The sequence below is a fragment of the Leopardus geoffroyi genome, chromosome C2 (assembly GCF_018350155.1).
Source record: "Leopardus geoffroyi isolate Oge1 chromosome C2, O.geoffroyi_Oge1_pat1.0, whole genome shotgun sequence".
In the NCBI taxonomy this organism is placed as follows: domain Eukaryota; kingdom Metazoa; phylum Chordata; class Mammalia; order Carnivora; family Felidae; genus Leopardus; species Leopardus geoffroyi.
Genome location: NC_059333.1, coordinates 158,218,923 through 158,475,793, shown reverse-complemented (window position 1 = coordinate 158,475,793; position 256,871 = coordinate 158,218,923). Strand labels below are relative to the sequence as shown.

The following is a 256,871-nucleotide window of genomic DNA, read 5'->3' as shown; positions in this document are numbered from 1 at the left end:
GGTGAATCTTGATTCTGGCATGTCGGATTAAGTCTTTTAATTTTCGGGCCCCCATGTGAGTAGACCGATGCATGTGCTCTAATATTGAGACTCCGAGCCGGTCTGGCAGCACGAGCTCCTTGTTAGGCGTATACCACCATCCCTTTATCTCCTGGGCCATGGGGAGTTTCTTGATCCGCTGTAACTCCTCCTGGGAGTACTTGGGCTGGTCTGGTAAAACTGGGTCTCCCGGGTCTGGTAGTTGTATGGTCATGGTGGGGACTGGAGTAAGGGCTACTGCCTTGGCTGCCTGGTCAGCCTTTCGATTACCTCTAGCTACTGGGTTATCAGCTTTTTGGTGCCCTTGGCAGTGGATAATGGCCAGCTTGGCAGGAAGCCATAAGGCTGTAAGCAGGTCAAGTATCTCCTGCTTATTTTTTATAGTCCGTCCTTCTGCCGTCAGTAACCCCCTCTCCTGATAAATTGCCCCATGAATATGAGCTGTGGCAAATGCATAACGGCTGTCTGTGTAGATGTTAAGCCGTTTTCCAGCTCCCAGCGTTAGTGCCTTGGTAAGGGCGACGAGCTCTGCTCGCTGGGCTAACGTTCTGGAGGGTAGAGCCTCTGCCCATACAGTGTCCGTTTTGGTGACCACCGCTGCACCCGCATACCTGTGTCCATCCTGCACAAAGCTGCTGCCATCAGTGAACCAAGTAGCCTCGGCATCGGGGAGGGGCCGGTCGGTCAGATCCGTCTGGAATCCATGTACTTGCTCCAGGATCCCCCCACAGTCATGTAGTGGAGCATCTAGTTTGGGGTCAGGCAGCAGGGTTGCAGGATTGAGGGCCGCAAAGGGGTGGAACCGCACCCGTGGAGGGTTGAGTAGGAGGCTCTGGTAATGAGTCATATGTGTGTTGCTCATCCATCTGTCAGGAGGCTGTTTCAGGACCCCTTCAATGGCATGTGGGGTCGTGATCCAGATCTCCTGTCCTAGGGTCAGTTTGTCTGCCTCCTTGACTAGGAGTGCTGTCGCCGCAATAATTCTTAGGCATCGCGGCCAGCCGGCAGCCACTGGGTCTAGCTTCTTGGACAGGTAAGCCACCAGGCGGTTCCAGGGGCCTAAGGCTCGAGTTAGAACCCCTTTTGCTATTCCCTTGTGTTCGTCTACAAAGAGGTGGAAGGGCCTCCTAATGTCTGGTAGGCCCAGGGCTGGGGCACTTAGGAGGGCCTTTTTTAACTGATTAAAGGCAGTTTCTTCTTTTTCAGTCCATTTAAATGTTTTTCCCTCGTTGGTAGCTTCATGTAGAGGCCTGGCGATCTCAGCAAAACCCGGAACCCAGAGGTGGCAGTAGCCGGCCCATCCTAGGAATTCCCTTACTTCCATTCAGGTAGTGGGAGTAGGGATCTTTAGGACAGTTTCTTTTCTGGCATCTGATAACCGCCGCTGTCTGCCCTCCAGGATGTATCCCAGGTAACTTACCCTCTCCCTGCCTATCTGAGCCTTCTTCGCGGATGCCCGGTACCCCAAGGCCCCCAAGGTAGCCAGCAGGTCCTGGGTCCCACGCTCGCAGTCCTTGGCCGTGTCGGCAGCAATCAGGATGTCATCTACATACTGTAGAAGGGTGAGGCCAGAGTGCTCCCTTCTGTACTCACCCAGGTCCTTGTGTAGTGCCTCATCGAAGATGGTGGGTGAATTTTTGAACCCCTGAGGCAGCCGTGTCCAGGTGAGTTGTCTGCTGTAGCCCTCTTCCGGATCATGCCACTCGAAGGTGAACAAGGGTTGGCTTTGGGGTGCCAGCGGCAGACTGAAGAAGGCGTCCTTTAAATCTAGTACAGTATACCAGACCCTGGAGGGCGCCAAGGAGCTCAAGAGAGTATATGGGTTGGGAACAGTTGGGTGTATGTCCGTGACCTCTTATTTACTTCCCAGAGGTCTTGTACCGGTCAATAGTCATTTATGTGAGGCTTTTTGACTAGCAGTAGGGGGGTGTTCCAGGCAGACTGGCAAGGAACGAGTACCCCTAGGCTTCGTAGTCTCCGGATGTGTGACTGGATCCCCTTCCAGGCCTCCTGAGACATGGGGTATTGTTTGATCCTTACCAGACCTTCTCCTGGCTTGAGCTCTACCAGGACCGGGGTCCTGTGAGTGGCTAGTCCTATCCCTCCCATCTCTGCCCAAACCGAGGGGAATTCTTGTAGCCATCTGTCTATATTATCTTCTCTCGGGAGCACCTCCTGGTGGAGGCGGTATTCATCCTCCAGTTTCATGGTCAGGACCTGGATGGGGTGGCCCTTGCCATCGGTGACCTGAGGCCCCCCTTGTCTGAAAGTTATCTGAGCTCCAATCTTGGTCAGTAAGTCCCGTCCTAACAGCGGGTAGGGGCATTCCGGTATTACCATAAAGGAGTGGGATACCCGGCCCGTCCCCAAATCTACCGTTCTTCGGGTAGTCCATGAATACTGGCTCATACCAGTTACCCCTTGTACCCAGGACTTCTTGTTGGCTAGCTTTTCTTGTGGGGTGCAGAGGACTGAATGTTGCACTCCAGTGTCGACGAGGAAGTCAACAGGGGTCCCCTCCACTTTAAGAGTTACCCTGGGCTCGGGGAGAGGGTCTGAACCCCGACTCCCCTAATCACTCAGTTCATCTAGCTCTAAGACTTTTACTCGATCAGTCTTGCTTCCCTTCCTGCTGGCCTTTTTCGGACAATCTCGGGCCCAATGCCCTATCTCCTTGCAGTATGCACACTGATCTTTCTGCAGCCTCTGCTTCCCCCCCTTGGTGGTTCCTTTACCTCCTCTTGAGTCGCCCACCAGCTGCCGGAGACGGCAGTCTCATTCCTCGGGGGAATCAGCAGTGGTAGCTAGTAGTATTCTGGCCAGGTCTCGAGTCTGCTTACTGCTGGCAGCCGCCATGGCGTGAGCCTGCTTGTCCTCAGGAGGCTCCCGGTTATTATATACCTTTTCGGCTACCACCAGTAAGTCCTGCAGACTTTTTTCTCCTAGCCTATCTATTTTCTGTAATTTTTTCCTAATGTCTATGGCTGATTGGTTTACAAAGGCCATGATAACAGCTGCCTTGCTTTCCGGAGCCTCTGGATCCATGGGGGTATAGGTACGGAATGCCTCCATGATCCGTTCTAAAAAGGCAGCTGGAGATTCATCTTTTCCCTGTTGTACATTTCCTACCTTGGCCAAATTGGTTGGCTTTCTAGCAGCCATTCGGAGACCCCCCATTAGAGTCTGGCGGTAGACCTGGAGCCTCTCCTTACCTTCTGCCGTGTTGAAATCCCACTGGGGCCGAGTTAAGGGGAAGGAGGCATCTATCTGAGCCTGGTTGGTGGTGGGATTCCCATCTGCGCCCGGAACTAGTTTTCGGGCCTCATTGAGGATTCTTTCTCTTTCTTCAGTCATGAACAGGACCTGCAAAAGCTGCTGGCAATTGTCCCACGTGGGCTGATGGGTAAAAAGAACAGAGTCTAATAAATCAATAAGCCCTGCCGGTTTCTCGGAAAACTTAGGATTCTGAGCTTTCCAATTGTAGAGGTCACTAGTGGCGAAAGGCCAATAGTGATGGGGCTGATTCCCCTCCGCGTCTGGGAGTCCGGTGGCTCGCAGGGGCAGAATAGTGGAGTCAGCGGCAGAGGCGGATTGCTCCCTCTGAGCCCTTTGTCTGGTAAAGGGCGGCCTTCCCACTGGAGTGTTTCCACCTCCCGCTCTCGGAACAGCATCTGCCTCCCCCAGAGGGGGAGGATGGTGTTTTTCTGGCACCCTAAGGGGGTTATACGGGGGAGGAAAAATTAATTCTTTTTCAGTTCCCCCTTGTAGGACAGGGTAGAGGGGTGCTGAAGGCTGGGTAAGACTTTTCTTGTTCTCCTTCTTCTCTGTCCCCTGTAAAGCAAGAATGGGTTTTGGTTCTGGAGGGTGTGGGGCTAGGAAGAGCTTAAGTCAAGAGGGTGGGCCTTCTACAAGGTCCTGCCAAGTGATAATGTAAGGGAGCCGATCAGGATGGCCCATCTTAGGCCGAGAGATGATACCCCTGACTCGGTGGATGCTGGGAGGTCGAAGGTTCCCTCTGGCGGCCATCCGACATTGAAAGCCGGCCACTCGCTAGAACAAAAAACCCGCCACTGACCCTTTTGGACTTCCACACTGAGGTTGTTAGCTCTTTGGCTGACATCCTTAAAGTGATCAATCATAATGGTTAGAGGGGTAGTCTGAGTCTGTCCCATAACGTCCGTCCAGTAAGTCCACAGAACAAACCAGAGAAACACAGAAACAGACAGAGGGCCCTTAGAAACAGTTTTCTAACTCCATGGAAGCAAAACTGAAAGCTAGATGACGGCCTCACGCCGACTGGCAGGAGTGACCCACATCGTCTCAGACCTTTGAGGGGATTCCACGTCCCTCAGAAGGGAGGATCGGAACATCTTCCAAAACCCCCAGCCCGTGGTCCTCCAGTGCGTGCACTTAGACTGTGCCAGGCACCACCAGAATTTCAGAAATGAGTTCACACAGAAGAGACAGGGAATGAACAGACGCTAACTGTGGCCAATCAGGCTCTCTGGGTCGGGGGTCCCTCTGGGGTCTAGGGGATCCGGGCGAGTCCCCAAATGTTATGCCCAGAATTCGTGATCCCCAAATACCACCAGGGAGCCGAGTCCGATGCAAAAGCAAAGAGATTTTATTCGAGCTAGCTCGAGCTCAATCCCCTACCTGCACCTATGCAGCAGTGAGATACCAGAGAGAGAGAGCGGGTTTCAAAAGCACAAAGGTTTTATAGGGATCTAGGGGCAGTTGGTGGGGAAATGGTCATGGCCTTAGCCGATTGGCTGGGGAAGGGTCGTGGCCTCAGCCGATTGGCTTGCTAGCTGATTGGCTGGGGAAAGGTCAGAGTCCCGTCACGCAGGTTGCCAGGCGTGGTTTGATTGGGAAGTTTGAACGGGGGAGCGGGAAGTTACTCAAGGGGAGGTGGCGTGGTCTGAGGTTTGAGTGGGAACTTCTTTCCGCGGCCATGACGGGGACATAGTCACTCAAGATGGAGGATACAGAACAAGATGGAGTCGGCCGGCCTAGGTCTGCTCCTTATCCTCTGAAACACATAGGCAAGCACTATTTCAGCTTATATTGTTCCATCTACCAGAAAATCTATACCATTCTGTCTTGCAAATGTGACCATGAATATCAAACTGCTTTTTAGAAATGAAATGTATATTTATCTGCTATTTCTGCAAAGCAAACTGTACCACTGGACTTCCTCCCAAACCATCCTTAATATTGTCTTTGTGTGCTGATCTCACATGGACTCCTAATAGCATCTGCTTTCAGACTCCCCATCTTCCAACCTGGTGTCTTTGTGTTGTCTCCTTGTAGTGGCTGAGTTGAATATCATCTTATAGTCACATGTTTTTTTCTCCTTGTCCCTAAAATCCACTCACGTTCCACTCCAGCCTTTCTAATGCACTCAATAATATGTCCTTATATATGTGTTATTCCTTCAATGTACAATGGGAAGTATTCCAATTTACATAAATAAGTGGTTCCACGTTATGGATCTCAGTCTTTCTGTCTACGCAATTCTTTCTTTCTTTCTTTCTTTCTTTCTTTCTTTCTTTCTTTCTTTCTTTCTTTCCTTCTTTCTGGTTCTAATTTTTCTTCTAGTTCTTTAAAAATCTTAATTCCAGTATAGTTAACACAAATGTTGTATTAGTTTCAGGTGTACAGTATAGTGATTCAACAATTCTGTACACCCCCCGCTGCTCATCATGACAAGTGCACTCCTTAATCCCCATCACCTATTTTACCAATCCCCTTACCCACCTCCTCCCTGGTAATCATCATTTTGTTCTCTATAATTATGTTTCTTGGTTTGTCTCTCTCTTTTCCTTTGCTTGTTTGTTTTGTTTCTTAAATTCCACATATGAGTGAAATCATATGGTATTTGTCTTTCTCTGACTATTTCACTTAGCATTATACTCCCTAGCTCCATCCGTATTGTTGCAAAAGGCAAGATTTCATTCTTTAGAATGGTTGGGGAATATCTATATCTATCTATATCTATATGTATATCTATATAATCACATCTTCTTTATCCATTCATCTATTAATGGACACTTGGGCTGCTTCCATATGTTGCCTATTGTAGATAATGCTGCTATAAACATCGTAGTGCGTGTATCCCTTTGAATTAGTATTTTTTTGGTAGTTTTTTTTTGGGGGGGGGGGTGGTAAATATCCAGTAGTGAAATTACTGGATCGTGGGGTAGTTCTATTTTTAATTTTTTGAGGAAACTCCATACTGTTTTCCACAAGGGCTGCACCAGTTTGCATCTCCATCAACAGTGCTTTTTCTCTGTATCCTTGCCAACACTTGCTATTTCTTGTGTTTCTTTACTTTTGCCACTCTGACAGGTGTGGGGTGATAGTACATTGTAGTATTGATTTGCATTTTTTACATTTCCCTGATGATTAGTGATGTTGAACATCTTTTCATGTGTCTGTTGGCCATCTGGATGTATGCACAACTATATATATCTTTTCATGGCATTTAACTGCAGCACGGTGTTCGAGAATATTCATCCACCATGCATTTCTTATCTGATCCCCTAGTGATGGTCACTATATCAGTTAAAGTAATATCAGAAAATGAATCAAACATAACAAATTTGTTATGAGACATATCAAAACACTTATTCCTGACAGCAGGCATCTCTCTTCTAAAGCAGGACTTCAGGGACCCAGACGCCTATCTTATAGCTCTGCCATCTTAAAACCAAGGTTTTCAAGCCTGTCACAGTTTCTGATAATGATAAGGAAGGGGAGAGAGGACTGAAGATTGCACGTGGGAGGATTTTTCTGGGCTGTGTCTATAGTGGTACAGAACACATCAAATCATGTTCCATCAACTGGAGTTTGGTGACAGGCCATACCCAATGCCAGGAAAGATGGAAAGCTATTGTAGAAGGAATTGCTTTTTAAATTGCAGGTTTTAAATTGGTATGTAGACATAAAACTAACTTTTTTCCAATGGTGACCTTGTATCTTGTGACCTTACACATTGACTTGTTAGTTCTAGTAATTGGTATATAGACTCTTTAAAACTTTCTATATAAACAATCATGTCATCTGGGACTAGAGAAAATTTTACTTCTTCCCTGATCTTTTTAAAAAGTTTATTTATTTATTTTTGAGAGTGAGAGAGAGAGAGAGAAAAAAAAAAAAAAAACACAAGCAGGGGAGGGGCAGAGAGAGGGGAAGACACAGAATCCAAAGCAGGCTCCAGGCTCTGAGCTGTCAGTACAGAGCCCAAATGTGGGACTCGAACCCATGAACCATGAGATCATGATCTGAGCTGAAGTTGGACACTTAACCAACTGAGTCACCCAGGCTTCTTCCTCTGATTTTTATGGCTTTCCTTTTTCTTACCTTGTTGCAGTGGCTACAATTTCTAGTACAATGTTGAATAGAAATGGTGAGCATAGATACCTTTGCTTTGTCACTGACTATAGGAGGAAAGCATTCAGCATTTCATCATTTGGTATGATGTTAGCTGTAGGTCTTTTGTTGATGACTTATATCAGATTGAGGAAATTTCCTTTTCTCCTAGTATTTTAAGTGGTTTTTATCCTGAATTGGTGTGGAATTTTGTTAAATGTTTTTCCTGCATGTCTTAAAATCATGTGATTTCCCCCCATTTATTGTGTTAGTATGGAGAAATTTACTGATTGTTTTTCAAACTTTAAACCAATTTTGCCTTCTGTGGATAAAACTCATTTGTCCACAATGTATTGATTTATTAATATTTTTGCTAAGTACTCTTACATGTATGTACATGAGAGGTATTGTTCTACAGTATTCTTGTATTACCTTGGACTGGTATTGGTATTAAGGAAATGCTGCTTTCATAAAATAAATTGGAAAGTGTCTCCTACTCCTTTTTCTGGAAGAGTTTGTATAAGACTGGTGTGTTCTTCTTAAATGATTGATAGAATGTGCTAATGAAACCATCTAGGCCTAGAGTTTTGTTTATGAGAAGGACTTTGATAATAGTCAATATCTTTAATAGGTATAGGTATTTAGATTACTTATTTCCTCTTGTTTCAGCTTTAATAAGTTTGTATTTTTCATGGAATTTGTTCATTTTGTCTAAATTATTTAATGTCATAAAATTGTTCATAATGTTTGCTTCCCTTTTTAATGTCTTTTCATTCCCAATAATGGTAATTTGTGTTCTTTTTATTTTCTTGATTAGTTTAGCTAGAGGCCTATCAATTTTATTAATCTTAGAACCAAGTTCTCATCTTCATAATGTGCTCTTTTTTTGTACTTTCTCTACTTGTCTGTTTCATTGTCTACTAATTTTCTCTATTTCATCAATTCTCTTATTTATATGGTGCTTGCTTTGGGTTTATTTTGCTCCTTTTTTATAGCTATTTAACATGAAACCTTAGATTATTGATTTAAAAACTTTCTTCTCTTCTAAAATAAAAATTTGTAGGTATAATTTTCCTCTGAGACTCTAAGCATGTTTTAGCTGCATCCCACACATTTTTAATATGCTTTATTTTAATTATTATTTTTTTAAAAATTATTTTTTAAGTTTACTTATTTTAAGAGAGAGGGCACGAGTTGGGGGTGGAGGTGGAGAGAGAGAGTATCCTAAGCAAGCTCTGCAGTGTCACTGCATGGAGACTGATGTGGGGTTCAAACTCACAAACCTGAGCCAAAATCAAAAGTCTGATGCTCAAGTGACTGAGTCACCCAGGTGCCCCTGCTTTATTTTAATTATTAATCAGTTCAAAATATTTTATAATTTGATTATATTTTATTTCTACTTTGACTTGTTAGAAGTATGTTTAATTTCCAAATATTTGTAGTTTATTTTTTTCTCGATAACTTTGCATTTTTGATCTCTATATCCATTTGTGTTCAGTACATGATCTAACTTGATCGTACCATATATATTCTGCAGTCATTGGTAAAGTGTTCTACAGCTGTCACTTAGGTCAAGGAGGTCAACAGTATTTTTCAAATCTCTGTCCTTGCTGATTTTTATTTTTTGTCTGTTTTTTTTTAAATCTATAACTGTGAGAGGAATGTTAAATCTACAACTATAATTATGGATTTGTTTTTTTCTTCTTTAGTTCTATCCATTTTTGCTTTATGTGCTTGCAAGTCTATTAGTTGACATATTTAAAATTTGATTGTTTTGTCTTCCTGAAGAATTTATCCTTCTATAATCTGAAATGTCTCTTTATTGATGGCAATTCTTTGTCTGAAAGAGTACCATACACAATCTCAATGTGGCCAATTTAAATTTCTTATGCTTCCTTTTTGCATGGTATATTCTTTTTTATAGGTTTACTTTAACTTGTCTATATCTTTGTATTTAAAATATCTCTTGTGGGGTGCCTGGGTGGCTCACTCGGTTGAGCGTCCAACTTTGGCCCAGGTCATGATCTTGCAGTTTGAGTTTGAGCCCTGCATCAGGCTCTGTGCTGACGGCTTGGAGCCTGGAGCCTGCTTCTGATTCTGTGTCTCCCTGTCTCTCTGCTCCTCCCCTGTTCATGCTCTGTCTCTCTCTCAAAAATAAACATTACAAAAATTTTTAAATATTTCTTGTACACAAAAACACTAATTCGAAGGGATACATGCACCCTGACGTTTCTAGCAGCACTCTCTATAATAGCCAATGTATGCAAAGAGCCCAAGTGTCCATTAATTGATGAATGGATAAAGAAGATGGATATAAATACAAAATGGAATATTGCTCAGCCATAAACAGGAATGAAATCTTGCCATTTGCAGCAACATAGATGGAGCTAGAGAGTATTATGCTAAGCAAAATAAGTCAGAGAACAACAAATACCATATGATTTTACTCATATCTGGAATTAAAGAAACAAAACAAATAAGCAAAGGGGAGACAGAGAGAGAGAACATGAGCGAGAGAGGCAAACCAAGAAATACATGTTAAATTATAGAGAATGAACTGATATTTACCAGAAGGGAGATTGGTGATGGGGATTAAGGAGTGCCCTTGTAATGAGCACTGGGCGACGTATGGAAGTGTTAAATCCATATATTGTACACCTGAAAATAATATTACACTGTACATTCACTAATTGGAATTTAAATAAAAACTTAAAAAAAAATCTCTTGTAGGTAGCATGTTAGGTATGTCTTTTTTTCCCCCTCAAACAGATTGGCAATCTCTGCCTTTTATTTGGACTGTTTAGTCCACTTACATTTAGTGTAATAATGGTTAGATTTAGGTTTGCCATTTTGCTATTTGTGTTCTGTTTGTCTTAATTGTGTTTTGTTCCTCTGTTCTTTCTTTCCTATCTTATTTTGTATTAATTTTTTTTAGAATTCGATTTTTATCTGCTAATATTTATTTTAGTGGTTGTTCTAGGAATTAGAATATATATCCTTAACTTTTCACAGTCTATTTTGAATTAATATCATAATATCTTACCTAAACAATACCTTACAGTCATTTAAGTCATATTATATATATATATATATATATATATATATATATATATATATATATATATATATTACATCCACATATATCATAAGCCCCCCAATTTAGTGTAATAGTTATTGTTTTATACATATTGCCATATACATATTTTTCAAAAATTAGGAAAAACATGCCATTTCATGTTTGCCTATATATTTTCTATTTCTGGTGTTCTTCAATCCTTATTGCAGATCCAAGTTTTCATTTGTTATATTCCTTTAGTGTATACAGCATCCTTTAACTTTTTTTTGTGGAGCAGGCATGCTGGTGATGAATTTTCTTAGGTACTATTTATCTGAAAAGGTCTTTATTTCATCTTTTATTCTTGAAGGATATTTTGGCTGGATGTAGAATTCTGAGTTGACAATTTTCTTTCAGCACTTTTATTTAATTTTAATTTTGAATCGAGGTATAATTGACATTATATAAGTTTTAAGAGCATAACGTGGTGATTTGACTTTTGTATATATTGCAAAATAATCACTACAGTAAGTCTAGTTAACTTAAACATTTTAATTTTTTTCTTGTGATGATAACTTTCGAGATTTACTCTCTTAACTTTCAGATATGTAATACAGTATTATTTTATTTTATTTTTAAATTTTTTTTAATTTTATTTTTTTAAATTTACATCCAAATTAGTTAGCCTATAGTGTAACAATGATTTCAGGAGTAGATTCCTTAATGCCTTTTACCCATTTAGCCCATCCCCCCTCCCACAACCCCTCCAGTAACCCTCTGTTTGTTCTCCATATTTAAGAGTCTCTTATGCTGTAATACAGTATTTTTTTTAATGTTTATTTATTTTGAGAGAGAGAGAGAGAGAGAGAGAGAGAGAGAGAGAGACAGCGCAAGTGGGGGAGGGACAGAAAGAGAGAAGGAGAGAGAATCACAGGCTCTGCTGCTGCAGCACAGGCTTAATCCCATGAACTGCGAGATCATGACCTGAGCCAAGATCAAGAGTCGGATGCTCAACTGACTGAGCCACCCAGGTGCCATTGTAATACAGTATTAACCAAAGTCACCATGCTGTTATTTCATAAGTGAAATAAGTGGAATTTTGTACCTTTTGACCTCCTTCATCCATTTCACCTTCTTCACCCCCAGGCTCTGGTAACCACCAGTCTGTTCTCTTTATCTGTAAGCTGGGTTTTTTTGTTTTTTGTTTTTTGTTTTGTTTTTAGATTCCACATATAAGTGAGATTATATGGTACTTGTCTTTCCCTGACTTATTACACTTAGCATAATGCCCTCAAGGTCACCCATGTTGCACAAACAGCAAGATTTCAGTTTTTCAAAAGCTGAATAATATTCTACAGTGTGGATGTGTATATATATATATATATATATATATATATATATATATACAGTTTCTTTATCATTCACAGTTTCTTTATCCATTCATTTATTGATGGACACTTAAGTTGTTTCCATATTGTGGTATTGTAAATAATGCTACAACAAACATTGACTACATGTATTTTGGGATTAGTGCTTTCATTTTCTTTGGATAAATACCTAAAAGTGTAATTGCTGGATCATATAGTAGTTTTATTTTTAATTTTTTGAGAAAACTCCATACTCTTTTCCATAATGGTTGCACCAATTTACATTCTCACTAACAGTGCACAAGGGTTCCCTTTCCTTCACATCCTCACCAACACTTGTGATTTCTTACATTGTTGATAATATCCATTCTAACAGGTATGAGGTTGAAGATGTCATTACACTGACTTTTTGCCTTCATTGATTTTGATGAAAAAACAACCACAGTTGTTAATTTTGCTCCCTTGTGTGTAAAGTATCCTTTTTGTCAGGCTTCTTTCAAGATTTCTTCTATCTTTAGTTTTCAACAATTAACTATAATGTGCCTACATGTGATTTATTTGTATGCAGTGAATCTGCTTAGACTCACTAAGATTCTTCATTTTCTAAATTCACGTTTCTCACCAAATTTGGAAATTTGGACTAATTCTTCAAATGTTTTTGCCCTTTCTCTGTCTTCTTTCGCTCTGGGACTCCAATTATACCTGTGTTAAAACTTTTGATATTTTACCACAGGTAATTTTATTTTTCTCTGTCAAATCACATATGCTATTAAGCCCACCTAGTGAAATTCAGAACTCTTTTGATAGCCGAATCCTCCTAAAACACTATTCTCTCTGTGTAGATCTTTTAAGAATCTACAGTATACATTTTATTAGTTATAAATTATACCTCAGGAAAGAAATACTACAGTGGCTCCCCACTGCCTACTAAATGCAGGCCAAGTGACTTATCTTTGCCCTCAAAGATTTCTAAAACAGTTATATACATTGTTTGTATATGCAAAAAACTGCTGCATGAATATAAAAGAAACTGCAAACATTCATTTTCTCTAGGGATATGAACTGAGTGGTAAACAAGCATGGGAGGGAAATATTTCAACATTTACCTTAGAAATTTGAACCAGTTTGGAAGTTACTTATTCCAACAATGACAGTATCCAAAAGTATACAATCCTGTTGTCATTTCTGATCTATTGTCTCTCCCATTCCTGGATGGCACATATGCTCCTTTGGTCCAATCATTGTACTGCCCCCTGCCTAGCCTGTGCTCCTTTTCCTTAACATTCACCCAAGGCCTTAACCTGCCTTCAAGACCCAACTGGCTCTGTGTTCATGAAGAATTCTGTACTAGAACTCTGGCAGTTACAGGTTCCAGGCTCTGTCTAAGAAGGGGTGCAGGTGGAGCTGATCTCAGGGATAACTAGACTGAGGGACTTGGATGTCATTGGTACTTCCCAGCATTTGTACCTACCTCTTTTTGCATGCTAATTTTGTTTTCCCAGGCTCCCTATGCAGAAGAAACAAAATCTTCAGGCCAATTTTATTTATAGCCGCATTATCAGAGAGAAAAAAGCATTCCCACGTCAAGTTCAGTAAGAAGAATTCCAAGGAGGATTCAGATCGGCCTGAATTTAGCTGGGGCAAGGACATGTAGCAAATCACCAATCAGCTCAGCCTGTGATTGGCAAACTGATCACACCTATATGCCTGGAAGGACAGTGGGGGTAAGGGTGGGGGTGGGGGGTGGAGAGCAATTCCCCAGAAGGAGAGGAGAGAGGTGCCTACCTTTGACAGAATATCAACATACATACACTGTTTCTTCCTTGGCAACTGCGATGACCACTGCCCTATCTGTGCTTCCCATAGTACTCTTTTACATCATATGTTGGGCTGTTATACAGAACATGCTTGTGTTTTTTAAAGTATGGTATGAGATCATCTTATTTTCTCTAAACTTTAATCTCTGAGAAAACAAGGTTATAAGTGTTAAACACCACAAATCCTGGCACAGATATGAATATGGAGGTTTGCTAGCACTTATATCAAAGCTAAAGTCAGATGCAAGATGCTTTAATGTGTTGTAGTCTGGCTGCCTGAAGAGCTCCCTCTGGGCAAAAGAGCAATCAGAAGGGAAGAGAGTGTTTGGACTAAAGGTCAGGGCAAGCATGATTGGCACTTTCTCACTCTAATACTGGATTAGGCAGCTTTTTCCTGGAGTTAACACCTTTTGTCAATGACAGTTCAGCCTATGTTGAGACCACCTTCTAGCTTTTGCATATATACTGGTATATGACACAGATGTTACACTTTGTTTAATGTTTTATTAATTTTTGAGAGAGAGACAGAGTGTGAGCAGGGGAGGGGCAGTGAGAGGGAGACACACACACACACACACACACACACACACACAGAGTCTGAAGCAGGTTCCAGGCTCTGAGCTTGAACTCATGAACTGTGACATCATGACCTCAGCTGAAGTCAGATGCCTAACCAACTGAGCCATGCAGGTGCCCCAGATGTTACAGTTTAATACTACCATCTTTAATGTCTTCACATCCGTTAATGCTGTTAAGATCACTATTCTTGTCCTTGTACATAAAAGTATTTGCAACAGCTCACTATCACTTAGTGGACTTGAAAAAAATTGTTTGAGAAAAGTTTGTTTTAGACTTACAGAGAAATTCTTTGCTGAAAAAGGCGTTTAGTGACTTCAAATGTCAGTGTTATAGTGTCACTAGGAATGAAGAATAAAATTAATATGAACTTAGGCTTAGAAGAAACTAATGAACTCTCAACTCCTTACTTGATTTATAACTTACTTTGATACTTTATCAATGATAATGTATTTAGAGATATTGTTACATAATCACAGCCAGAATTCCAACCCAACCTTCATTTGCTACTGTTTCACACACTGACGATTTTGATAAAGGGCATTCCCCAGAGGACAATGAGGAAATGTTTTCCAATCTATTTGGAAATAATAAGGTAAGCAGCTCTGGTAACTAAAACTGAAACCTATAAAGATGAGCTTTAGGTTATCAGTGGAATGCATCATTCACATCTTTGCCCAGGTAAATGTCACTGATAAACACAGGTGCTCTGTTCCCTTCAAAGTGGAGAGAGACCCTGTGTCATGTCTTAGTTCGGTAACACCTTTCCTCAAGGAAGTCCACACACAAGGAACAATAGGTCATGGGAGAGCAGTGGGCACCTTAGTGGAGTCTGTGACTTATCCTTCCCAGGCCTCCATACAGATTCTGAAAAAGCTGGGCTGGAGACTGAGGCTCGTACTTGAGGCCTAAATAGGATTTCTTATCCTAAGCCCAAAACCCAGATCTTGGGACCCTATTCCCTGTGCTCAGATGATGGTAACAAACCCAAAGCAACGATACATAGGCTAAAGAGTATATGTGAGGAAAAGTGGCCAAGCCCTGGCAGAATCTGTTTTGCTTCCATGAGTGATGCGGGGCTTGTTCCAGAAACAACATTGAAAATGACAGAACTTGGGCAACCATCTTTCTTAGCAGACATGCACCATGGTACTAACCGTCTGAAAAGCATGACAGGCCATGAGAGAGTACCACTGGAGGGGGATGGGATGCTTTGCACCTCCCATCCCTGTGGCCCAGCATTTGATTCCAGACACAGCTAGAATGCGCAGTTCCCAGGTGTCAGCACCTTCTCCTGGCAGGGCCACACTTGCCCTGGAGCTGCTCTCATATTCGGGAGTAGTGGGGGAGGTGGGAGTTGTAAGAGACTATCCCACACAGTTGCATGTGCAATCTGGATGTGTGGGGTTAGGGCCCTATGGGGCAACTCTTGCCCAGTGGACACTAGCCCATTGTTAATGCTTTTCCTTTTTGTCCCCAAGGTAGACAATTCTGGGGTATATTTTTCCTGGTCTCCTCAGAAGGCTAATCCCCATTGGTCTACAGCAGTGACTGACTGATGATGGCTTTCACTCCTCTTCGTCTCATGCTCCCTTTCTCCTCGCTGCTGATACCTGGGAGGCTTTGACAAACCAACCACCTGCAAGCAAGTTTTGTCTTGGCTCTGTTCCTCAAGGAGCAGCACTGAGGCAGGGGGCCATCTGAGTCACTTTATGCAAAAGTTTGTGTGGAGGGAAAATAGCGATTTTGTACCCTTCTCTAAGTTTCATTAACCAGCAGTAGAGGCTCACCTTTCAGCTAGTCCCTTAGAACCATGGCTCTTCTGTCTCTGCCAGAGCACCCGATTCAGGCCTGTGCTCTATCCTGGAGACAGTTTTCATGGCTGAGACTGAAAGAACAACACACTAAATGTGCACCCTAAGCCACCAGAAATGGAGTATATCCGACAGGGGGAAAGAGTGCATCAGACACGTGCATGGTTCTCTTTTGGGAGACATTTGAGTCTTTCTCTATAGAAGTAACTTTTCTTCCTTTGTCTACTTCTTGGAGGCTGTTGAAAGTCAGGATTTAGTTGCAACTTAGTCAGAAGAGAAAGCGATTTGCAGGAAAGATGAAAACCCAGATTTGGAGCCTCTATAACCACGAAGGACATACAAGTGATAAAGTTTACAGCCACTGCACCAGACCGTACATTTTGCAGCTACTTAAACTACTGCCATGCTGCCATCACCAGCTCCAGAATATTTCCTGCTGCATCCCGGCTGGCATTTCCCCATGGTGCTTTAGCTGGGCCCATAGGCACTGCTTGCCCTGGCAGAGCTATGGAGTCCCAGATAATTGGCTATTGTTTTACAAAAACAAAACAGACATCAGTGTGGGCAGCAAAATGAAAGGGATCCACGTGGCCACATCTAAACATGCTATTTAATGTTACCACATGGTTTCTAACTAGGTTTGGTGAGCCTGCAGATGCCATGTCCCCTCATTTAATCAAAAGTTCCATTTTAACCTCTACATTGGGGTTCTTGTCTTTAGAATAAGCCTACTGTCCTGTAGACATAAACACCTTTAAGTGGCAAGAGGCCTGGGATTAGGAGGCTAGACGAGGCTTCTGAAAACACATTCCAGATGTGTTTGTCTGGCCATGGAGCCACTTCTGGAAACCCCCTTTCGGTTATAACCGAAAGTAGGATGTGAGATGGCCCATGGTCTTTGTTGACAGTGTGGCTAAGCTGCCTACTAACCAAATTCCATCTTCCACCCTTTAAAGTGCCTGTGGCAACTTTAAAGAAACATGTGCAGACACCACACTGGAGGCTGAAGGAAATGTACTAGCTGTTTTAGAGAATCAAACTTCCAAAGCCTCAAGACCCTATGCTTACACTAGTGATATGAAAACTTTCTGTCGTTAAGCACAAGACCGACATTAATTTTTCTCAAATCTTTTACAATGATTCTAATTCTGGGTGGAACAAGGTTCTGACATGGCCAATGTGTACAAATCACAGTTTGGATTCCATGGGAAGCAGATGGAGTTAGGAATGCAAATGGTTTCGGGAATTCCCCTTCCTTGAGAGATCAGAGTCATGTTTAGCTCTGCTGGGATTGACCTTCTCCAAAAGCTGTGTCCAGCTCCATCCCTGGGCCCTGAAGCAGCTTTGCCTGTGCCCAGAGTGTCCTCAAGCTTCTCATGAGCTACTCTCATTGTTCCTTATGCCCCTACCTACAGGTGTTCAAATCCATCCAAGGGGCCAAGAGAAGAGCTGTCTTCATTCTACCCCTAGTTCCTGCCCTGCTCAGCTTTCTTTCCACTCCTCCTTTGCCTGTCCAAATCTCCCCCTTCCTACAGTTAGGAAGAAAGAGTCCTACATGCTAAGAGAGATTGAAGGTAACAGAGATGCTTAGCCTCTGGCCACCAGTCCAGCTCGGCCCACCCAAATACCCAGTGATAAAGACCACTGGTCATTCACTTCAACATTTTCTTAACATTTGACGGAGACTGCTTATCATGAGTTGACCTTCCCCTGATACTACAAGCTCACATTCAGTTCTTCTCTGCTTTCTAGATTCTAGATAAAAGAGTTTAAAATCAAACTCAGTCCTTTGTGAATGGATACCTTGTCACAGGTTAAAGGAAGAATCACAAGGGTGAGGGGATATGAATGACCCTTCTCGAGAAAGAGCCCTGTAATAATTTAGAGGATCTGAAGTGAGTTAATTTAGGATTGTAAATGTTTTGGTGGGAATAGTTAGCAGTGGAGCTTCCTATAACCAACTCTGTAGGGAAGTCACTGGCATCATTCTGAAAGCAACCTCCTGTGGGTGTCCATGGGCAAAGACTTGGTACTGGAAGAAAGACTTCGGGAACCTCCCTAGAGAGGGCTAGATTCCAGGCCTTTCCAGCCCAGGCTGTCTCCTGGGTTCTGGGGTATCCAGTTTACAACAATCAGCTTCATAGACCATGGAGAAAAAATGTCAGGCACATCAGAGATGAAGCACTGGGTTAACCCTTCCATGTTCCAGTTTATAACCACTTCTGGCTTGTCATGGGTGATTAATGGCTACTTTGAAAATCAGCAAGTGCTGAAATACTCAATTCCCAAATGACAAGGGGGCAGATGCTAAGGCTCTAGGCACTAAAAAAACAGCAAATGTTCCCCTTCTGTGTAAAAAAAAATGAGTGGGAGGAAAGAAGTGACTTGCAAAGATTTGCTGCTCTTGAAAATTAGTCTTTACCTTAAATCACCCAATGCAAGTGACTATACTGCCCAGCCTGTGGGGCTTTGGCTTGAAGCTTTCAGAACACGTAGCAACTAACTCTTTAGTTTCTCAACTGCTGTAAAAACATGATGGCAAACTTCCTTCTGCTGACATGTAACTTCTGTAAAAGATTTGTCCTGTAACATCCAGAAGTGCCTACTGCTTAGCATGGCTTAGCATCCATTCCTGACTGTCTACCTGAATCCTCTCTCTTGACTAAGCTCAAGGTCATGATCCATCCATGACTATCCAGCTCGTCCATTTCTTTCTCCTGGATCCATTCCTCGAGCAGAAGTTTGGTGGCACCATATTAGCAGAGAAAGGACAACACTTCTGCATTTTGCTGCTGGCTAATCATCTAATTCCCATTTCTTAGGTTCAACATCTAATATATCTTTTGAGGTGAGAATGTATTAGTTGGCTATTGCTGTGTAACAAATTACCCCCAAAATTAACAGGGAAAAACACCAAACATTTATTATCTCAGCGTTTTTAAGGGTCAGGAATTCGGGAGCAACTTAGCTAGGGGGTTCTGGTTCAGGGTCTCTCGTGGGGTTGCAGTCATCTCAAGGCTTGATTAAGGATGGAGATTCTGCTTCCAAGTTCACTCACATAAGTAGCGGTTGGTCTCAGCACCCCACTGGCTCTTCTCCAGAGGCTTCAGTTCTTTACCATGTGAGCTTCTCCTAAGCTGTTTACAATATGGAAACTTGCTTCTCCCAGAGAGTGATGTGAGAAAGAGAGAGAGAGAGAGAAAGAGAGAGAGAGAGAGAGAGAGAGAGAGAGAGATTATACAAGAGTGAACTAGAAGTTGCAGTCTTTTTATAACCTAGTCCTGGAAATGGCATGCCATCACTTCTACTGTCTGCTGTTGGCTAGATATAGACCAAACTTGGTACAATGTGGAAGGGGACTACACAAGAGTGTGAATACCAGGGTGTGGAGATCATTAGTGGCCATCTTGAAGATTGCCTCTGACCATTGGCAGAGGAGCTAAGACTCAAGTTCAGACCCTGCTCCTGACCTATCCACCTTCACCTCAACCCCTCTGTAAGGGAGCCAGTTTGAATCTCAGTCTACAAACTCAGATATATGAAAAATAAAGCAACTTTTATTTTGAGCTTCCATTTCACTGAATCCTCAGAAACTTTAACTTCACACTTTTTCAGGGGAGCCAATGTATGGGGAGGGACCTCCCTGGTTTTGAAGTGTTTGTAAACAGATGCTCATATGTGGTAAAGTGGGTACCCATTTTCCTGGGGACTCTCTACAACTTCCAGACTGTAGCTGGGAATTGATCTGGGCAGCCATGTATAAACTTATCTGCCTGGTTGTACCACATCCCTTATCTTTCTTCGGTCTGGCTGCTTCCCAGATGGTTCTTCTTCATAAATGGGGAGCAGGTTGCTTCTGCCATTTGGATTCCTCAGCCTCTCTGCTTGCTTTCACTTCCACAGCCAAGGGAACGCTCTTTCTAGGCTATTCACTTCCTTTCATGACTACCTTTCTTGAGAATTATACTGTAGACTCAGGGGGTTCTGGAAACAAGCTCTGCAGTACAGGCTACTTGTGACTTCTGCCCTGAGGCAGTGAGCCCAGGACTGCCTATGCTTTTGAAAGGTAAAAACATGGGAAGTAAAAGGAAAGGCTAAATATTCTGCTGCACTAGCATGTTCACTATACTTCAGTTCACTAGGCTCTGCATTGTCCGTCTCATCTCCATACTTTTGCTGGTTGCTGGTGGTCCTGAAGTTTTGTAGGCACACACACACCCCTGTCTGCAACTCCAAGTCAGTTCTTCAGGCACTGTCTTAAGACTTGTCTCCTGTCTGATACCTTTCCTGACCTCAAGTCCAGGGGTCACCACTCTTTATTCTGCATTTTATAGGGCTCTGTTGGTCTCATTCCTAATTCACTGCAACCTTCTCTGTGTCCATTCAGATCTCACAAATAGTCTGTTTGCTGCATCTGTCCAAAAGATGTGGTTTGACTCATGCCACTTTTTGTTTTCAATTTGAATTGGTTGTCAACATTTAAAAACAGGCATTTCTCATAAATTTGGGTTTCTGGCTTGCACTGAAAAATCCTATCTGGTAGCACCAAACTCACATTCCCATGGAATGATAATTGGCTGATGCTGAGCAGCAGCTGCCCCCTTTAGATGAGATCTGCTCTCTCCAGTCTACACTTGCCCCCTTTACCCCTTCTTATCACCTGCTAGGCCTGCGTCTGACTCATGCTCTGGTCTGTTGTGTAGTTACCTAACATCTCATATACGCTGATTATTTGAGATGTTTTTCTTTTCCATTTAATTGCCCAGCACATTGGGCTGAACTATGTACAAGTTAGAACCACGCTATCTACATATTAGAAGTTATGAAGGTCCTTAGTAAACAATAGGCCCTGGCAACTGATTTTGCCTAGAATCCAAGGCCCAAGTAAGCAAAGCTTTCTGTGTGGTAGACAGAAACTCCCAATTTATTATTAGTTTATAGCTAATAATTCCAAGCATCAATTTCCCTGGTTAGTCTGTCTTGATATATACATTTAGTAATTTATTTGCAGTAGGGGCTGAAGAAGAGTGTAATAATGGAAATGCTTGATCTTTCTAATAGAAGTTTAATTTACTCTCTGAGTCTGGCTTGGAGAATTGAGTGCTAAGACACTGAGGCAGGAGTATGTGTAAGGGGGAGTGGCTGGGGTAAAGTAAGTGAAGGGGAAAGTAGGAATCAATGAGGTCAGAGAGCATAGGAGGCTGAGTATGACCGCAGGTGATAGGAAGTGGTCAGATTCTGGGGTTGCCATGGGTTCTGGCATTTGCATTGGTTCAATCTAAATGAGGTCCCCAATCCATTCTGTACAATGGGGCTGAACAGGGCTCAAAGCCCACCTTTGAGAATACTCCCAGGAGCAGGTGTAAACACACCTTTCATTTTCTATACTTCCTGTCACCCTCTTGCAGGTTTAGTGACCTGAGGCCTCAAGAAGCTAGGCAACTAGCCCTAGGTCAGAGTCAGCAATGCCTTGGTCTGGGCCTTAGCATCCAAAATGCAGAACTTGAGGACTCTTCTGAGATGACCTTTGCCCCAGAGGCTGCGCAGCTTTGCCATAGAAGTGTGGGACCTCTGGGAGTCGGGGGGGCCTTTCCCTCTCTTGCTGGCTATTCATAGCAACCTGGCACTTCTATGACAACCCATTGTCTTGACTCAAGCCCTAAATTTCCTTCTGCCCAGTTCTTTCCATGCCTTCTGGCTTCTGCTTGTGACATTAACATATCTAGAAGGGCTCCAGTACAGAGCCAGTTTGACTTTGGAGGCTGTTTTGCAAAATTAAGAGCCTGCTTTGACATGGCTTCAAGGAGCACCCCAGGAGCTTCAGCAGCAGCAGTTGCTTCATTCAATCCTGGGAGACAACAAATGCTCCAAATAGGGCCACGCATGCCTAGCATTGCACAGCCACCCAGCAAGCAGCCATTTAATCTCAATTGCTCCCCACAGCGGAGCAATTAAAGAGGACGCCAGCAGGGCAGGGATCACTGGAGAATCTTTTGAGGGAAGGAGACCCCAGGGCTGCTTTGCCAAAGGCTCTCCCCCTCCATTCACACACTGTGCAAGAATGCAAACCATGGGGCTGCCAGTTGGATGGAGGGCTGCCCCAGAAACGGGAGCCGAGATTCAGTACAGATGGCAGAAAGAGTAGCAGCAACACAGAATAGTATCCCCAGGGCTCGAAACTTCCAAAATGAGATTTACAGTTCTGGCCCGCCCTCTTTCAGGAGGAAACACCTGCTCCAGCAGCTTTGGGAACGGCCTCTTATTATCAACTTCTGTGCAGGGATCAGATTTTTGCAACTAAATAGTTCCTGGTGTGAAATAAAAGCTATTTTGAGGTGGGAGGAGTTCTCAACCTTTTTGTCTTTGCATTTTGTGTCCTGATTAATTTCTCTTTATTGCTTCACTTCCAACCCTTTCACAATTCTTCCTTCTCTAGCTTCTTTTCTACCCTACTCTCCTCTCCCAGTTTTCACAGCCTGCGCTTTGGGGACCAAGCCAGGGCTTACTGGTGGTTCCCAGCCCTACCTGCCCATCAGAATCACCTGGGCTCCCAAGTAGTTATGGCTGGGCCACTGTCCAGAGCACTTAAGTCAGAATCTCTAGGGGGAGGGCCTTGGCATAGAAATGCAGGTTTCCTGGCTGATTCTAATGTGTGCCAAAGTTCAGAACCACTGGCTAGACCAATGATGCTAAGAAATAAGACAGATTTGACTGTTCTGATTTGCTGAGGTTAGCTTAATGCCTATACACAAGTTTCTAGAAAGGTGATCTGGGAGGAGTCAATTTATTTTTTCATAGTGCTTTTCCTATCATACAAATGATACATGTTCGTTGAGGAAGATGTAGAAAATTCAGAAATGAAAAAACAACTATAATCTAGCCACACAGACCACCATTGATATTTTTATGTATATTTTAGTGTACATTTATTTCTTTTACCCTTATTTTTATGCACGTATACAGAGAGTTCTTGAATAAAAATGGGATATGTGGCTGCATAGCTCTCTTAATATCACAAACCTCTCCCATGTGAGCAAATATATTATAGAAAACGATTTTAATTGAAGACATAGCATTGTTTCACTACTTTCCTGTTGATTTGGGGCTACTGTTTTTTCTGTTATGATGTACACCATGATTGTCCACTCTTATAGCTAAATCTTTGCCCAAGGCTGTAGTATTGGTCTGGACTTTTCTCTATACTCATTCACTGGGTCATATTGTCTAGTTACATGCCTTTACTTACACACAAAAGTACTAATGCTCCAAAGTTCATATGTATTTCAAGGCACTCTTGCTCAAAAAGAGCTCTTGTTATTTTTTTATTATTTTTTTAATGTGTATTTTTGAGAGAGAGAGAGACAGACAGAGCGTCAGTGGGGGTGGGGAGCAGAGAGAGAGGGAGACAGAATCTGAAGCAGACTCGAGGCTCCAAGCTGTCAGCACAGAGCCTGACACTGGGCTTGAACCCATGAACTGAGAGATTATGACCTGAGTCCAAGTTGGATGCTTAACCGACTGAGCCACCCAGGGGCCCCTCAAAAGGAGCTCTTACAATGCCCCTCTGATTGCCCAAATCTTGTTGCCTAGCTTCCTACTTCTTGTATGTTTAGTTTTTCTTCAAGCCAAAAAACCTAGACCTCAGCCTCAGTTCTTCCTTTCCTTCCACCACAGAACCTCTCCCCACCAATCTATTGGTAAGACATGTTGAACTCCATACGGTCTTCTTAAAAACTTTTTTAATGTTTATTTTTTGAAAGAGAGAGAGAGAGAGAGAGAGAGAGAGAGAGAGAGAGAGACAGAATCCAAAGCAGGCTCCAGGTTCTGAGCTGTCAGCACAGAGCCCAACATGTGGCCCAAACTCATGATCAGTGGGATCATGACCTGCGCCAAAGTTGGCTGCTTAACTGACTGAGCCACCCAGGTGCCCCTGAACTCCATATGGTATTAAATCTATCTATGTCTTTCCATATTCCTATCACCTTCTGATCAAGCCATCCTTACCTCTCACTTGGACTAAGGTTCCTGCTTACCTTGCTAATCTCTGCATTCTACTTCTCCCTTTGATGATAGGCTTCAGCCACACTGTACCTTTCCTATTATTAATCAGGTTGATGCTTTTTCCATCTTAGGACTTTGATACTTGAAGTGCAGTATCTACCTGGTGCCAGGGGAACCATGCACACATGCACTTTATGCTTCTTGTTTCATGAATAACAAAGCCTTTTGATCCAGGAATTTCATATCTCCTACCATAACAACACAGCAGGGTAAATTTTTCAGCTTGCAAGTAGGGCAAAATCTCAGATCCTTATAGTTATTGACACTATTCCAGTGTGCTTGAGAAGAAAACCCACCTCAGGGGAGAGCAAATGTGCTTGGCTGCTTAATGAATATACTGCTATTGGGTAGACATGGCAATTCAGTTCCCATATACATAGTCCACCCCTTTCCCCATCATACACACTTTTAACTGAATATTAAACAGTACTGCATCATGGGAAGGCTAAATGGAAGAAGCAGGGCTGATAATCTCTCCACTCTCATCTTAGTAGTCCTAGTTGGTCTACAAGTAAAGCAGGTGGTTCCTGAAGAGTACATGTTGGCTATCATGGCTTTTCAGCAAGCTAGAGACATAGTAAAAGGTGTTTAGGAAATCCAACACGTTAAGCATTTTACAGATTTAATTAATGTTTACCTTTCTATGTGAATTTTGGAAGGAGGCCAGGCAAAATTTGTTTTCTTACAGAAGGAATGCAATATGCATTCACTCTTTCTGCAAGAGTAACTGAAGACTCCAGTATATGCACACAACCATCAAAACTATGTTTTTTCACACTGATGATATTATGTGGTCTCCTTTTCAGAAGAAGCAACCAGGGAAAATTGGGGAACTCCAGCAGCACATACAGCATGGCTAAAGATGTATGGCCCATCTAATTCACTGGCTAAAATGCATGGTCCAATCAGTTCAATTCTTGTGAATAACTTGGGCCAAGATCATAGAGACAAAAGATCATGGAGACTTAGTTGCCCAGGATACTATTTCATTATCTTGGAACTTAACTGTGATTTTTCCAAAGGCAACGAGGCGAAGCTAATGGCTTCACCTCATGTCTAAACCAGGACTGCCTCTAAATGCTACCCAGCTGCCTGTTGGTATAGTTCCCTTATTCTTTGCTTTCCTAATTTGATTTCTTCTCCCTTCTAAAAATGGACAAAAGGGGAAATTATGGCAAGGCTAATCCTGCTATCTATGCTGTGGGTGAGCTATATGGCTGAATCCAGAGATTCAGGTTCATTATCTGGCTTGAGACAGATAATGAATGGACTAGGGGGAAATTGTGGTAGATGGAAATGGAGCACACAAATGGATAATGATGCTGTAAATGATAATGTCATATTTTCCCAAGACTGCATCTTGGAGCAAGAGAAAAATTCTCTTAAATGTTTGTTGTGCCAAACCATGGTAGATGTGGAACAAACTTCTGGATTTGCTTTCTCTTCAGAATGAGATTTGGACTGAAGCCAGAATATAAGCTTTAGGATTCTACTTGGTTTGTTTAGAAAAATGACATCACTCAGTACCCCCTAATGATCAACCTGAATAATAGCAGGCTTGATTTGGGTGATTTTTATTTAATTTTGTTTGTTTTGGTCATATTTATAATATTGGTTCTTTTTTAGCCTTGAGAGAAATCCTATCTTTGACTTTTTTTTAAGTTTATTTTTATTTTTATTTTTGAGAGAGATAGAGAGCAGGAGGGAGAGAGGCAGAGAGAAAGGGAGACAGAATCCCAAGCAGGCTCCACACTGTCAGTACAGAGCCCTAGATGGGGCTCAAACTCAAGAACTGTGAGATCATGACCTGAGCTGAAGTCAAGATTTGGACCACCCAAGTACTCCCAGAAATCCTATCTCTGAACTGAGGTGGACACATTATCGTATTTTGCCTGGAAGTTGGTAGTATTGTTGTGAGTCAGGATGGCATCTCTTTAAGGGCATAAAAAGAGCTGCATCTTGCTGCTTACACAGTATCTCAGAATATGCTTTGCCTTTTGACTATGCCAGATGTGAATGTGACTGAAAATTATACAAGCAAGCATTCATGGAATCAGAGTGGTGTTCAAGAGGGTGACTATCTGTGTGATGTGGTGGCTGTGTGCCATTGATTCCCTTGGAATTTGAAAAGGCAAAGGCTGGTGCTGCAGAGTGGAACCTAGATGCCTGGCTTAGTGAAAACTTGTTTTCTGGTAGCTAGAATATGGTCATGCCTCAGACAAGATGGAACCCAGAATTTACTGAACAATGGCCTATAGTGACCACCTTGGTTAAAGGAAATAAGTGGTCTCTGAGAAAAATGTGTTTTTGCTTGGAAAGTTGGAAAATTGACACCATAATATTAACTGATATATGATGTATTAAGCATTATTTTAATCTCTATTATAATTACAGAGTATAATCAAATATTTTTAGCTTCACATATAGAGCTAAATAAAAATCAAGGCAATGTAGAAGATGATATCTAGGATGAATAGATAGATGCTTTGGAGAGTTGACTTAACATCCCCAATTTATGTAATTTCCATGGAAACATGCCAGAGGACACAATGGAGTTGAATGCTTTTATCAACACCTATAGAAAAGGGGCAAACAATGCAGGGAAGGAAGGAAAATGGAAGAGGGAGGTAAAGGAATATATATCAGAAAACTTGTGAATGGAGCAGAGTCTTGTTAACTTGTTTTGCAAAGAGAATGCCAAAAATTGCAACTCCTCGTTGGAGGACAGGAGTCTTGGTGATTGCCTATATTGTCGTATATTTTTTTGTACAAACATTATAGAAGTCGCTGTACTAACAATAAGAAAATGCCTGAGGCGCCTGGGTGGCTCAGTCAGTTGGGTGTCCGACTTCAGCTCAGATCATGGTCTCGCCGTCCCTGGGTTTGAGCCCCATATCAGGCTCTGTGCTGATGGCTTGGAGCCTGGAGCCTGCTTTGGATTCTGTGTTTCCCTGTCTCTGCTCCTCCCCTGCTTGCACTCTGTCTCTTTCTCTCTCTCAAAAATAAATAAACATTAAAAAAATTAAAAAAAAGAAGATGCCTAAAATGTGTATCAAAGAAGTTTTAATGGGGATCAGGAGGTGAACTGAAGGAAAAGGTTAACAGCTGTTTCCGTAGTTTTTCCTCTAGGCTTAGGGATATCTGAGGATTTGAATCCTTGGTCTTTTCTCTTTGCAATATTAAACCCAAGGAATTTTTGGGATGATATGCTACTGATTAAATAGAATCTGGTTGGAGATTATGTCCAGGCGCTTAGTCTGTGCATAACACTGTCAAAATTCGTTCTTTAGCAAGGAGTAATTGACATTGATGAGACGAAGCTGCCCTGAAGAATGAAGGGGTAGTCATATGCCTAAGGGGCCCCATGACCAGCTGGCATAAAGCTGAGGAGGGCTCAGAGCTGATGGTTCCCTGAGCTGGGGTCATCTCCACTCAGTTTTGTCTCTTGTTAATACACATGGCTCACATTCAGAATGTTTGTGCCTAAGAGTGATGTATGCCAGGATATTATGTGTCCTCTATCCATTAGTAAAACTAAATAAATTTGGTGCTAAGAGGAGCCTATTGAGTTTCAAGAGTCTGATTGTCTAACTGAACTAAGTTTACTGTGAAAAGTAGAGCGGGGTGGACATTGCAATTACCTTAACCACTGTATATTTTAAATTGTTTTATTCTCTCAGTCATAGATTTAAATCACAGCTAGAACAGAGAGAAAGAGGGAGAGAGAGAGAATCCCAAGCAGGTTCTGTGCTGTTAGCACAGAGCCCAACCTGGGACTTCATCTCAAAAACTGTGAGATCATGACCTGAGCTGCAATTAAGAGTTGGACACTCGATGGAGCCACACAGGTGCCCCTACATGAACATTTGAGGGAAGGTAGGAAACATGAGGAACATTGATTTTGTAATATATGTTTCAGAAGATAAATGATAATTCTTCAAATTTGCCTCAAGATGTTCTTCTTAGATCTGTAAGTTGCATTTATCTGATCGAGATCTTTATACAGGAGATCAACATGTCTCTCTTCCTTAAGCAACCAGTGCTAAGAGAAAATGTAGTGAAAATTACCTCAATTTGGCTTTCTATTTATTGTGAATAAATACCATCCACATCTGTAATGTGTTATTTGTAGAGAAATGCTTACAAATAGCCTAAAAGTTTCTAAGTTTGTCATTTAACAGAAAATCATAAAGATTATAAAAAGAAGCCATTTGATTTTATCTCAAAATACAAGAATTTTAAACATCTTAATATATTAATATATAATATATCTATTTGTCACTAATCAAGACTATCCAAAAGCACTTAAAGCATTGAACATAATTTATGAAACATTTTGGTACAGTGAAAGTGATTTCAGTCAAGGACCAGCTCTGTTAGCTCAGTTGTCACCTGAACTACTCTATCTAATGTCTTCTCCTGGCTCTTCCCTTTGGGTACCTTACACCCTAAATCAGGGTTTTTCATTGTATTATCCTTTTTTTTTTAAATCCTGCCATGTTCCCTAGAATGTAAGCTCCACATGGGCAGTCTCTTTGCCGTCTTTTTTTAAACCAGTGTACCACACCCCACCCCACCCCCACCTCGGGACCTAAGAACATTGCTTGGGACGTGATAGCCATTCAATTTGAATACACCAAATATATGTTGATTTTACCTCAGGTATAAAAGGTAGTTATTTGGTGACAATTGATGAAAATGGAGTATTTTCTTCTAACATGGTATTTTGACAAAATGCACAAATGCCAAGTATTTAAATAGTCAGAGAGGATATAACTCTAACTTTGCAGTTATAGACCAGAGAGTATATAACTCTACCCTTGCAGTTAGAGACCACTGGTGGTTCTGTTTCAGTGATTCAAATATATACTGAATTTTAAAGCCAAAGGTGGTGACTGTTGAAATGCCCTGATCAGATCTCCAGCCAAGGGCAATGTAGGTGACTGACAGCTCTAGCTGCTGCTCTTCTGGATTCCCCACCATGTTTGCATTGAAATTACGGTTTACCTGGGCTATTACCAACCAATGACCATGTACGGTGGGCATCCAGTGAAATATTGAATCCCTATAACTAATAGCTTTTGCTTGAAGACTCCCCATTGGCTAGGTTAAAACTTTTTTGGAACTATACTGCAATCTTGGACTTTTCCCACCTTACTCTCCTCTCCGCCTTCTGTCTTTCTGGGAGGTTCGGCCAAAGTGAGACATTGGCCGAAGATTGGGAATGGAAGGAAGGAAGGGAAAAAACAGGGTCCTTTCCTCCTCTTTCTGCTTCCTATGGAGCATCCAGCAACACCTACCTGTGTTTCTTCCATGTCCACATCTCCCTCCATATAATATACCCCTTTCCTCTATGGTCCACTTCCCTCCAGGCTGCCCCCACTGAGCCTCTAGACTCATCCAGTGGCCTCTATAATACAATAATTTCTACTGGCTTAGGGATTGGTGAATACATAAGTTACATCTCTGTTCTAGGAGAGAATTTATAAAGAAATCCTGGTTTTTATAAAAATGTAATTTTAAGGAATTAAGAGATTTGTGATAGATTATATAATACATGATACTCATACCAGAAAAAGTATATGAACTTTTTTAATGCCACATAAAAATCAAATCTAATAGATTCAAGACCTAAAATATATATATTTTTAAAAGTTGAAATCTTGGGGTGCCTGGGTGGCTCAGTCAGTTAAGTGGCTAACTTTGGTTCAGGTCATGATCTCTCAGTTCATGGGTTTAAGCTCCACATCAGGCTCTGTGCTGACAGCTCAGAGCCTGGAGCCTGCTTCAGATTCTGTGTTTCCCCCTCTCCCTGCCCTTCCCCCATTTGCACTCTATCTCATTCTGTCATAAATAAATAAATAAATAAATAAATAAATAAATAAATAAGTTTTTAAAAAGTTAAAATATTGAGAGAAAATACAGGACAGATAGGTATAATCTGGGAAAATGGACATGGTTTGTAACTGAATTACTTATCTATTGCTGTGTCATAGATTACTCCAACACTCCACCAAATACTTATCATCTCACAGACTTTCTAAGGAGCAGAAATCTTGGAGTGACTTAGCTGGATGGTTCTGGTTTAGTATCATGAAATTGCAGGCAACCGGTTGGCCAGGACTGCAGTCATCAGAAAGCTCAAGTAGGGGTAGAGAATCTGCTTCTGAGCTCACTCACGTGGTCCTTGGCAGCTTTCAGTTCCTCACTGGATATTGGCGGAAGGCCTCCACTTCTCACCATTACTCCTCCATAGGGCTGCTCACATGATGGCAGTTTGCTTCCCCCAGAGTAAGAGATAGAGGGAGAGAGAGAGAGAGAGTGAGATAAAGAAAGAATATGCACCCAAGATAGAAGACCCAAAAGAAGTCTTTTTATAACCTAATCTTAGAAGTGACATCTCATCACGTCTGCCATATTCTTTTCATTAGAAACAAATGATTAAGTTAGCCCATACTCAAGGGGAGGGGCTTCACTCCATGTTGGGAGGTGTATCAAAGAATTTGTGGGTTCATCCTTAACGTTACCACAGTAACCAGGAGGAGAATCTCAGAAGTTAAAACAAACACATCCGTTTATATGAAAATATAAATCATTTGCATGGCAAAATACTGTAAAAGTCAATAGGCAAGTGACTGCTTGGAAAAAAGTTTGTAGTCCAGAAAAAGGTGAATCTTTATAACACATAAAGAGCTCGTAAAATTTGACAAGAGATAAAAAACCTGTTACATGAATATGCAAAGAATATTGAATCAGTAAGAAGTTATGTTTGCCTGCTAGTGACAGAGACCCACCTCTAATAGCTTAAAGACTTGAGGATTTGTTTGCTTTTGTAATATGTTCAGAGGGAGGACATTGCTGGCACTGGTTCAGGACTGAGATGTCTTCATTTGCTTGGCTTTTCTTTTATGGTTAAAAATGGCTGCTAGAATTTCAGACAAGATGTGCATATTCTTGACCTCAGGAAGGAGACAGCAGGAAGAGGACAAAAGGGGCTTTGCTATTTTTACATGATATCCCAAAAATGACTAGAAACAAACAAGATTACCTATTGCATCAGAAGGATGCTTTTCAATCCAAACAGCAGAAGACTCAAAAGAAGATTTAAAAAATGAAGAAAGAAAATTGTTTACACACAAATCTTTGGGTAGGAAGGTTCCAGTATTAATTCAGGGACTCAATGTCACCAGATATCCAAAGTATTTCCTTTTTTTTTTTTTTTTTTGGCTTTATTTTCCATAGAGTATTTGCTTTTTGTTCCTAGTCTGTTACTCCATGGTTACAAGACAGTACACCTGCACACATCTCTTATCTACCTAACAATGACCAAAGGCTGGAAAAGGCAACTCTGTCTTCCATAAAAAAAAGCATGGCCGGGAAGATCCGTATTATTATGACTGAATGATTGACTTGGATCAGAGTCTTGGCTGGCAGGCCAGAGCTGAAAGTGGGTAACAATTCTGAGACTTTGATTCCACTGGTGCTTAGGGCAGCCTCAGTGGGACCTGTGATGGCTAGAGCCTCCCAGGCTAGGCATCTTTCAGGATAAATGAAAACACTTAAAAGGTACCATATAGGAAACATATCCTATGTGGGTCTTTATATGAAAAAAGATGGGAGGCAATGGCTAAGAGTAATTCACCTTTGCCCCTGGGGCTAGATAGAAGACCAAGGAACACTCTGGTTCTATCAGCATGGAAAAGGAAAAGCAATTGAATGTTTGCCACAACTATAAAAGATTTAGATTCAGATAGAACTAAAATGCTAATCAGTATCTCTAGAGACAAGACAATGGAACTATGCTTAAAGTAGTGAAGGAAAATAACTTTACCTAGAGCTTTATAACCTACAAAACTGGTTCAGGTGGACTCACTAGGAAGCAGACACTGAGATGATTTGCATACAGTTTTATGAGGGATCAACACCTCTGGAGAAAGGGAAGCAAACAGGATTAAGCAAAGAGAAATGTTGGGTTGCAGAAAAGTCCTGGAAAAGGCTTCTGTTGATCCCAAGGGGAGCTCTGAGGTGGGATGGCCTTCAGAGTTGTCCCACATTATAGTGAGGGACTGAGTCTTGCTAATCTCATATGGGTCGGTTATTGGGTGCAAGATGCCCCCCAAGAAAGAGGCACAGCATTGGACGAAGCAGGGCTTTCTAAGCCAAGAGCCATTTCTGGAGGAGACTGAAAACTAAGATATGTCTGCCAGCAGGACTCCTAGCTGCTGGGAAGTAAGTTCTTCAGTCTTGACAGAGGGGATCTGGGAAGTCAAATCCCAGCATCCAGCACACAAATTAACATTTATTCAACAAATATTTATTTAGCACCTACTATGTGCCAGGCACAATTTTAGACATTTGTCACATACCAGTAAATAAAAATAACCCCCAATATCCCTGCCACTGTGGAGCTTATGGACAAACTGTAAGTATAATAAAAAAGTAAATTATATGTTTGGGTATTGATCAGTATCCAGCCAAGAAAATCAAAACCCTGTTACACCCAATAGTTTATTTTTGTTTTTGTTTTCCTTGCCTGAAGAGACATATCTAGAAAGATATTACTAAGGCTAATGCCCAACAGATTACCGCCTATGTTTTCTTTTAGGTGTTTTATGGTTTCAGGTCTTACATTTAGGTCTTTAGTCCATTTGGGGTTTATTTTTGTGTATAGTATAAGAAAGTGGTCCAATTTCATTCTTTTGCATGTAGCTGTCCAGTTTTCCTAGCACTGTTTATTGAAGACTGTCTTTTTCTCATTGTATATTCTTCCCTCCATTGTTGTACATTAATTGATCATATAAGCATGAATTTATTTCTGGACTCTCTAACTTGTTCTATTGATCTATGTGCCTATTTTTGTGTCAGTACCATACTGTTTTGATTGTTATAGCTTTGTAGTATATCTTGAAACCCAGGATTATGATAACTCCAGCTTCGTTCTTCCTTCTGAAGATTGCTTTGGCAATTTGGGGTCTTTTGTGGTTCTATTGGGACTACACCAAAATAAAAAGCTTTTGCATGGTGAAAGAAACCATCTACAAAATGAAAAGACAATTTACTGAATAAGAGAACATATTTTCAAACAATATATCCAATAAGGGGTAAACATCAAAAATATATAAAGAAGTTCTATAGCTCACTACCAAAAAACCCCAAATAATCAAATTTGAAATGAGCAGAGAATCTAAATAGGCATTTTTCCAAATAAGACTTACAGATGGCCAATAGATACATGATAAGATGCTCAACATCAGTAATCATCAGAAAAATGTAAATCAAAACTTAGACAGATATCACCTTATACCTGTCACAATGGTTAATGTCAAAACGATGAAAAATACAAGGTTTGGCAAGGATGTGGATAAAAGGGACCCTCTTGTGCTGCTGGTGGGAATGTAAATAGGTACAACCACTGTGAAAAACAGTATAGAATTTCTAAAAAAATTAAAAATAGAAATACCATACAATTTAATGTAATTTTACTTTTGAGTATTTACGCAAAGAAAATGAAAACACTAATTCAAAAAGATATATGCACTCTATATTTATTTCAGCATTAGTTATTATAGCTAAGATAGGGAAGCAACCTAAGTGTCCACTGACAGATGAATGGATAAAGAAGATGTTTTATATATATATATATATATATATATATATATATGTGTGTGTGTGTGTGTGTGTGTATACATACATATATATGTATGTATATATATGTATGTATATATACATGTATATATACATACATATATACATATATACATACATATATACATACATATATACATATATATACATACATATATACATATATATACATACATATATGTATGTATATATACATACATATATACATGTATATATACATACATATATACATACATATATACATGCATATATATACAATGGAATATTACTCAGTCATAACAAAGAATGAGATCTTGCCATTTGTGACACTGTGGATGGACCTAGAGGGTGTAATGCTAAGTGAATTAAGTCAAACAGAGAAAGACAAATACCATATGAGTTTATTTATATGTGGAACCTAAACAAAACAAAACAAATGAATAAAAAGGCAAACAAACAGACAGAAACAGACCCATAGACACATAGAACAAACTGGTGGTTGCCAGAGTGAAAGGGGTGGGAGAATGGGGAAAATGGGTAATGGGAAGTTGGAGGTATAGGTATTTAGTTGTTAAATGAATAAGTCAGTGGGTATGAAAGGTACAGCATAAGGAATGTATTCAATGGGATTGCAATAAATAGTGTTGTATGGTGACAGATGGTATCCATGCTTGTGGTGAGCAAAGCATAATGTATAAAGTTGTTGAATCACTATGCTGTATACTGAAACTAATGTAACACTGTGTGTCAACTTCAATAAAAAAATAAATCATCTTAGAATTTTAATCTGGAAGGGGTTTTGTACAGAAGATTAATTACTACAGGTGTTGAGAGAATAAGGAAGCCAAACATGATGTAAGGTACCCAGAGTTAGCAACAGCAGAAAACTATTGCCACTTCTAGGGCCAGAAAGACAAAAGAAAGAGGCAGTTTTGCCAGAACCTAGAAGTTGAGACTGTTGGTGGGGGCTCAGCTTGGAAGACACTGGACGATAGAGGAAGGGCACATATGGAGGTGTATGGAGCCATGGAGAGGACATAGCTACTGTTGGAGGTTCATAGGAAGCAGAGAGAGAGAAGTAACTGAGTCTCTCCCTTCTTTCCATTCTTCAGTCTTCTGCCAGAGCCTCCCATTGGCTGAACCTCCCAGAAGCCGGAGGGCAAGTGAGCCTGGGAAACCTAGTTCTCTGGGATATAGAAAGGGGAAAGGGAAGGGGAAGGGGAAGGGTGGGGACTGATCTAAAAGCAAACCACCACTGAACAATATAGTCTGATTGGAAGGTGATATATTTTTAAACTTTTTTTTTTAATATTTAGAAATGTGTACTTTCTAGGCATCTTGTTCATTTATTCATTTATTCAGTGAAAATATATTGAGCTCTTAATACAAATTAGACATCAGCCAGCACTGGACATGTAGTATTCCAAGAAAATATGTTATAAACATATATGTACTAAAAATCATTAAATTATTTAAAGCAAATGTATTAGATATAGATTTTATTAGACTTTAAAACACCTTTAAAAACCTGAAGTATAATTGACATACAGCATATTAGTTTTAGGTGTACAACATAATGATTGGATATTTGTATACATTGCAAAACTATCACTACAATAAAATCCAGTTAACATCCATCACCATACATAGTTATAAAATATTTTTTCCCTTGGGATGAGAACCTTTAAGATCTACTCTCTTAGCAACCTTCAAATATGCAACACAATATTATTAACTATAGTCACCATGCTGTGCATTACATCCCCAGGATTTATTTATTTTATAACTGGAAGTTTGTACCTTTTGACTGTCTTCACCCATTTTGTCCACCACTGATACCTCACCTCTGACAACCACCAATCTTCTCTGTATCCACAAACTTTTTTTTTTGTATGTTCTACAAACAAATGAGATCATACAATATTTGTCTTTTTCTATGTGACTTATTTAATCTAGCATAATGCCCATAAGTTCCATCCATATTGTTGCAATTGCCAAATAGTACTGCATTATGTATGTATGTATATACAGCATATTTTTTTTATCCATTCATCCATTGATGGATAGTTAGGTTGTTTCCATATCTTGCCTATTGTAATAATGCTGCAATGAACATGTGGGTGCATATCTCTTTTTGTGTTAGTGTTTTTGTTCAGGTAAATACTCAACAGTGGAATTATTGGATTGTATGGTAACTCTATTTTCAATTTTTTGAGGAACCAGGGCAAAAAAGTTCCCTTTTCCCTACATCCTCAACAACACTTGTTATTTATTGTCTTTTTGAAAATAACTACTCTAGGTACAAGCTGATACCTCACTGTAGTTTTATTTGCATTTCCCTGATGGCTAGTGATATTAAGCACCACCTCATGTGGCTCCTGGAATCTGTATGTCTTCTTTGGAAAAGATGTCTATTCAGATCCTTTTCCCATTGTTTAGTCTGATTGGGTGTTTTTGCTATTGAGTTTTATGAGTTCTTTATATATTGTGGATATTAACCCCTTATCAGATATATCAATTATTTCACCCCATTTGGTAGGTTACCTTTTCACTTTGTTGATGGTTTCCTTCACTGTGTAGAAGCGTTTTAGTTTGATGTAGTCCCATTTGTTAATTTTCGCTTTTGGTATCAAATCCAAAAAAATCAATGCCAGACCAGTATCAAGGAGCCTATGTTTTCTTCTAGAATATTTATGGTTTTAGGTCTAACATTCAAGTCTTTAATCTATTTTGAGTTAATTTTTGTGTATGGTGTGAAGTGGTGGTCCAATTTCCTTTTATTTTATTTTATTTTTTTGCATGTAGCTGTTCAGTTTATCAAACACTGTTTATTAAAGAGGCTGTAACTTCCCTGTCATATATTCTTGGCTTCTTTGTGGTAAATTAATTGTCCATATATGCATGGATTTATTTCTGGGCTATCTATTCTTTTCCATATTTATGTGTCTGTTTTTGTTGCCAGTACCATACTAAAGTTTTCTTTCCTATAGCTTTGTAATATAGTTTGAAATCATAGAGCATGATGCCTCTAGCTTTGTTCTTTCTCAAGATTGCTTTGGCCTTTCAGGGGTCTTTTGTGGTTCTATACTAATTTTAGGATAGTTGGTCTATTTCTGTAAAAAATTATATTGGAATTTTGATAGGGGTTGCATTGAAACTGTAGCTTGCTTTGGGTAGTATGGAAACTTTCAAAGCATTAATTCTTCCAATCCATGAGCACAGAATTATCTTTCCATTTATTTGCATCATCATCATCTTTCATCAACGTCTTCTAGTTTTCAGTGCACAGGTCTTTCACTTTCTTGGTCAAATTTACCCCTAGGTATTTTATTCTTTTTGATGCAATTGTAAGTGGGGTTATTTTTTTCATTTCTCTTTCTGATATTTTGTTATTAGTGTGTAGTAATGCAACATATTTTGTCAATTTATTCCTGTGGCATCCAGGTGACTCAGTCAATTAAATGGCTGACTCTTGATTTCAGCTCAGGTCATGATCTCATGGTTTGTGAAAGAGAGCCCTGCATCCGGCTCTGAGCTGACAGTGTGGAGCCTGCTTGAGATTCCCTCTCTTTTCCTCTCTTGCTTGTGCTCTCTCTCTCTCCCCTTCTCAAAATAAATAAGTAAAACTTAAGAATAATTGATTTTGTATCTTGCAACTTTAATGAATTTATTGATTAGTTCTAATAGTTTTTTGGTGGAGTCTTGAAGGTTTTCTATATACAATATCATGTCATCTGCAAATAGTGATGGCTTTACTTCTTCCTTTCCATTTGGATCCTTTATAATTTCTTTTTCTTGTTTGATTGCTGTGGCTAGGACTTCCAGTACTGTGTTGAATAAAAGTGGTAAAAGTGGGAATTCTTGTCCTATTTCTGATCTTAGAGGAAAAGTTTTCACTTTTTCATTATTGAGTATGATGTTAGTTGTGGGCTTGTTATGTATGGCCTTTATTATATTGAGGTATGTTTCCTCCATACCCAGTTTGTTGAGAGGTTTTATCACAAAAGGATGTTGAATTTGTCAAAAACTTTTTCTGCATCTGTTGAGATGATCATATGATTTTTATCCTTCATTTTGTTAATGTGGTGTATCAAGTTGATTGACTTGTGGATGTTGAATCACCTTGCATGCATGTAAGAAACCCACCAGATCATGATGTATTATCCCTTTAATATTTTGTTGAATTCATTTTGTTAATATATTTTGTTAAGGATTTTGGCGTCTATGTTCATCAGGGATTATCTTTTTTTTGTGGTGTCCTTGTCTGATTTTGCTTTAAGGGTAATGCTGGCCTTATGAAATACATTTGGAATGTTCCTTCTTCTATTTTCTATTTTTTTTTTGAAGGATTTGAGAATGATTAGTATTAATTCTTCTTGAATGTTTGGTAGAATTCAATAGTGAAGCCATCTGGTCCTAGACTTCTATTTGTTGGGAGTTTAAAGTGTTTTTTTTTTTTTTCTTATGAAAAAAGAGAAGGTATAGAGCAAAATAAAGGGAACTGGGTTTTCTAGGTTGGAAGGATGCAGCGAGTATAGAGGAGACCACACTGAGAAGGTGACATTTGAACAAAGAATTGTGGTGAGGGAGTTGACTAAGTAATTTTCTGGGGGAATAATATATTCCAAAGAGAAAAGAGCTAGAGAAAATGCACAAGGTGAGATGATACCTGCCTGCCTGCTCATATCAGAGGAACAGTGAGGAGGGTTGCTGGAGAAAAATGAATGCATGTGAGTGGCCAATGATATGGCCTGAGAGGAATGGGGACCAGGTCATTCTAGCATTTATGAAGCATGACTTTTGCTGTGAGTAAAATCAGGGGCCATTGCATAGTTTAATCAGAGAAGGGACATTTGAATATGCGACTTACAAAGGCTTTTTCAAAGGTGTGGATTTAAAGCATACCATTTATGAACTCTGAAAAAAAATACTAGAGGCTATAATTCAGCAAGAATAAAAATTAGTTCAGGAGGAAGGAGAGAGATGCAGTGGGGAGTAAATCTAGAGCTAAATTACTGCTAATTGAGGAAGTTTTTTAAGAGAATTACCTGGAATTAGAATTCCAGATGATTTCAACATGGAGGTGGGACAGCAGGTGGTGGGGGAAGTAGAGAGGTATAAAAGCACATTATGCTTCTTGCCCAGTCTCGATAGGGGGAAATACAGAGAAGGATCTTACTAGAAAAAAAAAATGTATGTGATTTAAGTCTTAAAATTAAAGGTTAAAACTTAAAAGGTAAATTATTAAAAGAATATGGAATATGTAATTTTCTAACTAGTAGAAGAAAAAACTGGAATTTAGGAGACTTAATTCAACAAAGGCAAAAAAAAGATTTTTGGGTGATAGTACTAGTGTATGTAACAGATAACTTGGAAAAGAAAAAGCAAAAGCAAAATTAGATAGCAGGAATATGTTCAACATAGTTACCATTTGACCCAGTAGGTATCTGAGAGAATTGAAAACACATATCTATACAAAACTGTACACAAATGTTTATGGCAGAATTATTCATAGTAGCCAAAAGGTGGAAATAATCCTAATGTCTTTTGACAGATGAATGGCTAAACAAAAATGGTATTTCTATTCACTGGAATATTACTCAGCCATAGCATGGAATAACATGCTTGTATGTGTTTTGTATGGATGAACCATAAAAATGTAAGGGAAAGAAGGCAGTCACAAAAGACCATACATTACATGATTCCATTTATGAAATGTTCAGAATAGCCAAATCTATAGACAACATAAAGCAGACTAGAGGTTGCTTGCATGAGAGAACATGGGAATGATATGAAAGTGATATCTGAAGGATAGAAATACAGAGAGAAACTAACAAATCCATAATAATGACAGAATGATTGATTTCTCTGTGACTTCTCTTATTGTTGGCTATGGTGAGTTCCTCTTCATCTTTCACAGAGCCTGGCACATTAGTGGGCAATTTGCTAATTCATTTGTCAAATGTTGGGCGTTGGGGACCCAATAGTGAATGTGATGAACCCAGGCCTGCCTTCACAGGGCACCAGATGGCTGCAGTCACTTGGGAAGTGTTCACTACTAGAACGTTGGGGAAACATGGTAAATCAGAATGGACCTTCAACGCACAGAGTGTGTGTTGGGCAGAAAGAAAACCAGGCTTCCATTTAAACTATGTATTTAGGGGCACCTGGGTGGCTCAGTCAGTTAAACGTCCAACTTCAGCTCAGGTCATGATCTCACAGTCTGTGGGTACGAGCCCCGCGTCAGGCTCTGTGCTGACAGCTCAGAGCCTGGAGCCTGCTTCAGATTCTGTGTCTCCCTCTCTCTCTGCCCCTCCCCTGGTCATGCTCTGTCTCTCTCTGTCTCAAAAATAAATAAAAACATTAAAAAAATTAAAAAAAAAACCTATGTATTTAATGTTGGTAAAATAAGATGAATTATCTTTATTATCTTTAGAAATGCTGCAGTATACTTCCTATCTTTCATTTCACATTATTTGAAATATAGACATCTTCACAATTACTTGCAAAATGTTTAAAACAAGAGCTGCAATGTAACCAGGGGAGGAACAAGGCCAACGAAGATTTTCCAAGTTTGATTAGAGCTGTAATTGGCCAAGATTTGTGTGTTTGTGTGTGTGTGTGCGTGTAGTATCTACGGTGTGTGTATGGTATACATGGTATATATACATTTTTTCGTTTTTTACTGCATTACTTTTTATTTGTTTTTCTAGCTTGACTGTGACATTATTGACATACAACATTTATAAGTTTAAAGTATACAATGTAAGTAGTACTTTTGGAGAGTCCTCAGCAAGCTGAGCTTTACACATGGGTTTTGTCACTGTTCCATGGACAGAGTTTTCACAGCTGATCGGTACTGTGCCACTTCCCAACTGTTTGATCTCAGGAGCTCACATTCAATAATTCTGGAGGTTCTACAAAATCCACCGGAGACCCCCTCACTGGCAATTTTAGATTCCCAACCAAGAAACAGTGTACTCTTATAAGGCCTCTGGAACCTTCTGCTCAGAGGTGTTTACCACATTGACAATTGAGACTTAAGATGTCTTCATCAGCCAGGCTTCGTAGAAGACAATGTGGAAAATCTTCAGTAGCTAAAAGGAAGAGAAGAATGATCATCAATGGCAAACGGCAGCTGCAGAAAGAAGCAACATCCAGAGCTGGCTTCACGCTCAGGAGAGAATGCTATGTCTTCTCCTCAGGGTTTCGGCAGTAGGGCATATAAGCCTTTTCTTCCAACTTCTTATTCTTCTAAAGAGAGCTAATTAAATGAGGGTGAACACATGCTAAGCATTAAAAAATTATGGCAGAGTGTGGTTGATTATTTAAAAAAGAATGAAGAGAACAAGGAGTGATACCAGTCCACTCAGTTAGGTGATGTCAGCAGCAGGGACATTTGGAAAGAAGGGCTTTTCCAGCACTCTTATCAAGTGGTTCAGAAAGAACGTGATTGAAAGAGGCCTTGAGATCGTGTTATTGTTTCTATCAACAAAGAACAGAGGGAATACACAACAGTCATGGGTCATCAATGATAGGATCATGGCCTTGTGGTGAAAATGATTCACCTTTCTGCTGAGGGGCGGTCTTACATGAGCACTCTAGGAAGTTAAAGATGATGGGTCCCTATTTTGCATTCTTGTTGAACAGTCTAATGTGAAACTTTCCTCTTGCACCATAATTATGCTTCATGAGTCTCTCAAAATACATCATCATATGCCACTGGAAGATGGCCTAGTGCTGGTGGCTAAAGAATACAGATTTTTCTCTAAAGGGGAACAGCAGGAACATGCTGGAATGGCTCTGTGGGCTGGAGATCTGGTGGATGAATTCTTGGCTCAGGAGTGACTTAGCAGCTATGCTGTGCCTTCAGGCATTCAGCATTTTCTCTTCCTGTTGACTGAGGGAAAGCATTTGTACAGGAATGAGTTGAACTTGCTCATCGACTACCTGAAGACCAGGAAAGGGCAAATGGAAGGCTTTGAGAGGCTGAGTCTTTGACTAGCAGTGGTCATTCCTCATTGCAAGGCAGAAATACCCCCATTGTGGGCAAGACACCCCACACTTATTCCAGCCCTTGGAAAGTGATTGTTCTCAGGCCCTCATTTCCCACTTCCTGCTAAGTCTCCATTGTTAGGGGACAGACCAGGAAAGCCTCTCCTTTCACCAACAGGATTGGTCAACCCCAAAGGTCTGTTTCCCCCTCCCTTGCTTCCAGTAACCCCCCCAAGAGACCTGTTCCTTTGGGATGCCCCCCTCCCAAGCATGCCAAGTGTCCATTACTTGGGGAGAAACCAAACCTTCTAGCATCACCACCTGTTCAGTGCTGCACAAGCAGTCAGCTCAACCCATTTCTTTGCTGAACTAAGGAAAGCTCCACTGAGCCAGGAGAACAAGGTGGCTGCTGCCCATTTGGTGGGTGGCTTCACCCTCCTTCAAGGATCAAGAATCCTATGTGACCTGCTTCATTGATGTCCAGGTAGTGGGTACCAACATGCTTCCCTTCTGTCTGATACATGGTCCCGTGGAAATGTTTTTCATGTTTGCAGTCTCTTGGTGCCAAACTAGAGATTTGTGGAAGGTTATTGTTGTAGATACTGGATCCTGAAGTTGTTAAATTATATACATATTAAAATATAATAAAAAAATTTTAGCTTTTACATTACTGGCTGCCACTTTTTAAGATGTTTTATTGTGAAATAATTATGTTTACAGAAAATTCCCAAATACAGTACAAGGAGTTCCCTTTATCCAGCTTCCTCTAAAGTTAACATCTTATCTAACCATGGTACATTTACTAGGAAATTAGTATTAGTACAATAATATTAACTATATTATAGACTTTATTTGCATTTTACCAGTTTTTCTGCTAGTATCATTTTTCTGTTTTGGGAACTATTCTGGGTACCACATTGCGTTTAGATTCCTTTTAATTTTGTCATATTATAGTTTTTTTTATTATGAAACATTTTAAATATATAGAAAATTTGAATGATGAGTACAGTGAACACCTATATATTCTGTATCAACAATTGTTAACATTCTGCCATTTCTTAAGTTGTACATATAATTGTGTAAATAAAAATTTTTTCTCAACCATGAAACTAAGTTGCAGAGTTCGTGACATCCCGCCTTTAAATACTTTAGCCTTTGGCATGCATCTCCTAAGAATGGAGCATTCTCGTATGTAATTATGATACTGTTACCATACCTCAAAAGTTAATAATAATTCTATAATATCTAATATCTGTTTCCCTGATGTGAATTTAGCCATTTGTCTCCCAAAAGCTTTTGTTGTCTTTTTAATTTTTAAATTTATTTTATTTTAGTTTTTTAAAGTTTATTTATTTATTTTAAGAGAGTGAGCAGGACAGAGGCAGACAGAGAGAGAGAGAGGATTCCAAGAAGGCTCTGCACTGTCAGTTACGGCCTTTTTTGAAAACCAGGATTTAATTAAAGTTTGTGCATTACATTAAAAAAAAAAACTACCCCCCCTTTTTATATTAAGTAGGCTCTACACCCAGCATGGGGCTTGAACTCATGACCCCAAGATCAAGAGTTGCACACTCTATCCACTAAGCCAGCTAGATACTCTCATTTGGTTTTTATGTGTGCTTAGTTTCTTCTAATCGAGAATAGTCTTCCTACCTCTGTTTTCTACCTTAGTGATACTGACTTTGAGCCCAAGCCACTTGTCTTATAGAATATCCTATATTCTGGATCTGTCTTCTTGTTTCTTCACAGTATCACTTAACTGTCCTACTCCTTGTATTTTCTGTATCCTAGAAGTTTGGTTTAGAGGTTTGATTAGATTCAAGTCCTACATTTTGGCAAGGGTATTTCATAGGTGGTGATAATTCCTAATGCATTGTATCAGAAAGTACACAACAGTTGTCCTGCTGGGAATTCTATGCCAGGTCCCTTGGGTGAGGTGGTGACTGCCATGGAGTAGGTAGGTTTTTCCCTTCAGGCATGATACTTTGCGATGAAGTAAATATCCTATTCCTCAACAACTTTTACCTAATTGTTTTAGTGTCCATTGATGATTCTTGCCTGATTCAATCATTATATTGGACCCTCCCTTCTTTTAATTAAAGTATAACATCTTAAGTATTCAGTTTACTGAGTTTTAAAAATTGTACACACCCAGGCAACCAGCACCCAAAATAAGGTATAGACATTTCCATCACTTCAGAACATTCCAGGCACTCCCCTATCTCTCCTCAGCCCTTTCTGACTTCTGTCACCTCAGTTTTGTCTGTTCTTATGGTTTATGTAAATGGAATCATGTAGACTTATTGTGGTGATCATTTTGCAATGTACACAAACACTGAATCATTGTGTTCTACACCTGAAACAAATATATTTGTTATACTTCAACAACAATTATGCCTTAACAACAAAAATATATTAAAAATAATTAAAGACATGCAAAAAATAAAGCGTACAATGTGATGATCTGATACACATATTTATTGTGAAATGACTATAAGTTTGGTATATTTTGATTTCTACTTTGCAATGTGAATTCAGATGTCTGTAGGCTTAGTCCTTACTCTGCCTCTGATTTAATTTCTGTGACTTTGCAAAGGTGATTTAATTACTCCTGGGTGCTAAAGTCTGTATCAGCTTCAAATACCTTTCATATCAAGTTAGAATCACTTCAAAAAGAGAAAATTCAAGAGAACATTTTAGATGAAAACAAGTTAATTATTTTTTTATTACTCCTAGCCCAGAATTTATAATATGACCATGAACATGAATCCTAGCCAATATCGTCTTTCTTTAGGGAGTCTGCCAAGTACTTATATAGTGATTTGTGTCCACATTAGGTTTGGGGTCTTTCTGTCCTCCTTCTATTGATGTGAAGGCTCTCAGCATAACCTATTGAGGGGCAATTAAGCACTTGCCATGTCTGTTCCATCTGACTCCACCTCTCTGGTGTTGGCTGTCTGGATATTGAGTAAAGTGTTGGATCCAAGGGAAGTCCAACTATACACTAGTCAATGATCCAAGTGGCCTGATTTGGATAGCATCAGTACAGCCAATCAGATTCCGTTTTGGGAAATGTGGAGTTAGCCAAAAGAGACTGAGGTGGACAGCATAAGGAGGAAAGAAGTGAGAAAATGCTGTCAAGCTGAAAAGGGACCATGACAAGTCCCTGGCAAGGCAGAGTTAGGAGTGGGGAGAAAAGGAGGAGTTAAAGGGGAATAAGCTAGTGTCATTCACCAACCAGAGCCAGTCTGTTTGATGAAAGTCATGTGTGTGTGTGTGTGTGTGTGTGTGTGTGTGTGTGTGTGAAAGAGAGAGAGAGAGAGAGAAGGAGGGAGGGAGGGAGGGAGAAAAAAATCACAATTGGTAGTCCCACCTCTCCCTTAGTGGCAGACCAAATCGACCAAGTATACTGACTATGCTGAGAGATGTCTTCCAGCCTCTCTGGAGTGGGAAGAAGTCACTCTCTCTTTTGCTCTCCTCTGGCAGGTCAACCAGCACTTTCATGAAAAGAACCCTCCCAAACATATTGGATATATTAAGTTTGGGCCATAGCAGTATTCTTAAAAGAGAGAAACCCCAGAGCAAAGGGTTCTATACAATGAAATAGTGCTGGTGGTACAGCCTATTGTGCTTTCTGATTTTTAATGCCATTTTCATGATTTCCCTTAGATTCTTCCTAATCCATCCCGTTGAAAAAATATTTTGTTTTATTCATTTTTCAGAAACAGAAAGAGACAAAGCATGAGTGGGGGAGGGGCGGAGAGCGGAGGACACACAGAATCCGATGCAGGCTCCAGGCTCTGAGCTGTCAGCACAGAGCCTGATGCAGGGCTTGAACTCACAGACCGTGAGATCGTGACCTGAGCTGAAGTCAGAAGCTTAACTGCCTGAACCACCCAGGTGCCCTTAATCCATCCTATTTTAAACATCATCGATGCCACAAATCAAAACCACATTAATGCTAATAAAGCAATCCTAAAATTTTGATACAAATAAGGATGAGTTTGGTTATGCACACATCATAATCATGGCACTGAACGTTGCAAAGGCAAACCCACAAAGCACAAAGCAGGGCAGCTACGTGCTGTATATGCATGTGGTTGGACAGAGCCTGAAATCTGTTTCTTGATTTTTGGATGTCTCTCCATATCTCTCTGAATTGGGTGTTAGGGAAATGGTATGTACATTTGCATAGGGATGAACAGCTCTTGGGAGCAAGGAGAGCAAGGCCCTTCTCTTCCCTCTTTGAGATTCTATTTTCCTATGTGTCCTTGCTCACTCTTTACCCATATGTAACAGTGTTGGAGCTCACTCAGATTGTGCAGTGTAACACAGATAAGTTCCATCTGTGTTCGATGACCATCTACTGTGCTGCCCAACCCATTTGGGACTAGACACTGTGTTATAGAGAGAATCTAAGGCATTCACAGGCTAGAGGAGAAGCAGTCAATTAATTGTTTTATTCCTGGTCGCATCCCTAAAACAAGAAGTACAAGAGTGCCTGCTTTTTCCCAATTAAAAATTTTTGTGTAAATAAATAATGTTTTGTCCAACATGACAAAATATCATCCAACATATTCCTTTTACTTTGTGCTGGGTTGGAAGTCTCCACAATGGAATTCACTGTTGCCAACACCTCTGTGAAAGAAGATATCTAACCATAGGACACTAGAGCCTGGCTTCGAGCTGCTGTGCCTCTCCACCTGGCCTCATCATTGCAGGGGACATGCAGAGTTTAGAGCACATGTTTAGTGAAGGGTAAAAGACACGTTCCTCCATGATACATGGACTGTCATCACAGAAGCCAGGTGTTACTTCTCTAGGGATTCAGAATTAATTTATTCATCAAATATGAGTGACTCGTGTCAGGTACAGTTCTAGGACTTGCTTTACAGCAGTGAACAAAATCGACAAGGTGTGCATCCTCATGGAGCTTTCCTGTGGGAAGATGGCAAACACTGAGTAGCTAAACACTGAGTGTGACATGGGGGCACAAAATATTCTTCATCTGCTGAGAACAAAGAGCATTGGTACCCTTAGCTCTTTGTTCTGAGCATTGGTATCCTTTGCTCTTTGCTCTCAGGGACTGACATCCACATTGGGGATGTATAGGAAGATAAGTCCAGTAGACTATGTCTCTAGCTAAAGGTGTCTTCTCAAAAAAGAGGGATGGTGAGACTCCCAGGCTTTGTCTGGGTTATTTCCAGGGGAGACAATCTCCCCACCCCACCCCCATCTGAACCTGGACCAAGACAGGTAGACCTGTAGCTCATCCCTCTCCAGGGAGCAGCTGGTTATATAAAGAGTGTGGTCTCTGTGAGTTAGGGGATCCTTCTCTCCCAGACTATGGAGCTCTCCAAAGGTGTCATGACTTCCCAGCATGAGTGTGAAGCATTGAAAAAAAACCCCCAAAAACAGCCAAATTTGTATTCAGGCCGAAGCTATGGGAATCATAGCTTAATCACTTCTCCACTGCAGACTTGTGAAGACTTGTGCCCTTTGTTTTTCCTATTCAGGTCAGGTCCTCATTCTTTCTCTCTAGAGTAGGCTAATAGCTTCCTAGATGGCTTTTCACCCCAAAACTTGTTCCCCTTCACATCATCCTCTGGAGAGCCAGGAGGGTTGCTTATGCTAAGTAGAGTTTCCAAAAAGCATCAAGTTCTTTCCTGTTTAGGAATGGGTCTCTGCAGAGGCTTTTCTTTGGTTGGATGCTTCCCCCATGTCCACTCCCCTCTTCCATCTGCCACGTTGGGGAATGCCTTTCATCCTTCAAAATGCACTTCCATCCCATCTCTTCTGTGAAACTTCTCTGACTCACCTGCAGCACTGTTCACAGTCTCATAGGGGTTGGTTCTTAATCATAGCACCTTGCCACCCACATTATGGTGGTTTGGTTACAACCATCTCCTTTATGGCACTGAGTTCCTTAGAGCAAGATTCACATCTGGCCCATCCTCATCTTTTAAGAGAAAAATGGGCCAAGCACAGAATATTGTTTCCATTTACATTCCCCCTGAAGTAGCTCCCTGTGACTTGGAATGGAGTTTAAGTATTTTATCTGGGAGGTGAGCCCAGGAGGCACTAGGTGGGGACCTGGAGAAGTGAGAGAGGAGAGGAGGGAGTCCGTGCAGTGTATCATCAAGCCAGCAATCACTGTGAGTACTGGGAGCTTAATTCTGCCAGGAAACTTGCAGCAGGTATAGAACATTGTGATGGCTGATTTTATGTGTTGATCTGTCTAGGCCACTACACCCAGATATTTGATCAAACATTATTCAGGATGTTTCTTTCAAGGTATTTTTTAGATGAGATTGACATTTAAATCAGCAGACTTTGAGTAAAGCAGATTTCTCCTCTAGAATGTTGAGGGTCTGAATAGGAAGAGACTGGCCTCCCTCAACCAAAAAGAAATTCTTCCAGCAGTCTGCCTTTGGACATGGGCCATAACATCAACTTTTCTCTGGGTCTCCACTCTGCCAGCCTACCCTATAGATTTTGGACTTACCAGTCTACACAATCATGTGACCCAATTCCTTAAAATCTCTTTCTCTATATATGTGTATACACATCTCTGTCTCTTTCTCTTTATATGTGTATACACATACATACACCTCATTAGTTCTGTTTCTTTGTAGATCCCATCACAAACACACACCTCAAAGTTGCCCTGCTGTCATTGGGCATTAATTTTCTAGTGTATACAGCCTGCTGCACACATGGACAGAGGGGCTCTGGTGGCCAAAGGATGATCTTAGGCAAAGGTTTTCAGGTTCTGGAAGAGAAGCCTGGCCCATGAACTTGGAAATCTGCCTACAGAGTGTTGGTGGGGCACTGATTAGGTGGAGATCTTCTAACAAGACACTCCTTCATTGCCTCATAGGAAGCCATGATACAATTCTATGGCATTACTCTTAAACATTGAGCAAGACACCCAAACTGTCTTCCTCACAGCTTTTCCATCCCATTTCTAAAGTAGAAAGAACAGCAGCTCACAGATAGGGCTGTTGGAGAAAGCAATGATATAATTCATGCAAAGTTGCTGTACAGTATTTAGTATATACAGCACACTCCATAAATGATAGCTGCTATTATCAGCTATTGGAGCTTCTGAACTCTTCTTTCAGAGTGTGGTCTCCGAAATCAGATGCTGGAACACTGAGTACTCATTGCTCTCCATTTTTCATCATTCCTACCAGGGACATGGAAACACAGACACAAGGCAAGATTGGACATAGCACAAACATGACCACTGAGGAGCCCTGTCCTTAAATTTGGGCAGCTCTTCTATCAGTTAAAGGGATTCCCATCAAATTCAGTCCTTTCCAACTGCCTTCAGGCTTGTTATTTCTATGACCAATAAATGTAAACGAAAGGTCATATACTCTTTGTTGAAAATAGATGACCATGTGACTAGTGAAAAGAAACAGACCCAAGAAGTGAAAATAAATTGGGAAGAGTGATGTGACCAGCATTTGCATCAGGGTTATATAAGCTGGAAGCCTGAAAGTTTCTATGGTTGCATCTGTGTGAGACTGCCAGGCAGGAGAACATTCGATTCCCTTCTGCAGGTTCCCTCCTAGAAAGTGTAAAAATCTCTGCACCCACAACATAGTACATGATCGGAGTATGGCATTAGCATTTCAAAAGGTGAATTGCTGGACCCTAAAGATGTTTTAAAGCTGCCTTTTGAAAAAGAGAAAACAGCATTTATTGTTCCAGAAAATTGGGAGCCATCACTTCATTTGCCCCCTCCCCACCAATTCTCAAGTATGGGTTATTTCATAGCTGTATTCTGTGTCTCTTCTTTTGGAATGGACCTGGTTTTTCCTCAGCTGTGAGTGTGACAAGATCCACAGGGTGAGGCTAACTGAGCAGTAATATGATTGGCTCTGGATGGATGTTTGCTGACAAGTGTAGTAAAGGAGGCTAATTTGAGGGAATTCCCTTCTTTCCTTGAGACAACTTAGGGTTTGTGCAAATGGAGGGCAGATAAAGCCTTTGGTAGTACTCACAACATAATTAGACCCCGTAGGCAAGTTGTCATAGCTGATATCAAATGAGAACTGTAAAAAAAAGTAAAACTCAAGTACACAAACCTATTTGGAAAACTAAACATAAAGTGTTTTTTTTTTTTTTAATTTTGAAGGAGAAATTAATTCGAAGATATTATGGACTTTTAGAAATTCCTATTTGGGACTTCAATACAGATAAAGACAATTTGGCTGAAAATTAATGCTCTTGATGGAAACATTTATTTTCATCCTACATATTTTAGATAATTTGGTTTATAGCACACTCTGTTTAGTATGCAATAATTTAAGTAGCAATAACATAAATTTTCCACCCCAGTGACAATGTTCAGTTTTGACAGTGCTCAGAGTTGCTGTTCACACCATTTTGAATTTCATAAATGCCTCCAAATATATTAAAAAAATCATGACTTTTCATCTATAGAAAAATCAAAATGCCAGGCAAGTACTTCATGGCTTCTCTGAATTACAGATTGCTTTCTGATTTCAGCCATGTGCGCAATGAAGCCCCACTCTCTACAGCATAATTACTAAAAGCCAGTCAACTAGTTTTGTGTTATTCAGGTTCAGTCCAAAGAGAATTTAAGCCAAATGTTGAAAATTACAAAGGGGAAGATTACCTGTGTATTGGTTGCCACTTATATGATCTGATTATTCCCTATGTAGACTTCTCTAGGAAAATGGAGAGAGGAAGGGTTGGTAGTCATTTAATCATACCAGCAGCCCTTTGGGTACATAGTAGCATTTCTGTTTTATGATGAGATATTTCACTGCCTTGGCTAGATTTATTCCAGGTCTCTTATAATTTTGGATGCAATTGCAGATGGGATTAATTCCTTAATTTCTCTTTCTGCTTGTTCATTATTTGTGTATAGAATGGAACAGATTTCCATACATTGATTTTGTCTCCTACAACTTTACTGAATTCATGTATTAGTTCTGGCAGTTTTTTGGTGGTCTTTAGGGTTTTCTATGTATAGTATCATGGCATCTACAAATAGTGAAAGTTTGACTTCTTCCTTACTGATTTGGATGCCTTTTATTTCTTTTTGTTGTCTGATTGCTGTGATTAGGGTTTCCAGTACTATGTTGAATAAAAGTGATGAGAGTGGACATCTTTATCTTGTTACTGACCTTAGGGGAAAAACAGAGTTTTCAGGAAAATGTTAGCTGTGGGTTTTTCATGGATGGCCTTCATTATGTCAAGTTATGTTCCCTCTATACCTATTTTGTTTAGGGTTTTTATCATAAATGGATGTTGTGCTTTGTGAAATGCTTTTTCTGCATCTATTGTGAAATGATCAGATGGTTATTCTTTCTCCTATTGATATGAGGTACCAGATTTCTTTGCAAATATTAAAGCACCTTTACAACCCAGTAATAAAATACACTTTGATAGCGATGAATGATTTTTTTGATGCATTGTTGAATTCAGTTTGCTTTTATTTTATTGGGAATTTTTGCATCTATATTCATCAGGGATATTGGCCTGTAGTTCTCTTTTTTAGTGGTGTCTTTATCTGGTTTTGGTATCAGAGTAATGTTGGCTTCAGAGAATGAATTTGAAAGTTTTCCTTCCTTTTTTATTTTTTGGAATAGTTTAAGAATAGGTATTAACTCTTCTTTAATTGCTTGGGAGAATTCACTTGTGAAGCCATCTGGCCCTGGACTTTGGTTTGTTGAGAGTTTTTTTGATTACTGACTCAATTTCTTTGCTGGTTGTCAATCTGTTCGAATTTTCTATTTCCTCCTGTTTCAGTTTTGAGAGATTATTTGTTTCTAGAAATTTATCCATTTCTTATAGCTTGGCACATAGTTTTTCATAATATTCTCTTATAATTGTTTGTATATCTGTGGTGTTAGTTGTTATTTCTCCTCCCTCATTTCTGATTTTATTTATTTGAATCCTTTCTCTTTTTTCCTGATAAGTCAAAATTTTATTGATTTTTTTCAAAGAACTAGTTCTTAGTTCTTTGATCTGTTCTTTTTTTTTTTAGTTTCTATATCATTTATTTCTGCTCTAAGCTTTATTATTTCCTCTGCTTGTTTTAGGTTTTTGTTTGTCATTCTTTCTCTAGCTCCTTTAGGTACATGGTTAGGTTGTTTATTTGAGATTTTTCTTACTTCTTGCAGTAGGTCTGTTATAAACTGCCCTCTTAGAGCCACTTCTACCATATCACAAAGGTTTTGGACCATTGTGTTTTTATTTTCACTTATTTCCGTGCACTTTTTTTTTTTTCAACGTTTATTTATTTTTGGGACAGAGAGAGACAGAGCATGAACGGGGGAGGGGCAGAGAGAGAGAGAGACACAGAATCGGAAACAGGCTCCAGGCTCTGAGCCATCAGCTCAGAGCCCGATGCGGGGCTCGAACTCACAGACCGCGAGATCGTGACCTGGCTGAAGTCGGACGCTTAACCGACTGCGCCACCCAGGCGCCCCTCCATGCACTTTTTAATTTCTTCCTTGATTTTCTGGTTGGCCCATTCATTGCTTAGTAACATGTTATTCAATCTCCACATATTTGTGGTATTTCCAGTTTTTTTCTTGTGATTGACCTCTAGTTTCATAGTGTTGTGGTCAGAAAATATGCATGACATGACTTTGATTTGTTAAGGTTTGTTTGTGGGCTCATATGTGATCTATTCTGGAGAATGTTCCATGTGTATTTGAAAAGAATGTGAGTTCTGATGTTTTAAGATGGAATATTCTGGATGTATCTGTTAAATTCATCTGGCCTAGTGTGTCATTCAAAGCCATTGTTTCCTTATTGATTTTTGGTTTAGAAAATCTGTGCATTGATGTAAATGGGATGATAAAAGTTCCCTACTATTATTGTATTATTATCAGTTAGTTCCTTTATGTTTGCTACTGTTTTATGTATTTGGGTGCTCATATGATGGGTACATGAAATATTTACAATTGTTGTATCTTCTTGTTAGATTGTCCCTTTATTTGTTTTTTATTACAGTCTTTCTTTTATTTTATTTTTAGAAATATTTTTAACTTGTTTTTAAGTAATCTCTACACCCAATGTGGGGCTCAAACTTACAACCCTGAGATCAAGAATTGCATGCTTTACTGACTGTGCCAGGCACGTGCTCCATACAGTCTTTGTTTTAATGTCTACTTTGTCTGATTTAAGTATTGCTATTCTGGCTTTCTTTTGACATCCATTTGCATGATAGATGTTTCTCCATCTTCTTGATTTCTTTATTTATTTTTAATGCAAAAGCATTTATCGTATATTTTATGTTTCTATACTCAAATCTACATGCTTCCTCTTTCTGTCATTCTCTTTCATGCCATAGATATGTTTTACGTACACAAAATAATTTGCTCATGTACGAAGTAAATGTTTGTTGATTGGATAAGTGAAATTAAATAAATTTGAGTCTGACTTTCCTTTTTAATTGGACTTACAGATCTGGGATGGATTTTAACATTCTGATGTTTGCTTTTTTTCAGAAAGACTTTGATTTCAAAATCTATGTATGTATGTATGTGTTTGTGTGTTTCACTTTATTTAAATCCAAGTTACTTAACATATAGTGTAACAGTGGTTTTAGGAGTAGAATTAATGTCCATCACCCATTTAGCTCATCCCAATCAACACCCCTCCAGCAACCTGTAGTTTGTTCTCTGTATTTAAGTGTCTCTCATGGTATCTGTTTTTCCTTGCCTTCCCCTATTTCATCTGGTTTGTTTCCTAAATTCCACATATGAGTAAAATCATACAATATTTGTTTTTCCCAGAATGACTTATTTTGCTTAGCATTATACATTCTAGTTCCATCCACATTGTTTCAAATGGCAAGATTTCATTCTATTTGATTACTGAGTAATATTCCATTGTATAAATATACCACATCTTCTTTATTCATTCATCAGTCAATGGACATTTTGGAACTTTCCATAATTTGACTATTGTTGATAGTGCTGCTATAAACATTGGGGTGCATGTGCCCCTTCGAGTCAGCATTTTTGTATTGTTTGGATAAATGCCAAGTAGTTCAATTGCTGGGTCATAGGGTAGTTCTATTTTTAGCGTTTTGACTAACCCCTGCACTGTTCTCCAGTGCAGTTGCACCAGTTTGCATTCCCACCAATAGTACAAAAGTCTTCTCCATTCTCCACATCCTTGCCAACATCCATTGTTTCCTGAGTTGTTAATTTTAGCCATTCTGACAGGTGTGAGGTGGTAAGTCAGTGTGATTTTGACTTGTATTTCCCTGATGATAAGTGGTCTTGAGCATCTTTTTATGTGTCTGTTAGCCATCTGGGTGTCTTCTTTGGAAAAATGTCTGTTCATGTTTTTTGCCCACTTCCTTAATCGTATTATTTGTTTTTTGGGGGGTGTTGAGTTTGATAAGTTCTTTATAGATTTTGGATACTAATCCTTTATGCAATATGTCCTTAGCAAATTTTATCTTCTCCCATTCCATTTGTTGCCTTTTAGTTTTGCTGATTGTTTCCTTCACTGTACAGAAGATTTTTATCTTGATGAGGTCCCAATACTTCATTTTTACTTTTGTTTCCCTTACCTCTGGAGACATGTCTGGTAAGAAGTTTTTGCAGCCAGGTCAAAGAGGTTGTGGCCTGTTTTCTCCTCTAATATTTGGATGGTTTCCTGTCTTAGGTCTTTCATCCACTTTGAGGTTATTTTTGTGTATGGTGTAAGAAAGTGGTCCAGGTTCATTCTTCTGCATGTTACTGTCCAGTTTTCCTAACACCATTTGCTGAAGAATCTGTCTTTTTCCCATTGGATATTCTTTCCTAATTTGTTGAAGATTAGTTGGCCATACATTTGTGAGTGCATTTCTGGGTTCTCTATTCTGTTCCATTGATCTATGTGTCTGTTTTTGTGCCAGTCTCATATGGTCTTGATGATTACAGCTTTGTAATATAGCTTGAAGTCAGGGATTGTGATGCCTCCAGCTTTGGTTTTCTTTTTCAAGATTGCTTTGGCTGTTGGGGGTCTTTTGTGGTTCCATACAAATTTTAGGATTGTTTGTTCTAGGTCTGTGAAAAATGCTGGTTTTATTTTGATAGGAATTGCTTTGATTGTATAGATTGCTTTGGGTAGTATTGACATTTTAACAATATTTGTTCTTCCAATCCATGAGTATGGAATGTTTTTCCATTTCTTTTTGTCTTCAATTGTCTTCATAAGCTTTCTTTTTAAAATTTATTTTCTATTTTTGTTTTATTTTTTTAATTTTAAAAACATTTTTATTTATTGTTGAGAGACAGAGAGAGCATGAGACAGGGAGAGGCAGAAAGAGAGGGAGACCCACAAAATCCAAAGCAGGTTCCAGGCTCTGAGCTGTCAGCACAGAGCCTGACATGGGGCTCGAACCCACAGACCATAAGATCATGACCTGAACTGAAGTTGGATGCTTAACTCACTGAGCCACCCAGGCGCCCCTCTTTCATAAGCTTTCTATAGTTTTCAGATCTTTTACCTCTTTGGTTAGGTTTATTCCTAGGTATTTTATGATGTTTTGTGCAATTGCAATGGGATCAATTCCTTGATTCCTCTTTCTGCTGCTTTTTAGTGGTGTATAGAAATGCAATAGATTTCTGTACATTGATCTCATATCCTGTGACTTTGCTGAATTCAGTATCAGTTCTAGCAGTTTTGGGGGAAGTCTTTCAGGTTTTCCACATAGAATATTATGTCATCTGTGAATAATGGAAGTTTGACTTCTTCCTTGCTGATTTGGATGCCTTTATTTCATTTTGTTGTCTGATTGCTGAGGCTAGGACTTCCAGTACTATGTTGAACAGCAATGGTGAGAGTGGGCACCCCTGCTGTGTTCTTGACTTTAGGGGGAAAGCTCTCAGTTTGTCCCCATTGAGGATGATATTAGCTGTAGGTCTTTCGTATATGGCTTTTATGATGTTGAGGTATGTTCCTTCTATCCCTACTTTCTTGTGAGTTTTTATCAAGAAAGGATGCTGTATTTTGTCAAATGCCTTTTCTGCATCTATTGAGAAAATCATATGGTTCTTATCCTTTCTTTTATTAATGTGATGTATCATGTTGATTAGTTTGCAGATATTGAACCAGCCCTGTAGCCTAGGAATAAATCCCACTTGATTGTGGTAAATAATTCTTTTAATGTATTGTTGGATTTGATTTGCTAGTGTCTTGTTGAGAATCTTTGCATCCATGTTCATCAGGGAAATTGATCTGTAATCTCCTTTTTAGTGGGATATTTGTCTGGTTTTGGAATCCAGGTAATGTTGGCCTCATAGAATGAGTTTGTAAGTTTTCCTCCCATTTCTATTTTTTGGAACAGCTCCAGAAGAATAGGTATTAATTTTTCTTTAAATGTTTGATAGAATTTCCCTGGGAAGCCATTTGACCCTGGACTCTTATTTGATTACTGATTCAATTTCTTTACTGGTTATGGTCTGTTTAAAATTTCTATTTCTTCCTGTTTCAGTTTTGAAGTTTATATGTTTCTAGGAATTTGTCCATTTCTTCCAGACTGCCCAAATTGTTGGCATATAATTGCTCATAATATTCTCTTATTATTGTTTGTATTTCTGTGCTGTTGGTTTTGATCTCTCCTCTTTCATTTGTGATTTTATTTATTTGGTTCCTTCCCTTTTTCTTTTTGATAAGTCTAGCTAGGGGGTTACCAGTTTTGTCAATTCTTTCAAAGAACCAGTTCCTAGTTTTGTTGATATGTTCTACTGTTTTGTTGATTTTGATATTATTGATTTCTGCTTTAATCTTTATTATTCCCCCTCTTCTGCTGGTTTGGGGCTTTATTTGCTGTTCTTTTTCCAATTCTGTTTGATGTAAGGCTAGGTTGTGCCTTTGAGACATTTCTTCTTTAGGAAGGCCTGGATTACTATATACTTCCCTCTTAGGACCGCCTTTGCTGCATCCCAAAGGGTTTGGACTGTCATGTTTTCATTTTCATTGGCTTCCATGTACTTTTTACTTTCCTCTTTAATTCCATGGCTAACCCATGAAGAAGAAATTCATACTTTAGTGGGGTGTTCTTTAATCTCCAAGTATTTGTGGTCTTTCCAATTTTTTCTTGTGGTTGATTTCAAGTTTCATAGCATTGTAATCTGAAAACATGCATGGTATGATCTCAATCTTTTTGTATTTGTTGAGGGCTGTTTTGTGACCTAGTATGTGATCTATTCTAGAGAATGTTCCATGTGCACTCGAGAAGAATGTGTATTCTGCTGCTTTAGGATGAAATGTTCTGAATATCTCTGTTAAGTCCATCTGGTCCAGTGTGTCATTCAAAGCCATTTTTTTCCTTGGTGATTTTCTGCTTAGATGATCTGTCTAATGTTGTAAGTGTGGTGTTAGAGTCCCCTACTATTATTGCATCATATCAATGAGTTCTTCTATGTTTGTTATTAATAGATTTATATATTTGGGTGCTTTCATGTGAGGTCATAAATATTTACAATTTTTAGTCTTCTTGGTGGATAAATCCCTTAATTATGATATAATGCCCTTCTTCATGTCTTGTTACAGTCTTTTTTTTAACATCTAGTTTGTCTAACATATGTATGGCGACTCCAGCTTTGTTTTGACATCCATTGGCATGATAACTGGTTCTCCATCCACTTACTTTCAATCTGCAGATGTTTTTAGGTCTAAAATGAGTTTGCTGTAGGCAGAATATAGATGGGTCTCTTTTTTTAAATCCATTCTGATGCCCTATGTCTTTTTATTGGAGCATTTAGTCCACTTACATTCAGAGTGATTATTAAAAGATATGAATTTACTCTCATTGTGTTGCCTGAAGAGTTGGTGTTTCTGGTGATATTTTCTAGTTCTTTCTAGTCTTTGTTGCTTTTAGTCTTGTTTTGTCTTGTTTTGTTTTGTTCCCCACTCAAAGAGTCCCCCTTAAAATTTCTTGTAGGGCTGGTTCGGTGGTCATGAACTCTGTTAGGTTTTTTTGTTTTTTGTTTTTTTTTGTTTTTTTTTTGTTGTTTTTTTTTTGTTTTGTTTTTTTGTTTTTTGTTTTTTTTTTTTTTTTTTTGGTTTGGGAAATTCTTTATCTCTTGTTCTATTCTGAATGATAGTCTTTCTGGATAAAGAATCTTGGTGACATATTTTTCCAATTCTGAACGTTTAATATATCCTGTCACTCCTTTATGGCCTGCCAGGTTTCTGTGGACAGATCTGCTGTGAACCTGATCTGTCTTCCTTTGTAGGTTAAGGACTTTTTTCTCTTGCTGCTTTCAGGATTCTTTCCTTGTCTGTGTATTTTGTGAATTTGACTATGATATGCTTTGGTAATGATTGTTTTTTGTTGAATTTCATGGGAGTTCTCTGTGCTTCTTACATTTTGATCTCTGTGTCCTTCCCCAGATTAGGAAAGTTTTCTGGTATAATTTACTCACATAAACCTTCTGTCTCATTTTCTCTTCCTCTTCTGGGACTCCTATGATTTGAATGTTATTCCTTTTTAATAAGTCACTGAGTTGTCTAAATCCTGTATCGTGATCTTTTGCCTTTGTTTCCCTCTTTTTTTCCTGCTTCATTATTTTCTATAATTTTATCTTCTATCTCACTGATTCACTGCTCTGCTTCATCAATCCTTGCTGTCATGGCATCCATTCAAGATTGCATCTTGATTATAGCTTTTAAATTTCAGCCTGACTAGATTTTAGTTTTTTTATCTCCACAGAAAGGTCTTCTCTGCTTTCTCATCCCCAGCTAGTATTCTTATAATCGTGTTTCTAAATTCTAGTTCAGATATCTTACTTATATCTGTGTTGATTAAATCTCTTCTGTCATTTCTTCTTGTTGTTTCTAATGTGGTGAGTTCCTCAGTCTTGTCATTTTGGAGGAAGAAAAAAATTAATAAAATAAAGAATTAAAATTAAAAAAATAAAAACAAAACAAAACAAATCAAACAAAGGAAGCTAGATCCTAGGTGTGTTTTGGTGTGCTTGTTCAGAGAAGCCTGATAGAAAAGAAAAAAAAGAGAAAGGAAAAAACAGTTAAAAAATTTAAAAATAAAAAAATTTAAATAATAAAATAGAATAATATATAATAAAAAATGGGGCGCCTGGATGGCTCAGTCGGTTGAGAATCCGACTTTGGCTTAGGTCATGATCTTGCAGTCTGTGAGTTCAAGCACCGCATCGGGCTCTGTGCTGACAGCTTAGAGCCTGGAGCCTGCTTTGGATTGTGTCTCCCTCTCTCTCTGCCCCTCCCCACTCACACACACTCTCTCTCTCTCTCTGTTAAAAATAAATAAACATTAAAAAAATTTTTTTAAAGAATTCCTGGATCCTATGGTAATTCTATTTAAAATAAAAAATAAACTAGAATAAAAAAATTTGCTCTTTCTGTATCCAAGAAAGAGAAAGAATAAAGAAAACAACATAAGCAAAAACAGAAATAAAGAAAATGAACAAACGAACATACAAACAGAATGAAATCTGAATGAAGTTATATCCAGTTTCCCCTAGAACTGAAACTTTGCAGCTCACTATACCTGTAGACTAAGCAGGTGAAAGACATTTGTGCTGGTCTTCTGGGGGATGTGCCTGGAGGGTGCATGTGGGCAGGGCTTGGTGTAATGTCTCCATTTCCCACTCAGTGTTGCTAATTAGCTCACCGGAGTCCATCTGTGTGTGCACGTGTGCACTACTGCACATGCACTAGAGGTGAAAATGGCTTCACCCAACTGTCTAGTCTCTGATGCTTGAATTTCATGCCCTCGCAGACACGTGATCAAGCACCCCTCCTTTGTCTCAGGTTTCTGTCTGCTCCCTGCCTCTACCCTGTCTGTGTCCAAGCTCTCTGTCTGCCAGGTGGCACTTCCCTACAGAGTTTTATTTCACATGGGGCTGTTTCAAACCCCACACTTCAGAGATCCCCATGGCTTGGACCCACTCTGATTCTTTGGGGAGGGTCTTGCTGAGCAATGGCCAGGTGCTGGCTTGTCCCAGAAAACACTCATATGATCACACAGTGGCAAAGACTCAGAGTTTATGGTAAATCACAACACACAGCTGGGGCCAGGTTTTGCTGCCCTCTGGCATCTTTGTTCCAATATCAGTAAACATGGCAGCTCTCTAGGTTCCACCAGGACTTTTGGCTATGGGGAAGCCATATGGCCTCTACCAAATGCAGACCAAGCAGGAGAACTGCTTCTCCCCCTGTGGCACATGGACCCCTCAGACCTTGCTGTTGGTCCCTGGAAATTTGCCCTACTTCCTTGCCAGAGCACAGCCAGGCACTGAGCTCTGAGCTCTGCACTCTACTGTTTATAGAATCTTGGAGTTATTGAAACTTTCTCCTTTCTCCTCATTAACGGTTTTGAGGAACAGGTTTCTTGTCTAGTCCCCTGTGAGTGTTTTCACTTACTTTCTCTCTTTCTCTCCTACTTTCAGGAGGGGAGTGTTTTTCTTGTGCATTCCCACTGTGCTGCACTACACTCTCCCCCTTTCTCTTTCTCTATCCTCTCCACAAAAATGACTCCCTACCTCCCGCAGTCCTGCAGCTTTTCTCTCCCCCAATTAACCTCTCCGCAGCATGTATCTGCCATGTTCTCTGGCTCAAGTTATGCATATTGCTGCATTAATCCTCAAATCAATTTTCTAGGTGTTCAAAATGGTTTGACACTGATATAGCTGTGTTTCAAGGAGGAGATAAACTCAGGGTCCCCATAATACTTTGCTATCTTAACTCCATTCTCCATCTTCTCACTTTCAATCTACAGGTATCTTTAGGTCTAAAATTGGTCTTTTGTAGGCAGCAAAGAGATGGGTCTTGTTTTTGTTTTTTTTAATCCATTCTGTTACCCTTTGTCTTTTGATTGGAGTATTTTCTCCATTTACATTCAAAGTAATTATTGATTGATGTGTATTTATTGCCATTTTATTACTTGTTTTGTGATTGTTTACAAAGACTTTCTCTGATCCTTTCTTGAGTTTTTCTGTTTCATGTTTTGTTGAAATGTGAAAGCTGTGAAGACACAGCCGATTTTCTTAACACAGAGAAACCATTTCTGGTTACCATTAGGTTTGTATATTATATCTTCGTCATATAGGAGTTACATTAAGTTGATGATCACTTAAGTTTTAATTCATTCTTTTCTATCTTTCCCATGTTTCAGTTACATGTTATTATATTTTCTATCCTTTTTTGTGAGTTTCTTGACTGATCTTTTATAGAAATATTTAGTTTTATTGCTTTTGTGTTTATAAAGTTTTATGTTTTATGTTTTGTGTTTCCTACCTCTATAAGTAGGCATATGTTTATGAACAAAAGGTATATTAAAAAGTTTTATAAGTTTCACTGCTTTTGTGTTTCCTACCTCTATACTATCACTTTTGGTCTCTCCTCTCCACTAAAAGGGTCCCTTTTAATATTTCTTGCAGGGCTAGCTTAGTGGTCACAAACTCCTTTAGTTTTTGTTTGGGAAACTCTTTGTCTTATTCTGAATGATAGCCTTACTGGACAGAGTATTCTTGGCTGCAGATTTCCCCCATTTAGCATCTTGAATATATCATGTTACTCCCTTCTGGCTTGCAAAGTTTCTGTTGAAAAAATCTGCTAGCCGTATGGGTTTTCCCTTGTAAGTTAATGACTTCTTTTGTCTTGTTGCTTTCAAGATTTTTCTTTATCACTATATTTTTCAAGTTAATTACAATATGTCTTAGTGTGAGTCTGCTTTTGTTGATTCTGTTGGGGGTTTTCTGTGTCTCCTGGATCTGGATATCTGTTTCTTTCCCCAAAATAGGGCAATTTTCAGCTATTATTTCTTCAAATAAATTTTCTGCCCTCTTTTCTCTCTCTCTTCTTCTTTAGGATCTCTATAATATGAATGTTATTATGTTAGATGAAATCATAAGTCTATTCTCATTTTGCATAATTCTTTTCTCTCTTTTTTTTGTTCAGCTTGAATACTTTCCATTACTCAGTTGTCCAGTCAATAATTTGTTTCTCTGTTTCTTCCACCCTGCTGCTCATTCCATCAAGTGTGTTTCTCACTTTGTTTACTGTGCCCTTTATCTCTGCAATGTTATTCCTTATCTGTGTGTTAAGAGTCTCACTCATGTCTTCCACTTTTTTCTCGAGTCCAGTGAGTATCCTTTTGATCATTGCTTTAAATTCTTTATCAGGCGTGTTTCTTATGTTTGTTTTGCTTAGATCTCTGGTTGTGGCCTTGTCCTGTTCTTTCATCTGGGATAAATTTCTGTCTCCTCATTTAGTCTGCCTTGCTGTGTCTGTTTCTGTGTGTTAAGAAAGTCAGCTGTGTCTTCAGCTCTTGAAAGTAGTTACTTTATGAAGAAGAGCTCCTGAAGCACCCTGCATTGCAGTGTCCCCTGTTCACCAGAACTTAGCACACCAGGAGAGTATTCTACGTGTGTTGTTTACACCCTGCTGTTGTGTCTGAGTCACTTTTCCTTTCAGTGCAGTCATCTGCACTCTGCTGTTGTGGGCTGTGCTTCCTGTCTCTGCTGTTAGTGGGACCCAGGCAGGCCAGGTCTGAGGGGGCATGCCTACTGGGGAATTGGGAGTAAGGCTGTGATATTTGTAAAGTTTGTGTTGGGCCACAAGTCCTATGTGATATTCCTCTAAGCACTGTGACACCTGGAGCTGTGTGACAGGGTTGCTGGAGAGTGAGTCTGGGCAGGGCTGGACCTAGTGTGCAATGATTCCTGGGAGGTGTGCAGCTGGGTGTGGTATGGTGGCTGGGTCCTGAACTGCAGCTGGGCCTGGTACGGTGGTTCTGCATAGTGCAACTTGTAGGGCCCGTGTCCTGCTTTAACAAAATTTGCCTTGGGCCTAGGGCTGAGAAGACTAGTCTTTAGAAGAACTCATGGGTGTGGTGCACTGCTAGTGGGTTAGATAGCAAATACCTGTGCAGTCCCACATATCACAGGTGCTCTGTGTTTATGCTGGGTGATGGGGGAGGAAAATGGCACCTGCCATGTACCTTGTTTTCAGAGAAGGATCCCAATAAGCTCCAAATCAGTATAAACAGTTTTCTCTCCCATTTGCCTCTGCCATTGTATAAATTGCCATTTTTGTGATGCCTTTCCATGTAGGCTGCTGTCTCTCTAAAGATACTGGGCAGAACCTTTACTCACCCTCCCTGTTCACCTGGTGCTGAGTAAGCAGACTTTTAAAGGTCCAGACTCCAAGTACCACTGGTTATATGAACTCAGGGAATGCAGCCCCTCTGGTTTCTAAAGCCAAATGTTATGTGGATTAGTCCTCCCTGTGGGGAGCTACCTGGCACAAGGGCCCATTTCTCTGCCCTCTCTGGGTGTACAGCTCCCTCCCTTCTGTGGGCAGTCTTCCTCTGCCTTTACAACTTTCCTAACTTGTCAGATGCAGCTTCTTCTCTTCATTTAGTTGTGGAGTTTATTCTATCAGTCTTCACGTTGCTCTCTAGTTTGTTGACTTGGATGTGGACATCTAGTTGAAAAAGTGGGGTTGGGTGGACTCAGGGTCCTCCTACTCCACCATCTTCCTAAAGTCCTCTAAATTTCCCTCTTAAAAATTGCTCTTGTTGCATCCCAAGGATTTTGAACTGTTGTGTTTCCACTTTCATTTGTCTCTAGGGAACTTTTGATTTCCTCTTTGATTTCTTCATTGACCCATTGGTAGTTTAATAGCATTGTTTAACCCCATGTTTATATTTTTTCCAGGTTTTCTTTTCTTGTAATTAAGTGCTAATTTCATACCATTGTGGTAAAAAAAAGACTATATATGATTTCAGTTTTCTTAAGTTTATTAACACTTGTTTTGTGACCCAACGTGTGATCTATCCTGGAGAATGTTCTATGTGCACTTGAAAAGAATGTGTATTCTGTTGTTTTTTGGATAGAATGTTCTATATATATCTGTTAAGTCCATTTGGTCTAAGGTGCTTTTCAAAGCCATGGTTTCCTTATTGATTTTCTGTCTGGGTGATTTATCCATTAAAGTAAGTGAAGTGTTAAAGTGCCTTACTATTATATTACTGTCAATTTCTTACTTTAGTTCTATTACTATTTGCTTTATGATTTAGATGCTTCGGTATTGGGTGCATGGATATTTACAATTGTTATATTCTCTAATTAGATTGGTTCTTTGATCATTATGTAATGCCCTTATTTGTCTCTTGTTACAGTCTTTGTTTTACAGTCTATTTTATCTAATATATGTATTGTTATCCCAGACTTTTGTTGTTGTTTCCATTTAAATAGAATATCTTTTTCCATCCTTTCACTTTCTATTTGTATGTGTCTTCAGGTATGAAGTGAGTTGCTTGTAGGCAGCATATGGATAGATCTTGTGTTTATCCATTCTATTATCCTATGTCTCTTGATTAGAGCATTCAGTCCATTTACATTTAAAGTAGCTATTGAGAGAGGAGTCAATATGGCAGAGAAGTAGGGGAACCTAAAGTTCTCTCATCCCTCAAACACAGCAGTATTGAGGCAAGAAGGCCTGAAATTCTAGGAATCTGGACTACAGAGTGACAAAAACATCTCCAGGGGCCTATGGGACAACTTGGTGGGCCATAGGTGTGTGTGAATTAGGAGAGATAAAATGGGAGGGATCCCTTCTGTGGAGAGAAAAAAGGAAGAAAAGAGAACAAATTTCTAACACCATCCAGGGTTGCAGGACTTTCTCCTGACTGCAGCCTGCCACCCTGTACATGCGCATGGGGTGGAGGGGGAAGGAGAGCCATCCCGGGCTCAGGAGTGAGCTCAGAGGTGCAGTCAGAGAGACCGGTCCCCTCCCTTGAGTGCTGTGAGAAGAAGGTATATAGCCACTCTAAGGACAAAAGACTCTTCTTCTGTGGCTTCTTCCTCCACCTTCTCCCCTTTTTAAGTTTTTTTCCGGGGTTACTTCAATGAACAAATCAAAGCATACCTGGTGGAAGGTCCAAACAACCATTACAAGTAGGGAGATAAAGCAACCTGAGTCACAAAAACAGAGACCACACAACACACTCCAAAAACACCTCCTGAAGAACTGGACTCTGGACAGTGTTTGACCCCTTTATAGTAGTGCTTGCAGGGGCAGAACACATAACAAACTATTAAAAAATGTGAAAGACAGAAAAGTAGACAAAATGGCAAAATGGAAGGATTATCCTCTAAGAAACTCTAGGAAGAAATGACAGCCAGATAATTGGTCAAAACAGATATAAACAATGTATCTGAACAATAACTTAGAATACTAGTCATAACATTAATAGCTGGGCTTGAAAAAAGCATAGAAGACAGCAGAGAATCTATTGCTGCAGAGATCAAGGAAATAAATAGTCAAGACAAATTTAAAAATGCTATAAATGAGGTGCAAAACAAGGTAGATGCAGTGACAGCAAGCGTGAAGGAAGCAGAGGAGAGAATAAGTGAAACTGAGGTTAAAATTATGGAAAATGATGAAGCCGAGAAAAAGAGATAAAATACTAGACCATGAGGGGAGAATTAGAAAACTAAGTGATTCAATGCAATGTAATAAGAGTCATAAGAGTTCCAGAAGGAGAGAGAGAGAGAGAGAGAGAGAGAGAAAGGGGCAAAAGGTTTATTTGAACAAATTTTAGCTGAGAACTTCCCTAATCTGGGGAAGGAAACAGACATCCAAGTCCAGGAGGCACAGAGAACTCCCTTCAGACATAACAAGACTAGGTCTTCTCCACATATCATAGTGAAATTGGTAAACTACAAAGATAAAGAGATAATTCTGAAAGCAGCTCAGCATAAACAGGCCTTAACCTACAAGGGTAGACACATAAGAGTAGCAGCAGACCTGTCCACTGAAACTTGGCAGGCCAGAAGGGAGTGGCAGGAAATATTCAATGTACTGAATAGGAAAAATATGCAAACAAGAATCCGTTTGCTAGCAAGGCTGTCATTCGGAATAGAAGGAGAGATAAAGGCCTTCCCAGACAAAAATTGAGGGAGTTCATGACCTCTAAACCAGCCCGGCAGGAGATCCTAAGGGGGACTCTGTGAGTGGAATGCTGCAAAGACTACAAAGGACCAGAGAAATCACCACAAGCATGAAACCTACAGATAATACAATGATACTAAATCCCTATCTTTCAATAATAACGCTGAACGTAAATGGACTAAATGCTCCAATGAAAAGATATAGGGTATCAGAATCATTAAAAATCAAGATCTATCTATATATGCTATCTACAAGAGACTCATTTTAGACCCGAGGACACCTTCAGATTGAAGTTGAGGGGATGGAGAACCACCTATCATGCTACTGGAAGTCAAAAGAAAGCTGGAGTAGCCATACTTATTTCAGGCAAACTAGATTTTAAACTAAAGCCTGTAACAAGAGATGAAGGACATTGTATCATAATTAAGGGATCTATCCATCAAGAAGAGCTAACAATATTAAATGTTTATGCCCTCAACTTGGTGGAACCCAAATATATAAATCAATTAATCACAAACATAAGCAATCTTATGAATAAGAATATGTTAATTGCAAAGGACTTTGATACTCCACTTACAACAATGGACAGATCATCTAGGGAGAAAATCAATAAAGAAACGATGATTCTGAATGATACAGGGGCCAGATGGACTTGACCAATATATTCAGAAGTATTCATCCAAAAGCAGCAGAATACATGTTCTTCCCAAGTGTACATGGAACATTCTCCAGAATAGATCACATACTGGGTCACAGAACAGCCCTCAATAAAAATAAAAGAATTGACATCATACCATGCACATTTTCAGATCACAGTGCTATGAAACTTGAAATCAACCACAAGAAAAAATTCGAAAAACCTCCAAATGCATGGATGTTAAAGAACATCCTACTAAAGAATGAATGGGTCAACCAGGCAATTTAAGAAAAAATTTAAAATATATTGAAGCAAATGAAAATGAAAACATGACAGTCCAAACCCTTTGGGATGCAGCAAAGGCAGTCCTAAGAGGAAAACACATTGTAATCCAGGACTATCTCAAGAAAAAGAAGAATTCCAAATACAAAACCTAACCTCACACCTAAAGGAACTAGAGGCAGAACATCAAAGAAACCCCAAAGCCAGCAGGAGAAGAGAAATAAAACAGAACTAAACACTATAGTTTCCAAAAAAACCAGTAGAACAGATCAATGAATCTAAGAGATGGTTTTTCAAAAGAATAAACAAAACTGATAACCCCCCCCCAGCCAGACTTCTCAAAAAGAAAAGAGAGAGAATCCAAATAGATAAAATCAATAATGAGGTCACAACCAACACCACAGTAATACAAACAATTAGAGAATACTATGAAAAATTATATGCCAACAAATTGGACAACCTGGAAGAAATGGACAAATTCCTAGACACCCACACACTACCAAAACTCAAACAGGAAGAAATAGAAAATTTGAACAGACCCATAACCAGAAAATATATGGAATAAGTTATCAAAAATCTCCCAACAGATAAAAGTCCTGGGCCAGATGGTTTCCCAGGGGAATTCTACCAGATATTTAAAGCAGAGTTAATACCTATGTTCTCAAGCGTTCCAAAAAATAGAAATGGAAGGAAAGCTTCTGGACTCATTCTATGAAGGCGGCATTACCTTGATTCCCAAACCAGACAGAGACCCCACAAAAAAAGGAGATTTTCAGGCCAATATCCCTGAAGAACATGAATGAAAAAATTCTCAACAAGATACTAGCAAATTAAATTCAACAACATATTGAAAGAATTATTCACCATGATCAATTGGGATTCATCCCTGAGCTGCAGGCCTGGTTCAATATTTGCAAATCAATCAATGTGATACATCACATTAATAGAAGAAAGGAACCATATGATCCTGTCAATAGATGCAGGGAAAGTATTTGACAAAATACAGCATGCTTTCTTAATAAAAACCCTCCAGAAAGTTGAGATAGAAGGAACATATGTTAACATAATAAAAGCCATATATGAAAAGCCCACAGCTAATATCACCCTCAATAGGGAAAAACATAGAGCTGTCCCCTTGAGACAGAAACATGTTAGGGATGCCCACTCCCACTACTATGTTGCTTAACATAGTGTTGGAGTCCTAGCCTCAGTAATCAGACAACAAAATGAAATAAAAGGCATCCAAATTGGCAAAGAAGAAGTCAACCTTTCACTTTTGGCAGACAACATGATACTTTACATGGAAAACCCAAAAGACTCCACCAAAAAGCTGCTAGAACTGATACATGAATTCAGCAAAGTTGCAGGATACAAAATCAATGTACAGAAATCGGTTGCATTTCTATACGCCAATAATTAAGCAACAGAAAGAGAAATCAAGAAATTGGTCCCATTTACAACTGCACCAAGAACCATAAAATACCTAGGAATAAACCTAACCAGAGATGTAAAATATCTGTCTGCTGAAAACTATAGAAGAAGAAATTGAAGAAGACACAAAGAAATGTTGATTGGAAGAACAAATATTTTTAAAATGTCAATACTACTCAAAGCAATCTACACGTTCAATGCAATCTCAATCAAGATTGTACTGGCATTCTTCTCAAAGCTAGAACAAACAATCCTAAAATTTGTATGGAACCACAAAAGACCCAGAATAGCAAAAGTAATGTTGAAAAAGAAAACCAAAGTAGGAGGCATCACAATCCCAGCCTTTAACCTGTGCTACAAAGGTGTAATCTTCAAGACAGTATGGTATTGGCACAAAAACAGACATACAGGCCAATGGACTAGAATAGAGAACCCAGAATTGGACCCACAAACGTATGGCCAACTAACCTTTGAGAAAGCAGGAAAGAGTATTCAATGGAAAAAAGACAGGTTTTTTTGTTTTTGTTTTTGTTTTTGTTTTTTTGCAAATGGTGCTGGGAGAACTGGACAGCAACATGCAGAAGAATGAACCTGGACCACTTTCTTACACCATACACAAAAATGAACTCAAAATGGATGAAAGACCTAAATGTGAGACAGGAAAACATCAAAATCCTAGAGAAAAAACAGGCAACAACCTCTTTGACCTCAGCCACAGCAGTTTCTTGTCCACACATCTCCAAAAACTATGGAAATAAAAGCAAAAATGAACTATTGGGACCTCATGAAGATAAAAAGCTTCTGGGCTGCAAAGAAAACAATCAACAAAACCAAAAGGCAACCAACAGAATGGGAAAGGATATTCACTAATGACATATTGGATAAAGGGTCAGTATCCAAAATCTATTAAAGAACTTACCAAACTCAACACCCCAAAAAACAAAGAGTCCAGTGAAGAAATGGGTAGAAGACATGAATAGACACTTTTCCAAAGAAGACATGCAGATGGCCAACAGACACATAAAAAGATGCTCAACATCACTCATCATCAGGAAATACAAATCAAAACCACACCGCGATACCACCTCACACCAGTCAGAGTGGCTAAAATGAACAACTCATGGGGCGCCTGGGTGGCTCAGTCGGTTAAGCGTCCGACTTCGGCTCAGGTCACGATCTCGTGGTCCGTGAGTTCGAGCCCCGCATCGGGCTCTGGGCTGACAGCTCGGAGCCCGGAGCCTGTTTCAGATTCTGCGTCTCCCTCTCTCTCTGACCCTCCCCCATTCATGCTCTGTCTCTCTCTGTCTCAAAAATAAATAAACGTTAAAAAATAAAATAAAATAAAATAAAATAAAATAAAATGAACAACTCAGGAAACAATAGATGCTGGCAAGGATGGGAATGGGAACCGTCTTGGACTGTTGGTGGGAATGCAAACTGGTGCAGCTGCTCTGGAAAACGGTGTGGGGGTTCCTCAAAAAATTAAAAATAGAACTACCCTACAGTCCATCAACAGCACTTGTAGGAATTTATCCAAAGGATACAGAAGTGCTGATTCATAGGGGCACATGTATTCCGATGTTTATAGCAGCGCTTTCAACAATAGCCAAATTATGGAAAGAGCCTAAATGTTCATAAACAGATTAATGGATAAAGAAGACCTGGTTTATATATACAATGGAATACTACTTGGCAATGAGAAAGAATGAAATCCTGCCATTTGCAGCAACATGGATGGAACTGGAGGGTATTAGGCCAAGTGAAATAATAAGTCAATCAGAGAAAGATATATGTTTTCATTCATATGTGGAACTCAAGAAATTTAACAGAAGACCATGGGGAAAGGGAAAGGGAAAAAATAGTTTCAAACAGAGAGAGGGGGAGGCGAACCGTAAGGGACTCTTAAAAACAGAGAACAAACTGAGAGTTGATGGGGGGCAGAATTGGGAAGAGGGGAAAATGGGTGATGGGCATTGAGGAGGGCACTTGTTGGGATGAGCGTTGTATGTTGTGATGAATCATGGGAATCTAACTCCAAAACCAAGAGCACACTGTATATATACACTGTATGTTAGCCAACTTGACAATAAATTATATTAAAAAATAAATAAAAATTTTAAAAATACATGTATTAAAACAAAACAAAACAACAACAACAAAAAATTTGAGATTTTTGTATGTAATTAAAGGAGGGGCAAAAGTTGCTCTGGAGTGCTTAGGGTCTTGACTGTCTTTAGCTCAAAATAATCTTCCTGCCAAAGAGGCCCATGTTAAGGTGACCTGCCTTCAGCCACTATACCTCTGTTTGTGTTGGCGTGTGAGAGGTGTGCCTTCTCCTGGGATTGGGGCCCTAAGGAACCCCGGGGCTTCTGCCTACAGCCAAGAAACTATAAAGGGATGGTGCGTAGGAATATTGGCCACTCCCTCAAACGCTTCCCCCCCTCACTTTCTTTCTCAAGTTTGATTGAGTTGTAATTGAGATAAATAAACCACACAAAGTGAAAAAAAAAAAAAAAAAAAAAAAAAACCCACCAAAATCTTAGACCATGCTAACAGCTCTTTCCAGCGACAGGACCTTGTTTTTCCTGTCCTTTTTGCATACATCCTTTACATGTTTTTCTCCCTTTTTAATGGATTTCAACATAAATATCTCCTCAGAAAGGCCTTCCGTGACCATTATATTTCTTATGGCACTATGATGTTAATTTTATTCATTGTGCTTATTGCCATTTGGATAATTTATCTTTTCATTGACTTTTTATCTTCTTTCCAATCAGACTGCAAGTTCCTCAGGAGCTGGAAACTTTCTTGTCTTATTCTCTGTTGTATTCTGGTATATGGCACTCTGCCCAGCACATAGTTCCAGCTAAATGAATGAGTAAATCTATGAATTAATGGCAAAGTTGGAATGAACACAATGGCCTGCTATCTCTCACTGCAACACACCTTCTACAGCCCTTTCTGCCTTACTCCTTACCAGGTAAAAGTATTGGCAGCAACATGCAGTTCCCCAAAATTTAGTGACTTGAAACAAACTTATTCGTCCTACAGTTGTGGAGGTCAGTAGTCCAAAATGAATGCTACTGTACTAAAATCTATGTGTCAGCAGGCCTGTGTTCCTTTCTCAGGGCAGGTTCTCAGGGAAGAACCCTTTTTATTGCCTTTTCCAGATTCTAAAGGAAGCCTACATTCCTTGCTCATGGACTTTCCCATCTTCAAAGTCAGTAATGGCTGGTCAAGTCGTTCACATCAATCACTGACACTTTGTCTTCTGTCTCCATCTTCTATGTTTAGGGACCCTTGTGATTACATTGGTTCAGGATCATTGGCCTATTTTAAGGTCAGCCTTAATTCCACCTGCTACCTTTATTCTTCTTTGCTACATAACATAATGTAAGAACACATTCACAGGTTCTGTGGTTTAGAATGTAGACACATTGGGAGGCCACTATTCTGCCTGTCATACCATTATACCCTAACTTCCATAAAGAAAGTGATTCCTCTGTTCATAGCTGGATCCCCAGAGTCTGACATCTAGTATCACTGAATAAATTGCTAAAACAAATTTAACATAACCCATGGACAGTATCAGTGTCTAGCATATGGCAGATACACTTACCTTGGCCCACTAAAGGTCTTTCTTCCCAACCCAGCTCCACCCAACAAAGTCAGTATGTTCAAGGCTTTGCTTAAAGCTACTTCTTACATGAACTAAAAGTCTTCTTCCTTATTTCTAAGGGCACAATTATTTTTTTCAACTTATGTTTCATTCGCCTGTTTTCTTTACTAGGTTCTGGGCAGCCTGGATAGTGATGGTCTCATTCATTTTGAGTTCTTCACAGTTGCTAGCATGTGGTGAGCTCTTATGTAGTTAAGAGAAAGGGGAGTAACACAAGGGAAAGATCAGAGCAAGACAGCAATTGGAGAGTATGGGGGGAAAACACCCCTCAGTCTTTCATTTCCTCCAATTAAGAAGAATCTCCATTGCAAAGTGGCTAGGGTGCTGGCATTGGTGAACATATTTGTGGTAAGATGCTAGAATCAGATTCTTCCTCCCTCATTCCTCTGTTGGAACATTCAGTTCTCACGAATGCCTTCAGTCCCAGAACCTGCAGCTCATCTGACATATATCTCTTTGCTGAGAGTGAAAGCAGCCTTTTTTAGTTTTGATTCCATGATAGCTCTGTTTCCTGATCTGGCTACTTATTTTGTGATCTCTCCAGTGTCTGGGGGCATCTATCACTCTCCTCTGCTGCCCTGTTGCCTCCACCATCTTCTTGGTTTATAAAGTGCTGCCCCTTGCCTTTTGAAGGTCATTCCTGAAAGCCTACATCTTGGCTGAATAGCTTTTCCTCTCCAGAAAGTGCAGAAGGTGACTTCCATGCACTTTAAAAAAGTGGGTGTGCTTTTATTTTTCTTTTTTCTTCAAAGATACTTTAAACTCTTTTGGTCAACATTTTTCATCATTTTCCTTTCAGATACCCAAGGTCAAGTGCTATTTTTAGCCATTGTTCTCCCCAATGGGGTTCTCCTCAGAGCATCCCAGCTACTGGGGCTGTACTTTTATAAGCTTCTTCAAGGGATAGTACACAGGTAGCCACATCTCATTTTTCCCCCTTTTAAGTAGGTTAAATCTTCTACAGATTGTTTGCTTATTGAATATCTAGTTATTCTTAAATAATAACTTGAGTAAGAATAACTGATTGGAAATATAAGAAGAAAAACACATAACTGTGATGGCTTTGAGAAAGAATATTCTTTACCAAGTATTCTCTTGAGTAGAGCACTGGATATGTTTGAAAGAAGTACTTTGTTAAGCCATTGGGAGGCAGTTGAAACCCTGAGGGGATTGGGTGAGAATAAAATGGTTAGTGAAAGAAAAGAGAAGATATTTGTGGGCCGAAAGAAAGGGGAAATTGAAGTGAATGAGAGAGGGAGAAGGAGAGGAGAGGGAGAAGAAGAGAGGGAGAGAGAAAATAACCAGCAAGGTCACTGAAGGCCATGTATTTCAGGATGGGACTCTGACACACGATCCCTCAAGTCCTTGGTGAAGTATAGCAAAAACACAAAATATTTGACATGAGTAAATTCATATAAGAACTGGTGAGGCCAGGTTGATGCAACGCAAACTTAGGACAAATTAATGCTGCTAGATTGAAAGCTGTGAGACATATGAAAATGTAAACCACAGGAATTCACAGAAACCGTAGAAAGGACAAAATTTAAACCAGAAGCAGAACTTCCCTGGTTGGCTTTAAGTCCGTAAGTGAGAAATATTTAAGGATGGTTTGTTACTCTTCAAAGTGCAACAATAGATGAATAGATGATATCCTCCTTCTGATATCATACTTCAAGACCCAGCCCTGCCCCAGTCTACAAAAAGCCTTCTTTCCTACAACTCACGTTCTCAGTGGTGTCCCTGTCCTCTAAAATTCTACCTTTATCATTTTTGGTATGTAGTTTAGTGCTTAAAGTTAATATCTTGTGTTAGTAAAAAGAAATTAAGAATTACAAAACCTACAGTGGCCTTCTGGGAATGTTATAGAAAAGAGACACTATGAATGGGTCAGAGAGATGCAAAAGAGTGAGAACAACAGATAATTGTCCTTGCTGATGCAATGGCATCTGGGGATAGTGATGGCTATGGTATGATTAGTGGTGATCAGAGCCCAGTGTAATTCTCAGTATCAAGCTGGACAATGGTGCTGTGAGACAGTCACTAGTGGCTTGAATGTGGGCATTTTTCCAGGCTATATAACCTCCTAGGCTAGTTTGTCATCCTAAGGAGGGCAGTAGTTGATTTTGATACCAAGATGGTGAGGCCAGCCCCCAGTTGATTTTTTAATCTCTATCTTCCCACCATTTGGCTTGAATGCAGACCCATCCATGGAAGTGTGTGGTTGAGTAGGGTAACTACAGTCCAAAGTTTCTGGCCACAGGAGAGATCTAAGAAATCAGAAAGTACCAGGGAGACTTCAGAGAAGGAGGAGATCAGAGAAGCAACTGTTAATGAACACACCTGTTATAAATAGTTGTTTATGAGCTCCAGGGTTCTCTTCTGAGGTGTGCGGTGTGCATGATATCATAAATAGTATATTAAAGATTTTGAGAGCTAAAGTAATGGATAGATTACCTGGATGGAGTACACTGAGAACCCTGGGTTCCAGAGTGAGTGATCCATGACAGACATGAAAAGCATTGCAAAGATTTTGACAGATAAACTGACATTGGAAACATAGCTTCCAGGTTGAAATTTTTAGCCTAAACCCAATCAGTTCCTTTGCCTGCTAAAACAAAAACATCAACACTCTCCATAGGATTTAAACAAGATTCAGAGTATCAAAACATAATATTTAAAATGTCAGGATACAGGTGGGGGCCAAGATGGCGGAACAGAATGGAAGTTTTTTTGCATCTCTCATCCCTGAAATGTAGCCAGATCAACATCAAACCATCTTGCACACCTAGAAAACTGATTTGAGGATCAACACAACAATCTGTGCAACTTGAACCACAGAACTTGGCAGGTACACAGTGTGGAGAAGTGAATGGGGGAAAGAGAAGCTGTGGAGGGCAGGGAGCTGTTTTTGCTTGTAGAGAGAGGACAGAGACGGGGGAGGGGAGTATGGGAAAAGCACCCTCTCCCCCCACCGAAAGCAGCTAGAGAGAAAGAGGAAGAGTGGAAACAGCCACAAGGGACTGAACAAAAAAGGGAGAATGGAGAAAGGAGAGAGTTTAAATACCATTAAGACTCTATAAACAGGGGGAGCACAGAGTCTGAAACTCTGTAGCTTGATACCTGGCAGAGCTCTGGTGGGAAGGGCGAATCCCCAGGAGCAGAGAGTGAGGTCCAAGAGGTCCTAGGGCCACACGGGGAGAGGTGGTTTCCTTGCTGGGAGGACATTTGGTAGAGGCTGTATAGCCTCCCCACAGGCAAAGGTCCCAGTGGACCCTGGAGAACAGCCAAGTTCATGGGTGTTGGAACAAGGACATTAAGGGTGAAGTCTGGTGCCAGATATGTGTTGTGATTTACCATAACCCTTGAAACGCGGCTGCTATATGATCACGTGAACTTTTTCTGGAGTGGGTTGGCACCCAGCCACAGTCTCTGGGTATTGGGAGCAGCACGGCCATATGAGCATTCCTGGGGGTGGGCTGGTACCTGGCCATTGCTATGCAAGACCCTTTCCCAGAGGGTCTGAGTGGGTCAAAGCTGCAGTCCCTCAGAAGTGAGGGGTTGGGAAACACAGCCCATCTGAGATAATGCTCAGGAGGGAGGTGCCGCCTGGAAGCCTGACAGTTTGGTCACGGAAAAAAAAAAAAAAAAACTTGCTAGAACTGATCCATGAATACAGTAAAGTCACAGGATATAAAATCAATGCACAGAAATCGGTTGCATTCCTATATACCAATAATGAAGCAACAGAAAGAGAAATCAAGGAATCAATCCCATTTACAATTGCACCAAAAACCATAAAATACCTAGGAAAAAAATTAACCAAAGAGGTGAGAAATCTATATACTGAAAACTATAGAAAGCTTATGAAAGAAATTGAAGACACAAAGAAATGGAAAAATATTCCATGCTCCTGGATTGGAAGAATAAATATTGTTAAAATGTTGAATACCACCCAAAGCAATCTACATATTCAATGCAATCCCTATCAAAATAACATCAACATTCTTCATAGAGGTAGAACAAACAATCCTAAAATTAGTATGGAACCAGAAAAGACCCCAAATAGCCAAAGCAATCCTGAAAAAGAAAACCAAAGCTGGAGGCATCACAATCCTGGCCCTAAGATGTCTTACAAAGCTATAATCATCAAGACAGTATGGTACTGGCACAAAAACACTCAGATCAATGAAACAGAATAGAGAATCCAGAAATGTACCCAGAAACATATGGCCAACTAAACTTTGACAAAGCAGGAAAGAATATCCAATGGAACAAAGACAGTCTCTTGAGCAAATGATGCTGGGAAAACTGGACAGTGACGTGCAGAAGAATGAACCTAGACCACTTTCTTACACCGTATCCAAAAATAAATTCAAAATGGATGAAAGACTTCAATGTAAGAGAAGATGCCATCAAAATCCTCGAGGAGAAAACAGGCAAAAACCTCTTTGACCTTGGGTTCAGCAACTTCTTCTTTTTTTTTTTTTTTTAATTTTTTTTTTCAACGTTTATTTATTTTTGGGACAGAGAGAGACAGAGCATGAACGGGGGAGGGGCAGAGAGAGAGGGAGACACAGAATCGGAAGCAGGCTTCAGGCTCTGAGCCATCAGCTCAGAGCCCGACGCGGGGCTTGAACTCGCGGACCGCGAGATCGTGACCCGGCTGAAGTCGGACACCCAACCGACCGCGCCACCCAGGCGCCCCAGCAACTTCTTACTCAACACATCTCAGGAGGCAAGGGAAACAAAAGGAAAAATGAATTATTGGGACCTCATCAAAATAAAAAATTCTGCACAATGAAGGAAACAATCAGCAAAACTAAAAGGAAACCAAAGGAATGGGAGAAGATACTTGCAAATGACCTATCAGATAAAGGGTTAGTATCCAAAATCTATAAAGAACTTATCAAAACTCAACACCCAAAAAACAAATAACTTCTCCAAAGAAGACATCAGATGGCGAACAGACACATGAAAAAATGCTCAACATCACTCATCATCAGGGAAATACAAATTAAAACCACAATGAGATACCACCTCACACCAGTCAGATAGCTAAAATTAACAACTCAGGCAACAACAGATGTTGGTGAGGATGTGGAAAAAGAGGAACCCTTTTATACTGCTGGTGGGAATGCAAATTGGTGCAGCCACTCTGGAAAACAGTATGGAGGTTCCTCAAAAAGTTGAAAATAGAATTACCTTACGACCCAGCAATTGCAGTACTAGGTATTTATTCAAGGGATACAGGTGTGCTGTTTGAAAGTCACATGCACCCCGATGTTTATAGCAGCACTATTGATAATAGCCAAAGTATGGAAACAGCCCAAATGTCCATGGACAGATGAATGGATAAAGAAGATGTGGTATGTATATATACAATGGAGTATTACTCAGCAATCAAAAAGAATGAAATCTTACCATTTGCAGCAACATGGATGGAACTAGAGTGTGTTATTTTAAGCGAAATAAGTCAGAGAAAGACAAATATCATATGACTTCACTCCTATGAGGAATTTAAGATACAAAACAGATGAACATAAGGGAAGGGAAGCAAAAATAATATAAAAACAGGGAGGAAGACAAAACAGAAGAGACTCTTAAATCTAGAGAACAAACAGAGGGTTGCTGGAGGGGTTGTGGGATGGGGGATGGGCTAAATGGATAAGGGGTATTAAAGAAGACACTTGTTGGGGTGACCACTGGGTGTTATGCATAGGGATGGATCACTGGAAACTTCTCCTAAAATCATTGTTGCACTATATGCTAACTAACTTGGATGTAAATTACAAAAATAAATAAATTAATTAATTTTTTAAAACGTCAGGATACAGTCCAAAATTAATTAGCATATGAAAGACCAGAAAAACTTCACCTTGCATGGGAAAGGACAATCAACAGATGCCAATGCATAGAAACAAAAATGACCTGGGGCCTCTGGGTGGCTCAGTCGGTTAAGTGTCAGACTTCCGCTCAGGTCATGATCTCCCAGTTCATGGGTTCGAGCCCTGCGGCAGGCTCTGTGCTGACAGCTCAGAGCTTGGAGCCTCCTTCAGATTCTGTGTCTCCCTTGCTCTCTGCCCCTTCCCCACTCTCTCTCTCTCTCAAGAATAAACAAATATTTAAAAAATTAGGAAAAAATTAGAAAAAAATTAGAAAAAAATTAGAAAAATTATAAAAAATTAGAAAAAAATTAGAAAATAAAAGAAAAACAAAAGTGACAGAATTATCTGACAAAGACTTTAAGTCAGCCATTATAAAAATACTCAAACAAGCAATTGTGAACATGCTTTGAAACACATGCTAAAAATAGACTCAGGGAAGAAATAGAGTACATAAGGAAGAATTAAATGTAAATTTTATAATAGAAAATTACAACAACCAAACTAAAAAACTCTCTGGATGGACTCAATAGTAGATAGAGGAAAGGGTCAATGAACTTTGCCTAAATTCTGTTGATCTATGTCCATCTGAAAAACAGAAAAAATATTGGGAAAAAAAGTGAGCAAAACCTCAAGAATCTGTGAAATAATAACAAAAGGTCTAACAGAAAGATCAGAAATTAATGAAATTAGAAAAGAAAATCAATAGATAAATCTGTGAAATCAAAGGCTGGTATTTCAAAAAGATTAATTAGCATTTAGCAGGACCAAGAAAGCAAAGAAGAAAAAAGACACAAATTAACAGCATTAGGAATGAATGAAAAAGTGGCTATCACTACAGACGTCACAGGCTTTACAAAGAATACTATCGCAGGAGTTTTTACCACAATATCCGGGATTCCTTGTCTTGCTTCTTCGAAGAATGAAGAGGTGGACACAAAATGAGCAGCAGGCAAAAGTTTATTAGAGTATAAGATTAGAAAGTTAGGAATAGTAGGAAAGCTCTCTTTACAGAGAGGGGGCATTCGAAAGTGAATGACCACTGACAATAGACAAGGGTCCTTGTTTTATAAGGTTCTGGTCACCCCCCCCCCCCCAATTGGCTCATTTCCATTGTATGAGGACTGGTCTATGGTCATAACATTCCCTGTGGGTCATAGGTTTTATGGTCTACTACTTATTTTTAGTTAGGTCTTTAGTCAAATTCCTGAGGGAAACTGAGGGGGGAGTGGGTGGTGTCTGTTACATTCTTAAGAGGAACCTTTACACCTGCCGGGGGTGGGGGGGGGGTGGTTGCTGTGATCAGACACTCCCAGCATTCTTCCAAAATATGTGTTTTTCTCTACCCACGGACCTCAGGTCCTAATCTTTCCCTTTCTGCTTTTTTTATCCAATTTTTTTCCTATCATAATACTACCAACTGCTCTAAACAGTTGGAGAACTTAGATTAAGTGGACCAATTCCTCAAAATCCACAAACTATCAAACCTCACCTTAGATAAAATAGAGAACATGTACCATCCTGTAGCTATTAAAGAAATTGAACTTGTAGTTAAAATCCTTCCAAAAAATAAATCTTCAAACCCACATGATTTCATGGGCAAATTCAACGAAATACCGATTCTGAACAGTCTTTCAGAAAATAAAAGACAAGGAAATATTTCCCAACTCATTTTATCCCAACTCATTTTGAGTCCAGCATTACCCTGATACCAAAACCAGACAAAGGTAGTACAAAAAAGTACATATCAACATTGCTCATGAAAGTAGATGTAAAAATGCTCAAGAAAATATTAGCAAATTATAAAAGGTAATATATAAAAGGTTAATGCACTGTGATCAAATGAGGTTTAGTTTGGAATCCAAGCTGATTCGACATTCAGAAATTGATCCATGTAATTTACCACATTAATAGTCTAAAGAAAAAAACACCCCATATGATAAAATCAACAGATACAGAAAAGATATTTGACAAATTCCAACATCCATTCTAATGAGAACAAAGGCAAGAGAAATGTAGATAAAATTAAATTTCCTTAAAACTTGCAGCCCACTGATAAGTATCTGAGACATGCAGAGTGTGACATTCCTTAAGGTACTCAAGGCTGCCTTAATATTGATGTTTTGGGAGAGACTAAAAGCAACCTTAACTTGACAATAGCCAGACCTCCAGGATCCTGTAAGTGTTCTTTAACATATGGAAATCCCTTTAGAGACTTCCATTATCTCTACCCTTCCCCAACTTAAAAAGTATATTTGCTCCTCACAATCACAGGGCAGCTCTTTCTGCCCATGAGTCCTATCCTTGTGCCATAATAAAAACACTTTTTGCACCAAAAGTTCTCAAAAATTCTGTCTTGACCGTTTGCTCTGCAGCTCCATATCACATTCTTTATAAACATTTTCAACAAACTAAGAATAGAAGGTATGGTCTGTGACTGATGTCTCAAGTGGGAAGGGGAGCAGTCTTGTGGGGCTGAGTCTGTGGGACCTGATTCTATCTCCAGATAGTGTCAGAATTGCATTGAAATGTAGGATACCCAGCTGGTGTCAGAGAGTTGCTTGATGGCATAGGAAAAACACACATTGGGTGGAGAATTGTAGAAGAGAATTTCCTCAACCTGATAAAGGGCGCTTACAAAAAAATCTACAGCTAACATACCTGCTAGTAAAAGGCAGAATAATTGCCTTCTAGTATTAGAAACAAGGCAAGGACGTCCATTCACCACCACCATTCAATATGACACTGGAACTCTTAGCTAATGCAATCAAGAAAAAAGAATCAAATAAACAACAAAAACAAACAAAACTAAAAAACCATATAGATTGCAAAGGAAGAAATAAAATGATCTCCTTTCACAGACAACACGATTTTCTGTGTAGAAAATCTCAGGGAGTCATCAAAAAAACCTCCTAGAACTAATAAGTGAGGCAAGCAAGTTTGCAGGTCAATATACAAAAACTAGTTATATTTCTATACACTGACAGTATACAGTGGAGATCTAATATGAAAATCAGCAGGGGATTTTAGCAAATGTAGACAAAACTATTCTAATATTTATGGAAAACAAATAATTTGGAATAACTAAAACAATTTTGAAAAAGAAGAATATAGTTGGAAAAATTACATTACTCAATTTTAAGACTTACAGTAATCAAGAGAGTATGATATTGATGAAGAGATAGATATATCAATCAAAGAAACATAGATTAGAGACTACAGAAATAGATTCATACAAATATGCCCAACCAATATTTTACAAGGACCCCAAGTAATTCAATGGGAAAAAGAATAGTTGTTGTTTTTTCCAGCAAATAGTGTTAGAATCAAACAAACCTTGACCTAAACCTTATACTATATATAAAAGTTAACTGAAAATAATAAAAATCTAAGTGTGAAACACTAAACTATAAAACTTTTAGAATTAAGGCACTTGGGTGGCTCAGTTGGTTGAGCGTCTGATTTCATCTTAGGTCATGATCTTACAGTTCATGTGTTTGAGCCCCACAATGGGCTCTGTACTGATAGCCTGGAGCCTGCTTAGGATTCTTTCTCTCTCTCTCTCTCTCTCTCTCACCCCCCTGCTGGCTCTCTTTCTCTCTGTTTCTTTCTCAAAACAAATAAACTTAAAAAAACCTTTTTAGAATAAAACATAGGACAAAGTCTTTGTGACTTAAACTTAGGTGAAGAGTTCTTAGACATGAAACTACAGTATGATGCATAAAGGAAAATATTGATAAATTGGGCTTCACTAAAATTTAAAATTTTGGTCTGCAAATAACTGCTGAAAGAATAAAATAGAAGCTGAGACTGGTAGAAAATAGTTACAAATCATATACCTGACAAAGGAATGATACCCAAATATATAAAGAACTCTCAAACTCAACAGTAAAAAATTAAAAAATGAGCAAAAGACATGAACAGACATTTCATTGGCGATACCATACAGATAGCAAATAAGCACATGAAATGATATTAGACACCATGAGTCATTATTAGATAAATGTATTTTAAACTATGGTGAGATATCACCACATCTACCAGAAGGTGAAAATGAGTAATACAATTCTGAGTGTTATGACAATGTGGAGCAATTGAAACTCTTTACATTGCTGGTGGGAACATAAGTCTTGAAAATAGTTTGGCTGTTTGTAATAATACAGTTTCTTAAATAGTTAACCATATACCTATAGTATGTATGACTCAGTAATCCCACTACTGGTTATCTAAAGAATTGAAGGGATGCCTGTGTGACTCAGTCAGTTGAGCGTTCAACTTTGGCTCAGGTCATGATCTCACTGCTCCTGGGTTCAAGCCCCATGTCGGGCTCTGGGCTGGCAGCTTGGAGCCTGGAGCCTGCTTCGGATTCTGTCTCCATCTCTGCACCTCCCCTCCTCGCTCTCTGTCTCTGTCTCTCAAATATAAAATAAAACATAAATTTTTTTTTAAAAATTGAAGACCTATGTTCACATAAAACCTGTGCACAAATGTTTATAGCAGCTTTGTTCATAATTACCAAAAACTGTAAATAACCCAAATATAATTTAATTAGTAAATGGATAAACTACAGTACATGTATACTATACAATGGAATACTCTGCCAGCAATAAAAAGAAATAAATTATTGATAAATGCAACAACTTAGATGAGCCTATAAAACACATTGTGTTGAGTTAAAGAAGATTACCTACTGTGATTCCACTTATAGGACATTCTTGAAAAGATAAACTATAGGGACTGAAAAACAACTCTATGGTTTCCAGGAATTGTGGGGGACAGGGTAACTATAAAGAAAGAGCATAAGAGATTTTTTAATGTATACTTATTGTATTGGTGATTACCGGAATCTACATAGATATTAAAATTCATTAAAATATACACCCCCCAAATTTTCTAAATACAGATTTTTTTTGAGGATCAAAGTACATGCATGTATTTAGTCTTTTGAAACATATTTGGCTTTCAGAAGTGTTGCAATAATTTGCACCCCACTCAGCAGCACCTAAGAGCCTATGTTCCTGCACCCTCACTCACCATCACCAGTATTTATTGATCTTTATCATCTTTTCCAATTTAATAGGTATAAATGATGTTAGAAGGGTTCTTTAAGAGAGAGAAAGAGAGAGGGAGGGGGAGGGAGAGGAAGTGTGTGTGTGTGTGTGTAGCAATCAATCATTTGACACTAGTGTGTTTTGAATTGCGTGTATCCATCTCAGGCCATATTGTCAAGTGCTTTTTTACATTATGAAATGCCTGTACTTGTTCCTAATAGGTATGGAATGGAATAAATCTGGTCAGTATCATTCCAAATTCAGGACCCAGGGAGATGATTTCTGCTGCTGGATATTTTGAGCTGTGAGTGGGGATAAAGGGTCCTATCAGGAACCAGAATAAGTTTGTTATTCTTTCTGTTAGGACTTGCAGAGACCTATGAAATACAACTGTGTCTCCTTGTGGCTGCCACAAAAATGCCATCTTAGGCCCTTGAAAACATAAGATACAAGTAAGAGAAATGTGCAGGTGAAGGTAGGACTTGTTCCCTATGCAAAGGATCACACGAATTAGTGCCAGAAATAATCATGTGGGAACTCCGGTCAAAAAGTTTAGAAAGGGCTTTGTAAGCAGACCTTGTCAGCACTCTGGCCCATGTGCCCATGGATTCACGTACCATTTTTATGCATGTGGTCCCCTCAGTTTGCTTTCGCTCCCAATGGCTAGCACCTGTCCACAGAATGCCGGACCCACTCTGCACAGGGATAAGTGAAAGGGCCTCAGAGATGAATGTCTGGTGCCTGTGGCAAAACTGCTTCAGGAGCTCCAGCAGTCTTTCCAAGAGAGTCATGGGTACAAGCATTGAGAGTCTCATAGAGGGGCAAACAGAACCAGTGGAAGGGGGTCTGAGGGGATCTGGGAAGAGCAGATCTGGGGATCTGAGCAATGTCTAATACAGGAGAGGTTTACCAACCAGCCGTTCACCAATGCTGCTGTCCAGCATCATGGGGCTGGGGCTCAAGCGTTGTGGCAGTTCCTACATAGTCTTTTCAGGCCCAGATCGGGGTCTTTCTTTCAGACCCCTCTTGCTTACTTGGAAGGAGTAAATTGGGATGGATTCTTGAAAACCAGAGACCTGTGGGTTATAAGGAATGGATGATTTCATTCTCCACCCTCAAGGTAGAAGCAAATGTCATGACATTGGCGCTCCCAACCCAGGCATATCCCACCAAACGAAGCGGGTGGTTGATGCAGCTTAAGTGATTCTCCCATGTGGCCATTTCTAGGTACATCTTTTTAAATTGGTTGTGCTTAAATTAGCAGCGCTTTACTGTTAATATTCCTCTCTCGAAGCAGCCAGCATAGTTTCAATCAGGAGCCTGATTAATATGCAAAAAATGATTTGTTTTGATTTCAGTCTGGTGTTTTTTTTTTCTTTGCCAGGCAACTTCTTTATCAAATTCCTCTGCTTTCAAGGGCTAGAAGAAACGTATTTTCTTAAAGTCAGAGGGTACAGTTTCCTTGAATTTGGAGATGGAAGGCCTCTCTGGGACCTGGTGTGAAATCTCAACAGTGTCACTTTGCCAGCAGCAAAACCTCTCTTCATGATTTTCAGTGTACCGTCAGGTGGCATCAGCTCCCTGACACTGTCATGCAAAGTCTCGTTCATTGGAAGTCACAACTGACATAGTTATCCTATCAAAGTTTATAATATTTTGCTGCTTATTGTGTGACTTTGGGCAAGTTACTTAACATCTCTAAATCTGTTTTACTATCCTTAAAATAAAAGATAACATCTACTCCTTGGGGTTTCATGCAATTGTAAGTCTGTAATCCCTTATCCAAAAACCTTGATATATTTCTGAATTCAGAATTCTGGGGATCTTTTACAAAGGTAATTCAGCACATATATTATTTAACACCCCCAGTGGAGCCTGGGAAAGTACCCTGTAATCAAACACATTAATATTTCTGCAGCCAGAACTATGAATATTCATACTGAGTAGCATAAGACTAAAAATAGTCTTTCATCAGTCCAGGGTAAGTTTGTAACTAAGTTACAAATAAATCTTTCTGTTTTCAGGGCTCTTTGGATCTAGGGATTGGGAACCAGAGGCTGTTGTCCTCTGATCAAATGATCTCTGTGTCCATCCATCCATTTTCCCACTGGTTCCAGAAAGGACTGAAGACAGTATAGTGATACATGTGGAAAGGCTGGTTCCTTGATGGTTCTGTTTTCCTCCTTGTTTGCGATGTGAGTGGGCTCTTGTGAACTTTCTTTGACTTTTTAAAAAATGTTTATTTATTTATTTTGAGAGAGAGAGAGAGAGGCAGAGAGACAGAGAGAGAACAAGTGGGGGAAGAGCAGAGAGAGAAGAGAGAATCCCAAGCAGGCTCTGCACTGCCAGTGCAGAGCCTGATGTTGGACTTGAACTCACAAACTATGAGATCATGATCTGAGCGGAAGTCAGGAGTCAGATGCTTAACCAACGGAGAGAGGGAATCTTAAGCAGGCGACCTGCTCAGTGAGGCGCTGACATGGGTCTCAATCGCATAACCAGGGGATCATGATCTGAGCCCAAGTCAAGAGTTGGACACTTAAGTGACTGAGCCACCCGGGTGCCCCTCTTCTCTGACATTCTTCATCCTGATTTGCCTCTCCTAGCAGTCTGATTTCAGGCACGATTCTACTCTTTTGACACAAATAGACAAGGACATGGTTTAAACATTTTTTTCAAGGGAGGGAAAAACAATAGTATAAACACTTAATTGGTAGCCTCATGAAGCAATAAATGTCTAAAAATTGGTAAGGAGTGCTAAGAAAGTCTTCATGTGGCAAGTGTCAGGACGTTCAGAACTACATATACAGCAAGTCTGTCAATAAGTGCACAGGGCTGAAAGTCTTAGCAAACCCTCAAAACTACCACGATACCATATCTACTCCCCACACCCTCAGCAATCCCTGCCTAACATTGCTATGATAATATTTAGCTTTTACTTACTATGTCAAAATAGACCATATTATTACTTAGGATACTAAACCTAGCAAGACTAACCTTCTACAAAATTTATTTTCACTTTATATGCTCCTAGGATTTTCTTGTGAACATTTGTTGGGGTAAAAATTTTGCCAAAGGGATATTCAGTCAGTGGTCTTGATCACTTCTGGGGGTGTTTTCTTCTTTTACTGCATTTTTTATTTATCTTAGTAGAAAATAATGGTTTGCATTTTTTGAGGGGGGAGTGGAAGGAGGAGGGACAGAGGCAGAGGGAGAGAGAGAATTTTAAGCAGGCTTCATGCCCAGCACACAGCCCAATGCATGAGGCTGGATTTCATGACCCTGAGATCATGACCTGAGCCGAAATCAGGAGTCTGACACAACCAACTGAGCCACCCAGGTACCCCCAAAACAGTTTGCATTTGAATGGTCACTAGTACCTACATTTATAGCCCACAATTCTTTATCCAAGTACCTCAGTATCCAAATACCTTTTGGGTTTTAGAAAGGTGATATGTGACAGATGCTGATTATACTGTTACACCCCGAGCAGTGTATCACACACAGAGATATTTCTGTAGGAAAATGAAAATTCCCACTAATTGGGAAGTAAGTTTTGCCGCTAAATGATTTATGAGAGATTTCCAGTTTTCAGAGTATTGGGGATTTTGGAATTGCATTGGGATGCAATTGGGATGGTTGACTTGTAGTAACTCATTTAATCTTCACAATAAGCCCATAAAATAAAAACTGTTATTATCCCCCTGGGTATTGAAGAATGACCCTGACCCAAAGTCTGGCTCTTGGAAGTTGATCTTTAGACTCCTGGAATGTCTTGCCTGATAGGAGTGCCTTTGTTTGCCTGTGGACATTGGCCACTCCTTCCTTCCTTCCTTCTTTCCTTCCTTCCTTCCTTCCTTCCTTCCTTCCTTCCTTCCTTCTCTCTTTTTCTTTCTTTCTTTTTTTTTAAACTTTTTTTTATGTTTATTTATTTCTGAGACAGAGAGAGACAGAGCATGAGTGGGGGAGGGGCAGAGAGAGAGGGAGAAGCAGAATCAGAAGCAGGCTCCAAGCTCTGAGCTGTCAGCACAGAGCCGGACGCGGGGCTTGAACTCACGAGCTGAGCCGAAGTTGGACGCTCAACTGATTGAGCCACCCAGATGCCCCTCTCTTTTACTTTCATACCCATTTCACTGATTCCCCACCTCTAACAACCACCAATCTGTTCTCTGCATCTATAAGCTCATTTTGTTTGTTTGTTTAGATTGTGCACATAAGTGGGATCATACAGTATTTGTCTTCCTCTGTCTGACTTATTTTACTTAGCATAATACCCTCAAGTTCCATCCATGTTATCACATATGGCAAGATTTCCTTCTTTTATTATGACTGAATAATATTTCATTGTATATATATATGTATATATATATATATATATATACATATATATATACACACCACATTTTCTTTATCCACTCATTTATCAATGGACACTTAGGTTGCTTTCATATCTATTGTAAATAATGTTATAATGAACATGGGGTGCATAGATCCTTTTAAGTTAGTGTGTTTAAGTTAGTGTGTTGGTGTGTTTGTTTCCTTCAGATAAATACCCAGAAATTGAATCACTGGGTCATATGGTATTTCTATTCTGAATTTTTTAAGGAAACTCCTTACTGTTTTCCATTTTGACTGTACCAATTTACATTCCTACCTACAGGGCCTGAGGATTTCCTTTTCTCCATGTCCTCACCAACATTTATTATTTTTCTTTTTTTGATAACAGGCATTCTAACAAGTGTGAGGAGATACCTCATTGTAGTTTTTATTTGCAATTTCCTGATGATTACTAATGTTGAACATCTTTTCATGTGTCTGTTGGCCATCTGTATGGCTTCTTTAAAAATATGTCCATTTAGATCTTCCTCCCATTTTTTAATTGGATTGTTTGTGTGTGTGTGTGTGTTTTTGCTTTTGCATTCTATGAGTTCTTAATTGACCTCTTATTAGGTATATGATTTGCAAGTATTTTATCCCATTTGGTAGGTTGCTTTTCATTTTGTTGATGGTTTCCTTTGCTGTATAAAAGCTTTTTCGATTGATGTAGTCCTACTTGTTTATTTTTGCTTGTGTTGACTTTGCTTTTACTGTCAAATAAAAAAAAATCATTGACAAGATATTATCAAGGACCTTACTGCTTATGTTTTCTCTAGGAGTTTTATGGTTTCAGGTCTTACATTCAAGTCTTTAATCCATTTGAGTTAATTTTTGTGTATGGTATAATATTTAGTTCAATTTCATTCAGTTGTATATGGCTGTCCAGTTTTCCAAATACCATTTATTGAAGAGACTGTCCTTTCTCCATTTTATATTCTTAGCTTCTATGTTGTAAGTTAATTGACCCTATATATGTGGGTTTTTTTCTGGGCTCTCTATTCTTTTCCATTGATTTATGGGCCTGTTTTTTTTTTCCCAATAGCATACTGTTTTGATTACTATAGCCTTGTAGTATAGTTTGAAATCAGTAAGCATGATATTTCCAGCTTTGTTACTCTTTCCTAAGATTACTTTATTTGTTTGGGGTCTCATGTGGTTCCATACAAATTTTAGGATTGTTTGTTCTATTTCTGTGAAAAATGCCATTGGGATTTTGATATGGGTTGTATTGAATCTGTAGATTGCTTTGAGTAGTGCAGATATTTTCACAATATTGATTCTTCCAATCCATGAGCATGGAATATATTTTCTATTGATAAATGTCTTCTTCAGTTTCTTTTGTCAATGTCTTATAGTTTTTAGTGCATAGGTCTTTTACCTCCTTTGTTAAATTTATTTTTAGTTATTGTATTATTTTTGATGCATTTGGAAATGGGTTTGTTTTCTTAATATCTTTTTCTGATAGTTCATTATTAGTATATAGAAAAACAACAAATTTTTGTCTATTGATTTTGTATCCTGCAACTTTACTGAATTTGTTGATTAGTTTTAACAGGTTTTTGGTGGAGTCTTGAGGGTTTTCTATGTATAACGTCAGCTGAAAATAGTGACAATTTTACTTCTTCCATTCTTATTTGGATGCCTAAATGCTCTGGCTAAAACTTCTAATACTATGTTGAATAAAAGTGCCAAAAATGGGCATCTTTGTCTTGTTCCTGATCTTAGAAACCAAGCTTTTTGCTTTTTACCATTGAATATGTTGTTATCTGTGGATTTGTCGTAATGACTGTCATTACACTGAAGTACATTCTCTCTATACACACTTTGTTCGGTTTTTATCATAAATGGATGTTGAATATTGTCAAATGCTTCTTTTGCATTTGTTAAGATGATCACATGATTTTATCTTTCATTTTGTTAATGTGTATCACATTGACTGATTTATAGGTTGAACCATCCTTGCATCTTTGCATGGAATAATTATCACATGATCATGGTTTACGATCCTTTTAATGTACTGTTGAATTCGTTTTTCTAATATTTTGTTGACTGTTTTTGCATCTATGTTCATTAAGAACATTGGCTTGTAGTTAGTCCTCTTGTGGAGTTCTTGTTTACTTTTGGTATCAAGGTAATGCTGGACTAATAAAATGAGTTTGAAAGTGTTCCTCCTTCTATTTTTTGGAAGAGTTTGAAAATGTTTGGTATTAATTCTTTAAATGTTTGGTAGAATTCTCCAGTGAAGCTGTCTGGTCCTAAATTTTTATTTCTTTAGAGGTTTTGATTATTGATTCAATCTCCTTACTAGTAATCCATCTGTTCATATTTGCTATTTCTTCATTATTCAGTCTGGGAAGATTGTGTTTTTTAGGAATTTATCTACTTTTTCAAGATTGTCAACTTTTGGCATATAATTTTCCATAGTAGTCTCTCCTGATCCTTTGTTATTTCTTTTTTTTTAATGTTTATTTATTTATTTTGAGAGAGAGCAAGCAAGGGGAGGGGGAGGGGCAGAGAGAGGGAGAGAGAGAATCCTAAGCAGGCTCTGCATTGTCAGTGTAGAACCCACTGTGGGGCTTGATCTCATGAATTGTGAGACCATTATCTGAGCAGATATCAAGAGTCGGACACTTAACCAACTGAGCCACCCAGGTGCCCCTGATCCTTTGTATTTCTGTGGTATCAGTTGCGATGTCTCCTATTTCATTGTTGATTTTGTTTTTTGAGTCTTCTCTATTTTTTTTGGTCAGTCTGTCTAAAGTTTTTTCCATTTTGTTATCTTTTCAAAGAATAGCTCTTAGTTTCATTGATCTTTCCTATTTCCTTTTAATCTCTATTTCATTTATTTTCACTCTGATGCTTTTTTTCCTGCCTTCTACTAACTTTGGGCTTTGTTTGTTCTTCCTTTTCTAGTTCTTTGAGGTGTAAAGCTAGGTTGTTTACTTGAAATTTTACTTGTTTCTTGAGGTATTTATCATTATGACCTTCCCTCTTAGAACTTCTTTTGCTGTGTACCATGAGTTTTGTTATATTGTGTTTCCATTTTCATTTGTCTTGATATTTTTTAAATCTCTCTTTTGATTTCTTTGACCTATTGGTTGTTCAGAAGCATGTTGTTTTAGGGGCGCCTGGGTGGTGCAGTCGGTTAAGCGTCCGACTTCAGCCAGGTCACGATCTCGCGGTCCGTGAGTTCGAGCCCCGCGTCGGGCTCTGGGCTGATGGCTCAGAGCCTGGAGCCTGTTTCCGATTCTGTGTCTCCCTCTCTCTCTGCCCCTCCCCTGTTCATGCTCTGTCTCTCTCTGTCCCAAAAATAAATAAACGTTGAAAAAAAAAATTAAAAAAAAAAAAAAGAAGCATGTTGTTTTATCTCCACATATTTGTGAGGTTTTCAGTTTTCTTCTTTTAATTGATTTCTAGTGTCATACGACATGGTTGAAAAGATGCTTGATAGGATTTCAATCTCCTCAAACTTATTTAGAGTTGTTTTGTGGTCTAACATGCAGTCTATTATAGAGAATGTTTTATGTGTACTTGAGAAGAATATGTGTTCTATTGCTTTTTGAATGGAATGTTCTGTGTATATCTGTTAAGCTCATCTTGTCTAATGTGTCATTTAAGGCCAATGTTTCCCTATTGATTTCTCTCTGAATGATCTATCCATTGATATAAATTGGGTATTAAAATCCTCTGCCATTATTGTAATGCTGTCTCTTTCTCCCTTTAGTTCTGTTAATATTTGCTCTCTATATTTAGATGTTCTACTTTGGGTGCATAAATATTTACAAATTTTATATCCTGTTGTTGGATTGATCCCTTTACCATTGTGTAATGTCCTTCTTTGTCTCTTATTACAGTCTTTGTTTTAAATTCTTAAATAAGTATAGCCACCCCAGACTTCTTTTTGTTTCAGTTTTCATGGAATATTTTTTCTCATCCCTTCACTTTCAGTCTGTATATGTCCTTACATCTGAAATGAATCTCTTCTAGGCAGAATATAATGGGTCTTATTTTTTCATCCATAGAATAGTAGCTCTTTATGCCTGTGTCATGATTTTTAAAACATTATGGCATTTATCATTTTATTTTTCCTCATAGAATTCTAAAACAGAAGGTAGTACAGAAAACAGAGATGTTGGAGCCTGATGGAAATTGAGCTATTTCCTTGCTGCATAATGGGATTTGTTACCCAAGCTCTTTGGGCCTCAGCTTCCTCAACAATAAAATGATACTGATGGTAACTCTCTTAGGGGGATGGGTGTGGCATTGGCATGTGTGAATATCACCTGACAGCATCTATTTAGTAATGATGTCATTATTTTGCAGATGAGAAGAGTGATTCAGAGATGTTAGGTAGCTCCCAAAGTTTACATACTTCTATGAGGCAGGAACCAGATTTTGTTCTAATCCCATAGACTTTCAAAAGATAAGGATAGAAAAGCCCTTAAAAATAATCTTGGGTATAAGTTTTTCAAATTTTTTATTTTAAGTTTCAGAGAAAATCTTGGAAAACATTAGAATGAGAATCAGATAAAGGTGGGGTTACTCTAGTTCAGGTGGTCCTGGCCTCCTCTCCCCTTTCACACTTCTCAGTAACCTCTAAAAGGTCTGTGCACCCTAGGGTTCCTTGGAATACTGTTTGAGAACCTCTGACCCAGCCTTGCCTCTGCTAATTAGTTTGCTGAGACTCATATTACTTGCCCAGGTCACACATCTGGTCTCCAGCAGGGGTTGACAGAATCCAAGCTTAGTATTCTCACCTTTCTACCTCACCACCTCTGTGGGGCAAAGACACCTGACCCCACATGAGACTGTGCCACCTGATGACATTAAAAGTTTGCCCTCCATCCCAGGAGTCATCTGTGGGCCTTCAGCCTCATTCATATACCTCAGTAACTCTTCTTTCCAGTCTGCACTTTGAAGGCTGAAAATATGGAGCTGCATTTCTAGTTAATCTTGCCAATTGGGTTCCTGTTAGGGTTTGCTGATGTAAGATATTTGTAGGAAGGTGGCAATCAGAAGGGTAGAAGCCACCTTACTTCTGGTTTTGGAACTTTGAACAACTGAGAGTGACTTTGCAGATTTCAGCAGCATTCATGTTTCTAGGAACAGCACCCATGGAAACTACTCTATGTGGTCTTGTGGCAATCTCCTCATTTTATACCTCATGGCATTTAAATCTTTTGAAAGTACCAGATACTTCCTCTGGCTAAGGATAACCAAGGGAATATGTTGCACTATTTAATGGTTTCACAACTAGGGAGAGAGAACACAGATATATTTTGTTCCTGTATCTCCTTGGCCTACTTCTGATTTCAGCACCACAGCCCTGGACAGCTCCACACCAACTAATAGGGTTTTGAAAGCTTTGTGTCACTTCAGGTACTCTTAGAGGCTGATGTCAGAGCAGGGTGAGATGAACAAAAGGTTTATAAAGGGAAACTTCTGTTAAGGATAAAGGGGAGGAAGCAAAAGTAGGCAGGGAGTTCCTCAGACCACAGTGCAGTTCTGAGAGAATCTTGGCAAGGGCAATGGAGAGTCCGTGTGCAGAGATTGCCCTTTAGACAAGTCCTGCACTGGGTAGGCGCGACCTGATTCCAGTGCCCCTGTTGTACTCTTGTTAGATGGAAGCAACCAGGGAAAGTATGGCTTTGGGGTGAGTGTCATGGCAGATCAGAGGGTGCAGCAGCAGGAGATGCATTGCCGCAGGTTCATTGAAGGATATCTGAGCAATGAACCTCCAGGGATGCCATGAGTGGACCCCACAATTTCTTTGTGCTTTTCTGCCTTTGAGCTTTCTCCAAACCTGAGAGGCCTGTAGGAATTTCACTTACAGTCCGTCCAGAAGTGCAAAAGAGCTCATGACTCTGGGGGACAGGGACCTAGGAACAATTGTGCAGCTTTTCATCCAAAGGGATTCCATATGGTTCCCCAGAAGGTCCCCAGCAGGACTGAGACCAGTTACCCACACTAACAACCTGCTCATTAATGCACCCTTTATTGTCATTTTCTGTTTCCTACTACCTCATTAATGCTTCATATAACTCTACAAAGAAACTACCCTTAAACAGACCTTATCTCAGAATCTGCTTTTGGGGGAGCTCAGAATACATCTGAGAAGCTGAGTGTTGGGGGGGGGGGTCAGTACCTCTTGGGGGTCAGACTAAGAGCACCCTAAGAGGGGATGACACTCAAGGGTACAGGTTGAAGTTCCTTCCAGAGTAAAACTCAGTGCCAGATTTGTTTTCATAAAGGATCCTGGGTTGCCCAACACACTCTACATTAGGGTGTCTTCTTCTTCTTTTTTTTTTTTTTAAATCACAAGGTGGCTCTCATCCGCTCCCCCAGATCCTTGGCCACATAGTGTTTAACTTCTTGACCTTACTTACACTGGCAGTGTTTTCCAACCTTTTAAAACCTATGCTGCTAATTAGTAACCACCAAACTTCTCAGGATCTTCCACCTGTCCCAAGAGTCTATTACTTAAGGTTCATCAACTTGGAGGTCACTTCTGTGTATAGGAAACAGATTTTCCTGAACTTTTCTTTTTTTCTTTAATTTTTAAAATGTTTATTTATTTTTAAGAAAGAGAGAGAGAGGAGGGGAGGGGCAGAGAGAGAGGGAGACACAGAATCTGAAGTAGGCTCCAGGCTCTGAGCTGTCAGCACAGAGCCCGGCGCAGAGCCCAAACTCACACCCTGTGAGATCATGACCTGAGCCAAAGTTGGACGCTTAACCAACTGAGCCACCCAGGCACTCCACTATGCTCATATTCTAAAAAAACAGTACATTCTAGCTCCATGTGAAATTATGTCACAATGTTTTCATACCAGTTGCCTTGCTACATTAGAAATATGGTGACAAGAGTGGATTTTCTCTCCCTCCTTCCTTTGCGTCCTTCCCTTCATCTTACTGTCCATAGGAAGCAGTCTTTGATACAGAAAAGAGGCAAATAATTATCTTAGACTGAGAATCTGTAGCTCTCCCTGCTGATATCCACGTCCCCTTGCTCTTACCAGCCAGCCATCAGACTTCCAGCTGCCTGAGTCTACATTTTGGTACCTGAGGACTCAGTCTGGTGGTAGAAGACATTTTTCCCACCTATGGTCTGCCTGAGTCTACCAGGAATTCACGGCCCCTGGGAGTAGGCTTCAAGTAACAAATACTCCAGTTCTTTCAAGTGTTTGTCCTATACCAGCTCCCAGAGTGGCCTTGGGGATGGCATTAAGCTCCATTGGCCTCCAGGGGTAAACTAGCTTGATAAGGAACCCTTCTGTGTCCCACTTTTCCGTTCCCCTAGTCAGTGGAAATAGTGATGCAGTGCTCCCGGACACCCATCTGATGGGAACTGATGGATACGTGGTGGAAAAGTTAAAGTAATGTGCTCAAATCTTCTAATTATAAGAATGATTCCTTCCTAGAAGTGGGCTGGAACTCTGCCTCCTTTGGGACTGAGCAGGCTTAAAGAGAGGTTATCTCCATGTTTGTGTGTGGATCTATGGCTCCCTCCATAATTGTGACAGAATTGGTTGGTAAAGACAGAAATGTATTGAAGATCTCTTTCTAACTGGAATTTCAGGGCTCCCTGACTCCCTTCCCTTCCTATAGTTAAATCTACAACATAGTCTACAACAAGCATAGACTCTTGTCCCCTGAAGTCTCCCTCGAGATCCAGTGTGAAGGAGCAAGCTTTTGCTTAGATGCTTATAAGGAACGAGTAGATTAGCCTCTCTGGATGGTGTTGCTAGACTGGTTCATGATGAAAGGTGATCACTGCATCACTATGTGTGTGTCTGAAATTTTTGAAAAAATTCTTTCATTATTAGCTATTTTGATGCTATTTCGTTTCCTGAGTCTTGATCCAAATGGTGACATTGTGTGTCAAACAAGAAGCCTGGGGAATGTGCAGGTGGAATATTTCTGAGCGGAATTAACCAAGAATATTGGATGGAGGTGGAGATGTCCCCCTTCTGATGTCAGGAAACTTCCAAGGACTTCTCTCTGCAGGATCTACATCTGCCATGCCCATGCCAAACACCTCCAAGGGGCAGACCGTGTGTTCTTTCTGTTACTATTTGAGGCAATAAATTTCATCTTGAGGGAACGTGCATGATAGGTAGCTCATAGTCCTAGGATGTCTATAAATAATCATGGATTGAAAAAATCATATTCATGGAGAATAGAATAGAAATGAACAAACTGGTTCATTTGTGGGCTTTTAATCCTTGAGGTACATGACTGCTTGTGAAGCATCAGATTTTCAGGCTGTTTGTTTGCCTTTGACAGGCAAAGAAGCAGCATTCTCTGATCTGCTGAACATCTCTGGGAGCTTAGGGCAGAGGTGGACAGAGGGGTGTTCTAGGGACACCTCCCTTTGAGAAACCATGATTTAAAGGAACAAAGTGAAAGTCCAAATATGACCTTTCTTGGAATGACCAGCGTCCTGGCTTAAAAAAGAATCTCAAAGCCTAAAATCAGCCTCCTGGAGTGGGACTAAGGAGCTGCATTTGAAAAGCTCCTCCCTTCCCCGTGGCTCTCATCTAAACGAAAGTTTGAGGCTCTCTGCTCTAAATAGGAGAGGGTGCTGTGGGTGGACGAGAAAACCTCTTTTTAATTTTCTGATTCAAATATCCTGTCACATGTGTTCTGATTTCTTTTTTTTTTTTTTCTTTTCTGAAAACACAAAGCAGCCTGTGGAATTAGAGGACACAAAAGCCAACAGCTTAAATAAAACCAAGAGGTCAGGAAATGTGACTCCTATTCATCATGTTGGCAGGGGTGTGGCCTCAATTCTATTTTTCTAAGATATGGATACATTATGGAGTAGAATTAAAAAGGCATATGAAAGTTGCAGCTGAAAGCAGGATATTCAAAAGAAACGTGAAGCCTGGTGGAAGTGTGAGGGGAAGGAATGACCTGCTTCCAGCTGTCCCCTGGGCAGCCGGGCGCACACATGCTCCCTCTGCTCCCTCTCTGAGGTGCCGACCGCGACGGAGAATATCAGTTCAAGCTTGTTCACGGCGTGGCTTTATTTCAGGTAAAGTGAGATCGAGGAAGCACAGGGGCTCTCCTGTGTCAGGGGCAGGTTTCTCTTCGGGCAGCAATAAGGCGCCATGAGCCTGCAGGGTGACAGAAGAGATCAATTACAGTTTTGTCTGAGGCCTTATCGACTCTATGCAACCTGTCCTTTAGGCTATAAGGAAATTTTACTAGAAAAACTGATATAGAAGGTAGTCTTTCCCAGTGATCCATGCGAGGATCAAGAATTTGGTGGATGGTCACCGCAGCCAAACTGAATCCCAGATTAGGGATTTCTAGTTTAAGGAATGTACAGCCCAAAATGTACAAAGTAAATTCACAGCCAAATGCCACTCTATTCCCCAAGTACATATTATATATAACAAGAGATATTAGATGCCATTAAAGTGTTCCTTGTGCTCAGAGCTTGGCATGCATTCTCGATCTTCCCTGAACCACAGGAGGTCGTGTCTTACATTGGGTTCTCTGCAAAGCAGATCCTGAGACAAGGACTCAGGTGCTTTATTTGGGAGGTGATCCTGGGAAACACGGTGACGGTATGGGGAAGTGAGACAGAGAAGGGAGGAAAATGGATATTTGGGGCATGAAGGTGCAGGTTACACAGTGGACACCCAGGGCTCTAGCCCTATAGGGACCCTTTGAAAGAACCTTTACCAGCCCCATCCTCACTGGTTGAGGCTGCCTCTAGAGCGTTAACTCTTGGACATGTGTGGCCTGCCCCACACGTTCAGTTAAGCCCACCGCTGTGGCTGGAGGACACCGTCAGGTAGGAAGGAGTGGCCTTGGGGAAGTCATCTCTAGGCAGCCTGCTGAGGAAGCCAAGTGGCTATGAGAGGGACACCGGCAGCATCTGCTGCAGGTGCACATCACTTCCATTTGAAAGATGAGGAAAGAGACTTTCTCTGCTTCCATGCACACCTCTCTCTGCTCCTCTGCCGCCATCGTCCCGGTCAAGGCAGTCCCAGTCGGTTACTTTCACAGAGTGACGTGGAGAAAAAAGCACTTATTGAGGAACCAGATCTGCGTTCAGGTCGAGGCTCTATCGCATAGCAGCTGCTTGAGCAGGTTACTTAAGCTCAGTGATGGGGAACTGGAGGTTGTCATCTGCAGACTGTGTTACAGTGGTCCCTTGAAGGTCCCTGTGAGGGTCAAACGAGCCAGACACTCTCATACATTAATTGTTCAATCAGTGTGAGCTGTTGTTATTATTGTAATCACTGTTGAATCGCCTGGGGGAGGGGAAAGGTATGGTGTCCTTTGTCCAGTTGGGGGTCCTCAAGGGTGGCCCACATCCACCCCACCCATAGTGATGTTAACAATTATGAATTATGCAAATTACTACACTGACCCACCACAGCTGCGTGGCCTCTGGCCGGTCCCTGGCAGGTCTTTTGGGGACCCCTGGGTCCTCTGTGTCTCTGAGGGCCTCAGATGTTCACACTGCCAGCCTGGGATTATGCTACTGGGGAGGTAAAAACCCACTAGAGGTGTGCAGAGGCCGCAATGCCGCCCGGGTCAGGGAGGCACGCAGGTGGAGGCTGCTGTAGGATGAGCTCTCCTTCCGGTTCTTAAAAGCCAGCACTTTTCCCATGGTTTCCTTTTCTCCTTGCAGGTGCTCTACACGTGGCGCAGCAGGCCTCGCCTTCCCAACCCCCATTCTTCCGCCGCAGGGCCTATGCACGGCCCTGTAAACTCCCCACAGCCCGAGCAGGCAGTGGAACACTGAGCAGGGCTGGGCGCGGGTCCCCCTGCCGGCATCCCCACCCTGTGCCAGGGCCCGTTCTTAGCACCCGTCTTGACTGGCGAAATAGGTCACTCCAGACGACACTTCTGACCTTCCAGGAGGAGCTACGGCAGGTGGGCAGATGCTAGCACTCCTCACACGCCTTTACACCTCTTCACTGATGGCGAAGTGAGAGTCCTGGAGAACTCGGCCGGGTGCAGGAGCATGAGCTCAGACACAGGAGCCGGGGTGGCCTCCTCTTGCCCAGGAGCTGCCGCTTTGCTGTTTGAATCCCAGAGCTGCACTGCATTCTCATGGGGCTTCTCTCTCTCCCTTCCCAAGGGTATTTTCTGTGCGACTTAGAATAAGTATTGGGTCATGTGGATGTTACCATGGCAACCGGTGTTTTAAATAAAAATAGTCCTACACCCCCGGTAGTCTGTCAGTGTGAAATACGCCTATAGGCGGTGAAGGGCTGTTGGCATCTGCACCCCTTCTATTCCCAGAAGCAGCCTCCTGGCTCCCCCCAGGCCTGGAGGGCACAACCTGCATCTGTGCACGGAGGCGGGGCTCCTGGCTGGTGCAGGGGAGAAGGCGGCAGCTTGCGCGTCCGGATTTCCCCAGCTGGTGCCGGGCTCTGCCTAGCGCCTGCTTCCCGCACCTCCGCCGGCAGCGCAGGGGTGCTGCTGTTCTCCAAGTCTTTCTGAGAGAAACTTTAACCGTTTCAAAGATGGCTTTGTCTTGAGGTCTACCTCTAGGGGAACACAAACTGAGACCAAGATTTATGTGCAGGTAATTTGGGGGGAGGCGATCCAAGGAGTCACCAGTAGAATGGGGAATGAGGCAGGGAAGGGAAGCTGGTAAAGGTGAGTTGTCAGACATGACTGCTCCCGGTAAGGAGAGCTCAGGGCAGGGGGTTGTCCCCCGAGGAACTTTGGGAGACAGAGTCACCCTCCTAAGGGGCAAGGAGGCTGGTGGGTTTGTCTAGCAAATCCCCCTCTATCTTTGGGTGAGGGCTGCTCCCAGGGGTGTAACTTTCTACCTGCAGCTTGACCTGTGAGCGGTCAGAACGGAAACAAAACCCCACAGAAGTCCTTAGGCAGAGAATCGCAGGTGTTGGCAGGCAGCAGACTTCAGCGTTTGAACGTGAGTCCCTGCCTAGAGGATGTGGGCAGGGCACCACATCACCTGCTGCCAGGCCTCCTGGCCCAGCTGGCAGCCTTCTGCATGGTAATGAATTTCCTCAACTCTCAAACATGCTTTAGGGTTGGGATAAGGAGCTTAATCTGAAAAGTTAGAGGAATGTGAAATAGCCTTTAATTTTTTTTTTTCAACATTTATTTATTTTTGGGACAGAGAGAGACAGAGCATGAACGGGGGAGGGGCAGAGAGAGAGGGAGACACAGAATCGGAAACAGGCTCCAGGCTCTGAGCCATCAGCCCAGAGCCGGACGCGGGGCTCGAACTCACGGACCGCGAGATCGTGACCTGGCTGAAGTCGGACGCTTAACCGACTGCGCCACCCAGGCGCCCCGTGAAATAGCCTTTAAAGATGTTGTTACTAGGGGCGCCTGGGTGGCTCAGTTGATTGAGCGTCCGACTTCGGCTCCGGTCATGATCTCACGGTTCATGGGTGTGAGCCCCGCATCGGGCTCTGTGCCGACAGCTCAGAGCCTGGAGCCTGCTTCGCATTCTGTGTCTCCCTTTCTCTCTCTACCCCTCCCCTGCTTGCACTCTGTGTCCCTCCCTCTCAAAAATAGATATACATTAAAGATATTACTAAATCCCAGACCTTTCAAAGGTGGCAGAATTCCAGAGGGCCTGAGGATTCAGTTGGTGCTATCAAGAATGTCTTTCAGGGACACCTGGGTGGCTCAGTCAGTTAAGCACATTGGACTCTTCATTTCAGCTCAGGTTCTCCTGGTTCCTGAGATCAAGCCCCATGTCTGGCTCTGGGCTGATGGTGCAGAGCCTGCTTGGGATTCTCTCTCTCTCCCTCTCTGTCTCTCTGCCCCTCCCCAGCTCAAATGCATGCTCTCTCTCAAAATAAATAAATAAACATTAAAAACACATCTTTCTTCAGGGTGGAGAGTGGAGGGAGGGGTTGCACGGGGAAGGGGTGGTTTTCTTTCAGAGGAAAGGGAGGGAGTTTACTGTATCCCAGGCAAGAATTTTTGAAATACTTTGCGTAGGCCCTTCTTGACTGCATCTCTGACACTTCGTGGGGATGAAAACGTTAAAATTAGGTGCAATGGTATTGAACCCAAGAAACTCAAAAACACTGAGGGAAGGAATGGATGGTGGTTGGGCAGGAGCGAACAGGTGGAGATATATTGGCAATGCATTGCTTTTGGGCTCCCGGCGTGATTTGGGGCAGGGTGGGTAGTGCTTCTTCTCCCATTCAGTTATATCAAAGCTAACAGCCACATGGCAGACCCATTCACCTCCTAATGACACCTTGGTCTTGCTTTGGATACAGAGTCAGTGGTTCTGTCCATCAGTAAGAGAAGAGTTGCTTCTCAAGGCACTCCACCACCTTTTGGGCCGATTAGACACCTTCTCCCCAGCATCTGAACCCTAAGTAGGGTGTTACAAAGACTAAAGTTTGACTAGAACTTCTTTATGTCAACAGTGGTGTCCTGTTAAAAAAAAAAAAAAAAAAAGAGCTCATAATTCTGGGAGATGGTGAGCTGTTGGGTCCCTGTCCTTTTGGAGCCTGGTTCTTTATAGCTTTTCCTTAAATAACTCTGAGTATTCCATAGCATTCCAATAAACTCTTGTTCATTTTCCTATTACATTAACTAGGGTCTATCGCTTGCAATGAAAGAGTCCTGAGTGATCCTAATTTTTTTGGAACCAAAAGACTAGAGACCTTCACATGGAACCCTATGAAAGCCTCTCTTTGTTGCTATTTCCTGTAATAGGTCTATTCAGAAATAAGAGAGGAAGGGAAAGATGCCTTACCATCATCCCTTGAGAGGACCCACCTGGGAGGGAGTAGGAGTGAGAGAGGTTTTGGGGGGTAATGGCTGGGGGAGGGAAGGGGGTGGAGAACTGTGAAGGGTAAAAAGGGGAGGCAGCAGGATTGGGCAGGAGAACTTCTGACTGTCATGCAGGTCTGATGGAGCTTCAGCTGGTCTAATGAAGAGCTCCTGAGCAAAGATTTCTCCTCAGAGAAATTCTATACCACAAGGAAAGGGCTGGCCTCAGGACTCTGCTGTGCTCAGTCATGGGCTGGGGGCTGCCTGGAAAGGGCAGGGCCTCTGCTCAGAGACTGAGGCACAGCTGAAGGCACTACAGCTGGTTGCCGTCAGCTTGCTGTACTCCTAGCAACAGAGCAGTGAGTTCTTTCTGGAAGCCAGACCTGAGCAGTACAACTTCATAGCTTCCTCAGAAAGAAAGGGTGGCTTCCTTCTGCCGAATGCACACTGTGGGCCAGGCTCTTTTCCCACATTATCTTCCTCAGGCCTCTCATCAGTTCTGTGAGGTTGGTGTTATTTCCACTCCCACAGTTGATGATGTGGAGACCTACATTGGTGTTTGCCCTGAGACGGCCCTGCTAGTGAGAGGCAGACAGAGCTGGGATTTGAAGACTCCTGGTTCAATGTTCTGTGGTGGTCGCCATTGCTTCAGCGGCCATCATCCCTGTGATAAGAACTTGGGCTCTGCAGCTACAGTGCTCTTCGTTGTCCCCAAAGTATACGTTCTATCTCGGTAGTGTGTATCTTAGGTAGCACCTAAGAGGTCTGAGAGGCGATCTCCGGGAGGAGGAATTACAGAGAGGAAGAGTATGAGCCAATAAAGAGCCAATAAATAAAGTATGAGCCAATAAAGAGGCATCAGTGAGCCAGTCAACATGTGCTTGAACCTGCTGGGGACTGTCTGAGGAACTGTGCGGAATATTGGGACCATTTTGACTTCTATTCCTCATTCGTGGAAGACAGCCCCAGGGGCACTGGCTCCCTGCCACCTCCTGGCAGATGTGGCCCACATAGAGGCTGAGCAGGCTCCAGGGGCACCACAAAGAACTTCACGTACAGAGCTTGAGAGGGGATGTAGTCACCATGCAGGGAACTGCCCATGATGGCCACGGGAACCAGAGTCCATCTGGATAATGCATGGGCGTCCGCAGCATCTGTCACACCAAGTATTCAAGGCGTGGAAAGACTCTCCCTCCAGTTTCAGGGTATCTGATACTTGTGACTCAGAATGAAGGAGAAGCAGCATCAATCCCGACGCCTGTGGGGGCACCATCTTAGTCGGCTTGGGCTGCCCTAACAAAATAGCACAGACGATGGGCCTTAAACCACAGGAATTTATTTCTTGCAGTTCTGGAGCCTGGACGTCCAAGATCAAAGCTATGGCAGGTTTGGTTTCTTCTGAGGCCTCTTGGTTGATAGACAGCCAACTTCTTGCCGTGTCCTCACATGGCCTTTATTCTGTGCCTAGTCAGGAAGAGAGATCTGGTGTCTCTACCTCTTCTTAGAAGGATACCAGTCCTATCAGATCAAGGCCCACCCTTACGACCTCATTTAACTGTAATTATCCCCCTAAATGTCCTATCTCCAAACGCAGTTCCATTCTAAGGCACTGGAGGTTAGGGCTCCAACATATGAACTTTAAAGGAGACAATTCAGTTCATAATAGGCATGAATGGCTGGCAAGAGGACCCGGATATGAGCCCTATTTCTCCATGTTACTGGTCCCAGAGACAAGGAAGTGAGCAGCTTAGGGTCCCACAGCTCGAGTGGCACTGCAGTGCTGAGTCAGAAACAAATCGATCTGCCCAGGGTGACTCCCAGACCCAGGACTGCCCACACCCGTGACCTACGGGGCACTGTGCCCCCAAGGCCTCCTGGGCTTGGCCCGCCCTTCTTGACAATGCTCGTCACACTTCCTGCCTCCTGAGACCCCGCAGACTCTCCTGCATCCCGGTGCTTCTCTCTACCCCACGGGTGCTCTAGGAGGGGGCACAATGCAGTGCCAAGGCCCGGGTTCCAGGCCTGGCTGAGCCGTAGTGCAAGTGCTTCCTCTGTAACTTCCTCTGGGAAAAGAGGGGGCTGTGTCCGGCTACTGCCCCTGTTCCCCCAGTCTATCTTGTCAGTGTTGGTGAAAAGTGTGGAGAGAAATGGGTGTTGGATCTGCTGGAAGGGGGGTGCATTGGAACAACCCATCCAGGGAGGCCACTTGGCAGGGGCCCTCAAAGCTCTCAGGACTGTGCATGTCCAAGACTATTCTCTCCTGACCCCTTCTGAGAAGGGGGGCTGCTGAGCAGAGATTTAGCTATGAGTGTTGGTTTGTCACATCGCACCCTTACAAGCCCCAAAAGGCGCCACACGAAGGGGCCAAAGAAGCAAATCACGGCACCTAATTCAATGGAACACACAGACATAGGATATGATTCTGCAAAGCATGTTTAATGATTTGGAAGGACTCTTCACTGTATCAAGTGAAAAGACTAATTACAGAGCAACCCATAGTGTGGTTTTGCCATGTTGAAAGATACAAAGAACTGGAAGAATAATAAGCCAGGCATAAGCAGTGGTTACTTCTGTGTGATGGGACTGTAGACATTTTAAAATCTTTTCTGAAGTAACAATGTGTACTCATTGCTTTTGCAATAAGAAAGCCCACAGAAACGGTGATATTAAAAAATAACTTCGTAGTCTTGGCAGATGCTGCTGGCTAACTCTACAGCTATTATACCTATTTTCCCTCATTGCTTCAGCTTGTCCACTCCCAGTGGTTGAATCTTTACCTCCTCTAGGCGCTCTGCCAGTGCGGCCACGTCATGCAGTTCCAGCCAATGAGATGTAAGTGGAAGTCAGCTCTGCGGGGGATTCTGGGAGAGCTGTCTCCTGATAAATGGAGGCGTATTTCTGGTCCTTACGCTTCCCCTTTCTTCCTCCCGGAACGTGGCAGTGATGCCTCGTGAGCATCAGGTGATGGACCAGAAAGGTATGGCCTGGGTTTTTGAAACACTGCATCAACCCTGGACTCCCCACCTCCAGAATTCTTGTGATGGGTGATAATTCTGCTGTAACAGTTCTGGTTAGACAAGTTATGAATGCTTTTGGCTGCTACTAACAGAATTTAGGTCTCTTCCCTAAGTCCTAGGTCACTCCTACCACTCCACAGAGAGAAACAGGGACGTCTTCACAAAGACACTTTCTTCCCCAGCTGATGATGTCATCTATTTGGCGGTAGTGTCTGAATTTGTTTGGTGGCTCTGGGAGGAGAGACACTGGATGTCTTTTACGGGATGGAGAAGGTGTTAAGGCACTACATGAGACAGTGAGGCAGCTGTCCCTCAAAACGCCTACTATGTGCTGGGCATTGTGCCGGGTCCTGGGGAGGCCAAGAACAAATTCGACCCTGACCCTAGGCTCCTGAAGCTTACTGCTTGGTAGAGAGAGAGGATATTGCAAAATCATAGTTGATTCTTTGCTAAATTACGAGTATAAAGGGTTTTGAAGTAGGAGGTACCATGTGAGTAATGGGGTAACCTGATCTGGTCAGCTCGAGGAAGGCAGCCCGGAAGCGATTTTCTGTGTCCCTAAGCTTGGCAAGATGCATCCAAAATTCCTGGGCTTGTCCATGTCAGCCTCTGGCCACAATGCCCACGGAAGGCATTCTTCCCCTTGGCAAGTGCCCTGGCCTGTGGGCCTCATCACCCTGATCGGTAAGACGAGGGCACCAGACTTGATGAACCTTGAGTTTCCCAGCGCTTAAAGGCCATTTGAATTCAGCTGGGAGGAAGCCACTCATGTGAGCAGCGCAGGGGGGCTGGGGTGCAGGAGCTGGGGGCCAGTAGGAGGGCCCTTTACTCCTCAGCCTTGGCAAAGGTGGCTCCCACATTTGCTCATCCAACACGTACTGAATACCTAGTGTGTGCCAGGACCTGTTCTGGGTGCTGGGGATCTATCAAGGAGCAAAGCAGTGATCACTGCCCTCAGGGGGTTATAGTGGGAGATCAGATCACAGGTAAATGTCAGAATCTGAAGGTGATATGGCTTTGGAGACAAGGCTGAACAGGGTAGGAAGACAGGAGGGAAGGAGTGTGCTGTGGCCAGTGGCACATATTCTGTGGGCAATTCAGGGGAGGGAGGGAGTCGAGCTGTCACCTGGGGAAAGAGAATACTCTGTAGGGAAGGGAGCCTAAGGAAGCCCTACGGGCAGGCAGTAAGCGGAACTGGGAGGGGCGGGCTGGGGAGAGGAGGCAGATTCCAGGTGGCCCTGGGCACTGAAGGTCAGAACCCAGTGATTTGTTTCAAAAGGATTGCAGGTCAGCCCCGCCGATTCCATTTACTCTGAGTCAGAAATCAAGGGGCTCAATGGTGGGGAGACCTGGTGACCCATGAGGTAAGCTGTATGCATCGATGTGGTCTCAGACCTGTGTGTCAAGAAAGTCTGAGCAATGAAGCATGTATTTTTTTAATGCTTACTTATTTTTGAGAGAGAAACAGAGCACAGTGGGGGGGGGGGAGGGAGGGGGGGGAGAGAGAGAGAGAGGGAATTCGAAGCAGACTCCAGGCTCTGAGCTGTGAGCACAGAGCCCAGCAAGGGGTTTGAACCCATGACTGTGAGATCACGACCTGAGCTGAAGTCAGAGCCTTAACTGACTGAGCCACCCAGGTGCCCCAGCATGTATTTACTTTTAATTCATTCTGATGTACTGATAAACGTGTAGGACTTTTGTAATAACTAAAAAAATAAAAAACAAAAATCATTAAAAAAATAAGTGGTTATCTCTGGGGATAAGATGAGAAGGGACTTTCATATTCTGTCCCATACATCTGTAATACTTCTGATTTTGAATGGTTTGTCCCTGGAACAGTGTTTCCTTTTTTCTGTTATTTGTTTTGCGCCTCTAAACATTGAAGGGTATTCCCCCAGGCGATGTACAAGAAGAAACAGTACAGGCAGAGACAGAAGAGAATTAAGTGAGTTTCACAAAAAGTCAATTACACACACTTCTTCCACTTGAGTCAGGCCTGAAGGAACAAGCTTGGAGGTTTGCCCCAGGAGGGCACGGTTTTTTTTTCCCCCAACTTCCAGTGCCTTCTCTCCCAAGCTCCAGTGTTTCGGGCTGAAGACAGCTAGAACGTTTGGAAGGCAGTCAGTCCCACGTTGCAGCCTGCGGTGGGGTAGAGGGGAGGAGGGGGCCCATTAGCAGGGTCAGAAGAAGACCTCTTCGGAGCCTGACTCTTCACTCACCAGCTGGGAGATCTGGCAAAGTTCTTGACCTTTCCAAGCCTGCTCCTCACCTGAGAAACAGGAATGACACTACTGCCTCCCTTCCTGGAGCTGCTTGTACCCAACTGAGAGGACACACGCCAGCACCCCCCCCCCCCAAGGCAGTAAATACCAGCAGGCGAGCGGTCAGGGTCTTTGTTCTGGAGCAGAAAGGCCTGTGGCTCTGGAAATACAGGGCTGGGCTGTGCCTAATGCAGGTTACTTGACCTTGAACCTCCACTTTCCCAACTGTAAAAAACAGAATCACGATGCTGCAAAGTGTAACCCTTCCACTTGGGTTCTGTCTGGGAGAGTCTTCCTGAAATCCCAGCAAAGGCGTCCACACAGCTTTCCTGCAGACAGGCTCACTGCAGTACGTGGGGACCTTTGCCTTGTTACACGATGAACGGAAACCTTCAAATCACTGTTATCTTTTTTTTTTTTTTCAACGTTTATTTATTTTTTGGGGGACAGAGAGAGACAGAGCATGAACGGGGGAGGGTCAGAGAGAGAGGGAGACACAGAATCGGAAACAGGCTCCAGGCTCTGAGCCATCAACCCAGAGCCTGACGCGGGGCTCGACCTCACGGACCGCGAGATCGTGACCTGGCTGAAGTCGGACGCTTAACCGACTGCGCCACCCAGGCGCCCCATGTTATCTTTTTGTTTTTTAAGCCACTTCCATGGGGCCAGTACCTACCAAAAGACAGATACTCGGGGTGCAAGTGTCCTTGGCCGTGGCTTGCACAAGGCCTACGTAAAACACCATCCATGGGGCCTAAGGTAAACATCTAGTGATGACTACAAGCAAGACAAGACAACTCTCATCAAAAACAAAACAAAGTAAAAGAGTAACAAATTTATTTGAAACGACTGCCCGGGGGGTTTTGTCTTCATAGCATGACATTTTGGAGTCAGGGGTTCCCCAAGTTAGCTGCCAATCATAAATGGCTCTTCACTGCTCAGACACAGGGTGCTGAGCTGCATGGCTAGTCTTTGCTGGTCCCAGCTGTTCTTAATGGAGGTAGCAAATCAAAAGCAGGTCTGACCATGGGTCTAGGGACACCCTGGGTTCCACCCTCTGCTCTAGCAGGCATATGCCTCTTACTCCTGGGGAGATGGGGAGGGGGGCAGGCTGCTTAACCTCCCGTTGCCTCCAGTTCTCCTGAAAATGGGGTGCTTGTGAGCTCGGATTAAAGAAATATAAAGCCTTTAAAATTTGCCCTACACTGTGTTAAGAATTTAATAATCATGGAAAAAAACCCAAAACACAAGCCTTTAAATCAGTGGCAAATACCTTACCTTCCAATGTCCCTGCTGGGAGAAAGCAAAGGACGTTCTGGGCATGTTAATTACGACGAAGAAGGGAAGGGTCAGATTTCCACAGTCCAGAACACCTGAGGATTCACTTTTAAAAATCAGAAAAGTGGGTTTAAAACACATTATTATTTGACGTATAGTCAATGCCCTATTTTTCACACTGCTGTGGATGGCGGGCACGGGCACTCCATTACTGTGCCCTTTTATCATTTGGTACTGAAAGTGGGGTGGCGCCCCCCGTCTGTCACTGTGTTTTAGTGGTTCTCAAACTTGAGGCACTTCAGGATCCCATAAAGGCTGGTTCACATGCCGATGGCTGGGCCTCAGCCCAGAGTTTCCGATTCAGCAGGGCTGGGGGGGGGGGGGGGGCGGGGGTGGTACATTGAGGATTTTCAGGTCAAGTTCCCAGGTGAAGCTGATGCTGGTGACATTTTGAGAACCACTGTTTTTTTTACTTGATACTAAGTATTTCCCCGGAAAATGTCCTTTCTGAACCTGGCTTTCCCCAGAGGCACGGACCGGGGATGGGTCCAGCAGAGTGGATGTCAAAGTGCGTATCAGACAAGTTCCCTGCAGCTCCCAAGCTTCCGGTGGTCTGCAGAGGGGCCCCTTGAGAGAGTCCCATACACGGGAATGTGGTAGCAGCAAATGCGGGACCCCCGAGGTAGTTACAAAGGTTCTGAACTCAGAGCTTCGGGTGATGTAGATCACTCAACCAAGGTTTCAGAAGAGGGTGGGGGAGTGGACATTCTAGTTTCTTCTTTAATTTCTTAAAAATTTTATTTTTGAGAGTGAGCGAGCAAGCAGGGGAGGGGCAGAGAGAGAGGGAGACACAGAATCCGAACAGGCTCCAGGCTCCGAGCTGTTGGCACAGAGCCCGACGCGGGGCTCGAACTCACAGACCGCGAGATCATGACCCGAGCCCACGTCGGACCCTTAACAGATTGAGCCACCCAGGTGTCCTCTTGTTTCTTTCCGGTGGCACATTCAGGTGGCATCCAGTGTGCTTCAGTGGAGGGTCTGGGATGTTCGGCACGACAGGGAGGCTGTTCTCAGTGAGGCCGCTGCGGACAGAGGAGTGTAGACCAGGCACAGGGCTTTGCCTGGCGCTAAGCACTGGGCAGACCAGCCGAGGGTCGTACCCCCTAGGCCGGCTCTCAGAAGCATGCAGTTCTCAGAGCACACCCCTTTGCCTTTGCAGCCTCTGACCTCTGGGGGTAACTGTGCAAACCTCAAATGAATTCACCAGCTTAACAACAAAATTAAGTCGAACTTCCTCTGCTTCGTGAACAGTTTTCTCTCTCTGGACTTGACCTCGTTTTTTATTTTATTAGGTTTTTAATCAGGTTCCACTCTGAGGTGCTTTTAACAAGGTTAGGATCTAACCTTTTAGAAAGGCATGAACAGGGAGAGCACTGCCTGGTCTGTCTGTCTAAGGACACCAGGGTGCAAGATCTGAGAATGGAGACGGCTTTGCTCGGTCCCTGGGAGCGAGCCCTGGGGACTTCCCTGTTCGGCCCTGTCCCCTTCGTTCCGGCTCCCGAGTAGCACGAAGCAGTGGCTCACGGTGTGGACCGTGGGGCCAGACTGCAAGGGTTTCAAGAGCAGTGCTACCAACTGCCAGCAGCCTGGACGGTGTGGTCTCGGGACCGAGCTAATACAACCCTTATGTCACCTGCCCGTTACGAGGAAACCGAGGCAACGAGTAAACGGCTAACTGTACACAAAGTGCTCACAACAGTGCCTGACACACTGACTCGACTCTGTCAGCGCCTGCTACCGTTATTTCAACGTCACTGAAGGGCAAAGACAGACCCAGGGCTCCAGTGGGCGAGAGAGAGAGAGAGAGAGAGAGAGAGAGAGAGAACGTAACCTCGAAGGACCCTCACGGTTACTGAACAAACAGATCGCTGAGCTACTACTCCATGCTGGACCTGCGGCTGCGCTGGAGGTGCAGGGGTGAATGAAGCCGAATGTCCCCGCCCTCAAGGAGCAGGGGAAGACGCACCCTCAGCGGAGAGTCCCAGGAATGGATGCACGATGGCCGCGTTGAGAGGAGCGTTCTGAAAAGGCAGAACTCAGCCTGCTGGGTGCGTGCACCCGGCCTCCAGGCTGCGGCGCTGGCCCACAGGAAGCCAGGCTCTGTCTGAAACCCGCAGGAGAGTCAGACATCAGTTACAGGGAGGCTGGTGAGGGCTGGGAGCATTGCGGCCAGAGCTGAGCTGCACAAGGGCCCTGGGCCTGAGGGAGCTTGGGGAGTGTGAGGGGTCTTGAGTCAGGTGTGCCGGAGGGAGGGAGGGTGTGGGGGGGGAGGGGCCCGGCGACCACATGCCGCTCATGGGGTCTAACCACCTACCGTCAGAGTGAGGCCAACTCTTGAAGGAGTTTCAGGCAGGGTGGAGGGATTCACATGACGCAGGCACGCGTCCTGAAGAGGGCATTCTGGCTGCGACTGCAGAAGAGATGGGGTTGGGTGCAGGCTGGAAAGGGTGTGGGGAGACGAAGGGGTGGTGGGGGCTCTGGAGGGCCCCCTGCAGGGCCCTTGCCCCCTGCTGGGCAGCCCCCGCCCCAAGATCGTGATGCAAAGAAAGGGTGGGCGGTGGGGCCCACGGCTCGGCCTTTGCCGCCCGCTGACGTTGCCACTGTGGCCCACGCCGTGAGTGGCGCTGGCCTGGGTTCTCCGGGTGGTAGGGGACTGGGAGGTGGGTGGCTCGTCAGAGACTTGCAGCTGATCCGTTTTGAGGAGAAGGCAGGAAGGCCTTTCTGAACAACTGGGACTCTTTTAACTCTCCGACACTGTCCCAAGCATAACTGAGTACAGACTTCAGAGACACCACAGCAGTTTGGGGATGGGCGAGGGGGAGAACTTAGCCGAGGCAGTGGACTCAGCTTCCGGAACTCCGAGGCGCCAGAGTCCCAGGGCTGTTCTGCCTGACCCGGGCTCTACGTAACCTTGTCCTGTGTCGTCCTCCCACCGGGCTGGTTTCCGTCCGGCCCTCTGCTTCCCAGGGGACAGCGGCACAGCACTGAGGTCACATAGAGCCTGGGTTGAGCGGAGTGGCTGTGGACACTCTCCCTGTCCCACAGAAAGCCAGAGAGATAGACTTCTTCCTTCACTTAGCACTTCGGAAAGGACACCGGCCAACCCAGCCACTCCATCTCTGAACTTGCCCCTTGGTGCCGAAATACGGTGGCGTCACATGTAAGGTTTACGTTAGGCATAAAAACCCATGGACTCTGGAGACCTCCACTGGTTTCCAGCTCTGCCAGGGCCCCACCTGTGAGGTCCTGTGGAAAGAGAGCCCACCTGCCAGTGCAGGTGACAGGTCACATTACCAGCATGGGAGTGTCAGACAAGTCTACGCTCCAGGAAGGGTCCTCTTGTGCTTGGCTGTCATCCAGCCAAGCTGGGGACACACGCCCGATGGAGAGCCGCGGCACTCTTGCACTCAGACCAAGGCATTTGCACTCCGGGGCCCTGGGGCCATCTACAACACAGATGTGCTCCCCATCCGTGCGGCTGCAAGAGGCCTCTGTCTCCCCAGGAGTCTCCCCCGGGGCCACCGCCTGTAAGTAGGGGTCCCCTCCCCTCCACCTTGCCCTTTTCAAAGCCACCACCCCCACGTATCAAAGCCGAGACCCGCGTTCACCCCGTGTGTTCCCGGCACCCAGCAGGAAGCGCTCAGTTGAGGGGCGCTCGAGCCCCCCGAGGGGCCAGAATGCCGTCTCCCAGTGGGAAGCCCGCAGCACGGTCTCCTCTGGGGACGCTAGTGCCGTGAGGGCGGCCGCTTCCTTACCAGTGGAGGGGGACACTCGTGCTGGGGGGCAAACAGCCCCGGGCACCTGTTTGAGGCGGAGTCCACGCTGCGCACAGGAAGGGCCGCAGCCGCGTGCAAGCTGGGCCTCCCGAGGCCCTGGGCCAGCCCCGGGATGAGCCGCCGCGGGGTCCTGGCGGCCGGTGCCTGTGGTGGGGTGTGACCCTGGTGTTGTGAAGTAGCCGTTCTCTGAGTGGCCACGGCCTGATTCACAACACCAGCTGCCCCACCGCACCGTGCCGGGAGGTCGCTGGGGCCGCTGGCGGCGGTGCGGTCGCGTGCTCGGTGCTGCTGGCACGGGGGGAGGGGACAGAGAGCAGCCGTGGGTTAGACGCCAAGGCGAGCAGTGTCGACACCTCCTCTCCCTCCACCCTCGTCCCCTGGGCGTTTCCTGTTTGCCACGTCCTCGGCCAGCCCTCCCATCCCCCAGAGTCATGGGTGGCGTCGGGGGCTCGAAGGAGCCCGGGGCCCCTGGACGCGGACGTACCCGCGCATCGGTGCTTCTCTGGGGGGGCCCTCCTGCCTTCGGCAAGTCCTCGGTGGGAAACACAGCCCCCCACAGCTTGCGCATCCCCGCCCTGGGAGGTGGCTCGACAACCAGACATTCCTGAGCCAAAGTGGGGAGTCAAGGTTTTTCCTCCCTGAAACTTACGTGGCGGGAAGGCAGGGACCCCCAGTCGCTCTGCTGCAAGACGCGGAAACCACACTCGCCTCGGGTTCTAAGTAGCGACTCCGCCAAGACCCCCGACCTCCGCCCCTTCCATCTGTCCGTCCTCAGACCCCGAAGGCTGCGTGGAGCCGCTCCCTCGTTGACTGAGGGTGACCAGGCTCAGAATGGAACCCTCCAGCGACGGAGTCTTTCCGAGTCATCCTCCAAAGGGGGAGAACACATTCCAAGCACAAAGTAGGGGTGATCGCCGAAGATCTGAGGCTGTCACGCAAACCAACAAAAGCCGTGAGACTGACCGAAAGGAAATGGGGTGGTCGGCGTGGACCCCGATGAGCCGTCCCTGTGCTCTGCCTTTCCCCCGGCAGGTGACCCGCCGGGCTGCTCGGCTCTCAGATTCAGCGGGCAGACACGGAGGAGTGTCTTAGCAGTGAAATGACTTTGGAATTCTCGTTTTGGTGTTCGCCTAGCTTTTTATCAGCATTAGGAAATTATGCAACATAAACTGACATGAAAATAGCATTTGAAGCTGAATCCCTATTTCCAGGTGTCGATAAACACTTTTAAATGAATAGCTTCTTTGGCCAAAAATGGCTCCTGCCTGCTGCATGGTTCTTAGTTAGTTACCCGATCAAGAAAAATGTTTTCCACTTTCTGCCATCTATCTTGGAACCTGCTTTATTTTAAGGACGCAAAGTTGGCAAGTTCCTAGCACTGGATGTGGCACAGAAGTTCTACCAAAGTTCTTGCCAGAGTTGGGGGAGGCAGAAAGTTTGATAATTCATCAGCCACAGTGGTGCCATGTAAACCACTGTGGCCTTGGAGTTCAGAAACATCTGAATTTTTATGTCTACTATCGAAGAATCCTGGCTGGGACAGTAGGGCATGATGTCTACACTCGGGCCTCCATGGGCCACAGCACTGCTAAGCTGAGAGTGTCTACTGTGCATGGGCTGCCCGCGCCAGGCCCCAGGGTGTGTGTTCAGACTGTCCCTTCCTATTTGTGTTCCCAGGGCCGGTTGCAGAACCTTCTGGGTCTCAGTTTTAGTATCTGCAGAACAGAGTAGTAAGATTGGAAAACCTTGCATACGGCAAACACTTGATATACACGTGTATTCGGAAGTGTTGGCACCAAGTTATGTGGCTGGCTTGCTGAGCTTTGGGTAGAGAGACATCCCAAAATTTTTCTGTCCAGTGGATTGTCTTAAAGGCTAACAATCACCCACTCTGAGAATGAGCAAGTTCTAGAAAGTGAGATTAGTTCCTTGTAAAAATAAAGCAGGGGGGACTGTTAATTGCCAGTGCTGAGTGGCCAAAACCTTCAGCAAAGTTAGTGCCCTTTTTTGGCCAAGACTGTGTACGTGGGAGGGTGGTACTGATACCAAGTTCCTAAAACTGAAACCTGCACAGCTTCCTATGAGGTCAAAACATCACGAACCTGGGGACTGGTATTCCTACATCTGAGGGGCAAAAGGAGACTGGGGAATAGGGGAGAAGCTGAGGCCATGAACACAGCTATCCATAGCCACCTCTTCTTGGTTCTGTCTACAACTCACCAGTGCTCAGGGTGTCAAAGAGAGATAAAAAATGATTGTCTAAAAAAGTAACTTCAGGGGCGCCTGGGTGGCTCTGTCGGTTAAGCATCCGACTTTGGCTCGGGTCATGATCTCACGGTCCGTGAGTTCGAGCCCCGCGTCGGGCTCTGGGCTGACAGCTCAGAGCCTGGAGCCTGCTTCAGATTCTGTGCCTCCCTCTCTCTCTGACCCTCCCCCGTTCATGCTCTGTCTCTGTCTCAAAAATAAATAAACATTAAAAAAAAAAATTAAAAAAAAAATAACTTCAAATGCTTGCAAGGAGTTGGCACTGTGCAAGGCAGGCCTGGCCCTCTTTTTTTCCCCTTATCCTTCACTGCCCTCCTCCTCTCCCTCTCGGTTTTTCTAACTTCTCAAATATGCCATATTCTTCCCTACCACAGGGCCTTTGCACAAGCTGCTTCCTTCATCTAGAATCCTCCCTCTCCATTTTGTGTAGTTTAATACCAAGTCCTCCTTCAGACTTCAACTCCAAAGTCACCTCCTGGACTGACTCTCATCCCCCAGACCAGACTGGACTCCTCATGACATGCTTCCCAGGCATCTGGGACTCTTCCTTCAAGGCACCTGTTATGCAGTGTGCATGACGTCTCTTCCACTCAACTCTAAGCTTGCCATTGGGTCCCCAGCATTGGCCACGTGGGGGATGCTGGATTAATACTGGCTGGGTGAATGTCTGATTTAAAGGAAGATTCTTGTAGTCCAGTGACTCTATTGCAAGCATGTGGATGAATCTGTGACATGAATCAAAACGGCACCAAGAACCTGAGGGGCATCCACGGTGCTATTTGTAACGAATGATTTTACATGAATAGATGACTGCGGGACCTAACTCAGCTCCCTGCCTTTAGGCTAACCCCACCCTCATCTACAGGGCATCAAAAGGATTCTCCCAGAGGGTCTGTCTGATCTGGCTGAACCTCTCCAAGGCTCCTTTTGTGCCCCCGATAGAGTCTCAGATCCTAATGCACTTCCCTGCTTGACCCCCGCCCCCCACTTACGGAGGAGGAGTGCCCACAATACACCACGTGGGCATGCTTCCGTGGACTGCAGGCCCCTAAGCCTTCCTACCCAGTGCATCCCTCTTCCTGCAGCCGGGCTCCAGGGTCAGCCCTCAAGAAGGTCCTCTGGCCCCTTGCAAGCTCTTGACCTGGTGGCATCTAGGATTTTTGTACCTTTTGCGTCCAGTGTTGTTCCAGGCTTCAGTCCTGTTTTAGGAGACAGTGGTCCCAAGGGCAGAGGCCATTGTGGAGTCACCGGTAGCTGGGCTCTGCACGGCACCTGAAACACGAGGGCTTTCAGCTTAGATGTGCTCTCGATCGGCAACAAAGTCCTGCAAAGCTGGGGGGCTGCGGACACCAGTGGGTTAACGATTTGTCCTCACTGCTCCCCACGAATCATCAGCGCCCAGAAAGCCCAATATTTTGCCATCGAATGGCATTTCTTCATCTCCACGGCCGCCCTGCACCCCCAGCCCTCTCACCAGGACACAACACACACACATCCAACTGTCCCTTTGTGAGTCACTCTTCGCTCTGCAGCCTGAGCGATCCTTTTAAAATATGAATCAGAGCGTGTCCCTGCGTTGCTTCAAACACTCGCTCCCTTCCCGTCACACCCAGAATAAAATCCAAATTCCCCGCGAAATGCCACAGGTGCTGGTGACTCAGCTCCCTCCCTGCGCCCGTCCACCGTCACCTCCCCTCCTCATGGACGCGGCTGCACTCCCTCTCTCCGATCTTGGAACACCAAGATAGACCATAAGGTGCCTTCTGAAACTAAAGAAGCAGGCCTTTCCTGCAGACGGAGCATTCTGTGGGCTCAAGAAGGCACCTCTTTCCCTGGGCAGAGACGGAACTGTAACAGGGCCTGTGACCCGGTGAGTGGTTTTGGTCTTCACCGCAACCCCACCTGCCAGAGGGCTGGGGGCTCCAGCGTCATCCGGCCACACTGGAATGGCACAGCCGGAACCTACCCTGTCCTCTCCCACCTCAGGGCCTTCCTCCCAGCTTTTGCCTCCCTAAGGACCTCAACTGCCCCAGGAGCATTTTTCAGGGAAGGTAAGACTTCTGGGGTTCCAAAATCCTGCTCGATTTTAATCAAAACCTTTTATCTCGTCATTTTCTACATTGGCCTGCTTATGATCGCTACGGACTTGAGAGGGTCAGGCCAGCTACTTGTTTAGTTTAGTTTTGTTTTTTTTAAGTCACATAATGGCCACTCGGTGCTGGCAACCCCAAGTACAAGGCATTTACCTAAGCTGTATAACATCAGAGGTCTCAAATCCGCAAACTGTCTCGCCGCCTGCTACTTCTGGGAAAAGATGACAGCAACAGGAACACAGGGGGTTTCCTCATCAACCACCTCCCAGGTTGAACCAGAGTCCACACAAACTCGTTCAGCCTCGGACACCAGCCCTCAGTCTGGCTGGCTCCGTGGGGGGCGGGAGGGGGGCTCAGGGCTCCAACCCCACTCCAGATCCTACTCCAGTCCGTCTGGGAGTGAAGCTCAGGAATCTACCCCCCCCCCATCCCAGGGACTCTGATAAGCCAGATTTGGGGACCACTGCTTTAAATCCAGGGCTCTGTTAAACACTGACGTTCCTAATGAGCCTCCGAGCAGCAGGAGTCCCGTGCGGCTTCAGCATCTTCAGAGGCAAATTCCATCTTGCCCACGTGGCGGGCGCTGCTGATGTCCAGCACCACCGCTCCCACGTACACAATGTCCTAGGCCTGGGGGCTTCCTCGGGTCAGGAGCGGGAACAGGCGTGTGTCAGCTCGGTGTCAGGGAGCTGGCATCCTCAGGAGCCCCCACCAGCGGCACAACGGAGCTGGTGGACAATACGTTGCTCTCTTGCCCCGCAGAGCAGGACCCTGGTGGACAGCACAGGCCTTTTTGGGCCCCTCCCCTCTCCCCTCCCCAAATCCAGCTGTGCTTTGGTGTCTGTGTTAAATGGACGTAGGGGCACCCACGTGCTGAACAGGCGAATCTTACCACGTTGGCATGGTCACTTTCAGCAGGGCGGGCCCAAGGTGAGGGGAACGAGTCACCTGCTCTCACATGCTGACCCCACTCTTGCAGGAGCAGGACTGTGAGCGTCTCCCGAAATTTTGCGTCCTGGGCCTTCTCATTCGCTCACCGTTCTGATGTGCAGGGAGTGAGAATACACAAATCAGGCAAAACGACCCACTCCAAGTAGGTGTGTATTCTAGGGTGTGTCGCACTTATGTTTCTTCATTGCTTTTTCATAGACACTAACCCTCTAAAAGGAAGACCCTTTGGCCCCGAAGCTCCAAGGTATTAGGATCATTCTGCACAGTAAGTAGTCACAGATGCTGTTATGAGCATTTAAGACAGCATGTCTACTCTAGGACAATGGCAAAAATAAACCTGAATGCAACCTGGGAATTCTGCTTGCTTTAGCCCATCTTGGCTGATGCCGTCCAGGTGGACTTCAAAATAAAAACTCCTGGTTCAAGGAGGGCTGCCTGGCCTGTGGAGCACAGCCCCGGAGTTTATTAGCACAGTTAATATTGCATGCAAATAGATTTCCCCGCTTCTGTCATGCCAGTCCATTAATTCAGCCCCTTGTCTGCTACATCTTTATCCTTGGCAGGTTAATCCTGCCAAATGCCTTTGCTGGAGCACATGTCACGCTGTGCCTGTGTCCAACAATGCAATTTTGCTAATCCTGTTGTCTCAGCTTTGTGGCCCTGTCTGGTCAATCCAATGGTGGGAAACGTGCACATGAGGTTCTTTTGCCAGGATCTTTCTCCTACTCTGGCACCCACCCCTTCCTCTTCCTCTTCTTTATTAATTTTTTAAATTTAAATATGGTTTCAATTAAATGGTTTGCAAGTCAACCACAGTGTTTGGACAGCTGCCATTGCCAATGTCATTCAGCAAGAATGCCGAGGCTCTCAGCGGGCCTCCAGACTCCTTCCAGTAGCTTCGCCCGGCGGCCAGCCGAACGTGATAATGGGGAGGGTTAAACAGGAAAATCTGCGAAGCGTCTCTTCTTTGTCCTGGGTTCTCCAAGGCCTGAAGACGACTGAATGGAGCAAATACATCTCACCCACCATCTTTGATATCTTTGATGCCGACCTCGTTACGGCGCAGCGGGATCGTTAACTTGGACTATTGGAAGAGGTGCACGCCTCCCTGCAACCACCTTTGTCTGCTACGCACCTGCCATGGGACAGCACCTCCAGGCCCCACGGTGGACCGCTCCTCCTGTCCATGGCCTAGTGGGGCTAAGAACATGGGCCTTATAGTCAGACTTGCCCAGGTTCAAATACCAACTGGTCTACTTTCTACCTCTGCAGCAACGAAGGCACGTTGTATCACCTCTCTGGACTCACGTGTCCTCGTCTGTAGAATGGGCATGACCACAGCACCCAAGAGATAGAACTGCTGTGAAGATTCAGTCACTTAATATACGTTAATCCCAATGAAGGAAGCTGGCACACACACACGTGTAAGTTTATCTTAACAGCTTGTGAGGTTTGTCAAAATGGACTGCCATTTGCAGCTTACTATAGCACGTACCCAAAGTGCACGGTCGAATTCCGCACGGGCGTGTCTTTTAGGGTCTCCAGATGTAAATTCCACTCTCTTGCCTGCTAATTACAGAAATCTGGCTCTGCGGAGACCTTTTTAAGTGCCCCTGCCACTGCTCTCTGTGTTATCCCTGGCCGCTGTGGCAGGTGTGAACCGTGTTCCAGGCGGATGAACGAGGGTCTGTGGTGAGATTCCCAGTGACTCAGTCCTGGCTCTGCTCCCACTTGACCCTGGGCGAGGCATGCAACCTCTGAGACCCTTCCACCACAAGTGGGAGTGTCGGTTCTACAGTGCAGGGTTATTGTGAGGGTCACGGTCAAAAGCACAGGCGAGCCATCGGCAAGCTGCTCAACACGAGCTCAGGGCCCTCCTCGTGGCTGGTAAACCACAGACCACCCTGGCTCGTTTCTTTTCCCGAACGCCCTCAGCTCCAGAGTCCCTTCTGCGTAAGTGTGCACTCAGCCTTCCGGTCTGAGCCCTAAGACTTATGAGTGGGTTTTCTTTCTTCATGTACTTTTACTTACCTGATGAAAAAATGCTTTTATCACATAGGTAGGTACCCCTAAGAGAGAGAGAGAGAGAGAGAGAGAGAGAGAAAGGATTCCCCTAAACAGTTTAAGGCCGTTATAGGAAATACATACATTTCCTCCGGGTGTTTTGCTTTATCTAATGATCCAAATTCAATGGGCATGGGGTGTTTAAAATGCTCTTCAAAGATTAAAAATAATTCATTAGGTCCAGCGGGTACACATATGAGGAGACCGGCATTTTCACTTACTGTTTTGTAGAGTGTTAACTGCCTTCTTTCTTGAAAATAATTTAGCAATATAAAACAAAAGTCCTTAAAAGAAGTAGAATTGATTTGGTAATTCCTCTCGTAGGATTTTATTCAAAGGAAAGTATAAGTATGCAAAGATGCTTAAGCACACTAACTGCAGAGTTACTGAGAGCAAAAAGGAGAAAAATCTAAATGTCCCAAAGTTATTGGTTAAATAACTATGCAGCAATTTAAAATGAGGACAGTGGGGTGTCTGAGTGGCTCAGTTGGTTAAACATCTGACTCTTAATTTTGGCTCAGGTCATGATCTCAGTCCCAGTTTGTAGGTTCAAGCCCTGCATTGGGCTCTGCTCTGACAACGCAGAGCCTGCTTGAGATCCCCCCCACCTCTCTGTCTGCCCCTCTCCCATGCGCGCGCTCTCACTCTCTCTCTCAAAATAAGTAAACTTAAAAAGTAAACTGAGGAAAGGATATGTATATTACAGCGTGTGGGGAAAAGGCAGTTCCACGTGTGCTGACCGTCCCGTGCGTAGGAACGAGCGGTGTTTGAATGACGGTGTGTATGTGTCGGTTTCAAACTGCCCCTGTGTTTGGACAAAGCTGATGCGCACTCTGATGTGAGCACCGAGACAGTTGCATGGCAACCTCGAGAGCGGAGGGCCAGCCCTGTTGGGTCCTGATGCAGCAAGACAGGGTTTTGCTCCTGAGGTAAGGAGAGGATTTCGCTACCGAGAAGAGCTATTCGCCTCCCTTGGCCACGAGGCCCCACCGCCACCTACCCTTCCCAGATCCCGCTGGATCTTCTAGTAAATGAAGTCCATCATTAGTGGAGGACTTCCTGTGTACCCACGACCAGACCTGACACCTCACATCCATTACCTGGTTGGGGTGAGAGAGTGCTGTTTCACCGATTTCCTCCTTTAAGAAAACGGAGAAATAAAAGTACTGAATTATTAAAATAAAGTAAAATGGAGACCTGGGAACCACAACCAATTTACCCAGCAAGTGGCCGCACAGCCCTGGTTTGAGCCCAGAGCTGCTGGCTCTCGGGGCCCTTAGGCTACAAAATACATCTCTGGCACGATCCCAATTCTTCTGCTGGCATCTGAGTCAAGGTAGACCTCCTGAATTAGCAACTCTCTTTCGCATTTATTTGTTCCGAGTTACAGCTATGCCAAATGCAATGTTTTTCCTCTTCATTTTAGTCGTTCACAAGTCCTATACTTAAGTTTCAAGGGGGGTGAGGAGAATATGGCACAAATCCCCCACAAAACCCCAAGACTCTTTTTCTGCAAAAATTAGGAAATTCTAGCATCCAGCACGCTCCAGTGATTCATTAGAAAAATCCTATATACCTCAAGGCCACCGCCCAGATCTTAATCCGGTTTTCGTTTGCCAATCTCTCGAATGGGTTTGTAGCACTTCACGCGATTCAAACATGACGGAATCGTGCCATTTGCCGAATGAGCAGTTGTGACTCTCTGGCCTCCGTGGCTCCGACAAGGCCACGGAGGCACGGCCGGGTGTCGCCTCGGTGAGAACTCCTGCTGAGCGGGCAGTCCGCGTAGCCTGGGTCTCGACAGAGTCATGCTTACCCAGCAGAATGCAAACGTCCTCGAGCTCTGCTTACGGCACAAAAGGCAGCACCGGCTTCCTGTTGCATTTCCTCTGGCAGGATCGATCCCACATCCCAGCCAGACCTGGGGCCCCCCGCTGGCGATTAACCTCACAGAGGCGAAGCTCCTCCTCGCGCTGGGCTGCGGTAGCTGAGTGCGGCTAGGGGGTGAGGGGCTGGAGTAAAGGCTGGGAGCAGAATTAGAAGCACATGACGTGTCTGAGGAGGAGACTTTTTTAGAAGCTTTTTTTAGTGGTGGAATCACTGCCAGAAAATTCACTTTCGCCATGCACGCTACTTAGCATCACGGAGGGAGTTCATGATTTCTTCTTTTCGACGGTGAGAATAGTTAGTGGTGCTTCCCTGCCCTCCCCCCGCCCCCCCCGCCCGCATTCCTTTTTAGCTAAGTGAAAGTTGGCTGCATCCAGGATCTGCGGTGGCTCTTCCTGTCGGAGGGACAGAGAGGGCTCAGGTTCCTCTAGTCTAGAAGATTTAACTGACAATCACATGATTGAAAGAGGCCTGGTTTTGACTTTGCTCTTGGGACTCTGCTTTTGTAATTCTTCACTGAATTTGAAGATGCTTGAAGGCTGCTGGCATTTTTTTTTTTTTCTAAGTTGGGGTCATGTCATTTACTAGGTTTGTCTCAGAGGGGTGTGAGAGGACGTGACCCAGGGAGCTAAAGTCCACATGCATTCAGCAGAGGTAGGTGCGACTTCCCTGAGACACTAAGAGTTGCCAAAAGGGTTGTCAGCTCCTCGTCTTTCCTAAATGATGCGGCTTGTAACTATCTTAGGATCCAAGCAAAAGGCAGAAAACCCTTGCTCTAAAGAATCCCTCTACACAGAAGCCTCTGCTGATACAAAAACCACCTAAGGAGTGACTCCAAGAGAAGAAGGAAGTTTCTTCCTTAACAGGAAGTTTCCTCCATACCTTAAAGACCACGTTCGCGGCACATTTCATTTTCGGGCCATGCGCGTTGCATAAAGAGGAGTCCATCTGCATTCACCTCTGAAAAGGGGTTTCTTTTGAAAAAGGACCTCCCTCCCCGGCAAGCCCCGAAGACATATTGACAACAGGAGGATTAAGACACAACGACAATAAGGGGATTATTTCCTAACCTGGTGTGTGACAAACGCCTATTAATAAACGAACAAGCCGGTCCTGTCTCCGTTTTCTCTCAAACACAAAGCCCCATCGCCCAGTGACCAGAGCCAAGGCGTGCACGGAGTTGCTGAGCTCTCTCCCCGTCCTGCCGCTGGCCCAGGACCCGGCAGAGGCCCCCCGCCTGCCTGAGCACCCCCGGCCCCGACGGAGGTGGCCGTGCAGAGGGCCGGCCCTGTCACCCCGGGCAGGTGGGTGCTCTCCGCTCCTGTGTGTCCCTCCTGCTGTCTTGCCTCCTGTCATTTCTGTTGCAGGCGACGAGGTTTCTTGCCGGACAAAATATATGTTGGAGGAGCTTGACCAAGCAGCTTTTTCTCAAGGGAAAACAGAAGCTGTTGTCTGAAAATCCCGACCGGCGCGTTGAGGCTTCAAAGGCCTGGCTGGGCAGTTCTGGTTCTCAGCAGAGACCTACGTGTTTCGGGAAGTCCTGCTCCCTCCCACAATTCCTGGCCTCTGTCACACCAGCTTTGCGTTCTCTTCTCTCCAGGACGTCTCCCAAGAGACGATCTCTGAGAAAATGCAGCAACTCACGCAGTCTTGGAGGAAGAGAATGTCTTAATGAAAGGCGGCTTAACCCAGGAGCAAGGGGAGGTTCTGCTGGACGGAACGAGCTACCTGTCCACGAGCACCGAACGCTCCGGAGAAGACAACGGCCACCGGCTTGGGAGAGTGAGGAGTCACCACCCGTCCTGCGCGCGCAGCCCTCAGGTGGGGACACACTGGCACACACAGCACACCTGGGCTCGCCCACCTGTGACGGCCGGCTGCAGCGTCACGCACACAGTCTGTGAGGAGACCAGCCAGCCGCCGTTTAGAGGTCACTAGCAAAATCGAAGGACACATCACAAGTCTGAATCTTTCTGTGGTTGCTAACAGCTTCCGGGGGCTGGGAGCAGTCGCCTCCTGGAGGGTCCACTCCCCCAGATTCCAGGCCTAGGCACATCACTGGCATGACTTTTGTAGTGTGCCATTATCGGAGTAGCTCAGGGACCCACCGCTGTTGGCCCCGGGAGGAGCCCCAGATGAGCTGGATTTGGGAATTCCTGTGGAACCCTGGGCCCTGGTGCCACACCTCTGAGTCCTGGGGGCAGGGACAGCTTTCTTGCAAGTGAAGGGGCTCACACGCCTGGGGTAGGGGCTTACTCAGAGGAATAGGAAGGTGGGACAGACCAAGGCAGAGGGTAGAATTCAGGGGGGTCCGTGCAACTTCCTTGGCAACACCATTCAAAAACAATTCTTTGTATAATGATTTACGGATGAAACTGAATGAGGAATACTTAGACAAATATCCCGGAAGCTTCAAATAAAGCACTTTGGAAACCCTGGGTATCTTAATGTGCGTAGTTAAAGATACTGTGAGAAGAGGTCCATCCAGGACATGGAAAGATCAAGAGCCCCTCCCCCCGTGGATGTGGATGCCGTGGAAAGGCGGATGTCAGCACGGATATAAAGACGCAGCCCGACCCTCACAGCTGTGGCCCCATCTGACCTCACTGCATCCAACAGCCTTATGTCCACATGCTTTCACACCCTGTGCCTCAGTTAAAAAAAATTTTTTTTAATGTCTATTTATTTTTGAGAGAGAGAGAGAGAGAGAAAGTGAGAGAGTGCATGAACAGGGGAGGGGCAGAGAGAGAGAGAGAGTGACAGAATTCAACGCAGGCTCCAGCCTCTCAGCTGTCAGCACAGAGCCCAACACGGGGCTCGAACCCAAGAACCGTGGGATCATGACCTGAGCAGAAGTCAGATGCTTAACCAACTGAGCCACCCAGGTGCACCCCCCCCTTAAAAAATTTTTTTGATGTTTATTTTTGAAGGAGAGAGACAGTGTGTGAGCAGGGGAGGGGCACAGGGAGAGGGAGACACAAAATTCGAAGCAGGCTCCAGGCTCTGAGCGGTCAGCACAGAGACCAACGTGGGGCTCGAACTCACCAACTGTGAGATCATGACCTGAGCTGAAATCGGATGCTTAACCATCTGAGCCATCCGGGAGCCTCTGTGCCTCAGTCTGCTTACCGCTAACATGGGAATAACAATACTCTTGAGCCCCCAAATTGGACATCATGTGTCTTGCCCACAGCCAGACTGCAGCCAATGCAGAACGCCTCGTCATAAGGCACAAAACAAATCCTGCTGACCTGTGGGTACTGCTGAGCTTCTCCATCCTTATTCTGGACACAACACAGGATGTCCAGCTTCCTTCATTCTACCCAAAATTCCAGAAAATTGTCACCCTCATACTCAACTACAGACTTAGCAAAGGTAACCTTGGGACTCAGCTGAATTTCACGGGGGCTGGCTTTCTTTACACCAAAGGAGGCCCACCTCATCATTCATTTGCTGTCTTAAGTCTGGGCTGGAAAATTTTGGGAGGGGTGGTGGGCACGACTGGCAGGGAATTCTCCCCTGCACTCGCGTATTTTTTAAGACACACTGACAGGGTGCAGCTAACATCACAACACCTTCAAGTGCCTCTTAGCTCTCGTTGGACGCAATGCTTCTGGAGGCATGCTTTGATGGGTCTTTCAAGCCTGGATGGCAAGAGGATGAAGAGTTTCCTGTTTCAAGGCCCAGGCACTCTCCTCCTTCCCTCCTCCCCTCACCCCCAATTCTCATTCTTAGAAAGACAACAAAATAAAAACCAGGTAGGGTGACAACACAATACTCTTTAGACAAAGCACCAAGCCCACAACCTAGCTGATGCCATTCCTCTGTCCCCTCACTCTCAGAGGCAGCAGTCTGGGGGCAGAGGAGGAGAGGGGAGGGCTTTCAAGGGAAGCCAAAGAGAAAGGCCTGGAAAGAGAAGAGCCTCTGCAAAGCTTGCCTTCTCGGTCAAAGATCCACCCCGACTTCTGCTCCTCTTGTCCTCAAAAGCACCATGATGGATCGCAGTTTGTCCTCACGTTGCCGATAGGGAAAACTGAGATAGTGGCTCTTAAAGCAAGCTTTTCTGGGAGCGGCCTATTTATCTCTACAAAAATTGCAGGCTGGTAGGGGCTAGACGTACTTTTTTTTTTTTTTTTTTTTTAATTTTTTTTTTTTTTCAACGTTTATTCATTTTTGGGACAGAGAGAGACAGAGCATGAACGGGGGAGGGGCAGAGAGAGAGGGAGACACAGAACCGGAAACAGGCTCCAGGCTCCGAGCCATCAGCCCAGAGCCTGACGCGGGGCTCGAACTCACGGACCACGAGATCGTGACCTGGCTGAAGTCGGACGCCCAACCGACTACGCCACCCAGGCGCCCCAAGACGTACTTTGTGAACACTCTTAACTTGACTCTGAAGCAAATTTTGCTTCCTACTCAATGCTTTTTATTTCCTTTACTCCTACAATGGTTTCAGGCCAGCAAGGTGAAGAGGTAATGAAAAATGGCAGCTTGTCCACTGGCAAACATTTCCAAACACCGCCTCTCCGACCTTTTCCAGTTTACAGAACCATAGGCAGCTTCCATTTAACTGTAAAACACTGCTCACCTTTTGTGGTTGCATCTGAGTGTCTGACCACCGAGCACTCATCAAGTAGAGGGCAGTGTGGCTGCAGTTCAGAGGGGACTCCCACAGAGAGCCTGGATACCTGGGACGGAAGGGGAAGGTCAATGAGACAGATTGCCAACGACTGGCTGACAGTTTCCTCGTCGGTAAAATAGGAACTAGAATAACACTTCTCCTCCTTGGCTTTAAGAAGGAATAAGAGGTAATCCACAGGCTCAATAAATATTCACAGCCATCATCATCACCATCATCACCATCATTGGCAACTCATCAATATGCACCCTAAGATCACAGAAATAACCCAAATGCCACAGTGGGGAGGTCCTACAGAGCTCTTTTTTTTTTTTTTTTTTAATTTTTTTTTTTCAACGTTTATTTTTGGGACAGAGAGAGACAGAGCATGAACGGGGGAGGGGCAGAGAGAGAGGGAGACACAGAATCGGAAACAGGCTCCAGGCTCTGAGCCATCAGCCCAGAGCCCGACGCGGGGCTCGAACTCACGGACCGCGAGATCGTGACCTGGCTGAAGTCGGACGCTCAACCGACTGTGCCACCCAGGTGCCCCCAGAGCTCTGTCTTAGGGAGCCCTGGAGGAGTGATGCACACTTTGGAACCTTCCTTCTAAATAATGCCCCTGGACTCAGAGTTCATTAAGCCAAAGGATAATAAGCATGTTGGTCGAACCCATTATGTTCTTGGAAGTGTTCTTCTCCAATATCAAACATTAGGAAGAAAAATTAAAAAGGGTCAAAGTAGAGGCATCCAGTTGATTCATGGCCAAGGTGGGCAACACGGTGTTCAGGTGTTTCTATTGTCAGATCACAGAAAAATAACGGAGAAAGGAAACATTATACAATTGATATTGGTAGGAGAGCTGGACGGCAATATTGAGAAATCACTCTGATGCGCGTGAGGTAACTGTGCCCTTGTCCCTGGAGGTTAAGTGCTGTCCTTCGTTTCTGCCACACACTGACCCCACCATCCCCACTGAAATCAGGGGCAGGGTCCCCACCAGCATGCCTAGCCTACAGAGCTGACCACCACACAGCTCTCCAAGGCAGTGCGTGCTGCCTCCCTACCATATTTCTCACGGCCTCAGCAGAGTGTCCCCTGAGCCTACTCTGGGGATGGTGAGGAAGTGGTTGTGGGGGGCACACGTGATAAGTCTACTCCAACCTCCCAGCCTTCCTAAGCCTTTGGTCCCTCCCTTCTGCATTATGCTAGGGAAGTTCTAGAACTTACTGAATATAGAACCATTGAGTCCAACTTACAGCCAGTCAGCGAAGAAATCTTTCAGAGCCACTTCCAACTGCTTGAGCTAAAACACATAAATCCAGAATTTCTCTATTCTACCCTCCTTAGTCTAACACCCTTAGAATCCATTCGCGGACATTTCTCAGGCTTTCATCAAAATATAATTTAGCAAAATCTTACAATCCTTTTGGAGGAATGTCCCTCCTGGGCTCTCCCCACTCCTGGGCCTTGGGGACCCGATGCCACTCTGCCCACCCCATGGAGGTGGGGTCTTGGCTGAGGCAGGGCTCCCGGACCCCACCTCTTTCTGCTTCCCTAGTTACCTCCAGCGTTTTCCACTTGTGGAGACTGTTCTTTAGGAAGCAAAATTTGCTGACTGAGGCGCTCAGTTCTATGTTGGTGTTTTGCCGGGGATTTCACTTTGATTGTAGAATTCAAGAGTCCTTCTGATCATGAAAGGGTCTCAGAGGAATGAGCCTGAGGAAATGCCCTGGAGTTCTCTGGCCTGATAGTCCTGCTTTTCAGAATTTCCTCTCAAACTGTCTTTTGCAGCCCGGGCCTCGATAGTCACCTCCCAGCACCATACGCTGCCCCCCCCCTCTCTCTTCCCTCCCAATGTCAAAACATCGTGAACTGTTATCAAAAAACAGACCGATTTCAGGTCTGCTGAGGAGGGACAGAGATGTCTGGACAAGCTGGCACAGCTTCTGGAATGCCACCTTTTCCCAAGCCTGACGGCTGGGTTGGGTCCAGGCACCCTCCGCACCTCTCCAAGGCCCCTGGGGAGGAAGGTATCATGGCCCCAGTTCTTTGTGTGAGGAAACGGAGACGTGGCCTCACCTGTGTGCTCCCCCCACATCTAGATGTGTCCCAGGTGACCGAGAGGTTTGTTTTTACTCCCCAGAGGAGAGAATAATGCATTCCTCTGGATCCTGGAGGGGAGTGAGGTGAGGAGGGAGAAGGGGCTCTGGCTCAGGCACGAGGGAGAACCTGGGCTCTGGCCACAGACCTCCAGACCCCCACATTGTCAGAAGGCTGCGCCCTTCCTTCTCTGGACGATTGGCAATGTGCCTACTCTCCACGGCTTTTCCAAATTCCCTGGATGCAGAAGGGAGACCGACTTGGGCCATTCCCTTTATTTCTGCTTTAGAAGCACCTCCTTAGACGTCAGTTTTGAAAAGCCTGGAATTGGCAGTAAAATGGGCCTTCCAGATTATCCAAGAATTTAAAAACTTGACTGCTTCTGAAACGCACTTGACAAAGTACAGGCTTCCTACAGGCAAAGCGACCCTCTACGTAGACTCAGCTTTCGGACATCACGTGTGACACTTTCAGACTAGTTACTGACCCAAAGGAAACAAGGTGAAAACTTTCAGCGCCAGTATATAAGTATAGTGAGAGTGACTTAGCAAGTAAGCTCAATTCCGAGTTATATTGGGAAACTTTCTGAAAAATAAGGCTTTGGTAAGGCAGCTGGGACCTAGGGTCAGACGGAGGCTTGATTCCTCTCTCTTGGGAACGTCGTGTGGGCTCAGTCTCTTCAGGGTAAAATGGGAAAGGGGACCCCCCTCCCCCCCGCCAGAGTTTCATTGCGGGTCCGATCCAGACACGCACAGGGTGTAAACACTACTGGCTCACAGTGAAAACGGTTGAGCCCGACACATCTGGTTTTATTTTCCTTGCCCTTGGGACTCACCTAGGTCACAGGAAGAGAATCTTGTTTCCACATGTCCCAAGCATTCCCGCACGAGTTCCTTTCTGATTCAGCGAGTGTCTTTCTGAGTCTAAGAAGACTGGGTTGGGCACTACCAGATTTGGTAACCAGTGATTTCAAAACAAAAACAAAAACAAGCACAGACCATGGAAGCACCAAAGTCGAGTTAATCGGCTGGCCTCTGCTACCCTGAAGGGAAAACCAATTCAACCCGCTGGACTTTGAACAGGGACACTTCCTTCACAATCACTGCTGGACAGAAAGAAGTGTCGTTACCTACACAACCAGAAAACCAGCCAGCAACCTTCAGTTAAAGCTCCTCTTCTGAACAATGAGGGGGTAGGTAATGAAACCAAATCCTCCCAATCGAGCTGAAGAAAGGATCTTCGTGAGGAAGATGAGGACCTAAGTCCCTGGGGGACAGAACTCCGCTGGTGCTCGTTTTTGTCCTGCTCTTCAAATTCACCCCCCACTGGGGCTTCAGGATGCAAAGCTGCAAGGGCAGCGACGTGCAGGGAGAAATGAGAGAACAGGGCTCAGCCTGTGGGTTCTGCGGTGTCTGGTTTCTGTCAGGACAGGACCGAGGAGGAAGGGGACCGACTCAGGTACCACTGTCGAGACCTGCGGGAAAGACGTCGGCCGGACCAGAGGCTTGGCCCCGGCAATGCAGCTGCCCCCTTCCTTCCCACGGAAACAGAATCTGCCTGACGAAGCATCTGGAATGCACACAACTCCTCCTCTGAGCCGACTCAGCCCTGGAAATCATCTTTGATGCTTTGAGCCTCATTAACAACAAAGGGTCACCTTATCTTGGCCTGATTTTGTCTTTGGTTCACTTTCAATTTGGGTTGTCATGAACCGAATCAGTCAGAAAGGGATTATGAGAGAATCTTCCCTGTCCCTCCTCTCTCCACACACAGACAGCGCCCCCCCCCACCCTGTCCCCCATTCCTTAGTCCTTGCTGCTGTGACTAAATCTATAAGCGCACAAGTGCCATTAACTGACATTCATCAAAACATTCTCCATTGTTCGCAGACATGAGCGGCCGAGAGGTGGAAATTACTTGGCATTTCATTTTAATCTGTATTGAAGACTTGCCTGACAAAACATATTAAGTGTAAGAATTGCCAGCTTGGGAATGAAGCTATGTTTATGGCTCACCCCGTATTTTTCTTTCCTAAAGGAAAGGAAATGACACTTCCCCATCCCTCCCAACCTTCTGCAGCTCACCGGCCCCCACCCCACCGTCTTCTTCCACGAAACCTTAACGTTTAATTTTCCTTCATGAGTGAAGCTTTTGTCGGTGGTGTCAGTAAAATGATCACAAACACCCTGCCTCTGTGCCGGCGTCTGAGATTAAAAACACCAACAAAACCCAAGCGACTCCGCCTTTCCTACGGTGTCGGTGTTATGGGCGGCATCTCCCAGGGGAAGGTCCGTGGTGGCGTCTGACTAACTGCAGGCCACAGGCCACAGGAGCTGTGCGTTTCTCTGCAGAGACTGTCCCCGAACGCTTCTGACAAAGAATGGATGCCATGCTAATGGATGCGCATAATTACCAAGGGACAACGACTCTCCCCGCCGGATTGGGACAGTCGCCATTGCCACGCGGCATGCAGAGTGCGGGCCACTAAGGTTCGTTTTCGTCGGATCCTCCCTCAGGTTGACACTTGGATCTTTCAGGATGCTTCCACACCGTATCAGAAATAGAGAACCAAAGAAGTAGATAAATAAATAAAAATGAAGGCTCTCAGAGATGGAACGTTATTTTTTCTTTTCTTTCTTTCTTTTTTTTTTTTTTTTTTAATTTTTGCTCTGGTCTGTCTCCCTGGATTAGTTAGGAGGCTGCCTTGGGGCGAGGCACAGTGTGAGCGGCCCACACTCTCTGTGCTGCCGCCGGCCCAGGTCAGGCCCAGGGACCCGGGAGAAGGAGAATCGGTAGCAGACCTGTGCAATGGAGGCTGGGGCGGGGGGGGGGGGGTGGTATCCGGGTCAGCAGGGACTCACAGGGACACTTCGGCTTCGTTTCCCAACCTCCCGACGCTGCAGAGTGCGGCTGTCCGGGTGTGAGGAGGGTAGAGAAGCCCTCTGTGCTGTGTCGTGTTTTACGGTGATTGGATCTGCACCCGGGGCCGTTTCAGAGTTCTGCTTCTTGGTGAACTTTCTGTTTCCAAGCTTCTGGCTTGGCTTGGCTGAGCTTGGTGGGGGTCAGGTGGACCAAAGTCTCGCCAGAGAGGCCTCTGTTGGCCCCCATCTTGGCTGATGTTCATTTCAGCCCTTCCACCGGCCTCTGCCATTCCCAGGATTTTGGAATCAGGAGTTGAGAGCAGAGGAAAGGAAAGGAGAGAAACACTTCACGTCCTCCCTTCGTGTCCTCAGCCAGCGCTTCTCCGGGTGGCTCCGACCCCTTCAAACTGTGAGTCCTGGGGATTCTGGTCCCAGGCCACAGCAGCCCACAGCTCCCATGTCAGGGTAAGGGTGCCAAAACCTTGAGGTTCATGCTGGGGGCAATGGGGAAGCCTCCACCTCGTGAAGGCAGGTGGACCGGTGGCCTGGCTGGCTGTGGTTGTTCTGTCCCACCACAGGCATCAAACTGGCTCCACACTCCCACCCCTGTCCCCCACCCCCACTCCCAACCCCCAGCCAGTGAGTGGCCCAGGTCAAGCACGGATGCCCAAGACAAACTTGTCGAATGAGCAGGTGAATCAATGAATGGGAACAAACCATCCGTCGTGCAGAGCTCCCCACTCTCTCCTTGATCTCTGCAATACCCTTGGCTTTGCACAGAGCAGGGTGAGGAAGGGTTTGTGTTCTGTCCTGTCACATACGCTAGAACACTGCTCACAGCTACATTTATAACACAAGATCTCAGGCTGACACCAGAGGAGAACCACCAGTCAGGCTGGCCTGGGGCTTGTTACCAATCAAGCCCTGAACAGATGCAGCCCTTTCTGCCTCATTCCCAGTCCAGGCTACCCTGATGCACTCCAAAAACTCACACCTTAGTAGCCCAAAGGTATGACCTTTTTCATAAGGTGTGAAGAAAATACACCTACCTGGTTTCCAGTCATAATTTCGGTCTGTCACCTTTTGATTTGTAAGATAAATACTATAAGAGAGACTTGCATACGGTCCAGTTTAGGGGCAGATGTGAACAGAATGGTAATTACTTGCCAAGAATTGCAGCAAATCATTTGAATGAACTACACAGTATAGGCACATAATGGCTAGAAGGATACGTATCTGTTCTAAATCTGTTCTACATAGTTCTGATTCTTTGTCATACAAAAATGGCGTTAAACAAATAACAATGCCCTATTAGCTTCCGCTTGCACCAACTGAAAGTCTTTTTCTTCAGGAAGTAAGTAATTGGTCAGATTATAAAATGAACTCTTTCTCAGTTCTTTGATCCAGTTCTGCTGATAAGATGCACACAACTCTGTTTTGTCTCCCGGAAACTCCGAATGACCTAGCATGTCTTACAGATCATCATTAAGGAGCTCTTGGGGCCCTGCTGGCACCCACCCCCCATACTCATCTTGGATCCAGCCCAAGGGAAAAGATGGAACAGGCAGGCAGCCCGGGCAGAGAAGCATCAGGGCACAACCCACAGTCAGAGAGGACATTCACCGGGGGAGCTGGGTGAGCGCCCGAACCATTTCCCACTCTTTTTCACATTAGCCTGTTTGATTCTCATTACAGCACTTGTCACCAGCTGCAACCATGCGCCCGCAGCTTTATTTACCAGTCTGACACAGGACCGTCCACTGGCCGTAAGCCCGGTGAGTAGGGATTCAGGTCGGAGCTGTTCACCTCTGTGTCTCTAGCTCCTGGCATATAATAGATACTCAAGACATACTTGTGGGAAGCAACGTTCTATAGAACTGCCCACGCCCCCCTTGATGGCGGCCGTGCCCCTGGCTTTGCACAGAGCAGGCATGAGGAAGCAGGTTCGGAGATTCTCATCAAAGTTGAAAAAGAGCAGGAGGGAACCTAAGCTCAGAATTAGGGCTAAGGTAAGAGTTGTAAGTTAGAAGGATGCACTAAGTATCACGGTTAGAAGCCTCAAGACCCTGGCATCACAGCCTAGAGACAACGGCTATCTATCTAGGATGATGTCCCAGGTCTGCATTGTTCCAGACGGGAAGCGACTGCAGAAAGACAGGAAGGGGAGGAAGAGAAGAGAAGAGACGCTGAAAGGAATGAAGCCAGGCACTAGGCAAAGAGCTCACAGAGGCTGCAAACTGCGTGATGCTGTTCAGAATTTATAACGTGCCTGTGGGAACAGGTGAGAATGGTGCACGCCAGCGGAAGCCTCGTGTCCTGTAAGACAGACACAAACCTCTTCAGTTCCAAGGACAAGAAGCCGTTCTTTGAACACTTCATCTTCCAGATCCAACCACGTGTAAAGAACATAAACTGACACACACATGCTGCATTTGCCACAAAAGCTTTCCTTAACCTGACTCATCACTGACAACCTAAGTATGCACCAAGACTCAGACCTAAGACGGGCAGCCTTTATCCCAAATTCACTGGACTGAATGTGACCATCTCTTCTAAGTCTTGTTTACAAATTTTTTTTTTTTTTTTTTGCATCGCCAGTGATGTTCACTCATAATTCTCAGCCCTTCAATTCTTCAGCCAACGTTTCAGTTTAAAAATGTAACCTGCTGGGGTGCCTGGGTGGCTCAATCAGTTGAGCATCTCACTCTTGATTTTGGCTCAGGTCATGATCTTCTGGTTCGTGGGATTGAGCCCCGCCCGCCCTGGGCTCTGTGCTGACAGCATGGAGCTTGCCTGCTTGGGATTCTCTCTCTCCCTCTCTCTCTGCCTCTCTCAAAATAAATAACTAAACATTAAAAAAAAAAATCAAAAGTGTAACTCGCTAACTATCAGCGATGGAAGAATGTTTGGATGGCCTAAGTGATTTTGTTGATGTAGTGGCCTTTAGTCTCATGAGTTTTTACATCTCTGAAACACAAAGGGGAGGGACAACAGGTTTCAGGCTGAAATGGCTGCTTTCCTAGTCTGAATGAGTCCCTGTGTCAGAAAATGCCTACTGTGTGTTCAGTGGTGACACTAGAGAGCGGAGGCCGAGCCCTGGCACACACTGCTTGGGCAGTGAGGTCTGCCAGTCACTTTCAGCCAAAAGCCATGCCTGACGCAGCCACACTGTGGGGTGACAGGGCTCTGGGCTCTGTTGGCCATTTGCCACTAGATGATCCTGATCCTCTTAAGAAAGATTATCCAAAAGAAGGCTGCAATTATTGATCGAAAACTGTGTCTTCATCTAATCATGACGACACATCAGCAACACCCAAAATGAGAGACCTTTTCCGTTCTCTTAAAAATGCCAATGCCAGGAAGGACAAGACAGGCTGAGGAACTGTTTCAGATTACAGAAGATCAAAGACACATGACAGCCAGACACAAGGAGCACTGCTGGACTGGATCCCACATGAAGGGAAAGAAGTTGCTCTAAGGGATACTACTGAGCCAAACGGCACAATTTGGATACGTATTGTGACACCTTATCAACACAATACTACCACAACTGTGGCGAGACAGTGACATCATATCAATCTTCAATCTCCTGACTTGGATAACTGTATTTGGCGATGTTTTGAGGAAACACAGCCCGAAATATTTAAAGATAAACTAACTCTCAAATGGCTTGGGGAAAAGACGGGCATGCATATATGTATGGGTGTGTGTGTACATGTGTGTGTCGAGAGAGGAGGGGAGCAAAGGGGTAAAGCAATCAGTCTGGGTCCAGGGTACCTGGGGGTTTCATTGCACTGTTCTTACAATGCCGCTTTAAGTTTTACCTTTTTTATTTGGGAAGGAATACGTTTTCATTTTCTTTTTTGCTTTCTATGTTGAACTATGTCACCTGTAAATAAAGGCAACTGTGGGATCTTCTTTGTCATTTTTTTCGAGTCAGAAAAAGTCATACTTGAAGTAACTGACATCACATTTAGTGTCAATTCATTTACCAGGGTATTTCTTTAAACTCCAATATTATACGATCCCAGTAATTACTTCACGTACAACATAATCTTGAACTGTTTTAATTTGCTCTGCCTTGCTCAAAGCTGCTTTGGGAGGAAAAATGGTATTTTTGTTTTATATGGAAATGGGTAACACAGATGGTTTTACAATGTGGCTTAAATCACATAATGCCCTTTGGCTTTTTAACTAAGTCAGAAAGATAAATTCCTAGTAGTTAATCAGAGCCACTTCCTGCTCCCGCCCCTCCTTGGCAATTTTGGGGGCCCGTGTGGCCAGAGGTCCTTGGGAAAGCCTATCTCTCATATACCTTTAGTCGCCAAGGGGTATTCACTTTTCGCAGGCAAGGTCAACACAAACGTTGCCTATTTGACACGAAAATATCCTTCCTTCCATTGAAATGGCAGATGATCAAAAGGATACGAGCAAGAATATTTTGCTTGGCACGTGGCCTAAAAGTTCTAAATTTATCTCTTCTATTTTTACTTCGTTCTCAGATTGGATTAGTTACTAGGCAACTGAAGTATTTAATTTCATTTGCTAATAGTTCCATTTTAATAGAGGCGGCTAGTGGACACGACCAATCCTGCCAATGCAAACACAGCCCAACCCCCCAACCTCCGCCGGGCAGTGGGCCTGACTAACTCATTCGTGCGGCAGATAAACACTATTCATACGCTCACGTTTTCCTGACTCGACGTTCACATACAGGAAAGGGGGATGTCTCTTTTGGAATTACTTAGATTAAAAATATTTTAGTTACTTGTTTTTCTCACTCCAAAAGCCACCTGTTTGTGGCATCCTAAACCCTCTTTAAACTTGTGGTTCACAGCGGCACGCAAGCACATAGGTCTTCTTCCCCTCACCAAGAAGGAAAAGAAATCCTTAACAGCAGAGAAAGGGCACCATCAGCACCCCAGGTGTATTGATAGGCGGGGTAGGTTGATAGAAAAATGAAAATAGTGAAAACTACCCCAAACAAACCTAGCACTAGGCTTGGCAGAGGTAAGACAGTCTTCCAATAGTGAGCTGGAAAAAATCCAAATGTGGAGAGAGGGCAGGTTGTTGGCAACACTTATGATGGAAATTAGTTTTAAGATAGCCGCCACGCCCTCAGACCCGGCTTTTCCCCAGTAGGTAGAAGGCTGGATGTGGTATGCTATGGGAGTGGCTCTAAAGAGGGCTGGAGATTGGTCTAGGATGGGGCTGTCCTCTTGGATACTGAGTCTAGAACATTAGAGCACAGCTACTCAACAGACTGAGTCGGGGAGAAGGAGAGGAAAAGAGACAGCATACCACTCTGCCCAGACGTGGGCTGCAGGGAACCGTTCCACCTCAGGGCAAAGCTTCCCTGGGGGCCCCGGCTGGCCCGGCTGCCTTCTTCCCAGGCACTCTGAAGGGCAATCTGCTGTCAAGCCCCTCACTAATGGACATGTGCTTCTTGGCCATCTTTCCTTCAGAGAAGGGACATGCAGTGGAAACACCAATCCACATAATTCTGCCCTTAAAATATGAATAGGCAGGCAAGAATTATGAGACCTTTGAGGAAATCATTGCACAAGAGAGAAAGATCAAAATAACCTGAACTGGACTCCAATGCAGAGAACAGAACGTACAAACACACACACACGCACACACATACACACACACACACAATTACTACCACCAGAGACGCTACACTGATGAAACCAAAATAGGCTACTGTGAACACAGAGCCATCGGAGAGCAAGAGAGAGTCCTTGGAAGTTGAAAACATATAAAATTGTGCTACAGATTTTGTCCTGTGGGGAGGAGTTACAAATTCTGATTAAAATTATATTTTCCTGTCAATGGTGAGAACTCAACGCTTTAAACAACTGAAGAATAGGATGTAGGGGGCGCCTGGGTGGCTCAGTTGAGCATCTGACTTAGGCTCAGGTCGTGATCTCACGGTTCGTGGGTTCGAGCCCCACGTCAGGCTCTGTGCTGACAGCTCAGAGCCTGGAGCCCGCTTCGGATTCTGCGTCTCCCTCTCTCTCTCTGTTCCTCCCCTGCTTGCACTCTGTCCCTCTCTCAAAAATAAGTATTAAAAAACAAATAGGATGTAGAACTTACAAAGCACCAAAGGTAAAGAAGAAAATGTTGTAACAACAAAGAAAAGGAAGACAGGGAGAGAAACTATGAGAAGCATGTGAAATAGACAATGAAAATAAATGATGGGGATGAGCCTAAATATATACACATTTATAATAAATACAAGGAATTTAATTATTTTAAGAGATAGACTTTCAGATGGGAAATATGTAGAACTGAACTGTTAGTTATAAAACAAACATTTTTTTTAAATGTTTTAATGTTTAGGGGCCCCTGGGTAGCTCAGTTCATTGAGCGTCCAACTTTGGCTCAGGTCATGATCTCACGGTTTGTGGGTTCGAGCCCCGCGTCAGGCTCTGTGCTGACAGCTCAGAGCCTGGAGCCTGCCTCAGATTCTGTGTATCCCTCTCTGTCTGCCTCTCCCCCACTTGTGCTCTGCCTCTCTCTCTCTCTCAAAAATAAATATAAAAAAAAAATCAAACTTCTTAATATTTACCTCTGAGAGAGAGAGTGGGGAGGGGCAGGGAGAGAGGAAGATGCAGAATCTGAAGCAGGCTCCAGGGTCCGAGCTGTAAGCACACAGTCCAACACAGGCTAAATTCACGAGCCGTGAGATCGTGATCTGAGATGAAGTCAGACACTTAACCGACTGAGCCATCCAGGTGCCCCAGTTACAAAACCTTTTAAATGGCACCAAATTGAATGACTGGAGATAAACCTAGTAAGTGCTACCAAAAAGAAAGCCAAAAGAAGTGCAAGTCAAAACCACAATGAGATATCACCTCACACCTGTCAGAATGGCTAATATCAAAAAAGACAAGAAACAATGAGTGTTGGCAAGGATGTGGAGAAAAAGGAACCCTCCTACGCTGTTGGTGGGAATGCAAACTGGTGCAGCCACTCTGGAGAACAGTATGGAGGTTCCTGAAAAAATTAAAAATAGAACTACCACATGAGGCAGTAATTCCACTACTGGGTATTTACCCAAAGAAAATGACAATACTAATTCAAAAAGATATATGTACCCCTATGTTTACTGCAGCATTATTTATATGAGCCAAGATACGGAAGCAGCCCAAGTGTCGTTGATAGATAATGGATAAAGATGTGGTGTGTGTGTGTGTGTGTGTGTGTGTGTGTGTGTGTGTGTGTGTGATGGAATATTATTCAGCCATGAAAAAAGGGGGATCTTGACATTTGTGACAGCATGGATGGACCTAGAGAGTGTTATGCTAAGTGAAATAAGTCAGACAGAGAACGATGAACACTGTATGATTTCACTTATATGTGGAATCTATAAAAAGACAACACAAATTAGTAAACAAAAAAACAGACTCTTGGATACAGACAGAGTGCAAACTTGTGATAGCCAGAGGGGAGGTGGGCAGGGGGATCAGGTAAAACAGTGAAAGGATGAAGAGTTACAAGCTTCCTGTTATAAAATAAATAAGCCACAGAGATAAAAAGTACAGCATAAGTAACAGAATTAAAATATACTGTAATAATGTTGTGTACTGATGGGTGGTTATTATACCTCTCATGATGAGCACTGAGTAATGTACAGAATTGTCTGTACACCTGAAACTAATATACTAATATACTTGTATGTCAATTATTCTTCAATTAAAAAAAAGCAAAAAATTCAACATTAATACCAGGTAAAAATAGACTACAAGGCCAAAAGCAAGGGAATATGTTATGTGGATTAAAGATTCAATCCAGAAGATAATAATAGTCACAAACTTTTTTCACTGAAAAATACAGCATGGATCTTTGTAACAAGTGTTAGAAATGCAAAGCAGAAACTATTAAATTCGTGATCATAGGGGGAAACTTTTGCACATCTTTCTCAAAAATTGACAGATTGAGTAGACAAAAATATAGGCAAGGCTTTAGATGATTTGAATACACAATCATCAAACTACATTAATTTCATAATTAAACTCAGTTCTCATCTAAGAGAAAACATGCTTACATTTCCATGGAACACTTAACAAATCTGATCAAGTATTTGGCCACAAATAAAATCTCAATAAAACCTTGAACAGATACATGCTACAGGTCTCTTGGAACTCTAACCCGAGAGTAATTTATAAAAGAAAATCGAAGCTGAAATTAGTGAGTGGATGGCAATGAATCATAATGAGGGCACTCAGCTCAAAATGTACAGGGTGCATCAAAGAGGGGCTCTAAGTTTAAAATGCGTTTGGAAATCAAAGATTGAAAATGCACTAAACAATCATCTCAGTATTAAAAAAAAAAAAAAAAAAAGGCTAAACAAAGTAGAATAAAGGGAATCAATAAAGACAAAACCAGGAATGGTGAAATAGAAAACAAGTAAGTCAGTTTGATTATTGAAACCAAAAGATGTTTAAAGACCGATAAAAGAAACCAGTCTGATAAAAAAAAAAGGTAAACAGAACAAAATTATGAATACTAAAGAGGATGTAACTATAGACATAGATTTTATTTCAAAATTACTAGAGAAAATACACATGAATTCCAATAAATTTGAAAAAGTTTTGAAACAAAATCAAAAACAGAAATAATATTCTGGAAACATATAAACTATTAAAATGACTTAATAAGAGGCAGAAAACCTGAAAAGATCAGTAACTATAGGAAAAGAAAATTGGAAATGGAGTCAAAGGTCCCCTAGTTGTTTCTAACCCTTATCAGCTGGGTCCCAGGCCCAGATGTTTTTACCATTTACTTTTTTCCCCTGACTTTAACAACCTTTAAATTTTGAAGTACATATTAATCCCTGTGCCAGATTTCTACAGAACATAGAAAATACGCAAAGATTCTCAATTTATTCTATAAAGCTAGTGTAACCTAGATGCCAAAAAAATGGATAGAATGACACTAAAATAGCAAAGTGCAGACAAGAATTCAGTAACTCAAAATGCCTATTAAAGCCAAGACATTTAATAGTAAGAAATTTAATATTTAATAGGGAACTTGGTATTAATTTGGTGGAATGACCATCGAAAGTGGTCGAAGGCAGTGTGGGATGGAGAACACGTGTCCCACCTGAAAGAGGTCATCGGTTTGGTGTATAGCAGGAATTAGGAGCACAATCTTATTAATGCATACATAAGCAAAAACTCTAAACATAATAACAAATCAAAATTAGTAGTGTCTTAAAAGAGTAACACACTATGACCTAGAAAGAGGGTTTATCCAACAAATGCAAGGAAGACTCAATGTTAGAAAAATCTATTATAAAATTCAATTCACTAACATTTCAGAGGAGAAAAAACACATGAGCATCTTGATAAAGTCATAAAGGCATTTAATAAAACTGCACATCAATTCCTAATAAAAAGTTCTTAATATGCTCAGTTCAGAGAAAATATCGATAAAGGATATAGAAAGAAACCTACGAAATAATCTGTTAACACTGAGCAATTAGAAGCAAGAGAGGGACGCTTGCCCATCGTCATCACTGCCTTTCCACACCACACCAGCAGTCCTGGGCAAGGCAGTGACTGGAAAATAGAGAGAGGTATAAACACTGCAAAGGAAGAGAAAACAGTTTGTTTCAAAGTATGTGGTTGCTGTCATTAAAATCCAAAACCATCGACTTGAAAATGGCTAAAACTATGAAAATCGATCAGCAAGGTGCCTAGATGTAAGGTATCTTATCTCTTCAGCACCTGCACATCTCAGAGATACAGATATGAGAAGTGGATAAGGAAGACCAAGCAAATACAATGTGTAGCTCCTCTTGAGTTCTTGAATTTTCTAAATGATGTTTAATGGTTGAAGAAAATTCTAACAGTGTCAGATGTGGTGTAAGTGTACACAGAGGAAACATTTAAGACAAATTCCAGTAGAAACAGGGGAGGGTAAAAGGGGGCCAAGGAAAGTAAGGTTTTCTACTTCTCTCAAACTGGTAAAGCGTTAGCATCAACAGACTGATAATCACACACAAGTGCAACACAGACACAACAGACGGGGACAACACATACACACATACACACACATAGCTACCTGCGATGTCATATCTAGCCAGAACACTACAAAACACACAGCCCAAGTCACTACACTTAAATCAAAATGAAATTCTAAAAAATGTTGAAGTAACCCAGAGCAAGACAAGAAAAAGAAAACAGAAATAAAAAGAGAGAGAGTAAAAGCAAAAAAGAAAACTAAAACGGCCAACTTAAGTCCTAACACACCAATACTTAAGTTAAATAAAATACACCAATTAAAAGAGATTGGCTGAGTGAATAAAGAAACATGACCCAACTATATACTGTCTACAGGAAATTCACTTCAAGTATAATAATAAAAATAGATGAAAAGGAAAAGGATAGAAAAAGATATATCATGCAATAAAGCAAGAGCTAGCAGGAGTGCTATATTGATATGAGATCAAGTAGGCTTCAAAGAAAAGAAAATTACCAGAGACAGAGATAAATATCACATGATGATAAAGGGTCTAACCATCAAGAAAATACAACAGACAAGAGGGCTGCAAATATAAGAACCAAAAACGGATAGAACTAAAAGAAGAAACAGAGAAACCCACAATTATAAGTGGAGGCTTAAACATCCCTGTCTCAAAAGTTGATAGAAAAAAACCAGAAAATCAGCAAGGACAGAGAGGACCTCAACAACATCATCCACCATCAAGAGCGAATCAACATTTATAAAACACTTCACCCAAAATAGCAGAATACACATTCTTTTCAAATGCCTGTAGAACATATTCAAAGAAAAGCAATACCCAGAGCCAAACCTCTCTCTCTCTCTCTCTCTCTCTCTCTCTCTCTCTCTCTCTCACACACACACACACACACACACACACACACACTCACAGACAGGAAACCAGAAATAAATAACAGAAAGGGAAGTCTAAACACTTGTAACTAAACAAAAGATTGCCAAGCGATACATGGTTGAGAGGAAGTCTCCAGGGAAATAAAACATGCTAAACTGAATTAAAATGAAAAAAAAAACAAAAAAAAAAAAACCCCAGCATATCAAAAATCTGTGAGACACAGCTAATGCAGTGCCAGGAGGGAAACTTGTAGCACTGAAATGCTTGTTTTAGAAAAGACAAGTCCTAAATAATAATAATCATCTAAACTCAAGAACCCAAGAAGAGTAACAAACCTAAAGCAGGCAAAAGAAAGGATATAAGAAAGAACAGAAACCAGTGAAATTGAAAATAGAAAAATAAAGGAAATGAAAAACAAAAATCTGGTTCTTCAAAAAGATCAGGCAAATGAACAAATCTTTTAATAAGAAAAAGACTTTAATAAGAAAAAGCAAAAGAGAAAAAAAACCCCACAAATTACCAACATTATGAATTAAAACGGGATATTACTATATACCCTGAAAGCACCAAAAGAATAGTAAGAGAAATATGAATAACTCTATGAATAACTCTATACACATAAATTTGGCAACTAGACAAAGTGGACCAATTCCTTAAGGAACACTGACTACTACAAACTCACCCAATATAAAATAGACAATTTGAATAGCCCTATAAGTATTAAGAAAATCGGATTTTTAGTTTTAATTTTTTTTTTTCAACGTTTATTTATTTTGGGGACAGAGAGAGACAGAGCATGAACGGGGGAGGGGCAGCGAGAGAGGGAGACACAGAATCGGAAACAGGCTCCAGGCTCTGAGCCATCAGCCCAGAGCCCGACGCGGGGCTCGAACTCACGGACCGCGAGATCGTGACCTGGCTGAAGTCGGACGCTTAACCGACTGCGCCACCCAGGCGCCCCGGATTTTTAGTTTTATATCCCCCAAGAAAGGAATCTCCTGGCCCACACGATTTCCTGGGAGAAGTCTAGTAAAGAATTAACACCGATTGTACACTTTCTCTTCTAGTAAGCAAAAGAGGAAGAAATACTTCTTAATTTATCTTATAAAGCCAATATTATCCTAATAACAACACCAGACAGGGACAGGATAAAAGAGAAAACTAGAAAAAAATATCCTTCATAAAAATGCAAAACTCGTTAACAAATATTAGCAAATAGAATTCAGCTCTATATAAAAGGAATTATACACCATGACCAGGTGGGGTTTATTCTAGGGGTCAAGAGGGTTCAAAATTCACATATCAGTGTAATTCATATTAACAGGCTAAAGAAGAAAATTACACAACCATACAGATGCATAAAAAGCTCTGACAACATTGAACACTCATTCCTGAAACAAACACTCAGAAAAACAGGAATAGACAGGCACTTCCTCAACCTGACATAAAAAGCATCTACAAACTACCGTGCAGGTAATATTATACTTCATGGTGAAACACTGACTGCTTCCCGCCTAAAATGGGAAAAGGAAGGATGTCTGCTCTAATCACTCCTGTTCAACATAGTACTGGAAGTTCTAGCCAGTGCAATAAGGCAAGACAAAAGAAATTTATAAAGAACAGAAAGAAAGCAAGAAAACTGTCTCCATTTCTAGATAACATGAGATTGCATAGAAAATCCCAACAAATCTATGGGGCACCTGGGTGGCTCAGTCAGTTAAGCAGCTGGCTCCTGGTTTCGGCTCAGGTCATGATCTCCTGGTTCATGAGTTCAAGCCCTGCTTCAGGCTCTGCACTCACACTGCACTATGAGTGCAGAGCCCGCTTGGGATTCTTTCTCTCCCCCTTTCTCTCTTCCTCTCTCAGCTAATAGACTCTCTTCAAAAATGGAAGTTAAAAAAAAAAAGGAAATCCCAGCAAGTCTAAAAACAAAAACAGAAGAAAAATGCGCAACTAGAACTTGTAAGGAAGTTCAGCAAGGTCACTGAATACTAAATATGAAAACATTCAAAATCAATCGTATTTTTTTTGCATACTAGCAATGTACATTAGTGAGTGTTAAATGTAACATATAGTACCGTTTACAACTACTCAAAAAAAGGAATTTTACATGTAAATCTAATAAAACTTGTACAGAACTTGGATGCTGAAAGCCACAAAATGCTAATAAAAGAAATCAAAGATCTAAATAAATGGAGAGACATACTGTGTTCACGGATTTGAAAACTCAACATAGTGAATGTGTCAATTCCACCCAAGTTGATACAAGTTTAATGCAATTCTTAACAAAAACCCCTATATTTTGTAGGTATAGACAAGATTATTCTAAGAATTTTTTAACGTTTATTTATTACTGAGAGACAGAGAAAGACAGAGCTTTAACATGGGAGGGGCAGAGAGAGGGGGAGACACAGACTCCGAAGCAGGCTCCAGGCTCTGAGCCGTCAGCACAGAGCCCGACGCGGGGCTCGAACTCGAACAGACCGTGAGATCGTGACCTGAGCCGAAGTCGGATGCTTAACCGACCGAGCCACCCAGGCACCCCTAGACACGATTATTCTAAAATTCTTCTGTAAAGGTAAAGATACTAAAATAGTTAAAACAATTCTGAAAAGGAATCAAATGAGAAAAATCAATCTGCCCGTTTCAAGACTTGGTGTGGAGCCACAGTGGCCAAGGCTGTGGTATCAGAGGGGGCAGAGACACACAGATCACTGGGAAGAACAGAGAACTCATCTAATTCCGCATTATTGCCCTGCTGACTTTTGACACAGGTGCGACAGTAACTCAGTAGAGGAAGGATGGCTTTTTCAGCAAGTGGTGCTGGAGTCGCTGGGCACCCATAGACAAAAACCAAATGAAGCTTACACCCTCTACGAAAATTAACCCAAAATGGACGATGGGCTTAATTATAAAATGTAAAACCATACAATTTAGAAAAAAAAACCTAAGAGAAAATCTTTGGGATCTGGGGCTAGGCAAAGAATCTTTAGATATGGCATGACACAATAAAAGAAACCAAGTTGATAATCGGACTTTAACACAGTAAAATCCTTCTGCTATAGAGGCTGGGAGAAAATATTTGGAAGCCATGTAGCCTACAAGAGATTATTACCTAGCTTCTACAAGGAACTCTCTAATCTCGATATTAAAATAACAAGCAATCCAAGTAGAAAACGGACAAAAGAATGGACATTTCACCAAAGAGGATACACAGAGAGCAAATAAGCACATGAGAAAATGTTCAATACAGCTATTCCTTAGGGAAACGCACATTGAGCCGCTCTGGGAAACAGTGTGGAGGTTCCTCAAAAAATTAAAAATAAAGCTACCCTATGACCAAGCCATAGTCCTGCTAGGAATGTATCCAGGGGACACAGGAGTGCTGATGCAGAGCGGCACTTGTACCCCAATGTTTGTAGCCACACTTTCAACAATAGTCAAGTTATGGAAAGAGCCTAAATGTGCCTCAACTGACGAATGGATAAAGAAGATGTGGTTTATATACACAATGGAATACTACTTGGCAGTGAGAAAGAATGAAATCCTGCCATTTGTAGCAACATGGATGCAACTGGGAGGTATCATGCTGCGTGAAATATGTCAGTCAGAGAAAGACAGATAGGACAGATACCATATGTTTTCACTCATATGTGGATCCTGAGAAACTTAATGGAAGACCATGGGGGAGGGGAAAGGGAAAAAAAGTTAGAGAGAGGGAGGGAGGCAAACCATAAGAGACCCTTGGATACCGAGAACAAACTGAGGGTAGATGGGGGGTAGGGGAGAGGGGAAAGTGGGAGATGGGCATTGACGAGGGCACTTGTTGGGATGAGCACTGGGTGCTGTATGGAAACCAATTTGACAACAAAAATAAAAAAAATAAAAAAAAAAAAGGAAAATACACATTGAGACCATACACCTATCAGTACAGACAGAAAAGAAATAGTGAAAGCACAAAATGCTGGAGAGGATGTGGAGAAATCTCTCATACACTGCCTACGAGAACGTAAAATGGCACGGCCACTCTGGAAAACGGTCCGGCGGTTTCATCAAAAAATAAACATACACTGGCTACGTGACCCAGCAATTGTACTCCCGGGCATTTGTCCCAGAAAAATTAAAGCTGATGGTCATGCAAAAACCTGTACACAATTGCTTGTAGCAGTCTTCCTTGTAGTAGCCCCAACTGGAAACCACCAAAACGGCCCCCGCAAAAGTACACAGTAAAACAAACTGGGGCATGCCTGTACCATAGAATACTACTAGGAACAAGTTGCTGACACTACGATGTGGATGGGTCTCAAGGGCATTCTACTGGGTAAAAAAGCAACTACCAGCTTCACAGAATGAACGATTCCATTTATGTTACATTCTCAAAATGATAAGAATTACAGAGTGGAGAGCAGGCTAGTGACTGCCAGGGGTTCAAGATGGTGAAGGGGGTGTGGGGTGTGTGGGACCCAAAGAGGTAGCACGAACGAAGGAGACCCCCGGGTGATGCACAATTCTCCATATGGACTGTGGTGATGGCCACACAATCCACATGTGTGATTTTGTATGGTTGGTTTTAATAATATACTATTGGTTATGTAAGATGTCACCACAGCGGGGGCGCCTGGGTGGCTCGGTCGGTTAAGCGTCTGACTTCGGCTCAGGTCACGATCTCGCGGTCCGTGAGTTCGAGCCCCGCGTCGGGCTCTGTGCTGACTGCTCAGAGCCTGGAGCCTGTTTCGGATTCTGTGTCTCCCTCTCTCTCTCTGCCCCTCCCTTGTTCATGCTCTGTCTCTCTCTGTCTCAAAAATAAATAAACGTTAAAAAAATAAATTAAAAAAAAAAGATGTCACCACAGTGGGCGGCGGGGGGAGGGAACTGGATAAAAGATGCCTAGGACCTCTCTGTAGTATCTTTGCAACTTTCTATGAATTTATAACTATTCCTGAAAAAACTTTTTTTTTTTTTTTAAAGTTACTAAAGGTTAGGATACAAGCTATCTGAGATCAGGGAACTTACCGATTCTCGGGTATTTTATCTTTAGCGCCTAAACAGTGACTCACTCATAGTACGCTCTCAATTAATATTTGGGAACTAGATGAATACTTCTGTTAAAGAGTCCATTTTTGTTGTCCAAGGAACATGATTATAAATGGTGAACCTCTGGAAACATAAAGACTACATGGCAAATGATGGTTCTTTCTAGAGATGCGACAGAGATGGGAAGAGAAGTTGGAAGGAGGTGAGAAAACAGATCTTACAAACAATGCAGAAACACACAGGCTAAAGGGCTACATTTTTCGTTCCTTTCTACCTCCATCATCCCAAAAGAGGTTCTTCCTCATCTTAATGATTTTTTTTAAAGGTTTTAATGTTCATTTATTTTTGAGAGACAGAGAGAGAGGGAAGAGGGAGCGGGGGAGGGGCAGAGAGAGAGGGAGACACAGAATCGGAAGCAGGCTCCAAGGCTCTGGGCTGTCAGCAGAGAGCCCGACGCAGGGCTCATATCCATGAACCGCTGAGATCATGACTTGAGCTGAAGTCGAACGCTCAACCGACTGAGCCACCCAGGCGCCCCTCATCTTAATGATTTCTCAAAACTAGAATACATGCGTCATGTAAAGACAAGCAAATATACACATAGATGAGGGAATCTCCCCGCTGTCTTGCCTCTGCTGTACTGAAAGACGGTGAGTGGAGGAAGCCTGTGGTGTACCCAGCGGTGAGGGGTTTAGGGGGGCAACCCACCCACCGTGTGCCACGGCATGTTCCAGGGCGTCTCTGAACAGATACGCCGACCAACCACAGGGCAGAAATGCATGTTACATAGGAAATAAGCCCAGGTGGCTTTCAAGATTCTGAAATTCTTAAAATACCTTATAAAAATCATATTATGTAAGTAGTACCTACCTACTTGAGAATCCTTCTTTTCCCAACTTCTGCTGCCTCTCTGTAGAGAAGCACCGCACAAGACACTTTTTAACCATCGTCTTCAACGACTGTGGTGTCTCAACTCATTCACTGCCCTCTGCAGGTGGTGCCGTAAACGCCCCTGTCCATCACAGGCAAGACGCGCTGAAAAGTGATCCATTTTATGAGTTTCTCTTTTAACTTCCAATCTTCTGCTGGATCATGGCTTGAATGTGCCTATTTTAGTGCACACATTGTACCCATGTGCAAAAAGACCACGGCAGACAGTGAAAGCTTCACTAGTAACACTTTAGTTTTACGTTACATCGTACAGCACTGTAGGCTTTTCAGAGTGCCTCTACCTGTATCTCTTTAAAAGCACATAACAGCCCTGCGAGGCGCGCAGTACAAAAACAATCTCAAGGAATGAAATATCATACCTAAGATTTCATGTTTAGACAGGAGATGAGTCAGAAACTGAACCAGAGATTTTTGCCTCCCATTGCACCATGCTTTTATGTGTTCTAGAAGGCATGCTATTTGTTCCAGTCTTATAAAACAATGCCTATTTGCGATGATGGCTGTTTCTCTTTGTTCTTCCTGCTTAACATAATACCTCAACTCTACATGTGTTCTCCCTAAATGTAAATTTAAAACATTGGCAGATATTTATTAAAGCCCAGCTATAATTTAGAGACCCAACATTCTAGTTGTGGAAGAGCTGAGCTGATTTTCTAAAAAAATTCTGCTGGGAGAATTGAATAAAGGAATCTTCCGCCCCCAAAGGCATCCTTAATTAAAAGAACAAAACTTACGGGGCACCTGGGTGACTTAGTTGGTTAAGCCTCCAACTTTAGGTTAGGTCATGATCTCATGGCTCATGCATTCGAGCCCTGCGTCGGGCTCTGTGCTGACAGGTCAGAGCCCGGAGCCTGCTTCGGATTCTGGGTCTCCCTCTCTCCCTCTCTCAAAAGTAAACATTAAACAAATTTTTTTTAAAAAAAGAACAGACGTTATCATCTTTTACAAAGCAAAGCCAAAGCACATCCTTGCTTTCATTAAAAAAAAAAAAAAAAAAAATCAGAAGTACAGCAAAATAACCACAGTGGAATTGTGAGGTCTTTGTTACTACTGTTAAAAGCCAGATTTACGAAGTTGGAAGGGTATAAGGTCACGTACTGCTTAAAGCTTTAAGCCATCTTCTTGGTGAGAAGCGAGACCATCAAAGGTTGTGCCGGCATGCTGAGGGGAAATGGAGCTGCGAAATGAAATGTGTCAAACAAAAAAACGGGAAAAGTGTGGAAAACCCGGAGACTCTACTAAGTAAGTGGGGACTGGGATTCAGGCAGGTATTGTTGCGAATGCTTCCTTGGGGAGCGCTCTGACATCAGTGGTTTCCAAACTATGCTGCACAGAGATTCACATGCACTGTTTAGGGAAAAGCCCCGATCAACGCCTGTGTCTCTCCCCAGATACTCAACCGGTGTGGGGCCGGTCTGGGGAGAGGGTTTCGAGAAGCTCCCCCACCCAGGTAATTCTCTCGGGCAGCGAGGTCGGAGCCCTCCGTGAGGGAGAGATCTTCAAGATCATCCTGTGGGTGGTGACTGAGGGGAGAGAGGCCATGGGAGCCCGAGGGCCAGCCATCCCAAGACGAGGAGACGGGAGACACGGACGTGTTGGGCAGCCCTGTGGGGCGCCCCACGCACTGGTCGTGCCCCCGGGCTTCAGCCGGCCCCTGGGTTCTAACTCCGAGGGCCTGAGGCAAAGGGGAAAACAGGAGGTACCCTCTGTGTCTCGAGGGAGCCAACCCTGATAAAAATGGGATCCTTATGGTCTTTTTAATTTTCTGACGACCCCTTTCATTTTCTTTATCAAGAACAAAAGAAAGAAAACGAGAGTTGACAAGGGTTAGCGACTCACCATCACCCGATCTGGATTTGGGGAAATCAACCTTATGTCAATCGGCCAAGAATTACACTTTCCCGTGTTGACCTGGCGAGAGCATCTCCAACATCACGGCACAGACACCTCTCTTTTAAACATCAACTGATTTTTTCGGGGCGCCTGCGTGGCTCAGTCAGTTAAGCGTCCGACTTCGGCTCGGGTCATGATCTCACGGCTCATCGTGAGTTTGGGCCCCTCACCAGGCTCTGCGATGACAGCTCGGAGCCTGGAGCCTCCTTCGGATTCTGTGTCCCCTTTCACACACACACTCTGTCTCTCAAAAATAAATAAAAAAGTATTTACAAAAATAAAAGCCAACTGATATTAAAAAAAATTTATGTTGAGAGAGAGTGCGTGCAAATGGGGGAGGGGCAGAGAGAGACTCCCAAGCAGGCTCCACGCTCACTGCGGAGACCGACGTGGACCTCGTGACGGAGACATCACGACCTGAGCCAGACGTTTCACCAACTGGGCCACCCAGGTGCCCCCCCAAACCAAGCGAATTTGATTAAGGGCAGAAACCAACCCTTCCTTCTGTTACCACACGGTAAGTGAGTTCGGACACTTCTGGTCCAAGAAACAAAAAAAACTACACACCCCGGAAACTACATGAGGTGTGGTTTGCTGAGGAGAGCAGAAGGAAAGGGAAGACGCATGCATGAAGGCAGTCAAAGCACCGAGCTAGCCACAAAAGGCTGCTGCACAAAGCCGCCTCGGGGGCAGACAACCTTCAAACTTTTTAGGCCTCGTCCAAGGGGAGCAGACGAAGGTCAAGGAGAGACAGAGGCACAAGCCTGGGAGTCACCTGAGACTGGCACCACCCGACTTAATCACCTAAGAGGGAGAAATTAAGCTGTTGGTGAGGACCTTCGATATAAAGGCAGAAATCGCTCTCCTGCTTTTCTCCCTCCTGTCTTCTCTGGGAGTCATTAAGAAACAGACCATTAGAGGGACACCCGGGTGGCTCCTGGTTTTGGCTAGGGTCATGAAGCCACGGTTCGTGGGTCGGTATTCACTGCGTATTAATCCCCTCAAAATTGGTCTTTGCAGGGAAACTTTGCTTTTTAAAAAATCAGTATGTGTTGAATAAAGGGAGTTGGTCTGGGTGTTGCTGAGGGGCAGGCACCTCCAGAGAGGCAAAGCCGTGGGCCTCCCGCTCCTCTCTGTGTGGGCTCCCAGCCCCCGTCCCTGCCACTGGGTGAAATGCATTTTCTGCCTCTCCCGGCTAATAGACTCTCTTCAAAAATGGAAGTTAATCCTTGGGCAACGCAATGTTAAACCGCCCGAGGAAGAATTAAATATTTCAGAAGAGAACATGGTAAAAAATGGCAACTGCTATTTTAGATTCTTTGAAAATTTAAGTAGGAGAGCAAAAAATAGAAAGCAGCTTGTACTTGGTACAATGGATCTAAGTTCACTTTTGTGAGATTCTCAAGAATGTGCAGGCAGACAGAGACACCGCAAAATGCTTGGACACGGAGGGGACCGGGCCGCTCCGGTCGGAATTTCAGAGGCCCTGAGACTGCTTCAATCCCTCAGGAGTGACAAGCACCTGCGGCTTAAAAAAAGAAAACTGACCCATTTCCCTTGTCCTCGCCGGAAGGTGGAGGCAAGTAAAACGTGCCCGCTTGAGAGGAGCAGGCTCTGGAGTTGGACAGCTTGGGGGGGGGGGGTCCTGGCTCCCCAGGGGCAGCCCCCCCCCCCCCGGCCTGGAACAGTGCTTGGCCTCGGTGCCCCCGGCGACTCCTCTGAGAAGAGCCCAGAGAGCCTGTGGGCCGGGCAGGTGTTGAGTCCTGCTTGAGTGCTGAGCGGTCAATACGGGCCGGATTATGATGACACAATCATGAAGCGGACCGAGGCTGGATCCATTTTTACCGCAGAAGTACAAAGAGAAAGCACTCTCTCCTCCGCAGACCCAGGCAAACCAGGTAATTGTACAAATGCTGCAATCATTTTTCTACCCTGCGCTTTTGCAATCCAATTGATTGCCCTGCTCCCCACAGCTGCTTTCCAGAGCCCGCACACTGCGGTTAGAACATATTAGCTGGAGTCGGAATAGCGGGTTCAAGTATTTGTGTGTTTATTGCGCGCCTCAAAGAGGCACAAGTGATGTGACTTCAATTGTCTTAATTTGTTAGGCCTCATCTCCCTCTGCCTACTCGTGTAGGCAGCCAGCGGGGAGGGAATGGGCTCTTCTGCCCCGAACGTGCCACCCAGGCAGGGGCCTGGGTGGGTCCCAAAGGCACCCCCACCGCCAACACCACGCAGGGTGTGGGCTCCGAGCCTGATCCAGCCTGAAGACACCCCAGTCTTGCCTGCTGAGGGCCAGCTCTCAGGGCTCCCAACCTCTGCTCTTGTGACCAGTTTTGATTCCCCATGATGGGGCGGGGGGGGGGGGGCAACTACCATGAGGACTTCCTGTGGTTTCTCTCCTTATTTTGCCTGAGCAAGTCCCTTAGCCCCTCTGGGCCTCAGTTTCTCCATCTGTGAAACGGGGATGAGGAAGGCTGCTTCCACAGGTGGAGGGCAGACTAAATCAGGTAATGAAGTGCTGGGTGGTTTACGAAATGTTGGCTCTGTTACTACAGAATTAAGATGTCTGCTTCTCCCCAAGCCCACGTGGAACACAGCTCCAGGCCCCCAAACGCCCCAGCCCGACCTTGTTCAAAGTCCTAAAGGGGCCTCCCTGCCTCCCACCTGCTATACCCCTCCCCCGAAGTCTTTGCCCAGTCGGAGTCCTACTGCTCATTCCCATCTTGTCTCCAATGCCACCCTTTCCGTGAGGCCTCTCCACATGTCTGCTGGCCAGCTCTCCTCCCTTCCTGGACCTTCCATCGCATGTTATAAAGCCACAGGCGTGTGTTATGGATCGACACACGTCGTCAATGCCGATGCCCTTCGGGCCCTAGGCACGGGCTGCATCTTACTTGGTCCTCTCCACCCTGTCCACGGCTTGCACCTAGCTTTAGCTAATTGTCAATCTGCTCACTTGAACTAAACAACCCAGCTTTCCGTGACCCTGACTCAGGGTCTCGCAGTTTTATGTATCAGGTTCCCAACTCAATCAGACCTAAATGAGTGTCCTAGGTCCAGAGGCGCCCAGAATCTGAGACAAGCTGTGCTGCTGAGGGCACCAGGGAAGGGTGCCCCAGTGTCCCTGAAGAGCCTCGTGGTGGCCTGGGACAGGAATGGCACTTTTCATTGAAGGAATGCTTCTAGACAAAACCCTGGATACGGGTGTCGTGAAACACACAGTGGAAGGCACACAACAGCACGTTGACATCGTTACTCTGCATTGTTCTTTTCTCTTTTTTTACATTTATTCTTTTTTGAGAGACAGAGACTCATTTTTGAGAGGGCAAGCAGAGGAGGGGCAGAGAGACAGAGGGAGACACAGAATCCGAAGCAGCAGGCCCTGAGCTGTCAGCCCAGAGCCCAACGCGGGGCTCGAACTCACGGACCGCGAGATCACAACCTGAGCTAAAATCAGGCGCCCCAAAATGTGCAATGTTCTAATTAAGGGACTGTTGGAATTTGGGTCCTCTGAACTTCTCCTGAGCATCTCTGGTTAGGGTGGAAATAGCCCAAGCTGGCTCACGCACTAGACAGCCGTTAGGAACGTGGGTGCTGCGGCTGGACAGGCCTAATCCCACCATTCCCATCTGGGTGCCCCTCATCAAACGTAACTGATCTGTGTATGTCCCAGCCTCTTTCTCGCTGAAAGACGTGGGCAGGGTGACAAGGGGACCATACTCCCACCTCAGAGGCCTCTGGCATGGCGACGAGCTACGCGGATCTTGGCGCAGTCCCCGGCATACAGTAAGTGCTCAGTAATGCTTTTGCTGGAATGCTGCCATAGATGCATCTGGACCTGAGGTGGGGGTGCGATTCCACTCGGAGTAAGTTAAGTCCCCACAATCTGTCGTGAGCCAGAGATTATGGGTGAACCCGTCTCGCTTGGTGAGCTTGAGTGGAAAGAAAACAATCCAGAAAGAGGAAAGAAAATGACCAGACCCAGGTATATCTACACCATGCATGCTGGCAGATGTGGCACTCAGATTTTTAAAAAAGCAAGTTCAAGAAGAATGGGGTGGGGGTGGGGTGGATTAAGTTGAACGGGTTTTTCCACCTCATTGGCTTTAACTTTCAAAATAAACTGGCTTGGGACAATAACTACATCCCTAGCTCTCAGCTCGTCACCCAAAGGTAAGAACGACATAATAACAGGGAACAGGGAAAGGTGGGTCCCAGCTGAGGACCCTTGGGAGCGGAGAAGCCAAGATACTGCTTGCTCTCGTATGGCTTACTCTTAGCCAGGGAGGGCCCTGAGAGGGGGGTCCAAGAAACCACCATCCCCAAAGCCCTGTGCTTTTCCAATCCAGAAGCACTCTAACAGCCCTCTTCAGGTGATGAGGAAAAGGGACACTGGGGACCTGCCTTTTCTGAAATGTACTGGTGCAGTCAGAGGGGCGGGTGGGGGGGGAGGCAGCCTTGCAGCCAGCAGCATCAAGGAGGCTTTTAAAGGGGCTCATGAACAATCTGCCTTCATCCAGGACTCAAATTACCCCAAGAAACGGAAGGAAACCACTTTTAGGGTGTGCAGGGGGGCAGAGAGAAGGGAGTAGTAGTGAAAACCATCTAGCACAGGAATTAGAAAACCCACTTCAAGAAGATCCGAAAGCCACGGGGCTGATCTATTTATGGTACACTGATCCCAACAGTTAATCTGCAATGTGCAAGAGAGGTTTTGCCTCCAGAAGTGTCTGCTTTTAAGCAGCCATTGGGCTTACGCTAAACCCAGTGGCTGGTACACTGTGGGCACCAGCAGAGAATGTCTCCTGAAGATGTGTTCGGAAGGGCAGCGGAGGGTGACGTGCTGGGGTAGGAGTGAGCTCGCTGCTTTGGGCCGCATTCCTTTTTCTTTTTCCTTTTCTTCTGCTGCAGCTGCTGCTTTTTCTCCCCCTCTAATCGCTAGAAAAGGCCTCCCTGGGCCTCACTGTCCACACTGGGCCCGGAGACCAACAGCACTTGGCTGCAGACCCTCGGGCCCACTGCATACCTGCTGGCTTAGAACCTGCGTCGAACGGGGTGAGGGAACTCCAGGGCGAACTTTACTAACATGAAGGTTCTGGCGACTTGAAGAGGGAGGGGAAAGGGGGATTCCTACAAGGCTACTTGTTTAAGAATATTAGTCTCAAGCACCAGTTAGGGGAAAAAATTAAGGGAAGGTACAGTTTGGAAATTCGGGTTTCTGCTAATTTCATAAAAGCAAATCATAGGCTAGAAAAGGCTCACCCATCGCTGGGAGCTCACTCTGTATTCATCATCATTACTCAGCCTACATGGGTTACTAAGATGATACTTCTTTTTTTATTATTATGCTTTTTTCTGGAGGGAAGAGTGACCAGAGATGTATACCTGTCAAACCCACTCCTTCCCCCCTCGGCTCCTCCCCAGTAGTGTTCCACGTCCTTCCGGATGTGGGCACGTGCAGCTGGGCTCCCAGCCAACCATCACCTGCTCAGGCTGCCCAGTGCCCGTCTCCGTCAATCTGCCGCTGTGCCTGCATCATTTCTGGTCTCCCTCGCCCTGCAGCTTGGCTGTGAATGTACTATGTCTTTTTCTTGCCCCTTCAGACCCCCTCTTCTCCCTTTGTTGCCCAGCTCCGGGACTGGGGAGATTGACACGTGGTAGGGACTTCACCAACGGTTCCCAGCTCTCCGGGTGGGGAGGTGAGCGAGGCTGGGACACTGTTTTGGGCTCACCTTCTGCCAGCTCCCTCCTCTAGTCCCCACAGGCCGGCCACCAGTCCAAGGGACTGCCACCAGTCCAGGGACTGCATCTCTCTGGTTCCCCCACCCCCTGCCCATTTCTGTGCACCACCACTTAAGCTAAACTCTCCTCAGTGACCCAACCTGAGTGTGCCATCTGTCCCCTCCTGGGCCCTGACCACTGACACACAGGTCTGCTACTCCCCGCACCTTACGTTCCTGAACATCCCCACAGCTTTGTAAAAGATAAACCCAGTGGTGGTTTCGTCCCCCTTTGGCCTCTCTCTATTGCATCTGATGGTTCCCCAAACACATCACATTCAGAATCTCTGAAATGACTCCTTTTTCTCCCCAAATCTGCTCCCCCACCCTCTTCCAGGGGCGTCACCACCTGCCCCACCCAGACTTCCACCCTGCCACCACCTCCCCTCCAGGGGGAGGGACGGCCTCCCAGATTGCACCCGCCCCATGCCCCAGCATACGGTTTGGTGCCTCACCACCTTTGCAGCCGGAGGACAGCCTGCATGCAGCCTCCCGTCACCTGTGGAAATCAACCCTCCAGCAGGACTCCAGTGCAATGCGCCTCGCCGCCCAGCCGCCGCACCCCTGCTGTTGTTCACGGCTCCCGTGGTGAGGATCTGTCCCAATCCCGGGCACCTTCTAGAGTTCAGATCTGGCTCAGGAAACCCTAAGGGGCTCTCTCTTTCTCTCATTTCCTACGGTCCCTTATTTTCTGTCCCATTTATCATTAAACAATCAGTCACGTCCTACTTCTGGCTGCCCTGATCTGCTACGAAAGACACACGTTTAACTCTTCACCTGCACCTACCTGCCCCAACCAGACCCAAGTGCTCCGGAGCTGTGACTACTTGCGTATCTCGACACCTCTGTCAGCATCTAGCAAAGTGTGATACAAATAGGAGGTGCCAGAAAAGCAGAATGCGACCCTCCAGTTTACGGCAGGGGACGTATGAATAAAAGAATAAACAGAAATAAAAGCTAAAGGCCATTTTGGGTTCTCCGAGTGCCCTGTGAACCAGAGAAGGTGCAGGGACGGTCACCCCAATCACTTGTGCTCCAAGCTGCCTAAAACGAGGTTCCCAATTTCTGGTTTCCAGAAATCGGTTTCTATGTAAGTCCGGTCTCATTACAACCAATGTGTCGCAAATTCTATTGTAATACGTATTATGGCTTACAGATGTTCTTCTCCAAAGATGCTGAAGTGTTGCTGCCTCCTGACCCTCACGTGAGACCCTCCTGTGCCTGCTAACCTCACCCCTGCTCAGGTACAAGCCACCACTCCTTACCGTGACCCCGTCTAATCCACTCTCCCTACAGCAGCAAGAGAATGACAAAATGAGCAAAGCCGATCATGTCATTCTCTGTCACCCTGACCTTCCAGTTCCCCAAGGCCATCCCTGCCTGCTGTCCCTGCTGCCCCTCCCTCGACCCCTGCTCAGCCCCCCTCCACCTGGCAGCCTCCTTAACCCACCCTTCGGGTTTGTGCCGAAATGTCACTTAACACCTGTTCACTCTCCCTCCTGCCCATCCGACATAACTCAGAGGCAGTGAGTCTGGTCTGATGCCCTCCGCGTCTGGTAGACCCTGTGCATAGTAGGCCATCAAGATGTCAGTTTCACTTTCTGCAAGAGAAAGCCGTAACAGAGCGGGATTCGAGTTGCTACTTATTCCAAAGAGTTACTCCCTGACGTGCCCCAAAGTGTCATTCTCGTCTCAGACTCATCAGGGCTATCATACCCAGAGAAACTCACTCTGTCCCTGCTGTGGAGTCCTTGGTTGGTGAGGAGGTGACAGGCCGAGTGAGGGTCCCCCGTGCCTGGGGCAGACGCATCTCAGTCTCTCCACTGGCCTCTTTGGACGGAGATAGCTAACTGCTGAGTGGTTTCGGAGAAGTTACTCAGATGTTGGCCCCTGGTTTCCCTCTTTGTTACTGTAGTAAAATCTACATAATGTGAAATTTACTGTTTTAGTCATTTTTAAGCGCATAGTTCTGTGGCATTAAGTACATTCACACTGCAGGGCCACCAGCACCTACCTCCAGAACGTTTTCACCTTCCCACAGTATAAAACTACCCATTCAGCTCGAACTTCCCCTGTGGTAGCCCCCGGAACCACACAGAGAGGGTCTGTTTCGGCGATCTTGGCCACTCTAGGGATCGAATATGAGAGGAATCATACAGCACCTGTCTTTCTGTGCCCGGCTTATGTCCCTTAGCACGTTACCCTCACCGTTCCCATGCGTTGCGGCCTGCATCCGATCTTCCTTCCTTTTTTAAGGCTGAACAGTAATGTTCCATTGCATGCACAGACCACATTTTGTTTTTTTGTCCATCTTTGCACCGTTTAGTCTTCCTTCCAGTAAATCACTGTAGTCACTTCCAGGAAATCCAGTATAATCACTTCCAACCCCCCAGAAACGATAAAAGCAAACAACCTTCCCCAGTCGACTGCAGCAGGTAGGTCCCACCGGTGCCCTGCCCACGGTCCCCTGGGACCTGCTGGGGCCACCCAGGGTTTCCTGCCCCAAGCTTGGAATCTTTCTGCCTGAAGCTGCAGAAGGAAGGCTGGAAGTGCTGGCACATGAAAGCCCCGGGAGCACCCTGCAGCCAGTGACCATGACTGGGGGCGAATGTCTCGCTCAGCTTCCTCACCCCTTGGTGGCTGCAGCCACCTACTCTGGAATGAATATGCCTGCTGTCCTGGCTCCCTCCCCTCCCCCGTCCCCCCTCTCCTCTCCCCTGCTGTCCTGGCTCCCTCCCCTCCCCTGTCCCCCCTCTCCTCTCCCCTGCTGTCCTGGCTCCCTCCCCTCCCCTGTCCCCCCTCTCCTCTCCCCTGCTGTCCTGGCTCCCTCCCCTCCCCTGTCCCCCCTCTCCTCTCCCCTGCTGTCCTGGCTCCCTTCCCTCCCCTGTCTCCCCTCCCCTCTCCCCTGCTGTCCTGGCTCCCTTCCCTCCCCTGTCCCCCCTCCCCTCTCCCCTGCTGTCCTGGCTCCCTTCCCTCCCCTGTCTCCCCTCCCCTCTCCCCTGCTGTCCTGGCTCCCTTCCCTCCCCTGTCTCCCCTCCCCTCTCCCCTGCTGTCCTGGCTCCCTCCCCTCCCGTCTCCCCTCCCCTCTCCCTTGCTATCCTTGGCTCCCTCCCCTCCCACATCTCCCCTCCCCTCTCCCCTGCTGTCCTGGCTCCCTTCCCTCCCCTGTCCCCCCTCTCCTCTCCCCTGCTGTCCTGGCTCCCTCCCCTCCCCTGTCCCCCCTCCCCTCTCCCCTGCTGTCCTGGCTCCCTCCCCTCCCCTGTCTCCCCTCCCCTCTCCCCTGCTGTCCTGGCTCCCTCCCCTCCCGTCTCCCCTCCCCTCTCCCTTGCTATCCTTGGCTCCCTCCCCTCCCACATCTCCCCTCCCCTCTCCCCTGCTGACCTGGCTCCCTTCCCTCCCCTGTCTCCCCTCCTCTCTCCCCTGCTGTCCTGGCTCCCTCCCCTCCCACATCTCCCCTCTCCTCTCCCCTGCTGTCCTGGCTCCCTTCCCTCCCCTGTCTCCCCTCCCCTCTCCCCTGCTGTCCTGGCTCCCTTCCCTCCCCTGTCCCCCCTCCCCTCTCCCCTGCTGTCCTGGCTCCCTTCCCTCCCCTGTCTCCCCTCCCCTCTCCCCTGCTGTCCTGGCTCCCTTCCCTCCCCTGTCTCCCCTCCCCTCTCCCCTGCTGTCCTGGCTCCCTCCCCTCCCGTCTCCCCTCCCCTCTCCCTTGCTATCCTTGGCTCCCTCCCCTCCCACATCTCCCCTCCCCTCTCCCCTGCTGTCCTGGCTCCCTTCCCTCCCTGTCCCCCCTCTCCTCTCCCCTGCTGTCCTGGCTCCCTCCCCTCCCCTGTCCCCCCTCCCCTCTCCCCTGCTGTCCTGGCTCCCTCCCCTCCCCTGTCTCCCCTCCCCTCTCCCCTGCTGTCCTGGCTCCCTCCCCTCCCGTCTCCCCTCCCCTCTCCCTTGCTATCCTTGGCTCCCTCCCCTCCCACATCTCCCCTCCCCTCTCCCCTGCTGACCTGGCTCCCTTCCCTCCCCTGTCTCCCCTCCTCTCTCCCCTGCTGTCCTGGCTCCCTTCCCTCCCCTGTCTCCCCTCCCCTCTCCCCTGCTGTCCTGGCTCCCTTCCCTCCCCTGTCCCCCCTCTCCTCTCCCCTGCTGTCCTGGCTCCCTTCCCTCCCCTGTCTCCCCTCCCCTCTCCCCTGCTGTCCTGGCTCCCTTCCCTCCCCTGTCCCCCCTCTCCTCTCCCCTGCTGTCCTGGCTCCCTTCCCTCCCCTGTCCCCCCTCTCCTCTCCCCTGCTGTCCTAGTTTCCTCCCCTCCCTTGTCTCCCCTCCCCTCTCCCCTGCTTTCCTGGCAGGGGACTCTTGCCAGAGGGAGGCTCCCTTCCCTCCCACATCTCCCCTGCCCTCTCCCCTGCTGTCCTAGTTTCCTCCCCTCCCCTGTCTCCCCTCCCCTCTCCCCTGCTTTCCTGGCTCCCTTCCCTCCCCCGTCCCCCCTCTCCTCTCCCCTGCTGTCCTGGCTCCCTTCCCTCCCCTGTCTCCCCTCCCCTCTCCCCTGCTGTCCTGGCTCCCTTCCCTCCCCTGTCCCCCCTCTCCTCTCCCCTGCTGTCCTGGCTCCCTTCCCTCCCCTGTCCCCCCTCTCCTCTCCCCTGCTGTCCTAGTTTCCTCCCCTCCCTTGTCTCCCCTCCCCTCTCCCCTGCTTTCCTGGCAGGGGACTCTGCCAGAGGGAGGCTCCCTTCCCTCCCACATCTCCCCTGCCCTCTCCCCTGCTGTCCTAGTTTCCTCCCCTCCCCTGTCTCCCCTCCCCTCTCCCCTGCTTTCCTGGCTCCCTTCCCTCCCACATCTCCCCTCCCCTCTCCCCTGCTGACCTGGCTCCCTTCCCTCCCCTGTCTCCCCTCCTCTCTCCCCTGCTGTCCTGGCTCCCTTCCCTCCCCTGTCCCCCCTCCCCTCTCCCCTGCTTTCCTGGCTCCCTTCCCTCCCACATCTACCCTCCCCTCTCCCCTGCTTTCCTGGCTCCCTCCCCTCCCACATCTCCCCTCCCCTCTCCCCTGCTTTCCTGGCTCCCTCCCCTCCCACATCTCCCCTCCCCTCTACCCTGCTGTCCTGGCTCCCTTCCCTCCCTATCTCCCCACCACTCTCCCCTGGCCATGGTTGCCTGGGCTTCCCTCCCAGAAACACTATTTGCACTCGAATCCTCTCTCAGTGAAGGCTTCTGGGGGAATCCAAACTAAGGCCTGCACCAAGTTCTCTCATGCACAGAGGTAATGACGAAGGAGGAGACAGACACGCGATATGTACTCTGCTGAGAGTCCCATTATTCACTCCTAGTGGCCTGATCTCCACCCTGCAGTCCAGGGAGACATGGGGAGGCTACCTCGGGGGGGGGGGGGGGGAGAGGGTCCTGCCCTGAATCAGCCTGGAAAGCCTTTTGGAAAATGAATGAGAAGGATCTTTTCTGACTGCTCCAGGCTCCCAACGGCAGCTGTCGGTTCTTGCTAAGACAGGCCAAGTCACCCTTCAGGATCACGGCTGGCCTCCTCCACCCAGGGCACCAGGTAGCGTCTCCCCAGACATGGTGATGCCACAGCTATTCCGAGGCCAGCACCTCAGAAAGAGACCTCAGGGCGGTCATGCCCTGTGCGAATCTCACTCCTGCAGACAAGCGCCCACTTACTTCTGGGGGCCCTGTCAGCCCCTCAGTGCCAATGCAACGGCGTCTCACGTCTCACCGTGTTTAGACAGCTAGGGTAGAGGCAGACCTGGGGGAGGTGTGTGTCTGGACCAAACACCCCGCGGGCACCCACCTCCCCACCACGGGAGCAGAGGACCGAGTGTTTCTTGGAGGCACCAAAGCTTCCTGGCTGCCATCCCAACGCTTTTCTGTCGCAAGGCTCGTTCTGCCGAGCTGACGCTTTCCCGCAAATTGCAGAAGATTCCATGACTTAGCTACACGGCTCTGGTAACATCAGAAAGGCGAGAGCCAGAGTGTGGGACGTTTACAGGAGCAGACGTCCTCCACACCATCTGCTGTCGCCGTGTCATCTAAGTGGACTTCATGTTGTTAATGAGGTCACAGGCCATGTTACCCTCCATCCCGACTCAGTGCCTGGTGATTGGAGGATGACTGCTTTTCACCAATTCAGCTGAAAATCTTCAGCAGGATCAGACCCACTGTGGTTGCAGGGCAGGGCTCGCAACCCTTGTTTGTTTGGAGAAAGAGCCACCGATTATAAAATGGAGCTTACTAAATTCCACAGGGCCAAATGCTTCTTCCTGTGCCCATAATACATCCCAACCTGCCCACCAAGGCCAGGAGCGATCCCCGTGTACTCCACAAATATTGACTGGCTGCCTCCTTCTCTCTGACCTGTTGTACGGGGGTCTGTGACAGCACAGAGAAGCCTGGGACAGAGAGGGGCCTGCCCCCCTGCCCGGGAGCCTCCAGTGTAGAGGCAGGTGGAGCAGGCACGTCCCAACCAGGAGCACCATCGGCCGCTATTCTGGGTGCCTCACGTCCATTAACCTTTCAGCCTTTCTGCAGCCCTTTGAGGAAGGCATTGTTATCTGCACATCGCACAGCGAGTCAAAAACAGAACCCCACTGCCTCGACTCGCCCAAGTCACCTGGCGATCCAACAGCAAGCCGGGATCCCACCCCGACCGCAGGCCCCAGCACCCACACTCTTAAGCACTCTGCGACACGAACTCCCCAGAAGCCCGAGGACGAGCTTTGCATTTTCCAGTCACTATGTCGGCCGTCTCCCTTTCTGAGCCTCAGAGCAGGGTTGTCTCCCTGTGACAGGGAATCCACGAGGAAAAACGAATGGCCGCTCACCTTTTTGAACATGCCAAGCTCTGCTGACCCCTTCACAGAGCAGTTCTGCATGAATAATGGCTGAAGTCAGGGTTCTGATGGAGAGAAACAAACCACGACATCTTATGAAATGTTAATCAGGGTGGCCAGGGCGCTCAGTTGTGACAGAGGTTTCCCCTGCCACAGAGGGCAGGCCCTGATGAGGCCTTGCCTCCTGCTTTCATGAGTCACCGGAACTGCCTTAGCCCCGTCTGCCCTGCCGAGTTACAGGTGCTTTAAGGTGTGGCAATCACAACAGAATATGGCTCATGTATAGAGAAACATCCATGCGTGTGTGTCCACTTGGACTGTTTTAACACAGAGTCCTCACGTCCCTCATCTTATGGCGGTTAAAAAAAGGGACATCTGTGCCGGTACTGTGCTGGGGACTTGGAAGGATATGATGGGCTCTGACTCGAGGCTCTCAGAGTCTGATGAGAAAGACCATGAAGAGTTCACTGCGAGGCACTATGATAATAGCAGCACTGGTTACACAGACGCTGCCATGAGTGGGGTGGGGCGACTTCCCAGAAGCGGAGACTTGGAGCCGGGTCTTGAACACTAAGACTCGTTTGTTCTTAAAAAAAAAAGAAAAAGTGGGGCGCCTGGGTGGCTCCGTCGGTTGAGCGTCCGACTTCAGCTCAGGTCATGATCCCACGGCTCGTGGGTTCGAGTCCCGCATCAGGCTCTGTGCTGGCAGCTCGGAGCCTGGAGCCCGCTTCGGATTCTGTCTCTCTCTCTCTCTGCCCCTCCCCTACTCGTGCTCTGTCTCTCTCTCAAAAATAAATGTAACATTAAAATTTTTTTTTAAAAAGTAAGCAAGGCAACGGTGTGATGAGGAAGGGGCATTTCCTGGTCAGAAATGTGGAGCCAGGGGCTTGGGGTGAGCAGTAGAGCCAGGACTTGGAGCCTTGCCCACCCTTGCCGGGCCTGGGACCCTGAGTCATTTATTACTTCACCTGTCTCCTCACCTGCTGAATGGGGACTGCACGCACCAGCTCGTGTGATCCTCATCACCAAGAGCTTAGCCCACTCAGCACCTGTTCCACCAACTGCTGATTAAAACGGTTCAAGGGCAGAGTCGACACTTGGCTTGTTTTCTACCAGGACGATGTCGCCTTGGTCTGAAGAAGTTTGGGAAGTGCCCTCAATCCAATGTCTCAGAGTTCTGCAGGGTCCTTGGCTCCTGGATTAGGCCTTGAAACATGAATAAAAGATGATCCTTTGGTTTTGATGCACAAAGGGCCCATGCTTCCTGACAGAGTAACGTACGAGAATACATAATAGCCAACATGCTACCATGAGAGGCAGAGGATACTCAGCAGCCTCCAGGAGGGCACAGGAGGGTAGATCTTCTTTTTGTTACCTTTAGGGGCCTGCCGTTTAAATGGTCATATCCTTTGCAGGAGGTACGATGGAGTGGAGTGGGGTGGGGCGCGTGGCTTGAAGGAAAAGGGAATTTCCCCCCAAACTGATGGTTCATTGTAGTGAACTGGAGAGAACCAAGAAGAGAAGCCATTTCAGAAAGCAATTCACAAATAAATTGCCAATCAGCACAGTTCCAAGTCCTCGGCAAATTCCCCTTCAAAACAGCAAAGGAACGGAGTAAGGGAAATTTATAACCTCTTTTCCTGGGCATACACCAGCCTGTATTTTTGACAAGCAGTAACGGGAAGCAGGTTTCCTGCATGCTTCTATTCTCCCTGCTGTTGGTTCCCTAACTTGCTTTCTGTTCCTCCCTGCTCTGGTAACATTCGATTTATTTTGTGATCCTGACATGTCTAGTGACCCAGACTTGCATGAGGCTTGCTTAGAATTTTAACTACAGCTCTCTTCTTGACTTCTCATGGCTCGGAAGGTTCTTCGGTTTTCCTGCCTCTTGGTCCTTGGCAAGAGAGAATCTGGAACCTGGCAATATGAGTGAGCTGCAATGTGGACTATGGCGGGACCAGGGACCAGCACCATCTTCAAGACAGGCTTTCACAAAACGAATTGGGGGAGAATAACAGGGAAGGCACAGGAGAAGAGAAATGGTTTCACAGGGACTGAATTCGAGGCTTCTAGAAGCTACCTACAGAAAATGGCGATGTAAGAGACACCAGCCTCTCTGTCCCCCAACAAAGATCACCGATTAGACTGCCACCCACAAAGAGGAGAGCTCTGGGGGAGCTCCAGAGTCCACCTAAGAAAGTTTAGGAACACAGTAGAACAAAAACCCGAGGAAACCTACACAAGAAGAGAAGGAAGCCAGCTTCGTTTTGCCTGCATCATCCTCAAGCCAGCATCATTCACCAAGAGGACAGAAGAGGGAGCAACTAGCTTTCCAGCTTTTGGGGGTGTATGAAGGTCCTGCTTTGGCTTCGCCCTAGAAGGTACCTGATAAAACAGAGCTTCTCAAAATTCAACGCTTTCAGGAATTACCTGCAGATTAGGATTCAGCAGGTCTGGGGTGGAGTCTCAAATTCTGTTTCTAGCAATCCCCCATGGACCACACTTTGCATGGCAAGATTCTTATCTAGAAATCAACCGTCTCATTTTTGGATGAAGACACTGAGGTCCAGAGTTGGGGGGGTAACTTGGGGAAGGGAGGTCAGAGCAAGAAATGAGTCTAGAATCTAGGCCTGTGATTCCTGGCCAGTGGTTCCCAAAGAAGCTTTCTCACCAGCTCTGCCCTGAAGTCATCAAGGCCTGCCAAGAATCTGAACTTGGGGTTCAATTCCCCAGATGATTCTAATGCTCAACCAGTTTTAGGGACCAAGAGATGAGCTGGCTCCTCAAACGGTCTTTCAGCTAGGGTAGTGCCCCCAAGGGAGAAAAGGATGGGGCCCAGGTTGCCCGTGGGGCCACCTGGTGGCAAGGGAGATAAGGGCACATCGTGGGAGGGTGAAGCCAGGGCCCCTTCCCAGAGTTAACGAGAGTTACAGGGGTGCCTGGGGACCCCATCCTTCATCTGTTTGAAGAGAACCAAAGCCACCCAAGATGAGGAAGGGTCACCGATGAGCAACCCTCACTGTGAGGAGGGTGATCTGGATGTTTCAGAATCTATCAGAAAGTTTAGCAACTGAAGCTGTGATCTCAGTGTGGAGGGAGGCATTCATTTCTAGAAAAAAAAATCCCTTTACAAAGCTTTTGAGAATCGAATGGAAAACATGTGATGTGGGACAGACTTTCTCTGAAACTGTGAGTGGCCTGCTGGATGGCTTCTGTGCCATGTGAGAGCGTGGCTATGCGGACGGTGCATTGGGGGCAGGGGGACAATTTCTAGGCTTTCCCACTGCCTGCAAGAAAGAGAGCAGGCAGGAGGAAGATTCCACCAAATGAGCCTCCAGGGACAAGGCGCTGTGGTGGGGGTACGACTGGCCTGGGTTCTGACCCTTGTTCCCCTGTGCCTGCCCCGCGGTTTGCAATTCCTCTCACTAAAGAGGGGACAGGGGCGTGCTTCTCTGCCCCTTGACTTGGGGTTGGCCGTGGAACTGAATGTGGCCAGGCGGCCAGGGGCCGGACGCATTTTCACTTGCTTCACTGCCCCTCTGCCATCGCCACGAGCAGACGGTGCCCGCCACCTCACCCGTCCGTGGGCCCCGAGGAACACGATTAACACAGCCCTAGCGGCCACCACCTGAAGCACAGGGGCCCCACCGAGCCAACCCCGGGTCGGCCAAACCCCGGCAGCCTTGCAGACGTGGGTACCACAGCATTGTTCCCGGAGCCCTGAGTTCTGGGGTGTTCCCGGACACAGCCATAGCTAACCCGCCCGGGAGGGGCGGGGCCAGGTGGTGAGCGCGCGTGCGCTCAGGGTGCCAAGTCAGCACGGGCTCGGGGCGACCGCTCCCTCCAGAAGACAAATTGCCGAGCTGCTAATCGAGAGGGCAGGACGACTTTTTAGGAGCTGGTCCTCACTGACTCTGATTTCATGATCCCTTCTGAATTTCAGACCTGTGCTCACATTCCTACACATGACGAAAAGAGAAAGCGGACTTTTAATCATGGTGGTTGGCCTGCAGAAAGGGACACGGTTGCCGATAATAAACATGCGGTCATAAACGCTTTACCACATCGCATGCCTTTTGCTCGGGTCTCCCGGTACTTCATAAACACTTCCTCATCCATCATGTGGAGGCCTGAGGCTTCTGCTCACTCCCATCGTGAAGAGAGGCAGCTAACACCTGGCCCGGGGGGTCTTTCCCAGGCTCCTGAGTTAATAGGATTCTCAGAGGGAAGAAGGACGCGGAATTACCGTGGCCTTGTTGCAGAAGCTAGGCACTGGCTGTAAATAATTTCCTATCAGTGCAACTGCCCGCCACATCAGTGCCTGACTTGGGTCTTAATCTGGTTCAGCTTCTGACTGTTGTTATCTTAGGGAAATCAACTTTTTGAGCCTTAACTTCCTCAACGTAAAACCTTAAGAGTTGCTGTCAGGGTTCTTGGTAATAACTACGTAAGAAAAATTCCTGGCCTTATGCTGACACGTGTAGGTACTCAAGGATACCTATTTGCTTTATCAGAGCACAGAGGAAGGAAGGTTGTCATGTGTGAACGTATAGGTTGTTAACTGCACAAAGACTCCTGGCCAAGGAGACAAACGGGGCCTCCTCTTTTGTCCAATCCTTGCCTCCTCTGTGGCTTAAAGCTACCCAGAAAGAAGGGTCCCTGTTTCTAATCTGGACACAAGGTATATGGCAGGCCTGAGGACCCAGCACACTGAAAGGTAAAGATACGTTTGTGTTGAAATTTCTCTGAAAGAAAGTGAAAATCAATCGCTTAACTGAGTAACTTACAAAGAATTACTCAGCTTTGATTTGATTCAGTATATCTAGGGAGAGGCCTTGGAATCTGTGCTTTCAGTCAACCTCCTGGGTGTGGGTCCATACCAAGGTTCGAGAACCACCAGGAGGCTTCTGGTCTCCTTGGCCTGGGCATGGGCTCCTGAGAGACAAGAGCAGGTCAAACAAACAGGAAATAGTCTACAGTAGTTCAAGTTTAAATCCCAGGGTTAAAAATCCAGAAATGCCCGCTGTGTCTTGTTAACAACAGCTTCAGTCAGCTGGGCCTCCCAGAGCGGTTGGGGCAGGGAGAGTCCGGGCACGGAAGGGGCGCGTGGCAGAGGGCACAGCTTGGGAGGTGGCCGGGTCTCTGACGCACACTAATGACAGGAAAGAGTTTGGCCACCGAAGGCAATTACAGAGGATGAGACACTGTGGAAGCCAGCGAGTCGGGGGAGTGCAGAGGGATCTTATTATCTCTCTGTCTTGCTTAATAGGAGTTAATAGTTGGAAGGGAATAAAAGAGTGGTGTGTGAAGTTTAGTGCCAATACAGTCTAATACACATGCGACGTTTCTATTTCAAAGAGGATAAAGGCCCAAATTTTATACTGAAAACAAATGTTAAAAATTAATTATAAAGAAGACACCAGAGGGCCTCAAGCATGTTCCCTGGGTGACTGATTAAATGCCTGCCTCATTTAGACTGGTATAAACCCAATCTCTTGGAAGAAGGCCAAAACTATTTGCCAACGTCCACAGAGACTCTCCAAGAAAATGATCCCGGTGCCAGGAAAGAGAAAAACATAGTCACCACTGCTGCCCGGAGCCAGCCACCGCCATGGGGTGGGATCCAGTCATGGGCGGGAAAGGGAATGCTCCTGCCAGAGCAGTGCAGGTGGAGAGCATCCTTCCCCACCTGCCACTGGTCACCGAGGACCCAAACGAATGACACTGCTCAAGCTGGTGATGAAGGTGTCCTGAAGAGGCCCGGGTCTCTGCAGGCTTGGAGGGGACGGGGGCCTTTTTGGTTCAGCCCCTGGATTTCGTTTGGTTCCAGAGAATATCTTCCCAATTCTCAGAACGTGCGAGCTCTAATTGAAAATTTAAGAGGTGGGACATAAGCCAACGACTGTGTTATCTTTTGAATTTTAAAACTGTATTTTAGTGGCAAGATAACATTTTCCCTGTTACAATACAACGGAAAGATCACCAAAAGTGCAGACCGTCTGCCTTCAACACTCCGCACATCCCTAAACCCTAATTTCTTTTTGCCTCAAAGGAAACCACTGTTATCAGTCTGGAGTGGGCCCTCTCTGAACACAAACACACCGAATAGCTTTGTGTAGTATTCTCCCACTGGTGACATCACACTGGGCGTATCTTTCCGCACCTCGCATTTTCCATTAAAAGACAGGTCTGGGAATTTGATTCGTGTTGGTACACATGCTAACCATGGCGTAATATTCTAGAATATGGATACAGGCACTCCATGGTCAACAGAAAAAAAGGTCTGTGTTTCTTAGGTTGGTATTTTGGGCCATTCACGGTACTTTCTACTTTATTCCTCATGGGTCCCCTCCCCTCCACGTCCAAGGAAACTAAACAAACAAGAGGACCCATTTGCAGTTTCCTACAAGGAAAGAGCCACGCTTCCATGAAGAGCTATCTGGGCCATCAGTTCTTCCCCATCTTTTAAGGGCAGGCATGGAACCTTCCTGTCTCCTTTCTATGCCCCACTTCCGCTGAACATTCAAGTAATTAATGGGCTGTTCTCACTGTCCCTTTTAGCAGCAAGCTCTTGTAGGATAAGAGTATGGTCCAGGGGTAGAGTAGGTGCTCGACAAACTGTTGTTGAATTAAAGAAAGGGAAAAAAAAAAAAAAAAAAAAAAAAAGGAACAGTGTCTTACCGATTGTCTATACTGCTAGGGGAGGAGGAGCAGAAGCTCAGCTAGAAGCTGGACTATGGATACATTTTCCTCCCTTCCACCCATCCAGCCTCCCTCTTTGGTGACAGCCATGAAAGGATGCTCCATGACCAGTGTGGAGCCCAATGTGGGGCTTGAACTCATGACCCGGAGATCAAGATCAAGACCTGAGCTGAAAGCAAGAGTCTGAGCCACCCAGGCACCCTGCGCCTTCAGACTTCTGACTGCACCGTGAAGCCAGGCTGGATTAATTAATGAGAAGCAGGAGACAGTGGCCTGGCATGTAAGCACTTGCCCCCTTCCCCCCCGCCCCCCGGTCACTGCAGACGGGTGGCGGAACGGACAATGGAGGCGCCTGTTGGCTGGGCTCCCCTCTCACGTCCCAAGGCCGCTCCAATTTCTGGGGTCCCCGCACGTCGGCAAGGGGTTTCCACTCTTCTTGGTGCCCTCATTTCATCCCCCTGTGACCTGACATTAGACAGCGCCTACTTTAGAGTTAAAGGAAGTGACGGCAAGAGAAGCCGGTGGTTTGCCCGAGAGGCCACTGTCGGTGCCTGCGGGACCCCAGTCGGGTGCTCACGTCTCTATGAGCTCCTCCAGCCGGAGGCAGCGAGGGCCAAACAGTCCTGGCCCAAGAGTTGCTAGAAAGAACTGATTCCACGATTCTCCTCAACTCCGTCTGCAGGAAGGGACGATACGCCCAGCACACATTCAAGTAAGCTGATGCCTGTTCGTCGTCGTCGTTTTTAAACCAGACTCCGTCATTCGCGAAAGACGGGCTCCTATCCGCCTTGAATTCTCTAGATTCTGAGATTTCGCAGCCTCCCTCGTGCACCCTCTTCTAGTTCCGCACAGGAGCTGGTGGCCCAGGGTCGGTCTGGCCGGCCCGCAGGCTCCTGCTGTGGCTCCCTCCCCCCGGCAGGGGCTTCTTCCTCAGCGAGCCCCTGGCAGCCCTGAGGCAGGCCATGGCACCCCCACACAGCGGGGCCCGAGACAGGGTGACCCCTCACAAGCCACACCGCGAGCGCCGATGGGTCGGCCGAAAAGGCGGGTCCGGCTAAGCCGTCTCCGAACTGTCGCCCCGGGTCTGCTCTGCTCGCCTCTTCCTCTTAGCTCCCTGTGCCTCCCGGAGCAGCCCCCCTCTCTCGGACAAGGGCGGCTGCCCCCCCCCCCCCCGGGTGTCCGCCAACCCTTCCGGGCCTCGGCAGGCAGACCGCGTGTGCGAGCTCCACTTCTCCACCGTCCACATTCGCTTGGGCAACAGCCTTCTAAATGCCTTCCGGTGGGTCAACATCCTCACAACCATCTTTCCGGCTGGCTGCCTCCTGTTTTCTACAATTCCATTCATGTCCTCTGTGTCAGGGACTCTGTCCCCGCCGCCCACACATCCCCTGGTGTCCCTCCTCGGCTCCTTTGCCTTCTCTTACTGCCTCCTCCACGCGCGGGCTCAGTCTCGGGCCTCTGTGCTCCTCTTGTCCGAGCAGACAGGCACCCGGGACCAGGTGCCCACGACCCGTCGGGGCGGCTGCCCGCTGCGATGCGGACTGTGACGACCTGGTCCCGGAGCCGGCAGAGCCCCTTGGCAGCTCTTAACACACCACCAGTTTTCAGGGACACACCCAGCGTATTCGGGCAAACGGGCACCTGAGAGCCAGCTTGGGAGTCACCGGGCAGGGACCGGCAGGGCGAAAGGGCCAACGCAAAACCAAACAGGAGCTTCCCACGGTGTTCCGGCTGCTGGAACTGGTGAATAGAGAAGGCAGGTCTGGAGAGGGAGGCCCGGTTCATCGCTTTTGTCTCTTAAGCCCCAGCCAACGAGCAATGCGTAAGAAGAAAGGTTAAACCTGTGAATTTAACTTTTAGAAGTCAGAGGACTATAACTACCTTCCTGTTTTAATGGTTAGAAGATGAACCAGAATCTAGGAGAGAGTCTGAAAGTCAACAGCCCTTGGTGCTGCCTTCCAAAGAAAGGGCTAAAGAAAAAAGTATTTTTTATAAAAACAGAATTACAGTTCTCCAAAATAGGGTTAACTTCTAACTCTTCTAATCTTTGTCTCAAGCATACAGAACTGCACAGAAGTTACTTGGATCCTGCTGTGGAGAAGACGGTCAACCGTTTCCAAGTCTGTTTGGGGCTTCTCAGGTTGCTGCCGCATTAGCCCCGACGTCACGTGCAGGGCGCGAGGAAAAGTCCGCCCTCGCCTTTCCTTTTATCCTTCTCTGAGGGGACTAAGACGTCCCGTGCCCCCCAGAGGAGGCGAGGGCGACAGCCCCTCCATCGTTATCACTCCAAAGGACTGCATGTCAGGCGTGGCTTTCTCTGTCAGTTAAGAACTCGGGTTCTTCCCACAGGGAGATAAGGCTACTCCAAACGTGTTCCAGGACACGAGTTGGCAGCGCTCGCTCCTGCCCGGGGTGAGTGGGGTCTAGTGGGAAGCAGCCCCTTCAGTCCCAGCAAATGGCCGTCCTTCAAACATGTCAGTCAAATAGGGTGATAACTGGTTCCAGGTAAGTTGACGCTCTCCACTTCCACCCCCCCCCCCCCCACCGGCCACCCGTCCTTGGTATTCTTCTTTTCTTCCAGCCATTCATTCCACACTGCCCTTCCGCCAAAGGGCTCGCGTTTCCACTCTGGTGCTTCTTGGGAAGGTGTCCCCCTGTTCTAAATCAGCATCCTGTGACGCTGTGGCAGAGGGCTGCCCGTGTGGCACATCACTGCCAGGAAAGTCCGAATCGTGAGCGAGCACAGCCCGACGGCGGGCACGCACTGATCTCCTTCAATCCGCACACGTCGACCGGGCTGCATGGGGGCCACCGCTGTATTCACGAAGGCCCTTCCGTGTTGTCCCAGCTTCCCCACCCGTTACATGTGACGCGTGTGCCTCACAGGGCTATCTGCGCTCCTGGTTCGTGGGGCACGTAACTTAACCTGTGCGCTTTCCCCCAAAAGCGTGGGCCCGGTTCACACACACTCTCCCTCAACTTCCTTTGTGTTTCTAAATTAGAAAACCTGAAGGTCACTTTTCTCGGATATGTAACACTCATGGTCAATGTAAAAGGAGAAGGCAATTAACTGCCTGGGTAAATTGCAGCGTGGTGGCTAAAAACACCACACTGGAAACAGTGGTTAAAAGAGAAAATCCGTTCCACAAAGGCCATCCCTCCTCGCCTAGGACCAAAATGAAGAGTGCAGTTCCTGAGGCTCCCGTCAAGTGAGCAAGCTGGAGGGTCGGTTTGCTCCCCCTCGGTCCCTACAGGAACGTGCTGTTTTTATGAGGCTGGGGACACTGGCTGTTTGATGAGGCCAATTGGTGGCGAGCTTCTCTGCTTTTCTTCCTCCTCCTTTTTTGATACCTTCTCTCAAGTTTTCTAATAAAACAAGCTGCATTTCTGAACTTCCAGTGGGGCCATGATGGCCTCACATATAATGGGCACTGTAGGCACCAACTAAACACGCCACATTCTGTTAGCGAGTCTGGTAATTACAAAGGAACAGACCTGTGCACAAACAAAAAGACGGAGGCAAGGCTCCAACTAGTCGTTCAAATCGTAAGAGTTTCCTTCCAGGTTTGATCAAAATTGTGCCTCAAAATTTGCCGTCTCCCGCTTCTGCAGAAGCAAAAGTGAAAACACATTTTGACTTGCACACTTCTTTCTAAGAGTCACACTGTGACCCACAGGGCTAAAGGGACATGCTTAACCATGTTTGACTGAATCTCCAGACCACAGTCTGATTGCTGCGTCGCTGGCTCAGAGCCCCAGAGTTCCCATAGCCACGGGAGGTCAACCATCTCCCCGTGACTGACTTTCCCAAAACCCGATCCAAAGCGTCACTTGGTTCTCTGCAGGGGCCGCACCTCAGGACAGAGAACAGCACGCGAGCACGGCTGCACCCGGTACCTCACGGGAAGGCATCGGCGGGTCCTGTCCCCTTAGCTCAGTAGCTACGGCTTCGGTAATAGAAGTGGGGCCCGCGGGGCCGAAGGTGCGTGGGGTTTCTGTCCTGCTCCCGCCAGCACCCCCTTCCCAGGCCTCCAGATGGCCACAAGGGTGTTCACGTGGCTGTGACCGCACGTTCTCAGCGGCCTCTGGGGAAGGGCCAGCCGGTGGCTCAGAATCCCCTTTCACTAAGGCCCTTGAAGAACTGGTGACGGGTTCTACAGACGTGGACACACAGACAGCAGGCCCGGCCAGCAGCTTTCCCTGACCCCTCTGGGGGGCCTCCAGAGCCCTCTCGGGATCCCCATCAGGCCACTCGTTTCCATTACCCCCTAAACACACCTCCCACCCGATGTCTCGGCATTCTCCCCTCCCCCAGGTGACAACCCCCTTCTCATTCCAATCTCACCGCTGAGTCCTGTATTTCCTAAATCAGCTCGCGCATCACGGAAAGACCTCAAAAAGCAGCAGGCCCTGCAAACATCCTGGGCTTTTGCTGTGGTGATGCTTCCCTCCCCCCCCACCCATAGTCCCCAGTCCCCTCCCAGCTCCTCCCGGGGCACAGAGAACTCCAACTCCGAAAACAAGGAGGGGGTGGCAGGAGGGGGTGCTGCCTGGTGCCAGGAACTGGAAGGCGCCGCGTGGGTCTAATAACGATAATCAGCACCGCCAGCAGGCTGGTGCCACGAGCCCAACCTCTCCCAGTCGTCCTCAAGTCGCAACTCCTCTCGGCCATCTCACAGGCACTTTTCGAATCTCTCCAGCCTCTCCAGGCAGGGCCACATCCTCCTGCTGATTCCCTATGCTGTGATGAGTGCCACCGAGTGACAAACAGCCACTGGACTCAGGTCTCAGAGTCTGGGGCAGAAGCAGCCCTCCCCCCCTCCCTCCCCCCCCCCCCCCCCCGCGCTGGATCCTGCAGGTGGGGGGGGGCGGTGAGGGTGAGGGGGGTGGCTGGCCAACAGACCCTCTGGGATGGGGAGGAGCCCAGCCCAGCCCAGCGGGGGGCGTGCAGGGGGAGGGGAGCCGGGCTGGCCTGCCTGCGCTGGGAGGCGCATGGGAGGTGGTGGGGCCGAGGGAGGGGGGTGATCGCACCCACCCACGAGCCCCTGCTTCCCACGAGGTGTGAGCAAATGAGGAGCCGGGAGTGGAGCTTTGCAGCCCGCTGCTCTCAAAGGCTGGCAAGCCCGCTCCCTCCATGACTCATCTACTTTCACTCTCAGGACTTCTTACTGCCTTTTATCTGCCACAAATGTTCCCGTCAGGGAGCTGGTAGGTGTTAGATGTTCAAGCAGACTCAGGGGTGTGAGCACACACACACCGTCTTTTGAAAAGCACATTTGTCTCTCTTAAAAACAAACAAAACAACACACCTGCCTGCCTGAAGCACTTCTCTGGGAACGGCCGGCCTGCCTCTGACTTCCCAGCTCTCAGTTTGCTGGCTCTAAGCGCACGAGGACCGTGTGCGGGAAGGGAAGGCGCCCCTGGGACCTGGGCCGGCGTCCCACGGGAGCGCCTGCTGGAGGCAGGAGGGAAGTGAGCCGTGCAGGCAGCAGCAGGCCAGGGCAGCAGGCCACCCCGCAGCATGGGCGTCAGGGACGCACCTGCCACAGGGCCAAGGTGGGGAGGCAGGAGGTTGGCAACCAGCACTCTCTTCAGAAACGGCAAAGCGAGAGGGACAGAATGCAAGCGGAAGTCAAACCTGATTAGCAAACAGCACCCTTTTCTCTAACTTTCCCTCCGCAGCTGCTAACATAAGGTTGTTTCCGAAACCTCCAAGTCCCATCTAAAATACTCTGCGAAGCCATCTACCTTCCCACAGAGAGGGAGGGATCCAACCCCTAAGGACAGCCTCAACTCCACTCCACAGATGCCCAGGGAAGAAAGCAGTGGCATCCCCGATCAAGCTGCTGGCTCCGGGAGCGGGCAGGCAGGTAGGTATATGAAAGGGCAGAGGCAGGTGACCGATGTGGAGCGGGGCCCAGAAAAGGCTGTGGAGCACAGAGGTAGGCCGTGCTCCACGCAGCAGAGTGGGGAGAGCTGGTGGTTGTGGGGGGGAGGGGGAGGCCTCGAAGGGCAGAGCAGTGGGGACACAGGATGGGGGCAGGCAGTGGTGGATGCCATCCAGACATCCGGGGCGACCACTGGAGGCCCGCGGGCAGGCCTGGGCAGATGCGTGAGGCTAGGAAGGGAGCTGGTGGCCACCATGTGGAGGGGCTCACATGCTTCCCTAAAACCCCGTTTGGAGAAGGTCATCAGGTGCTTCCTGTAGGGAAGTGACTGGCTCTGGTGCAGGGGGGTGGCTGGGGGGTGGTCAGGGGACGAGCAGGGTGAGAGCAGTGAGGTGGAAGGGAACGGCCAGAGCAGGCAAACATTCTGAAGGCAGAAATCACAAGACTCCACCAAACGAAGGAGGCACAAAGGTGTGTCTGCCAGCAAGAGGTCAAGGCGAGGTGGCTGGAATCCAAGGTACCATGGATTGGGTGGGGAGGGGGGCAGGGGTCGAACCAGGGCAAGAGCCACACAGAAGAACGAGAAGCGCCTTGATGCAGAACTGGGTCTTCCCGTTTCCGGGCCCCCAGGAGCAGGCAGCGGTCCCTTCCCAGTGCCCCGCACACGTCAGCACCGAGGTGAGGGTCAAGAAAGGGTAAGGGAGAGGCGGACATCCAGCCCTGGCAAACATCGCCACCTCATCCAGCACTGTGGGCGGAAAAGTACAGGCCTCAAATGAGCCTGAAACAAGAAGCCGTGTGGGGCTGCAAAGGACACGGAGGCACAAGAGACGGTCGCAAAAGCCAAAGAGAGCCGAGCGCCCTGTCAGCCTGACTCCGAAGGCTGGCATTTTGCCACTGCAGGTGGGGGGACAGCTCCGGGGTCCAGCAGGGCCGGGCCTCTGGTCAGCCTCAGCAGAAAAGCCGTGAGCTGCTCTGTTTCCGGAAAGACCGGGGCGGGTGAAGGGAATGGGGTCTGTCTCCAGGAAGTACCAAGCACTTCCCAGGCCTCATTTTTAGATTAATGTGCGGATGCTATTACTGGCCCTGGATTCCCAGCAGGCCGGCACTGGAGATGCACAAGCATGCTCGCCGTCTGTTCTGTCACTTCAGCCACAAAACTTTCACCCTTGCTACCCCTCACAGATGGGCCTCGCTCCTCCATTTTATTTTATTTCAGAAAAAAAGATTTTTGATTAAAGAATTTTAATTTCAAAATTTATTTTTTTGGTTTTCCTCCCAAGTACAATGAACATACGTGGCTACGTTAGTTTCAGGCTGTAGAAACATTTCTCTGGATATGTCTCCTGAGGCAAAGGAAACAAAAGCAAAATTAAACTATCGGGACTACACCAAAATAAAGTAAAAAGCTTCTGCACGGCGAAGGAGACCATCGTGAAACAAAAAGGCAACTCAATGAATGGGAGAAGATATTTGCAAGTGACAAATCCGATAAAGGGTTGGTATCCAAAATATATAAAGAGCTTATACAGCTCAACACACACAAAGATAATCCAATTAAAAATGGGCAGAGAACCTGAATAGACATTTTTCCAAAGAAGACATCCAGATGGCCAACTCACTCCTCCGTTTTAAAGCCGAGGCTCCAAGAGGCATCCTGCATGGGCCCCCTGGGCCTTGAGGCCTGTCCCCTCTCTCCCTGCCCTTCACAAGGCCCCGGAACCCCCACGATGTACCCTGGGGCACACACCTTCTCGAAGGAGTCCCACCGCCATGGCACTAGGTGATCCCACAACACAAGATGGCGAGACCTTTCACCTCACATTACAAATTGCACTTGAAAAGGAGGAAAATACAAGAAATGTTCCAAACATACTCTTCCTGGCCGCTGCTGAGCTTCGTGCTGACTCGTCCTGCTTGTCCTCTTTTCCACAGAGGGAAGGGGGAAGGTGAGGAAAGACCACAATTTCGCTTCATCAAGAGGCTTGGTTTTCTGACATAAACACATCCTTACTTTCCAGTGGAAACTTTAGCCCATGTCATCAACTCCACAACTGCAGGGCGTTCTGTCTCAGGTTACTGCAATTAGGTAGATACTGCTTGTTTTAAGAAATGAAATGAGGGGCGCCTGGGTGGTGCAGTCGGTTAAGCGTCCGACTTCAGCCAGGTCAAGATCTCGTGGTCCGGGAGTTCGAGCCCCGCGTCAGGCTCTGGGCTGATGGCTCAGAGCCTGGAGCCTGTTTCCGATTCTGTGTCTCCCTCTCTCTCTGCCCCTCCCCCGTTCATGCTCTGTCTGTCTGTGTCCCAAAAATAAATAAACGTTGAAAAAAAAAATTTTTTTTAAAAAGAAACGTTAAAAAAAAAAAAAAAAAAGAAATGAAATGAATAGCAAAGAGTGCAGAGACTCTATCCCTAAAGTTACAGTTTCTGGAATACTGGGGTCTCAGAACCATCCAGCGGTTTCAGAAAAAACAGCCCACACGTGGTATGGGGGTGCTGGAAACTTCTGTCAAAGGTCTATCCACTTAGCTGAATTTGGTGACCCCTCCAGACTTTCCTCCGCGTGCTTCCTTTACCAAAAATGTTACTTTTTTGCTTTTTGAGGGAAGAAGTCTAGCTGCTTACAAAACAAAATGCAAAAGCAAACGACACTTACAAAGCGCTCATCAGGCAATGAACAAGTGTCTCCCACACCAAGGATCTCAACGTCCTGCTTGTTTTATCTTGTCGGTGTTGTAAGTGGTGACAACTTGCACTCTAATCAACTACGTCTCCTACGGTCTCTGGAATTCGATGGGAAGGGGTGTGAGGCAGCGAGTGAGTGACGCGTGTCCTCCAACGTATCCTCCTGGAGTCTTCCGCACACGCCTTAACTTTTTGAATCAACAACGAACAGCTAAGTGAATGGCCAAGTTACTTTACTGTAGTTTTAGCAGGACCCGCTGTGCGTTCCCTTCTTGCATTAAGGAAAATCTTCTCCAGCTGGGGTTGGAGGCAGTGGCCAGGAGGATTTGGAAGGGACTGGTCGGGAAACGTGGCAGATTCAGAACACTTGAACCAACGCTCCTTAGGGTGCCCTTGGCAGACATTAATAATCAACCACAACTCTCGCTGAGTGTCGATTAGGCCTCAGATTTCACCTCCGATGCCAGATCAACCGGCATCGGCCACCCTAAGTGTTATGCAGAGAAGGGTCTGTTTGCCTTTTCTGTGTTGGGCCCAGATTTTTAAAAGAAACACTTCACTAAAAATTAAAAAAGAGAATAGAATGCAGGGTTATTTCTCTGGCTTAATGTCAACTCTCTTATTTTCAAACCCCTTCTTCCTCCCTGTTTGGTTTGGCAAGTATTCTGCCTCATCCTCTTTAAACAGAACTATGTCTGATAATCCAGTTGGCCTGCCTTGGGTTGCTCTTTGCTCCTGCCTGGTGCCTGGAACTCTCCTCCAAATGGTTCTCACCACCTTGCACACCTGCCAGACCCCTGACATCAGGGAGCTGGATGTTACGGTGAGAAACACTGGGGGCGCCCCGGTGGCTCAGTCCGTTAAGCGTCAGACTCTGGGTGTCGGCTCAGATCGTGACCTCACGGTCGTGAGATCGAGCCCCAGGTCGGGCTCTGAGCTGACAGCACAGAACCTGCTTGGGATTCTTTCTCTGTCTCCCACTCGTGCTCGTTCTCTCTCTCAAGATAAACACACATTAAAAAAAAGGGAGAGAAGAGAAACACTGGGTCATTTTCCTCCACCTACAAATGTTCCAGTGTGCCTTGGGAGCTTTCCTTATAGTGTACCCCAAGCTTGATCCTCACCAGAGAGGAGCCAGTGGCTCCCACAGGACCCCTGGGCCATCACCATGCCGAAAGCACCCCCCCGCCCGCTGCCAACTATCTACCTTTCTCTGAGGGAGGGGCGGCCTCACCAAGCAATTGAGAGTGATCTTAGAGGGACCCGAAGGCTCCCGTGTCTGCGGTGGATGCAGATGTGGGGGCTGCCGTGAGACCCCTCAGGGGTGTGCTCAGTCAATATGAAGGACAGAAAATAAGACCTGGTCCCTGCCCTCAGGAGGCTTCTGATCTCACGGGGTAGGTGCCACCCACGCGGCAGGAAGACCAGGTGAAATCTCGAACACCGCCACTCTGTGTTGCCGGCGGAAACATCACGTTCCCCTCTCCTGCGGGAAAGCGGGACAGCTGGAAAGCAGAAGGTGTGAGGCTTCTCTGGTGTCTGGAGAAAGAGGTTTTTGACCCCAACAGGGGAAAAGCCAGACTGGGGAGAGCAGTGGGTCCTTCAAAGACTTGAACAGGCCCAGTGGAGCCTGGGGGAAGGGGTTCTGTGGTTGGAGAGGACGTGGGCTCTGCTCCCCCACACTCACGGAGGAGCCTGGGAGTTGGAGACTGAATTCTGGGGGCTACTGCCCCGGGGCTGCAGGGCAAGCTCTCTTGGCTGTGACTTACCAGCGTGTATGGTTTTGCTCACATAAAAAATACTGATTGCGTTGAATTAAAATATTCTTACAAGTCCTGATACTAAAGTCTGGGGTTGGGGGCCAAGGCTATCACCGAGAGGACCTAGCATGGATTCCATCCATTATCCCTGTCACGACCCCATATGGAGGCATCACTGTCCGTGCTTATAGATAAGGACCAGATAAGAAAGCGGGCTCAGAAAAGTGGAAAACCTTGCCCACTGGCCCGCAGTCACCTGGAGTCAGGCCTCACACTTTCCACCTCACAGGTCCCCTCCTAGCTTCTGAATGGCCCCCAAGTTGGATGTGCATAGCAGGATCTTCAGGAAAATGTTCTTACTTAGGAGAACATCTGCCCAGCTGTGGAAGGAGTCTGTGGTTCACAGCAGTGTCTGGGATCAGGTCCCCCGGACTCACTCTTGACCTTGTCACCTATTCACTGTGATAAGAAGCCTCTCACAGCACGTCTCTCATCAGTTAATCAGGAAAGGAAAACCCCCCTCCAGAGTGGCTGTGACAAGGGAGAGCCCCAGGCCTCCCCACTCCAGAGCAAGGTCAGTGCTCATAAACAAAAAGCGGCTGGAATTAGGAGTATTTGTATCTATGTGATTAAAATCAGGGCGGGTCACCACACCGGCTTTAGTTCATCTAAGATGTGGATTGTAAGTGGAGTTGCATTTATGTTTCATTTCCGAAAGGTGTGCCCCCTTGTTGAGGCAGCTGTCCTGGGCTGCACATGCCTGAAGCACCCTGGGAAGGAAGGAAGGTGAGCCAAGGCCTGCGCTGCCTGAAGGTCCCCCAAGGAGGCCTGGATCCCCCCCAGCACATCTGCTGTTCCGGCCCAAACGACCCGGAAGGGGGGAATACACTGGCCACCTAAGAGCCAAGTCACCCTTACAAGGGGAGGGCTGGAAGGTGACGGTCAATGAGGTTGGTAGGAGTCCAACCTAGAAGTCCAACCTAGAAGGTAGAAGTCCAACCTAGAAGGACCTTCGTACAGCAACAGGCCGTGAGCTGGTGGCCCGGTCCTGCAGGGGGAATGAGGACGAGGCCAGCTCCGTGTAAGTGACCGGGTGTTCCTTGGGGGGGAGTGCAAGTTCTCACCACAAGAATGGGGTGCAAACAGTGAAAGACAGGAAGAGTGTGCCCTTGGGTTCGGGGAGGCGTCTCCAGAGGCTGGCCATCTCTGCAGATGGGGGAGAAAGTGAGTCAGACATCCTCCACCTCTCGGAGTGCAGGAGCTGGGACAGGGGCTCAGGAGGGGGTGCCTGTAGGGACAGGACTCTGGTGAACACTTCTCCTTCTTCCTGTTATGAGTCGCTGTGCTGTTGACCCGGGTTTAAATGTGGCAGGCTAACTTCCACTGCGCTCGGGGAATGGGGTCAGAGTGGAAGGAGAGACAGACTCCCCAGGCGGCCCCCGGGGCCACACAGTGACAGCAACCTCGGTGCCAGGGGAGGCTGGTAGTCACGGCCCCGCAGACGGATGAGCTGGGGACAGTTAGGGACCCTTGGGCAGGCAGCAGTCAGGGCAGAGACTCAGCACCAGGCCCAGGATGGGTATGCAAATATGCCCCCAGTGGCACAGAGACTCCCAACTGGGGAAGCTGGTCAAGTGGGCCCGGGTGGGTGGTATTAGAGGAAATGAGGTCCTGGTTTTCCCCCCGGGCCGGTGGGGTGGGCGGAGCCCCTGGGCAGGGAGAATACACTTCCTGGCCCCTGGCCCGGCTTCCTGGCCTGCCCAGCAGGCCAGACACAAGAACGATGGCTCGAGGGCTGGCAGGGAGGAGGGGCAAGGGTGTGGAACTCACCCCACACAGGGAATGCTCCCTGGGCCCCAGGCCCCCTGAGCCACAAATATGCACGTTTTGGCCTGTGAGTATTTCATCACAGACAAAACTCATTTGGATAAACAGAGGTCTCCAATTTCCCCCTCTGTGGGTGTTCTGCGGTCACCATTTCCTCTGCTACCCTTGGGGGGATTAGGAGCCCGCTGACACGTTAACCCCCAGGGCTCCCATCCGGGGAACTCAGAGCCAAATCCAGGGGAAGGTATGGCTGTGTCACCTTCCTGTGCAAGCTTCTCTCCAGCTTCTGCCCCTCCTGCTGCCTTCACTCCAGGAGGACACTTCTGGGACCTGTGCTGGGGACCTAACACACTCTGCTTCCTCCACCCTCCACACAGCCTGGCACCCCCCCAAACCTGAAGGCTTCCCCTGCTTCTCCTAATCCCCAGCACAAGGCAGAGCCCAATAAACCATCTTAGATGTGTTAGCAAGGAGACCAGGTTGCGTTTCCCTGGTTCCTTTGAAACTCAGAAAACACAGTCTTTCTCCTTCAAAAAAAATCTAATTTCATTTAGGATAATGATTCTCTTTGCTTCCCTGTAAAAGTTAAGATCCAGACAAGTCTATAAGATACCCTACAGTTCCAAAACCAATCTCACACACCATACACGACAGAGGCCTGTTAAAGGACAGCTACAAAAGCCGCCTGAAGCTCGGGGCTCAGCACATTTAAGCAGCCGCAGACGCATCAGCAGCACCACACAGACAGCGGGGGTTTGTTGGGGACGGTTCTATCAGACTCAACCAGGCCCCAGCCCCTCCACCGGCTCTGTCCTTTGTGCCAGTGACAGTGCAGATGTGCTGACCGGCAAGGGGTGCTGGAGACGTCTGAGGATGTGCCAAGGACTGATTCAGAGCTGTCAACGGCTCCATGGAAAGCCCTTTGTGACGGGTCCATCCCCAGGGGCAAGGATATAAGGACCCCGATGAAGGACCCATTTCAATTCAACAAGGATGCATTGAGGTCCCACCAGCTGCAAGGCCCTGTGCTCAGCTCAGCTCGGGAGAGGCCGGCGGAGAGGGACAGAAGACAGACAGTGGGAGAGGGACAGAAGACAGACAGTGGTGTCTCAGTCAGCCGAGCCCCTGGCATCACGCTGCACCAACTGAACAGTGGGGATCTTTGCTCCCATTGTCCTTGCACGACTCACTCCGAGTTGGGGGAGCTGTGGACACAGAGAGTCACCGAGGAGCGAGGGGACACACTTTCGCTTTCTCCTTGGGACGGTCTGTTCGGCAGCCTCTCGAGGTGGCTAACTGCCCTCCTACAGGTGGCAGTGTGGATGTCACAGGAATACGAAGACACCCAGAGGCACCTACACCTCCACCAAATGCTTTCTTCCCCACATGCCTGGATCTCCACCCGGCGCGGGCCACAGACGGCGCCCCATGGCGGGCACCCGTCCCATCTGCTCTCAGACCGTCACACGTGAATCTCAGTGGTTTAACGAAACGTTGATTTCAATGAAATGAAAGCGGACTTTTCAAATTGGATTAGGCATCCGACACTTCAGAGTTAAATCACCCTCGAAATGTGGAGACTGAAAAATGGTATCTAATGAGTCTGTAGAAAAAATTCCCTTAGAAGTAGGAAAAAATCTTTCTGTCATGAGCCAAAAGGGCTTTCATACAATGATGTATAAAAATACCCACAGCAAAGAAGGAAAATAAAAATACTCTCTACTTATTTACTCGTTTGTTTTTTTTTTTTTTCAGAATTTTAATGCAAAGGCATGAGTGGGCCAAAATCATCAATGAAATTCTATCCCCAAATCAAATCTTCTTATAAAAACGACTACCAGAAGATCTCTGTTTAACACTGCAAAGCCCCAGTCAATATTTTGATGCCATCATGTTCTGGTCTAAGCACTAAGCCCAGACGGTCTCCTGGAATTTGGTGCTGTGGGGTTTAATCCGCACTAAAAGTTGTTATCGCTGATAGGGAGGCTTGTGGGGGAAGCCCTGACCAAACTAGACAGTCCTGCCTACAGAACAGCCATCGACAGATGTCTGTATCTGGAAGATACTTTGCAGAGTCAGAGTCTTTGCACCACTGGAAAGACCCTGAAAACATGAACAGACTCCACCGTGGAAAAGTCACCTTCCATTTCAGAGAGAAGAACTGCTCTGGTCAGACAATGCTCAGCGTTCAGAGGCTGACTCCCGGTGATCTCAGGAAACCCTTCACAAACAAGACCCTTTGCGCAGGTGTGGTGAAACCCCCAATGGCTGGCTTCAAGTGTCGGCAGGGAAGAACCCCATGCTGTTGGTTACCGCTCTCTGCCTGTGCCCGGGGAAGCCATCACTAACCAGTCACATGCAACTTCACCTCTAACACTGACCTCAGTCCCCCTACTGTAACAAGGAAATCCCCTAGTCCACACCCAGAAAGCATGTCCCTCATTTATACAGCTTTTGGACCACAAGCCTAGGGACACTACTCGGGAAATGGATCACAAAAGCTCGGTGCTTAAAGATAGCATTCAGATGTCTACCACAGTCATGTTTAGAATTCCAAGAATGGACTGGTATGAAGAAGGCTGGCTCAACCAGCTTGGTCAAAATACCAACAAAACCCAATACACTGGACCCTTTGTTTATCCCGGCTGTTCACAGAGAAATGTCCCAATTCAGAAGTATTTACAAAGAGCTGAAATGACCATTCACCAAAGACCTCTCAGGGTTGCTCTGGACTGATTAGCACTGGAGGGCGGGCTCCTAGAGAGAACACGAATTATCTGGAAGCCAGAACCTTCCTGTCAAACTTCATTCCAAAGATAACAAAGGGACTCGCCCAGGCTGTGGAACTGCTCTGTGTCGGCCGGATCACCTGCTCAACGTCCATCGCTAGCCTCTGCTGGCTCATAAAGGCAGAATCCACAGACCACTCTGAAGACGGCAGAACGCTCTCCTGCCCCTTTCACCCTGGGAACTTGGTGCCTAACAGAGGGATAGGAACCAAGGGCCTCCTACAAACGTTGACTCCATGGTGTATAAGAAATGTGGGTGCTAAAGATACCTTTGGACCCTGACTGGGTTGCAAGACACCAAGGAAGTGCCTGCAGCTCCTGCGCCCTCCTCGGTGGAAGGGGGGTCTCACCAGCTGAAGATGGTCAGAAGCAGGGCCCGGTGACCTGGAAGGGACTGGCCACAGGCAAATATCTGAGGCCTGGTATCAGAGCATTCCATAGCTCAAAAGTAAGAAGAGTTAATAAAGTGTTAAAAACTTCAGAATAAGATCTGCTTTTAAAAATAGCATTGTCAGGTTTATCCATATAATCACATCCCTTGCATTCAGATGAGCTGCTGGGGGGCGGGCGGGGGGTGACTTTTGGCAACTGCCAGGGAACTGCTCACAGCTGTCAGCCTGCTTCGCCTGTGCCACTGCCCTCTGTGAGGACCCATTAATCTCGTCCTGTCTACAGTGATGGCAATTACTAAGCACCTTTGTGTTTCACTCCCCTGCCTGAGATTGTGCTGCTGTTAGTTTTGTTGGAATCTAACATGCGTCGCTATTACCTAACGCCCGTGTTTGGGGTAGTGGGGAGGGACGAGAATTTTTTCGGAAGCAGTCGGAAATATGATGGAGAACTGGGAACTGGGTGAAGGAAGTCGGTGCTGGTAGCCAACTGGTTACAGGTCAGACAGGGGAGTCTAAGGACACCACCTTGCTGGAGGGATTCGAGGCTCAGGTCAAGTCTTTGCGCCTTCCACAGCCTTCTCACCTCAATAGGGTTTTCTAAGGTTTTTTTTCCAACTCTGACCAGCACTCCCTGGTCTACCTAAATCACGGTGTGCATGGAGACTGTATTTCTCACTGCAAAGCACTTGATGAGTTTTGGGATTTACAAAGAAAGTGTAAGCAACCAGGGTAGATTTTCCAAGGTCTGAATCTTAGAACCAAGAAGCCAGTCACAAACGATCTTCAGGAGCATTACCCTGTCCCCCTTACCTCGTTCTCACCCCGGTGACAATAAAAAAAATACGTCTTACATGAAAAAAATGGGGTTATAAAACATTGATCGACGTAATCATAATTTGGTTAACCAAAATGTATGCATATATTTACAGAAAAAATACTAAGACATAGAACAAAGCAGTAGTAATGGCCCCTCTACAATCTACTTCTGCAGTTTTTCTGTCATACAGAATGACAGCATTGACTCTGCTGTACCCCCTCTAGAAAGACCTTCATCCTATTATGCACATACAGAGGCTAACAAGATATGTAAAATATGACATCTCACACTTTCAGATTTCTGCAGGAAATAACCCAAGTGCTATGAAGCGCACACCAACATACCATACGACGCTGTGAGGAAAATTACCGCACTTGATCTATACAATTGATGCTTAGTTTGAGATCTGTTAGCATTCTCATCCATTCAGCTGAAAATTGACCCTCTGTTCTAGATTAATAGCAATCAGCTAACAGCAGCCTCCAAACTTTTCTGAGCACATGACCCGCTAGTGAAAGAAAAGCTGTGGTCATGCCAGCTGATATATGCATGTTTATCAAGTAGGTGCAGGCACTGCTATACTAACGTATCAGGTCCATTATCAAATGCAGGAGAATTGAACTTTTCTAGTCTAATCTGCATTCTTCTTACACCACAGTGCATTCTCTGGTGTGTACCCCACTCTGGAGATCTCAAGTTTGGACAACTAAGAAAGTGGTCATGGCTGATGTTAATTTCCTGTCCCCAGTTGCAGGAGCTCCAAAAACTCCCACCATTCACCTCTTCACATGCAGCGGGGATCTGGAAACCCCCAACCAGATGAGCAGAGTGGGCTTGACAACTGGCAGGTCACGAGCAGGAACTCATTTTTCCCTGGGCTGAAAGTCCCTTCCCACAGTGAGGCTCATAGCAGCTATGACTGGGGACTTGGGGCAGGTGGCTGAGGTCCAAAGAACCTCTGAGAATGAAGTGTTTCCCTATTTTTTTCAGATGGCTTTCTAGAAGATGATTAAATAGAAAAGTTTTAGTGATTTCTTTTCTGCTTGGAAATCTATAAATATAGACAGCTGTCAGAATAGCAACATCAGAGTCTTCTGAATTTTTAACAAAAATCTGATGTCAATTAGGACATTAAGTCAAGACACCTTGGTACAATGCAGATCTGTCCCTAAGATAATTGATAAGAAATGCTGAGGATCTGCATGGTTTTCTATTTCCTCTAAACAAGGTCTGAGAGCCATGGAAGGACTCTTTCAAATTCAAATCTGGGGAATGATGGAAATTAAAAGTTAAAAAAAAAAAAAAATCAACCCTGAACTACGTGAACCCAAAACAAAGTCTCATGAAGTATTTGTTAACCTCAATTCCACCTTTGCCACGTCGAGTGCCTGAAGAGTCTAGTATTTCCGGCACCTAGTATAATTCTCCAAGAATTAACAGAAAGCAGGAACGCAAGACTTCTCTTAAGAATGAATGAATGAATGAACAAACGAACGGACGATCACTTGATATCCTACGTACATTGCTGAGGCGTAGATATAGACCTGTGTGCTCCAATGATTGGTTGACCCACTTTTCTTTTTACAAAAGTGGTATCATTTTGGGGGGTTGCCCAACCCCCTCAGTCATGAGAACAAAGTTTATGCTGATACCACTGAACGAGAGATAATGGCAGCATCTGTGGCGTGCAGCGCGGGGCCTCTCTATACATGGCTGAGAAGCCACACTGGTGAGGCCAAAGGATCACAGCACGCCATCCTTTGCTCACCAGAGGAGCACCCCAGTACCGTCAGGGCGGGCGGGAAGGACCCACATCCCAGCACTCCCCAGCCCCTCCTCATTGCACACACCTTGGGACCACCCTCCTCCACACCAAAGGTTCTAAAGCAGACCCGTAACTGCAGAAGGACATTCTCTGGATGGCTTGGATCACTAACACTGCTATCGGTGTTGCTGTGACTGTGTTCACTGGTAAAAGGTGCTGATATGTGGACAAGCAATTTTGGTCTGGATGAGCAGAGAGACACATGACTACGAACAACCTCCTGAGTCCTTCTTGGTTGACATCTTCTGGCCTTCTTCAACCTCTCCTGCTTGTGATATGTGTAACCGGTGCCTTGCTGTTTTACCACCAAACGCTGGCCCTGATGTCAAGCTTTGCTTTTACAGGGCTGCTTTGGAAAGAAATAAAGTTCTGCTGTATGCCCAGAACCAGAAGCTCATACTGTATCCCATACGGAGCAACTCTGAGCAGTGAGGGAAGGCTGAAATGGACCAAGGCTTGGTCTCTTGGCTAAGGAATCCAGGAAGGGACAAAAACCCAACCAAATGCTACAGATTGAATTGAGGATCCTGATCTGCCCAGAAAGGTGGACTCTAGTCTCAGAGATCATCTTATCCAGTGAGGGATCTGCACGAGGTAGGAGGGGGAGACCGGGACTTCTGGAGAGTCAAGGACAGACCAAGTGTCTCCAACTCTGTCTATAAGAGCAGCACAAAGTGCCACAACTGGAAAGTTCTTCACAAATAATCATGCAGCCCTTGCATTTTAAAGTTTATTTATGGGGCGCCTGGGTGGCGCAGTCGGTTAAGCGTCCGACTTCAGCCAGGTCACGATCTCGCGGTCCGTGAGTTCGAGCCCCGCGTCGGGCTCTGGGCGATGGCTCAGAGCCTGGAGCCTGTTTCCAATTCTGTGTCTCCCTCTCTCTCTGCCCCTCCCCCGTTCATGCTCTCTCTCTGTCCCAAAAATAAATAAACGTTGAAAAAAAAAAAAAATTTAAAGTTTATTTATTTATTCTGAGAAAGAGTGAGCATGAGCACATGAGTTAAGGAGGGGCAGAGAGAGGGAGAGAGAGAGAGAGAGAGAGAGAGAGAGAGAGAATCCCAAGCAGCACAGAGCCCAATGCAGAGCTTGGTCTCAGGAACCATGAGATCATGACCTGACAGGATATCAGCAAGTTGGAGGCTTAACTGAGCACCCACGTGCCCCACCCTTGCATTTTATATACAGGTTACATTGCCTCCTTCTCTGGGCCTCCGTCTCCCTGGTGGGATACCACAAACACACAACTGGGGTAGAGTAGTGGGGACAAGAATCTTGGGTATCCTGCCTATTGAGTAATTCCTATTATGAACCCACCAAGCTGCTTCCAGAAATGCATAATCACTTCTTTTCTCCTCTGAGCCCAGAGAATGTTTTTAAAACATATTCAAATCTTATGCAGTCTAAAAGCTTGATGACAAGAACTCTTACTTTGGCAAGCAGTATGAATAGACAGTTCATCGAAGAGCACATTCAAATGGTCAATAAACAAAGGAAAGATGCCCAACCTGAGGAGTTGTCAGGGAACTGCAGATCTGGGCAACAATCAGCTTTCACTTATCACTCCTGGTTTTTACCAACCTGAAAGGTGAGAAATCCCACTCCTCCAGGGTCAGGCGGGGTATGGCTCAACACCACTGGTGGAAATGTAAATTAATTCAGTCTTTTTAGAAGGCAATCTGACAACACAGATTCCAACTTAAAGGGCACATTCCCTCAGACTTAAATCTTCCTCCTGGCAATCTTTTCTCTGGTAGACATTGTTGGGTTGGTTTCTTACTTAGCATTCATTTCCCCCTTCCTCTTTATGATGGAATGCTAGGTGTCCTCAGGCATCCACCCCTGCCCCTACACAACTCACCTGATCTACACCCGCAGCTCCTTTCAAGGACCCAGCAAGTCTAAGAGTAATCTCAGCCCCAGGGCAAGTTGCCCCAGGGAGTGGAACACAGACTAAGCAATGAAGTCCTGGCCTTCTCCTGGCCCCATGGTTTGGTTCCTGAACCATTTGGTTCCTGGACATGTAACCTGCTGGACCAATGAGACTAAAGCAGAAGTTGCCCAGGGCCTTCTGAGGAGAGACACGGGAAGCCTTGCTCTCCCACTGGCTGTTGTAGAACGCCGTGACCAGGCCAGGGGTGACAGCACCCAGCTGGCTTTCAGCCTGAGAATAAAGCACAAACATGGAGGAAGGGGGGCCTGCTTGAACCACATCTGCCACTGACCTTTCTCGCCACTGAATCCCTTTTGTTGGTTTTCTTCGTAACTTATGAAGAAGTTTACACACGGAGAAAGGTACAGAGAATAAGATAGAAAATATCCAAGTGCCCACAACTCTGATTTCACAAATGTTCACATTTTGCCATATGCTCCAGTTCTGCATGTTAAACCAAACTTTACAGACACATCTGAAGCTCCCTGGTAGGCTTTCCTAGCTCAGTAACTCTCTCACCCTGTTCAAAAACAACCACTACCCTGGAGATGGCAAGGATGCTTCCCTTTGCCTTTTAATATTTATATTATATGTACATATATACATATACACACATGTATAATACCTACAATGGGCTACATGAATTGGTCAGTATCAACCATTTTTGACCTACATATCCTACATGTATACCTTGTATGGTCCAATCTAAAATCTATAGACTCCAATTTTTTCATAAATGGCATCACTGTACATATATGTAACAACTTTAGTCACCAATATACTTTTGAGGTTTATCCACATGGACCCCTGTCATTTTAGCTGCCACTCAGAATTGCATTGATTCATGATGTATCATAAAGTCTTTTTTCGTCTCCTCTAGATGGGTGTTTGGCTTGTTTTCCATCCTATTGCGGGTGCGGAATCTCCTGGAGCCCACGGAGGAGGTCTCCAGGGTAGGATAGCGAAGTGCAGTTGCTGGGAAGGGCTGGATCTTGAGATTCACTAGGTGCTGCTGCATTTCCAACCCCGCAATCCAGGAAGACAAGTTCTACTTCAGTGCTTCCTCTCCCACCTGGCTCATTTTTGTCAGACTCCAACATTTTCGCTAATCTGTTGGCTGTGAAATGGTTGCCTTTTGAGGTGTTAATGAGCATTTCCCTCATTATTAATTGAGCATCTTTTCATACGTTTATGAAGTATCAGTCTTCCTGTTCTGCAAAGGGCTTCTCTAAAACTTTGACCATCTCTCTAATGGCTTTCCAGTGTTTCTCATTGAGTACTAGTAATTCTCTAGGTCGTCTGAATTAGTTGCTACATGTTGCAAACATCTAGTGAGGGTCTTCGTCCATCTTCTAAAAATGGTTTCTATTGTCATTCATAAGTTTGAATTTTTATGTCGCAAAATTTATCAGTCTTTTCCTTTGTGTTTCGTGTGTGTGTATGTGTGTGTGTGTGTGTATCTTATTGAAGAAATCCTTCCCGTACTTCAACATAATAAAGGCCATAAATGACAAGCCCAAAGCTACAGTCATACTTACCGGTGAAAAGGTGAAAGCTTTTCCCTTAAGATCAGAAAGGAAACCAGCATTCCCACTCTCACCACTTTTACTCAACACGGTATTGGAAGTCCTAGCCAGAGCAATTAGGTGAGGAGAAATAAAAGGCATCCAAATTGGGAAAGAAGAAGTAAAACTGTCACTATTTGCAGATGACATGATTTTTATATAGAAAACCCTAGAATTCCACCAAAAAATGTTAGACTAAATACATTCACTACAGTTGCAGGTTACAAAAATCAACATGCAAAAAACTGCTGCATTCCTATACCCTAATAATGAACTACAAGAAAGACAAATTAAGGGGCGCCTGGGTGGCGCAGTCGGTTAGGCGTCCGACTTCAGCCAGGTCACGATCTCGCGGTCCGTGAGTTCGAGCCCCGCGTCGGGCTCTGGGCTGACGGCTCAGAGCCTGGAGCCTGCTTCCGGTTCTGTGTCTCCCTCTCTCTCTGCCCCTCCCCTGTTCATGCTCTGTCTCTCTCTGTCTCAAAAATAAATAAACGTTAAAAAAAAAAAAATAAGAAAGACAAATTAAGAAAACAATCCCATTTACAATGCATCAAAAAGGATAAAATACCTAGGAATAAGTTTAACCAAGGAGGTGAACAGCCTGCACTGAAAACTACAAGACATTAATGAAAGAAATCGAAAATGACAAATAAATGGATAGATATTCTATGCTCATGGATCAGAAGAATTAATATTGTGAAAACATCCATACTACCCAAAGCAATCTAAAGATTCAATCAGTTCCTATCAAAATTCCAATGGCTCCCAAAAAAACAAAAGTCCTGGACCAGATGGCTTCACAAATGAATTCTACCAAACATTTAAAGAAGAGTTAACACCTATTCTTCTCAAACTATTCCAGAAATTTGAAGAGGCAGGAAAACTTCCAAATTCAGTCCATAGGCCAGTATCACCCTGATACCCAAACCAGATAAAGACACCACAAGAAAGAGACCTACAGGCCAGTATCTCTCATGAATATAGATGCATAAATCCGCCACAAAATATTAGCAAACCAAATCCAAGAATACATTAAAAAAATCATACACCAGAATCAAGTGGGATTGATTCCTGGGATGTAGGGCTGGTTCAATATTCACAAAACAATCAATGTCATATATCACATCAAATAAACTATTGGGACTACATCAGAATAAGCCTCTGCACCGTGAAGGAAACAATCAACGAAACTGAAAGGCAATGTACTGAATGGCAGAAGATATTCGCAAGGGGCATATCTGACAAAGGGTTGGCATCCAAAATGTACACAGCTTATACAACCCAACACCCCAAAAGCAAATAATCCAATTAAAAAATGAGAAGACATGAAAACATTTCTCCAAAGAAGACGTGCATTTGGCCAACAGACACATGAAAAGATGCTCGACATTACTCATCATCAGGGAAATGCAAATCAAAACTACAGTAAGATATCACCTCACACCTGTCAGAACGTCTAAAATCAAAAACACAATAAACAGTAAGCGCTGGTAACAATGTGGAGAAAAAGGAACCCTCTTGTACTATTGGTGGGAATACAAACTGGTACAGCCATTCTGGAAAACAGTACAGAGGTTCCCCAAAAAGTTAAAAATAGAACGACCCTATGATCCAGCAATCACACTACTGGGTATTTACCCCCAAAATACAAAAATACTAATTCAAAGGGATATATGCATCCTTATGTTTATAGCAGCATTATTTACAAGAGCCAAGATATGGAAGCAGCCCAAGTGTCCATTAGTTGATGTGTATGTGTGTGTGTGTGTGTGTGTGTGTGTGTGTGTGTGTGAATATTATTCAGCCATAAAAAGAATGAAATTTTGCCATTTGCGACAATATGGATAGAGCTAGACAGAGTATAAAGCTAAGTGAAATAAGTCAGAGAAAGACAAATACCATACGATCTCACTCATATGTGGAATTTAAGAAACAAATGAGCAAAGGAAAAAAAAGAAAAAGAGAGACAAACCAAAAACAGACTCAACTATAGAGAAAAAACTGATAGTTACCAGAGGGGAGGTATGTGGGGGATGGATGAAATAGGGGGGAACTAAAGAGTACACTTATTATGATGAAACGATTATGGTGATCATTTCACAATATATAAAAACCCTGTACACCTGAAACTAACATAATATTGTGTGTCAATTATATCTCGGTTAAAAAAAAAAAGAATGTAGAATGAGGTGGCCTCCAAGGTCCATCCAGCTTTCAAGGTCCATAGGTTCACACCTTTAAGGATAATACTTTGTTACATTTTACTAGAGTTGGTTCTCAGTTGTTAATGAAGAAACAGAAAAGAGAGAGAGAGAGGAGGGAGGGAGAAATCCTTCCCTTCCGGAGGTCATAACGATATTTGCCTGTTTTTCTTCTAAACATTTAAAAACTTTGTCTTTCACATTTAGGTCTTAGAACCATCTGGAATTTATTTTTGTGTGAGGTGTGAGAAAGCTGTCTAAGTTTGTATTTCCCTGTATGAAAAAATCAGCCATGCTAGCACAGTATATGGACTCGGCCCCCTTCTTCCACTGATTAATAAAGCCACCAGTGAACCGTAAGTGTGATAAACACAGACACCAAAGGGACAGACTAGACAACCCGGAGAGTGCCTATCTGCAAATATCGCATTATTTTAATAACTATGTCCTTAAGAAAACCTCTCTCACTGTGAAGGCTAAATTCTCTCTTCTTTGTCTGGGGTTTTCTTGGACCTTCATTCTTCCACATGGATTTTAGGATCAGCTCATTATATTTCTGTGGAAATTTTTATTGAAGCTTTTGTTGAAATTATGCTGAATTAACATATTAATTTGGGGGAACTGTTAGTCTATGTCTCCATTTAGATACTCTTTTGTCCTTCAACAAGGTTTTACAACTACTCACATACACACCTCATACTTGTTATCAGAATTATTTCTGAGTTGCTTAGTTTTATAGTTAACAGAATCTTTTAAATTTCACTTTCTTCTCATGAATGAACTTTTATGTGGCAAACTTTCTGAATTCACTGACCGGTTCTAATCATACAGATTATTTTGAATTTTCCACACTGATTACCCTATGGGTTTCAAAAAGTGATTCATTTCTTCTCTTTTCAACCCTGATGCCCCACAGGACTGCCAGTAAAATGTTAAAGTGCTGGAACAAGGCATCTCTGCTGTATTTCTGCACATAACAGGTTGTTTGGTCGCTGCTCTTTTTTTTATCAGGCCCTCTATTCACACTGGTCATATTTTAAAAATTGGGAATGAAAATAAGATTTGTATGAAAACTTTTCCACGCATTTATCGCATGATTGAACACTTTTTCTCCTTTAATCCGTGATCACGGTCAACTCTTCTAACAGATTTTTGGATGTAGAGCGGTCCTTGCCTTGCCTTGTACTGCTGTGTTCTTTACTAATAGGTTGCTGGGTTCACTTTGCTCATATTTTATTTGGGATTGTTTAAGCCAGTGAGAGTTTCTCTCTTACAGCAAAAAGCTGGCACAAACCCAGGGAAACAAAAGCGGGTGGGCATTGCCGATACGCACATGCGCGTCTGCTACGGCAGAGCCTGCTGAAGAAATGGAGGGGGGGCCCTTGGGGACACGTGTGGCTGCGCTCCATGGATGTGGGACATCCAGCCTGCGGACTCTGCCGCCACTGACAAGGACGAACGAGGGCTGGCTCGGACAGCTGACTGGAGCGACTGGCCCGATTAACCAAGTGACAAAAGTTGCAGAGAAGCACGGGCACATGATCTCACACAACACAATGACCAGATCGCATTTGACTCATGTGATGCATGTGTCAGTGGATGTCCACCGAGGAAACTACGGAAGGAAACCGCCAGGCTCTAAATATTGGCTGCCCTAGTGGGAATGGTGGAGATGGAGAAGAGAAGGTCGAACAAAAGAGGACAAAGCCATGTCCCTCAAAAAATAACCCTGCATATTTGCAATCCCTTTCATGTAAGTGATCTTATACGCTTCTGCAGAGCCAGAGAATCCTATGGTAAATAGTATGCAAGGAGAAAAAGTTTAAAAACTATCTTCACACTAGGTTTTTACAAAAGAGACCCTGCAAAGATGCACTTATTTGATTTTGTCTGAAAATGTCACTTGCACATCAGAACCTACCCTCACTGAACCCTGAAACCGACTCGACCCCGCTACGGTGACAGCGGTGGCCACTCGCGCTGCTCACGCCTGAAAAGGAGGCGGTCTGGGCTGTGAGGGGCTTGGGTGGGCCCGCTCCACGCGGATCCCACAGTGCCCGTACCCCTTATTCTAGCAGGCGGTTTAACAAATAAGAAATGTTGACGTTCTGTCCACTTCTCACAGATGCCACATACGGCCAGGCAAAAAGTCTTGAGCTGGTTTCTCACCACCTCCAAGCCCCAGGCAGGCAACAGAAAACAGATGTCCTCAAAGGAGTGCTTTGCTCCTGGCAACTTCTCCTCGTTTTGCTTTCACAGCAAAGGAACAGAGGGGATGGAACAAGAACATAAAAGAACGTTATTATTATTATTATTTTTTTTTTCATCTGCTCCAACAGAAAGCCACTGCCAGACGGGGAAAAGAAGGCTGCTTTAACCAATATGATGCCGCCAAGGAGCATCTCCGTGGACGACCTGAGGCCATCCACCCACCACCAGGGACCTTCTCTCTCTACGGCTTTTCTGTAAGGAAAATTACTGACTCAGCAAACATTTGAAAACACTTGCTCTGGGCCAGAATCTTGGCTACGCCCTGAGGATCCGACTGTCCCTGCCTTCCAGGAGCAGAGAGTCTGCTGAGAGACTCCAATATCTAAAGAATATTTAAGTCCTATACCAGGAAAATGCAGTATTATAGAAAACCACACACATAAACACACACAAAAGCAGCAGCTTCTAACTAAAATAAACCAGTACAGAGTTCACAGAACAGCACAGCTGAAGTCTTTTGTCAAAGACCCAGGCACAGAAGTCTAACACTGTGGAAGGGGTCAGGGAGAGAGAAAGGAGTAAGTGCAATGTAGAATTAAGGGTTGGAAACAGGGAGACAAAAATCAAATCCTGTAGTTCTCCCCACCGGGCTGGGCACCACTGTAAATGCTTTGCATCCATTCATGCATGCAGTTCTTACAACCTCTCTGAGGTGGTGTTGTTATCATGCCCATGAGCCCCCAAAAGAAGATAAGAACCAGCTGAGAGGCACAAGGAGTTCAGTGAGCGGCCTCTTCGCCGCCCGGTCTAGATTCCCAGAAAGAACCCTAAGAAAGCGACATTCTCCTGAAGACATATGGGACTCTGGGCTGGGCTGGGTGGTCTGGTCTAGAAAGAGAAACACGAAGGGGGGTCTCCACATCCAGCTGTCGACTGAGGCACATGGCGGCCGTGGACAAGTTGATAATCTGCCACCTGTTTAAGTCAAGGCTTTAAATACTGTCCAGCACTTTTTCGGGGCAAGTTGCCCTGAGGGAACTGTGCGGGGGGTGGTGTTGACAGAGGCCACTGCACTCTCCAGGGTGCCAGGGAGCCGGGAATCACTCTCCTCTTCATCGTCAGCACCAGCAGGAGCAACGGTGATCCTTGGACTGACACTGTCATCACCATGTGCTGTTCTAAGCATTTCACATCTGCCTGCTCGTTGACCTTGGGTGCGAGTCCTGCTGTCATTCCCATTCTGCAGATGAGGCCCGGGAGGTGAAGGGCAACTCACCCAGACTTAACAACCATGACTCAAACCCAGCTAGGGTGCCTCAATTGCTAGGTGTAGATGGTCCCATTGCTGTGCAGTTGTGGCCCGAAACTCGTACGCCCCATACAGCAAACCAGAGCCCTGGGATTAACGGGGTTCACACACTTTGGATGGCAACTCATTATCCATTAGGTTGCTCTTCAAGGGAGCTGGGGGTCCTCACCCCATCTTACCCTAAGTGGCTTAATCTGAAATTCCTTTTAACCACATACACCGAAGAACTCAGGGGAAAGGTCATTTTCTCCGTTGTGTTAAATTTCTCTATGGTGGGAACCCACTTGGGCTGTGTCCAACCTGACTGCCTTTAATCTGGCAGCATCCGCAAGAGGAAACGGGAACTGTGGCCCCACCTCAGCCCCAGGCCATCCACTCTACTCTAAGTCCACTGACTCACCCTGCGCTCGAGGCAGAAATCCTTGGTTCCAGCCTCAGGCTTACCCCCAACAGGTTCTCTCCCCAGGCAGAGGATTCAGGGTTTAGTGTCCTCTTCATAAACTGGGCAGGTTGGACCAGACAGCCTGGATGTTTCTCTCCTGTCCCCAATCTAAACTGTGCACCTTAACTGAGGCCTCCTGTCTACCTGCTTTGCCAACCAAGCTGAGACGACCTGTTAACTAGTTTTTATAAGCTGCCGTCCTCAGAACTACTCCTTTGCTTGGGAACACAAATGGGGAAAGCCTGAGTCTGTGGGAGGGGCGTGAGGGGGTGGGTTATGACTCGTCACTTGATGACGGCCACACCGCTTTCTAGGCCCCGAGCGACACACATGAGCAAAACCTAACCCACACCAGAAAGGAGAAGTGACAGTTCTCTCTGATTTTAAATGCAAGCTACAACCAGGTGAGTCAGCGTGGTCAATTACTGACCCCCAACCTTAATGTAAAAGGGAAAAACAAAACAAACCCCAATGGTTTCCTGTTCTATCAAGGGCTGTTGGCAGCTTTGAAGTTTTCTTCTTCTTCTTCTTTTTTAATGTTTTTATTTATTTTTGAGAGAGGCAGAGAGCGGAAGCAGGGGAGGGTCAGAGAGAGGGAGACACAGAGTCCGCAGCAGGCTCCAGGCCCCCAGCTGTCAGCACAGAGCCCGACACGGGGCTCAAAGAGATCGTGACCTGAACGGAAGTCGGACGCTCAACCGACTGAGCCACCCGGGCGCCCCGGCAGCTTGAGTTTGCTGGGTGCCAGCAAGACTGGGATCCGATTCTGCTTCCTTGCTCACTGTGGGACGAGAGCAATCTACTCAGCGCACGGAGTCTCCACTTTCTCAACCAGAAAGTCGGAAGAGCAGCATCTCCGCTGCCATGTGCCCAATGGCATTAAATAAAATCATCAGGAAAAGTCCCTGGTAACTGAATACTTGAGACAAACAACTTAAGGCAAACAATTTCGACAGAAATATAAACACGAGCCGTCAGAGGCAACATAACACACAGGTGCATACATGTGTAAAACTATATGCTAAAGACCTGCGTGTTTTACTTTATGTACAACATACTCAGTTTAAAAAGTTACAGAAATGCATGAGACTGGCATGAAGGTTTATTAACAATGACATTTACCGGGGCGCACGGTGGCTCAGTCGGTTAAGCATCCGACTTCAGCTCAGGTCACGATCTCACAGTCCGTGGGTTCCAGCCCCGCGACGGGCTCTGTGCTGACAGCTCAGAGCCCGGAGCCTGCTTCGGACTCTGTCTCCCTCTCTCTCTGCCCCTCCCCCACTCATGCTCTGTTTCTCACTCTCTCAAAAATAAATAAATGTTAAAAAAAATTTTAAATGACATTTACAGAAACACTATCCATTGTGGCAAAAAAGAAAGGACGTAAACATTCAGCAGCAGGTGAACAATGGAATAAACTCAGGTACTTCCGTATGGTAGATTATTGTTTATCTATTAAAATTATGTTTTCAGACAACGTTTAATGCCATGAGAACATGCTCAAATGAAAATGGAAAATGGGGAGAAAACAGGATATGAAACTATGTGCAGAGCAGAATTCCAATTTATGGCTCCTAACTGCACAGATCAAGACTAGAGGTATCAGAATATGGCCTAAGCAGTTGTCATCCCTGGGGTATGGTTGTGGGTGGCATTTATTTTTCCTTTATGCTTTTCTGTGTCTCCTAAATTGTCTCAAGTGAACATATATTACCTCTAGAATCGGAGGGGAAAAAAACAGTAAGAAATAAACGTATGCCGTATAGTACTTAAAGGAAGTGGCGATATTATGGAAAGAAGGCATGCGCTAAGGTACTACACCCCCAAACAGGCATGTCCTCACCAGAGAAAATAGAGCCCCAACAGAGCCCCAACCCCAAGACAGAAAATCCAGAAACTGAGTTTTTAGACTGTGGAAATCTTTGACTAAAACTACAAGGGATCACTTAAGCACTCTGGGAAACGTAACAAAAGGGAAAGAGAAAAAGCCTTCAGGATTATTTTAGAATTTCAATCCTTAAGAGACAAGGGAAGTTTCTCAGTGAGAAAGACCTTGTTTCCAAACAATTATTTTTTTGTGACTTGGCGATTAGAGACTAGTTCAGGGATTGTCTCAGTGTTGCTTTACTGTCATTATTACTATTATCATAACATCATTTTGTAAAACAGTGAGTTGTCTGAGATGTGAAGATGGCCTTAGATTTCTAATTTAAATGAGAAATTGGGAGTTTATCTCCAAAGAAAGAATATTAAATTGCCGCGGCAATGAGTACTTTTACTGTGTAGGATTTTACACTCACATCCTTCTCTTTTTAAAAAAAGATCTGAAATAGAAGATCAGCTTTGATTTTTGGTCTTTATCTCAAAATGTCTAATGTTCCTGAAGGGATAACATTAAAAAAGGCCAGAAAGTGAATTTCCTCTTATCCCAACAACAGGAGTGGCACTATTTGATTACCGAGGCAGAGACGTTGGGGGAGAGAGTGGGTTGAGCTCAGAACCACAGCCACTGACTGGGAAGGGGCACGGCGGAGCCCTCAAACCCCTAACCGTTGGGGCCCGCGGCTGCTCTCCCGGAAGGGCGCCTCTGGTGCCAAGCTGGCCCTGCCTCCACCCAGACATTGGCTCAGACTGAAGCCTGGCCGGAAGCTGCCATGGGCTCTGGAAGCGGACTTCACACCCCCCGGCTCCCCCAGGGCAGGAACGAGAGCAGGAATCTCAAGATGAGGGTGGGAAATCGAGAACAACTGGGCAAAAGGTAAGAGGGGCATCTTGAAAGCCCACGGACAGGGCAGGAAAGGGGCACCAGTTAAAAAGGGCCAGCTGTGCGAGCTGATTTCCCAGAAGGTGACTGTGCAGGTAACAATATAAGTTTCAGCCAAAAGCTTTTGATCTTCCCACAATTAACAACTCGGAGGGTGGTTGTTACATTTCTATTCCTAAGGAGATTTCCAGGATGGGACTATACCTGGCCCCCATCTCTTTCATGAAAACTACAAATGCTTTCATGTGTTCATCTTATGAAAGCCGGGAATGCTTCCATCCACCCCCCACCCATCTGTTCATCTGTCTATCCATCCATCCATCCATCCATCCATCCATCCACCATCCATCCGTCCTTCTGCCTGTCTACCCAGTCGTTCCTTAGGTACCACTCATTGTGCTTGGTGCTAAAGACACAAAGCTGGATCTGCCAGGATTCCTGTCCGTGAGGATATGACAGTGGAGTATGGAAGGCGGGGATATGCAACAGAAATGACCCACAACATGAGACATCCTATGATAAAGAGCTGCAAGGCACGGTGACATCCAGGGGAAGAAGTCACAAATAATGAGAAGGATCTGGGGATCTTGGGTAGCAGGTGAGGGCTAGAAAGGCCAGCAGACTACTTGCCTCGGTGACCTCCTTGCCACCCCTGATAGACCCCATCCTCAGTGAAACCCTCTTTAAGAGAGGGGAGTACTCTGGCGAGGATGAAGGTCTGTGAGTGGAGGGGAGTTTGACAACAAAGACAGGCCGGTGGCCCACTGGCTCTGGCCGGGAGCACCATGCTGCAGAGCTGGGCCACCATGCCCTAGAACCCTGGGGGTGGGTGCGTAGTGTTTTGGCTTGGCTGCCAACTGGAGACCGGGCCTCCAAGTTGCATGCCCAGTGGCAGTGGCTGGCTCCTGGGGTACAGCCAAGGAAGGCTGGGCTGTGCACCACACATTTTCCTTCCCCTGGGAATGGCAAGCCCTTTCTGGGACAACAGAAAGTCATTAATGCAGCATTTCTCAGCCATTTTTAATTCATTCTCCTCTAACTGAAAAAACTTCACACCCCACCCCCTGAGAGATTCTGAAATGTCTCTTCTACCCCCCATACATGCAGAAGGGAGTTGGGGAAGTGTCCTTTGGCATATGCTGCACAAGCCCACCAGCCAAGATCTGTCCTGTCCCTTCCTCTGTGTTCTTTTCCCATTTCCAAATATAAAATAACAATATTAAAAATTCTATTTCAAACTAACCGCCCCGCACCCCCCAGTCTTCTATAATTCTCAAAGACCAGGTTTCCACCTTCCCCTCAGCTCTAAGAATTGCATTGGAAGGACACAACATAGGGTGAAGACCATCAGATCTGAGGGGGAAGGCAAGGAAGCTAGGCAAGTGGAGACAAGGAACAGGATGACAGGCTGACCCTGGGCAGGGCTGTGGGCACGGCATGAATGGGAGATGCTGGAGAAGGGACAGAAACAGAACAGACGGGCCTTGGGCAGTGGGGCAGAGGGAAAGGTCAAGGATCATGATGCCAAAAGTTATGACTTGGGTAGCCTGATGACTAGCTGTGCTGTTAACAGAGATAGGGAAGCCAGGAGGGCTGGACCTGGTGAGAAAGTAGTGAGTTCAGCACTAGAATGGCTAAAGTTTTAATGGGAAACACAAGGTAAAATACACAGTTGAGTGTCCCTGGCCCCCTATTTGGGGATTATTGATACGTCACATAAGGGTCATCTGAATTTTGTTAGGGCTCCTGGCTGTGTTTTCCCTTCCTTCCACACTTCCATCCAACTTTCTTATCCTCCCTCCCATCTGTCCATCCATCTACCCATCCATCCATCTATCCATCACATAATGCATAGTACTGCGTACCAAGCACAATCGGCGTGATGGGGATCCAAGAATGAAGAGACGACATCTTGACCCTCATGGAATTTTGACTCTCACTGGATTTTTTTAAATTAATGATATAAAGGAGGCTCCCTCGAGGTAGTGCGTTTGCTATTATCAAAAAGATATGAGATGGCAAATATTAGCAAGGATGTAAAGAAAAGGGAACCCTTGTACACTGTTGGTGGGAATGTAAATTGGTATAGCCAGTATGGAAAACAGTGTGGAGGTTCCTCAAAAAATTAAGAATAAAACTACCATATGATCCAGCAATCCCACTGGTAATAAAATCACTACCTCAAAGAGATAGCTTCACCTCCACGTTCACTGCAGCATTATGCACAACTGCCAAGATATGGGAACAACCTAAGTGTCCGCTGATGGATGAATGGATAAAGAAGATGTGGGGTATGTACACAGTGGAATATCATCCAGCCACAGAAAAGAAGGAAATCTTGCCACTTGCGACAACATGGAGACACTCTGAGGGGGTGATGCTAAGTGAAGTAAGTCAGAACAAAAAAAAAAAAAAAAAAAAAGATAAATACTGTATGTTCTCGCTTATATGTGGAATATAAAAAAGCTGAACTCATAGAAACAGAGAGAATACTGGTCGCCAGGGATAGGGGAGTGGAGGAAATGGGGAGATGTTGGTCAAAGGGTACAAGCTTTGTACAGCACGGTGACTACAATTAACAATACCGTATTATGTACTTAAGACAGTATATCGTAAATATTATCGCCACAACAAAAATGGCAATTTTGTGAAGGAACGAGAGCGTTAACTAACTTTATTATGTGATCATTCTCTCATAATATATGTGTATGAAATCATGTTGTGCACCTTAAACTTATGTATGTTGTATGCCAGTATCTCAATGAAGCTGGAAAAACAAAATGAAACAAAAGAAGTGTCTTTTAAGCTGAGATATGAAGAATGAGAACAGAGAAAGGAGGACTTCAGCTCCAAGTTGGACAGAAGCATGGTGCATGCAGGAAAATGAAAGAAAGTGGGCAGGTGCCCAATGGTGCAAGGCCCTGAGCATAGTATAAGGGACTCTGGTCTTCCTTTTAAAAGTAATGGAAAGTTTTGAAGAGACTGTTTTCTCCATTCTCCCAAGGATGGTTCATAACTGGAATCATCCTAGTTGCACCACAGAATAATTATTTACATGATAGATGCTTTAGGGCTTAATACTTTCAAGGAAGTGACTGAGAACTACTGACTATTTCAGCCAACGCCTTTTGTTATTTCAGTAACTATATCTCTCATCCAGGGGTTCTGAGGCTGAGTCAGCTTCATACAAAGCTCAACTATCCATCATGGGAAGGCAGAACAGACTAGCATCACATACACTTGGGTTGAAATACCAACTCTGCCACCCACGGGCCACGCTACCTTGGGCAAACTACCCAACCTCTATGTCTCAGCTTCTTCAGCACTTATTCCCATGACTTCTTCCAACAAACCCTATGAGATAATTCATAAAAGGAACTGGCATACATTTTCTTCTATTGACGGGACATCTACTACTAGATGATGATTATTATTACTATTATTATTATTATTATTATTATTATCATCATCATCATCATCAGATGGCATCTGAGGAAGGACTTCCCATGTCATGTGAACTGGAACCAGACTCTCATCTTTCCACAGTAGTTCAGAAGCTCCCTCATCAAAACTTACCTTTATTCTAGTTAACAAACTGAACAAAATAAATAGACTGTTATTCTATCCTAGTTAACTCTAAGAAGTAAAAATAATTTGGCTTTTTTTTTTTTTTTTTTCCAGGGACTGGTGTCGGTCTTAAAGTTTTCTGGGTGCTCTGAACAAGGAAGAAAGGTCTGGGGAAATCTCCACCTCTGGGCTGTTATGGACAGTGCATGGCAGGAGTATCTCTTAGGACTGTATGAGAGCCAGCACAGGCCAGTGCTGTGCAACATGACCACGAACAGCCCATCCTCGCCACGTGCTGCATTAGATGGACTTAGAGCTACCAGTTATCCCATAGGAAATGTTTGCGGGATGAACTGTAGACGTTTCTGACCAACGGCATCTTAAAGGTTATCTCAAAAGTGGCAGAAATCACACACCGTTCTCTCTGCAGAGCAGACCACAGTGTGTCCCCGGCCACCCAGGTCAAGAAAGACGGGAAAACCAGTCTCAGATGTGTCCCCGGGCACCTAGACCAAAGGGTGCTCAATATACATTTGTTGAGGGGAAGGAGTTAGGGGGGCAGAAAGCTTTCCCAGGCATGCTGCTGTGGGAAGACGAAGGTTGAGGATGGGATTCTACCTGGAATGGAGTATTTGTCAGCATCCTGAGACCCGTGGGCAGGGCCAACCCCAATCCGGAGTGGAGAGCAGAAACTCCTTTGGAAGGAGGCTGAGAGTTAAACCCACTAATTCAGCAAGTCCTCGTCTGTCTCATTTCACGGTTCCCAGGGCCCTTTCCCACACATTCTTTCAGTTCCTGCCAACAACTCTGTGAAACAGATATTATCCTCTTTTTAGGGATGTGGAAACCGAAACTAAGAGAAGAACCCAAACGAGGCTGCTCGTCACAGGCACTACAGTGGTTGTTAAAAAAGCAGAATCGCAAGCCCCGGCTTCAGACCTACCGGGTCAGAACTCAGGTTCGGGGAGGGGGTGGCCTGGGGATTCTTTTAGTTGAGCCACCCCCAAGTGATTATTTCCAATAATCATTTCCATGTGGGAGCCGCTAGGTCCCTGAGTTACCCCAGTGCCTGGGAGCCCCACCTGCTACTCTCCTCTTGTGTCTCTCCGTTGGCCTCACAGTGTTCTGTCCTCTGATTGGCCATAAACTACTCTCAGCCGGTAACTTACCTAGGCCAGATTTAAAGCACCGTCCCGGGAAACGAGCCAGCAGATGTATTCGTGGAGTCTGTAAGGGGCAACCTGAGCCAGCCTCCTTCATATCTTCCCACTGAAATGCGAACGTGTGAGGTACTTCCTTGGCGTTATACTGGTATCGGTATGAATTTTAAAATCATAACCAAGAGCAAGTGGTGGGTTTTAGAAGGGTACTACGCAGGGACGAAGAATCAAACAGAAAAGGGGCAAGGAAATCAACCATTTCACGTGCAAAGTGCCTCCCGACAGTGTGCAGGGCCAATCCACCTCCTTCTGTCGAAAGTGAACAGGGAATAATCAAGAAAGCATTTGAAGACATGCTGTATGGCGGTGATCATTCTACATATGTGCACTTAGCTGTGGTTACTGGGGATTTTGCGCTTCTAATCTGATGACCAGGTAATTATTTCACCGTCCCCCATTCCCGCTTCTCCTTCTCACCTACACATTTTTAGGGACATGAAAATATGGTTTAAAAAAAAACAGAGCAAAAGATAAAAACCTTTTACAGGGTTCTCTTGTGGGACTTGAAAACAAAGGGACATTTCCTTAAGACAGAGGATGGAATCACAAATAAACTGGAACTCTGAAGTCTAGAAAAGATAAGGAGTTGGCCTGATCTACAAAGACCTTTAGCCTACATGCAGATTTTTACTCAGATGTTGATCGCTTTCCCTGTGTTCCTGGCAGAAACACACATAGCGCTGTAAATGATGTACGTGCTTTAGCAGAAGGAAGAGGGATATGAACACTTGCTTTCGACATCATGTGTCAACTACACTTCAATTAAAAGAAAGCTTGCTTTTGAAAAACATGACTAGACAGGCTGCTAATAAGTGAGAGAATAACACAATTACGAACAAGAACTTAAAGACAATATTATATGTTCTTAAAAATCCTCAGAAAAGGGTCAACAAAGTCTTCTATGATACCGAGTAATGGGCTGTTTAATCTAAGGATTTTTAAATTTGTTTTAATGTTTATTTTTGACAGAGAGAGAGAGAGCACAAGTGAACAGGGGAGGGGCAGAGAGAGAGGGAGACACAGAATCTGAAGCAGGCTCCAGGCTCTGAGCTGTCAGCACAGAGCCCCATGTGGGGCTCGAACTCACGAATCCTGAGATCATGGCCTGATCCGAAGTTGGACGCTCAACCGACTGAGCCACCTAGGTGCCCCAGATCTATAGGATTTAAAGAGGCTCCCCCAAAAATCAGGATGTGACTTTACAATACTCTTTTCTGGGCATGGCGGTATACTTAGAAGAAGAAAAACGACTGTTCTGGTCACTTATGGTCAGTTAAGACCCTGGAAGCTTCCATCAGAGTTAAGGATAAACATTGGGAGGTTTCTCAAAGCGTGCGTCAGGAGTACAAAGTAACGAGACACCGAAATGATTTACCCCTTGCCTATTCAAAGGTTCTACCTTTTCATAGAAAGGGGCTGGCAAGAAAAGACACTTTCTTTGCAGTATCAGTTGTTTCACCTGATATTTTTTATTCCTTGGTTTTGTAAATACCACCACTAACATGTAATTTCAAGCTACATCTGAAATGCTCTTTACTCAGATGCATCTAGGCCATGTGTGTGGACAGGAAAAGCATTACCTATCAAGCTAAGAGTCCTATGCACTGCGGGACTCTGCCAGTCCCCACACAGGAGTGCTGAAACGGGAAGTCTGAGATGTGCCTATCTGTTATAACCACTGACTACTGAGAGTGTCCAGGGCAGGAGTAGGCCCTTCATCATTTCTCAGGGCTAACATGGACCCTCTCCAGGCTAACATGTTCCTGGGTGGGCAACACCCTCCCCACAAAAACCAGTTAAAAACTCTAACACTGGCGCACCTGGGTGGCTCAGTAGTTAAGCATCTGCCTCTTGATCTGGGCTCGGGTCACGATCTCACGGTTGTGACATCGAGACCCGCTTTGGGCTCTGCGCTGGGCACGGAGACTACTTGGGATTCTCTCTCTCCCTCTATCTCTGTCCGTTCCCTACTCAAGTGCACTCTCTCACTGCTCTCAAACAAACAGAACTCTAATGCTGTGTCACTCCTAATCAGGAAAGGTGCAGGAAACATAGCCACCTGCACCCACACGCACTGGGAGACAAGAAAGTACGCTGTTTTCACCCCTTCCCAGCCTGACTCTGCCCATGGTGGAGAGGTCCCTGTGGAGCAATCCAGGGGCCCGGGGACGGTGACTCTGACCCCAAGCTACCTCTCCCTTCCTCTGGGTGGCTGGGAAGGTGCCCTGGAAGTGCTTCTGAGACTCCGCCTCCAGGAATGTGGAACGCTGGGCTGGCCATACAAGCAGGCCTTGCGACAGCGTCCATGCTTCCCCACCCCCAATGCCACCTGTTCTGCAGACGTGCCATGCGCTCCTGTCCAGGGTTCTAGACGCCAAGAACAAAAGGACACGTGGCCACAGCAGGCCTAGGCAGGGCAGGAGGGAGCTCAAGAGAAGGAAGGGAAGGAAAGGATGCCTCCTGGTCTCACTTCTTCCTCTGTGCCCATCTTCTCTGACTTAATAGAGGTAGAAAGAAGACAAATGGTGTTTTCCTTTGTTCTAATGTCTAATAGAGAAGGTGAGCCCTTCCCTGAATTTGTCCCTCCTCAGGTCCTGTCTTTATCTCCCAACAATCTCTATGGTTTTTCTTTTTTTTTTTTTGGTAAGTTTATTTATTTTGAGAGAGAGAGTTCACGCGCAAGTTGGGGAGGGGCAGAGACAGAGGGGGAGGGAAGGAGAGAGAGAGAGAGAGAGAGAGAGAGAGAGAGAATCCCAAACAGGCTTGGCACGGTCAGTGTGGAGCCCGATGTGGGGCTCGAACTCACAAACCGTGAGCTCATGACCTGAGCCAAAGTTGGACACTTAACTGACTGACGCCCAGACGCCCCTATAGTAGTTTATACAGTGCTGACCAGGAGCTGGGTGTTCTCAGCACTTTACAGATGCTATGCCATTTAATCCTTAGAATAACCAGGGAGGTGGGCACTCTGGCAGCAGAAGAAGAAACAGGGTTGGAGAGGGGCAGTGGCACCTGTCCAGTTCCAATGGCTGGATGGAGCGGTGCAGAAGGTCCAACCACCACGCACTGAACCAGAGGTGGAATCCCAAGGATGGAAATAAGCCTACAAAGCGGGTGTAAATGCTAGGGCCAGCTTTGCGGGGGGGCTCCTGCCCACGCCTTCACAGGTTAACACTGTCGTCAACCAGGAAAATGAATTACTAACACTTGGTCATGGTCTCCTAGCACCCTTGGGAGCCCCTGCCACTTTGGGAGAATTCGCAGAGAGAAAAAAACGCAGGCACCGAGGGAGTCGGAAGGAGGGGCTGAAGGCTACTGGCAAAGGCCTGCATCAAGAGCCAGGAGACAGTGGTCAAAGGGGAGGCTGGGAGAGCCAGTCCTGGATGCAGACCGCCTGCACTCAGCCCTGCAGCTGACGGCATGTGATCTTGAGCCAGCTCCTCGATGCCACTGTACCTCAATATCCTCATCTTTCCAGGGGGCGGGAAACGATACCTCCCGGGGCTACAGTGAAGATTAAATGTTTAGACTTACAACTGTATGTCCTTATCCACTATTAGCCGTTACCAAATCAACTGGGTAGTACAACAACGTACTGGGCAAGATTTTTTTTTTATTTTTCCAAAGCAAAATCACCACACCTACTGCACCTTCATGAGCCTGAGTTTCCCCTAAGAAACAGGGATTTGCAGGCAGAGTTTGGCAGGAGTGGCGGCAGGAAGGTGGGCTGGAGGGGGTCATCAAGGAAGCAGGGGCTGCCTCACAGGGGGTGGCTGGAGGCGGCCCTCCCACGGGTGCTCCCCTGCGGGAGGAGGTGCTACGAGGCTGAAGGCCAACAGGGGGTGGTGGTGGAGGCAGAGACCTCCCAGGGCAGGGCATGCCCGGCCGCCCCTGCAGGAAGCCGCCCCAAGCTGCTTGCAATCGGGTGCGCAGGCGCCACAGGCCGAGACAGAGGGCTCCCAGCGGTGCACGAGGTGTCCAATACGTTCGTTCGCTCGACAAGTCTGTGCTAAGCACCTGCTGTGTACCTACCAGGCAGTGAGGACGCAGCAGAGAACAAGACAGGCAAGGTGCTTGCTCCCTCCTCCACTGTCATGAAGGAGAGGACAATTAAGAAGTAAAAATGGAAATTTCACATAGGGATAAAGCCCTTGGGAGCAGCATACAATGAGCTAATGGGGTGGGGAGGAAGGCCTCCTTCAGACACAAGCACCAGGCACGGCCCGTCTGAGGAGGTGAAATCTGGAGTCGAGGCTTGAATTGCAAGAAGGAGCCAGACACAGAACGCAGGGGGCAAATGCAAAGATCTCGGGGGAGTTCGGGGAGCAGCGGGGAAGCCAGCTCAGGAGGACCAGAGGGAGTTGCAGGGGAGCACGGGGAGGGGGCGCTGGCGGGGGCCAGGTCCGCAGGGACCTCCGAGGAGGCCAAGGGGAAGGGCCTGGGTTTTATTCCGAGCGCTCTGAGGAGCCAGTGGAACATTTTTAGGCAGGGGAATTACGTGATCTGGTTGCCGTGAGAAGTAGAGCAAGATTAGAAATGGGGAACGAGGAACTGCTGTTTTTGTAGGTCAGCAACGGCCGAACACCGGCAGCTTCACGTGGCTCGTCCCGGTTCCCGCCCTGCAGCCACCGAGAGCAAGAGCCAGGCCTGTTAAGGCTGTGGTGCCCGCACCCACCGTGGCATCCTGCAGGAGGGCGCGGCTGGCCTAGGAGGGGCCTCCCGGGTGTCGGGTGGTGGAAGGACAGCGGTGGGGTCTCCCCACGTCACCGCCACCCACACGACGCGCAGGAAATGACTTCTCAGTTAATGCTTCCCGTCCACCATCCCCCAGGGTGCCGGGTCACTCGTGCTCTGCCCACACAGGGCCGACGCCCCGCCAGCGCCCCCGACCGCACACTCTCCCCCTGCCCCGGGGCGGACGCACGCGCGCAGCGAACGAAGGGCCTCCGCGACCGCTCGGCCCCCCGGCTCAGATTCCTCCTCCTGCGTCTCGGTTCCTCGGGGGAGAGGAAATCCTTCCGAGGGGAGAGGGGGGTCTGTGTCAGAGCCGGCCACGATGTTTGATCAGCACTGGCGGCCGCTGACCGTGACAAGTCCCCACCGGCACCTTGACGGGTTCCCGTCTGAAGGACCGTGTGCTTAAGCAACACGGTGACTGGTGAACTGCCAGGCCCAGATTAGCACTCGGACCAGATTAATACACGTTTCCTATGTTTTGTTTTTTACCCATCCCCATTTACTTGGGTGCACAGGACACTCGGTTCTGCCAGGGCGTGAAGGTGAGGTTTTTAAAAGTGTGAGAATACGGCACACAAATTTATCCTCGGGCTGCGTACCCGTATCTGGTATCCAGTATTCACCATGCATTTTTAGAGGGTTCACGAGGCTACTATCGCCACTCTTCATTTCAAAAACCATAAGCTGTCTAACGATTCAACAATACCTTGATGCTATCGGACGCTTTGATTTTCATGTTGTTAATCCCTGAAGCACAGGGGGAAAGTGCTTGTTTAACCCTCAGCCACCTGGAAACTGTTACAGAGAAATCCTCTGGGGCAAAGACAGCGAGACTTCATTGGAAATCAAACCCCACATGAATCATTATTGATTATCAGCCAGTGGAGCACTGTGTTTGGGATAAAGTTTGAGGAAAGGACAAGAGCTTTTTCTCTTTGAATCCATTACAAACCAGTACTGAGGGCCTTTGGGGCTGCTCAGTCCTTCCTAATTTATTCTTTCTAGGATATGTTGGGTTTGTTCACATTGGTCAATCATCTAAAGTAGAAAAATAGGCCACTGACCTGAAATAAAGAGCTTAAAATATGTAAATTACATAAAGGTGAAACCGCTAAGGTATTTTACTGTCTCCCTGGAATGGAGTTCTACAAAACTACACCAAAATCAAGTCTTTTTCAAGTACACAGAAGATGTAGTTTTTATGGGGGCAGAAGTCATCCCGATCCCCAAATGACAATATTAAAGTAAGCCTAGAAATAGCTTTGACTAAAAGGTGGCCAGAAGTCAGGTCAGCGTGAGTGGGTTTTTTCATTCCGCCTAATTTCTCGGGGGAATTCACGACACCCTAGTGGGGTAACTGGAACATCCTAGTCCCCATGCATTGTAGACCTACACCCACAGCCACTGAAAGAATCCCATCCTACTCTAAGCTGCATTTAAAAGTACAAAGAATACATTTTTGATCAGTAAATATCTCCACAAATAATCTCCAATACCTCCCAGTAATTTCATTCCCAACATCAGCCTTGATAAACAAGGGTGATCAATAGCATCCACAAAGTGGAAATGACTCCCCTTGCTTCTGGAATAAGCTACAACAGACCGTGAGACAGTATCATGTCGCCTTGGCAGACCCGTTCCCTTCCGATTATCAAAATGAAGAAATACATACATATACATACACCTATATATTTAGTGAATCCTTGAACCAATCAAATAGGATATTGGTCTCAAATGTTCCTGATACTGAAAAATATGCCAGTTGCTATTCTCAGAACAGAAGCCTAAACAATCAAAAAACCAACCGAACCCCCACCCCCTTTTTAAGGATCAAGAGTTTCTGGTAGAGAAAAGGTTGTCTTCTAGGTTAAAAAAAATTTCACAAGCAGTGATCTGAAGGGTAATGGCCTGGAGTGGGGTTTGTCAAAAATCCCCTTACGGTCTTTTAAATGAATTTAAGGAGACGACGCAAACACATGTTCGCATGGGTCACGGTCTTAGAACGATGTGTCTGCATGTGTGTATCCTGTAGGAGCACAAGAGGATTCAGACCCTCGGTAAAAGATTACACCCACCGTGAGCCTCCCCGGGGATTTAGTGCCAACCCACCTACGATAAACAAAAGGCCACGCAGAGACAGAGCCACTAAAGAGGGTGGGGCAAGTTTCACTGTCTGCTTCCTCAAAAATCCACATCTCAAGGCATAATATCTCGTTGCTCGGGGGGAATCGGCCCAGCTCACTTCAGTTCTTCCCTTACATCCTCTGTGCTAAGTCTGCTACCCCCAGGACCTTAGGAAGCTCTGTGTGCTGCTCACCACGCTAAACGTATCACTGGCGTGTTAGGTCGTTCCCCGCATCCCGGGTGTGGAACACAGTGCCGTGGCTCACAGACAGCGGTAACGTGCCTCCCGTAAAGCAGCACAAACACACGCCAAACGCACCCCACGTCTACACGCCAGATTCTTTCCCGTCAGCTTAACAGTCACATCCGAACGCATATCTGCTGTTACTCTTAAAAATTCTATCCTCACGCCGTCTTCAGAACATCAATTCTATTATTACTTTTCAGTAGACAATAAAGGCATTTCAAAAATTTTCACAGTAAACACGTGAAATAAAAACGACATGTTGTCTGGTAAGCGTCCTGTCTTACTTTTGCTTAACCATTCCCATACGAGGAAGATACCACCGGGAAAGGCTTATTTCAGAACTGAAGCAAAAGAAAAGCTTTGGGGCCCCTTTCTGTGCCGGTTACTTATGAGTTATTGATCTGGGGGGGGTTTCTCTCTCGTTCTTTCTCACAGAGGCAGACGCTTCTTTATTCTCACCCCAGTGGCTGTCGTTTCTACCCGTGGATTAAACCATATACGTACATACACGTAGCATGTTCATCTATTTATATAGAAGTTGGCAGCGCATTTTTAAAAAGTAAAAGAGGCATATCAGATAGAATAGACAAGCGTGCAGAAAATATAAGCCCCAAACAAATGTTACTGTACTTTATTCATTCATTCTTACATGGCTCCTTCACCCTCCAGTATAAGAAATGCACACTTTTTTCCTGAGTTTAAAATCAGAGAAATACTTTAAGTGGTGAAATTCCTATTGTTGTTAGATCAGCTCTTTCCATTAAAGAAATTTATTATGATTTAATCATTAACAGTATAAACATCTTTTGTCAGAAGCATATTTTACATTGATTAGAACTGGCTGGGTTGAACAGGCTTTTAGAGTACTGAATCTAAAAATAGGTCTATCATGATCTGTAAAGACATTTTGGTTAAGTGTTCACTGGCCTAAAAATATCTTTTAAAAACAATTTAGCTAATTTGGCTGAGGGGTTCATATGGACATATCGACCCACAGGCTGTGATTTCCTGTTTGACAGAAAAACCTACCAAATTAGTAACACAATCCAGGTCAAGTTTATGAGCATAACAGAGTGCCTGAAAAAGGTAAGCGTGGCTGCGGATTTCTTTTTAACAATGGGATGTGTATAAATGGATGCGTAGAGGGGTGGGAGCACGGGAAGATGAGAAGCCAAATTGAGACTAAAATAAGGATACAGAAAATACAGTGGCAGTGATGTCTCCCTTTCCACTGCAGCATCCTTTGTAGCGAAAGGCGACGTTCCGTTCATGTGCCTTGGCAGGAACGTGCCACTGACGGTCTCACAGAAGTAGCCTCAATCCCAGATTTATCCCGAAAACTGAAGAAACACAGCACCCTGTGCAATCTTTAGGACACACCCAGAAGTAGTTACTTGTCAAGCTCTGGCCTCTACAAAACGGCTGTGTGCCAGCATTTAACGCAGTGACTCCTCTGGGGGGGGGGGGGGGGAGCCACTCCTGACTAGCTTTCCACAAAACAACAAAGTCTGTGGTCACTAGGTAGAGGTGGGGGGGACGGGGGGCGGTGCCACGACCACCTTTGTCTCCCAACCCTCGCAGTGAACGTGCCTGGGACGTGCAGCCGGCTCCATGAATCCAGGATTGCCTAATGACTAAAATAAAACGCACTTCACACATAAATCAATAAATCAGCCTGCAGTGGCAAGACGGGCAGCCGCTCACTAGACAGAATGAATATGCATAAGCGCCACCTCCTAGGAGAGCTTCTGCGCCTGGGCGCGATCGCAGACTCAGCCAGGGTGACCCGTGAGAAACGGCGCGCAATTCACCGCGCCAGAGGCCGGGGAGGGGGCGCTCGGCCCGCGGGAGCTCGGGCGACAGCGAGGACGCCCCCTCACCTGGAGGCAGGGGAGGCGCGGGCGGGCAGGGTCCGCGCGCGGTCAGGCGCGCAGGGGCGCCGCCGGCCGAGCCCGGGGGACCGCGCGGCCCGGCCCGCCCGGCGCTACTTACCCCGGCCGCGGCATTAACAGACGCTAATGGCTCCGTTAGGTCGAGAAGCCTTTTGCCTTTTTGTCCTATGGAAATTCCAAGTTTAAAAAAAAATCCCGAAGCAGCAGTGGGCTCCCTGGTGCAGTGGATGCGAGTTCACACTCCGCCCCCCGCCGCCTCCACACTCCGCGCCAGCCCCCAACTTGCTGCAGCAGGGGCCAAAAATCAATCCGGAGCCGGGAGTGAGCCGGCGCGCAGGCAGACAAAGGCTTCACCCGGGGCAGGGCCGGAGTCTGGCTTTGCTCTGAAAGCCGTAACCTGCAATGGCATTACAGGAAGGGGTCCTACACGTCGTTTTCCTGCAGAGGACTGCTTTCTGACACCTTACGGTCCTGAAGTCCTGACGACCCCCAGTCCCCTTTGTGCACGACCCGGAAACAGCTGACACACCCACCCTACTGGGGTCCAGTCCCAAGACCTTCCCCAGTCTTGCCACAGGACAAGCCCTCAAAAGCCCCTTGGATCGGGGGTGGGAGGGAAGGGAGGGAGGAAAGGAGGGATTACATTTCATCCATTCAGAGATGCCGTGGTTCATAGCAGTCAACTCCTGATATTTTGAATTCCAAGACAAACTGTTTTTACTAAATGGGCGGAAAATTAAAAAAAAAAAAATTAAGTCTCGGGTCTGGAGACTTGGTCTGAATGCACCTTAGCAGAGGAAAAACCAAGCGCTGTTACAGTGCCCTTTGGTTTGGCTGGCTTACCGAAACCTTCGACGGGCCAGGCCATCTCGATTGGTCACACACAAACACCCAGCAAGGCCTGCCACCTTGCTGACGGAAGCTACCCATATCACAAATGAAGCTGGTTTTGTCTGGAAAGGTATGTAGTTCAACTCTATTAAGAATGCACTAATTTTGAAATCTGCAATATATCAATCTGTGGAGGTGGGCCCTGAGTGGGGGAATAGTTGACTTCCAACTCCCTTGATACTCAGGATATTCCGCATTTGGGGGGAGCCGGGAGCCCCTAAACTAGCAACGTGTCTTCAACGCGCCTTTCAGTTCTTGGTCCAGAAATTGTTCAGGGGAACTCTGCAGTTAACATAGCAGGTTACGCATGCCTGTTGTGAATTTTGACTATTTTAATTAAGCTACCTGTTTCTATTTCTTAGTACTCATAAAAGAAATAAAACTCCATTAGTACAATTACTATTTTTCAATAAAGCAGATTGGCCTTCTTACCATGATTCTCAAAGAACAAGAATTAACAGTACGATGATGATAGATGTGGCAACGAAGTCACAAGTGAGGGGAGGAAAATGGGAATTTCACTAGAACTTGAGAATCATTTTTTCCAGTTCCCAACTCTTGTTCTTCTCCATCCACGGGGCACCACACAGAAGGACAGGGCAAAATGTGACAGAGTTTCATAATATTGGATTATTTGTTGAGAGACACACATGCTTTACAACAGCCCCTGTTTCTTTTGTTAAGTTGGCCTTATAATGAGCAGCTGCAAAGTTCAACAACAAGCTATTAACCACTTCAGGGTCTGCTTTATGAGAAATGGGATCTGCCTGCACGACCCAGAGCCCTGCGAATTCCAGTAAACTAGGGGCAATACGGTTTTAAAAATAAATCAATATGCCGAAGTAATTGCACGCAGCATGCACGTCCTCGTAGGTAAGGGTGTTGGGGAGAGGAAGGTGCTCCGAAAGTTACCTTCTTATGGGCAGATAAAGGGCTGCAGCTCTTTTCTTGGTTTCGCCAAAAGAATGAAAAATGTCATTAATTCTTTCAAGACAAATGCAAGCAACTGGCTTTGTTGCCTTTTCTCCCTCCCTCCCTCCCTCCCTCCCTCCTCTCTCTGCACAGCTTTAGAGAAAGGCTGCCCTGAGATTGTAGCAGTGATGGAATCACAGGGTCTGCCTACATTAGCAGAATTGCAGACAGCACTAGGGTGATGTCTTCGCTCTCCAGCTCTCTAATTATTTACCCAGATCAAGCCTGACTGCTGGAAAATCAGCTCTCCCCAGGAGGTAACCGAGCTGAAAGGTTCTTTTCGCTGAGAAATGATGGGCTGGTGGCTGGCATCCAGCCTACAGGCCAGTGTGCCCTTGTGGGCAGTGTCACAAAATAAATACCCAGCCCCACACCATTTCCCTCACTCATCCCCAGGAAAGTACTGGTCAGTTTAAGAAAATTAGGTAAGAGGAGCGTATCCGTGGTGCCGAAACACGCAAAGATTGAGCCCCTAGAAGACACTGTTCTAAAAATGAATTTTGTGAAATGAGGAGAGAGGGCATGCTGAGGTTGTTTAGTATTTTATGGCTGGAGCGTCCATTCAAAGTCCCTACATGCAGACAAAGCAGATTGCTGCATTGTTTCCACTTACGGGTGCTGTTTTCTCTTGCAGGTCTGAAAACAGAAAATGTTCAGGCAACATTTATGTTCTAATTTGCTCGGGCTCTTACAAAAACAGAAAGCCAACTAGCACTCTGTCAGCTCATGTGCTGCTCCAAAGCTTTGGGTCACTCTCTTGACTCCCCAGAATAAGAGGGAAAAAAAAATCAATTTAAATCAATCAATATCATTTCTATTTGTCTATTTCCAAAAGCTTTGTTAGAAGTAACACTTAATTTTAATGCTTTCCGCTTTCTTATTTGCTTTCCTAGGACTACAAAACTATTGTCACACACACCAAATTTTTAATTTATCAGGCCCACGATGGGACGAATCACCTTCAGATTCCTTTATGTTTCACCACTCACAGACGAACATGGCTGCCAGTGAGGCTCTGTCGTGAACATGAACGTGTGGGCCTGGCACGCACATCCCCACTGCTCATTTACCTACACCCTTCCGAAGGCGCGATGACAGGGCTCATCCAACAAACATACAATAGCTTTGGGGAGACAATGTATGTGTTTTGATTGGCATTTCAAATTTATACTGTGTTTATTCTGACATTAAAATCCATTTGTATTCTCCACATACACAGCCATCTCTTAATAGTACATTTGAGGATTCTTTTTCCTGCTTCCCGGTCAAGACTGGAATTCAAAATCTGCTGTGGTTGATTAGCTTGCTGATTTTCAAAAACTAATTTCTCTTTTCAAAAATCACTCTTTTTTGGGCAACTGACATTCCAATTTGAGCTTGAGAAGCAGTGGAAATTTATTCCTGCATCGAACACCTAACCAAACTATGGCTGATCCTTCAACAATGTAGAAGTTAGGGGCCCCGACCCCTGCATAGTCCAAAATACCCCTATAACGCTTAACTCCCCTGAAAGTTAACTACTAGTAGCCCACTATTAACTGGAAATCTTATCAATAACATAAACAGTCGATTAACACATATTTTGTATTTTATATGTATCATATACTGTTTTCCTACAATAATACCTTTTCTAATTTCTCCAGTATTTCTAAGCTGGGAAGTTTATCTGTGAGTTCTTTTCAAATTGTTGTAAATCTCCAAAAAAAAATGTTCCCATGTATTTATTAGAAAAAACAAAATCTGCATCTAAGCCGACCCATGCAGTTCAAGCCCATGCTGTTCAAGGGTCAATTATACTTCCTTTCAGTTAGGATCTGTAATACATTCATCAAATTTCTGTAATGAAAAATTTGCATCCATACTGCATCATCTGTGTTTAAGAGGAGAGACCCAATGAATTCATTATTTAGAAAGGAACTAATCTGGGTATGTTAAAAGCCTATCTCGAGCTTCTTCTTAGACATCATGGAAATACCTGAACTATTCCACAGAACTAAGTATTAATAGAAGAATTAATAGAATTTTGAGGAGGGTATAAATTAATATGTATAATATAAACTAGGGGAGACAACGAGGCCATCCCTTTCCAGTATAAAAAAATCACTGAGCAAATGTCCTGTGACGCCATTGAAAATAGGAGGAAAGAAACATGATCACACCTCATGTGAACAAATTGTTTTATAAGAAAAAAGGGTAATCTACATTAAATTATTCTTCATTTAGAGAACACATACTGATTATAAACAATTTCCTCTCTGGCATTGAAAAAAAAAATTTTAACTGGAATGTCAAGCAATTTCCCCCCAATTCTAAAGGAAATAACCTCACTGTTCTCAGAGACGACACACAGAGTACAGGTTACTGTGTTCAATTCAGAATTTTTTATCTTCTACAGAAAAATGTTTATTGTAGTGATTAGAGTTTTTTGGGTTTTGTTGTGTGTGTGTGTGTGTGTTTAAAAAACCTCTTAGGATGTTGAGGACTTTTGTACTGCTCACAGGATTTGCCACTGTGTAACCATGTTGCGCTTTTTGTCCCAACTGCATCGGGCTCTACTCAGACCAAATCATTGCTTTGTTCACCTGATTACAAGACAAACTCCATTTTCCTTCCTGGGGCTTGTTAATGGTCCCTGAGCCTGAGTTCCCATCTTTAGTTTTTACCCAACAGTGCCAGATATGAAGCTATTGGAGCACTGGTCCATATCCCTAAAACAAACGGACGGAGGCACGACCGCCCCAGCCCAGAGAAGACCCAGAGGACTTGCCTGACGGCCAACGTATGCCGGGATCAAGAGCCAGGAGAGTCGACTGCATGTCACCAGGGGCATCCGAGAAGAGTGTGGACCACTCGGGACAGCTCCTCTTACCAGCAGCGCTCTGTGCTTTCCTCCTGTCCAGGTTCCCTTGGGGTCCTTTCCTGGCCTTGGCACTACGCGTTTTGGCTGTGTGCAAGACTCCTGCTTTCGTGGAGGTGGTCCAATTGGACCACAAGCGCTTTGTGAATCACTCGGGAGGAATCACGAGACAGCAATTATAAAAACCAACACTACCCTATACTGTTACAGGGTCAGAGTGGCTCCATTAAAGTATCAGTGTTTGAAAGGAAAATACGGTAGACCCAAATGTGGTTTGCATTTACATAAACTTGGCATTTGTGGCACTACAACACGCAATGACAAACTTTATTTCGCAGAAGAAGGAAAGTGACAGGAATGAGGTGACATGGCAAGCTAATGCCCCAGTCCAGGATTGTGGCTACTGATTTCAAGGTATTCTCCCTCAGGAATCTGGATCTCTGAATGTTTAGGTAATACGGGGATGGGACTGTCCTGTGGTTCCTTTTGGAAAGCGCGGCTGGGTACTTTGTAGGGCCTCTTTTTACTCCCTAATGTCTTTGAAACCTGATCCCCACCACCCTCACCCTAAAGGCCCTTATCACGCACTCCCTGCTCCGGCTAGCACCGTCTACATGAGGGGTGCTGCAATTGGAGACTGGATTGGAGACTCGTTTACGTAAGAGCAGGTTAGGGGGTCCCTGTGTGCTGCACTCCACTTCTCGGGATTCCATCTGTGTGGAGAGCATGGAGCTCACTCGCATCCGTCTGACCAACACCAGCACCGAGAGGTGGGGCTCGCTCAAGAGTAAGGGCTGAGACCTGAAGGTGTGCCTGGCGTCCCCCACCAGGGAAAAGGTCAGGGACCGCCACCAGGAGTTGTTGTTCTCGGAGTTCTTCAGTCTTTCTCTTTGGCCTGTGACTCTCCCGTGATCACACGGTCCTTCCATCACGGCCTGGTTACCAAACCCTATTTTAGCCGTTTGTCGTCACCTGTTAAATGCTCATCTCAAAACCCTCGGCGGCTGATGTAGACGCAGGCGGAGCCACGCCCATAGGGGGAGATTTGGTCCTGCTTTTCCACCCACCTCCACGGCTATTCGTTTTCCTGGCCCGGTCAGTGCTCCGTCTGGAGACTGGCAACACCTGACCTTATTGTCAGAGCTCGAGAGCTCCAGACAAGGCGAGTCCTTATGCCAGTTACAGACTGCTGAGACTAAGCAGCCCTTTCTTGGACCCAGACAGCTCCCAGAGTCTTCGGGTAAAAACTGTCTACGTCCCTTAACAGACCATCATCCTACCTGAACGTTCCTCACTGTGAGATCGCACGTGGGCTCTGACCTGGGGATAAAGTGCTTTGATTACATTAAGGCAGATGGGGTTTAAGCCCTTGCTTCTGGTGAGTCGCTTTGTTTAGCTCAGGCTTGGCTGACAGTCTAGGAGTGAAGGGGGAAGGATGGCATGTAGTTGCTCTGAGCCTCAATTTCCTTATCAGTTACCTGGGAAGTAGGTGACTAACCCCCCACAAAGTTTTGGTAGAGATGAGCTGAGATGGTGTGTGAGAAAGCCGGCACCAAAGATACTCAACAAATCTTCACTAATCCTCTCTAACTCACCCAGTATTTCATTCCCCGGGAGCTACTTCATAGTCGCCACCTCTTTACTGGGGAGAGGAGAGCCGTCCTCCTATCCCCCCAGGAGCACATGCACTGGCTTGGGAATCACTGCCCAGCAATCAGAGACACAAATGGCAGGCGGGTAGGGTGCAGGGGCTTCCTTCTCCACCTGCCCGCACCAGCCCAGTGACCTCATAAAGGTCCTGCCAGCTTCTTAGCAAGTGGGTTCCCAGACATTTCTGTCTTTAGATGTTCTCAGACTTCTCTCTTTGCCTGCCCCCAAGCAATGAGTGTGAGGCCATGCTGGGGTACAGAAACGAGCAATCCAGACAGAGTCCTGCCCCTGTAGCCCTTACCAGCTAATGGGGGCCAAACGAACAAAGCAGACCACCCCAAGTAAGAAGTGAAGTGCAGAGTGTTGAGAAGAAATAGAGAGGAAGCTACAGCCCATGGCAGGGAGAGGGGAGTTGGAAGCATAATGGCACCAGATTCGTGTCTCTAAGGACCACCCCGGATGCTGTAAGGCCAGGGCCAGGGAGCAGAGGCTGGAGGCAGGTAGACCGGATGCAGGTGGGTCAAACGGAGGCCAGGGTGGAGGCCCAAAGAGGTAGGCGGTGGTGACCTACCTTTGCTTTAGCCCTGACCGACCTTAGCCTTTGCTTGGGTGGTGACTCTGGAGGTGGGGTAGATGTGGGCACGAGGGAAATGAAGGCACCATGGATGACAACACAGTTGGGGCTTGAGCAGGACTGGGGCCAATCTTTGGCCTAATCCCAATCACCAAGAAGCAACAGCACATGGAGAGAAGGCAGGCGGAAGACCGCTCGGGTCCTGCCTGGAACTCAGCACGGTCTAAATAAATTAAATAAGCAATAAGTCACATAATCTCCCTGAATCCTGTAATGTGGCTGGCAAGGCCTCTTCTGACCTTAGCGGATGCCTCACTAGAGCTTCAGCCATTTCTGCCTGTATGAAACAGGAATTATTACTGGTGTTTGTTGGATGGCAACATCCCCAGCTATCATTCTGCACAGTCCTTTGCAGAAATGAGTCATTCTGTTACTAACACTAAGCACCTACTGTATGCAAGGCACTTTCTCCAGGTGCCACACACACATACTCATTGGTCCCAACAACCACCCTTTGAGGTAGCACCATTAGTTTACATATTTGGAGGCTGATGCACAGGGAGGGTAAGTAACTTGCTCAAAGGCACGCAGCAACAAGCAAGTCGAAGACCCAAGATGTGAACCCAGGCCAGGTGAATCCAAGCCTGTGTGTGCTCTGTCACTTTTATGAACAGGTTCGGGTGCCCGGCCCTGTGTTGAGGGTTTTCATCCAGCCTCCTTTTCCCTCTGCCCCTGAAGCATCTGCCTTGGTTTTGCTTCCTGCTAACATGGATCTCCTGGGGAATCAGGGATGACAGGTTCTGTGTACCACTGAGCACGAACCCATTCCCAAAACTCATAGCATTTCTCCAGCAAAGGTTTAGGTTGCCCTGAGACAGAACATTTGATTTGTATCTGGGATAAATATATATACATACATACACGGAGCGGACACTCCAGTGAAGCCAATATCCAGAATTGATAGCATATGGCTACACACTTTGCAGAGACAGAAATCTAACATTCAAACAAACAAACAAAAATAGTTCTGAAGGTCTTTGGAACGCTTCGACAAATGATCTGCAGAGGCAGACATAAGTCACCGTGAAGAAAACTTTTTCTTCTAATAGAATAAAACTCTAAGAAAAAAAAAGGTTGAAGAAATGACTCACTGATATGTATGGAGGCGAGGGAAAGTGGGCCCTGGGGAGCCACATGGATGGATTACAGAGGCCTCGAGGCTCAGCTGCGAAGAGAAGGCTGGGAAATGAGGTCCCTGGAGCATGTCTGGGCTTCTGATTTGTTCCTTCTTTTTCGTCTTGCAGAGCTCACGACTCAAACACCTGGGGTAGGTGGTGAGCCGGTCTAGGAGCCTGGCCTGAGGAGACTCCGTGTCTAGGCCCCAGAGAACACGGCTGGCCTCCACCTTTTCCGGCTGCGTGACCCTGAGCCACTGGCTTGCCCTCTCGAAGCCAATTTCTTCATTTGCAAAATGGTAATCAGAACCTACTACACAGGTCGTTGTGAAAATGAAATAAAAATCTCCACATCAAGTGCTGAGGAACCGCTCCAAAGTTATAGTTATCAATGGAAGTAATACTAACTCATGGGGCTGAGGAGGCAAACAACTTCCTTGAGGCCCTAGGGGGTGTTGCTCAGGGCCCAGGGGGCCAATTCAGGTCTAGCCCTGAGGGATGGAGAGCACATACCTGGGTATTTCTCATTCAAATGATGCCCTCAGAGCTTGAGCCCTTGCAGAGTAGGATCCTGACCATCCCCGGCCCCTCAGGGCAGAGCGCCTGCTGGGAGGCAGCCGGACTGGAGTGGGGGTGGGGGAGGGGGGTTGGTGACCAGGGAAGTCTTCCCAAGCACTGTGGATCCCGCACACTGGAGGTATCTCCACCTCTGTATCTGTCCAGACAACTCCTTCAGGCCAACCTATCTGTGAAAGAAGGTCAGAAGGAGCCTGTGGACGTCCTCACTAGTGGACGGAGCATTCCTGCTGACAAGCAGGGGCGGAAATGCCGTTGTCCTTCCCACGAGGTTAGCTTCCGATGCCGCAACCTTCAATGAGTGGCGAGCCCAAGCCTCTCTCAATCCACGGGAGCCCCAGAGAACAGGTCCCGCTGCACACACGCACTGCCTGCCTGTCACTCCGCACAGGGCTCTCGGCTGGCCCAGGCCCGCCTTGGGCCTGCTTCCGGGAGGCAGCTTCTGCCCAGCCCGCCGACTCCGGCCAGCGAGACCCTGCCTCTGTGTCAGCACGAACACTGTCACCCACTCGCAAATCCGATCAAATCTCCGCCGTTGGCCCGGCCACGGCGCTGCCTGGGGACAATGGGCCCTCTCAGTGCGCCTTAAATCGAATGACCCAACAATTTTCTTCGAGCAATGCCGTTTGCCCACTCTCAAGTACAGTAACTCCTATAAATAAAGATATAAATGGTGCTAATCCGGAGACTTGGGCCACCCTGCACACAAAAGGACTTCTCTGTGTAGGCTTGTTGCGGATTGCCCTTTGTCAGTGGCTTCACTGTGAGCCAGAGACGGACAGCAGGGTGGAAAAGGTGCTGGCCTTGCTGGTGGGAGGCGCTCACAGGGGGGGCCTCCCAGAGCTGTCCAGTCCACTCGTTTCAGACCGCAGAGCCCACGGGGTGGCCGAGGGACGGGGCCTGGGAAGGTGGCACGCCGCAGTCCAGAGACTGGCGAGCTCCCGGCACCGAGTGGGGCTGTGGCAGGGGGGGGGGGAGACCCGAGGAGGGCAAGGGAGCCTGACCATGCTTCTTCCCGGAGGTTGCCAAAGGGCCTCCTGGCTGAGATTCAAGTCTGGACGCTTACAGCCATCTTCAGGGCCACGATCCACGGGGGCTTTGCAGCCCTCTCCCTCTTGCCCACATAAGGCTGTTGGTATGTCAGCCACTACCTACAGCAGGCGGAGAGCGCGCCCACATCAGCACTACCACCGACTCCGGGAAGCGCGGCAAATGCTCTGCCCCCGCACCAGGCAGCGCTGCTCGGCCAGGAGACAATGACACGGCTGAGGGGGACCTTGCCCCATCCCAGCCAGCCCAGCCTCAGTGAGGCAGCACCAAGATGGGCAAATTCGAAGACAGAGGTGGGATGAGGACAGCGGAGGGTCGCCCTCGCGGGGATTTCCTGCCTCCCAAAGACGGAACCCAGAAGGTGAGCAGGCAAGGCAGGCACTCACCTCTGCCTCTCCCGCCTGCTCCCCTACCCCACGCTAGCACAGCCCACACCCCTGCACCTCCATCCCGCACCCTGCCCCCTCACACTCACATCTTCTCCCTCCTCCCCCTCAGAAGACTGGCAACTTCTCCAACTTCCCCGGGTGGGTGAGGCCTCTGCGTACCCCGGATCAGCTCCCTCCCACAGCTTGCCCTCCCCTGCGGGGAATGGGGGGCAGAGCATACACCATACACTTGTCCGGAGGAGGGGCCCGGCTGCCCCCACGTTCTCTGTTCTCTGAGGGATCTGCAGGACAGGAGGACTAAAGGGGCAGCCCCAGGAGGGGCCTTCCTGGGCATGGCCAGGAGTTGCACAAAACGGAGGCGCTGTGCCCACTGGACCACACTTCACAACTTGTCCTGGCAGGCCGGCTAAGCTGCAGACTGGGGGACGGGCACACAGGCAAAAGGCAAGAGCAAGAGGGTTACTGCCATTGTCCCCGGTACAAATACTTGCCAGCCAAGTTTCAACATTCTTGTTCCTTCAAAGAAAGGGGCGGAGGAATTTCCAGAAGTGCCGCCAAAGTGCTGGGCAGCTGCTCTGAGAAGGCAGGTATGGGTGAGCAGCTTGACGGGAGGGAGGGAAGGAGGAGGTAACAGCAAGAAGGAACCGAGTTCACCAGGGGGAAAACAGTGCATGCATGTGAACACGTGTGCACGGGCTTGCGAGCGCGTGGGCGTGCTCGCGTGCGTGTGCGCGCATGTGCCTGTGCGTGCTTTCGAGCATGTGTGTGCGTGTGCGCGGGGCAGATGCAGCGACAGGAGCCGAAGCTGCAGGCTGGCAGGCCCAAGATGAACGCCCGGCACATCCACTCAGGGGAAAAAGCAAAAGCCTGGGTCACTGCCAAGAGCATCCAGTCAAGGGCACCGGAAGGTGATGCCACAGGCACCTCGGTAGGGCTGTGTGATGCAGACAGAGCCTTTGCGAGGCCCTGTCCTGGGAGCTGAGGGGCAGGGCGGAGTGCCTGCAGGAGGGAGCTGGGGGTGGCAGTGGGGCCCTAGAGGCACTCAGCTAGGAGCAGGGGGCAGATGAGGAAAGAGAGCCGAGGACCAGAGGTGTAGGAGAAAACGGGGGGGGGCTTGGCAACGAGGGGTGTGGCCACAGGCATGGAGGGAAGCTCGCGGGCACTCGCGAAGCAGCCCTTGAGGGAGATTATTAGGACAGACGCAGAAGAGTGGGCAAGTACAGGGGCCGCGGGGCGGGGAGCCCCGCGTGCATCTTGTGGTGGGGGGCAGGGTCCCTGAACGCAGGGTGGGGCAGATGTGACGGGTCCTGTCCTCACAAGGAGCTCCTCTGCAAGCCCACAAGGATGACTGCAGAGAAGAGCAGAGCCAATCCAAGGAGCCGGAGACCAACAGGGCATTTCCAGTGGGCCTGGACGAGAGTCAGTGTAGGCCTGCATGAGGTCAGCATCAGAGCGGCCAGACACAGGGCACTGCAGGGGACCGTGGCAGGAGTGGAGACGGCAGGGCTTCGGAACCACGCTGCACCATGGGAGGAGGGGCTGCGGAGGTTCCTGGGGTGCAATTCCACATTCCTGGGGGGCGGGTGGGAAGGGCCCAGGCTCACCTATCCCTACGCCCAAGGACACACCCAGTAGAAGCTGGAAAACCACGGCTGGGTGGTCACTGCTGAGACACAGGCCTACGGCTCATCCGCTCGGTGGGCACCACAGAAGTAAGGAGCCTGCCACGGAGGCAGGACACGGGCCTAGGAGGGCCTGATTCACCACAGGTCCCCAACAAGTGAACGCGAGCTAAGGCGGGGGTGGGCATCCCAGACATGACTCTTCCCGATACGGCCAGATGCAAGTGGTGGCCAGGGCCCCTGGGGGACCTAAAACCTCGTTGGCGTCCAGGCCCCACCCCCCAGAGATTCCAATTCAGTCTGGGGCATGACCCGGCATCAGCAGGTTTTGAGAACCCGCTAACCATGAAGACAGAGTGAAGAGAACTGAAAGCCATGTTCTAATTCTATGTTTTTGTAAAGAATCTCCTAGGTGATCGTGAAGTAATCACAATCAAATTTGGGGGATCTGGGGTCAAGCGGGAGATGGTGAGGTATAGGCCGTGAGCTTCCTGAGGACAGTGCTGCCTTACCCACCTGTGCCCACTGGGCTGCGTGTCCCTCCCCACGCAGATCAAAGCCTCCTATGCGTACTGGGCTGCATGGGGTCACCCTGGGCAGGCGCGAAGGGGACAGTCACAGCTGCAAAGCATCCTTTACTCCCTTTCTTCCCCACACGTCTATCTGCAAAGTCTTAGGATGGCAGGAGCCAAAGACCCCAACCTCCGCCAGGAAGAAGTCCACCGGCCCAGTGATTCTCATGTCCTGGAACAGGCTCTGAGACCGTCACCGTCAATTCCGTCTGAAGACCCTCTACACTTACGGAAGAGGCAGCAGCTGCTCTTAGCAAGAGGCCCGCGTCTGTGGGACGAACGCGTTGCCACAACTTCTCAATTGGTCTTGGCTTGACTGAAGGGTCTGTGCTTCCTTGTTAAGCACATTTCAGGTAAATTCTTTCAGACACAAGGGTGCACGTGTAAATCAGACGGTGAAGCCCTAACCATGTGCAACGGGGTGTGGTGACCACAAAGAAGCGGTAGAAGGATCTTCTGGAAGGGCAAACCCGTTCTTCCGAAGCCAGCATTCTCGGAGGGCACCTCGGACGGACATGCAGAGCCAAACAAATGAGCCAGGACCCCGAGAGGCTCTGGGGTAACAGAGACGGCCCAGTCGGGGACTGGGTCTCAGAGCAACAACCATAGTCAAGCTCACGGAAGCAAAGACCAGAACTGTGGTTGCCAGGGGCTGGAGGAGGGGGGAGGGAGAGTTGCTAATCAACGGGTATGAAATTTCAGTTACGCAAGATGGAGACACTCGAGACACGTGCTGCACAACGTTGCGCCTATAGAGGACGATACCGTGTCGCACCCTTAAAAGTCTGTTTTCAGGAGGCCTCATTCTAAGTGTTCCTACCACAGTAAAATAAAAAAACAACCAAAAAAGGGGAGTGACACGACCGTGCACCGTGTCCTGACTGAAAGCAGGCAGTTCTATTTAAAAACGCAAGAACGTGGGGCGCCTGGGTGGCGCAGTCGGTTAAGCGTCCGACTTCAGCCAGGTCACGATCTCGCGGTCCGTGAGTTCAAGCCCCGCGTCGGGCTCTGGGCTGATGGCTCAGAGCCTGGAGCCTGTTTCCGATTCTGTGTCTCCCTCTCTCTCTGCCCCTCCCCCGTTCATGCTCTGTCTCTCTCTGTCCCAAAAATAAATAAACGTTGAAAAAAAAAAACAACAAAAAAACAAAAAAACACGCAAGAACGAGAAGGCAACAGAAGCACCCGATCTGCAGGGGCCACCACGTCGAGCGAACACCGCGGTCGGGGCCCACCCGCCTCCAGTTTCCGCAGCCCGTACTGCCCTCAGCTCACGTCAGCCACGAAGGAGACTTCGTGGCAAACGGGCCTCCTGTCCCCGGTGCTCTGAGGCAATGCCGTCCACCGTGTAGTCACTAGCTGCCTGTGGCTTTTTAGACTTTAATCGCAATTAAAATTAAATACGACGTCAGGAATGGAGTTCTTCGGTCACGTAGCCACATCTCGAGGGCATGGCTGCTCGTGTGGCTCGTGGCTCTATACTGAACGCCGCGGATGCGGAGCATTTCTGTCACCCCAGAAAGTTCCGCTGGACAACGCCGCTCAAGAAATAGGCTCTGTGAGGAACCCAGTCAGCCTCATGTTTAGATCCAGAAAAATTAAGGATGTTTAGTCATCGTGGCCACCGCCAGCAGCATCCCTGCACTGTAACACAAGGAGAAAAAAAGGAAGAAAACCTGGAATTGGGCCAGTTTTCCTACATTTACTAACATCTCCAAAGAAACAGAAGTTGTCATCTCTATAAATGTTCACCTTGTGCTGTTTTGCTTTTTATTTTACTGTCAATTTAAATCCTTGCCTAGCGAGTATGTGTCTGCCTGCTTTTCACCAGAATCCCAGAGCCACAAACACCTGGCTAAGTCACATCTCCTAAAGTATGTTCATGAAGGCTCTGACTTAGGATTTTATCTAGGCTGAAAACTCATGATCCCCCAAATTATTTCCAGAGATTAAAGGAGAGTGGAAGAGCCTAACAATGTGGGTCTGTAGGTTTCCTATTTTAAAGTCTTGTCTCGAATGCTTCTCTTTTATTTTAACAAGAAGGGAGAAAAACGATTCTGAAGAGCTCATGGGAAAACAGAGATATTTGCAGGGGTCTGCAAAAGAGCACAGCAACAAAATGAAGATGCTGAAGAGGGTCTGGCTACCCTGCAGGAGAAGAACATTGGCTAGGAGACTGTGGTTTCAAATTCTTGATTTAGGGACAGAATTCACAGACTGGGTCCTCCGTCTGCTTGCATGAGACAAAATCAAGTCCATCAGACAATGGGTTTGACATTGTCGGTGTGACCAAAGAGTGGTCATAAGGGGGCCAAAGCCCACAGCAAGATGAAGAGATTTAAGCTGTAAGTAGGACCAACTGGTTTCACTTGATTTTGTAAAGTGAGACTGTAAGCCCCCATCCCCAACACACACACACACCCCCCAAAACAAAACAACCCAAAACTCCTACCACGCATCACTTTCTCACCAAATTCCTACACAGCCACGGTGGGTCTGCCTATCGATAAGAAAATAAATGATTACACAGCATGTATCTCAAACAAAAACTATGCTGAGGAAACAGCAAAGCCTATTTTCTTTAATGTCATAGGACATTTGGTTATGTCTACTTCTCAATACTAGGTTTTGAATTAAACTGGAATGTGGCATATGAACTTAACTGTTAATAAATATAACAATATGCTTATAGTAAGTGTATTATATATACTCCTACAACGTACCTATATTATTAATATATCAGTAAGTGTACAAAAGTCATTGGCTGACTACGACCCCAAGCTAATCCCCACTTACACGGGGAATATGGATTCTGAAGAGGCACATGGGGGGGTTAATAAAGGTTTCCTCGGTGTCGCAGTATTTCCTAGTGAAAGTAACTTACATAAGCTTGGAAGTTACATACCCCAAGCAAATTGCCTGTGGATTTTCCATTAGCATGAGCAAATAAACTTTTTATTAAATGTAAACCTAGATCTATTAAAAGTAGTATATAGCAAACGACTTCATTGATAATTGAAGTAGTATACCGTAATTTTTCTTTATTTTATCTGAATGTGTTTTTTATTAAAGTAAAAAAAAAAATGCCAATTTTCAAAAAGGAGATTACCCTTAATCCATCACATTAACCTCATTATTACTTACATCATTGTTGGAAGAAAAAGTAGTCCCACTGCTATTCTTTAAGGGAATGTTAACATTATGCTGCATCTAATAGAAAAGAGCTTGGACTCTGGTCTCTGAAAATGCAGCAGTTACAAGAAAAAAATACAGGAGTTTCAGTCACTTCCAAATCTCCATTTAGCATATATGAAAATCAAACCTCAGAAATCATAGTACATTTCTGAGAACCAGCTGCAAATGCAACTCTGCTTTTGAAATTTATAGTGAATAAAGATTCTTTTAAAACAAGTCAAAAGCTTTAGCAAAGAACCAGGTGAGTATCCTGAAGTTCAGTTCTACTGAAGAGATCTATATGCACTTAAATTTGTTCGGTCCTTAAATATTCTCACAGTAGGATGTTGAGGACTGGGAAGAAAGCAGTCTATTAAAACTGGGTATTTAGGGGCACCTGGGTGGCTCAGTCGGTTAAGCGTCCGACTTCGGCTCAGGTCATGATCTCTCAGTCTGTGAGTTCGAGCCCCGCGTCGGGCTCTGTGCTGACAGCTCAGAGCCTGGAGCCTGTTTCAGATTCTGTGTCTCCCTCTCTCTGACCCTCCCCTGTTCATGCTCTGTCTCTCTCTGTCTCAAAAATAAATAAACGTTAAAAAAACAAAACAAAACTGGGTATTTATATTACCAAGCTGGGTGTTATATTACAAACACATAATCTTTCACATCTTTAAATCAGAAAATAGTTCATATAACTTCTACCTAATTCCTAATAATTTTTCTCCCCTCATTTAATTAAAATAAATTAGTAAAACAATCCAAAACTTAAGACAACAGCAAGGCCTGTAAATGCAGTTTTCAGACTCAAATTTCTCCGGGAAACGTTTTTCTTTCCAATTCTCTTTTCCCCGGATGTAATCTGGTGACATCCAATAAGTCCCAGTTTTGACATTTGCAGACATACATTTCTCTGTAGGTTAAAAGTAATGAAGTTTATGCAAATAGCTAATTCCCAAGTTTAAAGTTCTCATATAACCTCACTTTTGCTAAAATCTCAACAGCATAATTCCCCAAGCTTAAACTATCAAATTTGATTGCCTCTCTTTGTGCAAAAAAGCACATATGACAAATAGTTTCTAATTGTTACAAAACTATATACATACATAAGGGAATATATAAATAAAGGATTCTACTTATAAAAGACATTACCAAAATACATAGCTCTCACGTAATCATTTACTGTTAAGCCTCTGCAACTTGCTACCTCTCAGATAATCCCATTTTCTCAGCAAAATCTACATTCCCTCTTCTTGCAAATCAGAAATCTTAAACAATAAATGAAAAGCAATTTAATGAAGTAGATGAGACTAGGCAAAAGTTCTTGGAACCCTGCAGAACGAGAGCAGACACGATCGAGGCCTGATGTCACGTCTGTTATACTGTGATACACCCGCTCTCGGTGATAAGTCGATTTTTCTGGTTACCAGATACGACCTGAGATTTAAAGAGTGAAAATTCTGCCACAGTACACTTCCAAAATTCTTGAATACTGCCCAGGAACTGGAAGAGACATTTGTCTAGAGTGTGATTTGATTTTTGCCATAAAAAAGCCAATTAAAACCTGATTAGCAAAGAGCCCATTGATTTCATTCACTTATAGGAGACAAAGAATTCCTAATGGAAGCTGGGTGGCACCCCACCCAGAGGGCTGAGAGAGTATAATGTATCCCACACTGTCCTGGGATAAAGCAGGATTACACTAATACTCCATGCTCCCTCTGGCCAGATTCTACAGACAACCAGCAGTCAAGGAGTCAGCTCTGCATCAGCTACAGACAGTAACCCAAAATATCACTTCCCCAGACGTACCTACCATCATAATCACTGCTCTGTCGGGAAAAACAGAGTTTAAGGAATTGCACATAAAACTTAATAAAACTGAGATATCTTTACTTATCATTTACTGGGAAATTTTAAAAGAAAAAAAAAAGATGTAGCTTTCTTAACGCATGGGTACTTCACTGCTCAGTTCTTAAAAATAATTTATGTAAAGCAGGCTTTTCTCTAAATATACTGTGCTCTCCCATATACACATTGAAAATGATATTTGCATACAGTGAGTATATGCACTGATACACACATGGTAAAAACTTAAAAAATATGGACTGCATAAATCAGTAGCTGATTTTAAATATACATCAACTTAAACAGATTTGTTTGCAATTTCTGAATTCCTCAGGTAGAAAAGATCTTTCTTGCTGGCTGTGGTTCTAGATGTTTATACTCTATAGAATGTGCAAAAATGCTTCCCCATACAAACAAAGAAAGAAAGGTTTCGAGATCTTGGTATTCTAACCTTGCATTTGCTATTAAATATCTATCCGATGAATGTGAGGGAGAGCAGCGCAATCAGTCTGTCATGCTACAGTAAACACGATATTTTGTGCGCTGCCCAAGACATTTTTTCTCATGAATATAAGTTGGCTGCCATTTATTATGAGATTTTTTCCCCGATTGACACCCCATTATGCATATTCAGTCAAGCTCAAACAAGATTTCAAGTGATCAATATACTGTTTGTGCTGAAAGTCTATTAGCAGCTCTAGCAATAAACTCTGCAGTGAAACAAAAATGGAGAGAGATTTAGTGAACTGAATTACATGGAAATCCATGTTTTGGGCAAGCGGGCAGAGACAGGAAGGCAGAAAAGCAAGGGGAAGTGAAGGCAGGGCAGACGTTTCTCTTAATAAACATCAACTTTCTAGAGTCTGACCACCGATGAAATGCATCAAATGCCTAAGAATTTTTCAAAAAATACCTTAAATTACATGTTGAGGTCTCTAAAGAGGCAGGGAGGGGTCTAAACTAGCACTGAGTCCCTTTCCAAGAACACACAGCTCCCTCTGTAAAGAGCGGGAAGATACTTGGGAGAACCTGATACCCACAAAGTGGAGAAGGTGGACTGATCGGGGAAATCTGCAAAATCCCGCACAACCCAGTGTCTTTGTGTGAAACAACAATGGCTTCCTACAGATTTCGACACTTCCTGCTTTATAAATGAAGTATACCAGATCACTATAGTATGACCATACCAGCTGAGCTAAAGACACATCTTGGTTAATGTACACGGTAGGAAAGGGAGCTTCACAGCAGCCACAGGAATTCATCCGGCACAAAAGAACTCTGGTCCTGAGGCTGGATGTGCCTCCATACTGGAATCTGTCTGCTTGAGCCAGGAGAAGATTAGAATAGGCAGGGCCATCCAGAAAGATGTGGCATCTGGGGGAGTGTCAATCCAGCATCACCCAGACACCAAAGGTTCATATTCTATTACCAGAAAAATGGTGAGGTAAGCAGAGTAGAGAAGAATGCCACTCCATGGCTGTGATGGTGGCTGTATGCTACCTTGCTGCGCTGTGTGGTCTAAGTTAGGCATCCCTCCCCCAACCCAAGGGGGTGATATCTTACTTAGGAGGCTGGAGTCTTGGGTCGAAGGAACAAAGAGACAAACTGTTCTGCATGGAGGTCCAGAATTATCGACATTTCGTTATTTGGCTTGTTGAACTTACGTTTTGAACCACTCTCAGGCAGAAGAGCAGTCTCCATTCACCGTATCAAGGGAAGACCTGGGAAGACGAAAATATTTAGATCAATAGCAGTCTGGATAGTTTCCAAATTCCATAAGCAGCAAAGAAGATGTACAGGAATTTGACCAAAGGAGATGCATCCTGGACTACATCAGGACAAAGGCTATTTCTCGTGCTATTTTTAATTCTAAAACCTAGAGTCTGAGTAACCTAAAAGAAGACACATGGTAAAAGATATACTTTACTTACAATATGAACTATTGTATTTGTTCACTGCCTCTTCTTGAGGGTCCTAAGTACGAAGATACCCAAGCAGAGAAGAATCAGAACCCAACATCCACCAGAAAATAAATCAACAAAACCTTCCCCACCACCCCAAGTCTACTCGAAATAAACAAACTGAATAATCCTAAATAGCAATTTTCATCTGTGTCGGATGCACGCACGTGTGGCAAAATGTGCACACCAGAGTGTATTCTTTAATTTTGAGGAGACGTGTGTACAAGTATGTAATGTCACATGATTTTAAAGCAGCAATTTCCAAATGGTTTTTTAAAGGCGGCTTCCTAGTAACACTTAATCCAACCCTGTATTCATGCACCCAAAAATACATAAATACATTAACTTTTAAATACATAAACCCACTGATATGACTAATATTACTAATCTTACAGCTCATTACAATAAGTAGATTAGCAAAGTGAGTTTTCTTCAATTTCCTTGCAAAATGCACATAACCTGACATCCTCAAATGGAAAAAGGTAGATTCCTGGAGGCCAACTCTAAAATAAGTCAGATATTGGATGCTCCTCTCCATCCTGCAAGGCTCTCTAGGGTCCTGAAAAAGCTCAGATGAAACACCATTTCCTACGGTAAAAAATGAAATTTGTTGGCAGGCTAAAGCAGCCCAGGTGTTTGTTCAGCCAGCACATTCACTTCACCGGGAGGTGGGTGTTCTGGAATGCTCCTCACACAATGCTGTGTACATATTTACTGTCAGAACTCAAGGAAGTACTGTTCTGGAACCTTCTCAATGCAATTAACTGTGCAAGTGGGCAGAGCTAACTTCCACAAGATAATGACTGCAAATCTTAGGAAAAGACCCTCTTTGAAACCAGGCTGCCAGGGTACTGGTGTCTGAGCAAAGTTCCGGAGGCATCCTACCAATTTGATTCTTGAGGCTGAAGCTGAAATCTATTTGGATTTCAAAATGACCCATAATCATAGGCAGTTTATCCGATTGTGTGTTCCTAGTAAAATCTCAGAGCCTTCTAGGTGCTAGGATTTGTAGGTGTGGTTTGTGGACTTTAAAGAGAAGACAGATAGTATGAGAAAGAATGAAAAAAGCAGAAGGTGGTTTTAGCAGCTTTCAACCTACATTGGTTCTCAACAGAACATAGAATTTTTCCCGAGTCTCACTTCAGTCTGGAATGACTGTTAAGATGCTGCTAACTGGCCACCACTTCCAGACCTGGTAGTGCATTAATTCACTCTAGCCATCAGGGGAAAGGTATCATTTTCTCTTCTTAATATATTTTATCTTAAAAAAATTAATGGTACCATGAAGTAGGCGTCCTTTTGAATTGTCGGTGTGTTTTTTAAAAAAGGAAAGAAAAAAGGCAATGGTGTCTCTCTTCGTCATGGTCAGATCTGCAGTAGACACTGCGGGTAAGCGCGGCTATGATAATAATGATTTGTGAATTTATAAAGATTGCCTCCTTCTTCAGAGCAGCTCAAAGCATTTTCTTTCCCACAGATCTGAAATAAGATTTGACATCTCCTTGCCGAGTTGCAGAAACGGCCTTCCTCCGATCTGAGGTGACGTGACTGGATTCGGACCGAAGGACCAAGCAGTAGAAGGTGAGCTCATTCACCTGTTCCTTGTTCCCATTATGCACGTCTGTTCTGAGAGGCCAGATGGTTGTCTATTCTGCAAGCAGGTTTATTGCCTGAAAATGAGCCCCCTCTTTCTAAAAAACTTACTTTTATAAATAAATCGTATTAAAAATACCAGAGCAAAAATAATTCTTTTTGGCTTCATCATGTGCTTCAATATTTGTGCTTCCATCATGTCTTTAAGCCCTGGGATCTTAACAGTTGGAAGCAGCTCCCACTTCACATCCCTTTTCTATCAAAATCAACCTCTGAAAGTTAAATGGATATTTAACAGGCTGTCAAAGTGAAACAGAATGACACTGTGCCTTTCAAGACCTACCTATGGATTAAAGGCTGCCCTCCAAAATTTCAGTTAACATTTAAGTAAATGTAATACCCAAGCCTAGCAACTGCCTCTCCCTGCACCACTGCAATTGTCGAATTCCTTTCCCGGCCTTTCATGCAGATACTCAGAAACAGGGTGGGGCTCCCTAGTCTTGCAATGTTAAGGGAGTCTGCACTGCAAAGAAAACTCACTTAATGGTTCATATTCCCATTTTTCTGTATCCTTCGCAAATACCTTTGACATGATCGTGTTTAGGAGTGCCACTCTTTCTCACGCTAAGATTTAGATTAAAATCTTTGTGTCAAACCAAATGTTCTGTGCACAAGCATGGATGACAGGTACGGAAATGAAGGTGACAAGTCCAGGAATAGGGAAAAACCTCCCTGAAGAAGAGAAGAGGAGGTGAGCTTCTCTGTTTATGGAGGTCTCTGCTGGAGCTTTCTCTCTCTCTTTTATTTTTATTATTTGCGGGGAGGGGAGGGTTGCAGATGGAGTTCTTTTAGAGTTGCAAGTAAAACCCAACCCTGCTAAGCCATGCTGGTTCCCTTATGAGTCAGCAGGCCACTGGGCAGTTCAGACAGTACGGCCCAGAGTCACTGGACAAGAGCTGTCTTTGGACACACCCATTTTACTAATCCTGACTCTGATTTTTCAAAAAACCATCTTTATGTTACTTGGCACCTGACCTCAGAACTTGCATCAAAAACTGTGCCCCCCCCCCCCCCCCTCCGCCAAGGAGGACTCAGGCTCCAATGTGGAAGCACTCTCCTTCAGCTCTGTTACTGATGAGCACAATTGGATTAGGGCTTGTTTCTTCCTCCATGGGCAACTCCTGTTTCTTTCTCTCTAGTCTGCATGTTATCAGCTTGACATTCCCTTCAGTGGCATATGACAAATCAAATTGGCCATCACTGCACTCATCAAAGGAGGATGTTTTCTATTTCCGAGGACTGTTTCCTCCACTCCTTTCACAATCCTGGACACACACACACACACACACACACACACACACACACACACACACGTCTTTTTTTTTTTTTTTTTTTTTTTGAGGGGGGAGGGCGGTAAGAGATGATGAATGGATACAACTCACACTAAAGAATGAAAAGCAGCCGATACTCAAAGACAAGGGCGCAGTCTCAAATGTGGTTTTAAATACCCAATTCCTACACCTTAAATTTAAAGCATTCATCCAGAAACACAGATGTTAGTAGCTTTGAAAAACTTTACCAAAAAATGAAGTCCATTATTTTTCACGTCTTTTTGCATGATTCAGCACTTTTAATACTAATTTCTGTCAAGAAGTTAAAAGGTAAAAGGAGTATATATTTTCTGGGGCCTTAAAATCTCACCCACTCTTTATGAGCACCCCCACTCCTGCTATTACAGGGGCATATCAGAAATCCGGGGTGTGTGTCTGGGGCGGGGGGAGTCTGTGGTTCGCTGCCTATTACCCACCCGGTGACCACCTCAGAGCAGCGCAATTTGCCTCTTCGGCATCTAAGTGGCTTTTGGGGATGGATGACCCGCCGCAGGGACTTCGCCCTGTCTCGGGCTCTCCTCCTCGCCAGGAGCCACACACGCACACACACGCCCAGCACACACACGCACACTCGAACGCACCTGTCCAACCCCTGTCAGCTGCAGCGATACGCTCCCCCTGCTGTGTCTTTTCAACCTTTGTCAAGTATCTCAAGACCAGAATTTCCCGAAGCCCTTCCCCCAAATCCAGGCTTTCGCAGGAGACCCCAACCCACCCGGGCGGCAAGAGAAGGCCGAGACGGAGCGACCTCGGACTCGCTCCGCAAACTTAACCTGCGCGTCGCACGGCTCCGCGTCTGCACCCGAGGACCCGCAAGCGCCCCGCACTGTCCCCGCAGCATCCCACGCCCGCCCGGCACACTCACCTGCGGGTGGGAGAGCCGCGCGCCTCCGCGGTCCAGCCTCCCGTAGCGACCTCCGCCGGCGAGCCTCTGCACCGGGTGTCGGCAGCGCCCTTAGGGGTGGCGGGGGCCGCTGGCCGGTTCCCGGCAGGGCGGCGGGACGCCGGGGACCGGCGCGACGAGCGCGCCCGGGCGGGTCCGCGCCGAGCCCGAGCGAGCGGGCGAGCGGGGCGGGAGGGGCCATTTGTAACCGAGCAGACGCTACCACCGCCCCTTACTCGCGGGGGGCGGGGGCGGGCGGTCAGGTGACGGCGGCCCACCCTCCGCCGCCAAGCCGGGTGGTTCCTGCCCAGGAGGAGCCCCCTGGCGCGCTCTGATTGGAACTCCCGCCGCAGTGGCGGGGGAGGGGGGCACGTGACAGCCCGGCCCCGCGGCCCGGCGCGCCCCGCCCCCGCTGGGCACCCCACCTTCCTCCTGGAAAAGCCGGGGGACACAGGGAAGGCGCGGGGGGGGGGGCTCGCGGGGTGCAGGAGAGCCGAGCGGCCCCTTTAGCCACAGCTCGGGGTGCTCCCGGCCGCGGAACCCGGGGAGGAAGGGCTCCCCTGCGGCCGGCGGGCCTTCACGGTCCTCCTGCCCTGCCCTGCCCTGCCCTGCCCTTGGCCGCAGTGCCCTCCCCCCAGCGTCTCCAGGCACACACGCTCAGTGTAGACCCCCGCCACTCCACAAATGCCGGTGACACTTTAGGAGTGTGTTTCTGGGTTTTGTTTTGTTTTGCTTTTCTCTCCGCGCACCGGCACATTGTGCCGGAGAGAACCCACGACGCTGCAGCGCAGACCCCGCCCAACTCCGAGGCCCGGAGCGGCCGACCACGCCCGGGGAGGTCTGACGGCTCCCGGGTTAGGTCGCCGGGGGCCCGCTCTCCCGGGAGACGAAGGGGGTGGCGCGGGAGCTGCAAGTTTCCGACCCTCCCCTGCAAGCAGGCTACGGGGGGGGGGGGGGGGGAGGGCAAGGGCAGCCATCGGGGTGCGAAGCCCGTTCGCAGCCCCTGGGAGCACGTAGCTGATGATAAAGGTCAAATTAAAACTACTGAGCTAGTGGTGCCGCAGGGACGCGCCGCCCGGTCGTGGGAAGCCCGGCTATTCATCACCCACAACGAGCACTGCTTTTCCCACGTTGGGGAGTGGGGCCGTGCGAGGCCCGCCCCCCCCCGCCCCCACCCCCACGAGTCGCGGCCCAGCAGAACGGACGGATCCCGCAGCCTCTTCCCCCACCTCCCCGTGGCCCTGCACCACCCTGGAAGGCAGGAGTTCGGAGAAAATGCGGCGTCACGTTCGCCACCGCGCCCGCGGACGCGTCTGCGCCGCAGCTCCAGCAACACGTGGGGCCCGCGAATCTGGGCACCCGCTCTTCATTCGGGTGGCTATGTGGCTATACTTATATGAGTATTTATTATAACCAGATTTAAAGGGAAAGTCTGCTCACTGGATTCTTGCAAACTTTTGTCCTAGGTAGTTTCGTAGTCGTTTGGGGCGGGGACGCGGGCGAGGTCGCCAGGGCGCTCAGCTGAGTCAAGGACACCAAGGGGAGGAAGACGGAGGTCCCTGGGCGCTCCAGCCCCCTCTCCCCACATGCATCAGCCGGCAACACGTCGGCCACCCCTCGGGGCCTTTCCAAGCAGACTGTAACTCTCAGTATGGAAGTCCGGGGACTTGACCCACTGGTCAAGTTTCGCTGGGCGCGGGTTTGCCCGAATAGGGGGGTTAACCGTAAGGCTTCTGGCACCAACGTTGTACAGGGAACCTCGAGGAAGCTGAGAATCTGACCACTGTAAACTGGGGGGGGGGGGAGGGGTGAGGTGGGGTGGGGGGTGGGGAGAAGCGTCGGGTAGAAAAAGAAACGCCCTGTTACCCTAAGTCCCCGCCTCCAAGATCTCCGAACCGCAAAGGTTGGGGAAGCCTTATAAAGTGTTAAATCCATCGGGAGGAAAAACGCTCGGTTAAAAAAACAGCACCTCTTTAATAAGAAAGTGGGTAAAATTTCCATTTCCAGGTGTTAATCTTGATGATGCCGCCGCGTTAAAAATGGGGGTCGCTCGTGCCAAGAGAATCCCAGCACACAGGACGCCGCATTTTCCCAATTAAAAATAGCCATCCTCCCCAGCGCGTACGGCCCGGTCGGCCACTCCAGCAAGGACGGGGACCGGGAGGCCGCGGTCCGGGGTGCGCGGCCCGGCCACTTGTTGCCGCACCGCCAGAGGAGGTAACTGCCAAGCGGATCTGGAGGAGATTCAGAGTTAAAATCCCTTCCCCGCGATGCGGACGCTGCAGAAGTGGAGACAGGCTGCGAGCACTGACTCAGTGCCTCGAGATTTTTTTTTTTTTTTTTTTTTAACTTGAACTCTGAACCCTCTTAGGACAGACCAATGTTTTGTTTTCCGGGAATTATTGTGTGGTAGACTACACACACACACACACACACACACACACACACACGCATCGCTCCGCATGGGGGGAGGAGAGGGGCACAGGTGCTTCGCACTTTCACGGGCTCCGTCCTTGAGAAAAAGGGTGGGGGGTTGGGATGGCTTCGATGTAGCTGCTGCCAGGAGACAGGTTAGCTCAGAAAAGCCGTCCTTCGGTGGCTGGGGAGTGGGGACCTGAAGACTGAGGCAGGCACCGGGGAGGCCCAGGTGCGCACACAGCGCCGGCCGCAGCGACGTGCAGAAGCGTCGGGAGGAGGACACCGCACGCGGGCGGGAGGGCGCTCGGGGTTCCGAGTTCGCAGTCTGCCCGGCCGGGCTCCGCGGAGACAAGGCGCGCTGCGCGAGCGGGAGGGAGAGACCCCGGCCGAGTGTCGGTGCAGGGCCGACCCGCCTGCCCGGCGAGGGGGGCACTGCTCGCGCGGTAGTCTCGGGGGCGCCGGCAGCCTCCACTCCGCAAACCCTGGCGGCCGCCGAGACTTTGCCTTCAGCGTCCTCCGGTGGCACCGTCCGGGGTTAGCGGAGCCAAAAGCCTCGCACACGAGCAACCTGCCGTGGGTTTGGCGTGACCATGCCTTAGGACTGTGAAAAGCTGCCTCGTGGGGATTTGGGGACAGAGGTGAACAGAGTGGAAAACGATTCTTCTTCTTCATAACATGGACCACTAGGACTTTGGAGGTGTTGGAGTAGGAGTGGAAGGGGTTAATGCTAGCTTTGGGACCCCTGTGGGCAGTGCCCAATTGACAGGGTCGCCTCCTCGAGGCTTGCGCTCGTGGGAGCCCAGCCCCAGCCGAGGCGCAGCCGCGCTCGCGGTCACCTTCCCGCATTATGACACCTGGAGCTGCCCTGCAATTTCCACGTCCCCGCGGCCGAAGTCTTCCAGCAGGTTGGACCCCGCAGAAGTCTCTGCCCGCCCTGGCCCCTTTAAGTGGGCCCTTTTCTTTTAGCTTTCATCCCGAGGACGCGTTGACGCCGGCAAAGACCGCAGTGCGACCGGCGGGCGGGCACCTCGCCGCCCCCTGCCGCCTCCGCCGCGCCGGGCGCTCACTGCGGGGCTGCTGCGGCAGCGCGGCCACCGCCTCGCCGAGCCTCCCGCCTCCGCCCCCGCAGCCACACCTCAGCCCCCCCCCCACCCCCACCCCGGCTCCCCACCCCGCCCAGGCCCCCGGCGGGGCAGCCTTGCCGGCGCCGCGCGCTCCCAGCGCCACCCCCGCCCGGGACAGGTGGAAGCTCGGGCCCGTGTGCCGGCGCAAGGAAGCGCACACGACGGCGCCCCGCGACCGCACCGCCGACCCCGGCTCGCAGTCCACCCACGTGGAACCCGCGGGCCTCGCGGGTCCCGGCGCCGGTGCCCCGGAGCTCGGTGGCGGGTGCAGCTGCCTCGGAGCCCTACGGCGCCCGCGCCGGTCTCTGTCCATCCCAGCCTCTCCCCCTCCCTCCCCCCCCCCCCCCCGCCGTGCCGGGATCTGGAGCCCCGGGGTCCTCCGCCCGCACCCTTGGCCATCCGCGGACAAAGCCGCCGGGCTTTTCGCACGGGAGCCGGGAGGGGGGCCCGGGCACCCAGCAGGACACCCCGGCGGAGAGCGTCTCCAGGCGCTGGGCCTCGGGGCTGTCCCCGCCCCCGGCCTGCCCGCAGGGCGCCGCCTGTGCCCCGCAGGCACCCCGCCCAACGTCCCTCTAAGCGCCGGCACCCGGCCGAGGGCGCCGCGGGAAGGAGGCCCCGCGGCACCGCTGCACCCACACACCCACGTGCCCCTCGCGTGCGCGCCCCCGGCCTGCAGAAGCTGCCCGGCTGGCGCCGCCGGGATTTCCGGGCGGCCCCACCCTCCTCGGCCTGCGCGCCGCGCTCCTGGCATAGTCGGAGGCTCCTTGGCGTCTCGGCCGCAGCCTCCGAGACCCGGCGCCGCCGCCGCCGCCGCCGCCGCGAGCGGGGCTGCTCGGGGGGCCTGCGGGCCGCCGCGCGGAGGCCGCGCCTCCCGCCCCCGTCCCGCGCTCACCTTTTGCTGCGGCTGCTGGGGTTCAGTCCCTGCGCCCGGGTGTGCGGCCGCCGCCCACGGCCTCCCGGAGGAGGCAGCAGGGGGGCGTTCCTGAGGCGCCGGCACCCTCCTTACACCCCTGCCTGGCGTTCAGCGCTACCTTCCGCAGCCCACCCACCACCTTCTTTGACAGTAACAGAGGCATGGCTCTCCCTGCTTTCCTCCTCACGTTCATGCCAGTGCCCACCTACGCGCACACACACACACACACACGCACACGCACACACACACACACACACACTCCCTCCACGCCGCGAGGCCGCGGCCAGTGTCTCCCTCTGGAACTGCTAATTCCAACACTATGCAGCACACATCACCTCGCTGACAGCAAGGTGAGGGAGTGGCACTTAGGAGCTAGGTGGTTTCTTAAAATTTGTGAAATAGCTTTCTGGCTTTGACGTCGCATTTCTAAAGGGTTGCACTCTATTTTTAAAAATAAATAACCCTGATCGTGGATGCTGCGGCAGAGACGCACGTTAGTAATACTATAAAAGTATGTTAAGATAATAGTAGGTTCCCATGCAGTTGTTCAGAAACAATGCAGAGAGATCTTGTCCACCCTTCACCTAGTTTTCCATGCTGGCAACGGTTCCCAACACTGTAGGGCAATATCCCAACCAGGATGTTGGCATTGGCCCACCGATATTATTTAGATTTCCCCGGTTTTACTTGTACTCGTGTGTGTGTGTGTGTGTGTGTGCGCGCGCCCGCGCATGTTTGTTGTGTATTTAGTTCCATAGAATTTATCAAATGTGTTAGGTACCTATCCGCCACCACCTTCAAGATACAGACAGAACTCTTCATCACCACAGAATTCCTCTTGTTACCTGCTATAACCCACATACTGGCGGGGGGGGGGGGGGGAGGAGGAGGGGCCGGCTGACAACCACTAATCTGTTTTTCTATTATTTTGTCATTTCAAGAATGTTATGTGAATGGAATTACAAAGTCATTTAGTTTCTTCGGACTGTCTTTATTCACTCAGCAAAATTCCCTTGAAATTCATCCACGTCCTTGTGTATATCAACAGTTCATTCCTTTTTTGGCTGGGTAGTATGCCATGCTATGAAGGTGCTACAAATGTAAACAGTTTGTTTCACTGTTCACTGGTTGAAAGGCATCTGGGTTGTTTCCAGATTTGGGATGTTACAAATAAAGCTGCTATGAACATTTGTGTACAGGTTTTTGTGTAAACATAACTTTTCATTTCTCTGGAATAAATGTCTAAGAGGGCAATTGCTGGGTCATAGGGTAAGCACATTTTTAATTTTGTAAGAAACGGCCATACTCTTTCCCAGAGTGTACCATTTTACATCCAGTTTCTCCTCATCCTCCACAGCATTTGGTTTTGCCACTATTTTTTATTTTAGTGCTTTTGACAGGTACAGCAATATCTCATTGTGGTTTTAATTTCTATTTCCTTGATGGATAATGATATTGAATATCTTTCTAGATGCTGACTTGCCATCTTTATACCCTTTTTGTGAAGTGTTTGTTCACATGTTTTTTCCATTTTCTAAATAGAGGTTTTTTTTTTCTTTTTACTGATGAGTTTTGAGAGTTCTTTAAAAATTTTTTTTAATGCTTATTTATTTTTGAGCGAGCGAGAGAGAGAAAGAGAGCACGAGTGGGGGAGACACAGAATCTGAAGCAGGCTCTGAGCTGTCAGCACAGAACCCCAATGGGGCTCACACCCATGAACCGTGAGATAATGACCTGAGCCAAGGTCAGCACTTAACCAACTGAGCCACCTAGGTGTCCCCAGAGTTCTTTTTTAAAGCAAGCACTTTGTTAAGGTATGATTGACATACAAAAAAACAGTATGTATTTAATGTATACAATTTGATAAGTTTGCAGGTAAGTATACACCTATGAAACTATCATCACAACCTGTGCCATAAATATATCCATCACCTCTAAAAATTTTCTTCCACCTTCTTTATTATTTTTATTGTGTACAGTAAAAACATTTAACATAAGACGTACCCTCTCAGAAAAATTTTAAGTTTAAAATACAATATTGTTAACTACAGGTGATATGCTGCACAGTAGGTCTCTAGGACGTATTAATCTTTTTTTTATTTTTGAGAGAGAGACAGAGCGCAAGCAGGGGAGGGGGAGAGAGAGGGAGACACAGAATCCAAAGCAGGCTCCGGGCTCTGAGCTGTCAGCACAGAGCCCGACGCAGGACCGGAACTCACAAGGTGTGACGTTGTGACCTGAGCCGAAGTCAGAAGCTTAACTGACTGAGCCACCCAGGTGCCTCTAGGACTTTACTAATCTTTGAAACTTTGTACCCTTTGACTAATAACTCCCTGTTTCCCTATCCCTCCAAAGCTAACAACCACCATTACATTCTCTCTGCGTTTGACTGGTTTAGATTCCTCACGTGAGTCATGTCGGGTGGTATTTGCCATTCTGTGTCTGGCTTATTTAATTCAGCATAATGTTTTCCAGGTACATCCATGTTATCACAAATGCCGGGGTTTCCTTCTTTAAGGCTTAATCATATTCCATTATGTGTACGTACACACATACACACACATATATATTGACCTCTCTATAAATACATGTATAATCGACATGCATACATATATGCATATATACACATTACATATACATGCATGCACATGAATATGTACATACGTACGTAGATTATGTATGTACGTTATGTGTGGAGATTGTATATGTATTTATATATACCTGTGTATATATCCATTCATCTATCTGTGGACACTTAGGTTGCTTCAGTGTGTTGGCTACTGTGAAAAATGCTGCAATGAACATGGGAGTGCAGATAACTCTTTCTTCAAGACCCTAATTTCAATTCTTTTGCACACACACCCCCAAGTGGGATTGTTGGCTTAATGTGGCAGTTCTATTTTTCTTTTTTTTTGAAGACCCACCATACTGTTTTCCATAGTGGTTGCACCAGTTTACATTCCTACCAACAGCGCACAAGAGTTCCTTTTTCTCCACATCTTGGCCAATGCTTGTTATCTTTTTTCTTTCAAATAATAGCTATCCTAACTGGTGTGAGATAATATCTTGTTATGACCTTTATTTGCATTTCCCTGATGATTAATGATGTTGAGCACTTTCTCAAGTACCTGTTCCCCGTTTGTATGCCTTCTTTTGAGAATGTCTGTTCAGTTCCTTTGCCCATGTTTAATAGGGTTATTTTGTTGTTGCTGCTGTTTTGTGATTGACTTGTAGGAGTTCCTTATATATTTTAGATATTAACCCTAAACAGATACATATTTTGCAAATATATCTCCCATTCTGTAGGTTGTCCTTTCATTTTGTTGACTGTTTCCTTTATCGTGCAGATCTTTAGTCTGATGTAGTCCCACTGTCTGTTTTTGCTTTTGTTACCACATCCAAGAAATCATCGCCAAGACCAGTGTCAAGAAGCTTATCCCTTATGTTTTCCTTTAGGAGTTTGATGGTTTCTGGCCTTATGTTAAAGCTATGTTAAATTTATGTTTAACCCTTTTCGAGTTAAATTTTGTGTATGGTGTAATATAAGGGTCCAATTTCATTCTTTGTGTTTGAATATCCAGTTTTTCCAAACCATTTATTGAAGAGATGATTCTTTCCCCATTGTGTAGTCTTGGAACCTTTGTCAAAGAGCAGTTGATCATACATTTGTGGCTTATTTCTTGTCTCTCTGTTCTGTTCTATTGGCCTGTGAGTCTATTTTTACGCCAGCACCATACTATTTTGATTACTTAGCTTTGGAATATACTTTGAAGTCAGGAAGCGTGACGTCTCTGGCTTTGTTCTTTTTGCTCAAATTTCTTTGGCTACTCAGAATTTTTTGTGGTTCCTTACGGATTTTAGGACTTTCTTTTTTTACGTGAAGAATGACATTGGAATTTTGATAGGGGTTGCATTGAATTTGTAGATTGCTTTAGGTAGTATGGACATTTGAACAGTATAAATTCTGCTAATTCTTGAACATGTGACATCAATGTCTTCCCACTTATTTGTGTCTGCTTCAGTTTCTTACATCAGTATTTTATTCGTTTTATTTTTAAATGTTTATTTATTTATTTTGAGGGAGAGACAGAGAGCGTGAGCAGGGGAGGGCCTAGAGAGAGGGAGAGAGAATGCCAAGAAGGCCACACGTGGTCAGCATGAGCCAAGAGATCATGGCATGAGCCGAAATCAAGAGTAGGACGCTCAACCTACTGAGCGACTCAGGTACCCCAACATCACTATTTTATACTTTTATATGTATAAGTCTTTTACCTCCCTGGTGAAGTTTATTACTAAGTATTTTATGCTACTGTAAATAGGATAATTTTCTTTTTGAATAGTTTGTTATTAGTGTATAGAATTGCAACTCGTTTTTGTGTGCTGATTTTGTATTCTGAAACTTTACTAAATGTGTTTATTAGCTCTAACAGTTTTGGGGGGGAAAGGAGAATCTTTAGGGTTTTCTACATATAAGGTCATGTCATTGGCCAACAGACACAATTTTACTTCCTCATTTCTGATTTGGATGCTTTTTATTTCTTTTTCTTGCATAATATCTCTGGCTAGGACTTCCAGTGCTATGGTAAGTAGAAGTGGTGAGAGTAAGCATCTTTGCCTTATTCCAGATCTTACAGGAAAACCTTTCCGTTTTTCGCCACTAGGTATAGTGTGAACTGTGGGCTTTTCGTATATGGCCATTATTGCGTTGAGGTATGTTATTCTGTACCTATTTTGTTGAGAGGGTGTTGAATTTTGTCCACTGCCTTTCTGCATTTATTGAGATAATCATGTGATTTTTATTCTTCATGCTGTTAATGTGGTATATCACATTGATTTGTATATGTTATGTCATCCTTGCATCCCAGGGATGAATCCTTTTCATCATGTGTGATCTTTTTAATGTGCTGTTTAATTTACTCTGCTAATATTTTCTTGAGGATTTTTGCATCTATTTTTATCAGGGATATTGGCCTGTAGTTTTCTTTTCTTGTGGTGTTTTTGCCTGATCTGGATATCAGGGTGATGCTGTCCTCATAAGATGAGTTTGGAAGTGTTCTCTTTTCTATTTTTGGAAGGATTTTAAGAGGATTGGTAATTATGCCTTAAATGTTTGGTATAATTGACCTGTGACATGATCTGGTCTTGGCTTTTTCTTTCTTGGGAAGTTTTCTACTACTGATTCAATCTCTTTATTTGTTATTGGTCTGTTCAGGCTTTCTATTTCTTCTTCTTCTTGATTCCATCTTGATAGGTAGTATGTTTCTAGGAATTTATACATTTCTTCTAGGTTGTCCAATTCATTGCCATGTACTTGTTCATAAGTCCTTTATGATCTTACTTCTTTCTGTGGCTCAGTTGCAACATCTCTTTCATTTCTGATTTTCGTTTTCTTGAGTTTTTTCTTAGTCTAGTTCAAGGGTTGTCAATTTTGTTTATCTTTTCAAAAAACCAATTCTTAGCTTCATTGATTTTTTTCTAATCTCTATTTCATTTATTTTTGTTTTAACATTTGTTATTTTCTTCCTTATGCTAACTTTGGGCTTAATTTGTTCTTTTTCTAGTTCACTGAGGTATAAAGCGGGGATGTTTGAGATCTTCTTTTTTAATGTAAGCATTTATTGCTATAAATTTCCATCTTAGTGCTGTTTTTGCTGTATACTATAAATTTGAGTATGTTGTGTTCTCATTTTTTTCCTATCTTATTTTTTAATTTTCTTTATTTAAATTAAATTAAATTAAAATTTTTTTTGACATTTACATCCAAGTTAGTTAGCATGTAGTGCAACAATGATTTCAGGAGTAGATTCCTTAGTGCCCCTGACCCATTTAGCCCATCCCCCCTCCCACAACCCCTCCAGTAACCCTCAGTTTGTTCTCCATATTTATGAGTCTCTTCTGTTTTGTCCCCCTCCCTGTTTTTACATTATTTTTGTTTCCCTTCCCTTATGTTCACCTCTTTTGTCTCCTAAAGTCCTTATATGAGTGAAGTCATATGATTTTTGTCTTTCTCTGGCTGACTAATTTCACTTAGCATAATACCCTACAGTTCCATCCACATGGTTGCAAATGGCAAGATTTCATTCTTTTTGACTGCTGAGTAATACTCCATTGTATACATATAACACATCTTCTTTATCCATGCATCCACCGATGGACATTTGGGCTCTTTCCATACTTTGGCTATTGTTGATAGTGCTGCTATAAACGTGGGGGTGCATGTGTCCCTCCTAAACAGCAGACCTGTATCCCATGGATAAATACCTAGTAGTGCAATTGCTGGGTCATAGGGTACTTCTATTTTTAGTTTTTTGAGGAACCTCCATACTGTTTTCCAGAGTGGCTGCACCAGCTTGCATTCCCATGTGTTCTCATTTTTATTTGTCTTTTACTTTTCCTGTTTTCCTTTTATTATTGATTTCTAGCTTTATTCCATTGTGGTCAGAAACAGTACTTGGAATGATTTCAATTTTCTTAAATTTGTTAAGACTTGTTTTATGACCTATTATGTGACCTATTCTGGAGAATGCTCTGTGTGCACTTGAGAAGAATGTATATTCTGCTGCTATTAGGAAGAATGTTCTATATACGGATGTTAGGGCCATTTGGTCTACGTTCTGTTCAAGTCTGCTGTTTCCTTATTGATTATATTTGTGGATGACCTATCCATTACTGAAAGTGGGAAGTTGAAATTTCCTAATATTGTTGTCTAACTATTCCTTCAGATCTGCCAGTATTTGCTTTATGTGTTTAAGTGCTATGATGTTGGGTGCATATATACTTATAATTGTTGTATATTGCTGTAGAATTTATCCTTTTATTATTAATGACCTTTTTGTCTCTTATGACAATTTTTGTCTTAAAGTCTTTTTCCATCTGATGAAAATACCGCCCCTTTGCTCTCTTTTGGTTGTCACTTGCATGGAATATTTTTTTTCCATCACTTCACTTTCAGCCTACATATGTCCTGAAATCTGAAATGAATCTCTTATAAATAGCATATAGTTGGATTTTGTTTTATATCTATTCAGCCACTCTATATTTTTTGATTGGCGAGTTTAATCAATTTACATTTAAAGTAATTATTTATAGGTAAAGACTTACTATTGTCATTTTGTTAATTTTTTTTCTGTTTTGTAGTCCACTGTTCCTTTCTTCCTCTCTTGCTGTCTTTGTGATTTGACATATATTTGGGGTTTTATTGTAGGAACACACTTTGATTCTTTTCTCTTTTTTGAATCTACCCTAGGTTTTTTCCTTTGTAATTACTATAAAGGTTGAATAAAATTTCTTATTATACCAGTCTATTTAATCGAATAACAACTTAAATTCAACTGCATTAAAAAGAACTACACTCTTATTCTCCCCTTTTCATTTTATTTATATCAGGATTTGCTGGCTTTTACACTGTATATCCATGGGCAAATTTTTGTGGTTACACTTCCTCTTAGGCTCTTATTCTATTCTTTGTCTTTTAATTTTCATACTAGGATTAAAAGTGATTTATGGGGCACCTGGGTGGCTCAGTTGGTTAAGCATCCAACTTTTGATTGCAGCTCAGATCATGATCTCATGGTTGTGCGATCAAGCCCCACGTCAGGCTCTGCAAAAACAGTGCAGAACCTGCTGGAGATTTTCCTCTCTCTCTGCCCCTCTCTTGCTTGCGCTCTCTATCTTAAAATAATAACATCAAAAAAATTTTTTTTTTTTAATTTTTTTTTTTTCGACGTTTATTTATTTTTGGGACAGAGAGAGACAGAGCATGAACGGGGGAGGGTCAGAGAGAGAGGGAGACACAGAATTGGAAACAGGCTCCAGGCTCTGAGCCATCAGCCCAGAGCCCGACGCGGGGCTCGAACTCACGGACCGCGAGATCGTGACCTGGCTGAAGTCGGACGCTTAACCGACTGCGCCACCCAGGCGCCCCAACATCAAAAAATTTTTAAGTGACTTATACACCATCATTATCACATTACTCTGTATTTTTGTATATCATAAACTTTACCAGTGAAATTTATACTTTCATATGCTTTCATGTTGCTGTTTAGCATTCTTTTATTTCAGTTGCCTAGTGATGAATTCTTTCAGTTTTATTAATCTGGAAAAGTCTTTGTCCCTCCTCCATTTTTTATATTTTTTATTTATTTAAATTTATTTGTCTAAATTCAAGTTAGTCAACATACCATGTAGTATTAGCTTCAGGAATAGAACCCAGTGATTCATCACTCAGAGGTAACACAAAGTGCTCATCCCAACAAGTGCCTTTCTTAATGCCCATCACCCGGTTAGCCCACCCCCCCACCTCTCCTCCAGCAGCTCTCAGTTTGTTCTCTGTATTTAAGAGCCTCTTATGGTTTGTCTCCCTCTCTGTTTTTGTCTTATTTTTCCTTCCCGTCCCCTGGGTTCATTTGTTTTGTTTCTTCAGTTCCACTTATGAGTGAAATCATATATCTGTCCTTCTCTGACTGACTTATTTCACTTAACAAAGCACACTCTAATTCCAGGGGTGCCTGGGTGGCTCAGTCAGTTAAGCATCCAACTTCAGCTCAGGTCATGATCCCACAGTTAGTGAGTTCTACCTGGCGTTTGGCTCTGTGCTGACATCTCAGAGCCTGGAGCCTGTTTCAGATTCCGTGTCTCCCTCTCTCTCTGCCCCTCCCCTGCTCATGCTCTCTCTCTCTCTCTCTCTCTCTCTCCCCCTCAAAAATAAATAAATAAACTAAAAAAATAGTTCCATCCACACTGTTGAAAATGGCAAGATTTCATTCTTTTTGGTCATTGAGTAATATTCCATTCTCTCTCTGTATCTTTATCCATTCATCAGTCAATAGACATTTGGGGTCTTTCCATAATTTGGCAATTGTTGATAGTGCTGCTATTAGCATTGGGGTGCGTGTGCCCCTTTGAATCAGTATATTTGGTGGATTATACCCTTTGGATAAATACCTAGAGTGCAATAAAATTTTTTATTTATTTATTTTTTGCTTCAAGTTTTTATCTAAATTCTAGTTAGTTAACATATAGTGTAATATTGGTTTCAGGAGTCGAATTTAGTGATTCCTCACTTACACGTACCACCCAGTGCTCCTCACAAGTGCTGTCCTTCATAACCTGTCACCCATTTAGCCCATCCTCCTACCCATCTCCCCTCCAGCAATCTTCAGTTTGTTTTCTGTATTTAAGATCTTGTCTCTTATGATTTGCTTCCCTCTTTTTTTTCTTCCTTCCCCAATGTTCATCTGTTTTGTTTCTTAAATTCTACACATGAGTGAAATCATATGGTACTTATCTTTCTCTGACTGACTTATTTCAATTAGCATAATATACTCTAGTTCCATCTGTGTATTTGCAAATGGCAAGATTTCATTCTTTTTGATGGCTTAGTAACATTTCATTACACACACACACACACACACACACACACACACACACACACTACATCATCTTTATCTATTCTTCAGTTGATGGACATTTGGACTCTTTCCATAATTTGACTATTTTTGATAATTCTGCTATAAACATCAGGGTGCATGTGCCCCTTCTAATTACTATTTTTGTATCCTTTGGATAAATACCTAGTAGTGCAGTTGCTGGGTCATAGGGTAGTTCTATTTTTAGCTTTTTGAGAAAACTCTATACTGTTTTCCAGAGTGGCTGCACCAGTTTGCATTCTCACCAGCGGTGCAAAAGCGTTCTGTCTCTCCACATCCTCACCAACATCTGTTGTTACCTGAGTTGTTAATTTTAGCCATTCTGAGAGGTGTGAGGTGGTATCTCATTGTGGTTTTGATTTGTATTTCCCTGATTATGAGTGATGTGGAGTATTTTTTCATGTTCTATTAGTCATCTGGATGTCTTCTTTGGAAAATTGTCTGTTTATGTCTTTTGCTCATTTTTTCACTGGATTATTTATTTTTTGGGTCTTGAGTTTGATGAGGTCTTTATAGATTTTGGATACTAACTCTTTATCTGATATGCTATTTGCAAATATCTTTTCCCATTCTGTCAGTTACTTTTTAGTTTTGCTGATTGCTTCCTGTGCTGTGCTGTGTTACTTTTTATCTTGATGAGGTCCCAGTAGTTCATTTTTGCTTTTGTTTCTCTTGCCTCCAGAGACATGTGAAGTAAGAAGTTGCCGTGGCTGAGGTCAAAGAAGTTGTTGCCTGTTTTCTCTTCTAGGACTTTGATAGCTTCCTATCTTACCTTTAGGTCTTTCATCCATTTTGAAGTTATTTTTGTGAATGGTGTAAGAAAGTGGTCCAGGTTCATTCTTCTGCATGTTGTTGTCCAGTTTTCCCAGCATCATGTGCTAAACAGAGTGTCTTTTTCCATTGGATGCTCAATTCCTGCTTTGTCAAAGATTAGTTAGTCATACATTTGTGGGTCCGTTTCTGGGTTCTCTATTCTGTTACCTGTGGCCTGACAAGTTTCTCTGGATAAGTCTTCTGCCAACCTTATTTTTCATCCCTTATAAGTTAGGGATTTCTTTTCCTTTGCTGCTTTTAGGATTTTTTCCCCCTTTCTCTGTATTTTGCAAATTATACTATGATATGTCTTGATGTTGGCCTGTTTTTATTAATTTTGATCAAAATTCTCTGTGCCTCCTGGATTCTGATGTCTTTATTTCCCCAAATTAGGAACGTTTTCAGCTATAATTTGCTCAAATAAACCTTCTGTCCCTTTCCCCCTCTCTTTTTCTCGGAATCCAGTGATAATAATATTATTACACTTTATGCAGCCCCTGAGTTCCCTAAATCTATTTTTGTGACCAAATATTTTTCTTTCCCTCTTTTTTTTAATTTTAATTTTAATGTTTATTTTTATTTTTGAGAGCAAGACACAGAACAGAGAGGCGGGGCAGAGAGAGAGGGAGACACAGAATCAGAAGCAGGGTCCAGCCTGTTAGCTGTAAGCACAGAGCCTGATGCAGCACTCGAAATCATGAACTGCAAGATCATGACCTGGGCTGAAGTCAAACACTTAACTGACTGAGCCACCAAGGCGCCCCTCTTTCCCTCTTCTTTTTAGTGTCATTATTTTCCATAATTTTATCCATTTCACTTATTTGTTCCTCTGCTTCTTCCATCCTTGTGGGCATTACATCCAGTTGGTTTTGCTTCTCAGTTATAGCATTTTTTTAAATTTTGACTTGACTAGTTTTTAGATCTTTTATCTCTGTTGTAAGGAACTCCCTCATGTTTTCTACACATTTCTCAAGTCCAGCTAGTATCCTTCTGATTGTTGTTGTAAGTTCTGGATCAAACATATTGCTTTTATCTGTTTGGATTAGATCCCTGGCCCTGACCTTTTCTTGTTCTCTCTTTTGGGATGAATTCCTCCATTTTGGCATTTGTCTAGGTCTCTGTCTATGTTAGGAAAACCTGTTATGTTTCCTGCTCCCGAGAGTAATGGCTTTCTTAGGAGGTCATATACTACCCAGTGTCTGGCACCTTGGGAAGTGTTTCTGGTGTGTGCTATGTGCACTCTGCTGTTGTTTTTTGGCTGCTCTTTCCCTCAGGTAAATTCTCTTTGTCTGCAGTTGGGACTGTTTGGTCCTTGTCCAGTGTGTGGTGGGCTTTAACTAGATGTGTTTTAGTCTGCTTATTAAAATGAGCCTGATCCTATTTCCACTAGAGCTGAAGCTTTGCAGCACTCTATGGTCAGAAGACAGTGTGTGCAGCGATTTTGTGCTGCTCTTCTGGGGCGGGGGCCCACTGCTACTCTGGCTCTCAGGCACATTTACCCTAGTAAAAAAAAGCACCTGTAGAGAGCAGGGGGGAGGGGACTGGTGTAAACACCTCAAGCCTCTTCTGTGGGTGCTATGCTGCTCACTGAAGTCTGCCAGTGCTCTTGGCAGGGCATAAAAATGGTACGGTTTGCTCTCTCGTCTCCAGAGAAGGGCAATCGTGCTGTCCACTGTCCAGGAATCCCTCACAGAAGAGTAAGCATTCACCCCTCTTGTGTCTCAGCCTTCTCTCAGATCCCTGCCTACACCCGGTCTGTGTCCAAGCTGTCTGCCCACCTGGAAGGGCAATGCTTCAGTGTTTTCTCGGGCACACAGGATAGGTTTCAAAACTCCAAATTTTAGGGTTCTGGTTCGGTGCAGACCCACACTGGTCCTCTGGAGGAGGGTCTTGCCATACTGTGGCTGGTGCTAGTTTGTCCCAGAAGGGCAGTAGCTTGACCTCACAGGGGCTTGGAGTTTATGGTAAAGCCAGCAAAAAGCTGGCATCCAGGTTAGCTTCCCTCAGCAGGTGTCTCTACCCCTATGCTAAAGTTGGGGCAGCACAATTGTGCCCTCCAATTCTTTTTCCTCCTAAGAGGCAGTGCCACCTCTCCCAAATGTACTCCAAGAAGGGGAACTGTTTCTCCCAGTGAGATTGAGGAGATCCTGAGACCATGCTCTTTGCTCCCAGGCCTCTGCCCTCCTTCTCCACAGGAGCACTGCTACACCAGCCACTATGAAGACTTCTAAAACTTCAGTCTTTGAACCCCCCTGGTTGTAAAAACTCATGGTAATTAGCCCCTCTTCTTTTCCCAGGAAATGATTTTGGGCAATTGTTTTTCTTCTTCAATCCCCTGTGCTTTCTGTGTGCATTCTCTCTCTTTCTCCTCTTTCCATGATCAGGGCTCCCTCTCCTCCATAGCACATATGATGCTTTTGTCGCCAAAATCACATCTCCACACTTCCCACCTTCCGTGATATGGCCTCTTTTCTCCCGCTAGTTGTGCAGTTTGTTCTCAGTCCTCAGATTGATTTCTTGGGTGTTCAGAATGAGTTGACATTTATCTAGCTGTGTTCGAGGGATAAGGCGAGTATAGGGTCCCCCTATCACTCTGCCATCTTAGCTCCTCCTTCTTCATTTTTTAAAGGACAGTTTTGCTAGGTATAACATTCTCGATTGGCCCGTTTTTTTTCTTTCAGTACTTTGCATATATCATCCCACTTTTTCCAAGTCTCTAAGTTTGTTCTGAGAAATTCACTGATAGTCTTATGGGGGTTCCCTTATATGTGACAAGTCACTTTTCTTGCTCTAAAAATTCTGTCTTTGATTTTTACTCCTAACAATTTAAGTATAATGTGTCTTGGTATAGATGTCTTTAGAGTCGATCTTTTGGGGGTAATTTGGACTTCATGAATCTGACAATCTATTTCCCTCCACAGATTTTGGGAGGTTTTAGCCATTATTATTATTTTTTTAATATTTATTTTTTTGGAGAGAGCAAGAGTAGGGAGGGGCAGAGAGAGGGGAGACAGAGGATCTGAAGCAGGCTCTATACTGACAGGCTGACAGCAGTGAGCCTGATGGGTGGCTTGAACTCATGAACAGTGAGATCATGACCTGTGCCAGAGTAAGACGCTCAACCAATTGAGCCACCCAGGTGACAGCCATTATTACTTTAAATAAGAATTCTGGGGATGACTGAGTGGCTCAGTTGGTTGAATGTCTGAGTCTTGACATTGGCTCAGGTCATGATCCCAGGGTCGTGGGATTGAGCCCACATCAGGTTCCATGCTCAGCATGGAGACTGCTTGCAACTCTTCTCTCTTCCTCTGCCCCTCTCCCCTGCTCACACTATCGGAAGAAAGAAAGAAAGAAAGAAAGAAAGGAAGAAAGAAAGAAAGAAAATAAGCATTCTGTCCTCCCTTTTATTCCACTCTTTTTCTTCTGGTGCTCCCATAATATGTATTTTGCTTTCCTTATGGTTCTTATAAGTCTCATAGGCTTTCTTCACTCTTTTCATTCTTTTTTCCCTAATTTTTTCTTCTGAATGGATAATTTCAAATGACTTGTCTTGTTTTTTAAAATTTTTTAATGTTTATTTATTTTGAGAGAGACAAACAGAGTGTGAGTACGAGAGGGGCAGAGAGGGAGGGAGACACAGAATCTGAAGCAGGCTCCAGGCTCTGAGCTGTCAGAACAGAGCCTGATATGGGGCTTAAACTCATGGACCACAAGATCATGACCTGAGTCAAAGTCAGACACTTAACTGACTGAGCCATCCAGGTGCCCCAACAAATGACTTGTCTTTGAGTTCAATGATTCTTTCTTTTGCTTGGTAAAATCTGTTGTTGAAACTCTAAATAATTCAATTTAGTCATTGTATTCTTCAGCTTCAGAATTTGTTTGGTTTCTTTTTTTATGGTTTCTACCTCTTTATTGAACTATTTATTTTGTTCATGTATTGTTTTTCCATTTTCATTTCATTGTCTACCTGTGCTATCTTGTAGCTCACCAACCTTCTTTAAGATGATTATTTTGAATACTTTGTTAGGTAGTTCATAGATCTCCATTTCTTTAGGGCTGGTTACTGGAGCTTTATTTTGTTCCTTTGGTGGTGTCATGTTTCCCCAATTCTTCATGATTCTTGTAGCCTTTCATTGGTTTCTGAGTATTTGAAGAAGCAATCATCTCTTCAGTCTTTATAAATTGCGTTTGTCAGGGAAACCCCTTCACAAATAAGCCCAGCTAAAGATTCTGGGCAGGCCAGTTGGTGAGGACCATGAGTGGACCCAGTGTGGGACTGTGAGTGGGCTTGTTCTTCCCCCATGAGACAACTCATTGGCTAAGGGGATCTCTCTTGGCTCTGCACTGGGCTGGCTTGGGGGAAAGCTAATGCAGATAAAGTGAAAGTGTTTTCTTACCCTTTTCAATGACTCTTTTCTCATTTCTATGCTCCACTAGTGTGATGTAACCACTGACCTGGAATTTGGAGCTCTTATAAACTTTTTCGTCCAAGGATGGTTGTTAAATTGGTATTTTTGTGTGGGGATAAGGTCTGGGATCTCCTATTCTGCACTTGCTGTCATTATTCTTCTGAGACTTCTTTATGTATTCTAGAAAAAGTCCTTTCCACATATGTGGTTTGCAAATATTTTGTCCCAGTCTCTAGCTTGCCTTTTCATCCTCTTCACATGAGCTTTTGCAGAGCAAAAATTTCCAATTTTAGTAAGATCCAATTTATCAATCTTTCATTTTATGGATCATGCTTTTGGTATCAAGTCTAAGAACTTTTTCCTGGCTTTAAATTCTGAAGAGTTTTCTCCAATTTTTAAAATGAATTTTATAGTTTTACATTTTATATTTAAGTCTGTGTTTGTTTTGAGTTAATTATTCTATAAGGTGTGAAGTTTAGGTGTGAGGTGAAATTTTTATGCCTATGGATCCCAACTTGTTCTGGAATCTTTTGTTGAAAGAGCTTTGATTTCTCCATTGAATTGCTTTTGCACATTTATGAAAAGTCAGCTGGCATATTTGTGTGGGTCTGTTTCTGTGTTCTATATTCAGTCCTATTGACTTATATGTCTATCTCTTCACTGATTCCAACCTGTCTTAATTACTGTAGTTATAATAAGCTATAGTAAGGTAATCGAGTACAGTGATTCCTTTCACTTTGTTCTTTTTTAAAGATTATGTTAGCTATTTTAGGTCTTGTGCTATTCCAGATAAATTTTAGAATGGACTTGCTATATTTACAACAGAATCTTGGTGTGATTTTGATAGGAGTAACTTTAACTCTATAGTGATCTATAGAGGGGGGGAAAGCTGACATTTTTTTCTATGTTGAATATTCTAATCCATGGACATAGTATATCTATTCCTATATTTAGATCTTCATTTATTTCATCAGCATTTTAAAATTTTCAGCATAAGACCCTATTTGTGTTGTTAGAGTTATACCTGAAGTTTTCATTTTCTTTGGAAAAATTTTAAGTGATATTATACTTTTAGTTTTGGTTTCCACATCACCATTATTAATATGTGGAAATTCAGTTTAATAGTTGTGTGTTGATCTTGTGTCCTGCAACCTTGCTGAATCACTTATCAGTTCCAGGAGTTTTCTATGTAAGCAATCATGTTATTTGCAAAGAAGGCCAGTTTTATTTCCTGCTTTCCAATCTGTATGACTTCTATTTTTTTCTTGTCTTATTTTAGTGGCTAGAACTTTCAGTACTACGTTGGTTATGAGTGGTGAGAACAGAAACTGTTTTGTTCCTGATCTTAGGGGAAAAGCATTCAGTCTTCCACCTCTAAGTATGTTTTTAGCTGTAAGGTTTTGCAAATGCTTTTTATAAAGTTGAGGTAATTCTCCTCTACTCTTAACTGGCATAGGGTTTTCATACTTAATAGGTGTTGGATTTTGTCAAATGCCTTTTCTGCATCAAATGATATGATTATATGATATGGTGAATTGATATCACTGATTGGTTTTTGAATGTTGTACCATATTTGCACACATGGAATAAATCCCACTTGATCTTGGTGCATAATCCTTCTTATACATACCTAAATTGACTTTGCTAATATTTTGTTGAATATTTTTGAATCTAAGTTCATAAGAGATATTAACATAAACTTTTCTTTTTTTTGTACTGCCTTTGTTTGGTTTTGGTATCAGAACCTCATAAAATGAGTTGAGAATTGCTCTCTGCTCTTCTATTTTCTGGAAGAGATTGTATAAAATTGATGTTAATTCCTCTTTCAATATTTTGTAGAATACTTTAGTGGAATCACTTGGGCTTGGAAATTTTAAAATAAGTTTTTTTTTCATGAATTTAACTTCTTTAATGGTTATATGACAATTCAGATGATTTTGGCTGAGTTTTAGTAGTTTATGGTTTTCAGTAACTTGATTCACTTCTTCTAAGCTTTCTAATTTTTTCTAGAAAATTGAACATAAAGTTGTTCATAGTATTCCCTTATTTTTCTTTTAATGGCCACAGAATTTGTAGTGATATACTCAATTTCATTCATGATATAGGTGACTTGTATCTTCTCTATTTTTGTCAGCCTTGCTGGGGGTTATCAATTTTATTGATTTTGTTGAACCAGCTTTCTGTTTCATTGCTCTTTCTTGATTGTATTCTTATTTTCAATTTCATTAATCTTTTATTCCTGACTTCAATTTTCCTTTCCTTATACTTGCTTTGGATTTATTTTGCTTTAATTTTCTAGCTTTCCGAGATAGAAAATTATATTATTCATTTGAAACCTTTTTTATTTGCTAATGTGAGCATTTAGTGCTATTAATCTCCCTCTTGGCACTGCT

At 45.4% G+C, this 256,871-nt stretch overlaps 2 protein-coding genes and 2 long non-coding RNA genes across 16 annotated transcripts; all 4 read right to left on the bottom strand.

Moving 5' to 3' along the window:
* Positions 1-1,908: 1,908 nt before the first annotated feature.
* On the bottom strand, positions 1,909-29,086 carry LOC123610429. The gene is given in 3 exon segments (XM_045501016.1): positions 1,909-3,751; positions 3,959-4,089; positions 28,922-29,086. Coding segments are annotated over 3 exon segments (2,124 nt in total). The 3' UTR covers positions 1,909-1,923.
* Positions 29,087-95,627: 66,541 nt separating this feature from the next.
* LOC123576211 lies at positions 95,628-97,230 on the bottom strand. The gene is made up of 2 exons (XR_006701232.1): positions 96,947-97,230; positions 95,628-96,108 (listed from the first exon to the last, which is right to left on the bottom strand). It is a non-coding gene; the product is annotated as an uncharacterized LOC123576211 (long non-coding RNA).
* An 8,392-nt stretch (positions 97,231-105,622) lies between these two features.
* Positions 105,623-106,412, bottom strand: LOC123576210. Its single transcript, XR_006701231.1, has 2 exons — positions 106,120-106,412; positions 105,623-106,018 (listed from the first exon to the last, which is right to left on the bottom strand). It is a non-coding gene; the product is annotated as an uncharacterized LOC123576210 (long non-coding RNA).
* A 1,964-nt stretch (positions 106,413-108,376) lies between these two features.
* LOC123575878 lies at positions 108,377-240,088 on the bottom strand. 13 transcript variants are annotated; one of them, XM_045436785.1, is made up of 10 exons: positions 235,350-235,652; positions 231,204-231,260; positions 156,225-156,415; positions 124,973-125,072; positions 114,556-114,661; positions 112,088-112,254; positions 111,609-111,728; positions 111,104-111,409; positions 109,663-109,758; positions 108,377-109,452 (listed from the first exon to the last, which is right to left on the bottom strand). In XM_045436785.1, exons 7-10 carry the CDS (start codon positions 111,690-111,692, stop codon positions 109,225-109,227), a joined length of 714 nt encoding a protein of 237 aa, XP_045292741.1. In that variant the 5' UTR covers positions 111,693-111,728; positions 112,088-112,254; positions 114,556-114,661; positions 124,973-125,072; positions 156,225-156,415; positions 231,204-231,260; positions 235,350-235,652; the 3' UTR covers positions 108,377-109,224. The 13 variants fall into 13 exon arrangements, 5 of the variants coding, with proteins under 5 accessions (XP_045292741.1, XP_045292743.1, XP_045292742.1 ...); XM_045436787.1 differs by lacking the exons at positions 231,204-231,260; positions 235,350-235,652 and adding exons at positions 146,738-146,974; positions 161,296-161,874; XR_006701061.1 differs by lacking the exons at positions 111,104-111,409; positions 111,609-111,728; positions 235,350-235,652 and adding exons at positions 146,738-146,974; positions 239,802-240,075.
* Between the last annotated feature and the right edge of the window lie 16,783 nt (positions 240,089-256,871).

Excerpts from the sequence above, each read along its gene's own strand:
- LOC123575878 (XM_045436786.1), bottom strand. The coding sequence starts at position 111,692 with ATGCGCAAGCTGTGGGGGGCTGTGTTTCCCACCGAGGACTTGCCGAAG. Across the intron at positions 111,410-111,608 it reads AGAGAAGCACCGATGCGCGG|CACCGAGCACGCGACCGCAC; the intron begins GTACGTCCGCGT and ends CCGTGCCAGCAG. Across the intron at positions 109,453-109,662 it reads GAGTTGGCCTCACTCTGACG|ACAGAGCCTGGCTTCCTGTG; the intron begins GTAGGTGGTTAG and ends TGCGGGTTTCAG.